Below are 275,930 nucleotides of genomic sequence, written 5' to 3'. Positions count from 1 at the left end.
ACCAGCAATAAAAACTTGTAGCTGATCAGCAACATCCTCCTCCATGCTGCCGTTATAAGGACATTAAGGGACAGCCTCAGCCCCGCCCTTACTGAACTCTGCAGGTTGTGTGGGCCTTTCCCATTTTCAAACCACTGTAATAGCGGCTGGGATTATTATTTCATAATGTGCATTTCTATAATGTCTTGGATTTAAAAGTGCTTTGTGAACTGTATGTAGAGCAGTTACTTCTTCAGACAAATCACTTCATTCTGCCGTAAAATGCAGACACTTCTGGGGAAGAACAAAGCAACTGTTGACTACTGCCACCAACATGAAAAAAAAATTGGAGTGGCAAAAATCCTGTATCCAATCCAAACTGCAAAAGGAATTTTGGGTAGGCAGAATATAGTACTCAGACTGTATGTTTGGCCAGAGGGCTAGGGTTCTTGGAAAAGGTTCCCGTCTGACCTCTAATGTCTACATCTGCTCAGCACCTCTGTTTGACATCTTAGTGGTACTTAGAACTGGGAGAGGGTATTGGTGCTTTGTGGCAAAAACTGAACATTTCACGGTTTGTCATGAGAGAAGGAGAGAACATCTCAGGAGGTGTAACATATCTATTAAACATGATTAAAAATTTAAACTAATTTTCAAAATTAGGCAAAATTAATTCAACTAACTCTTATGTTCAGTAAAAGTGAGGGGAGGAAACCTACCTGTCAGAATATCTGTTTAGATCTATGGGGAACTGTAGTGAGTCCACCAAGTCTGGACCTGGCAGTCCCCCCACAGGAATCTGCTCTGTGTTCCTCACCATTGTTTCTATCATTCAGACTTTGTAACTCTATAGAAATGTTGCCTGTGACTCATGTGAGGGGAGCTATTTGATGTGGCAGAGCAGGATGTGATGGAGGTCATTGTTAGCTACAAATGAGCACCCAGAAGCTATTATTCCTTACTACATCTGTGCATGTGTGTATCTTGTTGGGATGATCACACACTCTTTGATTCAGTACCAAACAGAATCAAAGCATCAGAATAGGGAGGAAGGAAACAATTCTTTAATAATTTATGTGATTAAAATGTCAGACCTAAAAAGAGGGGTGTGTGTGTGAGAGAGAGAGAGGTACTTGAGAGAACCCTGTCCATAACGCACAAGCAGCAATCTCTCTCGCCTTTGGGAGCAAGGCTGACCTCATAAAGTGAGTCTTGGAGGAGAGCAAAATGATGAAAATGTTGGCCCGTTACTGAAATGTAGTGGGGGTTTTTGGCTGGCCATCTCCCAGTACCAAAAAGGGGAAGAAAAGAAATCAGGACCCTGTGACTGACAGTCCCCAGGGCCAATGGGGAGAGGCCAGCACTCCAGGTGAGCCTGATTGACAGGGCAGGCAGGCCAATGAGGGAGTCAGGGGCCCACGGGTCCCGTCCTCCGTGTGAGCGGGAGCTGCGTCCTGGGCCAGAGGGGGCCCAGCTAAGGAGAGAGCAGGAGTCTGAGCTGGGCTGGAGGCAGAGCGGTAGCAGCGCTGAGGCAGAGTGGAGCTGGGGCTGGAGCAGTTTGGAGCCGGGTGCCTGGGCAGCGGGCCCAGCGCAGGGAGACGCCCCCAGCCCAGCGTCCAGAGCGGAGAGAACACCTCGGCGTGGGGACACCCTCGCCCCTGTCCCAAGTGACTGTGACAAGGTTGGGGGTTGAGCCCCCCAGGAATCCTGGCCCAGCCTTGTTGGGGTTTGCGAGGACTCTGCCAGACAGGAGAGTGGAAGGGGAGCCCTCAAGGTCAAGCAGGCCTCTGGGTATCCCATTCCACCAGGATAGTGTATAAGCCCGGAAAGGCCACAGTAGCAGGATCATCCCCCCGCTGACATGAGCATGTGCAAACTGTTTGGGGTTTTTTTCCAGAAAGGCTTATATCTTGGCCAACTTTGGGCAGATTTTCACGGGGATGGCAAAAGGCACATCCTTGACCAAAAGGCCACCCTCCGACCGGATATCCAGTCCCTGTTCTGAGGCATGGGAGTGCTAGAACTTCTCAAAGAACAGACACCAAAGAAATTTTAACATGGAGGGAAAACAACGTATTTTTCTCTAGCCTCGTTCTCAGAAATGGCTGACCAGTTTTGGCTGAAATTGTCCCAAAATCTTCAGGCAGACATCCATCGCAGAAAATGTCAGCTTAAAGTAGTTAAAGTTTGCGAAAGGTATAAGCAACTGAAAATAGGGTTTGTCATGGGGTGGCTGGCCCCTTAAGCGGAGATAGGCCTCAGCCCCACCTGTGATAAGATCAGCTCACCTTCCCAGGTGGGAAAATGAATTTGGTCATGTGACAGGAAGGTCATGTGACTAACTCAGGCCAGGCCTACGTATTTGAGGGAGAGCCTTGAGACGCAATGAGGTGCTTAAGGGAGAGCTAGTAATATTCCAGCCAGGTAGGTCAGAAGCCTGGGAGGATGTAGCTGGCCTGAGGAAGCAGCTGCAGGTGAGTACTGCAGAGAGCAAGACCGGTTTCTGGAAGGAGTGAAGGGACTGTTTGGAAGTGAAGCTAGCACTGGGAAGGAGGGCTGGGAAGTCTTGATTCAAGGAGAGAGAACTATTTGAACTATGGGACTGGTGGCGGAAGGGGACACCTGGCTGAATCTGGTATGAAGTACTACCTAGCTCCAGGAAGGAGGGCTGTGGATTAGGGGGAAGTTTAGGGCCTGGAGGACTAATGTGTGTAGGACTAAACAAATTGAAACCCCCTCTGGTCTCCAGACAGGGAATACTTTAAGATGATATGGACTGGGTGGAGTTTTTAAGGAACCCCAGCAGAGAGAGGAAACTGAGGCAGGGCACTGCAGAGCCAGCCCAGGCCACAGGGGGGCACTCCAGAGGTGGCATTGCATTTACAGGGTCTCTGAATCGCAAGTGTTGGGCAACTTTAATAATGGGAAGTTCTGCCAGCTCTGCCTGTAACCTATATACATGTATGAGCCAGGGCAAACCCATTCCAGAAGATTTCTAAATGGTAATTTCCTGAAGTTCTCCCATCACTCAAGATGGGGAACCACTCTGAACACTCACTTCTCCCTGAATTATCCCCTTCTGATACCCTCTCTCTGTCTCTAACATCTAGTCCCTTGTCTTGTGGGAAGGGCGACATAACCACATAAAGAGAAGGCGTTTACATGTGCCTTAGTTCCAGAATTTCTTGTGGTAAACCTATGTACTGCAAATGGACCATGTACATGGCAGCCATGGTAGCATTTATGTTGTTTGCAGTGTTGTTGTAGCCATGTTGGTCGCAGGATATGTTTCTTTCTCATGATTGCAATTATTCATTCAAGCCTCCAGCCACTAGAGGGTGAAACCATCACAAAATGAACCATTAAGGAATAAAAAGGTATTGGGGGTGGGACGGGATGTTTCCGCCATCAATATACCCTGCTGCTATTGGGCAATATGCTCAGTGGGCCTGGTTCTTATCACTGTTTTAACCCCAACTTCAGTGGAGTTACGTTAGGGTAAATCAGGTGAGAAAGTAGAACCAGAACTAGACCCAATACATCTTTTAGATTGCTGCAACAATTTAGCTCGAATGTATCTTCTTTCTAATAACTCAGCTCATTAACTCTAACAATGGGAATGCAGCTTCAGTGCTACATTAAATTTAAATGAGTGTCGTATAACACGGAAGAGTAGCCATCAAATGGACCACAAAAAAATGTATGAGATTATTGCTCCCCACATTAGTAGAAAGCCTCGAATGAAGTGTGAGCTGACTGGAGAAGGAGCTGCTTGATTCTGGAGTGAGAGAAAGAAGCCAACCCAGGCAGAGATGCATGTGCACCCAGATTCAGAGGCACAGAGAGAGAGAGATGTTTTCTGGTCTCCTTATCATTGCTTTAGACATTGAGTACTGAGAGAGTAGGCCTCATATTAATGTGTGTGGCAGTTTGTATGAGGCTCAGCCTCCTGAAAGCTTGTGCCACCTGCTATATTAATGAACGGACACCAAGGCCGGCTCTAGGCACCAGCAAACCAAGCACGTGCTTGGGGCGGCACATTTTCAGGGGCCATCTTTTTTTTGTTTTGTTTTGTTTTGGGCGGCAAAAGCCTAGAGCCGGCCATGGCAGCAGCAGCACGTTGTGCGCAGGGGTGCCCTGGGGCTGCTGCGGTTTGCGCCATGGGGGAGCAGCGCCCACACCTTGTGGCTGGGCCTGGCAGGCTCCGAGCAGGGGACACTCGGGCTGGGGGCCGCCCCGCGGGACACATGGCGCCGCCTGCAGGTGCCGCAGGGCGGCTGCCCCCCAGCACCACAGCCAGGGCTGGGCGAAGCGGCCCGAGCTGCCCAGGGACTGCGGCAGGGCGGCCAGAAGCAGCAGCAGCAGCAGCGGGGTCATAAAGGGCGGGGCACTGCCATGTGGGGCCCACGTCTCGCTCTCCGGGGCTCTGCTCCCTCTGGCGCTACCCTGCCCTGACTCCTCACCCTCCTACCGGGGCGGTCCCCCAGCTCTGCCTTCCCAGATCCCGGCCGGTCCTGGAGGTGGGAGCCCTGGCTGGAGGGACCCTGGGCTGAGGCGCGGCCTGGGAGCCCTGCTGCTTACCCCGACCCTGCCAGCGCCGGACCGGCTGGAGGTGAGGAGGGCGTGGATGGAGTCAGCACTGGTAGGGGGGAGCCCAGTGCTGGGGAGGTAGGGGGTGGGGTGGAGATCCCAGCGCTGCGGCGGCAGGGGGTGCGGGTAGGGGGGGAAATGAGAGCCCAGGGCTGAGGGTGGGGGCAGCTAAACATTTTTATTTTGCTTGGGGTGGCAAAAAACCTAGAGCTGGCCCTGACGGACACAGACTAGTTTCCCTCACTAGCATGCAAAATAACAGATCGTCCTCTCAGTTTCAAACCCTACCATAGGGAGAACGCTTTCTGATCTGCCCATGTCCTCTCCTGTTCTAGGCAGCTGCAACACAGGAACCAGCTGTGAGGGGAGCAGGGAGATCTCAGTGAGGCTGATTTGCTTTTGTTTACACTGCTGTAAATCCAGAAGCCAGTGGAATTACTCCACATTTGTACTGGTGTCACTGGGAACACCATATGCAAATATACCGGGACATGTTAGGGACGATGGCTGGGGAAACATGGCTTTGTGGTTAAGGAACAAGACTGAGGCCTGGTCTACACTATAGGGTTAGGTCGAATTTAGCCACATTAGGTCAATTTAAAAATGAATGCGTCCACACAACCAACCCCGTTCCATCAACCTAAAGGGCTCTTAAAATCGACTTCTGTACTTCTCCCTGGCGAGGGGAGTAGCGCTAAAATCGACTTTGCTGGGTCAAATTTGGGGTAGTGAGGATGCAAATTGACGGTATTGGCCTCCAGGAGCTATCCCAGAGTGCTCCATTGTGACCGCTCTGGACAGCACTTTGAATTCTGATGCACTAGCCAGGTACACGGGAAGAGCTCCGGGAACTTTTGAATTTCGTTTCCTGTTTGGTCAGCATGGCAAACTCAGCAGCACAGAGGTGACCATGCATTCCTCCCAGAATCCCCTCTCCTTATCTCTGTCCCTGAGGTTATTGCAGATTAGAAGGCGAAAAAAACGCACTTGTGATTACATGTTTTCCGAGCGCTTTGATAGGGCACAGCTTAATGCATGGAGGCATTCAGTGGCAGAGGCCAGGAAAGGACATGATGAAACATCTGTTGGGGGAGCAAATGGACATGACGATGAAGCGTCTGTTGGAGCTGTAGGAAAGGCAACAAGAGCACAGACCCCCGCTGCATCCACTGTATAACCACCTATCCTCATCCCCATGTTCCATAGCCTCCTCACCCAGATGCCCAAGAATGTGGGGGGAGGCGGAGTGTCTCCCAGCCACTCCACTGCAGAGGATGGCCAAAGCAACAGGCAGCTGTCATCCAAACAATTTGATTTTTAGTGTGGCTACAATAAGCAATGTGGCCTTGTCCTTCCCTCCTCCTCCACCCCACCCGGGCTACCTTGTCCGTTATCTTTTTTTTTTTTTAATTAATAAAGAAAGAATGCATGATTTCAAAATAATAGGTACTTTATTTCGAAGGGGGAAGGGTGGTTGGCTTACAGGGAATTAAAATCAACAAAGGGGGTGGATTTGCATCGAGGAGAAACACACACAATTGTCACATGGAAGCCTGGCCAGTCATGAAACTGGTTTCCAAAGCTTCTCTGATGCGCAGCGCGCCTTGCTGTGCTCTTCTAACCACCTGGTGTCTGGCGCAAAACGATTGTCTGCAGTTGCTTTCACGGAGGGACAGGCGACTGACGAAATGTACCCCAAACCACCTGCGACAATGTTTTCTGTCATATCAGGCATTGGGAGCTTAACCCAGAATTCCAATGGGCAGCGGAGACTGCGGGAACTGTGGGATAGCTACCCATAGTGCACCACTCCGTAAGTTGATGATAGGCATGGTAGTGAGGACGCACTCCACTGACTTAATGCGCTTAGTGTGAACATATGCAATCGACTGTATAATTTGATTTCTAAAAATCGACTTCTATAAAATCGACCTAATTTCACAGTGTAGACATACCATGAGGCAGTGTTTACACTGCAATCACAGGGTGTGATTTCAGCTTATGTAGACATATTCAGGTTAGCTTGAATCTACCCAGTTCAGGTATTGGGAGCAGTGAAGCTGTGGCAACAGAGGGTTCTGTGTGAGTATGTGCAACCCGTACCAAAGCCCATGCTGTCACAGCTTTTCTGTTCTGGTACTCAAGCTAGTTAGATCTAAGCTAGCTTAGGTATGTCTAGATGAGCTGCAAACACACCCTGTGACTGCAATGTAGACATACCCTGAGTGTCTGGAGAGCTGAGCTGCTTTCTACTGCAATTAATTGGTTAGCACCCACAGGGCTAGCTGCACGGTTGCTTTGCCATAAGCTTCCTGTGTGATCTTGGGCAAGGAACAACCTCTAGGTGCCTCTCCCTACCTATAAAACCTGTCCATGTTCATATTGATAGCATGCCAGTCACTGTGATATCTAGGTGCGGATGTGTGTAATGATACCTCCCAATATCACAATGTTGGGAGGCTGAGCTAAGTAACATTTGTAAAATGCTTTGAGGGTGGGTAACTGCATAGGAAAGGAAAATATTGTCATTGTGCATTTGTGCTTGTGTACTTGATATAAGGAGCTCGTGGTTTCTCAACAGTGCAGCCAGCTGCCAGTATAAAGCTCTCTTGGCATCTCTCTGCTACTGGTTTGGAAAATTCTTTTGGCCTGAATATTGCCACGTTTACTCAGAGGATGTTTCTGCAAAGTTTAAGGAAAATTCATCATGCTGTGTTTCAGTTACAGGTCATGAGAAAGAAAATATTATCCTGATTGGAAACATTGTTTCTTGAAGAATGTCTCTATTTCCCTCTAGAGTTAAGCTCCTTAGTTTATGCAGATGATACTGTACAACTGGCAGACATGTTAGAAGTAATTATGATACTTTTCACTGCCTTGGAAAATTGGTGTAATCAACTTGGATTTACAATAACCTCCAAAAAGATGAAGTGGTTGCATCTTGGAAAAGGGACAATATATAAAGTGTTTTGAAATGTAGCAGCAGTGAAGTTGTAGAATAAGTAGAATCTTATGGGTACCGAGGAAGCTTGATAGTTCCAACGCTTCCATTGAGGATGTGGTTAAAAGGAGATGGGCCTTAGTCACTAGTGCTGTATGGAAGCTGAAAAAATTACGGACTGATGAAAACATTATGGTTGGTACCAAAGTGAAAATTTATCAAACCAGTGTACTAACAGTATTACTCCATGGTCTGGAAGAAGCTGGATTCAATGAAATAGACATCAGAAGGCTGGAGGAAGTAGAGATGAGTTCGTCAAAAGATGGCAGGTGTAAAATGAAATGATTTTAAGACAGATGAAATTAGGAGAGTAGAATGTGAAAGCAGGGTATGGGATTGGTGACAGTCGTAAAATATTACAACGGTGATGACACTCCAGAAGACAAACAGATGATAGGATGCCAAAGAAAATAAAACAAACACAACCAAGGTCAGTCCAACTTGTAGAGCACATCTAGTCATGATTGCCCTCTCCCAGTGTGACAGGATGTGGAGCAGAGCAAAGCAAGCTAAATAAGTGTGCAAATGCATTTTCCTGGTGCAACACAGTGATATTTGGCCTTATTAAGTGTGGACACAGAAGGACATATTTTCTGCAAAGCCTCCTCTTTTTTGCAGATATAGTTCCCCTGCTCCCCACTCTTTTTCTTTCTTTTTATTTAATTAATTAATTATTTTTTTGCACCCACAGTTCAGTTGTGGGTACCAGTTTGATTACTTGTCATTCTAACTCCCAGATTGCCAGCAAAGATCCTCTGAGTATTTGTGCCTCTAACTAGGTTTACACACACACACTTACTTACTTGTGGGCATAACAGATTGGTGCATGTTGTATCTGCAAAAAGAAACCCAGGCTTCAGCCTTCTTAAAATCTTACCACTGAGTGTGATGGGAAAGACATAAGGAAAGGGAAGGCCTCCCTGTACCACCCCAAACATGACAATGATAAGTAACCAAGCAGCCTTCAGATGGCAATAATTCTTGATTGCTACTGACATGAGTGGCAGTCTTGAGCAATAGATCGTCTCTTCCTCAGCCAGCCAGACTCCTCTTCTCTGTGTTTTAATATAACTAGAAGTTTTAGGATGCTAACTAGAGCCAGAGTTGATGCAGATTTAGTCAAGCCAATCACAGTCACTATTCACTGCAAATCTTATTTTAAACTCAGATTTAAAACCCCCATGACTTTCCTTGCTTCACATGTTATTTAACACTTCAGCACTGAGTGGTGCTGCTGTCCCTGCAATAGCAGAAGGCTGGATGCAAAGTTTCTTGTCCATTTCAGTTAAGAACTGAAATGTGTGTGTTTGCTAAACCTTTCTAAGAGGCAGAATAGCCAGAGAGGGCCTGATTTGTCAGATGTGCTGAGTACCACCCGTCACTGCAGTTGAAGTCATTAGGAACTGTGGGTGCTCAGCACCTCTGAAAATCAGACCCTTAGTAACTTCAGGTGAGGTGCTAGTCTGGATTATTGAGCATATTCTAGTTTGGACAAATGCATCCAATTTACCTAAAATTCTCCTCTACTAATATAATATGATTATAGGCTGAAATGAAAACCATGGGTCTGAAACGTACCTGACTTTTGAGGGAACTTTAGTTCTGAAGGTGAACTGTTCAGCTGTGGAAGGGCTCATCTAACATATTTTTGTGTGTATATTTATTGATTTATAATAGTCTACACCAAGGGAAAAAACACCTAACAGGGTTCTAAGCTAATTTATAAAGCACTTTGGGAACTCTCTAGCCCAAGATAGCTGTAGTTTAAAAGCTGATGGTTGATTATGCACTAAAAAAACCTGGAGAGATTGCATTGGTTACTGTGCAAAGCAATAACACATGACATAGTGTGTTTGTCCACGCCTAACATGGAGTAAGCCACCGAACCTGAAAGCTGTTTCTTCAAACACAGCTAGGCGTATATTAAGCCATCCTGCCTTAAACTCTGGAAATGTCTCCTTGCCACAGAAAATACCGATTTCTTTCCATGCAATGTTGAAGTTCATCTTCCATCCATGCTCTTTAGTGTTGCATTACAGAGACCTGATTTTTTCCACTGCTTTTGTGGTTATTTATATCTGTATGGCATGCAGGGAGAGGGGAGTATAATGTTACCAGTGGCACTCATGAGAGAAGGGGGTCTCATTTGGTGGGGTTTGACACTCACTTTGCAAAGGTGTAGATGCTTTCACAAGAGAGTGGGGAATGCGGCTCCAGTCTAGGTTCTCTCTACACGTCTTGACTTTCCTCTTTCGGCCCCAGTGCTATGAGTACTGTCATCCAGTGACGAACAGGAGATACAGACTTAGCTCATGTACATCATTTCTCTGCAGAGAAAAATACTGCACTTCCTTATCAGAATCCTTTAGTCACATCATCTGACAATCCTTCTTGTTAGTCACTCCAGCCTTCAGCTAAATAGTCACTTGGAAACAGTCTCAATCATATACTCATCCAGACAGACATGGGGCATTGATGAGAGGAGACTGTCAGCAGCAGTCATCATTAGAGAGAGGGAGAAAAGCTCTAAATATCTCTGACATCCATCTTCTCTTAACGGTTCCATTTCTCTTCTGAAACGCCTTTTCTAACAGAGGGGAATCTGCTCATGTCTCAGGGATGCTCTTGGTTGAAATCCGCACCATCCGCCTGTTAGTGGATCTGGGCGGAAACTCTTCCTAGTCAGTGGAGAGGACCACATTGCTTAGAAATTAAGGGAATCCTTTTAACGATCTGGCAGGGAATCAAGCTTTTCTGCTGGCTCCCCTCCAATATCCACTGCAGCCAAGGAATCTTCTCAAGCATAAGGGTTTCACATAAGAGCTTGTATCATGTATGTCTTTGGAAAGCTTGTGAAGGATTCATGCAGAGAGGAGAATCTTATTGGGCCACTTGGCCACCCCTGAGCTTAGTGCTGGAAGTCTACTTCCACAATAGGGAAAATACCTTTTGGACTGCACCACATTGGGAAACTGAGTGACATAGTGAAGACTCATTGGGCCAAATGAATCCCTGGTATAACTTAACTGAAACCAATTGAGTTACATTGGAGGTGAATTTGTCCCATGGCAGTTAGCCAGAGTTTCTTCTGGTGTAAAGACTTAGGGCCTGAGTCACCTCTAACTTATCTTGGTGAAAATCAGGCGCAACCCTGAAATCAGTTGAGTTACACTGATGCAAAAGCACTGAGAGAAGAATCACTGTTAGCCTGTACTCTCTAGCTCTGTTCATGGCTGAGTCTGCTTTGTCTGGGGGCAGTGTAGCATCTCGGAGCCCTTTAGGGTATGTCAGCACTGCAGTTGGGAGGTGTGACTGCAGCACGTGTAGACACACTCAAACTAGCTTTGATCTAGCTTGAGTAGCAATAGCAGTGAAGCAGCTCCCTCACTATTTTATCTTTGTATTGATTAGTACAACTACTTTGTGCTCATAGTGCTGTACATATGAGGGATAAGAATTTATCCCCATCAGACAGATTGACAAACTGCGGCACTGAGGGACATGGCCAGTGTGTCCTAGGGCCTGAATCAGCTCCCCTTAAAATGGGAATCATTCAGTGGGCACTGGATCAGGGCCAGTTTGTTTGTCAGCCCAGAATAGAACCCAGGTCTTGTGACACCTATCTGGTGGACTTCTTCCCTCGTATTTGTCGCCATATGTAAGAAAAATGCTTCTGTTATCTGTTTTCACTTCTGTCCCTTGCAAAATTTTCTCCCAGTTGCTTTCCCAATTACATGGAGATTCCATTTTTCTTAGTGATGGTTGCATAGATTCGACTAGAGCATGGACAGTACATGAGTGTGTTCAATACATGAGCACCTCTTTGCACACTCCCCAAACCATGGTGTCATAAACAGTTAGTTAAGGGTTACGGTTTTTGTCTACCTGTAAAGGGTTAACAAGCAGTACCTGTGGACACCTGACCAGAGGACCAATGAGGGACAAGATATTTTCAAATCCCTGTGGAGGGAAGTTTTTTTTCCCCTGTTCTTTGTTTTCTTAGAGAGTCTCTCTTGGGAATTAAGAGAGTCCAGACATCTTAATCAAGTCCTCCCAGGTTTCTGCAATAAATTCTTCTATTCAAGCTAGTGAGTATTAGTAAGGAACTAGTATTCTTATACTTTTATTTCTGTATTTGCAATTCTGTGTTTTGCTATAGAATTTCTTTAAGTCTGTACTGTGATTGCTTTTACTGAGAAAGAAGGGAGGGGGAATTCTCTCCAGAGATTGATAAGTTTAGACCTGTATATTGTTCCATCTTGGTTACAGAGACAGTGACTTTCTTTTTTATTCTTTAATAAATTCTTTTCTATTAAGGACTTGGTTGGTCTTTCCTTGGGTGGATTCTCAAGGAAAGAGGAGGAGGGAGGTATCCCTCTGTAGTTAGATCCCGGTGTCTCTCCTAGGAAAAGGGAGGGGGGAGGAAGCAGGGGGGAATGGTTTATTCCTCCTGGGTGTAAGAACTCCATGGATTTGGGGCTCTTGGGATCCCCTAGGATTTTGGGGAAGGACTGTGTCCCAATCCACGTACCTGATTGGGTGGTGGCAGCTTTTACTAGATCTAAACTAGGATTTTTAGTTTAGAGGGAAACCAAGGCAGGTCCCCACTTTGGAACCCAACAGCTCTAAGTGGGGGTGAGACCTATGACACATGGCCCCTCAAGTGACCTGAAAACATACCTTTGAACCATTAAAAATGGCTTTTTCACAGTAGCAGCAATTCATCTTCTAGAAGAAGTAGGGTCTTGTCCACAGTGGTGTTCTGCCATCTAGCTCCTGGTTTTATCTCTGTGGATAACCCACGCTCCCGCATCATTAGCCTCCCTCTGTATTTATTAATATTTATGTGATGCTGCACACCTTCAAAGTTCTGTGCACATATTAAAGTTATCTGATTACTATATATCTGTCCTCCCGGATAAATAATATTCTTCCCAAAATCTCTACAAGGGGAGTCTTGTCTGTTCATGAGTGGCAATTATTCTTCTTGATTTATAACTGTGACTGGTGACTTGTGAAGGATCATTTTGACCAGCTCTGCTGTTCATCTATGCACGGCCAAGATAAACAAGCAAATTCTGGAAAGGTCAAGATGTTTAAAAACTACAGTCTTCTGTGTCTCTCACCTCCTTCTCACCCCCAGGGTCCCAGTCTAGAAGGCTGTCTCTGAACCTGAAACTTTGAAATCCAACATTTTCATGGAATGAAGGTGGCAGGGAAGAAGCATGCTGCAATTCTCTAGCACCTTTCATCCCAGGATTTAAGGCTTTGGGAGCACACAGGTTTTTACTCCCCCTTTTTTAAAATCTGTTTGTTAGGAGTGTGGTGTACCAGGTTACCCATGTACAACTCCAAGGTAGATGCAGTTATGTTGGTATAAAGGTGCTTTTATGTCTATAGCTTATTACCTTTCCCTTACAGGAGTAAGCTTTTATAAACACTTTTATACTGGTATACCTGCATCCACACTAGTGGGGTTGTAATGCTTAAACTGGTATAGTTTAAAATAGTCAATTTTTATGTGTAGGCAAGCCCTATGTAACATTGCATGCAAGCCTTCATCCCATGCCAGGGCCATCTCAATCTAAACACGCCTGTCCTTCCAAAGCAAATAGCTATCACATATGACTGATGTCATAGTTACTGGGCTAACTGCACCTCTGACACCTCCCCATCCATCTGAGTGCACCTCCTCTCTATCTCAGGCCTCCAGCCCTCGACTATCTCTTGGGGTGAAATCATGTGATGGGCCCTGAGTTGCAATCCCACTGTGATCACCTCAGCTGCTCTGATTTCTGTCCAGACCCTGCAGTTCTCTTCCCTCTGGGGCAATGACAGCATCCAAACAGCCTCCTTAAAGCAAAGTATCATTTATTTAGAATAAAAGCATTTAGGAGAAAGCATATAGCTTAAACCAATAAGCCAGACTGTATAGATATCGAGCTTTTCCCCTAAGGTTTGCCATTCTCTGATCTGGAAAGGCCTTGCTACTTTGACTTTGCAGAGGGATTCTGTCTTTCTTTCTCTAGGTCAGTCTGCCCAGACTGCTGCTCACAGATGACACCCTTTTACCTCCCAATAAAGTCTTTTTAACTCTTCAATGTTCTTTTGATCTAATAACCCCCAGATAACTCTAATTTTCTCTTGCGGACCAGGTCTCTAACACTGTTAATAAAATGGTTACTTCTCTGTATTCATAACACTGTTACATAGCAGCTTCGTGTCTGTCACGGATGGTAAGGTCCAGTGGGCCCACAAAGCAATTGGTCAATTAACTCGTTCAGTTTTATCACCATGGTTGAATCTGGCTGGTAGATTGTCCTTCTCCAAAGTTTAATGTCAAATTTACTGCCAGTGATGGTGAGGTAGTTCTCCGGACTTTGGAGTCAGCTGAATAGCGTGCCTGTAATAGCAGGCAGCATGAATTTTGAGCTTAGTCTTTTGTTATTGCCTCCCTTGTCTTCTTTCTCCGGCCTCTCCCCACCTACAAGACACAGCCAAAACTGCCCTTACAGAGCACAACTGTACAAAAGTGAACTGTCCTGCAGTTTACTGACACCAGTAATGACATCCATGTGTAGAGATCTTGTTGTGCAGAACAATATGCCATAGTAATGAAGACCACCAGTGGCATTTATAAGCAGGCAATGGAGCTGCTGGATGAGACTTGTATGTCTGAGAACAGAAGTCAAATAACCAGCTGAAAGTTAGCAAGAACTTGCTTAGTCTACAATTAAAGCAGATGAACAAGCAACAGGCTGCACTGCTGTTTGTTTCCTGCCTTGTACACCTGGTCACTTAGACCATAACCAGGGGTGAGCTGGAGCCGGTTCGCACGGGTTCGCGCGAACCCGTTGTTAAATTTAGAAGCGGTTTTAGAACCGCTTGTTAACTAGCTTCCCTGCGAGGGAAGCTTTGATGGGCTCTGCCTGGGAAGCCTGTAATTCCTCCTCCCGGCCACCGGGGGGCGCTGCGCTGTGCTGCGAGAGCCATGTGAGCTGCCTCCTGGCCCTGTTGCTGCTCCTGCTCTTTGGACCTCTGGCCTTGGGGCTCCGGCTGCGTCCTGCTGCTCCCAGCCGCTCCCCCCGTGTGAGTAGCTGCGTCCCTCCCCCGCCTTCCCTGCCCCCAGCCAGCCCCTGCCCCCAGCCAGCCCCTGCCCCCAGCCGCCCCCAGCCACCCCCTGCCCCCAGCCCCAGCCCCTGCCCCCAGCCACCCCCTGCCTCCAGCCCCAGCCACCCCCTGCCCCAGCCGCCCCCTGCCCCCAGCCAGCCCCTGCCCCCAGCCACCCCCTGCCCCCAGCCAGCCCCAGCCACCCCCTGCCCCCAGCCCCAGCCCCTGCCCCCAGCCAGCCCCAGCCACCCCCTGCCCCCAGCCAGCCCCAGCCGCCCCCTGCCCGCAGCCAGCCTCTGCCCCCAGCCACCCCCTGCCCGCAGCCAGCCCCCTGCCAGCCCCCTGCCCCCAGCCAGCCCCCTGCCCCCAGCCAGCCCCCTGCCTGCAGCCAGCCCCGGCCCCACCCCCTGCCCACAGCCGTCCCCTGCCCCCAGTCAGCCCCTGCCCCCAGCCACCCTCTGCCCGCAGCCAGCCTCTGCCCGCAGCCCCTGCCACAGCCACCCCCTGCCTGCAGCCAGCCTCTGCCCACAGCCGCCCGCAGCCACCCCCTGCCCACAGCCACCCGCAGCCCGCCCGTCTGCATCACCTGCCCACAGCCAGCCCGTGTCACTCCCTGCCTCCAGCTAGCCCTGCCCCATGCCCCTATCTGCAGCCAGCCCCACATCCACTGGTGCCCTGCAGTTCCCAGGGCAGTAACCCTGCACATGTGCTTTAATGAGGGGGGAGCAGCTGGGACCCACACATGTGCACACCCTAGAGTGACCAGACAGCAAGTGTGAAAAATCGGGACGGGGGTGAGGGGTAATAGGAGCCTATATAAGAAAAAGACCCAAAAATTGAGACTGTCCCTGATCACCACCCACACATGTGAAACGGAGCTCATTTCTAGTTCAGCCCCATCTTTTTAAAAAAAAACTTTAGGTAGGGTTAAAATACATCTGTATTTTCCTGGACATGTCAGGCTTTTTGGTTCTTAATCACCTCCTGGGAAAATATGGACGTATGGTAACCCTATTGGTACAAAAAATACATGCTGTCGCACATCCCTTAAATCAGAACTTTTTATAGGGAACCCGTTGTTAAATCAGAACTTTTTATAGGGAACCCGTTGTTAAGATTTTGGCAGCTCATCACTGACCATAACTACATCCCTCATCAGTCCTCCCAGGCTACACACCCCAGAATTGCCATCCATAAAGAAGTGAAGCTCTCGTAACAGGTGTGCTGGGCTATGCCTGCACTTACAGGACCAGTGCCCTCTCTCCACTTCACTCCATCCTCTGTCACCTTCTCGACTTTGTATCTCCTGTCTAGCTCTAGAGCCCATGGGCAGTCAAACCCCCTCACTTCCCTCCCTCTGACTTTATAACCATCTGCTTTCTCTGTTCCTTCTGACTCCATGCATCTGAAGAAGTGGGGTTTTTTTACCCTCAAAAGCTTATGTCCAAATAAATCTGTTAGTCTTTAAGGTGCCACCAGACTCCTCATTGTTCTTGTGGATACAGACTATCACGGCTACCCGATACTCTGCTCCTTCAGTCATTTGTAGAAGCATTCTGGGAATGCTTCTTTCTCCAGGTTCCCCAATGCATCTCAATTGTTTTGTCTGTTTAGACTGTACGCTCCTTGCGGCAAGCAGTGGCTTCTGGGCATGATGCTGCCCTCTAAACAATTAACAGCACCTGTTCCTTCTTCAAGACCTTTCAGAACTGGAGCCCCTTCTCTTATCAGGGAGCCCCTTCCCTTGAGCCACTTCCCATCTTTAATTAAATAAGTAATGGGGGAGGGCTAGCTCAGTGGTTTGAGCATTGGCCTGCTACACCCAGGGTTGTGAAATCAATCCTTGAGGGGGCCATTTAGGGAACTGGGCTTGGGGGGAAAAAAACCATGTGGGAATTTGCCCTGCTTTGAGCAAGGGGGTTGAGCTAGATGATCTCCTGAGGTCCCTTCCAACCCTGATATTCTATGATCCCAATTAAAACTGGCTTTCTCCTTTGTTTATAACAGTCTCTCTCTACAAGGGATGGTGCAAAGCTGAGTATTAAGGGCTCTGTAGAAAATTGTTTTGTGGAGTCAAAAATAAAAACAATCATTTAGAAGCCTAAGGGCTAGATTCCAATTTAGATAAGGACAAGCACTTCATTGGGTATCATGAAAAATTCCTTGCTGGATATGCATGGATGGGTTTCTGAGATTAGAATTTCAATCTAGATTGAGCAGCATATCAGATAGTCAAACTGTCTGCAGGGGCTCGCTATTATCCTATAATACGAGGGCTGTGTCTTGTTGTAGGAGTTTTTGAATCGCAAATGCATTTTCTGAGTCAGCTCCCTCCCCTTATGGAACCATGCAACAGATTCAGAAACAGGCTGATGTGAAAAGTTTCAGGGAGGAAGCACGATTTAATGATCAGAGCAGGGAATCTGGGCGTCAAGACACCTGGGTTTTAGTTGTAGATCTTCCACTGTTTCACTGTGTATGGATCTTTTAAGCTTTCTGTGCCTCCTTTGTATAATAGTGATAACACTGTTACACCTCTTGGCCTGAGTGGTTAGCGAAATCTTGGGGGTTTAGTGGGTTGTTTCCATTAGAAGCAAAAAATTGATGATGATGATGATGATGGAGTCAGGAATGCAGTTTTTGGATGCAATTCTGCTTCATTACAATGACGGTCCATTGATTCCTACTGTTTTCAGGGAAATGGGAATTTAACAACATGCAAATTTCTTTGCTTAATAGTTCCAAGCCTATTCTGACAGCACTTTGCCCAAAAGCGCTCCCTCTTAGTGTTTTTTCTCAGAGTCAAGCTCCATATTCTTCTCTAGCTTTCTTGTTGCTTTCTCTGGCTGTTTATGTAGTGTTTTTCCCCTGCATCTCTCTCTCACATGCCCACATACATGCAATCATATATCAATCCCCAGCATTTGTTACCAGGTGCCTGGAAAACCCTTGGACTGCATAGCCCAGACCTGCCCAGGTTTGCATGCAGTCTAATCCACAGGTGGAAGTTTTTCCATTGTTTCAGCTATCACTAAACAAAGGGACATTTAACTCTTCCCTCATTTAACCTGAATGGTAGGTGGCTATCACATCCAGCAGCTTCACAAGCTGGTGTGACTGCCTAATCCACAGCCTAAAATGGAATTGACTCACAGAAGAGGCCTAATTGCATAAGATTTCTTGCCCTTTGGAGCAGTGAGCCTGTGCCGTATGGCACAACCTTCCGGGTCTGCAGGGCTGTGTATGCTGGCAACACAACATGCATTATACAGCACTACGAGATCTTTTGGACTGAGTATGTTGTATAAGAACTAAGTGTTATTAAGATGAAATGGGGCCAGCCCCATCTGTGCCATGATTAGCTGTCTCTCAGCCTGAGGGGGCAGAACTATTGGACCAAGTGTAAACCAGATAAACACCTGGCCCTCATGAAAAGGGTTGAAAGAACACTTGGAATGACAGGAAGTCAAGTAGGTTGGGCTTCTGTGGGAGGCCCTGAGTTACTGTCTGCAGGAAGAGGAGGGGAGGTAATGGGAATCTGCTCGGCAAAAGAGCCTCCAGGGAGAAAGCCCTGGGAGGTGGGGCTCTGCTAAAAGAGCAGAGAACTTAATGATAGCCCGGAAGACAGGTTGAAGTATAGCCCCAGAAGGGCGGAAAAACCTTTTGTTTGTTAGCCTGGGAGGAGACTAAACAAGACAGATGACTATGCCAGAGGCACAGAAGCTTCAGGCTGTTCCAGTACCACAATGGCAGACACTAGGGATGGCTAAAGTAGAAGAACCCCTACCATGCTGCGTCCTGGCTTGAGGGGGCACTCTGAGGGGTGGTGAGTTTCCCCCATTACACTTGTGCTTCATGCTAACTGCTGTCCCATCAGCCTCAAAGGCAGATGGCAGCCTCTTGTCCTGTACCTACTGCTGTGAGACAGAACAGTGAGTGTCATGGACCATTCTGTGCTCCCTACCTCTTGTTTTGTGAGAAGGCCAGCACAAAGTCTATGCAACACTCAAGTCCCATTTAAGCCCTATGGGGCACAAACCTTGGGTGAGAGTCTGATCTCATTGAAGCCCATGGCAGAACTCCTATGGATTTCAATGGGTCCGAGATTTCACTCTTTGTGTTGGCCCCTCCGCAGAGAAGTATAGTGTGCACATGGGGTTGAAGGGTTTTGATCAAAAGAACATTGTTGTGGTTGGCAGGTGGGCTAGGTCTGGGTCTCTATTGACCTTTCTACAGTGGTGAAACCTTCCTACAGCATACCATTGGTGATGGGTTCCCTTAGCGATTCTTGTGCAGGCTTGTTATTTATAGCTGATGGCGAGTTAGCATCTTCAGCTTCTGAGTCAGTTCTTCTAAGCATGGTTTTCTGGCTCGCTCAACCCTGCTTTTATAGCTTGTTCTTCCTCTGTCTCCCATAATGTGCTTCCAGCATCCATTGCCAAGAACTACCCTTGCTCATTTATAAACTGAAATGTAAATCATTGCTTGGTGATTGAAGTTAATTTTTGAGAGAACCAAAAAACAGACAGTGGCCACAAAACGCCCACAAATTGGCTCCACTACTGTTCATTGCCGTCATAGTGTTGAGCTGAGTTCCCTGTGATCTCTGCTGGCTTTCAGCCTTTGCTTACTGGCCTGTCTGGCTTAGTGGGACATTTAATCATACAAGTGCAATGTGGTGGTGTTTTGGATTATTTCAAATTATCAGGCTTCTGGAACGGGTGGCTGCTGTCATCATTGTTTGATCGTTAGCAAAGGACACAAACAAAGCTTATCTCTTGAGCCATGTCAAAATGTGCACTGGGAACCATCCAAAGCCACTTGTTGCTTTTGGATTTCATTTGAAACTCAGACTGGGTTTTGTTGTAAGTGAACCCTCTCCAGGCTTTCAACATTCAACAAAGAGCCACAAGAATTATACTGGAAAACACCAAGGTGCTTGATCCACTTAGCTTATTGAAAAGAACGTTGAGTGATTTGATCAGTCTCTAAGTACCTATGTAGGCTGTTAGATTAAACAAAGGCATAACAAAATCCAGTTACTGGAATTTAAAGCTTGACAAATTCAAACTCAAAGTATGAGACAAATTTTTAACAGTGAGTGTAATTAACTATTGGGACAATTCACCAAAGGATGTGGTGGATGCTCCCACACATGAAACTTTTAAATAAAGATTTTTAATGGGAATTTGGTGCCCATATCCCTTAGGCACCTTGAAAATCTGAGCCCTAAAATTCTTAGGACCAGGAACACAGTTCACTGAATTCAGGAGGTGCTAAATACATATCTGAGGCATAATCTTTCAGCAAACATGGTATTAGGTATATGACATATTCAGGGCCGGCTCTAGGTTTTTTGCCGCCCCAAGCAAAAAATTTTTTGGCTGCCCCCCCCTCCGCCCCCAGACATGAGCCCCCCCCGCCCACCAGTACCCCCCACTCACACCCCCTGTTGCCCCAGCACTGGCCTCCCCCCCAAATGTGGGATCTGCTACCAGCACACTGCAGCCGAGCCCTGGCCCAGCTGCGACTCTGTCCCCATGCGGGTGGAGCTGCTGGGCAGCACGGAGCGGGAGTACTTCCAGGTGGCGGCACGGCTACGGGGTGGCGCAAAGAACACGGCCCCCTCCCTGGGCTTCGCAGCACTGCTGGTGGCCAAGGTGGATCAGTTCGTGCTCACCGCCCTCACCCTCGACATGCTGGCGGCCAAAGACCTGGAGAGCCCCCTGGACCTGCTGCTCTTCAGCCTCACGGTGCCCTGGCCCAGCCCTGGCAGGAGGGAAGGCAAGGATCTCCGGCTGCGGGGCTACCTGCTCAGCACCGACGAACCCAGTCGGCCACTCACCTCCTCACACACTCCAGGAGCCCCTCGCCACCATCGCAGCCCGGGCTCGGCTCCAGGGGACCCCGTTTCCCTCCCTCCCTGGCTCCTCACACACACTGGGTAGGGCCGCCCAGAGGATTCAGGGCAAAGCAATTTTGGGGGCTCCTTCCATAAAAAAAAGTTGCAATACTATAGTAACATGTATTTGGAAATGTAAAAAATAACTAGTGAAAATTAATTTGTAATAATTTGAAAATACACCAAATACATTATTTAAAAACATTAAATGCTTTACTGGTCTGTATACATTTACAATTACAAAATGGGCTGTTGCTGGGTGATGGTTGGTGCCAATGGGCTGTCACTGCCTGGAGGTGGTGCTGCTGTTGCCCAGGGCTGGGTGGGGAGCTGGGCTCTGGGGGGTGCCCGGCTCACAGGGGCTGGGCTCAGGACTGTGAGGAGATGGGGTCGGAGGTTGTCTGGCTCAGAGGGGCTCGCCTCAGAGCGGGGGGTCTTGGGTGGGGGGATGGAGCCGGAGGGTGCCCACCTCAGAGCAGCTGGGCTCAGAGCTGGGGGTCAGGGCAGTGGGGGATGGGGTCGGGGGTGTCCGGATCAGAGGGGCTGGGCTCAGAGCTAGGGGTCAGGGCTGTGGGGGGAATGGGGTCAGGGAGGTGTCCGGATCAGAGGGGCTGGGCTTGGAGCTGGGGGTCAGGGCTGTGAGGGGAATGGGGTGAGGGGGGTGTCTGGATCAGAGGGGCTGGGCTCGGAGCTGGGGGTCAGGGCTGTGGGGGGAATGGGGTGAGGGGGGTGTCTGGATCAGAAGGGCTGGGCTCGGAGCTGGGGGTCAGGGCTGTGGGGGGAATGGGGTCAGGGAGGTTTCCGGATCAGAAGGGCTGGGCTCGGAGCTGGGGGTCAGGGCTGTGGGGGGAATGGGGTCAGGGGGGTGCCCAGCTCAGAGGGGCTGGGCTCAGAGCTGGGGGTCAGGGCTGTGAGGGGGATGGGGCTGTGGGGGTGCCCAGGTCCTAGGGGCTGGGCTTGGAGCTGGGGGTCAGGGCTGGGCCTGGGGGGTAATGGGGTCGGGGGGTGCCTGACAAACACCTCCCTGAGACCCCCCCCAATCCAACCTCCCTTCCCTGGCCCCTGACCGCCCCCCCCCACAGAACCTGTGCCCCCTCCCTGCCCCCGGGACTCCCTGCCCCTTAGCCAACCCCCGGCCCTGGCTGCTTACCCCCGGCTCACCGCGCGGCAGCCGCACGGCTCCGGAGGGGGCTGAGCTCTTCCCCGCTCAGAGCCGCGTGGGGAGGGGGCGGGGCCGCAAGCTCCAGGCTCAGCTCAGCTGCCTCCCCTCGGCCCGGAGCTTGTAGCCCCGCCCCCTGACCACGCCGCTCTGAGCGGGGCGGAGCTCCGCCCCGCCCCCCCCCCTCCAGCCAAGCTGCTGCCGGGCTGTTTAGGACCCGGGGAACAAGCGGAGGAGGAGCGGCCCGTCTTCTGCAGCCAGGCGGGGCCGCGCTACCGGTCAGGGCCCCCCCCTCTTCCCCAAGCGGAGCCGGTAGCGCGGCCCTGCCTGGCTGCAGGGGACGGGCCGCTCCTCGGCTCACAGCGGCAGGATGAGCTGGGGCCCCAGCCCCAGCCTTTTGCCGCCCCCTATATTTTGCCGCCCTAGGCAGCAGCTTGTTTTGCTGGTGCCTAGAGCCACCCCTGGACATATTCATAGATTCGAAGGCTAGAGTGGACCATTGTGATCATCTAGTCTGACCTGTAAAAAAACAGGCCATAGAACATCCCAGAAATAATTCCTAGAGCAGATCTTTTAGAAAAACATTCAATCTTGATTTAAAAATTGTCAGGGATGGAGAATCCACCATGACCCTGTAAGTTGTTCCAATGGTTAATTACTCACATTAAAAAAATATGCCGTATTTCCAGTCTGAATTTGTCTAGCTTTCACTTCAACATTGGATCATGTTATGCCTTTCTCTGCTTGATTGAAGAGCCCATTATCTAATATTTGTTCCCCATGTAGATACTTATAAACAATAATCAAGTCACCCCTTAACCTTCTCTTTGTTAGACTCCAAGGAGCTCAGTCTATAAGACATGTTTTCTAATCCTTTACTCATTCTCGTGGCTCTTTTCTGAACCCTCTTCAGTTTATTAACATCCTTCCTGAACTGTGGGCACCAGAACTAGACATGGTGTTCCGTCACATCAGGACTAAGCACAGAGGTAAAATAACGTGTCTGGTCCTGCTCGTGATTCCCCGTTCATGCATCCAAGGATCGCATTAGCCCTTTTGGTCATAGTGTCACACTGGGAGCCCATGTTCAGCTCATGATCCACCACAGCCCCCAAATCTTTTTCAGAGTCATTGCTTCCTAGAACAGAGTCCCCCACTGTGTAAGTATGGCCTGCATTCTTTGTTCCTAGATATTTACATCTGGCCAGATTAAAACGCTTGCTTTTGCCTAGTTCACCAAGTGATCCGGGTCACTCTGAATCAGTGACCTGTCCTTTTCATTATTTACCACTTCCCCAATTCTGGTCATTGGCAAACTCGATCAGTGATGATTTATGTTTTCTTCCAGGTCATTGATTAAAAATGTAAAATAGCATAGGGCTAAGAGTCTATCCCTATAGGACTCCACTGGAAACAGATCTGCTCGATGATGACTTCTCAGTTTACAGTTGCATTTTGTGACCTCTCAGTTAGCCAGTCTCTAATCTATTTAACGTGTGCCATGTTAATTTTTATATCACTGTAATTTTTTAATCAAAATGCCATGCAGTATCAAGTCAATTAAGATACTGATCAGTAAATATTAGCAGACCAAAGAAAATCTGTATCTTCCATTGTATGAAGAGATGACAGGTAACTGTCCATGTCAAGGCTATAATGCCACCTACAGGATTTTAGTGACAGCATAAACATTATAAGAGAAGAGCAGTGCAGTCAGAACTGCGATTATTACTAGTGGTAGCACTTATTTTTAAATGTTCATATTTATTCGAACCCAGTGACAGTATCTGCTTTCAGAATGTGGTGATATCTGATGTGCACACCAGAAAAGAACAGATCTGTCAGCTAGATTATTCAAATAAGCTCCTGTTGGGGACTCGCTCTCTTTCTTCTATTCCTCCCTGGCTTAATTTTGCATCTCCGGATTACAATGTACTTGTTCTGAAATGCACACTAGCTGTCCTTGGCTGTTTAAACCGGAATGGAAACTGACATTTGCCTGTAGGGTCAATCTTCAGAACTGGGACAGGAGCTGCTCTCTTGGTGGGGGCAGGGAAGGCTGAGGGGAAGTTGCACCTGTTTTGCTTAGCACAGCAGTTCCTGGAATCTGCCTGATGAGAAGTGCTTCTCATTACAAATAAGCTCTATGTTGTCTCTGAGAATCCAGCGGGGTTTTTATTTTATTAAACTTGGCATTTGAGTTTCTGACTGGTGTCCACCATCCAAATCAAAAAAGCAAAAAAGATTTGTGACACATTTGGGAAATGGGGCTAGTGGGAGAACTTGCTGGGCAACTGCATGGGTCTTGGAACTGGGAAAGAGATTAATTCTGTTATGTCTAGGTCACCAGTTCGGATCCCCTAAGTTGGCATATGAAATAATGAATGGTACAGAGGAGGTCTTATCGGCCTCAAAGATGGCAGACCTGGGGCTGTGATGTACCAGATGTGGTAGTAACTAGTATCCTAATTTTGCACATCTGAGACTCCTGTCATGCTGCTGTATAGGTGAAGACACTCCCTATGTTATAGTCTGTGTCACTCTTAAGCAGCAGTGGGCAGGAGTTTGTCCTTGGGGTCATCAGTTGCTTTCATGAATGAACCATTTTCTCCTTCAAGCTCATACATAGTGTTTGTTGTATAAACTTCTCTCTAAAAATGATCTGTGCTTTTGGTCCCCACCCCTATCTCTATGCATTGCTTGTTTGTTTGTTGTCTATTTGACAGTGCTGTTACCAAAGTCGATTTGAATAAATTTTTCTAAAAAGATTTCCTGAGGCATTATATTAAATATCTTTTTAAATGAACAGGGCTCAAAATCTGCAAAGCACAGGTAATTTCCCCGTTACCTAGAGCTCATTGTTGTGGGGTTTTTCCCCCTTTGGAAAATGTCAGTGATAACAAACAAATCAATTTTTCATCAAAATTTCCCATGGAAAATTAGAAACTTTTTGGTGAACAATTGAAAACTGAAAGCTTTGATTTCAGAAATCTTGCTGTGGTGCCTTGTGGGAGTTGTACTCTGGGTGTCTCAATTCCCCCATTCATCTCTATGGGTGACTCTCTGGACAGACTAAATCTCCCATGATGCACTACTGTAGCCCTCTTGATGCATCATTGGAGTTCCTGGCCATAATGCATCATGGGAGATGTAGTTTGGCTGGGAGCCCATTCCATATAGGAGAACGAGGGTGTGAGGTGCCTGAACTACAGCTCGCATGAGGCTCCACGGTGGAATTTTCATAACACACCTTTTGTTCAGGTTTCCACTGCAAAGCTGAAATTTTTTGCATAAAGCAGACACTTTTTTGTGAAAAAAAATCTTAGGCAAACCCCCAATTTTCCATCAAAACTATTATTTTTTCCCCCACCGCCCTACCATCACCCCTCCACACAGGCCAGCGTTTATAGGAGCAGGGAGCTCTGTCAGCCGCAACACAGTTCTGTGGCTAGCCACTGCAGTGCATCATGGGAATCCCTGGCCAGGGTGTATTCTGGCAGATATTTGCCCTTATCTGCTATGCTTTGCCAAAATCCTGTTGGGAAATGTCTGTCTTGGATCAGAGGAGCTGAGAGACTGATACTGTGTCTACACTGGCACTGAAGGCATAATTTCCAGCTCGAAGATATAGACCCATGCTCAGGGGCGGCTCTAGGTATTTTGCCGCCCCAAGCACGGCAGGCAGGCTGCCTTCAGTGGCTTGCCTGCGGGAGGTCCCCGGTCCCGCGGATTCGGTGGCACTCCTGTGGGAGGTCCGCTGAAGCCGCGGGACCAGCGGACCCTCCACAGGCATGCCGCCGAAGGCAACCTGCCTGCCGTCCTCGCGGCGACCGGCAGAGCGCCCCCCGTGGCTTGCCGCCCCAGGCACGTGCTTGGCGTGCTGGTGCCTGGAGCCGCCCCTGCCCATGCTAGCGCTGATCAAGCTAGTACACACAAAATAACATGTAGCCACACCAGCATGAATGCTGGGTGGGCTAGCCACTCAAGAATGTACCTAATGTCTCAGACAGGATTATACATGGAACAGCTCCCCCTTCTGGGATTCACATTGCTGTGGCTGCACTTTATTTTTAGTGTGCTAGGTTGATTGGTGCTAGTGTGAGTATGTCTTCAAGCTGGAAATTACACCGGAGCTCCAGTGTAGACATACCTGCAGGCTATGTGACATGCTTGAAAAATGCATGTTGCCTCCCCTTTAGTGATTAGTCCACACGTAGCTGCCTCAAGCTTGGTGTATAAATACCTACATGGGGAGTAGGTTTCTGAGCAGAGGTCTCTTTAATCTAACAGAGGAAGGAAGGCATAACAAGATCCGATTCCTGGAAGTTGAAGTTTAGACAAATTATGACTGGAAGTAAGATGGAAATTTTTAACCATGAAGGTGATTGCTATTAGAGCAATTGCTATCTAGAGATGTGGTGGATTCTACATCACTTGATGTCTTTAAATCAACCTTGGATATCTTTCTGAGTGAGGCTCTAGATCAGCCCCAAGGGATGTATGATGCAGAAATCACTGGGTGGAATTTCATCTCCTCTATTCAGTTGGGGGGAGGGATAGCTCAGTGGTTTGAACATTGGCCTGCTATACCTAGGGTTATGAGTTCAATCCTTGCAGAAACCATTGGGGGATTGGCCCTGCTTTAAGCAGGGGGTTGGACTAGATGATCTCCTGAGGTGCCTTCCAACCCTGATACTCTGGGATTCTCCAATCCAGATTTGTGATACTGGAATTTAGATTTCCCCCATTTCACTTTGACATTAAGGCCTGCATACATTTCAACAGTGTGGCTGGCAGCAGCACACTCTTCTGATGTTTAGGTTGCATGTGTGCGTGCTGCAATGCAAATTTCATCCTGCTAAAAGTTCTGATGTCACTGCAGGAAAATTTGCAATCTAATGTGGCTTCTAAGCCATGGGCTGCATCAAAGCACATTTTGCTGTGTGAAGCAAGAAGCCAGTTAACCCTGTGTCTATATTGTTATGGCTCCAAGCAAGAACATCACAATTGTTATTTTCTTCCATGTTCAGTCAACCATAGACAAAAGCTTTATTCTTAAACCTGGTTGTTCTTAATGTCATTTTGGGCATTTTGGGAAGAGATAGGGGAAAGGGTTTAACATAAATTCTGGGGGATCCCTAAGCTTTGTTGCATCAAATGTAAGATGTTCAGGAATATGTTTGACGGTTTTGGTACCCATTAAATGGAACTTCTATCATTCGGGCATTTGGTTTAGGACTTAGGAGCACTTAATGCTCAGCCTAGCCATTAGATCCAATGAATGTCTAGCACTGGGGCTAGTGTCCTCTTTCTCTCTCTCTCTCTCCTCCTTCCCAGGTTGGAAATCTATCCTCTGTGTGTATTCTCCCTTTTATTAAATTCTGTTTCCAGGGCTTTAACCGGTACACATAAAGCAAGCCCCTGACTTCTACTGACAATCTTGATCAGGTTTATCAGGAGAGGAATTAAATTTATAGGCTCTTGAATTCAGCAGGGTCTAGTGGACTGAACACTAGTAGAGAAGGCAGGAATTCCCCTGTTCTAATCTTGGTTCTGCCCCTGACTTAGCTTATGGCCTATGCCATGTTATTTTAAACAGCTCTCTGCCTCAGTTTCTCCATCTGTAAAATGGGGATAATACCTCTGTGATGTGGTTCCCGGGGTGCAATCTCGATTGTGGGACTTCTGAGCCCTCTGTCCCACCAACCTGTGGTATCCCTTTTACACTGTGAAGCTGTTGTCAAGTTACAATTCTCTGATAGGCACTGCACATACACAGACATCCACAGGCCAGGACATACCCAACTACATTACATGCATGATCTCCCAGCCACTCATGAATCAGCAATAGGGAGACTCCAGCCAGTTCCCCACAGCTCCCCAGTCTTGCACCCCAAAACTATACTGTCTTGCACTGGTCAGAAGCCTGGTCAGTGAAAGTTCATTATTCAGTTTGCCCCTCCCTCATTGTTGAGAGGACACACGTTAGCCTTTTTAAACTGAGCTGAGGTTTCCCAAGCACTTCAACCAAAACACACACTTCTAGGTAAAATATGAAACAGGTTTATTAACTACAGAAAAATAGATTTTAAGTGATTATAAGTGGTAGGCATAGCAATCAGAACTGGTTACTTAAAAAACGGTATCTCACCCGACCAGGGCCGGCTCCAGGCCCCAGCACGCCAAGCGTGTGCTTGGGGCGGCATGCTGCGGGGGGCACTCCGCTGGTCGCCGGGAGGGCGGCAGGCGGCTCTGGTGGACCTCCCGCAGGCGTGCCTGCGGAGGGTCCGCTGGTCCCGCGGCTCCGGTGGACCTCCCGCAGGCATGCCTGCGGATGCTCCACCGGAGCCGCGGGACCAGCGGACCCTCCGCAGGCACGTCTGCAGGAGGTCCACCGGAGCCACGGGACCGGCGACCGCCAGAGCGCCCCCCGCGGCATGCCGCCGTGCTTGGGGCAGCGAAATTGCAAGAGCCGCCCCTGCACCCGACAGATGGTACTAGTAGATTACAGATCCTCAATATATAGATTGGGACTCTTTTCCAGCCAGGGACCACTTTCCCCAAGTTCAAAGTCTTTGTCCTCCAGATGTTCCGCCAGGTGTTGAGGGGGAGGGGCGGGAAAAGAGGCCAAGTGATGTCACTTCTCCTCTTTTATAGTTTCTTCCAGCTTGCTGGTAAGATCTATGTAATGATATGGGGGTCAGTCAGTTCCCCATTGGTCAAGCAGTCTCCATTGCATACATGCTTTCTCTGAGATGTCTCCAGTGCATACAGTCTCTGGGACAGTGAATTCTTTCCTTGATGGGTGTTGATGAGCCATTAGCTGTTGTCTGACTACTCCATTGTTGTATCACTACATGCAAAAAGAACAGGCTGGAAAGAGACAGGAGGGATTCTGCCCAGCTTGAAATACTAACAAGACCTCACACTCACAGAGGGAGTGAGATCCTCAGACTGGACTGGGGGAAATGGGACGCATCTCAGAGCTTTTGTTGATTTGCAAAGATCTGTAATTCTAGTACTTTTAAGAGTAAAGTGACTCTGGTTAAGAAATTATTTTGCTACTCTTCCTTGCTTTCCTGCTACATTGTCCCAGGAGGAGGTAAATTAGAATCCCAGAGCAACTATTGCCTATGTGGAAATCTGAGGGAGCATGTGCAAGTGACTGGGGGACTTGGCACTGATTCCAGGTTGCGGGGTGGCTGAACTGCAGAGATCCACCTCCCAAGGAATGGCTCAAACAAGGGGTCTGTGCTTGGGAGTGTGCCCTTTAAACCCAGGGGTAGGAGCAGTGACCAGATTCTGCCCAGTACGAGGTGCTTAGAAATACCTGGAACCAGCAGTTGGGTCCACTCACAACAAACTGGACCAGGTTATGCATGGTTGTATCACCTTTTGCACACAGACGGCTCTATTACTTCCTTGAGAGTTTAAATACAGTCTGTCTGCCTTTAGTCATGTCTCAGGCTGAGAAACTCCAGCCCCTTCCCCCAGCCACTCCTCACTGTAGAGAATTCATTGTTCCACAGGGGGAGAGACCATCAAAGTTGGTAGCCCTAGGTTGCTCTGTGATGGCTTCCCAGTCAGTCATTCAACGAGGTAGACAAGGTGGGTGAGGGAATATCCTTTTATTGGACCAATTTCTATCGGTCCAAAAAAAGCTCTTTGTCAGGCAAGTTTGTCTCTTTCACCAACAGAAATAAGTCCAATAAAAGATATTCCCTCGCCCACCTTGTCTCGCTAATATCCTGGGCACAACATGGCAAACATTCAACTGGTTGTCATGCACCTAACAGAGGCCCATGCTATCTGACATTATATTTCTCACCTTGTTCATCAAATTCCCAAGCAAATGACTGATCTAGGATGGCTAGGGAAGCAAGAGGCATTGAGGTTCCTCCCCACTATTCATTATGCCACCTGTGTCCCCAGAAGATGCAAAGACTTCTGGAGCCAGTGTACTGAGAAGCAGTGTTCTCAGCAAAGCCTTGATTTGTTGCTTTGCATTTCCTCCCGTTTGACCAGTTTTGGTGAGGGAAATGTCTTTAGTAGGGGCTGAGTCTGATGCTGAGAGAGAGCTAAATGGCATTTTTTATTAACTTTATATATATATATATAATGCATTAACTATTTGCTACCTAACCTTAGCTATACTTGAAACATTTAAGTATATGTATATAAAAGGTTAAAATATAAATCAATTACCTATTACACAATTTACAAATTTGTTTATAAAAATCCAGCAAGTTAAAGGAAAAGTTAGTAAGATAAAGAATAGAAGCAAAGTTCAGAGGAAGGGGATTGAGAGGTGGGAGGAAGGAGAGCTAAATGGCCTCTTGTTTTCAGTCCGCATTACTGATCTAACTGCATTGTGCATTAGAAATGAAATGTGCCTTCCATTGGGTCTCTAGTCGGGCATGGTGATGGCTGTGGACATATTTTTTTACATCAGCTGTCTGTGGTATAGTTTGATGTTTGCAATACCAGCCCGTACCATTTACCAAAGAGCAAACCATTTGGTTCGTAATCTTGTGAGGACTGCCCTCCACTTCCCTACTGCAATCAAAGGAAGCACCCTGTGGTATTGGGCCCACAGTGTAGTAAAGTTACCCTAGATTCCTAGAAGTGGAGGTAAAAGTGCATCATAAGCAGTATATATGATATGATTTATGCATGAGTGCCTTTCATTTAATGGATGACTGCATTGAACTGCTCCCTGTGCTATTATATGGATTATGCAAGTGCCTGCAGGTCTAGCAATTGGTAGCTTTTGTTTCTCAGGATCTTCTCTATCTAAGTAAAAGAGAATTTTCCATTTCAGATAAGTGCAGCATTATTATTTATTTATATGGTAGAACTTACAATGTGCTAGGGGTTTTCCAGACATTCAGAGAAAGGAGAGTCCCTACCCACACCTTGAGCAATTCAGCCCAAGGACAGAGATGAACAACAGAGAGAGGTTAGGGGAAGGGAGAAACAAATATGGAATTGCTGAACCAGTCAACTAGATTCCCTGTAAGGAGTTCACCAGAAGTGGATCTTTAAGAGGGATTTAAATAAAGACAGGGTAGGTAGGGGCTTTATGTTGGCCCTCTACATGGGGTGAATTTCACCCCAAATTTGGGAGGCTTTAAATGAATGAGACACTTTGGGCTTGTCCAGATCAGCAGTTAGTGCGGGGCAAGCTGGGGTGTAAATCTACAGTGCACTAATATGCTGTGTATTAACTGTACGTGTGGTCCTATGGACCTTGCTACCTCACATGAAAAGTTCCCCAGTTCACATTAACCTACTACTGTTTTCTGAAGCAGAGTAGATTGAAGTGCACTAGGGAACTTTTAGTGCATGTTAGTGGCGGGCACATCTATATTGGTGCCCATAACAAAATTCATTCTGCACATGGATGTGAAAAATTAGAGGGAACTTTGATTTACACCCCCACTTGCCGTGAACTAAGTGTTCATCTAGACAAGTGCTGTGATCCTTATAGGCACTTCTTTCTTTGCTAGAGAGAAGATAAAAAGGGAAGTCAATAAATGTGATGTAAACTTGATTCATAATGCAATTTCTATGAACTGGGCTGGTGTGGAATTATACAGCCAAGGGTTCAAATTCATCCTCAGTGTAACTCCACTGACTGCAAAGTTAATAATTTTCATATATTTCAAGGGTAGAAGGGCCCATTTATGATTATATAGTCTGAATGGTCATAACACAGGCCACAGAAACTCACCCAGTGATTCCTGCATCAAGCCCATAACTTCTGCTTGAGCTAGAGCATCTCTTTTAAAAAGACATTTTGTTTAACTTCACTTTTTATTAACCTAGGTCCAAGACCTTCTCCTCACTGAGGACTATTAACTGACGTGTTTCAGGGTGCAGCAGGTTTTTGAATGACCTGGTGGACAAGGTGTGGCAATAAACTTTACAGTGGGATATTTCATATATGTGTTTTATGCACCATAAATCAAGAAGGATTGTGAATGGCTTTTATTCACACTTTCCCAAGAGGGGAAAAACAAATTAATCTTTTGGATGGAAGCCAAGGATAAAGTTCACCCAAAAAGGGGAAGGTTTCAGACACTTACAAGTATGTGAAAATGGGGGAGGGGTTTTGTAAACAAAACTATTCTGCAGCCTTAACAAAAGTGTTTGCTACAGTTCTGGTGCTGTAATACATCTCTACCCCGATATAACGCTGTCCTCGGGAGCCAAAAAATCTTACTGCGTTATATGTGAAACCGCGTTATATCGAACTTGCTTTGATCTGCCGGAGTGCGCAGCCCTGCCTCCCCGGAGCGCTGCTTTCAGGGCCGGCGCTTCCATTAGGCGACCCTAGGTGGTCACCTAGGGTGCCAGGATTCGGGGGGCGGCATTTTGGGCGCTCCCCATGGGGGCCCACAGGAGCTTCCGGTTCTTCTTCGAGTGATTGCTCCTATGCATTCCAGTTAGGTGTGCGCGCCGCGCGTGCACGGCTCTCGGGAACATTTTTACCCTAGCAACTCCGGCAGGCCGGCTGGGCGCCCCCTGGAGTGGCACCGCTATGGCGCCTGTTATATACCCCAGCCGGCCCGTCCGCTCCTCAGTTCCTTCTTACCGCCCGTGATGGCCAGTTGGAACAGTGGAGTGCTCTCTGTCCTCCACAGCCCTAGCGTTTCTCCATATCTTTAGTGTATATAGTTGGTTAACTTAGTTTAGTAGTTAGATTAGTTGAATAAGTTAGTTGTTGTAGTATAGTATAGTAGGGAATTAGAGGGGTTAGCCCCTCTTCTTCCACAACCGGTGCGGGCTCATGCCCAAGGCACCGGGCTTTAAGCCCTGTGCGGCTTGCCAGCGGCATATGCCCATCGGCGACCCGCACGACTCCTGCCTGCGCTGCCTCGGGGAATCGCACAGGACAGATAAGTGCCCGATTTGCACGGCATTCAAGCTGCGCACGAGAAAGGAGCGAGACTCTCGCCTTAAACAGCTCCTTACGGAGGCGGCACTTCAGCCCCCCGCTCCGTCCCCGGCGCCGCCGAAACCGTCCTCGGCGCGCAGCGCACCAGCGGCACCGAGCCGTCCCGGTACCGACGCTCCTAAAGGGACGCAGACGGCACCGAAGTCCCGGCACCATTCCCTCTCCCCCCAGAGGAAGCGGAAGACGGCGCACCCGGCTCCTAAACCTACAGCTTCGGGACAGCTTACCCAGCCACCTCCGGCACCTCTGGCACCGGCTGTGGTATTTCGGCGGAGGGTCCTTCTTCGGCGGCGCGATGGGAGTGGAACCGGAAGCTCCCACGTGCCCCGTGGGTAGCGCACAAAATGCTGCCCCCCTGAATTCTGCCTAGGGCGCCAGAAACCCTGGTGCCGCTCCTGGCTGTTTTACCGCGTTATATCTGAATTCGTGTTATATCGGTAGAGGTGTAATAACTATAGCCTGCTCCTTGATTGTGTTCCCCATCTCGGGCTGGTGCATTACTCCAGTCTCTGATCTTAACCCCATCATGCTGTAATGCTCATAAGAAAGAGAAAAAGTGGAAAGGAAGAAAAATGAGTAAAGATCAAGAGAGGGGAAAGAAGGAGGCAACTTCAGTACCTACAACTCTTTTAATGACATTAAATTACAGCAGACCTGCATCTGCTGTACCGTTTTATACTGGTATAGTGACATGACATTGAACCACTTCTGCAGTTGGAGCACAGTCATCCAGGTTTTCCCATGCGACAAGGTGCTGCTAAGGCTTAGGATTGCAGGAATGCCTGTCACTGTGTTATCTCCTGCCTACTGGCTTGGAGCTGGGTGGGAGGTTTCACAGCAATGGATCAAGCTGGGGAGGATACCTGGGCCTGGCTGCACACCTTTGCTGTCGAATCTGATCTTTTTGTCTTAGCTTGTGCTACACCATGTGATACTGCACCTGGGTGTTATATATGCAGTTGGGACATATGTAAATACATAGTAGAGAGGTTATTGAGACTCTCCATGTGGGCCTGTATGTAGAAGTAAGGAAGCATCTAAACCAATTATGGGTATTCAAGATAGTTGTTTTTTTGTATTTTTTTTTAACATACTGTTTATTTGTGCAGGAGCACCTAGACACCCTGTTCATGGCCCAGTGCCCCATTGTACTAGGCGCTGTACAAACACAAAACAAAAATATGGTCCTACCATATAGGTTTTCTATAACATCACTCACCATCGCTTCTAAGCATGTCACAGGTAACTTAAATCTGCATGCTCAGGTCCCTAGTGGATTTCATGGAGTTTTCTGCTCTTCCCCTTCCCTGGTTAAAGAGATTCTCTCTCTCCACCCCCTGTCCTGGGGGGAGGTGGGAGGGAGGGAGGGGGGGAGAGAAAGAGAGTGTGTGTGTGTGTGTGTGTGTGTGTAAAAGCAGCTCTGTCTTGGGAGGTAATGGATGGATACATTGTATCTGATGTAGCTGGGTGGTGACCCATAGAGCTTTGAAGAGCAGGACCAAAGTATTGAATCGACAAGGAAAACAAACAGGGAACTAGTGAAAGGATCTGAGCACATGGGTGACATGCTCACATGCATTAGGCAGGCAGTTACATTCTACTTCAGCCAGAGATGGAGTCTCTGAAATACATCACTTTCAGCTCTCTATAGAGTGAGTTACATATTCATCACCTTCAGGCTGGATTACTGTATGTGTGTATACATATATAATTATTATAGCCAAGATGGAATCCACTCTGCAGGTGGCTCCGACAAAGAAAAGGCACATACAGGAACGCAGCAGAGAAACTGCCTTCCAAACTGAACCTGTTCCAATCCCCCTGGAGTGAACACACACACACTGGAATAGTACAATGAATATCAGACAGGGGAATACTTATTTACAGAGGGATGAATGGAGAAAAACAACATGGGGACAGTAGGGGGAGCGGTAAAACAGGGTTCCATCAACACAAGGCCCCACAGGCCCACTGGTACCACAGTGTGAAAGGGCTGACACTGAGCAATGCATCTTCACTCAGAGTTCAGGCATTCTGGGCAAAGTTCCAGCCCAGCAGTTGGTCTTAGGTTCTCCTGCTCATCTTTGGCGCCAGTCAACTTTCCCCAAGAAACCCCTCCAGGGCTTTCTTTTGCTGCTCTCTGCAAACCCACACAGAGTGACAACCTCCCCACTTAGCTACCTGCAGCCTCCCTCCTTATTCCCAATGCAAGGTCACAAGCCCTGGTACTCAGGACCCCATACAGCTCTGGGTGACAGCGATACTAGATCCAGCTCCGGTTTGTCCTTGGGTGATTCCTCCCCAGCACAGTGCTCCTCCTGGCTCCTGAGCTGGGGCATCCCTGATCTGTGGCTCTGCCCCTCCCAGGCTTTGGGCTGGTTCTTAGCTGCTTCAGTACCTGAGGGTGTGCTCCCGGTAGCCCTTTCGTCTGGAGCTACAGACACACCTATCCTGTAGCTCTTCCTCTGTCTCCACCCCCTGGAACAGCCGGGACTTCCTCTGCCTCAGGACAAGGTTTTAAAGGGGTCGTGCTCTCTAAACCCCAAAGGGAGGGGTTACATACACATGAATATGAATATGTGTATATATATTGATAGATAAACCGTGAGGACTGTAGAGCAAGTTTTGGTTTGCAGTTAAATACACTTTGAGCCAACTCCTTTGTGCTGTTTGGAGTCTGGCCATAATGGGCCAGCTGAGAAGTTCCCCAGTGGCCTATACCCAGTGAGGCTGATCCAATGCCAATCACCCCACACCCCAGTGAAGGGGATATGCTAGGGGAAGGAGTGGGTGTGGTGGTCTGCTCTGAGGGCTGGTCTACGCTACCGCTTAAATCAATGCAACTTACGTTGCTCAAGGGTGTGAAAAAGCCACCCTCTGAGTGACGTAAGTTACACTGACCTAAGTGCTGTCTACACCAGCACTATGTCGGTGGGTGATGCTCTCCTGCTGACGTAGCTTCCACTCACAGAGGTAGAGTAATTATGCCGACGGGAGAGCGCACTCCCATCAGCATAGTGTGTCTTCACCAGATGTGCTACAGCGGCACAGCTGCACCAATGTAGCGCCATAGTGTAGATTTGTCCTCAGGTAGCATATGATTCCTTAGAGCTCATATGACATTAGCATGAGTTAGACTAGAGCATTCCCATGGCTGCTTTAATTCATACCAAGGCAGGGGCTGGTACAGAATGGCCCAGTGAGCCCGGGAACCATAGCTGACTCCCTGATGACACCCCTTCTGCACTGAGCAGATATTGAGCTCAAGGGAAAATCTGTCTGTGACCCAAACTTCAATCCTTTCTTCATTAGTCAGACTAAATGTTTCCCATTTGACATACTAGAAGGGAAGGGATCTGAAACAGCTATCTATATTTCATTAATTATTCGGGCGCGAATTTGGCTCAGCATGTTTTAATGCACTGGTTACATATATTCCACATCCAGTTTGGGACCTGATGTAGACAATGCACCATCATGATGGGTTTGCCATACACCAATAGTGAAGTCTATCAGTTTGACTTGCCTTGGGTTATGGTCCTGTAATGTACCTGCCTTTGGTGTTCCTTGACCTGACATTCTTATTACTCCAGTGGAAAAAATAAGTACATATTTCAGAAAGCATATCAGGAGTACCTCCAGCCTTTTCAAACTAGGGATGTAAAATGTTAACCAGATAACTGGTAAGCATTAGGCTTAGCGGTTAACCGACCTTAACTGTTAACCCCCGTCCGCACTGTGCTGTCTGGACCCCAGCCCTGCCGCGCCGGACAGACCCTGGCCCCGGCCACACCGGCTGGCCCTGGCCCTGGCAGCTGGAGCCTAGCCCTGCCATGCTGGCCAGAGACTGGACCCGGCCATGCCGGCTAGACTCTGGTCCTGCAGTACCAGCCCCAGCCCCTCCGGACAGCCCCCAGCCCCACCGCACTGGCCCCAGCCATGCCGGCTGGGCCCCAGCCGTGCCGGTCCCGGCCATGCCAGACCCCAACCCCAGCCCCATGGCCAGCTGACCCCAGTCCCTGCCTTGCCAGCCAGAGCAACCCCAGCCCCTCTCCCTTTAATCGGTTAACCGTTTAAATGATATAATTTTAATAATTTAAACGGTTAACTTTTTAAATGATATTTACATCTCTATATCAAACACAGTCTGGTCTTGTGGCTTGAACAAGGGGTTAGAAGCCAGGAACTCATAGGTTTTATTTCTAGCTCTGTCATCAACTTGTTGGTGGCCTTGGCAAATCACTTGTTTCCCCATTTGTGAAGATGAATTAACATTTGTATAATGCGTAGTCATAGGCCTGCCCACTGTGCTCATCACTGTAATATCACAGACACTGCTAATTTATCCTACAGCATTTCTGTGAAATAGGGTAACATTTATTATCTCCATTTTATAGATAGGGCAAGTCACATAGAAATTCTGTGGCAAAATTAGGGTTAGAGCTCAAATCTCCTGTGTTCCAGTGCAGTGCTTTAATAAGACCATCCTTCCTTTCCTAAAATCCTGTTTGAAAGACATCAATTGCTGTATAAAATGCTCAGCACTACCCTAAAAACCAGTGCAGCCACCTGAAACTTCAGCTGCTTTCCTCCTGGTAGTAGATTTGTTATTTATTGAAAACGACTAAATGTGATGATATCTCTGCACAGCGCAGCTCTGTTTCCATCATATTCTTTTACATAATGTGTATTCTGCTTTGTTCTCAAAAGGTTTAAAGATGATGATAAATTGAATGGGACACAGACTGTAGGGCACCAACTGGAAAGTGTGAGCACTAGCCCTGAGAACATGCATGCTCACAGAGAGAGACACCTAATTACTGTACATATACACCAGTGGCCCAACTTTCACACGTTCACCTCCACATATTTACAGAAGCACAAATATACATTCGCATATGTACATTAGTTATTTTTATTGCTTATAAAGTGTCATAGGTGTGCATGGCACTAAACATAGACCCCACACATTCTCTGAATGTACAAACATTGTGTGTATACAATGTATATGCTGTACGCAAACCTTCTGAACTTGCCTCTTGTTATGGGCAACTGCACCCCTCCCTCTGAATTCATCTGCTGTAGTGTACACACACACACTCTGAACTCACCTAGTTGTATGGAGGTACACACACAACTCCTGTCCTTGTGACTACACATACTCTCTGAACTCCTATATACACTCACACTTGTCTGTTCTCTGAATTCCCTGCCCTTGTGTGTGTGTACACACATACCTCACCTGCTCCTGTGTGGATACATACGCAGACACCCTGAACTCTCTGCCCTTGGGTGTACACCCCATCTCCTACCCCCTTCTCTCTCTGAACTTCCTGCTGTTGGGTGTACATACACACGCACACACCAACATTTTCTCACTTTGAACTCCCTGCCTTTGGGTGTTCACACACACTCACTCACTCTCTCTCTCTCTGAACTCACCTGTCCTTTGGGTGTGTACACTCTCTCTCTCTCTCTCCCCCCTGAATTCACCAGTCCTTTGGTGTGTACACACAAACACACTGCATTCCCTGCCCTTGGGCGCGCGCACGCACACACACACACCCCTTATCTAAACTCATCTGTCCTTGGGTGTGTGTAAACACACAGGTGTACACACACACACCCTCTCTCCCTGATCTGATCTGCCTTTGGGTATGTACACACCCCAGGCAGTGTAAGTTCAGTGTGTGTGTGTGTACACGCCACCCACTCTCTCTCTCTCTCTCTCTGAAGTCCCTGCCCGCTCCCGCGGAGCAGCCCCTGCCCGGCCGGGCCGTGCACTCCCCCCCCGCACCTGTTGGCAATGGGGCTACTCCTGCCGGGCGGCCCCGGGGAAGCGCCGCTGGGCGGGGCAGGGGGGCAGCAGCCTAAGCGCAGCCGGGAGCGCCCCAGCTGTCTAGCCCAGAGGTGGCACATCTGGCCGGCCCACGTGACCCTGGTCCCTTAGCGACATGTATGAACAGACAGCTGTCACCATAACAACGGGCGGGGGCGGGGGGGGGGAGACCGCCGCCCCCGCAGGCCGCGGGGAGCATGCAGGGGCTCTTCGGGGAAGATGCCCCGGCAGCGGCTCGCTAGGGGCGGAGGAGGAGCGGCTGGGGCTGGGGGGTGGGAGGGGAGCGGGAGGCAGGACTGCAGCGGCCAGGTGCGATCCGTGGGGCGAAGCGGGGGCGGCGGAGAGAAGCAGAGACACAAAGGGAGAAGCAGGGGAGGACTCGGAGGCTGAGCCGTAGGGAGGGGGGATTAGAGCCTAAGGAAGATCGGAGCCCCCCCCCCCATTGGAGCCAAGCCGGCAGCCGCTCCCTCCCCCGGCAGCCCGGGAAGCAAGTAATCCCCATCGATGAGGAGGAGGAAGAGAAGACAAAAGGGGATTTCAGCTCTAAAGTGACAGCAAAGGAAAGGAGAAGCCGCAGCAGAGGGAGAGAAAAGCTCAGGCAGCGCAGAGCTGCAGGCTCCCCAAGGCACCCACCCGGCAGCAGGGCCCCAGGAAGGGAGACCCCACCGCACAGACGCCGTCCAGCTGTTGGCTTGCTCTCTTCTGCCTTTGATGCCATGGGTAACAGCTTCTCCAGCATCCCTGCACTGCCCAGAGGCAACCAGAGCAGATTCCACAGGGTCCACCACCAGCACCTCAAAGGTAGGGGTACCCCCTCCTGGGCGACTGCGCCTAGGGAGGGTGCTAGCCGTGGTGGCTTGGGGCTGGCGGTGGAGCAAGAGGTTGCATTGATTGTTAGTTTCTGAGCTACTGGTCTTTAAACCCATTTCCTCCTTTTTTAGTGAGTCTCACATTATGTCCTAAAGAGGCTCAGGAGGAAGGATCGCTCCCATGACATGCCTGTCTTAGTATGCACCTATTCGACAAACTCTCTCCCAGGGCTTAGGTCCAGGAAGCCCAAGCGGGGTGGGGAGGGGAGGGACACGTGTAGCTGAGACCATTTGGGTGCCAATGAACTTCGCAGAAGGTTAGACACTCAAGGCAATCAGCTTTCTCACCCCAGTGACTAAAGGCATATGATTGATACTCCAACAATTCAGGCCCAATTTGCCATTTATATCACCATGCCTCTCCACACCTTCCCTTCATTCAGACAGGGATGGCCTTGTCTATGTCTTTTAATTCTCTACAGTGGGAATAATGCATGAAGGATGGCTTAAAGAAAGAGAGGGGCAGCATGTTTGAGACACATGCTGTCTTTCTAGTTTCCCCAGAAATGTCATTTTTGGGGGGATGGACCATCACCCCATTTTGGAGAACGACAGGATATCTGGGGCTTCTATTCTGGTTTGAGCCAGAATTATTATTCTTCCTCAGCCCTACTCATCATGTTAAAATCCCATTTCTGAGCTACATCGGTGCGCTCCCAGGGCCACATCCAATGGGATGACTTGCAGGAGTAAGGTGGTCAGGATTGGGGGTCAGTGGCATTAATTCTTTGCTGTCTTTCCCCTCATGCTACCCCCAAGAGGGCATAAGTCAGGGCAGAATCATGAATTGGCTCCTGAGTGTCCATATTTTCGCATCCCAAGGCGCTGAATGAAGTCAAGGGAGTATGTCAGAGACCCACCCATACAGAATGGATGCCGGAAGAAAGATGCGATTTCCATAGCCATTCTCTCAGTCATTAAAACTTGTTGCTTCTTCCCCTCAGGCAATGTGCTAAAGAATTTGCGTTCAGACTGTAAAATGGGGAAACTAGTGTTTACCCACCTTTCTACTGAGTTTGAGCTCCACAGTTGAAAGGTGCTATGGATTAATGATGATGATACTTATATTTATTAAATAGGAGGATTTTCTGATACCTCTGTGAGAACTTAGGATTCTTCCCCTCCTCTCTCCCCCAACCCCCCCAGTGGATAATTTGGAACAGTTGTTGCACGAACTGAGGGCTATTGTCAAGGCTTTTTGAATGGGTCTGCTAGAAGATGTCCAAGAATGTTTACAGTCCTATCATGGACTGATGAATTGATCAGAAATTCAGTGCAGACAACTGCTGTATTTAAAATTAGACTGGCAAGCAGGGGCCATTGAACCCTAAAGAATGACCAATCATCCCCTATCAAGGCAAACGTGAAGGCACCCACAATGCTGTAGTAGTTGGTATGCAATTGTAAACTGCCAGGAAGGGTTTATCTTTAAGAGTAATGTGGTCAGCTGGAAATCTTTCTAGAGCAACCTTAAGCAGATAAGAATTTGTAAACTGTAGCCAGAAGGGACACTGCCTTCTAATCCGTTATCATTAGCTTACGTGAGATTTCCAAGATGCTATTTATAAATCACTTGATTTGTTTCTTTCACGGCATGTTTTGTTTGTTTTATTTATTTTCCATTTTAACTGAGTTGCCATCCATGCCAATGCAACAAGCAAAATTGTTCACACTTTGTAATGTAACAGAGCAGTGAAAATCACTTTGATTTGAATAAAGAGTTAACAAGGCATTGCCGTTGTTGTAAAAACCAAGCAACTGCCAGGGACAATATGTGCTTTTTTTCTGTCTTCTGAAACAAGACGGCCTCAGGTCCTACATTTACATGCAGAATAAACAAGTCTGATCAGATCTGACAGGTTGCTGTAAAATGGTTTGGAGGCATAGCAGCAAAAAGTATGAATGTCACACTGTTTTGTTACATCTCTGCCATTTAGCGCTTTGGGAAATGTATTTTAATTGAAGATATGCTTCTTCCCCCTCTCCCACCCCCCACCTTGGACTGAACATTTGAGTTTGTGAGGGATAGAAAGAACTAGCTGCTGTGGAAACCACATAGAACCTTCAGCCACCAAACCAGCACCCTCCTGCTGTTTTATGCAGGTGACCTCCCCTTAACCTGGTGCCAGTGATAAAGTTTGGCTTACTCTTGCCAAAGCAGAGACAACTATATGACTGTATGGAGCTGTGCCTGGTGGTTCAGGGATCTCAAGTTAGAGTTTTGGACCTTAAAAGTGCTGTTGTGCTCTGTAAAGATGGCACCTCCATACTCAACGGATCTGCTCTCTGCATGTGCTCAGAGTCAGCTCTACTGACTTGAGAGACAAAAGTCAGTTTTGACTACTTTTTACTCCTGTTAGCTCGCCAAATCAAACATGGCTACGAGAGAATGAGTGAGATTCTCTTACTTTTTGTGGATCACCCATAGAATTGTTTGCTAAATTTCCAGACAGTTTGTCCTGAGCAAACCTATTGAAGACCGTGAGGTTCTACAGCTGTCATTGAGGGCTGCACGGGTGTCCCTGAGGCCTGATTTGGCCTGCAGAACCTTTGCTACTGGTGATGGTGCACTATGAGGAAAAAACTCAGCTTGAGTCTCAGATGTCAGGTTTAATTTACAGTCCAGAGCAGCTAGAATAATCATCCTTTTGCTTGTAAACTGAGTGCATTTGAGGTGGTGTGTTTGTCAGACTGCGCCTGCAGCCCGGTCACCTTTCAGAGCAGAACCACACTTTAAAATCGCACCTGTCTTGCTCCCTCCCTGCCGCCCTGCATGAGCTGATTGTTATTCTATGGAAACCACTCTGCAAGTGCCTCTGCTTTGGAATTATGGATGCCAGGACTGTGCATCACACCAGGAGAATATTTTATTATTATTGATTAACATTTATATCACAGTATTGCCTAGAGACCTCAGCCAGCTCAGCGCCCCATTATATCAGGCACTGAATGAACACACAAACATGATGGTCCCCACCCCGAAGAGCTTACAATGTATAAACCATAAACTGAGACCAGACAGTTCATTTTAGTTATATTCTCAATTTGAATTTCAATTAAACTCCCTCCTCTTCCATGTAAACTAGTGCCCTCTTCTGCACTGATGATGTCACTCCTAAAATAGTTGGCAGCAGTGAGTAGGCATGTTCATAGAAGCTTTCAATGTGGGAGATGTGATCTAGTGGTTAAAGCACAGGCCTGGGGTCAGGAAACTTGCATTCTGTTCCCATCTCTGCCACTGACTGCCTAAGTGACATTGAGCAAGTCACTTCATCTCTCTGTGGTATATTTGGTCTGCTTCCGCCATCTGTAAAATAGGGATGATAATGCCTGCCGCATGGGGATATTATGTGGCTTAATTCATTTATGTTTATCAAAGTGTTTGAGAGCATCAGGTGGAAGATGCTTTAGGAGCTCAAGGAATTGTATTAGATCAGCCATAGATCCTAAAATATGCTCCTACCTCTGTGCTTGAGCCAATTTTCTTTTTCCCTTCCCTTTCCTGTGGATAATGATGTGAACCTGCAAGGTACTGAGCACTTCCTTTGAAGTCAGTGGAAGATGAGGGCATCCAGGACCTGACCAGATCACCTTGCCTTGGATGTTGAGATCCTAAAACCACAGACAGCGATAGGAGGACCATTTTCCTCTGGGCGTGGGTGGGGTGGTGGAAAGCTAGAAGTGGGCTCAACTACAGCATTCCTGCGTGCTCTCCACTTGTAACCCAGGAACGGTCCATATTCCGAGGACTTATAAGAGATAATATAGCCATTGTGCTTCCCTAGTGGAGGACAACAGATTATGCTCATCTGGTGACAGTTTGCACTTAACACAGCCAGACGGACAATAAGAAGCTATTACTGTCCATGAGAGTCATTCTCTGCTCGTCTCTCGTATGGTTCCTGTTAACTACCAACCAGGTGTGTGTGGCTGTTTGAAAGAAAGCCGAGAGGAGAAACTCCAGCTGTATCTACTCTCATAGATTCCGCAGATGGAACAGACCTCTGGGACAGCCGATCCATTCTTGTGCCTAATGTATGTTTATTAGTACTAGGGCCAGATTAGCTTGAAAAGTGCCAGAAGATGGGCCTCCACTACTTCTTGGAGGCATTTATTCTATAGTCTAATATATCTCATTGGCTGGAAGTTTTGTCTGATATTCATATTCAGTTTTCTCTTAATTTCATGCCCTTATTCCTAGTCATCACCCTCATTGGTCACCCTCCTTGCTGTTTGTACTTTTCAAATATCTGTAGACAGTTATCACGTCCCCTTAGTTGCTTAGCCAGGCTAGACATATTGAACTCTTCCTCCTCTCATTTGCAGGCTGTGCATCCTGTTGGTTAGAGCTACTGTTTAGTGCCTAGATCCAAGATGGCATTAAATCCTTTTTGTGGGACAGCCTTGGCCAGCAGTTAGGGCACTGGACTATGAATCAAGGGACCTGGGTTTTATTCCCACCTCTGCCATAGGCTCCTTGAGTGACCATGGGCAAGTCACTTTATCACACTATACCTCAGTGTTCCCATCTGTAAAATGAGGCTTCTAGTGCTAAGCCACCTTTGTGGAGAGCTTTGAGATCTACAGATCAATAGCACTCTATAAATACAAAGTACCATTCCTGTACCTCATCATAAATCTGTTCCTCCAGCCACTGAGTCTTATTGGGACATACCAGTCATCCTGGTAGTTCAGTATACTGTTTCCAGCAGTGTCTAATTCCAGATGATGATTATTTATATTGCAGCAGCATCCGGAGGCACCAAGCAGTATCAGAGCCCCAGTGTGCTAGGTGCTGTACATACACAAAGTATTAAAGATGTTCCCTGCCCTGAAGAGTTTAAGGTTGATATTTAGGCTATGTCTACACTACAGCTTATGTCAGCAGAACTTATGTTGCTCAAGGGGGTTAATAAACCACCCCCCTGAGTGACACAAGTTACACTGACATAAGCGCCAGTGTGGACAGTGCCATGTTGGCAGGAGAGCTTCTCCCGCCAACATAGCTATACTCCTGGGGAATTCTGTGCCACTGCGCATGCACAGAATTTATGTCCCCTCAGATTTCTTTGCTTCCCCACAGAAAATGACTTTCTGACGGGGAAGCAAAGGGAAGCCACATGAATGGTCATGCGGCCCTCTCCAGTAGTATGTTCTGGGTGCCTCGGGCAGCCGACAGAGCGGTAAATCACTATGGGGCAGGGGGCAGGACTGGGAAAGACCCAGCTGGTGGCTCCTACCCTGCGCCGGACTCAGCTGCTAGGAAGGACAAGATTTCAGACCCACCCTCAGACCCACCCTCAGATTTCCCCTGGCTGCAGGAAGCTCTGCATACTCCCTTCCCGCCACTTCCTGCACCCATTGCTCCTCATCTGCAGGGGGGGGGATCCCTGTATAGGGAGTTGCTCCCCCATCCGTCCAATCCCCATTCATCCGGACTCCCGCATTCCCAGACCCTCCCACCGAGTGTCACCCCTCTGCACTCAGAACCCCCCCGATGAGCCCCACTCCCTCTGCACCTAGACCAGCCCAACGAGCCACCTGCATCCCGATCCCCACCTCACTGAGCCCCACTCCCTTAGCAGCTGGGACACCCAGAGTCCCCTGCCGAGCTCTGTCCTCCTCCGACCCTCCCCGCTGAGCTCCAACCACCTCCACCTGGACCCCCCTGCAGAGGCCCATTACTATTGCACCCAGAACCCCCTGTGCAATCAGATCCCCCTTGCACCCGGATCCCCCACTGAGCTGCCTGCACCCAGATTGCCTCACACAGAACCCTCTCAATGCACACCTGGATCCCCCCACACTGACCCTCTCCACACTTGGATCCTCCCTTGCTGAGCCTGCCTGCCCACTCCTGGTGCACCTGGCACAGAGGGGCAGGGCCCTGGGGCGTTTCTGGGTCCGGCTCAGTCCTTGCGTTATGACAGGGTTGGGTGCAGCCAAACCCCTGAGTCTGTGTCCTGGGGAACGGGGGGAAGCTGGACAGTGATCTCCCACCTCCGTGCAGCCAGTGGCCTGTGCTCCCCAATGCCACGCTGGAGCCTCCACGTTTATTTAACAAATAAAATTGCAGAATTTTAAAACGTGCAGAATTTTTAATTTTTTGGCGCAGAATGCCCTCAGGAGTAATAGCTACCGCCGTGTGTGGAGGTGGTTTTGTTATGCTGATGGGAGAGCTGTCTCCTGTTGGCTTAGAGCGTCTTCACTGGATGCGCTGGAGCAGCGCAGCTGCACCGATGCAGCTGTGCTCCTGCAGCACTGTAGATGCAGACAAGGCCTAAGATTCTAACTCCTACAGGTAGTCCTTACTCACGTGAGGAGGTCCAGTTGCTTTAGTGGGACTACTCAGGGTTTACAAAATGATATTGCTTTACCTCTACAGAGCACTGTATGAAACATTATTTCACCTTCACGGCACCCTTGTAATGCAGGTATTGTTCTTACTCACATTTTACACAAGGGGATATTGAAACAGAGAAGTGCAGTGACTTGCCAAAGGTCACACAGAGAATAAGTAACAGGCTTGTGATTATAACTCAGGAATTCCAGACCCTGGCTTCTAGCCGCTGGAGAAGCTGCCTTTTAAAACCCTCAGAACATAACTAATTGTGCAACACTGTACTAAGGAGGGAGTAGATTTACTCCTTCTCCTGAAGTGTGAAGCTTGCTAGCACTAGTTATTTTAACCTAGCTTACATAACTACAGAGGCTATTGCAAGCCAGACCAGTATATGTCCATTGACATGTATCTATGGTGTAGAAACATTCCTATCCCTCACAGATATTTTTATGGGTCTCAGAAGAAGAGAAGAATAAAGATAATAATCTGGCGGGTGTAGGTGTCTCGGTAATTGTAGGCCGTTGACAGAAATGAATATCCTGCTGTCAGCTCCATGTTGTGGGATCACTAGATAAAACTAAATGGAAAACAAAGGCCGTTAGTGGCTTGTGGAAGTTAGGACTAGGGCTGTAGGAAGTGATCAGATACCCAGAGCATGCTGTGGGGAGAGGCCATGACTGGTGCCACTTTTAGAGCTCCGAAGAATGTTTAGGAAAGGTGCATCCTGCCGTATCTATGTTAGGAGGGTGTGATGTGGGAAAGGAACAGCGATTTTTTTGTGACTCCTTCTCCACCTCTTCGCACACCTGGGACAGCACAGGGCAGGATTTAGGGGCTTGATCTTGCAAGGCACTGAGTGCCTTCCGCTCCCGTTGCTGTCAGGATCAGACTCTCTTCTGGATAATGCTTCTTCGAGCCACAAGGAGTCAACAAGTTGGAACCAGCACCAGAATGGAGGTGAATGTGTCACATGGCCTTTCCATTCAGTAGCTAGCCTCCTTGACCTGCAGCTTTGATGGCTCACTTGTCCCTCTATTTCTGCCCTTGGACCTTGGTTTTTCTCTCTCCGGTCATTCTTCTTGGGTCGTGGGTATTTTTAAAAAATGTCATTAGGTTTGCATGACCTTCCCCCAGGCACTAGATTTTTCCTAATCTCCTAAATTCTAACTTCCAGCCCCTAAACTGCCTGTAATTATCCAGCTCTCTAATTACAACACTTTATTGACATTCCCTTTTTAAGCCCGGGAGCCTGACAATGAAACTGGTACAGGTTCAGCGTGTCAAAGATTTTTCAGAAAGTCACATGTGGCCTTAACATCAGGTGATGCTGTTACCGCACAGGAGCAAGAATGGCTGCTTTTGAAAGTCACTTTGATCGGAGACAGCAAAAGGCTCGATTGTCCCAAACGCACACATGGCACGAGGCCAGAAAACCGTGAGATTGATGAAGATGTCACATGGTTCTACAGTAAAGATAATTAGTAAATCACTCAGATTTGGGGAGCCTGGATTAGAACTCAGGCTCTTTAGTTTCCAAAACACAGGTTGCTATCGCAGGAAAACTCATTTAGTTGGTATTATTAGCCCCCCTGTATGTCCCGTTGCTAGAGGGTGATAATGCATGCACACAGACACACTCTCACTTTCTACATTATTACAGGTAGTCCTATTGGAGTTCCCAAGGGATTGTCCCCTCAAGGAGGGAGAGGCCGGGGAAGGTGACGAAGGACTTGGGGTGGCCTCCAAACACGTGTTGGCAATAACTGAGGAAGGGAAGCCTCAGTCCCACACTGGCAAATGTGTCTGCATGGACAGTTGGAGCCTCTCGTAATGGCAGCACCTTGGACTAGCCCTCCCATGTCTGCACAGTAGCAAATGCAGAGGGGCCAGCAGAAACCGATGCTGCTTTAAGTAGAATTAACTCCAGAAGAAGTTTGGTATGGAAGTCCAAGGGCCCAGTGGAGGAAAGTGCAGCAGAGAGAGAGACTGCTGCTGGCACTGCGCCCAACCCCAAATTCTCACAGAGCCCCAACCCCACAGAGCGCGTCAGAGGGGATTGAATGATGTCACAGGAGTGCTCGTAAAGAACAACTGGCCTTTGTTACCAGGCTTCAATCACCCACCCTGGGTCAGTTATAACACAGATAATTTGGCCTCTAATTAGTGTTACACTTTTCCAAAATCACATGGCTTAGCCCTATTAGGTAGGTGTATAACATTATGCTCAATCCTCTCCGCCTGGCAGCTGGCTTCCTTCCGGTAAAGGAAATATTTATTTCCTTTGCAATGCTCTTGCATGGATCTCAGTGTTCTTGGCAGTTTTAATGACTTTGTCTAGCAGCTTGCAGTCCCTTCATCCTCTCACTGGAATGTATTGAACCTGGGAGAGGGAGATAGTGAGAGGGTGGCATTCTTCTCTTCCTCTCCCTAGAGCCACCAAAACCGAGTCTCATTTACTCACAGAAGGACATAATGCTCATCCCAGGCCCAAAGTCATTGTCTGAGACCACAGGGGTAGGCAATGCTCCTTCCTAATCCTGGGAGCTGCTAGGGGGCCAGTTTGGACTTTGGTGCAGGTTAAGGCATCTCTGAGATCACCATTCAAATCCTATCCAAGCCAGTGGCAACAGGAAACCCAGATACCATAGTGATGGGAGTGGTGATAGAACCTAACCTGATGACATCCACTCTCCAGCCGAACTCTGTCAGTGGGAGCCTATCAGTTCCCTCTTTAGAATGTCTCCACCCAGTTATATACAAGAAGGTGAGTTATCATGTCAACACTTGAGGTTACATCTAGAATGTTCTAGGTCTGTAAAAACCACCAAGTGTACTTGGGGAGCAATCTAGATTGTGATGAACTTCATAATGCGAATGTCCAACATGTTCTCTACTTGTTGGAATCAGAACTACTTCACCATGGTTCCTGGGCCCTATAGTCCTAAAAGCCAGAGGGGAGTGATCTTTAGCTTAAGTGTGCTTTTGGAGAGGGCAATGTGAGTGCTGTCTTCACTGAGTGACCTGGGTGACCACAGTGGGCAACCGTGAAATACTTAGATGGTCACAGGTTTGTCCCAATATTTTGCTTCCTAGATTACTGCTCATCTTGGGAAGCTTATGCTGATTGCTCCACATCTGGGGAGGTTGCCTGGAAGCTTTTAAATCTGGCAGCTGGTGCTCTTACCTGCCACTGTTAGAGTGTAATGAGCACAAACCTGCGCAGTGCTGCCAGGTTGTTTTTAATAGTGCATAGTTTAATTTAGAATGCATCACTTCATAGTGCTTGCTGAGATCCCTGTAACTTCGAGACAGGCTAAACTGGAGCAAACTGGGTACCCACATATGATTACAGGTATCCCTGAAATACCAAATCTATTTCTGAGCTAGCTGGAAGAGGGAAGGGCCCAGAATACCTGTCCCTTGATAGTGTGTGCTCCACACACACACACACCCTGAAGGGGTTAATGTAGGCCAGATGGGCCAATTAACCTATTAGGTTGCAAGCTGGGGGATATTTAGGCTGAGAGGAGAGCCTTAATTAAGGGAAGCTCAGCTGTGAAGGAATAGGCAGGGTTTCTATAAAATCAAGGAGCTAGTAGCAGAAAGGGGGCTGCAGGTACTCTCTGGAATAAGGGCAAGAAAGGGATTTGAACCCAAGAGGAAGGGTTTGTCTAGCAGACCCAGGAGACAGGGGTTTAGCTAGAAGGGTGATAAGTGTGAGCCTGGGATGGGTAAAGGAGGAAGGATTGTGCTAGCACAGACATTGGCTGCTGGAGGTAGGGCCCTTGGACTGGAACCCAGTGTAGAGGGCAGGCCTGGGTTCCCCTGCCGGTCACTGAGTGAGTGGCATAATCGGGGCAGTCACCTTGAAGACTGTCAGAGTCTGTTCGCTCTAGTCACTGAGGGAGTGGCCTCACCAGGGCAGTGGAGTTAAGGACTGTCTGGAATGTGCAGAAGACTGTGAGAGCCCCCTGGAAGGAGAGAACTCTTGTGAGTTGGCTGGAGGGCTAAACCATGAAGATGCTGCATTGTGGCTCCTGAGCAGGGCTGCCCAGAGGATTCAGGGGGCCTGGGTCAAAGCAATTTTGGGGGCCTCTTCCATAAAAAAAAGTTGCAATACTAGAGAATACTGTATTCTCATGGGGGGGCCCTGCGGGACCCGAGGCCAGGGGCAAATTGCCCCACTTTCCCCCCCCCTCCCCCAGGTGGCCCTGCCCCTGAGGAGCAAAAGCGAGGCTGCAGAGTGAGACAATGGACTGAGACTCTGCAAGAAGAGGGTGTTGGGCCAGAAGAGCTAATCCCCAGAGCAGCCAGAAGGAGGCACCCCCTAGTGGTGAGTGGAGGCCCCGATGACATAGTGGCTTTCCAAACATGGTGGTTCTAAGATTAATTTTACCCCAACATTGTCTCGGTATTCAGCTCTGTGCTGTAAACTGAAGAAACCCATAGCACCTGCTGGGATTTCCTTAGCAAAAGTTGAAATTTTCTTTGACAGGAAGAAGGTCTAAAGAACTTAGGCCCAGATCCTCAAAGGTGTTTAGGCACCTAATGATGTTTTCAACAGGAGGTAGGCTCTTAAATCTCTGCAGCAGTCCAGCCATGTTTTGGACAGCTCTTAGCCTGGTGTGTTTTCTAGATATAGTCTTACTATGTTGAATTAAATCCCACTGCTGCAAGATATAACAGTTATTATAAAGCATCACCTTTTGGCTGTGCCCAAGTGTTTCTAACCAATAGAAACACAGCAACCCACGGACTCTAATTTAGCCCATGTAGATGTGTCTATATTGTGAGTTAATTAACCTTGTAGTTACTAGCTTAAAATAGAACCCTGTGCTAAGCAGGTCTGGAGCAATTCTTACAGTCATGCTTTCCTGAGTGACATGGCTCAGAATGAGCAAAGTAAAGACTTCAAGGTCACTCCCGTGTTTGGAACAGTAATCTTCCCAGGTGTGAACCTGTTTTGGTTTTCTCTAATAATATGGATCACTGAAATCAGCAAGAAATTCATTAATCACTTCTGCTCTCCCCTGCTTTAAGATTATTAGCCACTGTATGCATTCCAATAAAGAGACCTAACCAACCCTGTATTGCCAGAAGATGTAACCACTTCTGCCCAAAAATAAATACAATAGTCTGGGCATTAATCATTCTTGGCACTTATATAGTGCTTTATGTTGTCAAAGTGTCTCACAAGCATAAGTAATGTCGTGTGGGGTGAGTATTATTAAGGGAGGACGGTTGGTCTAGTGGTTAAAGCACAGAGCTATAAGTCAGGAGACCTGGGCTCTATTTCTCACACTGCTGTGGGTTGCCCTTTGGCAGGTTGCTTCACCTCTCTGTCTGTGGAATGGGGATAGTAGTTGCTCTGTCACAGATGGCTTGGGAGACTAAATTCACTAACTTTCTTCAATGGCAGGTGCAACCCAAATACAAAGTGTTCTCCTCATCGGTATATTTTCCTATAGCTGCTGAACTTGTTTGTAACTAGCACCTATAAATATGATGGATGAATACTTTTTTTTTTTAAGGTTAAGAGCTCACTCATAGGTGTCAGGCAAGTGAATATTTTGCGCTACAAGGCTAGAATTTTAAGTGTTCAACACCAACAGTCAGGGCTAGATTGTCAGAAGAGTTTAGCTCCTATTTAGGCATGAAATTAAGCAGCCAGTTATTTTAAAAAGCAATGCATGTTGGGTGCGGAGTGGCTTTGCAAAACTGGAAGCATGATAGTGGGAGCTGCTGGATGCTGAGCACCTGCAAATTTGGCTCTTTTCTAGATGCCTATAAGGAAACAGAGTTCATCTGGAAATCTAGCCCCAATTGTGGGTGCTGAGCTTTTTTTCAAAAATTGGCCTATAGTGCATTTCATCCAAGGGTGTCAATGCACTTTGTAAAGATAGGTATATCTCCATTTTATAGGTGGAGAAACAGGCATAGAGAGGTTAAGTGACTTGCCTGAGGTCGCAGAGCAGGTCTGTGGTACAAATCAGGGATAGGACCCAGATTTTCCCAGTCACAAGCTCTCAAGATACCATCCTGCTTTTCCTCTCTACAAATATCCTGAAAATAATAGATTTTCTTCTCAACACCCTCTCTTTAAAGCTGTAACTCACACTCTGACCTTGTCAGAAGAAACCTAATCATATTATGCTTGATCCTTTCTAATGTACACTGACTTCCCATATGTCAACATACAATTAAACTTCACTGATCATCTTTTATCCTCTGCTAGGCATAAGCTCTGCTTGATTTCTATTAGAGTCTTAACTTTTGCCAGTTAAGCCAAGCAGCTGTAGAACCAGAGTCTATTTACAATCCAGATTCCAATGCTGTTCCTCAGAAGATCAATTCCAATCTCCTTAAATCATATCTGTTTAATTTATCATTAATTGTATTTATATTAATCTGGATTTCTGTTATTTGAGCAGCTGGTGCCATTTTTTTTATGTATTCTACGATGTCACTTTGGTGGTTTTTTTCCCCCTTCTATGAAGAAGGCTTAACTTTAAGAATATTTAATTTAAGTTTAAGGATGCAGAAGTTTGGGGAAGGAGTATTGATTAGTGGTTATAGCAGAGCCTTGGGAGTCAGAACAACTGGGTTCTGTTCCCTGATTTGTTACCTTAGACAAATCACTTGGACTGATAGGCTAGGGACTGACCTTATGCAAAGGATAATTGCGCTTCGCTAATCTATTAGAACTCTTTGAACGTGTCGGCAAAGTAGTGGATAAGGAAGAACTGGCTGATAGCACCACATTTTCTTAAAGCCTTTTGTGATCAGTTGTCACAGGCTATTTAAAGTGTAGTATGGCAAATTAATATGGAAAATATCATGATGCCATTACACAAACCAATGGTTCACTCTCAGCTGGGATAGTGTGTAGAATTCCAAACACCTGATCTAAAGTGGATATAGCAGAAATAGATCTGAGACAGGCGATGAAAATTATACTCATGAGGAGAATTCCATATAGGAAGAGAGGCTGAAAGATTGGGACTGTCCCTTTAAGAAAGGTGCTGAATAAGACAGGACATGATACAAGTATACAAAATAATGAATGGGGCAGAGAAGGTGATTTGGGTGCTTCTATTCACTCTTTTTCAGAATATAAGGATGAGAGACAAGTCAGTGAATTTGAAAGGCAGATAAATGAAAACCATAAGTGGAAATGTTTTTTCTATGGAATGCATAGTCCAGGGGTAGTCAATAGGTGGATGCAGGCCAAATCCAGACCACCAGACACTTTTGAACAGATCCTGAAATCTTTTATTTATTTGTTTAATTTTTCTGGAGTCTGGACCTTGACTGTACCTTGGCCAAGAAATTTGGACTTTGACAAAAAATAGACTACCCCAGCATAGTCCACCTATGGAATTCCTTGCCACAGATATTGAGGCCAAGCGCTCAGCAGGATTCAGAACTTAATTGGACATTTAGGTGCCTATTGATAATCTACAGTTACAAGCAGTAGGATTTAACAGAAGACACATCTCCTCAAGTTTGGAAGGGATATAAGCCCTCATGGTTGAGGGCATAAGGTAACTTCTAACCAATAGGGTTGGGAAGAATAACCTACCCATAGGAGAAGTTTTCTGTAACTGTCAATTCATCTGGTACTGGCCACTGCCAGATATGGGATAGTGGACTTGATGGACTGCTGGGCAATTCCTACATTCCTGTCCACTCTCTATGCCCCATTGAATGTAGCTGTTTAATAATACTCAGCAGGGATAAGGTTGAATTATAAAGCAGTCGAAAACTCTCCATATTCAAGGCTGCAACCAGCTTCTGTTATAAAATCCTATTGTAGGTGGGGGATGAGATGAGAAGAACCTTATACTTCTGGTTCCAATTTGGCCAGCATTAGCTGGTGTGGGATGTTGTTACTGTCAGATGTCCAATGGCCTATATAAAATGAGTTAGCGCTTTTACTCCATTCTCTATTGGACAGTTATCCCAGGTCACTTCTAGCACTCATTGGCAGTCTCAACAGAGGCCAAGGATCAACTGGACCATTGATTGGACAGTTAATTCAGGGAAGCCCTATGGCCTGTGTTATACAGGAGATTAGGCCAGATAGTTACAATGGTCCCTCCTGGTCTTATAATCTATGAATCGATGAGACTGACCTTACAGCAAAATAGGTGAGCAGAGGATGTCAGTCTCCAGTTGGCAGCCCAGCACCTTGTATCAGCATGAAACCCCTTAGGAGAAATTTAAAATACAGGGTGGCAAAAGGGATTAAAGGTAGGCTCCAGATTTGGAAATGCTAATATGGAATCCATTATTAATAAATGCGTTAAGAGAAAAAGCTGCATTGCAAATGTTGCTGTGACACAAGAAAGTGGCATACAGAATTAAAATTTCATATTCACTGGCATCTAATGATAAAGGTTTCATGATACATACCCAGTAATGCTGCTAAAAATAGTCTTGTTATCTAATCTTCCAACCGAGAATATGACAGAAGATCACAAGTAGGAAAACAATTCAATGTAGCTTTTAGCTATTTTTCCCACTGCTTTCCTAGCCTGCACTAAAGCGTTATTGCTGTGCCGCTTGTAATTCATATGGAGCTAGTGTTGTTCAAAAATAGAGAATGTCAGTGGAGGAGAGTTCAGATAAAACACAGAAGATTTATGACACAGCTTAGGGCCATGTGAGAAAGGGGATGAGGAACTTAATGCTAATTTGTAGTCTAACAGCATTTTTCTGTGTGTGGCAAGAACTCCAGTATGCCACGTATATTATGCCACATACAGAGCAAGGGTTATGTTAACTAAATACTTTAAATACTTGACAGTGGAGAGAACCAGTTTCCTGAGAAATAACAGACACACAATGCCTTATGGGCCAGGTCTGCACCCATCTAGAACCTGATCCAAACAAAGTCACTGAAGTCAATGGAAAGATTCCCAGTGGTCCCACTGGGCTTTGGATCAGACCTCTAACCACTGGGCAACTCCACTGACTTTGTTAGGTATTGTCAGAGCAGAATTTGGTCTTCCGTATGCATTGCTGATCCAATGGAGGGCCTCTATCACCCAAACTCCCATTGACTCCAGTGGGTGTTAACCGATGCTCCAGCCATCACATATGTAACACATGTAATCCTTGTGTCTAACCTAATTGCATCTATCTAGGCATTTATAACTTACTAAATGTATAAGCACGTATTTATTCCTCCTTCCACCACATGCTCTGGTTTGGGAGTAAGGAAACAACCCAGAATGCAAACATTTAATAAAATTAAATATACAGTTTCTAGAAACTGGAAAATAGTGAGTTGGATTTGGTTGTTCCATATGTAGATCCAGCAGAGCTATAACTACACAGTCTTATTAGGTGAACTAAAGTCATGCTGGTGGGGACGTTTTTATGGTATTTAGACACCTATCCACTGGGAACGGGTCACTTTCATATAAGGCACCTAACAGACGTCTGCTAATCGTTGATTTCCAGTCACTACTGGATTCATTCCAACATAGAGGGGAAGGCATCCCTCTTTCGTTACTAATCTTGGTATCATCCAACAAAAGCATGTATTCCTTTGCCTTTATTCACTTTGGTTTGGCCTAAATGGTAGCAAATCGGGAAGTATTTTACTTAGCTGCTTTTCCAGGCCTAGGTATGATGTGGTGCAGATAACCTGCCCTTTCAAGAAGTGGAAGGGTTTAATAAACTTCCTTGTATGGTGGGGAGCTTTCCTCCCTTCCCCCAAATGGGATGCACAGCTGAGAATCCTGCAGGGAGAGGGGCCGACAGCTGGGCCTTGTTAAGGAAGTAGGATTTTCAGACGATTGGTTTGCTCTGCCTGAGAGGCCCTGGCTCCCAGAGAGGGACAGGCTGTTTCTGAACTCCGAGGTCCCAGCCTCCAGAGATCAGCACTGAACAGCATGGAGGGTGAGAGACTCTGAACTTAAACTCTTCAGGAGCTTGCACCAGGGTATGAGCTGGAAAATCAGAGATGTTGTGTAATGAGAACCCTTCCAGGGGATAGCATTAAATCTCTGATTAAGACCTTCAGTGGTGCTGTACCTCAGTGTACCCCCAAACTGGCTGGCCAATGGCAGTTTTTATTCTCTTGCTGACTCATCAGTGGCATGAACAAAACATAGGTGAATGCCAGGATTACTGTGCAGAACTGTCTATTAATAAACAGGTTAGAGGGTGGTCTCTGGGTGTATGTTCACTGTCAGTTACATAGAGATGTCTCTTTGTAGCCCCATAACCTGTTCAGCACCCTCTCTTCCTGTGCCGATCATCCCTCGGCAGCTGCAGTGCTATCATTGCTTATATTTGTCTTTCTAAAACCCAGTCTATGCAGGCTCCCAGATCTCCACATAGACTCCCGGACACAGGACTTGTTTTAGAGAATATCTAAAAATATGCTGCCAGGGGAATCAGAACTAAGTGAGTGTGAATGATTAAAGCAGTAGGGCAGGTGAATGGAACTGATGAGTTCTGTTCTCTGTTAGTTGGGAGTCAGGGTGACATCACTGGCAATTGTCTCTGCAATGCTGGCTTGAAAACTTTTTTTTTTTTAAACCTTTGATCTTGTTTCCCTTGGGAAAAGAAGGGGGTGGCTGGTGACTAAACATCATAGCTCTCCTCTCCTGCCTAGCAGATGAGGTAATTGCACCATGGTAACTTGTCTGACACCTCTTCCTTAGTTGTATACAATGTATCAACTTCCTGGATACCATGATCAGCTCCAACAATGGAACCAGAGATGCCAAGGGTTGTCTGTCTTTAAGAGTGAGATTTACAGCTCCAAACAGTGAGATTCAAGGCCAAAGAGTGAGACTTTCCAGGTGGTGTTAGGTTATTCCTTAAGACAGGGACTCATCTTTGCTCCTTGGTGACATCCAATAGTCCACATTTTTAATCCAACCAGCACTTAATAGTTTGTTTTTTGAAATGTACACTGCTTAATATTGCATATGAAACACTTAAATGTCCTGATTCATACTAAAGTCTAGGGCACGTGAGAATTCTATGCGCAATGCAAACCAGTGGATTTTAATAAAAACAACTATTTGCTGATTGGAACAAAAATCTAGATGGTTGGAGATCCCTGAGGACCAAATTTGTTAACCCCTGGATTTTAGTATTTCTCTTGTCCTGTTTATAAAAATCTTAACAAAAAAACTGTTTATCAATATGTTTGCATGTCACCTTGTCTTAGTGATCATCCATCTGAGAAACACTTTAAAGTACAAATTATTTGGTTTGTAGGTTATTGCTCATATTACATTGACAGCAAATCAAAATAGTCAGATTCCAAAATAAATATATGCACAATTATTTTTACATTCATTTAATGTATTGTTTGGTTTTTGTTTTAGTTATTTAATTTTAAAGTAATTAATTAGAACTTAATTAAGGTGAATCTAACAAACCATTGATAAAGGATTTAGCTTCCACATTTCTTTTAATATCTAATTTGGTTTCACATTTTATTCATGTGCGTTGTTATATTGCCATGCGGCCAGCTTTGCTGTTTTTATAACTTCTTTTGGTGCCTCAAATCAGATGCACTGTAGTGGCGCAGCTGCACCCAGGGCCAGCTCTAGGTTTTTTGCCGCCTCAAACAAAAACATTTCTTCTCCCCGCTTTTTTTTTTTTGGCTTTTAAACATGTTTGCACAGTACCTGATTTGCGTTGTTTTCCACTCTGCTCAGCAATGGCTGATGATGGCTCTTTAACCTCATTCCAAGGGCATCTCTTAGATTCAAAAGAAAGATGGGGCTTGTATTCGTTACTTGGTTTATTGGGAGCAACTTGTCTTGTTAAAGGAAAATCTCTTTTGCATTTGCTCTTCTTTCAGTGCATGCCCCTCCAACTTCACTTCCCACCCAAACTTGAAGTGAGATCAGAGAGTTTCACTCCTTAAAGTCTAAAAACCAGGAGTGTTTCTTTTCCCTGCTTCTCTCCCCTTTCAGTAAAAGGCTCCTGGTGTCTTTCCCTTTCACCTTAATTGGAAGGAATGTCCCCTGACCCCCCAGTCCCCGCTTTCCCATCACCACCCTCCTTCCAGTGACCTGCTCCTGTAGCGAATGCCTCACATGTCTAGGGTCGGGAAATATCCTACAAATCAAAAGGGAAGTGGGGATGGGGGGATTAGGACAACGGAGTCTGGGGGTGCCACTCAGTCTGTCCCAGAGCCATGAAAAAACCTCACCTGGACAGTTCAGCTCCTAAATCTCTCTCTCCTCTTCCCCAACACTAGCAGGGTATGCATCCAAGCAGCTGTGAATTACATTTAATGCTGGGAATGGTTTTTTGTTTGTTGTTTTACTGCAGCCAGACAATAATCCGCACGAGTTACTGGATGCTCTTTTGCTAGCAGGGCTGTACTTAAAGGGGCTTGGGTTTGGGTGCCCTCTCCTCCTTTTGAGGCTCTGATCGCTCTGCAAAAAGACCAAAGGAAAGCAGCCGCGGATCCTCAGCTGGTGTGAATTGACATTGACTTCAGCTCTGACCATTCCCACCATCTGAGGAGCTGCCCCCAAATGTGTTTCTCAGCTACACCTAGCAAGAGTGACAGGGGTCCGGGACTCTCTCCGCCACCCGAGGCCCTGAGCCTGCTCTCATGAGAGAGAAGTCAGCACAGATTCTTGTCGATCCCTGCATGACACTGTCGGACTGGGTTCTTGAGTGTGACTGACTGGCTGGGGGAGTCCCAACAGGTATAAACAGCAGCCTGCCCCAGACCGAGACTGAGTTTTCTCTCCTTTGACATCCAATGAGCTCTTTCACACGGTGACATCCCTGCTGGGTGAGCTGCAGTTGCTTCGCACACTGCTTCCATAACAGTGAACAGGGCGATTGTTTGCAGGACCAAGTGACCCGCTCTTAAAACCCCCATAGACCACATCCAGCTACACAACCTGCCTTCCCTAGATTCTGCCCTGCTGGATGGACAGGGGAGCACAAAACCCTGCATTAGCGGGGTCCTTTTCCTCTCTCTCCCCTGATCTAGCACCTGCAATGAAGACGTGGCTGTGAAGTGCAACAGCCCAGTGGACACTGATGCGCTGAGCGGAACCACAGGCCCATTCCTGAGCTTAGATCCCCCTCCATGAGCAGAAAGGTGCCAGCTCTGGAGGAACATTGTCAGCAAGGACCCTGCCCTGGTACTGAACTGATCCGGATCCGGATCCGGATCCCTGCCAATCTGCTGTCGATTCCTTCCCCAGGAGTTTATAAGAATGTCTGGACAGGAGCTATACAACTGTTGTGCCTCCCCCCTCCCCCACTGTCAGCTACACCCTGACATGGGGGAGCTCTCCCGGGGCTTGTGTTGTGCAGGGCCTCACCGCCCGTCGTGAGCTCGGGGAAGGAGCAAGGCTGGAAATAGGATGGTGGAGTCCTCACTCTCCAACCCTTCCGGGGGCAAAACTCCCATTGAGTTCCCTGAGGGGGGTAGGCTCCAGCCCTGCGCCTCTCCATGCAGCCCTGCAAAGCACATGGTCCTGGCAGATCTTGTATTTGTGTGGATGTGCCCGCACAGGAGAGGGAGAGAAGCCAGTTGTCAGGCAACCCAGCGCCTCGCGTCTTTCCTGTGACAAGGGCAGCACCTGCCCATCTCTCTGGGCCGCTGCTTGGCAGAGGGGCTGTGTTCAGGTGGGAGCACGTGTGGGTCCATGGTTGCAAGCCAGTGCCACAGGCAGCAGCTCAGGAAAGCGCTTGGTTCTCAGACAAGCAAACAGTGGGAAGAAAGAACACGTGGGGGGAGTTAGCCTGGCATTAACTCGCCTCCTCGTTTCCAGAGTAGCGCGGAATTAGCCCAGGATGGTGGTCTGGTGTTGCCTTTTTTAGGAGTGTGTTTGAGTCTGACAGTTACGTTCAGATGAGTCATTGCTTCTCCCAAAGCCACCTGGGTGAAAGCAATGGGGTGCTGAAGAAATACGGAGACAGAGAGGAGATTGCCTCTCTTGGAAAAGTGTCCTTATGCCCTGTCCCTCTGACCATTCATTGTTTCTTTAGTCATGTCTTCTTTTGACACTGCTCTGTCAGACCAGGTGCCTTTGGCTAGGGCAGCCTGCTGCAGCCATACAGAGCGATTGGGGGAACTGGGCTCCAGCGGTGATGGTGGGGCGGAAATGGGGCTGGCTACATCAGCCTGACCCCCTGTGTACGCTGCCTATTTGTACAGACAGGTCTCCCTAGGTTTCCCTAGGAGTGCCCGGTCTGGAATCTCTCTCTCTCCAACCAGACACACGAGTGTGAAATATCCTGAACTCTGTGTTAGCCTTGCCAAGGTCCAGGCCATACTCGCTTAGAGGACAGCGGCGATGCACGTGCGATCTAGCTGTCACGCTGAGCTTCACTCTGGAGATCCATAAACCAGCTATTTGATCTCTCCCCTCAGGTGCCTTACTGCGTTCTTACATTATAAACCATTGCAGTTACAAGACATCCCAGTGAAGGAACCCTGCATTGGCTGACACGTCTGTGCTAGCCCCTGTGTGCTCTCCTCTTTCCACATGTGCTGGCCTCTTGCACACCCCTGAAATTCAGGATTGAGGGCTTCTGAGTCTGATGCAAACTCGTTAGCTTGGAAATGGTACCGATTTCCATTTAAACCCTACATGGATTCAAGCCCAGAGAGGCAAACCTGATTGGAAACAGTGAGGTCTACACTCGGAGAGGTTCTTGATTTCAGCTCCATTGGGATTTTGAGAGTGGCCCTGCAAGCCCTTCCTAGCCTGAGTAATCCTTATCCCACAAATTGTTCCACTCAAGCCCGTGGGGTCAGTCCCATTAGTAAGGATGGCAAGATCTTAAAGAGAACTAGACCATGCAGAAGTTTGTCTGGTCCAACCCCAGACTCTGTTCCCAGCACCTGAGCTCCTTCTAGCTTTCCATGCGCCCAGCTTCTCTTTGCTAGCGGGCAATTGTACAGTAAACCCTGTGAATCTTGAGTAAGCCCACGGGACGGTGCTCTTTTCCTTGCAACACCCAAAAGCCTCAACTCCTGGGAAGAGGATGGCTGGAATGCCGCCCCTGGAAATGTGCCGCCCCAAGCACGTGCTTGGTTTGCTGGTGCCTAGAGCCAGCCCTGACTGCACCAATGTAAATTTGTAGTGTAGACCTGCCCTTAGAGCCTCTATCATTCCCTCCCCTTCCAGTCTAAAGGAGCACTGGGAATTAGCAAGTGGATCAAACTCTGGGGCAAGTTTGCCTTGTGTAGAGGCAAATAGAAAATGACCTCACCACTTTTTTGGAGGGGTGGGGGGGCATACACAGCAATAGCACCTGCCATCTGAGACTCTCAAAGCACTTTGTAAATCTTTATTAGTTAAGCCTTGCCGTGCCCACAGATGTATGCCTACTGTAAGAAAGCTGTGGCCACCTAGGATGTCAGTGATTCTCACTTTGCTGATGCCATGACAAATTGGAGCTTCACTGACATTCCTGGGAGAGAACTCAGACCCTTCTGCTCCAAAAGCGCTTGAGCTAAAGGAGGATCTAGGACTGGTGTTAGTAGTACAGGGCCAATGAAACACAATTGGGCAGTTCTGATTTTGTCTAGCAGAGGGCAGTGATGCACATACACACTTGCCAGTTCTTTACAATAGACCAAAATGTTTGCATTTCTATAGCTCCTTCATGAAGATCTAAAAGAACTTTACAAAAATTAATGAACTTTCCCGAGGAGGGAAGTTATATTGTCCCCCAGTTTTCATGGTGCGTGGTGAGACTGAGATGTAGTGAGTTTAAGTGATTTTTCACCTCAGTTTCACAGTGAATCAATGGCAAAACTGGGAATAAAAGATCTGATTCTCCAGTCCATCATATAGTTTTAAGAACATACTGGATCAGACTAATGGTCCAGCTAGTCTACTATCCCATCTCTGACAGTGATCAGTACCAGAGCTTCAGGGAGCGTGTATAAGACAGGGCAGGTTTGGTGTGATCAGCCCTGTGTTCCATTCCTGGCTTTTGGGAGTCAGAACTTTAGGGTCACTCTGAACACAGAGTTGCATTCCTGACCGTCTTGGTTAATAGGCATTGGGCCTATCTTCCATGAACGTATCTAATTCTTTTTTGAACCCAGTTATACTTTTGACTTTTACAACATCCTATAGCAATGAGTGCCACAGGTTAATTGTGCATTGTGTTACGCCAGTGTAATTCCATAGATTTCACCAATTTGGAGAACCAGGGCCAGAATCCAGGCTTGTGTCTCTGTGCCCTCCTGCACCCTCTAGTCCACATTCTTTTGCCTTTGTGGGCCAAGTTCAGCAGAGCCACTAAGCAAGTGTTTTAACTGTCGTGCTATCCCTATTCAGCAAAGCACCTAGAGCCTGAGTCTGAGCGGTTCGAAGCCCACTCACGATCCACTGACTTAAGTGGGAGTTGGTGCTGCCCAGCACCATGCAGAATTTGGTCCCTTAAGCATATGCTTAAATCCTGTTGAAGTCAGTGACGCTTAATAATATGCCGAAAGGTAAGCACATGCTTAAAAGTGCTTTGCTGAACTGGAGCATGAGATTAGCAGAAGCTACTTTTCTTCTCAGATTCTGATTTATTATTATGAATCATATTTATTAGGCTAGTTTCTAAAGCCTGCCCAGAGTGTGGCCCCACTGTGCTAGGTGCTGTACAAGCACAGAATGGCAGATGGTCCCTGCCCCAAAATGCTTAGAACCTAAGCAGACAAGACAGACATGGGGTGGGGGAAGGGGCATATAATACACAGGTAGAGTGAACAATGTGTTGGAGGCAAGCAGCATGTCAGTACCATGATTATTTTGGGGGTGGGGGGTAGGAGGGGATCAACTGAATGGAAGGGAAGGAGGTGATGGGGAAGGGCAGGGGAGAAGAAGGTAGCATGTGGAGTGAAGCTGATCAGCACAGCTCAGAGTTCTCTGAATGTCAGGGGGTTCAGAGGTCTCTGCTTTGCTGGAGCCTCTGGTTGGCCCCTCTTTGCTGTTCTCCTTCAGGGCCACATGCGTGGGGAGGGGAGGCACCACAGTGTGTGTGTGTCAGGTGGAGGGGAACCTCCCTTGCACAGTTCTGGGTCAAGGGGACTGCTGGGGGAGAGAGGTGGTGCCCACTACACCCCATTTTGCAGCAGTCCCTCCTGTGGCTGTTTCTGAGACACACAAACGAGACCATCGGCAGGGCTGGCAGTTGCAATGCTTTTGCAGAGGTGAACTTTTTTGAAGCTGTTCCCCGCCAGCAATGAAAGTTACCATGATCTTTTGACTGGTGCTTGGCAGCAAAGATTGGGCTCTGTTGTGGTGGTGGAGCTCTGGTTAGGTCAGGGCCTTGATACTCTTTGCAGTGCTCCAAGGAATGCCCTGCAGGAGCATTGCTAAGCTGAAATAAAATCTGTTCATAAAAAGCACCCAAGCTGCATTGCAGACTGTTTGCTGAAACATCTCTGGCAGAGGATGCTTTCATGTGGTTCTGCTGGTTGACTGAGTTCAGTAAAGGGTGCCAGTATTGTTGTGTCCTTGCGCGAGGTTGTCTAATATGCTTTTAACACATTCTAATTTAAGTTCTCTTTGGAGTACACATATTAAATTGTGATGTAGAACTCCAGCTAGCTATTAGTGCTGACAAGATAGTATTAAAGCGGTGTGGCAGCATCACTGTAGTTAAGGTTGTGTCATGACTTCTGTGTAAAGGTTGACCTTTCTAAGTCTTATAAAATCAAGATGCTTAGTTGGATTCCTTTGAAATTTTGTGTGCCTCAGGAGGGTGCAGATTAGGGACAGTGACCCAAACTGGGTGTTCTTTGAGCCAGGGGTTCTAGAGAAACAAGCCTGAAATGACCCACGGGTCTTGAACCTGGGCCCTAAGGTTCAAGTTGCAGTGCTGGTAGTTTGCAGCGCTGGTCATCCAGCTGTGTAGGAACAGCGCTGGTGTGTGGCCACACTCATAGCTACCAGCGCTGGTGTGTGGCCGCATTTGCAGCGCTGTAGGGAGTGATGCATTATGGGCAGCTATCCCAGCATTCAAGTGGCAGCAACGTGCTTTTCAAAAGAGGGGGGGTGGGATGGGGCGTAGTGTGACAGGGAGCGTGGGGAGAGAGAGAGAGTGGATTTTTGGAGCCAACACTGTGTGTTAGCTTCCTGCCTTGAAAAAATCAGAAAATGTTTCCGACCCCTTAGTCTTAACTCTTAATTGCAAACAGCCTGCATCTTCTCTGTCAAGCAAACACTCACTCCCTGCCTGCCTCATTCACAGGGGTTATCTCATTTGATTGATCACAGCAAACAGGAGCTGTGTTGATTTTTTAGATAAGCAGCTTCGGTAGCAATGAGCCGGAGTTCCGAGTTCACAACAAAACAAAGAGAGGCTGCATAACAAAACAAAGAGAGTAATTTAGTTAAAAGCATTCTGGGATATCTGCTAATATCCTGGAGGCCAATAACAGCGCTGGTGTGTGTCCACACTTGATGAGCAGCGCTGGATCACCAGCACTGCAATGCTTATTCCCCATGCAGACCCAGGTGTACAGCCAGCACTGCAGCCAGGGAGTTGCAGCGCTGGATGTGCCCTGCAGGTGTGGACACTTACTAAATGCAGCGCTGGAAAGCCTCCACCAGTGCTGAAAATCTCAAGTGTAGCCATACCCTAAGTTTCCTAGGCAGCCCTCACTGCCTGATCAGGACTCCTAGAAGTGATGGTCTAGCACAACTGAGTCCTCCTAGGATCCTGAGTGTGGGATGATGACCAGCCCCACTGATTGGCTGGACCAAACTATTTAAGCCAGAAGAAGGCCCAGGAAATTGTCTGAGTTACTCAGACACATCCTGACTGGCTGCTGCCCTATGTCTGACTCTTGTTGATCCCTGTTTTCTGGCTCTGACCCCTGGCTTGGACTCTGTTGCTTACCACTAGTGATGACCACCCCAGCTCCACCCAGTAGGTCACACTGCCCACGTCCGAGTCCTGACAGCTTCCTCGGACCACTAACCCTTGGGAAAGAGAACAGGAGTACTTGTGGCACCTTAGAGACTAACAAATTTATTTCAGCATGAACTTTCGTGAGCTACAGCTCACTTCTTCGGATGCATAGGGAAAGAGAGGCTCTGCAAGGCCTAGATCCGATGGAGCTCCTCCTGCCTCATGGGGGCTGGCATCACGTGAACAGGTGGCTTGCCTTCAGGCAGACAACCAAGTGGAGCAGGTGTAACCCACACACCTGCTGGGTGTGGTGTTCTGTCCCATCTATTGGCACTGAGACCACTTAGACAGAGCGAGAGAGTGATGCTCTTTTAGCTCATGCTGTGTAGCGAGTCATGCGCTAAGCTCCAGAGGTCTCAAGTTCAATCCCACCCACCGACAACTAGGGTCTATTGGTGTTGCACAGGCTACACAGTTAGTGGCTGAAAACCAGATATTGCCAGAGCAAGTGCTCTGGAGTTTTTTACACCCCTAAGCACCGTGATTATGCCAAAATGAGTATGGCCTAAGTGCTCTAAAATCTGCATGCGTTCACGGATTTTCTTGAAGTTTGCTGTGTCTCACATGAGTGCAGAGTTGGGTTAATGACTCAAATTTGGGGTCATTAGGGGTTCAAGATATAGAAGCCTGGATAAAAATAGCCATTTTCCAAAAAGCTTCTAGATGCTTTTTGTTGCACAGAGCTAGAGATCAAACTATGGCTGTGATGCAGGTCAAAATGGCTTCAGCCTGTCAATCTGTACCCAAGGTAGTGCAAGCCACTCTCACTACCTTTGAGGGACCCAAAATTGTGAATGACATTGAAGAAAATGTTCACATCTTTGCTTGCAGAGATGTTCAGTCTGGAAGGGTTACAGTGTGCATGCGCCAATAAACGAAAAAACAGATTTTTATGCAGCCACTTCATGCTTGCCCGGGTAGCTGGAGGGACTATGCCAGCGCCATTGCCCCGATCAGTACCCTGCCACTGATGTTTCTAGTCTGATCTTTGCACACCTGTGCAATAAAGACTGAATAACTCATGTTGCTTGCTACTAGTTGTCTCTGTTATAATACAACATGTCTTTATTTTATGAAGAGGTTTACTGTGAATACAGCAGAACAGTCAGCAGTCTGGTCTATTGTTATACCAGGACAACAGGGACAGGGCTTGCAGCCATGGAGGGTGCAGGAAATGAGGATGGATAGTCGGTAGGCAGGCCTTGGATTGGTTGTTTGAGAATCAGTATTTCCCTCTGGGGGAGTTGAAGCGGGGGGTGGTAGTGGCTACTTCCTGTTTTTGTTGCAGATTGAAGTGATGTTTCCAAAGACACAGAGCATGGAGGTTTGGGATTAACAGTGCAGGTACCTTGACCAATGTGAGAAAAGAAACGTGCACTGCTAGAGTTGCCAGCAGCTGGGTCATTTCTCCATCTACTCCATGCAGAAGTTTGCAGGAGAGCAAGGAGACGGGCATGACATGGTCATCACTGACTTCGGGCTGATTTGGGCAGAGGTGGGGGTCTGCGTTGACATCATGTTTACCTACTCTGCAGCATCTAAGCACTGACAAGAGGTTTGTGATCTACCGGACACTGTGGTGATTCACTAAAGTGGAAATGCTCTGGGTCTTATTCCTGGTGTGTACTTCATACAATGCATGAAAGCAGATTTGGACTGCATCAGAGATTTGTGTCCAGGAGCTGAGATCGTTTTCTCTGACTTGGCTGTGTCTGAATAACTGCTACAGGGACACTATGAAAGCTATTAATAAACACTGGAAGAACATGAATTGGGAAGTTGGGGGTTCATGGCTGAGTGGAAAATGTGTACTGTTCGACACAGACACTTTACAAGCTCTGACACCTCACTGCTTCTTGGAGATGGGATACATCTCCTGGACAGAGCACAGAGGATCTCTCTCTCTAACATATACAACCGTCAATATTTTGGAACAGAAACCCTGTCTGCAACTTCTCCTGTCAGCCCAGACACACGCGCCACCCTCCCACCATGCAGAAAAACAACCAGGAACACCATTCCACTGTAATGTCTGCACGGCTCTGTGCAGCTACAGCCATTGCAGTTGGCACATGCATTGGTACTGGAGCTGTGCCATGGTTGTGGAGCTGGCGGAACCAACCTGCTGGCCCACAGATCCATCATTCTCTCTCTGAGTAACCAGCCACGTTCACGCTAAGTTTTTACATTCATGTGGGGAATGAATGTTATGTGTGCCAATATGGAGGTGATGTCTGGTGGGGGTGGGGCCGAGGGGTTAGGAGTGGGGGAGGGGTGTGTGTGTGTGGGCGGGGGTGAGGGCTCTGGCTTGGGGTAGGGCTGGGGATGAGGGTCTTGGGATGTGAGAGGGGGCTCAGGGCTAGGGCAGAGTGTTGGACTTGAGGTGCAGGGGGTGAGGGCTCTGGCTGGGGGTGCGGGCTCTGGGGTGAAGCTGGGGATGAGGGGTTTGGGGTGCAGGCTGCGGCAGGGAGAGAGAACTCCCGCCAGCCATCTCTTACTGCAGCTCTCCCGGCCGGCAGCGGCTCCGGAACCCCCCTTCCTCAGAATTTGCTACACTTGGACCACTAGGGTACCAAATTCCGCTGGGTAAGCAAAGAGGGCCATCCTAACGTGGCGGTAACTGCTGCTGGTGGGGCAATGTGCCAGTACAGTTTGTGCTGCTCCCCGTCGGCAGCAGCTCTGGGGGAGAGGTGCCCCAACTTTCTCCTCTCCAGGACCCTGTGGCCGCGCACTTGCACGGCCCTTTGTAGCCTGCTGCGTGGCTGCGCAGCTTAGAGGGAACTTAGGTAACCAGCCCTGCTTCCTGTTCTTCCTCTGTTCATCCAGAAACCTCTGGAGCAGTCTCTCCTCATGGACCGTGTCCCTCGCCTCTGTGGCTCTCTTGAAAGCAACATGCTGTTCAGTCCTCCTTGCCACTACTCCAAGAAGCTCCTTCACAGTCTTCCTGACTTGCTGCTGGTAGGGTGACCAGATATCCTGAATTTATAGGGACAGTCCTGATATTTGGGGCTTTCTCTTATATAAGCACCTATTACCACTCCCACCTCCACCTCTGTCCCTATTTTTCACACTTGCTATCTGGTCACTCTAGCTGGTGGCCAGTTGTAGCACCCAGTGTCCTAGAGGGGAGGCTTGGCCAAGCAGATCTGGAAGTGCCTGCCAATGGAGTGAAATAGACAGTATATTAATTGATTTGCCACTGGAGGGGAAAAAAGAGAGAGAGCAAAGTGGGAGGGATTCTGTCTGTACATCAGGCCATGATTTGCAACATTTTGGAATGCTTATGTCACTCCTTCATGAATTTTCATGGACAATCACTCTCACGTCTACCATTAGAAGTCTCTCTCTCTCTCTTCCTCTCTCTCTCCCACTCAGTATGGTAAATAATAAGATACTGAATCTGATTTGATGGAGGATGGGCTGAAGTCATGGCTTGAGGATGTTTACCAATGCAAGCTTTGACTTTGTATCAGGCAGGGGAAGCCCATAAAGACATTTATCAGAGGGGTAGCCGTGTTAGTCTGGATCTGTAAAAGCAGCAAAGAATCCTGTGGCACCTTATAGACTAACAGACGTTTTGCAGCATGAGCTTTCGTGGGTGAATACCCACTTCTTCGGATGCAAGAAGAAGTGGGTCTTGCATCCGAAGAAGTGGGTATTCACCCACGAAAGCTCATGCTGCAAAATGTCTGTTAGTCCACAAAGACATTGCTATTTTAGAAAAAACAGAATGGGGAAAAAACGTAATTTTCCAGGGAAATGATGGGATCCCATTGCCATAGGCAAAGGAGATATTCGGGGGAACTGGTGACTGAATGGAGTGGTTTGCTAAGCTCTCTGGAGGGCCAAGAAAGTTCTCTCTACCTAGAAATTTGAAAATCATCTTGAACTCTTGCTCCATGAAAAATTTTCAAACATCACCTTCCGGGAGTGGAAGAAAAGATTTTTCTTACACAAGTGTATAGTCATAGAGCTCCCGCTAAAGTCGTGCTCCTGGTGATACTCACAGAGCCTGTTAATTAGCTCTCTGGTGTGGTTCTCCAGCCCGCTAGCAGCCAATTGGGGGGTGGTGGGGGAGAAAGAAGAGGTAGACATTTTTTTGGAATGGGGAGGGGGGGCTGCAGTGAGTTGTGGAAGAGGGTAAAGAGCCTGTACGTTTCAGCAACTGGGGAGTAGGCAGAGTAAAGAGGGGTGTGTGTGTTAATGGTGTGTAGTGGAGTATTGCTGAATGATGGAAGAGTTACGGTTTGCGTGGGCATGTTTAATGCAGTAGGGGGCAATATGTTATCTCCGTTACACTTGTATAAATCCAGGGTAACTCTGGTGTAGATAATGGTGGTTTTGGGGGTTGATTCTCAGTGTCATTGAGAATGCAGTTTATCTGAGCTGATCCGTGGCGACATGCTAGAGCCCAGGTCCTCAGCTGGTGTAAATCTATTGACCTAGGGCTATGCAAAAAGAGCAACTTATATTTTTCTCAGACTTCACAAAAATACATTTTCAGTTTCATTCCAGCCCATTTAGTGTGCCCCAAAAGTCGCTTTGTGACTGCTGTTGTGAAATTGCAGTTTTTACACTGAAATATCTGAAATATTTTCATTTTTTTGTATGAGAAACTGATTTGCATATTAATTTTTAGTATTTTGCAGTCTAGAGCTAAGTGTTCCAACCATTGGGAATGCTGTTACTTCTCTTGGGAAACCATGCCTAATATATATCTTGGTGAGAATGGGTTTTTTCCCCCGATGCTCTGTTTAAATGATCTTTGTTTAATTTACTCTATTACTCCACTTATTTTATACAATCCCTATGGTGTTTTATACCTTTTAAAATTTTTGCAGAGTGCGTCATCATCCCCAGCTTAGTCATGATTTACCCAGGCGAGACATAATTTCATATATATATTTTTTTTAAATTCCCAGGCACCAAGAGAAAGCATTGAATAATTACTTTTAGCTATGAGAAGACCTGAGATGAATTTGGACTGTTGAGCTAGAGGTGAAAGACTCTATCCCATCACCAATGTCCCTGAGTTATCAAATATTAACAGTAGTAATTATTATTTATAAATTGCCTTTGATTATGCTGCACAATTAAATCCTATCATAATTATAAATAGTTAAAACATGAAAAAGTATACAAATATATCAAACCAATTGGCAAAAGCTGTCTTATAAACTAACGATATCATATATATCAATTATAGTATTCCTATATCATATGCCACAGTGATGAGTGTGTTAGAAATATATCTATCTCTATATATCTATAGTATAGATATGCTAGATATAATGGTGGAAAAGCCATGACTATTGTTCTTAGGCTATTTTCAGGTGTTTGGATGAATGAACAGTCCTAATATAGTGCAAGGCTGTGACAGTTTCATTTTTATAACAATGCAAATATGGTACGTAAAGGCCCAAGAGCTCTGCATCTAATTTATCTGTGTTGCTTTAGCAACATGATGCGGGATGCAAATAGTTTCCTTGGTTACACTTCCTAAGTGCCATTAGATGAGCGATGGTAATAAACATGAAAGATCATAATGAGGCCAGACTCATGTACAGTACCTTTTTATAGCCTCAGACATCATGATTAGCAGGATGGCCAAAGGAGACAGGAAAGATGTTTTGAAAAACCTTAGTTCCTCTCATTCTTGTAGTCCTTTTTTTGTTCTAAAAATCCCAAATGGAGTCTGAGCTGTGGCTCTGAGGTGCTCTTTCTTGGATGGTTTAAATACAGAGATGGTTTAAGTACAGCCACAGAGCTGGTGCATCCCAGAGATGGGCATAACCAAAACTCCCTGCAGGGAGGATGCAGAGTGGTAGGCTCTCTCTGATAATATATATCACAACTGAACAATTGGAGTTGCAGCTAGCAAGGGATGTGAAGGGTAACAAGAAGAATTTCTACAAGTATGTTAGCAACAAGGAGGAGGTCAGGGAAAGTGTGGGACCCTTACTGAGTGGGAGAGGCAACATAGTGACAGATGATGTGGAAAAAGCTGAAGTACTCAATGCTTTTTTTGCCTCGGCCCAGGGCTGCCCAGAGGATTCAGGGGGCCTGGGGCAAAGCAATTTCAGGGGGCCCTTCCATAAAAAAAGTTGCAATACTATAGAATACTATATTCTCGTGGGGGCCCCTGCGGGGCCCGGGGCCTGGGGCAAATTGCCCCACTTGCCCCCCTTCTGGGCAGCCCTGCCTCGACCTTCACAGACTAGGTCAGCTCCCAGACTGCTGCACTGGGCACCACAGTATGGGGAGGAGGTGAGCAGTCCTCACTGGTGAGAGAACAGGTTAAGGACTATTTAGAAAAGCTGGACATGCACAAGTCCATGGGTCCAGATCTAATGCAGCCGAGGGTGCTGAGGGAGTTGGCTGATGTGATTGCAGAGCCGTTGGCCGTTATCTTTGAAAATTCGTGGCAATCAGGGGAGGTCCCAAACAATTGGAAAAAAGCAAATATAGTGCCCATATTTTAAAAAAGGGAAGAAGGAGAGCCCGGGGAATTACAGAGTGGTCAGCCTCACTTCAGACCCCGCAAAAGCATGGTGCAGGTCCTCAGAGAATCCATTTTGAAGCACTTGGAGGAGAGGCAGGTCATCAGGAACAGTCAACATGGATTCACCAAGGGCAAGTCATGTCTGACCAACCTGATTGCCTTCTATGATGAGATAACTGGCTCTGTGGATATGAGGAAAGAGGTGGATGTGATATGAAGCTTTTGATACGGTCTCCCACAGTGTTCTTGCCAGAAAGTTAAAGTATGGATTGGATGAAGGGACTATAAGGTGGATAGAAACCTGGCTAGATTGTCGGGTTCAATGGGTAGTGATCAACAGCTCAATGTCTAGTTGGTAGCTGGTGTCAAATGGAGTGCCCCAAGGGTCAGTCCTGGGGCCGGTTTTGTTCAACATCTTTATTAAGGATCTGGGATTAATTGCACCCTCAGCAAGTTCTCAGATGATGATACAATGGGGGGAGAGGTAGATACACTGGAGGATAGGGGTAGGGTCCAGAGTGACCTAGACAAATTGGAGGATTGGGCCAAAAGAAGTCTGATGAGATTCAACAAGGACAAGTGCAGAGTCCTGCACTTAGGAAGGAAGAATCCCATGCACTGCTACAGGCTGAGGACCAGCTGGCTAACCGGCAGTTCTGTAGAAAAGGACCTGCGGATTACAGTGGATGAGAAGCTGGATATGAGTCAGCAGTGTGCCCTTGTTGCCAAGAAGGCCAATGGCATATTGGGCTGTATTAGTAGGAGCATTGCCAGCAGATCGAGGGAAGTGATTATTCCCCTCTATTCGGCACTGGTGAGGCCACACCTGGAGTATTGCGTCCAGTTTTGGTCCCCCCACTACAGAAGGGATGTGGACAAATTGGAGAGAGTCCAGTGGAGGGCAACAAAAATGATTAGGGGGCTAGGGCACATGACTTACGAGGAGAGGCTGAGGGAACTGGGGTTCTTTAGTCTGCAGAAGAGAAGAATGAGGGGGGATTTGATAGCTGCTTTCAACTACCTGAAGGGGGGTTCCAAAGAGGATGGAGCTAGGCTGTTCTCAGTGGTGGCAGATGACCGAACAAGGAGAATGTTGTGTATTTGGTTGTCATGGTTTTTGGTTCCTATGGTAACTGAGTTAGATTATTAGGGGATAGCTCAGCCAGCTTCAGCCGGCTGGGTGAGCTCTCTGAGTCTGTAAATAAAATGGTGGTTTTGTTAGCTGTCTGCTGTCTGGCCTCAAGTGATTTCTTCCTAAACCGGCTGCCCCCAAGGATATAACAGAGAAATGGTCTCAAGTTGCAGTGCGGGAGATCTAGCTAGGATATTAGGAAACACTATTTCACTTGGAGGGTGGTGAAGCACTGGAATGGGTTACCTAGAGAGGTGGTAGAATCTCCATCCTTAGAGGTTTTTAAGGCCTGGCTTGACAAAGCCCTGGCTGGGATGATTTAGTTGGTGTTGGTCCTGCTTTGAGTAGGGTGTTGGACTAGATGACCTCCTGAGGTCTCTTCCAACCCTAATCTTCTATGATTCTGTATAAAGACAGTGTCCATGCCCCTAAAGGTTATGATCTGTAGACTAAATATGGGGGCAGGGAGCAACAGCAAATGCCAGATGGTTGGATTTAGCCTGTGTTGTGTTCATTATAGGCCTTTTGGAAGAGGTCAGTGTATGTTAAGGAGTGAGGAAGGAGTAAAGGCTGGAGGCATGGCAGGTATAGCCACTAAAGGAGAATTCAATGAATTTTCCCAGGTGTATTTAAGAGCAGAATTTGTCCCCTTCCCTGTTAAGCCATTTCTGTTCTGTAAATTGCTAGTGGAGCATCTCTCAAGTAGCAGATTTGGGTCTGGGCAGGATTCGAAGTGAGCAGCAACGATTTCCTTAACAGACGCTATGGCAGCATATATGGCCCACTGGAGAGCAGATTAATTCCAATGGCTATCCAAAACATCTCTGTTGGGTATGATGCTCTAGGGTCTGTTATGAGTCTTAATACTTTACTTTATCTACAATGGTTTACTGTAGATTTTCTTTTTGGTAGTTAGCAGGATCAGGCTTGTTTCTGCATATCAATCAGATCACAAAGAGAGGGAAGTTGAGAATTCAGGAGCACAGTTTCCCTTATTGATGGCTGAAGCTCAAGCGGTTCTGAAGTTCAGTTTGAATGCTCACCTAAATCTTGTCGGTCTGTCACATTGGGCTGCAATCCTTACAAGAACAGGCTTTCTCAGGAGATTTCCAGTGCTTGCTTCTGGACTGGAGACACTGCAGCATCAGAAAAACTGACCAGAAAATGTTTTTTATTCTCCTCATGGAAAAGTTCAACTTTTTCAGTAAAAAAACCCCAAACCTGAAAATCCAAAATTTTTGGCCAAAACCCAAAAAACATTGGCCAAAAATGGAAAATTTTGATTCAGAAATTCTACCTCAGTGCCTTATTATGGGAGCTGTAGCTCCTCACGCCCCTGATCTTCTCTGTGCTGGGCTCCCCAAGCGGGACTGTATCTCTAATGATGTACTGTGGTCTCCCCACTTGATGAGCCACTGCTGTGCATTGTGAAGGTCCTGTGGCTATGGTGCATCATTGTGGGAGATGAAGCTGAAAGAAATGGATTTCAAGGAAGGGTTTGAAGGCGGGAAAAGGTGTTGCTTGGTGCTCGGTGACAGGCTGTTTTAGACATAGAGATGCTGTAAATCAAAGTGTGGAGTTTGCAATGTCGCCATTGTGATAACTGGTGTTTTTCTGAAAGTCCCAGCTGTTAGAATTAAGAGATTCCATGAGAATCTCAGCTTTAATTTTTTTTTTTTTAAGTAAGCTTCTTGACTTCCTGGTTGCAAAGAAAAGCTTGAAAATACGATGAGTATAGTCTCAAAGTGAAGAAACCAGAAGGCAAATATAAAGAAACCCAAATACATTATTTTAAAGTAATCTCATGATTTTGGGGCCTGACTCATAATTTTTGAATGCCTGATGTTGGCAATCCTATAGAGGGGACAGCGCAAAAGAGGAGTGGGAGGAAACCAGGCCCGAGGGTCATCAAAATAGATTCACTTGCAAAAGTTAGGAAGTGAAGCGCACTTATCCGATGAAGAATCTGACTTGTACCCGAGACAACTTTGGAGGGGTTCAAAATCCGAAGTTGGATCTGGATTTTTTCCAACACCCCTGACTTTATAATGGGCTGAACCAGAACCCTTGATCCAAATGCCCCTGAACTCTGGGGTGTTTAAGATCCAGATGCATATTTAATGGCTTGGGCCCATCTCCCTAATTTTATCCTGGCAAGTTGACGCACTTGTGGTATGGACAGCACATAATGTCCTGGATTTTAAGTGAATGACAAAATATAGTCCCAGTCATTGCAACTCTTTCCTGATTTGTTTGTGCAGAGTTCAGGCAAATGCCAATAGAGTCTCTTTTCAAGGCAATCTCAGCAGAAAATAATCCTCTTGGAATGCATCCACCTTTATGTCACTTCTATCTCGTGGCCTACGTGCTTCATGTCAGCACTAATTCATTTGGATCTTTGGCTCTCCATATATTTATGACTGTTTGGGGGAGTCACAATAAAATGTGTGTGAGAGAGATCAGAGCCCTTGGGCCTTCAGCTTCCTGGGAAAAGGCAGTGGGACTGTATTCTTTGTGCATGACCTAAGAGGCCTACAACAGGCAAGGATTGAAATCCTGCTTCTCCCCTATTCTAAGGATGGCATTTTGCTGTGGGCATAAAACCAAAGCTCTTTCTGAAGTGGGCTTATGGAAGCACTTTCTGGGGTTTCATTAGATTAAAATATAAAGACTGGTGCCCCTCCCTGTGCTATCCCATACCCCGAGAGAAGCTAGAGTCACGGGATCCCAAGATAAAGTTGCAATCATAGGGCCACACTTTGCTCCGGTCACCCGTGCAAAGCCAGAGTAAATGGGCTTCGTGCAGAGGATCCTGGGAGGGATATGAGGGAACAAATCCCCCCTCCCTTATGCCCAGTGGCTTAGGTGGAGTGACTGAGCAGCTGCTCCCTTGCTGCTGTGGTCCACGAGGGAGTGGGATGTGGGGATTCAGGGGTGTAACTTTGCTACGCTCTAGTCCAACCTATCTCAGCCCCCCACTTCTCCTCCACTCTGCTGTACTCAGCCGCAGGATCGGGGAGCAGATCATCCCCAGCACAGCAGAATAGACACTTTCCTGCAGCTAGGGCCTTATGCACCTGCTAGTTGGGGGGCAGCATTTGGCTACTGAATTCTAATACATCTGTGTGGGAACATTTGCTTAAATATGGTTGGGAATAAAAGAACCCTCCTCCCTGATACTATTGTATGTTTCTTACCCACCTCAAAAGCTCCTTCGGTTCCTCATACACCCCATTCTGTATACTAGATCCCCATCACGTTCCTCTTGTGCAAGGCCGTATACTGCTGCTTTACTTGCAGCAGTGCCTGGGTCCTCTCCAGTTTGCTAGCTGAACTTTAGCAATAGGATTTCTGTTACACAAGCACCTCCCTAATTTGCATTAGTGGCAGGGTGACCCATTACCTATTGTTGATATTTGCAAACTAGCAAGTGAACAAACACCATTAAACCCCCCCAAAGATACTGGATCACAAATAGTGCTTCAAAAAAAATCAGGATTCTGCCTGCTACTCTTGATAATATGAGACCTCACTAGAGAGCAGTGATACTCAGACCTCAGTGGTTCAGGAGCTAAATGAGCAATCAGCGTTACCCAAAAGAGCCATAGGAGTGTGAATTCATTGTTTCATTTTCTATTCATATAATTGTCACAGCAAAATGACTGATGAAGTATTATTATTTTATCAACTACAATTGGTTAATAACATAGTAAAAGCATCTTGATTGGTTAATAACTTAGATTGGCTAATAGTTAAATCACAGTGTTTTAATATCATGTGCTGCAAAGAGATACAGGAGATACAATACAGAGCCACTTGCGAGAGCCTCATTCTGAGATCACTGTTACAGACAGTCTGCTGTTATTCCTCTGCTGAGTGGTGGGGTGAACCTCCTGTCTTTTGGTGAGAACTGTGGGGCAAGGCTGGAATTGGGTTTTTATATGCACTTTTCCATCACTTTGGGCCATCCATGAAAATCATTCAGATGGGAAGAACAGAGTTCCTGATGATGCCACAGCATTCCCCTGGTAACGAAGAACTGGCAGCTGTTCATAAGGGGCTGGAAGCCTGGCCTGCTAATGGCATGTATGCTAAGGAACCACAGGTAAATAAAACCTAAACGCTCATCTTGTGGCAGATATGAAACACCCCGCACTGACCATCTAACTGGCTCTGGTGCCATATATCCCATAGTTTCTAAGCGGATTACATATTTCTGTGTGTAGTACATAGAGATGGGTGCTGGGTTTGGTCATTAAATGGATTATGGCTTTAAAAACAAAATCTGAAACCACCAATGGCGGCTCAGTCCAGTTTCGATTTAAGCTGAACTACTATAGTTTAAGAAGCAGGTGGCAGATTGAGCCCGTCTCTAACTATAAACATCATAGAATACAAAGCACCATAATTTACATGATTAAACTTCTGTGCCCCATTGAGGAGTCCTAACAATGCTGTGTGTGAGGCTCGCACCTCTCTCTGACATGGGTTAAATGCCTGCTCAGCTGAAAGAGCCCCCACTACCATAATGTATGGAGATATACCTATCTCATAGAGCTGGAAGGGACCCCTAAAGATCACTGAGTCCAGCTCCTGCCTTCACTAGCAGGACCAAGTACTGATTTTTGCCCCAGATCCCTAAATGGCCCTCTCAAGGGTTGAACTCACAACCCTGGGTTTAGCAGACCAATACTCAAACCACTGAGCTATCCCTCCTCCCAGCACCTGCTTTCTAGAGCACCTGGTTTTCCTTGGCGGTCTCCCACACATGCACTCACCCAGCTTAGCTTCTGAGGCCTAATGGGATCACAGACTATTGTGGCATGGCTGCAGGCCAAAACAAGCAACTCTTCCTTACCAGAAATGAGTGTGACTTGGCAGGGGCTGGCTGGCTGCGGTTTCAACCTTTCTTCAAGTCAGCGTGTTGATACACGCATGGTGGCCTGAAGTTTGTTTTCCTCCTGACCCAGGTCCAGACCTTGCATCATTTTTTCCACAGTGAAAATAGAGAATTTCACACAAAACTCTAGTAAACATTTCACGAAGGGAATCCCTTCTTGTCTCTGCTCTCATTAAACTGGTTGTCTGATATGAACATGGGTCTGGCCTGGCACCTTGGAGTCCAACCTGAGTCAGCAGCGGCAGCATCATCATCAGAGCAGGGCCCTGATTATGACTGAGGATAATAGCTCACTCCCTGCTTCCCCCTTCCTCCCCTTAGGAGAAGTAAGCTCCACAGCCCTTTCCCCAGGCACAGTTACTTCCCCCTGTGCTCCAGCAGGCTTGCTGTGGGGGGAGCCTTAGCTCCATGCACTCCCTGACCACCTGTGGGAGAGTGAGTGTTCTGGGCGGGTGACTGCTGCTCTCTGATTCCCTTACACATTTCTCTCTGCAGTGCGGGTAGCCTGTGCAGGGAAGTTATGCTCTACTTTGCAGGAGTGTAGCCAGGGTCAGAATCTGGCACATGGGAGTCAGTTGTTCCCTCTCCATAATCCCTCAGCTCCAGCTGGTTTTGGCCCAGTCTGAGTGCACATACACTTTCATTTAGAGTGAGAATACGTTTTAGAGCAACATTGGTTGCCGCCAAAAATCTTTCCAGGGAAATTTGAGCAGCTTTAGATTGACTTTCATTTTGATGCTGAGGTCCTGCTCCAGCAATATTCAGCACTGACAGCAGATTATACGTTGCATTGCTCTTTCTTCCTAGATGTATTTCTTATTACTTACAGTGCATTTCCTTTGCTGCTGACGGCAGCCTACTGCCTTTCTTGCAAGTGTCTACAGCAGAGATTCTCAGACTGTGGCCGGGGACCATCTGTGGTCTGCAAGCTCCATTCAGGTGGTCTGCGGATGGCTGGGTGAATGAACACAAGTGAATGAAGGGCCACCCACCTAATTAGTGGAGCCGTGCAGGCGTGGTTCCACTAATTAGATGCCTGGACCCTGGAGAAGACTCACATGTAATGTGAGGTGGTGGCCTTGAGGGGGATTAAGGGGTATGTGGGAGGTAGCAGTGGGGGGAGAAGAAGGGGTTGGGGGAATTTGGGATGTGCAGGGCTGCAGCAGCCAGAGAAAGAGGTGACTTCCCCAGCTCCAGGGCTGCAGCTGCCGGGAAGAGATGACGCTCCATCCCAGCCTCACCTCTGTGGCTGCTGTGGCGGGGGAGAGACCCCCCCACTCCTTCCCAGCCCCATTGGCTTCAATGGGACTTAACCATGTTCTTAAAGTGAAGTGCATTCTAAAGTGCTTTACCGAATAGGGATGCTTTCCTGATTCAGGTCCGAAGTGTCTAGATAAGACTAATAAGAAAATAGCTCTGGAAGACACATATGGTAATATTTGAAAGGAAGACCTATTCTTCAGACACTTCAAAGCAAGGTTAATAGGAATTTCCATTTTGAAAAGGTGCATCAAGCAGAAGATAGTATGGGCCTCATTTCAGTTAGTATAACAGTATAAGTGGCAAATGTATAATTGTGAGTAGGGGAAGAAAAATACAATGCAAACAAAAGGTATCCCCAAATGCTTTGGAGAGCTAAACAGTAAATGATACCTGCTTTATACTGTTCGGGATTGCTGCTTCCCTAAAATATGCTGAGCCTCTAGGCAGAGCCTTGCCTACAACTACAATTTGCAGTAATTTCCACCATTGCTAACACCAGTTCAGCTCCATCAGTGTTAAGAGTGTTAGCAGCACTAGTTTGTATGAGCTGATGGCATTTTAAGCAATGTGTCTTCTAACCCAGATCAGAGCAGATCTAACTGACATGGTGATTAAAACACCACAAGCCCATCTACATTGGGGCTCCCGATGTTGCTAACACTGGTAAAGCTGAACTGACATAGAAAATTCTTGCAAAATTTAAAATCATTAATGATTGTAAGGCAATTTGCCATCTACAGATGGAAAGTGGTAGAGAATGTGAAGTCCTGCTCTGATGCTGCTGCCGCTGCTGACTCAGGTTGCATGGAGAGAGAAAGCAAGGAGAGAGAAATGATCACCATATTCTCGGTGCCTCCGTTCATTTCTGCTCTAGTATTTTTATACATAAGTATATTTTTCAAAATGAGCAGAAAGCGCAGGGCTTACTCAGAACCAGCACTGGACTGAATTTGACTCTAACTATTGTTTACACAGTGGTAATTTGCAAAGTGATAATTTCTGAAATTGATGCACTCCATCCAATTAATATTTAATGCCTCCATCTGCCATTGTTAGGTTAGTTACCAACCTGGTAGGATAGAGTATGTGAAGCAGTTGTCTGATGCTGACAAGAAGAAAATGTTTAGAGATCTTACTGGAACAGAAGGCTAGAATGTACATTGGTCTAGGATTTAAGAGTTTGACAGAATAAAGTAAAATCATCTCCTAAACCCTCGTGTAGTCTCTATGATGTATGTTTAATGTATACAATTCTCCCTGTGTATTGGAGAGGGGCTTAAAGCAGTCAGAGCCCTATGAGGGTTAAATTGTAAGTTTATGAAGAGGGAATTTATTTGATCCTATCCGATAGGTTAAGAATAGGACTCATGGGATTGATGCTGCTTTCACATGGTGTAATCAGGAGATGGGTCAGCTCTTCTTTTTACGTTGTTTTAAACTATAGGCTCCTTACAGGCCTTGAGGGGAATGTGGCCAGACTATTGTTTCATTTCATTCACACCAGAAAAACTTGGTAAGTCCCCGGGAACACTTGGAGAGACTTTCTCTGCTTAACTGGGGAGTCCTGCTGAGTTTCGATCTAGTTGTGCAGACCCTGCGCTGCATCCCTCTTGAGATATTAGCAGGTGGATGTGTCTTGCACTGTTCTCTGACACAGTTGCTGCCTTTTTCTCCTTCATGTCCTTTTCCCTCTTCCCTGTCAAGTGGTTGTTTTTCTTTGTATTTGTTGTTGTTTTGTTCTTGTTTTCTGGCTTCTCCTTTCTGTATCCTACTCACCTGAAAGCTACGTATTGGTGGGGGTAGGGCTACCAGCTAGTGAATCCATGGGGCCAGGACTGCACAAGCATGGAATGGTCTATTGCAGGGATCTCAAACTCAAATCACCATGAGGGCCACATGAGGACTAGTACATTGGCCCAAGGGCCACATCACCAAGGGCCTCCAATACCTTTCATGCTGTGCACTTGGATGTAATAATTCATACAATGATACAAAAGTATAGTCAAAAATGAAAAAAAGAAGAGTAATATTGTGTGCTATTAAAAGTCAATGTATTCACATTACAGTTTTAAAAAAGTTAAGAAGGGTTTTGATAATAAAATATAAACACCTGTAACTATTCCTTATGTGGTTAGTAATACTGATGATCTACACTAACAGTCTATCAACATGGCAGGAACTTTTTAACTATTCATACAAAATACGTTGCCACTTTTAACAAACATTCTTCCCAACTACTCACAGCAAAGAATTATACATGCGGAACTTCGTACCTCAGACCGCTCGTCTAGTCCATGAGGCCCCGCCCCTGCCCCGCCTCTTCCCACCTCTGCCCTGCCCCCATTCCAACTCCTTCCCCAAAATCCCCGCCCCAACTCCGCCCCCTCCCTGCCCCATTCCAACCCCTGCCCCAAATCCTCACCCGGGCCCCACCTCTTCTCCTCCTCCCTCCTCTGAGTATGCCTTGTCCCTGCCCCTCCCCCTCCCTCCTGGAAAGTCCTAAGCGCCGCCAAGTGGCGGGACGTGCTGGGAGGTAGGCAGAGGAGCGGGGACTCTGTGTGCTTGGGGTGGGGGGTGAGGGGAGCTTGGCTGCTGGTGGAGTCGGCGCCCAGGGCGGGCCGCAGGAAATAACTCTGCAGGCTGCATGAGGCCCACGGGCCGCATGTTTGAGACCCCTGGTCTATTGATACACTACAGGAAGCTTTCAAGGAGTCCTCTGCTAATTTAGCCATAGTCACATTTGTAGTGGAGGTGTTATGGATCCAGCTTTGTGCAGCCCTTTTGGACTAGTCTGCGGACCTCCCTGATGGGGGAAGACTCTGTGATGTCCTGCATATGAGTTTATTTGTAGATGTATAAATGTGTCTGGGTATCAATTAAAATGTGATTAGAATTTGGGTAACTGCAATTCTGATGGGAATTCTTTCCCTGTAAATATGAATTCATAGCTTAGTCTTGTACCACTATACTCAGATCATTGCCCAAAGCTGTTCTCTAGTGTTTTCATGAGTGTAAAAAAGGCCAACCTCCTTAATGCCTAATGGAGCCCTAATGAAATTGCCTCCAATACCTTTCATGCTGTGCACTTGGATGTAATAATTCCAGCTAATGCACTGGGGGCATCCAGCTTCCAAATTAATCTAAATGCACTTTATAGAATAGCTGCTGTATTGGATAAAGGGACCTTTGGGGTGGGTGTGACATACCAGGGTACAATCCAGACTAATAAGCAGCTGTGTCACCCCTGCCCTGCAACCCTGGGTGCCTTACAATGCCTTGCTGAAGTAGCTCCCACCTGTAATTCACAAACAGCCTTCCAGAATACATGAGAACATAAGAACGGCCATACTGGGTCAGACCAATAGTCCATCTAGCCTAGTATCATGTCTTCTGAAAGTGGCCAATACCAGGTGCTTCAGAGGGAATGAACCGACAATCGTTGAGTGATCCATCCCCTGTCATCCACTCTCAGCTTCTGGCAGCCAGAGTCCTGGTCTACACTGGGCGCGGGGGGAGGAAGGGGCAGATTGGATCCAAGTTACACAACTTCAGCTACATGAATAAGTCAACATACTTAGATCTACTTACCACGATGTCATCACTGCGGTAAGTCGACGGCTGATGCTCTCTCGTCGACTCCACCTGTGCCTCTTGCCTTGGTAGAGTACTGGAGTCAACGGGAGAGCGCTCAGCGGTTGATTTATCGCGTTTAGGCTAGATGCAATAAATCGACCCCTGCTGGATTGATCACCACCCGTCGATCCAGCAGGTAATGTAGACAAGCCCAGAGGCTAGAGACACAGAGCATGTGGTTGCATCCCTGACTATCTTGGCTAATAGCTATTGTAGTCTCCATGAATGTATCTAATTTTTTTTAACCCTGTTATGCTTTTGGCCTTCACAACATCTCCTGGCAATGAGTTCCACAGGTTGACTTTCACTGTGTGAAGAACTGCTTCCTTTTGTTTATTTTAACCCCCCTGCCTATTAATTTTGTTGGGTGATTCCTGGTTCTTGGGTTCTGTGAAGGAGTAAATTACACTTCCCTATTCACTTTCTCCACACTGTTCATGATTATCTAGACCTCTGTCACATCCCCCCCTTAGTTGTCTCTTTTCCAAGCTAAAAAGTCCCAGTCTTTTTTATTTCTCCTCATGTGGAAGCTGTTCCATTCCTCAGTCATTTTTTGTTGCCTTTCTCTCTACCTTTTCCAATTCTAATATGTCTTTTTTGGGATGGGGAGACCAGAACCGCATGCATTATTCAAGGTGTGGGCGTACCAGGTATTTATATAGTGGCATTATGATATTTGCTGTCTTATTATCTATCTCTTCCTAACATTCTGTTCGCTTTTTTGACTGCTGCGGCACATTGTGTGGATATTTTCAGAGAACTATCCACAATGACTCCACTTTTTCTTGGGGGGAAAAATGTACAGGAAATACTAGTAAGGGAGGTCTAAAGTGTTGGCCAGATTTATGTTGGTAAGTGTTGCTCTTTTAGGAGAGTTTAAGCCTCTTTGGGATGGAGGGGGTGAGAAGGTGCTGAATTGACTGCCCTAGAAATTGATTAACTAGCATCTGACATCAGGATTCCTGGTGACTGGGCACAAAAATGAAATGATACAATAACTATTGCCAGACTATATGGCCAAGAAACAAGAGTCCTCTGCATCTCTTCTCCTGACGGGGCTCCAGGCAGGATCCTTGGTCTCTAGGTGTGGTACTCTGAGAGGGCCCAAGACAGCAGGGAATCATGGAGAACACCAGAGTCTAATTCTCAATCTTATCCCAGTGTGAATCCAGAGTAACTCATTTGAAGTCAGCAAGGTCAGTCTGGATTTACAGTGATATAGCGAGAATAGAACCTGGCTCAATATTTCTCACTCCTGACCTGTGGACGGGTGGGTTCTCCTCCAGGGATGAGATGGTTTTTCACTCTCCATGGCCTATCTTGCTGAGGCTACTGACAAACCAGCCATCTACAGTGGGGATTTTTTTCTGTGATCTCAAATTGCAGTTAGGCTGAGACCACCCACTCAATTAGTGCAGGCCACCAACTAGCCATTGGATGGATGCCGGTTCTGGAATGCTGCTGCCCTCATCTGGATTTAAATTGCTGACGTAGGCCTAGGGTGACCAGATGTCCTGATTTTATAGGGACAGCCCTGATATTTGGGGCTTAGTGTTTTATAGATGCCTATTACCTCCCACCCCCATCCCAATTTTTCATACTTGCCGTCTGGTCACCCTACGTAGCCTTGGTATACACAAGGAAATTAGATTGGTATAACTATGTTGCTCAGGGATGTGAACAATCCACACCCCTGAGCAATGCAGGTAAACCAACCTAATCCCTTGTGTAGACAGTGCTACGTTGGCGGGAGCATTCTCCTGTTGACCTAGCTACTGCCTCTCAGGGAGGTGGAGTACCTACGCATCTTTACTGAAGTGTTACGGTGGTGTAGCTGCAGTGTTTTAAGTATAGATAAGCCCTTACACTGGGGCAACTGGATTTACTCCAGATTTATACTAATGTAACAGAAAAATTTAGTCACTAATCTTGATTTTGATAAAATTAAACTTCATTGAGATACTCATTTTAAAGACTGAAGCTGCGTTTGATGTATTATAGAAATCAGACTATGATTCAACAGTCTATTGGCTTGATTCATTTCATTCTGGTGCATTTGGGGACAGATTCTGCTCTCAACTGCACCAGTATAAATGTGGAACAATTCATGTAAATCCATGGAGTTAGCCCAGATTTGCATTGGTGTCACTGAGATCAGAATATGACCCTTGGAGTTTTCAGAACTCTGTAATTTCCCTGGATTGCGATAGCCATGCAGCTATGAATCGAGAGCCTGATTATATAACCTGAATCTAGCAGGTTCAGTCAAAAAGGCAGCTTTGTTGCACTGCTTCCATCAGTTTATTTCCACCCCAGGAAATGGTGTCCTGCCTTACACAGAGGCCATGGTATACAATTTATTTCATGGAAGAAAGGCCCACTTGCAAGACACAGTACATTGGTTTCTTCATCATCAGTGAGTCCCACTACACTGGCTTGATTGTGCTGCCTCTGTAAGTTTCAGTCAAGGAACTTATATAGACCGAATTAGTATTCTGCAAAGAAAACTGAAGTGTTCTCTTCTGAATCATTTCAAAGGACTAGTGTGTGAGCTGTTGCATAAAATAAAATGTCTGCAGGAAAAATGAAGCATTTTTGTTGTTTTATGCCCGATGTTAAAGGTACTTGATCATTTAGATTCAAAAGAATGGCTTATTTTAAAATTATAGGGCCTGATCCAGCCAGGGGCTCAGTGCCCTTAACTCCGGTAGACTTCATTGTGAGTTGAGAGTACTCGGAGTGTTTCAGGATTGGCCCCCAAGGACTAAGTATGAATTCTGCACTTTGTACCAACAATGGGAACACTGGATGCACGTAATGGGCCTTCTGAACAGCGATAAGCAAAGGCAAGCAGCAGAATGACTCCTCTTTTTTTAATATTGCACGTCCCAGGTAGTAAAGCAATTCTCTGATACAGACAGGAATTTAATATTACAAATCTGGAAGATAAAGCTTGCTGTAAATAATCATAAATAAAAAAAACCGCAGCCCTGACAGTTCAGCTCTCGTTTGACTAATGTAATGATAGTATCAGTATTGAAAATAAAAGTGTGTCAACATGGAAAGTTCGTCTCTGGCTTTTGCTGGGCTTGTAAAATGGTTTCGCTGGGTTATATTCATTTCTGTGCAAAGGACCAGCCTAGGTACTACTTAAGCCCTCTTAAGTAGTGGCTAGTCCTCATGCTGGACCTCTCCACTGGGGTGAATTTCTCCCAGTGTGTGGAAAGGAACTGGCTCCTCTCCACGCTTTTACTTTAATAATTGTTTCTCTGCAGTTATCAGGGAATGGTGAACTAGAGAAGTCAGCTTCTGCCTTACTGATGTTAATGGAGTTGGTTAATGTTAAGAGACATCCACCACCCTGGACAGCAGCAGGGCTTGTATGTGTTCTTTGTTGATGACTGAAGGAAGTCAGGGATACGTGGTAAACTTGCTAAGCATTGTGCATCGCATGAAAGGGCTTGCTGTCATCTCCCACCTGAACAGAAGCTTCAGGATTCTGTCTTTCTAGTCTCTTCCTGGCATACCGTACAACAGGAAAAGAATTGAATTATTTTGTCGTGGGGTAGGATCAATAGGAATGGGCCAACTGACTCCCTTGTTCTGATCAAAATTAGTTATCAGGGCACTTTGCACCTTTCCTCCCTAGATCTCAAAGCACGGGCACTATGAGGCACAGAGAAGTCAAGTGGCTTGCTGAAAGTCACATGACAACTCTGATGGGGTGTCCACCCCACACGGGGCTGGAAGGGGTTAAGGCGACCAGACTGGCCAATTAACTCCCTAGGCCACACCTGGACGAGGAGCCCGGGAGCTGGGAACTGGTTGATTAAGAACTGGCTCAGCTGTGCTGCTGCTGGGACAGGGCAGTCGCTCCCTGGGAAGGTGAGACTGCAGAGTGTGTTGGCTGCAGTCACACCGTGGGAAGAGGGAGCAGGGTTCTGGAACTGGTAGACCCAGAGAGAGAAGGGGAACCAGTGGTAGGAAGCAGTCCCAGGGAAGGAGCTGTGAGGGCTAGGAGAGGAAAGCCCAGGACTGCTGAGCTGAGGGTTCCTGGACTGAAACCCAGTGTAGAGGACAGGCCTGGTTTCTCCTGCCAGCCACTGTGGGGGGCGGCCAGGACATGGGAGACAACAGGCAGCAGGTCTGGAAAGTTTGTGATTTCCCTGGAAAGGGAGGACCTTAGTGACCTGGTCAGAGGGCCAACCCACGAAGAGCTGGGCTGCAGGCTGAGACAAGACGGGGAAGATGCCACCAGAGGGAGAGTGCCAGCTGGCAGAGCAAATTCCCAGGATGGCCAATAGGAGGCACTGTGAATGGGGAGCATACCCCGTGGTAGCAACACTGTGGTAAAGCTGGGAACAGAAGCTATGGAAGCTGGGCTCCTGTAAGATGTGCTGTAAGCTGTAGAACAAATTACCCTCCATTGACAAGGAGATTTTTGCAATGCTTGTTCTGATCTCCTATACTGGCTGCAGCCAAGGTAGCTTCTGAGATGGACATTCGTGTTTCATTGTGAAGGGACTGAGAGAAGAAGAATGCAGCAGCTACCTAGCATCCTTCCTTCACTTTGTCAGGTGCCATGACAGTAATCTGGAGTGTAGTTTTAATCCCAAATGTGGGTCTCCTAGTTTTCAGCTCAGCTGACTTTTCCCCCTCCATCTCCTCCACATTTTTTCTAATTAAAATAAAGAGGAGGACAATTTAGGATGTAAACCAGCTCACGTTATAATCAAAGGCAATACTCTGAACCAGGGCCGCCCAGAGGGTTCCGGGGGCCTGGGGTCTTCGGTGGCGGGGGGCCCCCGCTTTGGCGGTAATTCGGTGGCGGGGGGGGGCCCTTCCGTTTTGGGATCCGCCGCCGAAGTGCCCCGAAGACCCGAGGCAGGGGCCCCCTGCTGCCGAAGCGGGACCCACCGCCGAAGTGCAGCTGGGTCTTCGGCGGTAATTCAGTGGCGGAGGGCCCCCGCCGCGGGTCTTCGGGGCACTTCAGCGGCAGGTCCCGGAACGGAAGGGGCCCCCCCGCCGCCGAATTACCGCTGAAGACCCGGCTGCATTTTGGCGGCGGGTCCCACTTCGGCGGTAATTCGCCGGCGGGGGGTCCTTCCGCCCCGGAGCAGAAGGACCCCCCGCCGGCGAAGACCGGGAACGGAAGAAGCTCCGGGGGCCCGGGCCCCGCAAGAGTTTTCCGGGCCCCCTGGAGCGAGTGAGGGACCCCGCTCCAGGGGCCCCGAAAAACTCTCGTGGGGGCCCCGGCGGCACCCAGGGCCTGGGGCAAATTGTCCCTCTTGCCCCCCCCCCGGGCGGCCCTGCTCTGAACCCTGGCTCAACACTACAAAGGTATGTTGGTTTAACTACATCACTCGAGGGTGTAGAAAATCCACGTCCCTGTGTGGTGCAGTTATAGCGACTGAACTCCCAGCATAGACAGCACTGTGTTGATGGGAGGGTTTCTCCTGTTAACATAGCTACTGCCTCTTGGGGAGGTGGAGCAGGCACGCCACTGGGAGACGCTCTCCCGTCAACGTAGTTAGTGTCTTCACTAAGTGTTGTAAGTGTAGACAAGCCCTCAGTTACTCGAATGAGAGTGAAATCAGGCCCTTAAACCGCAATAACCAGTATCGTTGTAGTTTGTATTGCAGTAGCCATTCAGGATCAGGGTCCTGTAGGAGGATGCAGTGCCTGCCCTGAAGAACCTGCCATCTTGGTTAAGACCCACTTGTGGCTTTTCTGTAGATCTGCATTATTTGCCTGTCAACCTTTCTGTGTCTCTCTTCTGTGTCTGAGTAGCAGTGCCAGGTGCCCAGAACTTCAGGATCCCTGTGATTTTTCTTTTTTTAAAGGCAAAATTAAATAAAAATAACCAATTGGGCAAGGAATGGAATGTTATTTCCAGCTTTCTTAGAAAGTAGTAGAAACAAGGGAGCACAAAACGTAACCATATTTGGCAGCTTCCTTTGAATCTGTGTTTAAGTATATTAAGAATAATACTGTCTGGCAGCCCCTTTGGAATTTGGAATTTCAATGCTAATAACGAAACCAGCATCACAGACTTTCATGTCTTTCTCCTTCATTAAATCTTAACTCATACAAATCTCAGCCTTACTATTCAGAGCTACCTCAGAAGAAAGAAGCTGTTCACGTTCAACTTTAATAACATCTCAGGTTTGCTTATTCACTCCACTCTTTACCAAGTTCTGTAATTGGGCTGCTGCTTTTTTATGCTGATAGTGGGTATACCTCACTAAGTCTCTAAATAAGCTTGTTCTCTGTTACAAGATTGTTTTGGGCTTGTTTCTTGATGGCTGCTGCTATATACTGCCTCTTGTGCGGGAATTTCATCCAGGCGCAGCGTATAGATGGGCCTAAGGTGCAAAGTTTGGCTCTAAGTCTGAATTTTCATAAAGTCCCAGAGGTGGTTGGATTTGAGTTCTGGTTTGGGCCTGTCTCTGTTAAGCCATGTAGGATGAGCCTGATCAATAAGAATTCCCAAAGAAAACTCAGGTAATGATTAAGTAGGGAGTGCTCTTTTTTTCTGGGTCAATACTGAACCAGTGTGTGGTGCTGGAGATGCTATGTGTAGGCTCTTGCGTTATCTGGACCTGTGTGCCCACTAGTAATATTATTTGGTAAATACTCACTCATTCTAGCATTAAATTCACTAACTCTTCGGCACTGTTGATCGGTTGTCTATTATGCATTTTAATGACTGACTCAGGAACAGCCCTACAGTACAAAAGGGATTCGTTGTATAATAGGAGCAAGTGTGATTTACAGCTGGGAACTGGGACCTGTGTGTGTGGACTCCTGGATTCCACTCCTGACTGTGACACTAACTTCTGTGAACTTGGGCAAATCATTTAATCTTTCTGTTGTTCAGTTGGTCTCTCTGGAAATGATTATAACTCATGCCTACCTCACAGGAGTATTAGGTGTTTTTTCAGTTGATGTTTGTTAAGTGCTTTGAGATCCTTGGATAAAAGATGACAGAAGCGTCTAGTGTTGTGGCTCAGGCCCATTTCCAATTATTCCGGTGTGTAAATGTAACCCACGCACCTCCTGGGTGTCGTGCTGTCCCCCTCTCGTGGCACCGAGACCACTTAGAGATTAATGAGTCTGCTACAGCCTTAGCTAAGAGCCACGTGGCTTTTAGCTCATGCAGTAGAGGCTCCTGCATTTAGCTTCAGAGGTCCCGGGTTTGATCCTACCCACCGACGACTAGGATCTGTCAGTGTTATATAAACACAAGATCACAGCAGAGCTGCTCCACATCACATAGCCCATCGAATTGCATGACTGAGTATGTTCAGAGTTGGTGTAGCTACTGTTAAGCTAGCAGGTGTAATTCTGATTGTCATGCGCCTCTCTCAGGGAACTGAGTGCTCCACCTCCTCTGCTCAGCACGTCTCTGTTAATGGCAGCATAATTGATGTTTGGGTTTCCCCCCTTCCTTAACTAAGGATGATAAATGTTAAATAGAAACATCCCTTGAGGGCATGCTGTACAGCAAGAGGTAGATCCTCTCCTCTCTCTTCCCGAGGGATTCATGTTAATGGGAGTTCTGTGTGTGAAATGATGGAGAAGGGGCTAGAAAGCCTGGATGCATGTGCTGATGTAATAAGTTTTATCTTTATGCCAACTCTACTATTTGTTCTCCTACATTCCATCTGCAATCATTACATAATGGCTAGAAACTTCAGGGGCCTGAAACACATGGCTGCAAACACCGTTGAAATTGAATGAACTTCTCCCATTAGCCTGACCTCTCCTTTCATTTCTCTGTAAAATGATTTACTGTATTTGAGTAATTGATCGCTCCCGGACTATTGCATTCAATTCTGGGCACGTCATCCGTGGAAAGATATTGATAAGACGGAAGGGGTTCAGCGAAGAGCAATATGCAATTATCAGAGCGACTGGAGGAATAAAGATTGAAAGAGCTAAATATGGATAACTTGGCCAGTGGGCATATGAGGTTAGGCAGATTTGATGTGTATAAATATAGATAAAGAGGAATGATTTCTCCTAGTTATATTTCAGCCAACTATGCTTAATGGGGTGAAATTAAGAGGAAAAAATTAGATTATCAGGAAAACTTTCTGACACATGCATTAGGCTGGAGAATAGCCTCCCTAAGAAAGTGGTAGAAGCTCCAGATTGCACAACTTTTTAAAACTAGATTGGCACTGGCAGATACAAGGATTAAGTAATCTAGTAGGTCTTCTCCATCTCTGACTTCCCTTAATCCTCACCGAAGGTTAAACTCGAGAGTGTAGCCGTGAGGACTGGAGTCCTTTTTTTTCAGCAGAATGAATAGAGTAACAGTGCAAACTTCTTCACTCCACTGGATCCCAGCAGTGTGCCCCTACGCTGATCTGAAAAGACCATCTGTAGAGGTGTTCAGTCCCCGGCTGGTCCACTGTGAACTATGCTGAGTACACCAACTTATTTCAGACAGGCTGCTGAAAAGCAGCAATGTATTGTCACCACCAATTGGATTTGTGGTATTTTTGCCACCTGGTTTCTGAACCCTCTGGAAAGTAGTTGGCATCTCCATGTTTCTGAGATTATTCCGTGATCTGCTGCCGTTCTGCTGAAAACATCAGCCTTCTGAGCTTGCCATCCCTCAGTCACAAATATCAGCTGGATGCTGGTGTGATGCCTGCTGTCAATCTCTCATGTCTTTATAGTTTTAATTAAAAGACAAAAAAACCAACCCTACACACTCTGATTTTGCCCCTCCTGTATTGTTCTGAAATCTCTTTATACAGTCACCCTCTTCCCCAAGTTCCCCACCTGCTCCCTCCTGCAATACTTCCTTTCTTTCCTCAGTTCTCCCTCCAATCCATCTCACACCCCAGGCCCCCCATATTGTGGTTATAGGAGGATGGACCTTGGGAAACTCTTATTTACTAATGTTTCAGAGGGGTAGGCATGTTAGAGGCAGGTTTCAGAGGGGTAGCCATGTTAGTCTGTTGCAGCAAAAACAACAAGGAGTCCTTGTGGCACTTTAGAGACGAACACATTTATTTGGGCATTTAGAGGCAGATTCCAGAGGCTCTTTTGCTTCAGTTCACTTCATATGGTCCTGGGGATGGGCACTAGCTGCTCTTTTCCTCCTTTCCTCCCCACATGATTATAAAGATGGAAGCCAGCTAAATTCCACCTCCTCTATTGTCTATGGTTGTGGGGGCAGGAATCAGCTGATCTCTCCTGCCCACACCCCATTTAATCCGAATCATCACAAACCCTTTTTAGCTCTTCCCTTTAAACAGCCTTCAGTGCAATCACAATGTCCTGGTAAATTTCCTCCCTCCTCCTCCCTCACCCTCTGGATTACATTTCCACAGTCCTGTCTTTGCCTGAAGGTGAGCTCCAGGATTGCACAGGGAATGGAGCAGAGTTCTTATTTGGCTTTTATTTCAGCAGCCTCTAGTGGGGAAAAGAGTGAAATTTAGAGATGTGGCTCAAGTCCGGCCTTAGCAGACTGTAGGGGTGTGAACTTGGGCCAGGGTCTCTGAGGAACACTGCTTCATTCTCTGTGTAACATGCACATGTTGCTGTTTTACCTGAATAGAGGAAGAGGGTATTTTTCCAGGGACATGTTGTCTTTAATGGTGAGGGAATAAAACCACCTGGAGGCGTATGAGTGAGTCACTTCCATGAGTCACTAAAAGTGGACTGAGGAGAATTTATTTTGTGAATCAGAGGCAAAATGTGCAGCCTGTTTCCTCTCTGGTACAAGGGGAAAAATAATGGACCATTTCAAACAATGATTTTTCTCCCAGAAAAACAGGCTTCTGAATATACTGAAATGTGTCAGTAGGAATGAGTGTGTCTCATACTCCTTTCTGTATGCAGAGGTGCTCTGTGCATTCTCAGTATGCTACAAATAGTTTTTTCAGAGTAGCGTAGGGACACGTTGATGAGATGGGGGTGGAATGAGGAACTCTTATGTGCTTAAATCCTTTAGTGTTCAAATGTAGGTGTCATTTGTGGGGTATGGGGTGCAATATACAAGTAGAGCGATAATAGGGACATGATCCATCAGTTCTATGCTTTTTATATCAATTAACTATTAAATAGAAGAAATGGATGGTGTGGGTCCCATAGGACGACTCAAAGCATATGTTCCCACTGTGACCACTAACTGTCACTGTTGCTACACAAAAATCCAGATGCTAATGCATTTTATCTGGCTGTGAATGGCAACAGGTGGTCCTTTAACTATCCAGTAACCATACCCTGCAGTAGTACCAGCTGTTCCATGCAGGAATGGGGTCCATTGTGACAGGCACTGTAAAAACACACAGACTGTGATAGTGTAACACCGACAGACCCTGGTCATCGGTGGGCGGGATCGAACCTGGGGCCTCTGTAAGCACTTTGGAAGACAGGATTAGAATTCAAAATTATCTTGATACACTGGAGAATTGGTCTGAAATCAATACGATGGCGTTCGGTAAAGATTATGGCCGTACAGTAACTCACCACGTGGGCGCAGTGACAGTCAGTGTATCTCGTCATGTAGGCAAGCCCTTAGTTAGCAGTAAGGAAGATTTAGGTTGGCTATTAGGGAAAACTTTCTAACTATAAGGATAGTTAAGACCTGGAACTGTTTACTTGGGGAGATTGTGGAATCTTCATCACTGGAGGTTTTAAGACCAGGTTAGATAAACACCTGTCTGTCAGGGATTGTCTAGGTATAGTTAATCCTGCCTCATTGCAGGGAGGTGGACTAGATGATCTCTTGAACTTTCTTCTAGCTCTACATTTCTCTGATTCCATGATAAAGTAGGAATAATGGCTACACAGCAGGATCTATTATACTTTCCTACTAACAATACGCTTCCAGTCTTTCTTCTATCTCCCCTCTCAACACAATTTGCTTTAAACTTCCATATCATACTTTGCATATTTTTTTTCCCCTGGTTTAGGTGAAACAGTAAGAGCCACTTTTGATTGTAAATGACAAAGTGCTGGGGCTCTGCCTATCCTGTGGGAAATGCATTGGCGGTGAGAGAGCTCCTGCTTGTTCTGAGTGAAGGCCACCGCAAAGCTATTAATAACAACAGTTAGAACATGATACCTTTAATATATTTTTAACTGCCTTGACTGAGGAGTACAAAATTTAATTTGTGATAATCAACCTAAGGTTAGAGGAGCATGAAATTAACTTGACATATTAATTTCATGTTTTAGGGAACATACATCTATAGTATAAGCATATTTTGGTTGAGTCCAAACTATCCTAGTATATGATACTTGACTAGATTGGGTCAACCTGATGTTATTTGGATTAATTCTTCATTTACTTTATGGATATTATGCTACAGCATAAGAACATTTTAAGTGTGATCTGATTCTGGACATCGTTTTGAAGGACAACTGGTGTCCCCTTACTTACTGGACCAGATTCTGCTTTCAGCAGCGCTGGTGTAAATTGATGACAACGCCATTAAACCTTTGCTGCTACTCTGGATTTACACTGGCATCACTTAGAGTAGAATTTGACCTGTCATATTTAATTCTGGTAAAAGGAAAAATCTAGTTATAACTTTCACCATTTTAGATTAGATCTTGCTGAGAAAAAATATAGTTCAAAATGGAAATTAAGTATTCACGAAAGAGACGGATAAATAATCCCATCTCTCCTACCTTTTGATGTTTATCAAAGTCAAAGTTCCCCCAAGCCAATGACTCAGTGGGCTGATGCAGTTAAGGCACCTGTTTCCTAGCTACTGGTACACAAGGGAGTGATGTGGTCAGCATTACATGCAATCACCGTTGACTGCCCTAACCTGATGGATCAGGTACCCATTTTGCAGCTGGTTGAACTAGAGATGGCTTTCGTGTGTGAGATTGAGCAAGACTTAAATCCACAACCTTCAGGATTGTAGTCAACTGCCTGAAACGCTCAGCCACCATATCTTAAGCCAGGAGTAGTCAACAGGTGGACCATGGGCCAAATCCAGTCCACCAGATGCTTTTGAACAGACCCTGAAATCTTTTTATTTACTTCTTATTATCGTTGTTGTTTTTTTATTGTTTTCTCTGGAGTCTGGACCTGGGTTATGCCTTGCTCAAGAAATTTGGACCTTGACAAAAATGAAACTACCCCTGCCTTAAGCACTGTGCCTTTATGTTTATGCACTTCTCATTGTGTCTCACCTTTTTTTTTTTAATGGTGACCTGTGTTTTCATGGCAGTCAAGGTTTTCATCAAACAAAATGCTAGCAACAGCAAATAGATTTTTCTTTCAAAAATAGCATGCTCACTTCCTAACCAAATTAGGAGCAGTGATTAAATATGGAAAATTTTGCAGGAACATGTGAATGCACCGCGCTAGAAACTGCATGGAAAGTCTTATGGGAAGAAGTCAGCTGCTGTTTAAACTCAGCGTCTCCTTTTGGATCCCCTGATTGGACAATTTGGAATACTATTCTTTTTCTTTGTTGGGGATTATGTGGGTATCAGGAAAGATGCATCTATGTTGTCTGCATTTCTGTTTTTAATTTGAATGTTTAAGGACCTGGTTTTCAAAATGTGCAAGTGATTGCATCCCTAATTTGCCTGTGCCTAACCCTAATTACCATAACTGCATGTATGAATGAGGTATTTGCACATAAAAATGGCAAGTTAATGCATCTAACTGGCCATTTGTGTTTGCAAATAGCCTATTCACATGTGCTGTTGTGGTAGATACAGACAGAAGTTAGGCACAATTGTGCACTTCTTTGAAAAGCTTTGACGTTGAATACACAGAACAACTACAATAACCAGTTGGGCTCTATTGGCACTCTAAACACTCTGTGTGCTGGGGTGCACTCTGTGTACGCAGGATTGGACCCACAATCCATTTTTAATTGTTCTTTGCCAAGCTGGTGAATTTTAGTATGGCTATGCGGGACAGACTCGATCCAACTTTCCCCACACAGCTCTGCCAATATATTTCCAGTCCTGCTCTGAAACACCCCATGTTTGTCTAGTTATTGGGGCCATACAGGGTAGCTGATGCACATCCTAAAATGTAGTACCACTGCACTTCTGTTTCAATCTTTTTGCCTCTCCTGAGCAAACTGCCAACGGCGCTGTGTTATGAAGGGGGTTGGCACTGAGAAGGGTGAGATTTTAAAATACGTTTTACCTAAATTTGATTCTGAATGTAGAGATCTGATTCTTGTGGAACACAATTGATTAACTTACACTGGTATGAGTCAAGAGTAACTCCAGTGAACTGAGAGCATAGGGGTCCGCAAATGGATGAGTTTGTTCACTGAACTGCTTGAACTACCTGTAGATCCTTTGAAATCACAGGTACAGTATGAAAATTCTGCTGTCAAATAAAAACAAAGGGGGTTACAGTGATGCATCCCAGACAGTATTTGCATCTGTTTTTCATATTGCATTGCCACAGAGACGAACATGGTGATGCTGTCAGTCAGGGTTGAGCCAACAGCATCTGGGTATTTAGAAGGGGTGGTAACAAAGTAAGGATTAACTGAGGGACTCTCCGACATAGAAGGGAGTGGCATTTAAGAAAAACTCCTGTAGGAGCACAAGGGTAAACAATGGGCCAAAGTCAGAGATGACATAAACAACAGCTTAAGTTGTACACGGGGGTATGAGCTGGTCTTGCTCCTATTGAAATCTGACTTCAGTGGTTGCGACAGTGGGCATGGGATGTCAATTGATTGGCAAAGTAGCAAAACTTGTCCTGATGTGGTATTCGATGGGCCAGCCTAACTAATGTGACTAATGCACCAATGGAAATGGGAGGGGTGTGTGCGTGTGCGGGGGCGGGGGGGATAGCAGGAAAAGCAGCTAGAATGTAATGTAAAACTGTGGTGTAATTCAGGAGGAACTCCATTCGGGCCCTTCCATGGGAGATGTACTTGTTTATTCCCAGCTGAATCTGGCCCAGTGACTCTTAAGAAGTAGATAACTAATGCTGGGTGCCTTGTACTTTGGGTTCCAAAAGGGGCCGCTGACTGTGTAGAACTTTCCTACATCTGCACTCTGGAAACAAACAACCAATTTTTCATTTTTAGTGGTTAATACTGAAAATGTGAAGGTCTGTTTAGTCTTGTCTCCCTAACATAAACCAGCCAGAACAAGGCAGCTTCAGAGAAGTTTGCAACAAGTTCCCTTATTTGGAATAACAGTCACTGTTTTAATGTAGATACCACGGAACGCGTGTTAGACTGAGCAAGGCTCGGCGGATCTTATTGTTCGTGGGATAGAAAGCAGGGTTGATCCATGAAACAAGTATCAAATTAAGTGGGGTGGTGATGGTTAAATTTTTGGAAATAAATTGGATCAAATTCAGTCCTCTGTTATGCCTGTGGTTGTGTCAGAGTAATTGAGATCAGAACGTGGTTCAGAAAGAAGAAATGCAAGGGAAATGTGAAGTTGTGTGGAGCCAAACTCTGCTTATATGGGAATCACAACATGTGTATGTGGCCCCGGATCCAAATTTCCACCTTGCTCGAGGAAGTTTTTGAGCTGGTATTTTGTGTCCAGTCAAAATGAAGGTCTTGTGGTGTTTTGACATATCCTGGTGCTTGTGTTGCATTTCTGCTTCTGACAAAACTCTGTGTACAGGGCAGAATTCCAAACATGGCGACGTTTGGCTCTCCTTCTAAAGGGGAAAACCTGGCCCTTACAGGATGAGTTTCTCTTCACCAGTGTCACCACCAACGTAGTACTCTTTTATAGGCACGTCGGGTCATATGTTGGTCTCAGTGAAGTCCGCAGTAGATCCTGTCTTGACTATGCCCCTGCTCATAGAGTCTGGAAAGCAGTGGATCCACTGGCCCCATCCCACCCATGGCTTGTCCTGAGCCCCGCCACGCTCTACATCTCTCCGGTTGCTTTAGGGCACCAATACAGAACTGGGATCAATGCCCCACGGAGGTGCCTCCACCCCATACAACGGAACTGCACAGTTTCCATGGCCTATGGCAGGGGTGCCACATGCAGCTCTTCTGCCATTAAAGTGCGGCTCACGGAGCCCTGCACATTATCCCCCATTCTCCACCTACCAGACTGCTGGGCGGAGCTCAGGATCTCTGCCTTGCAGCAAGGTGGTGGCATAGGGGCTTCTGTCTAGTCAGGGCAGGGTGTCTCAGGGCTTCTGCCCAGTGTGTGGGTGTGGGTGTGTGTGGGGGGGCTTGGGGCTTCAGCCCCACATGGCACACCTACAGGGGCTCGGGGCTTCAGCAGGAGTGGGCTGAAGCCCTGAGTCCCAGCAGGTGCATCCCAGCTCTCAAACTTCTGAAGATTGTCGTATGCGGCTCAGAGGGTCAGTAAGTTTGGCCACCCCTGGCCTATGGGGCTCTCAACCCTGTAGAAGAGGGAACAGGAATTGCCCCACAATACTCACATGGGGAGAGATGAGTGCTATTGGACAATCCAGATCAACTGTGTGGGTTGGAAAATTTTATCCATAGTGCACTTGTTTAGTTTTTTTTTAAAAAGTGTAAGGACAGAAATTCTGTTCATTACAACTGCGCAACACCCTTACTGACAATGTCTTGTTAGTGAGGGGCACCCCCAATTATGGAGCGGCCCAGGGAGGTAACAGAGAGGATGTAAGAGACAGCAGAATTTCGCTCGCAGACTTCATCGAAAGAGGATTTAACTACATCGTTATTTTTGATGAAGTGTTGCATTACAGTGTTATAGTTTTATTAGGTTATGAGGTTGCAGTGAGAAATTGGTGAGTTGTGTTTAGATTTTGCAACTGTGTTTCTAAAAGTCCACAATGTTCAAGTCTGTGTCTCATTTTGAGGTTTTTGTACTTTGAATAGTCCCTAATATACCCTCTTGATCTTTACCAACCTTTGGAAATTGTCAGTAATTTACGGATGAGTGTGAACTTGTAAACTTTTAGTGTTTGCAGTTTTATCCAGGATGAAATGACTTCATTCCACTCCAGAGAGGGAGGGTGATGTGGGTTCACAGAACATCTGCAGTAATGTGCGGGGAGTTAGGTTTTGATGAGTTGGCTTTGGTTTGAACTGTGTGGGGCCACCCAGAGGGTTCAGGGGACTTGGGGCAAAGCAGGGGAGCTGCGGCGCTTGTACTCACCCGGCGGCGGTCCGGGTCTTCGGCGGCATTTTGGCGGCAGGGGGCCCTTCAGTCGCTCCACGTCTTCAGCAGCACTGAAGGGCCTCCCGCCGCCGAAACACCACCGAAGATCCAGACCACCGCCAGGCCAGGGCTCGTGGGGCCTCTGCGGGGCCCGTGACAAATTGCCCCACTTGCCCCCCCCGGGTGGCCCTGGAACTGTGGCAGATTCCATTTTCCTGGGGGTCTGCTACTATTTCTCTTTGACCACAGTGCAACAAAATTTTAAATATGTGTATTTCATTTCTAAAGGTGTTTTATAAGTTTAGGGTCCCTAAGGGTGACTTCTCTTCACACTGCTTTGCTCATCTAGCACCAACCTCCTCACCTTCACAAAATCTCTCCGCTGTTGGCATGAGAGCCTTCTCCTCTGCAGCTCCTGCTGCATGGAACAGCCTTTCCTGTATGACTCGCACTCTCTTGCACCCCCTACATGCCTTTAAATATCTCTCTCCTATTTTTTGTTTGTTTTTATTATTAACTGTATTTCACTCTGGTGGTTTGCATGAAAGATGCTAAATGCAATTAGAATTGTGTAGTATGATGATTCTCAGGCAGCCAGTTTAAAAACCCTTGTGCATTGAAGGAATCTATAATTTCCATTTGTATGGAAATAAAACACTGACAAGTTGAGAGCCCAGCCTAGCATTTTGCAATCCTCCCAAGAGCTCCTGTAGTATCACCAGACTTTGTATTTAGTGCAGCTGTTTTTACTAACTTTGTTTATAATCCTGACACTTATATTTGCTGCTGTTGGCAGGTGTTTATCATTTCACAGGGTCATCTTACTATATTTCCATAAGCAGAAGTTTAAGCATCATCTAAATTACTTGCTTCCATGCCCTATAGAATTTTTCACAGGCTGCTTTGAAGTATGAACGATGATTCTAAGGCAGTAGAGAGGTGGACTGCCACTGAACAAATGTTTTCTTTTGCATATAGCCTTTTTTAGAACTTGAACTTCTGCTGAGGGTACTTGACAAACATTGGTCCCGATTCAGGAGTCCATCCCTTTTCAACAACGCATTTAAGCAAATATTTAACTTTAAGCCCATGCTTAAGTCTCATTGACTTCGAGGGGACTTACCCCAATTCGCAAAGAGAGTCATTGGCAGAACCAGGATGAGAACCCAGAAGAAATAACACCCTGGCCACTGCTCTAACCACTAGACATCCACCTCTCAATACTCCCTGCAGCTGCCCTCACTAGGGTTCAGGCCTGTCTCTGCTCCAGGATTTCTTCTTGAAGGGTTTACAATGGCATTTGGGGAAGCCTGAATTCACGACAGGCGTCTTCCTTGGAGTCTGCCAAACTCTGTGAGTTCTTTTAACCATTTAGGATCATGATGGAATTAGGCTGGGCTAAAGTCAGAGTTCTCAGAACTGTCTGGGCAACAATAAGGAAGGTGCTTTTTAAAGCCTCTCATCCGTACTTTAATTACACATGCTCTCACCTTTCCGAAGTGGCCAGCCTCTTCTCATTTACATGGTTATTCAGATTGTTAGGATAAACTTCTTGTCAGTTGGTCACTTTTTTTTTGTATCCATGCACTCTAACACCTGCCCATTAACTTGTAGCCAGAACCATTAGATTCAACTGCCCCCAACTGGTGGCAGCAATAAAATCCAAATTGCTCTATATTACTTTGTCCCTTTGGTTCTAATGCAGGCTGTGGGCTCTGGGGCCGACTTCCAGCATGCTTGGAAGTCACTTGTTTGAGCACGGATCCATTGCTTTGTGTGTTTCGCCCCCAGTAATGGTAAATACAGACACCTTTTGCTGTATGGACTAAAACGCCAGCTTGTGTGTATGATCCTGCTCTGGTAGCTGCAGTTGGAAGAAATCCTAATACAGGTGGTGCAAGTTTTAATTCTACTGGGCAAGAGTGGCTTTTGTGGGTTTTTCTCTCTCTCAGAGAGAGAGAGATGCACACAATCTCTACTACTGTCAACAAATTTCCTTTTTCTCCATGTTCTATGCTGTGGATCTCGGATCTCTAGTGCAGTGTTTCTCAAACTGGGAGTCCCCGAGGGAACTCGAGGGGGTCGTAGACCCCACTGATCAACTCCTCCATCTCCCAGAGGCTACTGAAGCCAAACCGGCAGATTTTAGGCGCTAAAAGTCCGGTGGAGCAGCGAGGCTAAGGCAGGCTCTGCGCCACTCCCAGAAGCGGTCGGCACGTCCCTGCAGCACCTGGAGGGGACAGGGGGACTCCATGCACTGCCCCTGACCCGAGCACCGACTCTGCAGCTCCCATTGGCTGGGAACTCCCATTGGCACCCAAGCTCCCTCCCAGAGTCTGCGCCCCCTCCTGTACCCCCAACCCCGTGCCCCAGCCTGGTGAAAGTGAGTGAGGGTGGGGGAGAGCAAGCGATGGAGGGAGGGGGTATGGAGTGAGTGGGGAGTGGGAAGAGGTGGGGTGGGGGTGGGACCTTGGGGAATGCAGTAGCGTGGGGGCTGAGCAATGTGTCCCCGTTACGCTACTGGAACTATTCATGTAAGTCCTGCTCAGCGTGAAATCTGGCTGTAAATTAGTGGGGAGGAGGAGCTCCGTGGTCACTTGAACTCTTGTAAAACAAAACTCACTGGCCAGTGGCCCTTTTGAAAATAGGCCAGTGCTAGTGGGATGCCCTATTATATAAGTAATAAATAAACCCAGAGTTACATGGATGCTTTTATTTATAGTTAATCATGTGAGATCTTTAGTCGACTGATTTTATGGTATCAGCAAGTCCAACTGCTGTTAACCTGCAGGGCATTTTTTTATTGCAAGGCCTTCAACAGAGTGTCCTTTTATAAATTCAGTAAGGTTACCAGTAATATGGCCTATAGTAATCTTATTATAATAGTTTTGCAATAACCTTTAAACTTTCTTTATACCGGAGACCAGAAATACATTTGTCTCTGGACATAACATTTTTTTATGAAGATGATCGATGTGACTTCCCACTGTGCCTAACAGATACTTCCGTAGAGTCTTTTTGATTCAAAAGTCTGAGTGCTAAAAGTGCTTTATATACTTGCAAACTGGGGTCACTTTGCCCATCACTGAAAGCAGCCAGTGCCCTTTGCGGTGGATCTTACATAGCTGTTAGAAGAATACCATATCCAGTTGAATTGTAGGTGAGCAAAACAGAATTACTCTGAGAATAGGAACAGATTCCAGGGTTAACATCAGTGCTCTTTCAGAAAGTGCCATGGGATATTTAATGACCAGAGGTGCTCAAATATCTTGGTTTTACACCTCCTCTTGGTTAAATAAATGCTTCTAGCAGCACAGTGATATAACACAGTGTCATGTGACGCTGGTAAAGAATCATAGAAAGTGTCACTTCTAACACTGAAAAAGGAGCTTTTAATATAATCCATAAAACTACTGTTTCTCTTCTCCACTGTAGGGCGTCAGCCTAGAACTTTCTTCAGGCCCCCTCCTGCCCGGCTACTGATGTAGAGAAACAATACTCATTTTTGTATCTCTGCTGAATAGCTGCTACTTCTTGTTAGATAAATAAGCGGTGTGGGCAGGGCAGGGGAGTGCTTGTATGTAAAGAGGCTTTTGCATTCTCAAAATTTGCATTTGTGGGCCCCGATACTTATTTGTGCTGACAAGTTGCCTATTTGTGCCTAGAATTACCTGTTTTATGCCCACAAAGGCATTTTTTCATTTTTTCAGCACAGGGCACCACGGAGACATCGACATGAAAATTCAACCTCCAGTGGGGAATAGTCAGCCTGGCGCTTTCTCTACTCTTATATTTCAATTGGGGAAAACCACAATTGTTAATTTTAACAATAAATTGATTGTGACAAGAACCCTGTAACTCAATGTTTGACAACTTGGAGTAGAGGAAGTGCGAGAGTTGAAGCAGCAGAAGTTGTGAGCTGGATGCTAGGTGGGGCAGGCTGGCCTGAGCTCTATGCTATGCAGTAACTCCCAGTCCATTTATCTTTGTTCTGGTAAGGCACCGAGAACCTCTTGCTACCTGTCATTGAAACAGGCACCTTGCAGGAGGTGCTCAGCACACAGGACACTTGAGCCCTTCCTGGGATTTTGCAATTTCATATTTTCTCCTCTCACCATGCTTTAAAATGTTGACATCGTCGGGTTGGTATGGTTTTTATTTTTCAAGTCTATATAGGCTTTTATATCGTCACCCTCCTCACCGTAGTCTCTGAGCACCTACTGTCTATTCTGAGGTGGAGCTGCAGGGTGCAGGCAGAGGGATGTTCTCACTTGAGGAGTCTCTGCTTGAAATTCACTCCTTCCTGTGTTCCTGTTTCTGATCTCACTTACAATGCCATTGATTTCATTGGAGTTACTCTTGATCAATACCTGAGTAAGTGAGATCAGACTCAGGGCCCATTGAAGTCCAGAGATTTTTGGATATAGTGTGAGATATGTTCATTCACTCTGGCTAAAATTTTCAAATGTAGGCACCTAAAGCGTGGCAGACAATGCCATATTTAGACACCTAAATCAAAATGCCCTGGTTTGCAAGCGTTCTGATTACATACAACTCCCCTTGAAGTAAATGGCAGCTGCAGGTGTTCAGCACATTTGAAAATGGCTACATGAATTTTAGGTTCCTAAAGACAGTCAGTGACCTGTAGCCAGAGGATATTTATTCCATGGCTTGGGTGGGTTTCATTTGTGCTAGTTGTTGACACCAGTTGTTTGTTTTAGTGTCAGATGCCCTGATAACATAACGACAGGCGCACTGTGAACAAATTAAATAGCAATCAAACTTGCTGCAATTGTGTGCCTACTTTTTGGAAACCTTGAGCCAGGAGGGAAAACCTTATGTGAATTTTATTTTTTATTTTATATATATATATATATATATATTTGGTAAGCAGCGTGGTGTATAGCAATTAGCAACACTGTCGGGGGAGAGCTCTGTATGGAGGGTATTAAAATAGGTTAATACAGCTGCTGTGCTCAGTTGTTTTCTAAAGCCCTTGAGTAACCCAAGAGAGGATCAGTAAGGATATGTGCTGTGCATTTGGGCGGGAGGTGTTCCTATTGACAGCTGGATAATTGTTGCATTCATGTGAAAAAAGCAGCATATGATGGCGCTGGAGTGTCCAGTGTGTACCTGGGAATTGCAAGTGAAGCAAAGCTACAGTTCCTCCAGGTTCCCAGGTTGTGCACAGGACACCTCTGATGGGGAGTTAATCTGCAAAAGCAGAACAGTGGGCACGTGAGGGAGAGGATTAGGAATTTGTTTTTCAGTATTTTGTAGTTAAGCCGAACACAGCCGCTCCATCTGTCACATGGATCTGACTCTGGGGGCTCTGCTTCCTACACAAGGAAGAGCCACTGGACCGTCTGTCCCTTACACAAGTATCTGACTAGCTCAAACAATCCACTGGGTAGTGCTGGAGTCTGCTGCACAGAAGTGTTTCATTGGCCATCTACTCTGACAAAAGCCACTGCCAGTTCAGAATGGCATTCAAACGCTATACCCTTGAGAGGGTAGCAGGAAAACTCAGTGCCTGCTCTGGGGAGATTAATGAATATCAAAGACAAGCAGCCTGGCGGCAGCTGTGTTGAGAAGTTGTGAAGAATAACCGTGGGCTCACAGAAAAGCCCGTGTTAGTAGGCTGGCTGCCCTCCGTCCCAGGTCCCAGCTGGCTGCCCTCCTTCCCTAGCAACTGGCTGTTCTTTCTGGCCACTCTTGTTGGCTTCCAATTCCCGGCTGGCTCTGCTCTTTTCCAAATCCCTGCTGGCTGTTCTCGCTGTCCCCCTGCCTCTCCCAATCCCAGCTGGCTACTGTTTCTGGCTCTTCTGTCCCCGGTCCCTCTTGGCCGTCCTCTTTCCCTAGTCCAGGAGTGGGCAAACTTTTTGGCCCGAGGGCCACATCGGGGTTGTGAAACTGTATGGAGGGCCGGGTAGGGAAGGCTGTGCCCCCCCAAACAGCCTGGCCCCTGCCCCCATCCTCCCCCTCCTGCTTCCTGGCTCCTGACTGCCCCCCTCAGAACTCCCGACCCATCCACTCCTAACCACGCCCCACTCCTAACCACCACTCCCCAGGACCCCACCCCCTGTCCAAACCCCCCTTCCCTGTCCCCTGACTGCCCTGACCCCCGCTCCCTGACAGCCCCCCCCAGACTCCCACGCCTATCCAACCACCTCCTACTCTCTGTCCCCTGACTACCCCCCTCCCCAGAACCTCCGCCCCATCCAACCACCCCCTGTCCCCTGACTGCCCCCCGGGACCCTCTGCACTCTGGCCCGCCACTCCTGCCAGGCAGCGCGTGGCTGGCTCCAGTGGGGCTGTGAGCTCCTGCTGCGCTGAGCAGCATGGTAAGAGGGTGGGGGTGGTTGGATAAGGGACAGAGGGTCCCAGGGGGCAGTCAGGGGACAGGGAGCAGGAGGCAGTTGGATGGGGCAGAGGTTCTGGTGGGGGGTGGTGATCAGGGAACAGGGAGTAGGGGGAGGTTGGATAGGTGTGGGAGTCCCGGGGGGCTGTCAGGGAGTGGGGGTGTGTATAGGGGTCAGGGCAGTCAGGGGACAGGGAGCAGGGGGTAGGGTCACGGGGGGTGGTTAGGGGTGAGGGATCCTCGGAGGGGGCGGTCAGGGGACAAGGAGCAGGGGGGGTTGGATGGGTCGGAGGTTCTGAGGGAGGCAGTCAGGGGGCGGGAAGTGGGAGAGGGCGGGTGGGGGCAGGGGCCAGGCTGTTTGGCAGGCACAGCCTTCCCTTCCAGCCCTCCATACAGTTTTGCAACCTTGATGTGGCCCTTGGGCCAAAAAGTTTGCCCACCACTGGTGTAGCACCTGAAACTGCCTTACTCATTTTTTTTTATTATTCTTTTTCTTTTTTTTTTATTAAAGCAACTAGATTTCAGGGTCGTGGTGATTGTTCTTTTAACCTGTCCAGAAACATAGTGACTGCTTTAAATCCTCTGCATGGATGAACTAGTAAACTCCACCATTTTCTATCAAAAAGAGTTATTTTTATATTCTAGTATATTGCAGTTAAAATAGGTACTAATCCTTATTTATGATCAGAAGGAACTTTTGGACATTGTAGGTATGTGCTACTTGCTTTCTCACCTGAGTAGCTATTGCAGATTTGAGCCATAAATTAGTGAGGGAAAAGCAAAATGCTTCTCCTAAGTATCATGAATTGTTAATTTAACCCTCTAACTTTTGGTTACTTACAATAGTGGGCTGCAGATGGTTGAAATGCTTAGATTGATTTTCACAACCTTATTCTTAATCCAGATCTTTTACTGCATTTTTCTCTCTTCCATTGGCAGTCTCTGATCTTTTGTAGTTTTACATTCTGCTCTTCTCCCGTTTCCCAGTTTTGTGATTCTTCCTGCTTCAGCAGGCAATGATTTTACATACTGCTGTTGGTTTTCTTATTATGGATGTTTTTGTCCTTTGGGGCTAACATGCGGACATGAATGTTTTCATGGCAAATCTGACACAAGAAGCCACTTGTTCTCATTGATGACCTTTTACCAGAATAAACTGAAGAAGCTAAGGTATAGACAGTTGTGTTAAGTTTAAACCAGACTTTGTTGTCATGAGGTATGGAGTTCTGATGATCTATATGAAATGAGTTTGTTTCTCAGCCCAGTTCCTAGTGCACATGTCCCCATCCCAAGAACCCCTAACACTAACTTGCACCGGTGTCTTAGACTTAGTGCCATGGACAATAATTTGAAAAAGCATAGAAACTAATCTAACTTTCACCCCGGAAGTGGGGTCTCTAGTTCAGGGTTAGGACATGTTGGCTGGGTGCCTTTGGAGAAGGTTGTACTGTCTTTCGATACCCTGGCGATAGGTGTCCTTTAGGCCATGTCTGTATCAGCAAGCTTACAGCGGCACAGCTGTAGCAGTACAACTGTGTGACTGTAAGATCACTCGTGTAGCCATGTTATGCCAATGGGAAAGAGCTCTCTTGTCAACATAATAAAACCAACTCAATGAGCGGCTGTAGCTATGTCAACAGGAGAGCATCTTCTGCCGACATAGCACTGCACACACAAGCACTTACGCTGGCAAATTTCTGTTGCTCAGGATTCCTCCCCACCAACTCCTGAGCAACAAAAGTTTTGCCGACATAAGTGCTAGTGTAGATGTAGCCTTAGATATCTAAGATTATTTATAGAAAACCTGTAACTCTGAACATCTTTGTTAATAGTACACCTCTACCCCGATATAACGCAACCCGATATAACACAAATTTGGATATAACACAGTAAAGCAGTGCTCCAGGGGGGTGGGGTTGCATGCTCCTGCGGATCAAAGCAAGCTTGATATAACGCGGTTTCACCTATAACACAGTAAGATTTTTTGGCTCCCGAGGACAGCGTTATATCGGGGTAGAGGTGTAGTTGTTACTCTGTTAACATGGCACATTTTGTCAGCACTACATTCACTAAATCAAATGTTAAAGAGGAGATGAGACAAGATCAACAGCTTTAAAAGAAACATAAGGAAATACCCCTTCACACAACACATAATTGCCAGTGCATATTGTGAAGGCCTAAAGAATAACTGGGTTAAAAAAAATTAGATAAATTCATGTAGGATAAGGCCATCAATAGCTATTAGCCAAGGTGGTCACCAACGCAACCCTATGCTCTAGGTGTCTCTAAACCTGTGATTGCCAAAAACTGGGAGTTGGATAACAGGGGATGGATCACTTGATAATTCCCTGGTTCTGTTCAATCCATCTGAAGCATCTGGCACCAACCACTGTTGGAAGACAGGATGCTGGGCTAGATGACCATTGGTCTCACCACAAATGGCCATCTATGTGAGTTTGTCTCTTTGAGTTCTTCTCCATTCCAGTCTGTCTTGAAGCAGTTCCTTAGGAACTCTAATCATATCCTTTTCTATGATATCCATCCATCTAGTTTTGGGTCTTCCAGCTTGTCTCTTAAGCTCCACTTGTAAGTTGAACACCTTATTTGCACATGCCCAAACAACCTAAGCCTGGATTCCTTCCGCTTTTCTGTAATTGATACCACCTCCACACTTCCCCTAATTCATTTGTTTTGAATAGCCTTGTAACTCCAAGCATTCATCTTCACATTTCCATTTCCTGTCTCTTCCTCATTCTGATCCATACAAAAGTGGAGGCCGAATTATTGTTTTGTAGATCTTACTTTTCAGTTTGTTAGGCATTCTCCTATCACAGATCACTCCACTCACTTCTCTCCATTTAGTCCATGCCTTTCCTGTTCAGCTTATAAATCTGCCATTGAGTTCACCAGTATCCTGTACTATCAAACCCAGGTACTTGATTTTTCTGTACCGTTGCTCCTCCCCCATCCGCCAGACTTAATCTCATTGTCTTCCTGTGAGGTATCATCAACTCTACAGTCCATATACTCTGTTTTATTTCTGCTGACTTTCATGCCATTTCTTTCAAGAATGCACTTATATCTTTCCAAATGTTTTCCCACTTCCTCTTTGCTCTCCCCCATGAGCATAATATCCTCTGCAAAAAGCATGCCAGCCAGGGGGCCACTCTGGTGGTTTCTGTAAGTTCATTGAGCACCAGTGTGAACAAAAAGGGGCTTAATGCTGAGCCTTGATGTACTCTGCCTCTTATCAGAAACTGTTCAGTTTCTGTACATGGCCTTTGGACTGTGGTAACGGCATCCTTATATATGTCCTGGACAAGTCTGACACAGTCTAAAGGAGTCTGTTTCAGTCTCATACACCACCAGATGTATGAGAACATGGTCATGAGCTTTCTCCAGATCAATGAATACTGTGTTCAGGGTTTTTCTGTTCGCTATATTTTTCCACAAGCAATCTTAATGCAAAGATAGCATCCACTGTTAACTTGTCTGGCATGAATCCAAATGGATCATCACTGACCTTTATATCTCTTTGTGGTCTCTTATCACTTTCTTTCAGATCTCCATCATGTGGCTCATGAGTTTAATGCAGCAGTAGTTACTGCAGTGTTGTGTGTCTCTTAGAGCACATTAGTACCAATATTTTTCTCCAGGATGAAATTAAACAGTTCTCTCTATATGTTCATGCCTAGCTGCCCCAGGCACTTCCATACATCTGTTGGTATGTCATTGCAGCCGAGAGCTTTTTTATTTTTCATGTTGCTCAGTGCTTTTGCAACTTATTCTTCTAGGACTGGTGCCACCAGACCCAGGTTTGGTTTTATCCTACAGCATGGTAGGAACAATCAAGAAAGAACAATCAGTTTCACACATACAGAATGGGAAGAGACTGTCTAGGAAGGAGTATGGCAGAAAGGGATCTAGGCGTTATAGTGGACCACAAGCTAAATATGAGTCAACAGTGTGATGCTTTTGCAAAAAAAGCAAATGTGATTCTGGGATGCATTAACAGGTGTGTTGTGAGCAAGACAAGAGAAGTCATTCTTCCACTCTAATCTGCGCTGGTCAGGCCTCAGCTGGAGTATTGTGTCCAGTTCTGGGCACCGCATTTCAAGAAAGATGTGGAGAAGGTCCAGAGAAGAGCAACAAGAATGATTAAAGGTCTAGAGAACATGACCTATGAAGAAAGGCTGAAAGAATTGGCTTTGTTTAGTTTGGAAAATAGAAGACTGAGAGGGGACATGCTAGCAGTTTTCAGGTATCTAAAAGAGTGTCATAAGGAGGTGGGAGAAAACTTGTTCACCTTAGCCTCTAAGAATAGAACAAGAAGCAATGGGCTTAAACCAGGGCCAGCTCCAGACCCCAGCGCGCCAAGCACGCGCTTGGGGCAGCGTGCCACGGGAGGGCAGCAGGCGGCTCCGGTGGACCTCCCACAGACATGTCTGCGGACGGTCTGCTGGTCCCGCGGCTCCGGTGGACCTCCTGCTGGCATGCCTGCGGACGGTCCGCTGGTCCCGCGGCTTCGGTGGAGCATCCGCAGGCGTGCCTGCGGGAGGTCCACCGGAGCCGCGGGACCAGCGGACCGTCCGCAGGCACGTCTGCAGGAGGTCCACCGGAGCCGCGGGACCGGCGACCGCCAGAGCGCCCCCCACGGCGTGCCGCCCTGCTTGGGGCAGCGCAATTCCTAGAGCCGCCCCTGGCTTAAACTGCAGCAAGGGATGTTTAGGTTTGACATTAGGAAAAAATTCCTAACTGTCAGGGTGGTTAAACATTGGAATAAACTGCCTAGGAAGGTTGTGGAATCTCCATCCCTGGAGATATTTAAGAGTAGGTTAGATAAATGTCTATCAGGGATGGTCTAGACAGTATTTGGTCCTGCCAGGAGGGCAGAGGTCTGGACTCAATGACCTCTCGAGGTCCCTTCCAGTCCTAGAGTCTATGAATCTATGTTTTCTTGGATTCTTTTTTCATAAGCCTTTCAAAGTAATTCCTCCACTCTTCTCATTGATTACCATATTTCCCCTTTTCATCTTTAATGATTTTGTTCTTATCAATGTCTTTAGTACTCTTATCATGGGTCTTTGCCAGTTTGTTTATTTCTTTCTCACCCTCCTTCATATAACCCTTCCACGGCTTTACTTTCACAGCTGCTGGCTCTTTCTTTATCTTTTTGGCTTTTTTATACTTCTGACAATCTTGCTGGTAGAACGTCACTTGCCAAAGTTTAAAACACTTTCCCCCCCTTTTTGTTCATGGCCCTGAAAACTTTATCAGTGATAATTTTATATTTTCTTCCAGGTAATTGATAAAAATGTTAAATAGCATGAGGCCTAAGAACTGATTCCGGCCAGGCCCAACTAGAAACACACCCACTCATAAGAACGGCCATATTAGGTCAAACCAAAAGTCCATCTAGCCCAGTATCCTGTCTTCTGACAGTGGCCAGTGCCAGGTGCCCTTCCTCACCCTCTGTCCCCCTCCCCCGAAGGAATGAACAGAACAGGTAAACATCAAGTGATCCATTCCCTGTCGCTCATTCCCAGCTTCTGGCAAACAGAGGCTAGGGTCACTGTCCCTCAATGATGGTACCCCATTTACAATTGCATTTTGATACCTATCAGTTAGCCAGTTTTAATCCATTTAAAATATGTGCCATGTTGATTTTTGCATTGTTCTAGTTTTTTAATCAAAACATTGTGTGGTACCAAGTCAAATGACTTATCAATGTTTAACTATGTTACATAAATACTATTATCTTTATCAACCAAAGTTATAATCTCATCAAAAGACATCAAAATAGTTTGACAAGATCTACATTCTATAAACCCATGCTGATTGGCACTGATTATATTACTTGCTTTTAATTTTTTATTAATCGAGTCCTGTATCAGTGCTCCATTATTTTGCCTGGGATTGATGTTGGGCTGGCAGATCTAATTACCTGGGTCATCCTGTTTACCCCTTCAAATATTGGCACAACATTAGCTTTCTTCCAGACCTCTGGAACTTCCCCAGCACTCCAAGACTTACTGAAAATCAACCTTAATGGTCCAGAGAGCTCCTGGGACACCTTTTTTTAATACTCTTGGATACAAGATATTTTGATCTATTGATTTAAAATTGTTGTTCAGTAAATAGCAGTGGTGAAACTGGTAAGAATGATAGTTTGACATATTTCCTTTTGGGAGCAACCGTATTTCAGTATTTCCAAAACAAAATTTTCAGAGGATCTACGATTTGTGAGAAATGTTGGTAACGCTTTTGTTCCAACTCAGAACTAAAGCAAATTGCTGAAGTTTCTTGCAAATCAATCCTCCTGAGTTTCAGCCAGCTCTAGCTCCTAATATATAAGAAACTCTTTTTAATAGTCCTTAGTTCTGCTGCCTATAAATTTCTCCTTGTCCTTTTGTTTCTGTTACCGAAATATCGGGTCCGTCTAGCTGAGAGCCAATAACAGCCTGACAGGGATAAGGAAAGATTGCTTTATTTTGCAGAAAAAAGGAGAGCCTTGTACTCAGATACAAAGAACTCTGCTGCACACAAGTTTCACAAACTTTTTATCAGTTTTTTTTTTTTTTACAATTCCTAGCTTCTAATTTAGATTTGTTGCTATCATCTTCCCCTTTTGTCCATTTGCTGTAGATTGCTTTATTTATACTACTTGACTTTCCCTCTAAGCCAAGTTAGTTTTTTAACCAGTGTAGCTTTCATTCTCAGTTGTGGCTTTTTCGGACATCTACTAAAATGTTCTTAAACCAGCGGTCTCCAACTGGTAAATCGCGATCAACTGGTTGATCCTGGAGCCTCTAAGAGTCGATCGCGATCTCCAACTGCTAAAAGTCCGGTGGCGCAGCGGGGCTAAGGCAGGCTCCCTGCCTGCCCCGGCTCTGCGCCGCTCCCAGAAGTGGCCAGCACGTCCCTGCAGCCCCTGGGCGGGGGCAGCAGGGGTTCTTCATGTGCTGCTCTTACCTGCAGGCACTGCCCCCGCAGCTCCCATGGAAGGGGGAACTGCGGCCAATGGGAGCTGCGGGGGCGGTGCCTGCAGGGAGAGGCAGCACGCGGAACCACACGCCCCCCCACCAGGGGTCGCAGGAACTTGCCGGCTGCTTCCGGGAGCGGTGTGGGGCCAGGGCAGGCAAGGAGCCGGCCTTAGTCCCACTGCGCCACTGACTGGGAGCCGCCCAAGGTAAGCACCGCCTGGCAGGAGCCTGCACCCAACCCCCCCCTGGCCCTGCCCTGAGCCCCCTCCTGGAGCCTGCACCCCAAACTCCCTTCTGTGCCGCAGCCCAGAGCCGCCCTCCTGCACCCAAACTCCCTCTCAGAGCTTGCAGCCCTCACCCCCTCCCACACCCCAACCCCCTGCCCTAGCCTGGTGAAAGTGAGTGAAGGTGGGGGAGCGTGAGCAACGGAGGGGGGATGGAGTGAGCAGGGTGGGGCCTCGGGGAGAAGGCAGAGTAGATCCTGGGTTGCACTTAAATTCAGAAAGTGATCTTGTGAGTAAAAATGTTGGAGACAACTGTCTTAAACAGTTCCCAATTATTATTCACGTTTTTGTGTTTAAAGTCTTTCTCCCAGCTGATTTGACTTATTATTGTGTTCAGCTATGTGAAATTGGTTCCTTTAAAGTATTGGCTCCTTTATTCTGTCTGCACGTAACAACAAATGTAATCAAGTCATGGTCACTTGTGCTTAAGCAACCACTGATTTTTAGTTCTAAGATGAATTCTTCTTTATCTGTAAAGGTGAAGTCTAATATAGAATTTCTCCATGTTGGCTGTAATGCTTTTATCAATGAAAACTCCATGACATTTTCCACACGAGTAGGACTGTTAGTTTTGGTGCCCTGGTTATTTTCCAACTCAGCTGCTACTAGATAACGAAAATTCCTCCTGTAGTTTCAGTTGAAGGTTTTATCCTTGCTTTTCCGTCCTAAATACTTGAGAGGTGGCTGAAACAGAATGACTGTCATGGTTCACCATAGAGAAGGTAGCATTTCAGTGGTGGGTTAGGGAGAGTCTGTAGAGAGAGCTCTAGGCAGGCAGAATGTAGAATTCTAGAAATGTAAGGCTGGAAGGGATCTTGAGAGGTCATCTAGTCAAGCTCCCTGTGCCGAGGCAGGACTAATTATACCTAGACCCTCCCCGACAGGTATTTGTCTAACCTGCTCTTAAAACCTAGGCTATTCTAATACTTAACTTCCCTTATAGTTGGAAAGGTTTTCCTAATATCTAACCTAAATATCCCTTGCTGCAGATTAAGCCCATTATTTCTTGTGCTACCTTCAGTGGACATGGAGAATAATTGATCACAGTTCTCTTTATAACAGCCCTTAACTATTTGAAGACTGTTATTAGGGCTCCTCAGTCATTTTTTCTCAAGACTAAACATACCCAGTTTTTTAACCTTTTTTCACAGGTCAAGTTTTCTAAATCTTTGATCATTTTTGTTTCTCTCCTCTGGACTCTCTCCAATTTGTCCATCTTTCTTAGTGTGGTACTCAAAACTGGACACAATACTCCAGCTGAAACACCTCAGCCTTCTTGATGTCATCCATTATTAGCGCTCCTTCCCCACTAAGTAGTGGACCTACCATTTCCTTCATATTTCTCTTGCTCTGGATATATTTATAGAACCTCTTCTTGTTGCCTTTTGTGCCTCAGACTTTATGATTTTGTCGCTACGTGCCTGAGCTATTCTTTGTGTTCATCCTGAGCAACTTGTTCATGTTTCCACTTTTTGTAGGATTCCTTTTTGATTTTCCAGTAAATAAAGAGCTCCTGATGGAGCCATTATTGGTGTCTTCTTCCTCCTATCTTTCCTTTGCATCAGGATAGTTTGCTATTGTGCTTTTAATATTGTCTTGTTGAGAAACTGCCAGCTCAGATAGACAGTTGAAATTTTCCAGTTTCAAAAATAGACATTTGCAACACTAGCATTATTTCTAAGAAGCAGTTTTCTGTCTTTTAGGATCTCTGCTGCAAGAAGGCTTTCTCCCCCTAAGCTCCCAAATGATCTTCAAAGCTGATATCTTCAGACATTTATTTATGTAGCCTGACTGCACACACAAAGTGCCTGCACACTGAGCTTATATTGTCTGCATTAGATAAAAAATTGTCAGTGAGTCTTGCCATTTAGGCATGAAGACTACTAACCAAATCCAGGTAGCCATAAAACCACAGAGGACAATGCTTCCTTTCACATCAGAGTAACTTTGAAGCATTTATAGTAGTAGTAATAATTATTATAACTTTAATTTATATTCTGCCTTTCATCCTGGAATTTCCCCCAAATATTCAAGTTATTAGTGTCGAGCTGTCCTGCAGTGGCTCAAAAGCGTGAGTACCAACCTCAGGGCCAACTGTTAAGAAGCAGGGCACAAACCCCAAATTCATGGTGATTTCTGTACTTAGATTTCACCAACCGTGTATCAAGTGTAAACCCTTCAGGCACTATAACAGCCTAGCCATGGAGTCAAACAATCATCTTGGGTACTCTGATCGATCTTGTCACCTAGGCAAGCTTGCCTTTGTGCTATATGGTCCCTTACACCAAAATCACAATATTCAGGTTTCTCCCAGTCCTAAAGGACCAGTCATTTACCCCAGGTCAGTTGCACCTTCGATCTCATGGTGGTGAACGTGGAGCCGGAGGATGCAGGAGGAGCACAGTCCAAGTAGCATAAAAGATAGTTCCTCTTTATTAGGGCTTTTTGTTCCTTCCTCCGCTCTGCTTCAAGTTGCAAAGTCAGCTCTTGGGAGGAATTTGCAACCAACAAAAGTCTTTTGTCCTCTGATATTCCACAGTGGTTCATGTGGTGTTGATGGGCCTTCTTTTGTTGGGCAGGTGATAACACCACCTTTTGAAAACTAGTACAGCAGAACCCGGTTTATCCGATCTAATTGGGACCGAGGGCAGATTGTATAATCAAAAATTTGGATAATCTGGAGAATGGGAACGTGTGAGGCGGCAGTGCTGTCTAGCGGCCACAGGAGAGATCTCCTGCTTCTGGACCTGTGTGCGCTGGTTGTTTGGTTAATACAGAGAGCTGGATAACGGAAAGTCGGCTAAACGGGGTTCTATTGTATTTCACACTCATTAATGCTTCTCTCCTGTCTGATGATTTACAGTTACAGAGCAGGTTTCAGAGTAGCAGCCGTGTTAGTCTGTATCCGCAAAAAGAACAGGAGTACTTGTGGCACCTTAAAGACTAACAAATTTATTTTAGCATGAGCTTTCGTGAGCTATAGCTCACTTCTTCGGATGAAGAAGCTATAGCTCACGAAAGCTCATGCTAAAATAAATTTGTTAGTCTTTAAGGTGCCACAAGTACTCCTGTTCTAGTTACAGAGCAAACACTTAAATCCCCTTGACTGCCCCTCTTAATTTCCTGCCTTTGTACATTCACTGTAATTTTCCCCTGTTGCCCTTTGTGAGCAAAGTAGTCCAAAGAGGACAAAGTGAAAGGGCATTGTCCTCCTCAGCCACAAAACAGCTATGGAGAACGTGGGTATCGGAGCTCACACACCTCAGAGGCACTTCTGTACACTGAACCAGGGTCGTTCCCTCAGGCTTTTGCCATGGTAAACCCAGGCACAGGGCACCTGAGGTCAAACATTTGCCAGGGTGACAGGCTGATCCTGCCCCAATGGCCCCAGAATGGGCGGTGCTGTCCAGTGAGGGTGTGCGGCCAGTGCAGCCAGGAAGTAAACTGATTCAGTATATCCTTGGAGCAGCGTCTGCCAGTGAGCAGGGGCGGCTCTAGGTATTTTGCCGCCCCAAGCACGGCAGGCAGGCTGTCTTCGGCGGCTTGCCTGCGGGAGGTCCCCAGTCCCACGGATTCGGCGGCATGCCTGTGGACCCTCCGTGCTTGGGGCGGCAAAATACCTAAAGCCGCCCCTGCTCACTGGCAGATGCTGCTCCAAGGATATACTGAATCAGTTTACTGCCGCCCTCGCAGCGACCGGCAGAGCGCCCCTCCCCCCGTGGCTTGCCGCCCCAAGCACACGCTTGGCGTGTTGGTGCCTGGAGCCGCCCCTGCCAGTGAGACTCCTCTGCCGCCACTAGTTGAAAGTAAAGTTACCCACGCCCAACTGAAACCCTGAGTAAGGGCAGGTGCCTGCATTGCTTCTGCCCTTGAATTCCTCTGGGAGCCAGGATACTCATTTAGATGGTCCCTTGGCGTAACCCAGCAAAGCAATTCTTAGCTTTCTATGAATCTTTGTCGGTCAGATCTAGGCTTCATCTAGTCCAAGAGGGCTTCTCTTTTGGTGACAAGAAAGAACAGGTAGCAGCAGCCCTGAGAAACTCCGTCAAAGGGAAGGATTTGTTCTCCTTATTTGTGGTGCAAGGAATCATGTTAAGAGCAATGCATTGCTGGATAGGAAAATCAAGTTCTCTATTCAAACGTCTATGCCAGTGCATCACATACAGTGACATCATTCTAAGCTGTGAGGTGCTGGAACAAAGAAATGAGGCGTGAATACTGGAAATAGGAACGAGAGAATCTCGAGCAGAACAAATCTTCAAAGACACCTGTTCTGAAAAAGTTTGAACTTGGCTGTATTTTTAAAAACCTGTTGCCTGCCAGTTTCCCACAGCTGATGTTTGGTGCCTTACTCGTGGGCAGGTTTAAGTGGGTGTCAGTGCTGTTCAAAGGGAATAATTTTCTTTGAGCTAATTCCAGAGAAGAGCTGACTCCCACTAGACCAAACCCTGAAGCCCTGCCTCATTTGTCCTTATTCAAGCAAAATTCCCATTGGTTTCAATAGGAGTTTTGAGGTGATAAAAACAGAGTAAGGACTTTTGGGATTGATCCATTACATTCAACTTTGTGTTTGGATGAACTCATGTGGTAAATCCAATCTTGTGTCTCTGGCCTGCTACAACTGTTTGGGGTGGTTTTCCAAGTTTTGCCTTTAAGTCAGAGCTATTGAGGTTGACGCCATCCTCTGCTTATCCACACCACAGGGTACAATGTTAGATGGCTGTGCAAGCAGGAGTACTTTAATCCTGACCGGAAGGAACCATTTCTAGGGTGAGATGGCAGACAATTCTCCACACCATTATTTAGCTCCAAAATGTGTTTGGTTGTCAGAGCAGGAGCCAGCATCAAAACTAGACCCATGTCAAAAACATTCACCGCAAAATCCAGGACTAAGGGAAACGTGAAGAAGGTCAGTTAACAAGTGCTGCTCTAACTGAGATTATAGCATGTCAGTGCTGCTTCACAGGAGCGTTGGGAGCTCAGTTCATTACCTTTTGCAATGTGCATTCAGAACCTTACATGGGAGACACTCTAAAAACACACCCCATTGTTTTTATTTGTAATAAATGGGCTCCTTTCTACAGATGGGCAGAAACCAAATATCCAGATCAAATAAAATTAAAAAACCCTCAGAACACAGGGGAAGTTCAGCACCGGATCTGAATTCTAACAGCTTGGACCAGTCACACCTCACTCCCAGCACTTGGATAGGAATTCTTGGGTCTGAGCTTTCTTTTGTACATTTCTTTCTTTACATGGCAGCTTCCACAATGAAAGCCTGAACTGCATAAAATGCCTTCAAGGACAGTTTTTCTGCTTGAGTTATTCAACATGAAGTAAACTGGACTAAGCTCTCATGGCAGAGGCTGGAGTTTCTTACATGCTGTTCTGACTCACTTAAGAAGGCGGCACGGATCTCTTTAAACTCCCAAGAGAGTAAGCGAACGGCTGGCCGGACCTAGGAATTGTTTTGTGATTTGTCATGTTTTGAATTTTACACACTGTACATACATGGGGGGAGGGATAGCTCAGTGGTTTGAGCATTGGCCTGCTAAACCCACAGTTGTGAGTTCAATCCTTGAGGAGGCCACTTAGGGATCTGGGGCAGAAATTGGTCCTGCTAGTAAAGGCAGGGGCTGGACTTGATGACCTTTCAAGGTCCCTTCCAGTTCTAGGAGACTGGTATGTCTCCAATTATTACCTTTTATATACTCAGCAACAGCAGCTCAGTAGCTGACAACTATCAGAAGACCAAATGCTGCTGGTCTTCCAGGCATTCAGTGAAGTGAATCCTAACCTCCGCTCTGGTTTGAAGAGGGGTGGAAAAAGTGTCCCTCCTGAAGCGTTCCCCTCCCCCAGTCCACAAGGTTGCTGTTGCTTAGATGGGCCCCAAAACTTCATCTCCAAAACAGTAAAAATCCCCATTACCCCTTCTCCTCAAGAGTTGTTACTAATGGGATCCCCTACCACCAAAGGCTGCTCCTGCCAGGGGAAAAGGGAATAGAAGTTGTCCCTTCCTTCCTGAGGGAGGGCTTTTCCCAAACAGATATGCTGGGTGGGGGAAAGAGAGTGAAAAAATAGGAGACCATTAAAGCAAGTACGGTCCATCTCTGGACACAAAATTACACTGGGGGAATGAAAATGTCCACACCCATTTCTACTGCCTTTGAATGGACTTTAATCCCGCAGTCTTTAGCTGATCTGAAAGATCCGAGTGGGACTTTTGCCCAAGTAAAAACTGCAAGATGGGCCCTCCAGAACGATATTTGCCCTTAGCCAAAGTCACATGAGCACTGCAGCAGCTTGGACCCAGATTCAGCTGCAAGGCCCCCTGGTTTTTGTGGGCACTGCAAAGAGTAATTCTGTGACTAACTGGAATTCTTTGGAACCTTAAAGCAAGTTTCTACTGAATTCAAATCTGTAACCAAACCCCAGTAAAACCCACAGAATCCCCACTAATGTTTATTTTCATAACAATTTCAGTTCTATGCTCGCTACATATACCTCTACCCCGATATAACGCTGTCCTCAGGAGCCAAAAAAATCTTACTGCGTTATAGGTGAAACCACGTTATATCGAACTTGCTTTGATCTGCTGGAGTGTGCAGCTCCCTCCTCCCCCCGGAGCGCTGCTTTACTGCGTTATATCCAAATTCATGATATATCGGGTCATGTTATACTGGGGTAGAGGTGTACCTAGGTTACCCTCATCACTATAGTATCCAAGAGCCTCATAGTCATCAGTAGCTTCTCTTCACAGCGCTTCTGAGAGGAAGAGAAATATAATCCCTGTTTTACAGATGGGGAACTGAGGCACATAATAGATCAAGTGATTTGCTCATGATCACACAAGGAGTCTGTGGGAAAGAAAGCCAATCTTGAGTCACAATCCAGTGACCATATCCACTAAGTCATCCTTCCTACCCCATTCTTATGCTGTTTCTACATTTGACCAAACTAAAAATAGAAAGTTACTGTGCTGATAACACATAGCTAATATGTAGAAGTAATTGGTGGAGTGGGGGAGAGCTCCAGATCTTGGAAGCTGGCCAAGAGACATAAAACGTACAAGCAGAGCCGTTAAAGCTGTATGGTGAGCAAACAGAATTCCCAAACACTGGTGCAAGTCTATCCTGGTCCCAATACATAAGACAGGAAGCATCCATGAATGTGGAAACCATCCAAGGGACAAAGCTATTGTTGCATCTGATGAAGATTCTGGAATGTATCACGGTTAGGAGAATGGTGAAATCCCTCGTTGAATAAGAACAGCTCAGCTTTAGGAAAGGAAGAGGAATCATAGCTTCTGGGCTTTTAGAAACCTACAAAAGGCATACAATAGAGTGGACAGAAGGATGCTTCACACCAGTACTTATGAAATATGTAGATTTAATAACTACAGTGAATGCCCTACATTGAATCACTCTTTTTAGGTGATCTAACATGTTTTGGGAATGACAAGTCCCTCTGAAGCAAAAGTCGGATTGCAGCAGGGATCGGCCCTAAGACTGCGGCTGTTTAGCATATTGATGGACAATGTCAGCAGATTCCAAAAGGCAACACTATCTATCGAACATTCAAAAGGTTTTTGGTGCAACTGTAAGGACTAGAAATGTAGTTTAAATAAATAAGAAAACAGACCTTGAAGCAGAATTCTGTGGCAAATTCTGTGGCCAGGGAATAGTAGGAAATGCAGGGCTAAGCTTTTAAACAGTATTTCACTGCTGGTAAAGCCAGTCATTATGTCCATAATAAACATCTGCAGAATCCAAAGAGCTAACAAGATTAATTAGGAGATACTTGTAAAGCACTCTGAGCATTAAAGTGCTAAGCTTTAAGACTAAAGCAGCCCCAACCTGGAGCTGTTCAGTTAGAGGTTGACTCTTTATATTTGAGATACTCAGGAAAGATTCCTCTAGCACTTGTAATCTGCTAGATTGATCCAGTTTCCTGGGTGCTTCCCTTATCACCTGGATAGTCCATTGTTTTTACTGTGACCTTACACATTTGCATTTGGTATTTCTACAAATACAAATAAACCACAAAGCAGGTAACAGAAGGTGAGCTACAGGCCACCCATGTAGGAGAGCTGATCATAATGCTACAAAGAGGATTTTACTGAGGATATACTTAAGACAACTTAGGAACCATCCAGTTGAAGGAAACACCAATTATATATGTTGTTACAATTCTTTAGAACTCCCCTATGTGATCTTTATTTTTCCTTTTCTCACAACACTAATTTCTTCTAAATTCCCTATGGTCATAACTCCAGTGACTTTAGAGAAATAACTTCTGATTTACACTGGTATGTGCGATATCAGAATCAGGCTCTAAATCCCTAGGAAAGTCTGAACTCTTACAGCAGCTTGACACTAGAATCAGGCTCTCAATCAGGAATAACGCCACTGAAGTCCATGGGCTCAATCCTCAGAAGCACCCAGTAAGTGTGTGCAAGGGCTGATGGTATGGTGCTCATTGGCACATCCCCAGAATACAGGACATCCCTCACCCCTGCCTGCATCAGCATGTCTGCATGGGCCCAGCCACCCCAGTGTTGGCACACCCTTGTCAGCCCACCCCTACCTGCATCACTCCACACAGAGCCACCACCCCCATCAGTGTCCTCTTGTGTTTGTGTCCACCTCCTCTTTCTCACTGGACGAACCCACACCTGGTGCTCGCTCCCTCCTGGACAGGGACAGTGCTCTGCACAACTAGGACTGTCCGGCTTTAAACCAGATGAATGGCCTCCCTGGGTGGCTTATGAGGCTACAAAGGAGCTGTTTGTGACTCCCCAGTCCTGGGGTTGGATCTGTGCTGTCCCTGGAGTAGTTTAGAGCCAGGGCCGGCTCTACAGTTTTCGCCGCCCCAAGCAGCGTGCCAAATTGCCGCGGCGGGCGGCGGGGGCAGTCCGTGTGCCCTTAGGGCGGCAGGCACGTTTCCGCGGCGGCGGCAGCTTCTATGTTTAGCTGAAGCCGCCACGGACAGCTAAACATAGAAGCTGTCGCCAAATTGCCGCCGCCGCGGAAACGCACCTACCGCCCTAAGGGCACACGGACTGCCCGCCCTGCCCGCGGCGGCAATTCGGCACGCTGCTTGGGGGCAAAACAACAGGGACTGCTGCCCCTTGCAGATTGCCGCCCCAAGCACGAGCTTGGAACGCTGGTGCCTGGAGCCGGCCCTGTTTAGAGCAGCCAGAAGATTACCCCCACAATTCCTCTAAACTGGTGGCTGGGAGGAGCATGAACCCACTTCAGAGCAGGCTCCAGCTGAGTGGTTTCCAGCCCTTCTGAGCCACTGGAATGAGACCAAAGAGCTGACCTGATGATATAAAAAAATTAAAGTTAATGTTTAAAATCAAATTTACACAAGTTAAGAGGGAAGGTACTGTACATCTGGGGTATGGCTTGGGTCATGGGGGATTGCAAGTATCAGTTACAAGGTTCACGAGGTACATACATATCACATAACCAGCATAGATCCAGATTGGGGTGTGGGAGTTTTTAAAGTGTCAGTGGGTAAGTGGGCTCGGGTACGCCTCACATGGAATGTATTAAGATTCCAAGTCAGTATTGGTGTAGGGAATAAGTTTATAGGTGGGGTGCATCCCTTGGCTCATCAGGGAAGGAAGTGGGTTACTCAACCTGGTACTGGTGGTGTCCCGTGATGTGTTCCGTGTAGATCTCTCTGGACCACCTGATGGTGTCGGACACCAGCTATCTCATGAGCCGGTCAGAGTGTTGACCGAGGAGTGAGGTCAAAAACAGGCCCTGAATGACAGCACAAAGACAGGTTTTTAAAGTGGTTTCTGTGTGTTATGGATTTTACATTTAGCTTACTTTACATTACAGATACAAGAAAAAAATATATTTACCTTTTCAATTGATTTAACCTGTAAGGGACAGATCTTGTAAGTTGTGGTGCAAATCCAGAGCAACTCCATTGGCTGCAGTGGAGATGCTGTAGATTTACACTAGTGTAAACTAGACGGGAATCTGGCCCTATCGTTGCCTGTTGGCATCTGATGCTAAATCATGCTCATTATCCAGACATGCAGATTTTAAGATTTGTTAATTACATAGTTGTGGTTCCTAACCATTTTTCTTCCTAGTTTATGGAAAGTCCTTTTGACATTTAGCAGTTTGACATTCTGTTAACATCTCCACAATAACCTAGCCAATTTCTTTAAAAAGGCAACATTTTTGGATGAAAATGCAGAAAGTCTAAGTTTGAGTACCTGGCAAGAGAAGCTCCAGACACCAGCAGAGGCAGCCAAGTTTCACTGCTGTGCTTACTGATGGTGATGGGCAGATGCTCTTGCTCACTTTTTTTTTTGCCCATCAGGGTTTGCCTCTGGAGAGGTACCACGGACTAATGGATTGAGCTAAGGACTAGGTGCTCAGAGTCACTTGGTTCTAATTCTGGCTCTGCCACTGATTTGCTTTGTTGCCTGAGCAATTCACTTAGGGCAGGGGTGGGCAAACTTTTTGGCCCGAGGTCCACATCTGGATATGGAAATTGTATGGTGGGCCATGAATGCTCACAAAATTGGGGCTCGGGTGCAGGAGCGGGTGAGGGCTCTGGCTGGGGGTTCAGGCTCTGGGGTGGGACTGGGGATGAGAGGTTTGGGGTGCAGGAGGGTGGGATTGAGGGGTTTGGAGGCCAAGAGGGGGGTCAGGGCTGGGGATTGGAGTGCAGGGGGAGGCTCAGGGGTGCAGGCTTTGGGTGGTGCTTACCTCAAGTAGCCCCCAGAAGCAGCAACTTGTCTCCTGATTGGCTCCTACATGGAGGCACGGCCAATTGGCTCTACAGTGTGCTGCCCCATCACAGGCTAATGGGACTGCAGGGGCCGTGCTTGGGGTGGGGCACGCGTGCAGAGTGGAGCCCTCTGGCTGCCCCTATGCGTAGGAGCCGGGAGGGGGCATGCTGCTGCTTTGGGAGCCATGTGGAGCAGGCCCCGACCCTGCCCCCTGGCTAGAGCGCCAGAGCAGGGCAAACCCTAAAATGGCTGGTGGGCTGGATCCAGCCCATGGGCCATAGTTTGCCCACCCCTGATTTAGGGTCACGTTCTGTAAAGTTCTGAGTGCTATCAATTCCCACTGACTTCAATGGAAGTTAATTGGGCTGAGCACCACACAGGATCAGTTTCTGGTTCCTCATTTGTGTAACAGAGATAATACTCACCCACCACACAGGGTTCTTGTCCAGGCTAATTAATGTTTGGCTCAGCTCTCCAAAATTATAAAGTGGCACATCAGAATTCCTAACCCAAAAGCTTTGTGTTGTCAAAAAGGTGACCCAGTGTTTAAATAATGTAGTAAATTTAACTGTTGTTTTCAGCAGGCTACCTAGTTATGCAATAAAAACTGTATCCTGGGCAGTAGCAATGCGGGACTCACCCCTGCGGCGCCTCCTGCTGGTTGTCTCTGGGAATTAGCTCATCCAGCCTCCAAAGCACCCTCTGCAGGCCAGTGTCCTGCTTGCCACTTGCTCTCATGTCCCTCCTAGACCCAGTGCCCCATTATGTGGGGTGCTGCCCCCTGGCCATACACCCCTCAGTCTCAGGGTCTCCCCTCCCGAGGGAACCTCCACCCACTATCCCCACCTCACCATCAGGCTACTGCCAGTCATTGTCTAGCCCCCACACCCTGGGGCAGGCTGCAGTATCAGCCTACTCATCACTGGCAAGGAGGGTTTGGACCTGCTGCCTTGGCCTACCCCTGGGCTGCCCTCTGCAACCCCCAGTACCCCTTGGCCTTCTGCTAGGCTGCAGCCTGGGGCTTTCCAGGCTGGAGCTCCCCTGCCTTTCCCCAGCCCTGCTTCACTCAGGTACTCTGCTCAGGTCCCTCCCTCTCAGAAGCTAGAGGGAGTCTACTGAGCTCCTGGCTCCCAGCCTCTTATATAGGGCCAGCTGAGGCCTGATTGGAGCGTGGCCCAGCTGCGGCTGCTTCCCCAATCAGCCTATTAGCTGCTTTCTCTGCCACAGCCCTCTCCCAGGGCTGTTTCAAGCCCTTCATGGCAGGAGCGGGGTAACCAGCCCACTACATGGGCTAAACCTATTCTGTGCCTGAGATATAGGAAACTGATAAAATATTCCATGGCTATTCTAGATTATTGTATTTGGCCTATCACCATGGTATCTGAGCTGGTGTCTGCACTTGATTTTACTCCCGTTGGAGTCAATGGCAGAGTTGTTTGTAAAGGGCCCTTTGTGCTTGTGTGAAAATGTCCAATATATGCATAGTTTCACTTTTGCAAGTGTGATTAGTCCCTCCACAGGGCTGTTATATTTACAATATATTTTCATGTTTTAAAAGGGTCCCATTGGCCTCTCAGTGGCACCTGTACAACCCACTGGAGTGGATGGGATTGCATGAGTGCCACTGAGGGCAGAATCCAGCCCCAAATATTCTTTTAAAAAAAAACGACTTTTAAATGGCTGATGGCGTTTTTCCATTTTTGACAGCCAAATCAATGACCTCACTGCATCGTCAGTGGTCGTGGGTGGCAATGTGGTTAACGTTGCTGTGGTTTTTAAAATTTGTTTTCAAGTATTAAACACTAACAATAATTTCTCGATAGAAGGCTGCAATATTACTTGCATGATGATAATGTGTATTGAATTAGCCATATTGAACCTTGCAATATTTCATTGCTGGCCCTTTCAGTGTGGTGTGCTAACACAGTGGTGACATTTCGGGTGTTACCAGCTCATTCAACAAAGGTCACTGGAAGTTCATTCTATTAGCAGATACTTAGCTTATCTGTGCACGTCTCTACTGGAAGATGACTGTTTATTCTCATTTGAGAGCCCTGTGAGTTGGATGGCTTTTTACGTGTTGTTCATTATAAATTATACTCAATGTGTTTCCATTTGGCGTGGATTTCTTTTTCTTTTTAAAAGCTTATTCCAGTATTTGTTCACTATCTCTGTTTCACATTCATGGGGCCCTTTTTGTAACCCTTGTGATATTTTGCCTGTAGTTAAAGGCTTGTGTCCAATTTCAGTTTGCAGAACACTTTTACTTATGGCAGAAACGAGGATTTCATTTTGTTTTAGACACTGCAGTTAGATCCGTGTTTCTGAGAATGCTACAAGGATCTGGTTAAAAACAGAATTCTCTGGCAACCTGGCTGATGTCTTAATTTGAAGATATCAGCGAGGAAAATAATAGGACACTTTAGCCCAAGAGGTCGATAATATTGTAATCAATCAGTGCTCTCCAAGAAACTCTGCTGTTGAATTATGCTGCACAGCTCAGGCTTTCCAAACTTCATAGAAACAGCTGTGGTAGAACTATGAACGGTCTCTAAAAGCACAGGCCCCTTTGATTTCATCTAAAGGAGAAATCCTCTTGAGCTGCCAGCAGTGTAGGGCCTATGACACATAATTGAACAGGTCTGATTCTAACTATTGCTCTGCAGTCTTATAGGTCATCTATTCAGTACTCTGACAGAACCATCTATTCTCTTGATGGCACCTTTCATGTGAAGAGCTCCAACATGTTTCCAAAATAGGGGAGTGTCTTCATCTCCATCTTGCAGATAGGGCAACTAAACACAGAGACTTGTGCAAGATCAGCAGGTCATTGACAGAAGCAGAGCCCACCAACATCTGTAGTTTGACTCTGGAATTGTGCTGGTGAAACTGAAAGCAGAATCTGACCCCTTCCTGCTCCTACTTTCTATCCTACCAGTACCTTCAATATGTTCTTTTAGTTTTTTTATTTCTACTTTTATATAGTTACATAGAGTTTAAGACCAGAAAGAACCATTAGATCACATAGTCTGACTTCCTGCATATCATAGCTCATTAAATTCCACGCAAATACCTCTATATGGAGCCCAATAGCTTCAGTTAAATTACAGCATTTTAGTCCTCAGGAGGCTAAACTGTTGCATGCCACAGGTGGAGAACAAGAGAGACTGAGGAACCACCAGTGTCTGAGACCCTTGTGATGGCAGGGAATTGATTAGGTGAGATATGCCCAGATGATCCTTGGAGCTGATCCATGCCCTATGCTCCTAGGGAAGACAAAATATCCCCAAGGTCCCTGCCAATCTGAATGGAGGGAAAATTCCTTCCTGACCCCAAATCTGGAGATCAGTTTGACCCAGAGCATGTGACCAAGGCACACCATGCAGGCCTCTAGACAGAGGATTTTCTGTACTGTCTCAGAGCTCCGATCACTTCACATTCAGTTCTTATGTACCATGGAAGGCTGTATGGTATCTGGAGAAAGAATGTAGATTAGAATCTCATAAGAGTTAGGAGAGTGAAAGCTGAGTGACTTGAGAGGGGATGGGATGTTTGAACAGCTTGGTTAAAACTTTTTTGTTAATACCTATATAAACTCCAATGACTAATTGGTATTTTGAAGAAAGGATGTTTTTGTTAAAAGTTCAACACTTCAGATCTTTCAGTTAAGGCATGAAAGCTCATAATGCATGCTGCAGAACATCCAGCAAGGAAGACCAGAAGTAATATTGATATTTTGGAGGTTTAAAGCAAGCAAGAAAAAAAATCTCAAACAAAACTTTTTCAAAATCAAGACCATTGAGGCCTTCCTTATTGATCATAAACAATTGCAAAATGTCATATGCCTAACTTTAAAAATACTTGATGAGGATCTCAAGGCGATGAGGAAAAGCAAGATCTTCTCTCATTCATGGGACCAAATTCAGCCCTGGAGTAGGTGGATATATTCATTGAGGCCTCAGGGATAAATTTGGTCTCTAGCCCTCAAGGGGAGACTGGGTGGTTTTCTAAAGTTGAAGAAGGGACCAAGATTTGGGGTAAAACTGAGAAGAGATGTATGCAAAGTATTAAAACTCAGCATTTCTGTCCTTTATTACCTCAAGCTTGTAGCTGTGTGTTCATTTCTGAGGTGCTGATCATTGTGGTCTCTAAGGCCATGCCTATACTACGGGCACTATAGCAAAACAGCTATGGCACCGTAGCGCCATGATGTAAGCTTCCTGCAGCGATGGAAGTGGTTTTTCCATTTCTGTAAGTAATCCTCTCCGAGTGCCAGTAGCCATGTCAAAAGAAGAATTTTTCTGTCAACCTAGCCACATCTACACCAGGAGTTAGGTTCATAGAATCATAGAATCATAGAATTCAAGATCAGAAGGGACCATTATGATCATCTAGTCTGACCTCCTGCAAGATGCAGGCCACATAAGCCGATCCACCCACTCCTTAAGCAAGCGACCCCTGCCCCATGCTTCGGAGGAAGGCGAAAAACCTCCAGGGCCACTGCCAATCTACCCTGGAGGAAAATTCCTTCCCGCATAGCTCTGGCTCCCAGACGTTTGAATTTTTCACATCCCTGAGCACCGTTGCTACGTTGACCTTTAGTACAGACCGGGTCTAAGTCATACAGTGTTGTGGACCTTTCTCATCTAATGAGCCACACCAGACATTCTTGTACTTATGGCACGTGCACATCTGGCCCCACCTATGCAAAGTATGTGAAGACAGGGCTGAGTACTCCAATCTGAAGACTTCAGAACTTAAAAAAGTTTCTATTTCCAGTTTGGTTCAGAAACGGGGCAAAGGTTTGGGGTAGGTCTCTCATTATGTCCTAGTTCCATTCCCACCAATCCTCATCGCTCCTTCCCCACATTAGGATGCTAGGATGGAGGTGCTGGGGCTATTTGGCTTGTCAGTGCATGCTGGTACAGTACAGAAAGCGATCTCATTCAGATCAGTCACTAATCTTATTTACTGTAAAAACAAACCCAAAGATTTTACAATAATGATCCTAAACCTTCCATCTCCCAGTAGCCAATACTTGCAGGGGTATGAGTGATAAGGGCTAGATTACAAACTTCATACTGTATTCAGCACCAAAGTGCTTCAGTGTACAAGAAGAGGCTGCCTTCTTGAGAGTACAGGAGCCCTAACCCTCACCTTACCATTTCTTCTGTCATAGAGGTTTCTCCCTTCATATACTAGCTGCTGGTGACATGCCCACCTTCTCTGCGGCAGTAGAAAGAAGGGTACCCAGGAGGAGACCTCTATAGGCTACGCTGGGAATAAGTCTTTCCATCAGACCAAGGCAAATCTACTTGTGAATAGTATCACTAAGTTCTCTACTCGCTCGATGGAGGGAAAAAAAAGACCCAAAACCTTAGAAATGTGGATTTGGAAATTGGCGGTGTGTGGTACATCTCTGCCCCATGGGGTTTCAAACAGGACATTTAGTACTAAAAAAACAGCCACAGAAGCCAGTGGAGTTGCACCAGTTTTACACTGGTGTAAATCCAAAGAATCCAGTCCTGTACTACATCTAAAACATGTAACAGACCTGTATCCTCTGTAATATATACTCACCAGTGGTTAATTTGCATTTTATAATGGTCATTATTGAATTGACAGCTAGTCATTTTCCTCCTCCAGAGTCTCTCTAGGACACGGAGGACAAGACTTGCTGATGTGTTGTGTTAAAGCTGCTGTTTTGGTGATATCTGGGAAATGAGTTTTTGTTTTCAGTCAAATTCCATTTTCACATCACAGAAGGGAAAAAGCACCCTCACAATTCCCATTCCTCCGGGGAGTCTCAGCAGAAAAGCCAATGACTGGCTGTCACATAGAGGATGGACTGGCGGTTAACCACAAGAGAGCGTGACTGAAGCTGTAGTTGGTTGAACTGTTTTCTGTAAACAATGAATTCGATTATTTTCTATGAAAATGCTGATTTTTATGCACGTGTGTTCACTATGCACAGTTGTTTAGTGAACACTCCAGATGGACAATGAGTTGCTCCTGAACTGTTAGGTATGACCCTTCACTCCCTCCCTCACTGTTTGCTCTCTCCAAGCTATGTGACAGGTCATTTAAAGTCCCATGGTATTCTTACAATCATCCTAGCAGGAAGCAGAAATTTTTGAAGTTTCTCAAGTCGAACGTGTGCTTTCTTCAAACATTCCTATTAGTATAGCCTGGCCCTTCCAAATTATTCATCAGCGGTGAATAAAAGGGAACCCGTATTGCTGGATTGAATTCTCTGGTAGTGTTTGCATGAGTATTTGAGGATACTGAAAAAGTATTTGCCCAGGTCCTTTTGGTATTGTGGCTAAAGAGAGGACTTCAGCCTCTATTCCTACCTTTAAGAAACCTTGTAATCCAGTTTGTTTAAAATAAAGAAAGTCAAATGATGCTATAAATCCTGTTTACATAATTAGAAATTGCCCCAGGAAATTCATTCCAGTGGAGAAATATACTCTAAGCAAACTGTGAAAAACATATGATGAGCTAAACCATGTAAGACTTCCTATCGTGCCCTTTGAGGATACGTCTACACAGCATTTTGGAGCCTGAGCTTCAGCCTGAGCCACAGCTTCAAAGGCCATAGCTACACTAAATAAGGAAGTGTTATTTACCCCTTCTTATAACACAGGAACTAGGGGGTCACCAAATCAAATGAATAGGCAGCAGGTTTAAAACAAACGAAAGGAAATATTTTTTCACACAACGCACAGTCAACCTGTGGGTCTCCTTGCCAGAGGATGTTGTGAAGGCCAAGACTATAACAAGGTTCAAAAAAGAACTAGATAAGTTCATGGAGGATAGGCCCATCAATGGCTGTTAACCAGGATGGACAGGGATGGTGTCCTTAGCCTTTGTTTGCCAGAAGCTGGGAATGAGCGACAGGGGATGGCTCACTTGATGATTCCCTGTTCTGTTCATTCCCTCTGGGGCACCTGGCATTGGCCGCTGTTGGAAGCCAGGATACTGGGCTAGTACCTTTGGTCTGACCCACTGTGGCCGTTCTTATGTTCTCACTATGCGGCTACATTGGCACTGCTGTGATTGATGCAGCAGCGTTGATTTAGCGGGTCTGGCAAAGATGTGCTAAGTTGATGGGAGAGTGCTCTCCGATCGATGTCTGTGCTCCACCTCCCTGAGAGACGGATGCTATGTTGCCAGGAGAGCGTCTCCTGTCAACATAGAGTAGCATGGACACCGCTGTAAGTCCATCCAAGAGACGTCGATTGAAGTTACGTTACTTACGTAACGTAACTAGCGTAACTTAGATCAATTTACAGCATTAGTGTAGACCAGGCCTAAGTGCTCTCTATGTAGTTAATTTAAGAGCACTAGCACAAGCCCTGCTAGCCTGAGTCTGTCAGTTCAGGCTGGGGGCACATTCCTGTGGACTCCAAAACACAGCAGGCATACCCTCTGGGGCAAGGAATAAAGAATGGTAACTTGGCCAATGGCAGGATCAGACCGTCACCAGAAATAGTCCATTAAACTGTGATTTGCTTTTGTATTTCTTGTCAGTGCAGCATTCAGACGTTCTGTAGAGCGAGGCGTTCCCAATTGCTTAACACAGCACTCTGGTCCCTGGATTTATGCCTCTTGCCCTGATACCCAATACCTTGTTTTGGGCCTGATCCAAAACCCATGTGGGAACTTTTCCATTGACTTCAACGGACTTTGGATCAGGCTTTTGCTTCAGATGCATCTTTGCATGATCTAAGCTTTTTCTAGTCTCGTTCTCTGTATTTCACTCAGTACCATTGATCCCTCCTGAGGTTCTTTTTGTCAGGGTTTGGTGCTTTCTAGCTCTCGCTGGTGCCTTTCCATAGCTCTCTGTGTTTGTTTAAAAGTCAAAGACACACATAAATCCATATTGTTTCAATTTCCATTGTATATGCAGCCTGTTTACACTGCTTTTATAGTATTACTGTGTAATTTTTCACACATGGCTGGGGGGAAATCATTCTAATTACTGCATGAATAGACTGTTTGTCTCTTTTAATAGAATGCTTTATATCAGACTCCAAGCAGAAAAATAAGAGGATGGAGAATAACTGGGATAAAAACAAATTTCTATTCTTTTGGGTTTTGTAACCGACTTGTTGGTATGGAGCTGATGGCTGAGGTTTGAGGGACAATGCACGCAAAAAAAATCTAATAAATTTAATCTAATAAGGCTCACAAAAATTTATTCCTTTAGGACTGTAAATTGTGGGGTTTCTCTATAACACACTTCCAAAAATGGGGCCTGTGCCCAGATCCCAGATTGAATACCCTGAAATTTCAGATCTGGATCCAAATGTTATGGCTTGATTCCATCTCTTTATATTTTACTCAAAGATAAGTTGTCGTTTTTGGCTCATGAAGGAGTATCCACTTGAGCTCTTGGGAAACAGTTTATCAACACAATAGGCACAGAAGTAGAGGCAGCAATTCAAGATTTCTCATGCTGATGTGGAGGTGTGTCTGAATTCCATCCTGGAGGGATAACCTGTAGGAGCAATCAGGTAGTTCAGTGTCCATGGCCCATTCTATCTTTGGCCTCTCTGCTGAGATTTCAATAAGGGAGCCAATTAGTGCTCCCTTATTGCGATGGTGCTTGTTTGCCATGTGGACACTTTTTGACCAGGGTCTCCACCAAGTTCACCATATCTTATTCCACATGGACCACAAAACTGCTATTAGCTGAGAACATCTTTTGGTTGTTCCCAACTTGGACCAGTGACTTTGAGGTGAAAACCATCATACCCCTTTCCTAGTCCCCTGGTTCATCCAATCCCTTTAGAATTAGTTCTTTATTATATGGGACTTATTTAATTCTCTTCTTTTCAAGCCCAGTCCCCAATATTTACCTAACTAGCTGGGGGGAAGTGATCTTGAAGTTTCCCATTAAATGTTGCACTAATTGCCAGTGAAGAACTGTCTACTGTGAATTCCCTCCCCTAGCCAGCCCTTGTAGGGAGTGAGGCTACTTGGATGGATCTCCTAATCCTTGCCAAGGTTCTGAGATATTAATTCATCGCTTCTCGGCCTCATGGCTGAGGGGTGAAAACATATACTGATTTTTCTGGATGGTTCCTGCATGCCTTAGTGGCATGGTGTGTTATTTTGCTATAATAAGACTTTGTACTGTTTACATTCTCTGTAAAGTTTTATAAAAGATCAAGTTTCAGAGTGGTAGCTATGTTAGTCTGTATCAGCAGAAAAAATAAAGAGTACTTGTGGCACCGTAGAGACTAACAAATTTATTTGCGCATGAGCTTTCGTGGGCTAAAACCCACTTCATCGGATGCATGGAGTGGAGGATACAGTAGGAAAATATATATACACAGAGAACATGAAAAAATGGGTTTTGCTGTACCAAATCTAACGAGACTAATCAGTTAAGGTGGGCTATTATCAGCAGGAGAAAAAAACTTTTGTAGTGATAATCAGGATGGCCTATTTCAAACAGTTGACAAGAAGGTGTGAGTAACAGTAGGTGGAAAATAGCACAGGGAAATAGTTTTTAATTTGTGTAATGACCCATCCACTCCCAGTCTTTATTTAATTTATTATTTTTTATAAAAGATCAAGTCACTCAAGATGCTGAGCTCTTTTGAAAATCCAACCATTATTTTGACGAGTAGGTGGGAGCAAAGCACTTTTGAAATCCTGGCCCATAGTGTCTTGTGTCATTCCCCTTCTTACCCGATTCTATGCCCTGTTATACAGGTTTCTTTGTATCTTGTTGTCATATCATACCTGTTCTTCCTCTTCTGTTTCTCTGGCTATGACCATTGTCTGCATGCCAAATCCAGTAGGGGAATATCCATTGCTTTGGATTGAACTGTCACAGTTCCTGATTTTTGTCTTATTACCCCAGTTATGCCTCCTCCCACCTGGAGGGCTGTCTCTAAATGCTGTGCTTTTCAAGCTCATTCACCTTTTTTAGAGAGAAATGGTCAGATCCTCAGCATGTGTAAATCAGCATTATTCCATTGACTTAGGTGAAATCACACTGATTTATACTGGCTAAGATTCTGCCCTGCAGGGTTTATATAATTCATTCCTAACATTAATACTACTCTGTATCACATATGACTCATGGACACATTAACTAATCTGTCACAGGGATATTTTGTATCTAACTCTAAGAGCAAAAGCTTTGGTTTATTGATGGATACTTGTATTATAAATAATATATGTCAAAAGTTGACCAAAGGTCTTCCCTACTCCTGAATGAATAGCCTAGTTGCTGCCTTGCATCTTTATTTTTTCTCTTTGTATTTTTTTTATTCAGTGACTTTGTAGAATGAGCCTGACTCTATCCAAATAGCAGCCCATTGTGATTGCAAAATTTGTTCTCAGAGGTGACCCAGCATATGGTGGCCTTTACAAGCTGCAAGAAAAACACATCAGCAATGACACGCTGTAACAGTGGGAATTTAAAATAATCCAGCACCTTGTGTACATGATGTACCTGGTACATATATTAGACCTATATCCATTTGTGCAGGTCTGACATAATGACTGATCTTGCTCCCATTTTATTTCAGTGGCAAAACTCTCACTGACTTCAGTGACAGTAGGATTGGGCCCTGTATTGTTATGCTGGCTCATGGACACACAGTTTCCCTTTCCCTGTCTTGTAACTCCCTCCCCAGCTTTTGTACGTCCCATCACACCTTACATAACCCACACAGACAAATTTAAATTCATGTACCATGGAGGTCTAGTGCATTATGAGGACAGTTTGAAGAAACTGGGTTTATTTGGTCTGTAGAAGAGAAGAGTGAGGGAGGATTTGATAGCAGCCTTCAACTACCTGAAGGGGGGTTCCAAAGAGGATGGAGCTCTGCTGTTCTCAGTGGTGGCAGATGACAGAACAAGGAGCAATGGTCTCAAGTTGCAGTGGGGGAGGTCTAGGTTGGATATTAGGAAACACTATTTCACTAGGAGGGTGGTGAAGCACTGGAATGGGTTCCCTAGGGAGGTGGTGGAATCATCATCTGTCAAGGCTGATTCCCCACTCTGGCACTTTGAGTGCAGAAGGTGGGGCCCCGCAAAGATTCTAAATGTTAATACTGGCCACTCCAGGCTGGTATTAAACTCCCAACGTTACAGCTTCTCTCTGACCTTGGATGGGTAGATGCTGCCACCACTCAAGTGCAAAACCCCTTTGAGAGCCTAGGAAGGTGCACTTGGGAATTCCTTCCTGTGGGGTACCCTCAAGTCCTTTCACCTCTTCCCCCCCCACCCCGGGAAGAGCTGAGAAAGAAAACAAAGAGAATCAGCTGTTGCCACCAGCTAATTAAACAACATGTGCACAAACCTCTTAGGACACACAAATCCAATCCTGTTCTTAAAAAAAGGTACATTTTATTAAAAACAAAAAGGAAGAAAATACATCTGGAAACTCAGGCTACTGCTAGATTTTATAAGAGCAAATACAAGGATTAAGCACCAAAATAGCTTTCTTAAGGTCCATCTTAAAGGTTACAAGCAAATCAAGAGCACCTGGGGTTAGCACAGAGGAGTCCACAAGCCATAAATAAGAGAGAAACCTAATCACCTCTTCCTAAACATTTCCTGATCTACTTACATATCCGGGGTTTCAAATGAGTAGTTTCTAGGTGTGATCTGATGATTTTTCATACCTGACCCAAAGCTTTTTACAGCATAGTTCCAGCCCTGTCTCTACTCTCACAGAGAACAACTCAGACAGACAAAGGGGAAGTCCCCCCACCCCCGTTTTAAAAAGTTCTAGCCTTCCCATTGGCCCTTTTGGTCAGGTGCCCACTCCCTTCCTTTTACCTACGCAGGGAGACTTTTTAACCCTTTACAGGTAAAGCAAGTAGAGAACAACCACCAAGAGGGATTTATTGCGAACTGACTGGCTGCGTGTCCATACAAGGGAGATTCCCACCCCCCCTTTCATTTATCACACCATCCCTAGATGTTTTTAAGGACCAGCTTGACAAAGCCCTGGCTGGGATGATTTAGTTGGGATTGGTCCTGCTTTGAGCAGGGGGTTGGACTAGATACCTCCTGAGGTCCCTTCCAACCCTGATATTCTATGATTACGTACGTGAAGGTCTCCTGTGCCAATTCAGATTTCTGTGAAGCCAGGTAAGTTATAGAGTGTGTGTCTTTGAATAGGTTTCAGAGTTACAGCCATGTTAGTCTGTATCTGCAAAAAGAACAGGAGTACTTGTGGCACCTTAGAGACTAACAAATTTATTTGAGCATAAGCTTTCGTGGGCTACAGCCCACTTCTTTGGATGCATAGAATGGAATATATATTGAGGAGATATATATACACATACAGAGAGCATGAAAAGGTGGGAGTTGTCTTACCAACTCTGAGAGGCCAATTAAGTAAGAGGAAAAAAACCTTTTGAAGTGATAATCAAGTATTCTCACACTTCTTATCAAACTGTCTGTACTGGGCTATCTTGATTATCACTTCAAAAGTTTTTTTTCTCTTACTTAATTGGCCTCTCAGAGTTGGTAAGACAACTCCCACCTTTTCATGCTCTCTGTATGTGTATATATATCTCCTCAATATATGTTCCATTCTATGCATCCAAAGAAGTGGGCTGCAGCCCACGAAAGCTTATGCTCAAATAAATTTGTTAGTCTCTAAGGTGCCACAAGTACTCCTTGTCTTTGAATAGAATCCCAATTGTTTAAAGGTACATCATGTGCAATAATACCATGTCCACATAATTTACAGGCATGTTCTGTTAGCATTAAACATGCAGTAATAGTAATCTTTTCATGGCCACTAATGTTCCCAGTTTAATTTAGAAGAGTGAAGGAGATTTATACTGCCAAGCTGTCCCTTATTAAGAAACAAAGGGCCTTACTCTCATCTCTTTTACACCACCCTAACTCCATAGACTTCAGTGGAAATGCTCTGGCCTCTCACTAGTGTGGATGAGATCCTTTTCAGGCCCAGGGTGGTCTTCGGAATATCCGTAGAACTCCCTTGTATGTGAGTCACTGTGTTGAGCCATGGTGTAGGTAGACTCTGGTCTTATTGAGACATGGGGAAGTAAGCCTGTGCTGGCAATAGCATAGAATTTTTCTTTTGCAAGTGAAGGCTGGGTGAGATCCTATCAGATAAGCATGCAGATCTCCCATGGGAAGTGGTGCAGTGCTACTAACAAATCTATTGTACTGGCTCTGAAATATTAAGAGGCAAAAGGAGAAGTGAACTAGCTTCTGCTTTTGCTTCTAACGGGAGCGGAAATAGTGGCAAATAGCATTGATATCCATTCTTAAAGAGACCTTGACAAATATTCTCCTTCACTGTGGCAGGCAGAGTCGCCAACTTGCAGTAACGTTAGCTTAAGCGGTCATTTCCATCTCTAGAATCAGGTAGTTAAAGTGACTAGATACAGAGTGCAGGTTTTTTGGCTTGTGTCACTTGTAGATTCATTGAAGTCCATGCTAAATGACACCAGCTGAGGATCTGGTCCAGAGTACCCAATGGAAAAATCCTGTAGAATTCGATAGGAAAATAATCCTTCTATCGAGTCTTTGAATTTATCCTCTACCCCTTTTCACTGTTCATGTATAATTTCATAGAACTTCAACTTTTTAAAGTCTGATTGTATGTAGAAATAATGAACATTAATTTTTGAGTACTAAGCTGAGCAGAGGGTGGGCATCATTTTACCTTTTAATTTTTGGGGTGGGGGAGGAGGGGGAAGTGGACATATTGTGATGGTTAGGAATATGTATTTTCAACAAAAAAAACCCAAATAATTTAATAGTTCTATTTCTGCTATAAAATACTATAGAAACTATAGAAAAGATACATTTTCCTATGGAATTTGATAAGTTTTTTCTTATAGAACCCTCTTACATTTTTAGATGAAACCAACGGGGTTCTAGCAGTCATAAGACTCCTCCATAAGTATGAAACTGACTGCCTAGCTAAATGTCCAGTTGAGAGGAAAAAGTAAATAAACAGCACAAATGAAAGAAAATTAGATTTTTAAATATCCTTTGTTTTAATAATTCAGCATAGGGATGGTAACACTGGAAATCAATTTTTGTCTCAACTGTGATTTGGTTTAATCTTGAGCATCCCTTAAATAACAGATACATTGCCCTGGTTCCCACCAGTAACAAATGTTGGCTTGGGAGGGAAGCAATAAGGACAAGGGAAGAAGTGATAAAATATAAAATAAAGCATGGTAGGAGAGGGGGGAAAGGGACAGCATAGGTCCCAGTCCTGCAATCATTTCCATGGTGTGCCTGCACCGAGCCCCACAGAAGTTAGTGGAGTTCCACGTGGAAGTGAGTTGCTGCACATGATACTTAGACTGAAGGATTGGGGTCTTAATGTGCATTTGTTATAAAAGCCAATTTATCTGTGCAGAGATCTCTGGGGCAGTTTGATATGCGTATCCTTCTGAATCCTCTTCTGTATTCCTGAAGCTTTGTGCATTTCATCTGATGAAGAAATTGGCCTATTTATTTGGTATGCATGTAGCCCAAAGAGCTGAGCCACATAGGCACCAATAACCCTCTAGTATATAATTGCAACCTTGAGGCAAAATGATTTATACTGAGCTGTCCTTTGAAAAAATAATCAAGTTCTTAGTACTACAATATAAGCACAGTACAAAATAAAGACATTTCAGTTCAACTGCATGTTTGGGGGAATGCCATTTTTTTCCCCCCCCCCCCCCCCCCGTCCTCTCTGTTTGGATTGATTTTCTAGGATGCAGTGAAGTCCTAGGAGATTTCACAGTTCCACGTGGTGCTTAATGAAGGGGACTTCACTGTTTTTGCCCAAGTTAAAATACACATGGGTATTCTAGCCGAGAGAGCCACTGATTCTTCATCACAGTGTCTTCAGTTTTATCCGCTTTCTTCTCTCCAAGTGTGAGGGACAGCACGGAAGAGGTTGCAGAGGCAAAGAATGGAGGGAGAGATGTGAAAAGGGCCTTTGGATGGGAGGCATGGTAGGAATGGGAGGCAGTGGAACGAAGGATGACGGCAGGGGCAGTGTTGTCCAGGCTCATGAAGGTGGGTGTGAGAAGTTTGAGTTTGATGTGGCAGGTCAGAAGAAGGTAGCTCGATGCTATGCCTGGTATCTAGGTACTGTAGTGATGGGCGCATTAAAAATGCGTGTAGTCCCCAATCATGTAAACACTTATGTACCTGGGTAGTTTTATGGCACATGTAGAAATCCACTGAACCTCCTCTAAGGAAGCTTGCACAAGCAGCACTGTAATGCTAAGCTTTGAAAATAAAATCTCATTTCCAGGGCTAAGTGGCGATGGGAGTTCTGTCTGTCTGTGACAGTGGGCTGTGTGACATGGTGCACAGCCCCTACCTGAGATGCAGCTGACACAGGGATAACTCCCTGCTCCGGGTTCCAATGAGGGTTCAGGGTGAGGTAATAAAGCTGGGCTGGACACCAAAGAATCAGTCAGGCTTTTGGAAGAAGGCAGCGGGTTCTTAAAAAGCAGCACCCTGATAGAGGATTCTGAAGCAAGAAGATCTCAGCACCAAGTGGTTAGAGCCCAGCCTTCTTTCTGTTTATAATAAAGTTTTCTCTTTTGTCATCACCTGCACATCTTAGAGTGCAAAGAGAAAGCTTTGGGGAGGAAAGCATGCTTGTGAAAGACCTGGTTTTGTTTCTTGGCCACCTGACCCATTTCCTCAGCTCACAAGCACTTTCTTTTGGAACTGTCTGTCCTTCCCCTCTCGCAATAGGGTAAGGACATGGTCAGGGTGTATACAAGAGATTCTTTCCTTCTGTGAATATTTACATCACAAACCGGTGGTGCTTTTGTTTGGTTACAAACATTTGTGCATGCAGGTAGGACCCATTTAGCACAAAGACAGTAAAGCACACAGACCTTCCCTTTTCAGTCAGTATCTGTCAGCTCACTTACAAAAGTTAAGTTACACATATATTGTTAAAAAGAACATTATTAAGGTTGCAAAGTCAAGCACTCAAAAGTTAGGGGGAAAAAATTAAGGTTGCCAGTGTAACTTTAATTCACCCCTTTGTGCATGTACATTTGATTATATGATCACCTACTGCTTGTTTCCAGAGGACCCCGTCTCATTCAGTGCACTGGATGGATGGTGCTCAGAATGAAGCAGGGTCATGTAGTGAATTAGGTTGTTGTCTGTGGGTATGTCTGTGTTGCAATGAAAGGCTCAAAGCCTGGGTCAGTTGCCCAAGCCCAAATGTCTACACAGCCATTTCTAGCCCTGCAGTCCGAATCCCGTGAGTCTGAGTCCGTTGCCTCAGGCTCTGAGGGGTTGCCCTGTTTGACCCCTGTTTCATTTACTGGAGAAGTTAGTACCTGTTCCTCCACTCCTCATTTGTAAAATGGGGTTATAATACCACCTCATCTTACAGGAGTGTTGGGAAGATAATGTTTGTGAAGCACGTGGATACTATGGTGAGAGCACCATAGAAATGCCCAGGAGTAAGTTAATAGTTTTGTGTTCACTATTAGCCATTCATTGAATGAAGCAGGGGTCCTGTGAGAGAAAAAATAGTATGTGATCATATAATTAAAGAATATATCACGCAATGCTGTATCGTAATGCATGCAATGTTTTATTTTGGGGGCCGGTTCTACTGACAGTAAGCAAACTCCTCAAAGCTACGATGATCTCATTGCATTGGGGAAGTTAGACAGTTTTGTCTTGTGGCCCTTATGACTTTCTGGAAAGTCCCATTTGAAGTGAAATTTCTTATGCATATTATCAGCTGAGAAGTGAATTTCATTAGAAGATTTGATAGAAATCAGTTTATTTTCAGGTCCCCCCAACACTACTTTTTATTACACTTAGCTCTCAAGTGTCTTTTTTTTTTCTTTAATGTGGCATTTGAAAAAGCACATTCTGACTCTGAAACCTGAGATGGCAGAGACGACTAGCGAAGTTTGCTCTACTGGAAGAAATGTGGTGTGTAAACAGCAGAGGTGGAGACACTTGGTTTTTCCTTGGGACAAATTAGCTCCAGAATGGGGACTTCCTGCAAAAGCAGTGTAATATGCACCCAGATTCTGCCCAGGTCTCTCATAACGACTAAAAACTTCCGTTCCAGAAACTTTGCTTAGCCCAGAATAATGCTGCATTACAAATGTACGTCTGATGCCAAATTTTCCCATCTCTTTGGAATTTGCTATCTTGTGTTGTACCCACAGGGTTTTGTGAAGCATATTGGACTTAGATAATGCAATGATATTCCAGGAGTAAAGGGCCTCTTTGTGCTTTTACAACATTAATTTCCTTTCCTGATCACTGCACATGCTGGATGACCTTGAATATCAGTCTTTAAAAAAAAATAAAAAATGTGTCCAGTGGGGAAACTTAATAGCTGCTGCATTCTGATGGACCTAAGCTTGTGTACCTCAGATTGGGGTTAAATCCACTTCTTGCCTGGCAAGTCCTTTTACCTGCTTATCTCTATGCCTTCTTTTTTTGCCACCACTCTGTTTTGCCCTTTCCCCAACACTGTAGACAATCGCATGCTGAAAGATATGATAAAACACTGCTAACAACTTCAGAATGACGCCTAAAACTCTGGCTCATCTTCTGCGCTGTTACACTCTTGTTCATTACAACTGCCTATAAGCAGGGGTTGCAGGGATGTAACTGACAGTAGATTTGGCCTGCTGTTCAGAGCGTACCCCACTGTGCCTAGCAATTGCTGCTCATGTGGGGTGTAAGTTCTGTTGACCTAGCAGCTGTGATAGCGGTAAGGATGTGGGTGGAAATGATATACCAGTGGCTGTGTTAAAGTTAAATTGGCTTCCAGCAATAGTCTGTGCCTCACTTGCTTATGTTATATTCCATCAAGACCAGACAATGTCCACAGAAACCATAACTCTTCCTCTTATTTGCTCACTCACTGACATTAAGCGCATGAGCCTCCAGGATGCCATGGTGCTGAGCATGGTACAAATACCTACATAGTCAGGAAGACCTAAGTGCCCTCAACTCACCTTACCTTGAGGGCACTCAGCACCTGGCAGGATTGAGCCCTAAATCCCTCTCTGTTTAAAAGCAGCCACCACCCACCGATGCTAAATCCCTTGCTGCTGAAAAGTCCAGATTGATTGCACTGCATCAGAGTTCAGCCCTGAGGACATGGAGCAGGATTATTCTAGCTGCTCATATCTGTCACCATGGGGCATAGGGGAAGAGGCCACATAGGGCTAATTTACCAGCAGTCTGAATGTCACCCACGTAGGGCTAATTTACCAGCCACGTACGGCCACGTAGGGCTAATTTACCAGCAGTCTAAACGTCACCCACGTAGGGCTAATTTACCAGCAGTCTGAATATCACCCACGTAGGGCTAATTTACCAGCCACGTACGGCCACGTAGGGCTAATTTACCAGCAGTCTAAACGTCACCCACGTAGGGCTAATTTACCAGCAGTCAGAACGTCACCCACGTAGGACTAATTTACCAGCCACGTAGGGCCACGTAGGGCTAATTTACCAGCAGTCTGAATGTCACCCACGTAGGGCTAATTTACCAGCCATGTACGGCCACGTAGGGCTAATTTACCAGCAGTCTAAACGTCACCCACGTAGGGCTAATTTACCAGCAGTCGGAACGTCACCCACATAGGGCTAATTTACCAGCAGTCGGAACGTCACCCACGTAGGACTAATTTACCAGCCACGTACGGCCACGTAGGGCTAATTTACCAGCCACGTACGGCCACGTAGGGCTAATTTACCAGCAGTCTGAATGTCACCCAGAAGTGAGTTGGGAGCCATTGCACAGCACAGGTGCCATGCGCTCACACAGATGTGTGTCTGTGGGCACATTTGCCACTAGCTGAAGGTGTTGTGTCAAAGATGCATTTGATGGCTTTAGAAAAGAAGTAGGAAAGTTTTCTAAATGCAGTATATATATTATCGTACTGTCAGACTTCCCTGGTGGTTTTGAACGTGTGCTGTGTAAAAGCCTGTTTTTTTCTGCAGGGCAGCATCCTTTTCCCCAACCGATCTGTGCACCCAGGAAAATGTTAAAATAAAAAACCCTGTTATTGTCTTCACTGTTCTATTGAGAGATAAATGTTTGCAGCTGTGACACAACCCATTTCTATCACACAAACAAATGAAACTGACTTATACCAAGTGCAACTGGCAAGAGGATATTTAGAGTAAAGGTTTCCTATTCTTAACACACTCTGTTGTGAATACAGGTAGGTACCACTACAGCGGAGTAGCAATTATAGTGCTGAAGTTCCTAGGCATGAATGGTTACACTTTATTGAAGAACTCCAGCCTGATATCTGAATTTCCCTGGTTTTGGACTTTTAAATTGTGTGGAGCCAGAAATGGGACGTGGCAATAATACCTAGTATTTACTAGCTCTTTATATTGCCAAACTGCTGTACAAACATTACCAATTTTCATAACACCTTTGTCAGGTCACTATTGTTATCCCTATATTACATACGGGGAAACTGAGGCACAAAGGTTAAGGGCCTTGGGCAAGGCCATAGCAATTAGTCATCAAATTAGGGGTAAGAATCCAGAGTGATCCTCAGTTGCCAGCATTGTTGGGTCCAATTTGAAAATGGTGCTAGCCCATGCAGCGAGGAAGAATGGAGCAGAGACAGCAGAAACCTGGGATTTTTAGAACTTTTAATCCACCTGGCTCCTGCTATGTGTCCCACAGTGCACAGCAAGAAAAATCCCAGAATGTACACAGCTCAGCACCGAAGCAAAGTACCATGGGATACCCCCAAGAATGTCACATGCTTAGAATGCAGCAAGATGCAGCCGTGTGTACATGATACGAATTGAAAGAAGGCACAGCTGTCCCATGTGCACGCTATTACTGCAGGTTATGTACTGCTAGTTTCATAATGCACATCAAATCGAAATGGTTTAATCCCCCCATGTAGATACGCCATTAGTCACCTTCCTGACCATATACTAAAGTACAGATTGTTCTAGTGACAGTGATGGCACCTCTCTGAGAAAAGTAGGTGTGTGAGGGAATGCAGGGGAAGTACTTGTTCAGCAGGGATCAAGAGGTTACCTTCAATCCAGGTACCCCCTCCCTTTGCACGATGCTCAGAGGATCCACACCACCTCCAATGCACAGAGGATTCTCTCAACAGTTGCATTTTTTATATCCTTGTTCATTGAGGGTAATTCTGCTGGTTTATGTCTGTAATGGCCAAATTCACCCATCAACTGCTGAACAAACAAAATCCAGGTCCTGTTGTACTCAAAAGCCTCTGGGCTGTAGGTATAAACCAGGATTCCTGCAGTACTGAACATGGGTCTGATTTACGTCCGTTGCCACCAGGTAATTGGTAGCAATGTTCTAGGAAACTATTGGGGAGCCTCAGGTTGCTATCTGAGGGGTATTATTGCTATTTATTATTTGCATTACAATAGTGCCTTCCATGAAGAGCATACAACCTCTGTATAAGATTGAAGGTTTGGGTCTAATACAGCAGCCTGGCAACTGACCACCAAGGGAGTTCATCCAAAGCTGCCTATTAAAGGCTCCTATTCTCCCCTCTTGTATAAGGGAGTGGGAGGAGGGCAGGGATAGCTTAGTGGTTTGAGCAGTGGCCTGCTAAACCCAGGGTTATGAGTTCAATTTTTGAGGGGGCCATTTAGGGATCCAGGGCAAAAATCTGTCTGGAGATTGGTCTTGCTTTGAGCAGGGGGTTGACTAGATGACCCTCAGAGGTCCCTTCCAACCTTGATATTCTATGACTGCAGGGTTCCTCACTGCAGCCCCCCTTCTCTGTTGCCAGCTCCCTGGCTTGATAGAAACCCCCACCTATTTCTGGCCAGGTGAGCTTCACCCCCAATTAAGCCTCATTGTGTCCTAGCTCCCTGCTGGGTGCTGCCTATGATTAATTAGCCTTTCTTGCCAATATTGACCCCTCCAGGGCTAATGTGAGGTGAATGCCCCATCAGAACAAGGAGTCATTAAAAAAAGAGACTTTGCTAGACTGTATTGCATTTTTCTGTTTTGGTTTTTTTAAAAAAATTTTTAGAGAGAGAGAGAGAAAGAGAGAGAATTATACATAAATGGATGAAGGGAAAGTGGTAGATGAAATAATGTTTGAATTTCAGTAAAGCATCAATAGTGTCTCTCAATAGGTTACACTCAAAATAGATTCAAATCTGCTTGGATAACATCACTGTCACTTGAACTGAAAATTCACTAGCTGCTATTAACAAATGGTATGGTATTGATTTAGGGGGTGGGATCTCTTCAGTACTTAAGTGATCTCTGCTGCATCGAGTCTTAATTCCTTCTTTGGTAATTTAGAAGAGGAAGTAAATAGCATGTTATTGATATTTGCAGATGATGCTAAAATGGGAGGAGTTGCAAATATCAGTGAGGACAGAGAAATAACAGGAGGGGCCCAAAGATTAGAAAGTTTAGGAAATTGCAAAATGGGGACTTGGCTTGGAAGCATGTGATTAATACAGCTGCAGAAAAATAATGCAACACAGATAATAAGTAGGAAGGAGACACCCAGGAATTAGCAATGGCTGAAAGAGGCACATGGGTGATAGTGAACCACAAATCAGAAATAAGTTGCAATGTGATATGCCTGCAACAGAAAGGTCAATGCTATTTTGAACTACCAGTGCAGAGGCATCATGGCCGAGGGGTGGATAGGTAATACTCCCTCTCTCCAGGGATCTGGTTTGACCCCACCTAGAGTAGTATACCCGTGTCTGCAAAGGACATAACCAGAAACATATGACAAATTGTGGGGAGTTCAGGGAAGAGCACCCTGGAGGTGAAGGAATTGATTGATTGAGGTTGGGTTAAGGGTTAAATATTGATAATTGGCCTTAGCGATGGCTAGTGGAGAATTATTAGCATGTATGCTCCTGACAGATGCTCATCACCTATCAGGATCAGGCCCTATAATAGTAATAAGGGGGGGAGGTATAACTAACACTAATATGACACAATTAAGAAAGGGAAAAATGTAGTCTGTATGTCAGGAAAACCTTCCTTCCTGAGACTGAGATGTATGAAGCTGCAGAATAAAAGTCTGATCCTATCTGCTACAAACTTCTCTGGGAGCAGAATAATGAGCCCAGACACCCCAATGGAGGTGGTGGAAACCCCATTGCTTGGGACAAGGCAGAGAGATGTGTGCTAGAGGGAACATAGCCAGGGAGATGGACTCGGTAAAGCTAAGAGGTATTTTCCATTTCTAACTCCTGTGATGCTATGATGCTCCCAAAGCTAAAGACTTCATCTAGCACAGCAGACAGTGCTGCTGTGGGTCTGTTCTTTTGTTACTGCTATAAACGAAGCATCATCTGGAGAAATAAATACAATTAACAGAAAAGCTTCTCATGCACCACAGGCCACTCTACTGCCAAGAAGCTGTTGTAAGCTCTGCAGCCGGTGATTTCCAGCAGGGAGGAGGGCAGCACAGACTCTGCTGGCTCATCCAGGGTAAAGCTCCCTTTTGGTTCCCAGGGACGAGCTCCTGCCCATGGACTACTGTATAAGGGTCCAAGTTGGAGTCTCAGCTCTGATGATGGGCAGAGTGAGTCCAGTCACTAGTTGGGGCTTTGCTAATAGATAACAGCCGGACCACTGGTTAGCAGCTTTGTGAGGTGCCAGTCGTTCTGGCAAGCCTGAAATATTAGCACACAGCACGTTTCATTTACAGAGCAATTCTACAAACACGTTGTGACACAGAGGCTCCTTGCCAAAGGGTCCCCAGTTCTTTGCAAACAACTCTCATCTCAGACCTGACAAACTCAAGACACCAAATGTATCATGCAGGTATCTACAGAAAGCTCATAACTTGTCAAGATTCGTAATCACTGAGCAATGAATGCATGGGTAATATTTAAGGAATAATGTATTTACAGGTCTGTCGCATCTTACATGCATTTAACATGTGCGATTTCATCTTTATGTGGTTGGCAAAAAAAAAGAGAAAAATGGTTTGAGCATTGGCCTGCTAAACCCAGGGTTGTGAGTTCAATACTTGAGGGGACCATTTGGGGATGGTCCTGCTTTGAGCAGGGGGTTGGACTAGATGATCTCCTGAGGTCCCTTCCAACCCTAATAATCTATGATTTACAGGTCTGTCACCTTTAACATGTGTGATTTCAGCTTTATGCGGTTGGTAAAAAAAAAAAAGAGAGAAAAATAACAATTTTAATACTGTACCTGTAGTGCAGGCAATTCCACCCGCCATTACACTCAATGTAATTTTGACTATACGTGATTTTCGCTTTACGTGCTGACTGCGGAACATAACCCCAGCGTAAGATGCAACAGACCTGTATATTGAAAGTCTTCTCTATGGACTTGGAGTGAAAGTTAGTGTCCAGCAGATATGTCTCAGTGATTGCCCATTCAGGCAGGAGGAAGTTGTTACCCTGCTCTGGTTAGCTGGTGATGCAATGCAAGGTTCAGTTGTCCAGCATTGCTCCATCCCAAGACTATCAATGGAAAAACATCAGAGACCATTACAAGCAATCAAAACCACTTGGAGGTTAAAATAAAGGGAACATTACAACAGACAGAGAGACACCCTGCCTATGAACAAAGACAAAAGACTGTTTCAGTATAACAGAGGGTGAGGAAAGGTACTCTGTCTCCTTTCACTGAGATGATATCTTGGGGAGCGGGGATGTTCTCATGAAAGATTGGATTCTGGCTGCGGGGAAGGCAGTCAGCTCTGCAACAGGTTGAATTTTGGGTGGGGGGAGGGAATTTACTTAATGAAATAGGAAAGGTTACTGTTAATGAGTGTAGATCCAGGTTCGTGTTTTACGATTTTTTTATTGCAACCATTTGTTTCCATCACTCCTTCTTGTTTCTAGCATAATCTCTTCCCTTTCTTAAATAAACCTTTGTTTGTTGTATTGTGTGATTTAAGGTGACATCAGTAAAGTGGGGTACACTGCTCCTTTGGGAGCAGAGGATCTGGGATTTCTGTGAGTAGGCAGAGTCAGTGGCTGGATATCACAGGCGAATGCTTCAAAGGGACTCGGGGACAGGGGTTAGAATATGCAAGGTGAAGACAGGGCTGGCATAGCCCAGAGGAGAGTGCTTGAGTGGCTGAAAGGCCAGTGGTGTTTGGGACCCAGCTAGGCACAGGCAAGACTCCCTCACGCTGCAGGCAGGGGGTAACGAGGCGCCCCAAGAATTGTCACACACACTGCTTGATTTTTTCAAAAGGGCCAAGCAAAACCCTTACAACCCTGTGGCAAGGGGAATATTAATTCCCATTGTACAGATGTGAATGGAGGCAGCAAGGTGACAGGAGCTGCCTGGAGCTATGGAAGAACCTGGAGACAAAGCCAGGATTAGAAGGAAGAGGGGGTCCCTGACTCCCTTTCCCATGCAGTGAGATGGAGAATTGGTGGGTTGGAGAGATTCAGGGGGGAGTGTTTTACAGAGGAGCAACAAAGGAGAAGGCTCTTGCATCAACAACGAGGGGGAGAGAGGAGGCCAGAGCACTTCCCACCCCCACCCCCAGTCTCTAAACACCTCCATAAACCTGTCTCTGTGTCCCAGGGCTTTTAATAATGCTTGCTGCAATCAATCAGCGGAGGTAATGGCCTGGAGAGCAGGAAGCATTGTATCTGAGTTGAGCATGCAGTCCTATCACAAAGGAGTTTACGGGGGGTAATGTTTTTACAGTTATAGTCTGTGGTGAGCCGTTCTGCATTTCAAGCACTTCTACCTTGCTATTAAATAACTAATAATTAACCAGGAGAGGCCATTCAAAGAGCCTGGTGTGGTGATGTCTGGTAATAACTTTTTTTTTTATCATACAAATCTATGCTAGGACTACGTGCTGGAAGACAGTAAAACACATATAAGGGGAGGGAAAGAGAGTTTGTGATGGCCAAACTTTTTTTGCTTTATAAATAAATCTGTTTTGATATTTGCAATTAAGTTGGCAAAGTCTCTAGTGCTTTGTTCTGGAGGTTGCTTAGAAGCAGGGTACCGCTGGGTTTATATCTAGGCAAGCAGCCACCTCCATCAGTGGAAACCTACTGTAGCATTCTGCATTCTTCCTAAAAGATTTATCTGAAACAAGATCCATGGCTGGAGTGTTTAAAAATGAAAAACAGCCCCCCCCCCAAGTGTTTGTACAGTGCGGCTTTAATTGTAATTGTGTTTCTTCAGGTTGCAGTGGGGCGAAGGGGTAGGGAGGGATGTTGTATCTATAGAAAATGCTTTGAGCTCCCTGGCTATTTCAGGAAGACTCCAAGTCTCCTCCTCCTTATGTAAATAAACATGACAGATCCCACTGCTTGTGCTGAGGCAGGGAGGATCTGCGAGTGGGTGGAGGCTGCTTGAAAGGGTGAGCAGCATTCTGTGGTGTACGGATGTTATGTATGCACTTATTGGGAGTCGCTAAGCCGGTACCGGTGTGTCTGTGCCTGTGCATGCTGATAATGACTGAATGTGCGGACTTCTACATCACTGCTCAGTGAGAAAGGGACTGCAAGGTAGCCAGCCACCTTGCACAGTGCTATGGGGGGACAGATAACAAGAAACACTCTCTACGGTAAGGTGCTAACCACCACTGGTGTTTATACAGCAAATTATGTATGTAAATTCTTAGCCCTCTGCTTGACTCTTCTGCAGCAGAGAGAATATGGCTCTGAAAGGTAAGCTAGGTGCAACGCTGGGGACTGTTCTCTCTGCAATTTTTTTTCCTATTTCTCTTAAAAATCTTGTTTGAGAGCTGATCATATTTAAAGCAGAAGCCTTGGGTAGGGTGAGTGTTTATCTTATCTAATTCCATATGTCATCTTGTTTTAGTGCTTTGAATGCAAGACAAATATTTGTCTATATAATGTTGATTACTGTGCTGACAGATAACACGGACAAAAAGAAAGTGTGTGTCTATACCCTGACAACCTTGACCAGGAAAAATGGCAAATAAGCATCAATGTAGGTTTTAATTTAAGAGAAGGTATCAGGGTTTCAAAATCAAAATGTTCATCGTTATCATTGGGGTTTTCTTTTAATCACAGAGTGTGCGTTTCTGGTCTATTTTATTTTTAAATTTTAAATTTGACATGGTTTAAAACAAAGATGCTGGCTTGAACTGACTGAGCTTAGATAACTAAGCTAAATCCATTAAGCACAGTACACTGTATGTGTTGGCAGGATAATGTAATACTGCGAGTGGGGGGTGGGGAATTAGAGACTATTGAATAGGACGGTGCTGAAGCAAACTTTAGGACTGTTAATATGATATACTGTGTGCGTGTGTGTGTGTGTGTGTATATGACACACCAGAATTGGCTTGTGAGAAATACTGTACTCAATTAATATTGAGCTTGCTCATTGCTTTGAAATGTTTTCTTTAATTTCTGGACATTGGACTGAGTCTGGAGTCTACCTGAATGAATATTTGGATATGGATGATATTACAATAATGAATATGAATGTAACATGTTCTATAAAGATATATTTACAAACACAGATACATTATTCTCATACATACACAAAATGGAAATATTTCTTAGTTTGAGTTGAGATGTATTATGAATATATTCATAAATATTTGTCTGCTCCAATCCCGATTTTTCTCATTTTCTCACCATTGTCAAACAACAATATAATTAACAAGTAAATATATTCAACAAATGTGTATTGATTCCTTTCTCTCATATATACCAAGAATGTCTCTATAGATATTACCATTTGTTCATGAGTTACCTTCTGCATTTTAATCTTTGGTCAGATCATTTTGTGTCTTTCTTTGCTATCCCTACAATCCACATGCTAGTTGCAAAATAACATAACTGTTATGTCATCAGAAATAAAAAGAAGGAAGTCCCTGGATAGTTGCTTTGTCATCAGTGCTGGATTTTTTTCCACTTCATCTTTTTCTTTAATCTATTCTTTTCTAAGTGAACTGGAGAAACCTGGATAGAAACATTATTTGCATGATTGTATCTAGGTTTTGGGTTCACCTGCTGACTTGCCACAACCATTGTGGTGATCACACAACTTCTGCCTTTCAGTGATACTGCACCAGTGAACCCAGTTCTTGAAGTTTTACTTTTGTAGGGGGACAAAAACAAAATTAGGAGACGTGGGTAATTAACTTGATTCTGTCTCTTTAAATAAAGAATAAAAGCTGCAAACTATATGATAAAAGAGATGCACAGCTGATAGCTGAGACCCGAAATTATTTGAAAAGTGATGTCAATAAAGGATTTTTTTTTAAAAAAGCATATGTAGTAAAACACTTTTAAATTGGAAATTTGAGAGCAACTGCAGTTGTGGGTTGTCTGCCTGTGGCTACCATACCTTAAGTTTCATATTTTTATTGATTGCAGTTTTTTTAATTTCAAAAGTACCTGGAAATGTTTACTTTATTAAAATGATAATTAAGAACGAATAAGGTAATGCTACTGAAAGCAGCTGGACTGACAGCCCGGGAGACTGGAATCTTTTGTTTGTAAAGAGAACAGGTGCAGCAGAGCCAGAGGCAGAAGCATTGCAACCTCCCACCAAACTGACACTTGCCAATATCCCTTGACCCTAAGCTAGAGGACTCAGGTGAAATTTTCAAAAGCACCTAAGTGACGTAGGAGACTCAGGGTATGTCTACATTGCAGTCACGAGGCTCTATTGCAGCATGCATAGGCATATCTGAAGTAGCTTTTAAAAATAGCAATGTAGCCACAGCAGCATGGGCTACCCTCATGGGTACAGTCCTGCCCGGAAACCCTGGTACATATTCGGGCAGTTAGCCAATGCTGCTGTCCGTGCCACCATGGCTACACTGCTGTTTTTAGCAAGGTCGCTCGGAAATGCCTGCATGTGTTCCAGTTGGATGTCCTGATTACAGAGTAGACATCACCTACTGGAGCTGGTGGGTGTAATTTCCAGCTGAAGCAGACATACCCGTTCTAGCTCTGATGGAGCTAGCATGCTAAAATTAGAAGTATAGCTGTGGTAGTGAGAGGGGCAAACTGCCCTGGGTACATACCCAGGGTCTTGAATGGGATTGCACTTGGGGCTGTTAGCTGCCCTTGTCAATGGTGCTGCCTTCTATTTTTAGGCACTAGCTCAATCAGAGCTAGTGTGGGTATGTCTCCTCGAGCTGGAAATCACAGCTTCCAGCTCCAGTGTAGACGCATCCTAAGTCTCATTGGAAGCCAGCTGTAGTGGATTGAGTTGACTAGAGTCCATTAAATCCTTGGTGCCTCTGCTGAAACTGCCTCCAAGGATATTGGTTGGAGCTATTGATGGTGGAGCTAATTTGATGTGATGTGAACACATGTCCACTGGAAAGCAGGCTGAAACCACAAACTCCTGTCCCAGAGGCCATTTAACAGGTGCCAGGTAGCAATGAGTAATTCATCTGGGTTGTTACTGACTCTGGCTGGATTTGAATGAGTGACTTAGAGAGGAAAGTTTTTTGATACCATCTATGGAAGGTTTTGGCTGCACTGATGCTGCACTGGGGGGGCTTACAATGGAAAGGAAAACCTATGTATACACTCTGTCACTGTAACTAGCATAGCATCCTCCATTCAATAATCTCAAGTCCCTTTACAAACAATGAATTAAGCCTCATCATATCCCTGAGTGGATGAATATTGTCATCCCATTTTGCAGACAGACACTGAGGAATGGAGAGGTAAAGTGACTTGCCCCAGGGCAGTCAGTTTGTGTCAGAGCTAGGAGTAGAACCCAGCAGCCTTGCCTCCCAGCTCTGTCCTGCAATCACAAGACCACCTCTCCTCCCCGCTAATATTATCTGTAAATATTATGTCTGCTTAAATTATTCTAAAAGCTATAGGTAAGCTTATGTTTGGAGTCCTTTGTGGTGGGGGGAGTGGTGATTTTATTTGAAATGACCGTTGTATGCAGTTCTAGTGCACTCCTGTTTCCACTGACTTCAGCGAGAGTGTGGAAGGACAGCAGTGCTTGCAGATTGTCCTAGTAGCGGGGTTGATGGGTTCTCAGTGGAGACCTGTGTCATCTCTCAGTGAAGTCCGGTCCCACCACAGGGGCTTAGAGGTAAGGCGCTTTTAAACACGGGAGGATGGAGTTGAATTGGTTTGAGCTTCCTGTAACAGATCCCTGAACGAAAACCTTCCCAACATGCAAATAATGTAACAAATTTATTGCATGAATGACGAACCCCTTGATTTTTAAAAGAAAATGTCTAGTAACTGTGTGTGTACACCAAAGGCAAGGTTTATCACTCTCTTGCCCCACGTAAATAAATGTCATGCAGTATCCGAGCATCATTATGTAGTCTCTGTCCATGTGCCACTGTGCATTATATGTATTATAATTTATCCTATTCTGTTTCTCGCTCCCTCCCCCAAACCCATATCAATACTTAGTGCAATTTTGGGTCCTATATATAATCCAAAGACAGTAAAAGTTACAAACAGTAAATTCAAGGGGAGCATAGCTGGGGCCATAAACTTTTGAAAAAGATGATATCCATACATGTTTTTGTTTAAAAGGGTCCTTTTAAAAAGAAAATGTTAGCCCCCACGGAGATTTGCCTTGTTTATCGGAGGCTACAGTGTCCCTATTTTGATGAAGAGAGCATTTGTGTGCGTAAAACATATACATACAAAATGGCACTAAATGTTTATATCAAACAGTACTTGCCATTTAATCCTAAATGAAACGTAGCTACCATATATACATATATAGTAGTAAGCATATCCCCTGCATTACATTGGGGGTTGGACTCTCTATTGCCTGCTGTATTCCTTTGTAATGTTCTTTTCCGGAAAGAAGTACAAATGGTTGTTTCATATTATTGATCATTCAGGACGCTACTGTCGCTCGTTTGTTGAAGACCTAATTCAGTAGGGCCAAACAGGGGCGGCTCTAGAAAATAGGCTGCCCCAAGCAGCCGTGCGCAGCGCCGCCCCTTCCCCGGTCCCGCGGCCGGTCCCCTCTTCGTGCGGCTCCGGCTGAGCTCCCGCAGGCATGCCTGCGGGAGCTCAACGGGAGCCGCGGGAAGAGGGGACCCGCCGCAGTCATGCCTGCGGCAGGTCCGCTCGTCCCGGGCTCCGGTGGACCTCCCGCAGGCATGCCTGCGGCAGGTCCACCGGAGCCAAATGCCGCCCCCCAGGGAAAGGGCCGCCCCACGCGCCTGCTTGGCGCGCTGGGGTCTAGAGCCGGCCCTGGGGCCAAATCCTTGGGGTTTTACCTGAGAGAGACTGCAGGATTGGGGCCCAGTAGTTTTGATTTCGCTCTGTCTTTCTCAGTATAAAGATAACTAAACGGGCTTCCTTAGCAAGGGAAGCTACTGTGCTGAGAGAGACAGTCACTTTTTGTATACATGTAGAGATTTCAGACTAACATGTACAGATCTCTTCAGGGGGCTTTCTGCTACCCAGGATATACACAGTGGATTAATTCAGGGGTGTGTGTGTGTGCGTGTGTGCGTGTGCATGTGTTCACACACGCGTTCTGCTTAGCTAACCTCACCCAATATAAATGATGATCACCAATGATGCTCTCATTCCAGGGGTTTAATTTTATTTTTAATTACCCATATGTCACCAGCATTTCACATAATCATGTTACAGAGTAATTCTTACCAGCAGCAAAGAAAAAGAAGTATAAAGTGTGCCATTTCCCCAGGGCGTGTCTTCACTAACAACTAACGTGGCTATGTAGTCGCGGCCAGCCAGCGCTATAAAAAACCCACCTCCACGAGAGGAGTAGCTCCCACCGCTGGTGCACTGTCTACACTGGCACTTTACAGCGCTGTAACTTGCAGCGCTCGGGGGGGGTGGGGGGGTTCACACCCATGAATGAGCGAGTAAGTTGCAGTGTAGACAAGCCCCAAGATGTAATCAGCATCATTGTAACTAGGGTGGTGATGGTGGTGGGGAATGGCTACTCAGAACAGAGAGCCACCTGATTTGATTGTTGGCGTGGAAAGCAGCAAAGTTCAAAAGATATATTGGTGTGTATTGTTTAAATTGTAAATTCCTTTCAGGAGAAAGTGCTGTGTACCTCACCGATGTAAATAGTGTCTATTTGTGTGGAGGTGGGTGTGCATGTCCCAAATTTTTCTCTCCCATGGACGTGGTAAGGCCCCAAGTGCAGTGGAACCATAGTGGGAGGAAGGTGGAGCCGGATGCACAGAGGTTGCATAGGGACACGCTCTGCACCAGTGTTCCATGGTCACTACACGTCAATGTGGAGAGGTCTTTGCAGCGTAGTGAATGGATACCTGGCTAAGTGGACCTGCTTAGCAAAGCCTCTGGGTCTGTTTCTCTTCTGCCCTGCTCCTTTGTGTGATCATTTATACCTGTGCAAAACACGGGCATTCTGATGTGGTCACATTTCATATCCACTTAAAACAAGTGTAAATGGCTATGCAAGAAGCAAGGCAGTGGGTACTCGGCTGTTCCATGTATGGGATGGGACAACAGCCACTGCTAAAGCAGCTGTGTTGATGTTGTGTCTTTCAGCAACTAACAAGGGGACCGGTGCTATTTCCGTAACTGTAAAATGGCTCCCCCTATGCAACCTTACTTACTCTAGCTTTGAAGAATGGCCCTTTACTTTTAGCGCTCTCATAACTACTGATCACATAGTAGATGCTGTATCTGTACGTAGTAACTAATTCTGCTCTCACGCTGGTGTGAATTAGGATTAACTCCAGGGAGATCAGTAGGGTTACATGAGTGTGAGAGCAGAAATCAGGCCCATCAGCTTTGTTTCCCTATACTGTAGACTGACTGGATATAACACGAAAGCTTGATAACCTTTTCTAACACAGGTTGACTGAATTTTCCCCTGGTAATTATTATCAGTAGTTTATCCCAAGTCCACAGTTGATCAGACACAGTGTATCCACCTTCAGTTATAATGCTTTCCTACTACTTATAACTAATTTAACTTGCAAACACCCTAAAAGAAAAAGAGAACAACCGCAGTGTAAAATGCTGTCTCCTTAGAATGAAGCATTAAGCCTTGACAACACTGGGGCCTGTCAGCGAGGTCTCTCTGCAGATAAAAGTTATGTTAGTTAATTTTTTTTATGGACTCTAAATCCTCACCAAGCTTATGGGACAACTGATCTGGCTTCCAGACTTGGACTGATTGACAGCAAGATCAGCCTTGCTAAGGTGCCTAGTTTATTTTCCATGTTCTATAGGCCTTGCTCACTGAGAAACAATGCAAGGGGAGGCTGTTGCCAAACTCTCCCTGCATTCAGTAAGACCCTTGCAGAGGTCTAAAAGTTGTATCTTTTTTAAAAAATTTAATCCAGATCAGGGCTGGACTAACTAGTGCAGAAAACCCTGAGCAGAGTGCCAGTGCCATGTTAACATTTACTAAAAATGGAGCTACCAGAGATTACTTCAGTTCATGCCAGAAACCTTTGACTTGTCACATTCAGGTGTCCCAAGGTGGTGTGGTAGAGTTGCAGTGATTGCTGGGAAATCCCATGGCATAAAGTGCTCAGTGCCTCTACCTAAAGGGGTTTCATGGACATTCAAATTTACTTTTGAAAATTACATCCATTTTGGGGAGCAAGTGATTTCTATAACATTGCTAGGCACTATAGAGGAAGTCTCTTCATACCGAAATGACAAGAGAAGAATGTGCCATATTCCAGTTCTGGTCTTTACTTTCTGATGGGCATTCTTCTTCTTCTTGAGGTTTTCTGTGCCCACCTGATTATCATCAGCCTACAAGGTATCTGAAGAGTTCCTCTTGTGGTAAAACCTAAAGACCCTTCCTCCAGGGTTGTCCAGCCTATCCTCTCATAGCAATTTTGTTGCTAGCATCCTCTGTATGTGGTTGGAAATTGGTGGTGCTGCCTCTGATAATAGAATCTTTCTCCTTCATTATTTTCTCTCTTGCTGTTCTCACACAATACTGTTAAGTGGTAACTGCTGTAGTACTTCTCTGGGGCATAGCTAGCCTCTCAAGTGACCAAGTCTCTCCTCTGAATACTGTATGCAGTAACCTGATGTTTGGAGGCATGGAAAGACTACCATATGGCAGAGACATTGAAGAGGATAGCACGCTTGAAGTAGAGACAAATGAAAGGATGTGATATAAGTATATAAAATAACGAATGGTCTAGACATATAATAGTGAATGGTACATTCTCTAGAGACCATTCGTTATTTTTATATACCTATATCGCATGCTCTCTTTAAGTAGTCCTACCCTTCTCCATACAGAGGAGAGATGGAAGTCTTTTCATGCCTCTAACATTTCGCACCTGTCGCTTAACATACAAGGAGTTCAAAATGACAGACGATATATTTAACCATCATTCATTTAATGATTAAACTGTTCGTGCACTGTCAGGAGAGCTTCTAGATTCTCTAAGACATTCTAGGCAGCCATCCACATTCTTAATCACAACGTGGTACTCCCTGAAACAAACGAATCACCTGGTTGAGAATGTGTTGCACAAAGTCAAATTTACTAAACAAACTTTATTTGCAGTGCTAATCTCTGGCAGGAACTGAGGGGAAAAGATTTCTGCTGGTGTGCTGCCTAATTTAGAGTGTCTGGTTTCCTTTTAATAGTGTGTTGTTACAGAGTGTCCAGATATGCTGAGAGGTGGAATTGGGAGAAATCTATTCGTCTAAAAATAGATAATTAACTAGATTAGGCAAAAAGGAAAGGTGTGTTTCCTGAAAGGTGAAGGCAGAGTAGAGAATTCACCTCGGCTTGCTGGTCCAGAGAACCATCTTAGATTATTGGTTGCACAGCAGCATGTAGAGTCACAGAGCAAGACCTTTTGTCTCAGAGCGTTCCTCACCTATGTAGTGTAAATGCACAGGGTGCCTTCTGGACACAAGCCTCATTATCCAAATGCCTGTGATCAAAGCAGATGCCAGCAGAGGCTAGAATCCTGTGTGAGTGTTCTTCATGTTAAGGCCGATCTGCTTTAGTGCTGTTGTCTATTTGTCATTCATCTCCTATCCTCCTCCAATCAACATCGGTTTCCTTTTTAAAGCACATTCATCTGCATGAAGCTGACCTAGGATGAGCCAGAGCCTTCTGGTGCCCGAGCCTTCTCCTCCACAGCACTTCCTGTCTTGGGCAGGCTTACTTCCTGTTTCTGCCTCACTGACTCTTCCTCCCTTGACAATGTAACTCTTAAAGGGATGCTATCCTCTGTCAGTTATAGGAATCTTAGCGGTCGAGGAGCAGGAATTCTCTATTTATATTTGTTAGTTTACCTTGTGCATTTGACAGCCCAATGAAATTGACAGGGTCAGAGAGAAGCACCGAAAATGATGAGAGGCATAGAAAACTTCCCCCCAAGGACTGGGAATGTCTAAATAAGAGAGGAAATGTGAGAGAAGGATAGAAAATAATGACTGGCATACAGGAAGTAAATCAGGTGCTCTTATCTGACTTTTCTCATAATCCAAGAACAAGGGTTGTCCTGACAGGCTGGGCCAGCAGGGCTCTTATGGCACTCTGGCACTTCTTGGCATTAGTTTTGATAACATAAATTGGTTTTGGATTAGTTGGTGCTAGTCTGCACTTTCGGGGAAATGATAGCGGACGTCATTCCTTTCCTTTCGTCGTTAGCGCTTCAAAACTCATCAGAAGCAGCATGGTCTGCAGACTAGGTGCTGCCCTGGGAGTCAAGCGACCTGGCATTCACTCGCGTGATCATGGGCAAATTGCTTAACTTCTCTGTGCCTTGGGTTCGCCATGTCAAAATTGAGGATTATGATGCTTACTCTCCTTTGTAAAGCACCTTCATATTTCAGATGAGAGGCACTATATAGGTGAAGAGTATTCTCACTTAGTACTGTGGTCAGTGAGGGCTGAACCCATCACTAGATATTAGACCCATGGTACTAGTACCCATGCTCAGGTTGTCATGGGGTTTAGTATGCTGGCATTTATGGATTGTTTTAAGGTTTTATCACATCTGGAAGAACCGAAAGGGAGAGAAGCATAGAGTAGGGAAGAGCTATGGAGTGGGGGCTGGGTGGCAGAGTGAGCTTGCTTTAAGAGATGAAGTTCTGAAATGGTCCATGACGTTCCCAGAATCTAGAAGGACACTTTTTCCCAGGTGTAACTCCCCTAACTTCTGTGGAATTATATCAGGGATATATTTGATCCTTGAGCTTTTCCAGACACCTTGTCTATGAAAGTATTTTCCTTTTCCATCTTATCTGAATGCCTTACAAGTTGTTAAAATCTCTCTCCCTGATAAGTAGGAGTAAATTGTTTGTTTAGATGCCAGGATTTTTTGTTTTGTTCAGCCTTAGTCTACTTAATTTTATAGGGAACATTTTCCATATTCTGAATATACCTTTATTGTAGTAAAAAAGATCTTGTGCCCCATTAAGAAATATAAAATATTTAATTGCTCATGGACTGCTCCTCAAGCAGCAAACTAACAAAGCTCTTTTACTAAGTGTAAAAAGGAAAAATGCCATACCTTTCTAGGAGCAGAACCCCTCCCCGCCAGAACTATTTAAAGTACTTGACAATATTCCTTTAAAATGCAAGCAGTTAATATACTGTATACTGTGGCTCACCCGGCTTTAGACATGACCCTGGAGTAAATGCATAATGTCTTGTGGCTTGATGAAAGTTCTGAAAAAATTAACAAGACCGACTGACTGCAAAGCTCTTCTGCTCATCGGCAACATTTCTAGGGTTTTTGCATTTTTCCTTTGTAAAGGCTGGATGGTAGACATGTGTCCAAATGTTGGCTTTGCTGCACAGGCATCAGTGATGCAGCCTGTGGAGTGAAATAAACACTGTACGGCAATTCTTGTTGACCATAACAAAACTTTAAATAAAATGTCCATGAGGAAGAAGACAAGTTAGAGTTTTGGCTTTTTTTTGAAACCCCAAACTTCTGTGAGCTACCCATCTTCAGTAGGAAGTGAATGCAATGATAAGAATAACAAATAATACCTTACTCTTCTCTACTACTTTCTATCTGAAGTGACACGGATTGATGATCAAACACATAAAGATTGTTTACAACTGGTATTTTCAAAGGCTTCTTACAAAATGAATTAGATTTGGAAAAGTCACAAGAAGAAACAAAATTAGTCTCCATCAAAGATATGTATTTAGTTGTCATGGTAATAGAATCTTGGGTTGCTATGGCAACTGAGTTAGATTATTAGGGGGATAGCCCAGCCTGTTTGGTTAGTTCTGTGTGTAGCAATAAATGGCTGCTCCAAGGTTTACAGCTCTCTCTGTCTCCAGTAATTTCTTCCTAAAACGGTTGCCCCAAGAATATAACAAGGTGGCCACGAGGATGGGATGCCTGTGCTGCCCCAGCAACAGAAGGAAGTAGAAGTTAAGGTACAATAAAACCCAAACAAACAAACCTTATTTGCTGCTGGAAGGGGGTGAGAACAGGGGGTGAGACTGTGAAACTGAAACTAAAATCATGGCTACACTTACAGGGCCACTGGAACCTTTTGAGGAGGCTATAGTGCAATGGCCTGTAGATACTGAGCGTTTTGAGCTTTTTGGTATTGCAAATGACATTACAGAAGTGAAGAAGGTGCCAATATTCTTAAGTGTTGTAGGGGCTAAGACCTGCTCCCTGCTACTCAGCTTACTACACCCTGTTAAGCCAGAGGTCCCATTTTTCTCCAAAACCACTGGTAATTGCTGAAAGATACAGGTTCCACAACAGAGACCAGAAAGAAGAGGAAACAGTTGTACAATTTGTAGCAACATTGAGAAAGCTTGCAGAACACTGTGAATTTAAGGAGATGTTAAATGATGCCCTATGTGACAGGTTAGTGTGTGGCCTGCACAGTGAAGCTATACGGAAGCGCCTATTGACAGAGGCTCAGCTTACCTTACAGAAGGCCATTGATATTGCTGTCTCCATGGAACTGGCTACAAAGGAGGCACAATCCATCGGTGCATCCCCTACGGTGCATAAGGTGTCACAGGAACCTACCCACAAAACGGTGAGGAGTCAGGAATGTTACCGCTGTGGTAAGCCGGGTCACCCTGCATCAGAATGCTGGTGTAAGGACCTGGTGTGTCGACACTATGGCAAAAAGGGACACATTGAGTGTGCCTGTAAACAAAAGAACACATCTTCAGTTGAGTTGCCTGACTTCACCACCTCCAGCGAGACACCGAATCAAGAGTCACCCCGTTCCTGACTTTTCCCCTCCATTACTGCCAGTGGCAGAGATACCCCTCTGCCCGGCACGAGCTGATACCCCATCCTCACCCATTCGCCCTACGAACCCTGAGCCCATTGTCAGGTCCGCGCCCAAGACACTTTCGGGTGCAACAACACCAGAAGTCCACCGTAATCCACCTAGAGACAGAAGGCCTCCTTGTCGGCTGGATCTTTAGCTAGGGCAAACCCACAGTTACAGGGCAAAATCATCCCCGGGGTTTAGCCGGGAATGGAGGCAGTCTACCCTCCTTCTCTAGTTAGTGTTTGTTTTATTTTGGGGACATTGTTATTAAGGGGGGAGGAATATGTTGTGTATTTGGTTGTCGTGGTAATAGAATCTTGGATTGCTATGGCAACTGAGTTAGATTATTAGGGGATAGCCCAGCCTGTTTGGCTGGCTGTTGGTTAGTTCTGTGTGTAGCAATAAATGGCTGCTCCAAGGTTTACAGCTCTCTGTGTCTCCAGTGATTGCTTCCTAAAACTGTTGCCCCAAGAATATAACAAAAGAGAACCCAGTGTTTCCCCTCAGTAACATCCTGTAGCAACTGAAAACAAAATGGCTTCTGTCTCTGCAAACAAACTCCAGTGGAAGCTGTAGGTGCTCAGCATCTCTGAAGATCAGGCCTTTTTTGTTTAGCTGCCTAAATATGTATGTAGATGCCTGTCTTTAAGTTTGAAGGCTTGCAGATTTTTGATCATAATGTATAACCTTCAGTGGGTCTTTTGGTGAATGTAAAGTTTTTAATTTGGAAGGAAATGAACAAGAACAAAAGAGTCAAGTCCACCATGCACAGTGTCCAATCTTATGAAACGTGACATTTTAAAGGGAAATAAAAGACATAAATCACGAGCCAAATTCTTCCTTCAGGTACTAGGGATGTAAAATGGCCAGCAGGCCCCAGCAGTCCCGCACCAGCTGGCCGACCAATCCCAGTGGCTCAGGCTGGCTGGAGTGGCCCCATCTCCAGCCGCACTGGTGGGCGGGATCAGCCCCAGTCACTTCCTCAGTTAATCGTTTAAACTAAACATTTTAAATAATTTAAATGGTTAACTTTTTACATGGTATTTACATCCCTTTCAGGTACATGAATGCAACTGCCACTAAACTCCATGGAAGCTACTCATCGGAGAGGGGACTTTGGCCCCGTTACATTTAGTAAAAACGCTGTACCTCTGTTACTGACCAGACTTTACAGTATTGAAATGTGACAACATTAAAAAAATCTAATTCCACTTGCAAACGCACCATTGATATTGTTCCCTTGTATTTCATTCAGCTTGGAAAGGGAAACTAATTTGAGCACTTTCATTTTCTAGTTACCCTAAACTAGCTCAGAGCTGCTGTTTGATTTCACAACTCTGGAGGGGAACATTACAAGCCTGTAGTCAGTGCTGTTTTTATTGTCCTTTCATGATGTTGACTCAACTTGTTAGTGTACCACACTAAACCTGGCAACAAGGAAAGAAACCCTGGGTTGAATTAGCAACCTAGTCTGTTTTCCATTTAACTGAAGTAGAGAAACCCACATTATTAAAACTTTATTGAAATATTGCCTCATATTGCTGTGGAATTGCCTGGGATATGTCACCAACTGGGCACCCATTGAGATTAATCTTGATTTTCTAGGATGCCAATCTGAACAGCAGAAATTAATTGACAACATTCAAGATTGTCTTAACTTTATATGGACAAAATGTCAAACACAAAGAAGGCCATGAAACTCAGAGGACACACCGATGAAGCCCTGTATAGGACAGAGTTCTGCTCTAAGTTATGCCCAAGCAACCTAGCTGACTTCACTGGGGGTTGCACAGTACAACTGAGATGAGAATTTGGTTCATAGTGTGAAAAAATAGAGATGCAGAATAATTTTGCATTCATACAACTTGTTTGGTGTAAAACATGCCAGTTTTTTTACTGCAGCCATCATAATTACAGCTCATGGCTTGCATCCTGCAGTGAGATCTGCTGATGAATAGAGGGGTCTAAGCAGTGAAATGCTACATGGGCATGAGGGTTCATGTCAGCAGATCCTGATTCAGCAGCTGTGCTACAACGTCTAAGAGATACCACCACATAGGTGCAGTGCTCCATCCCAGTGCATCCCTATGTAGGTCTGGCGTTATAAAAACAAGCACATGAGACCAAATCCTGGAGTCATTCTTCAGTTTGTAGTCAGACGGAACTTCCCTTGACTACCGTGTAGTTTTGCCTGAATAAGGATTGCAGGATTTCCCAATTTGTAATGTTACAAAGAGAAGGGAAATTTCCTAATGTCTCACATCCCAATTCGGCAGCTCCCCACAATCCTGCAGTGCTGTAAGATCATCGCCTCCCATCGGGCAAAAAATAAAAAATCAGGCCTCCTCCTCCCCCACTCGCCACCTACTCAACCCGGTGATTTAAGTCATGCTTCTTTCCACGCTCTTATGCTCCATACATAGCTGCATTTATGGCAGAGCTCTGAACCTTATGACACATTTCATTTCTTCCTCTTCTCCACCCACCATGCCCCCAGTATGTTAAATAGGCTCTTTTGCAGGAGCTTAACTAGCTGTTTTTGTTCCTATTCCTGGGTATGTCTAACAGTCAGGGTACCTATTCCTTCAGTGTGTCCCTGCTAGCCCAGCGAATCAGAAATCCCATCTTTCTCTTCTCTTTGTGCTTTTGTTCACAACTCATCCTCTCTGCGAGTAAGCCAATTGACGTGAATGGTACTGCTCATTTGTGTATGGAACACTCTCTTGTGGGTACGGGTTTGGCAGAATCAGCTCTTTGGCTATGAGATGAATAAAGCATTGGTCACGAAACATGGAAGCATTAGGATCCATTCTCCTCTAAATACACCCGGGCAATTCACAATGACATTAATAGAAGTATGAGTCTATAGGTGGTGGAACTTAGTGAGTGGATGATGACTAAAAACGAATAGTTTTCTATCTAGATATCCCTCCTGAAAACGGTTTGTTTGGGGGGTAGCTGCCTCCAGAATGAGACTATTTTGGTGTCATTTTGTTCTCTGACAGGGCTTAAGAAACAGGTCATCCTGTGTGAAGTAGTCAGTGAGAGAATTGTCAGTTCTCATGATTTTAGTTGTATTTTTCTTATGCAAATCAGAGAACTGGTGGTAGTTTCATAAGATGTCATGATACTCAAATGCACTAGATATATATGTATGCGCACACATGAGCATGCAGATATACACACTGCTGCCCTTTACTGGATGGTGTCAGAACTACTGTGAGTGTCATAAGCACTATACTGCTAACAGATTAAAAAAGAGACACTGAAATTGAGAAGAAACATTTCCTTTGGTTTGTGAACATTTCTTCCACCCACCCACCCACCCCCGAAAGGTAAATTTTGGATTTATTAAGCTGATGAAATCCTTTTAAAATAAATGTGTCATTTCTAGTCATGTGGTTGCTATTTGTTTTCAGGCAATAAGATTACAATGCCCTTGATCACTTGTTTAAAGCCCTGGTGCAGCAGATGCCAGAGAAAACAAGTTCCTGTGTAGACTACTCCAGCAGCTATTTATAGTAAAACATTAACTAATATCTCCACCAGGCTGGTGTGGGAGTCATTTATGCAGCAAATTGGAAATAATATTCACACTTCACTCGTTGGCATAACCACTGGGGGATGCTGTTACTTTGCTGCTCATCTTTCTTTTGTAATTGGTTTGTGCCATTTGGATTTTGTGTTAGGCAGTACCAAGGGAACCCTCCCCCACCACACACACTACTTTTAAGCTGCTAACATCCACCGCTGCTAAGGCTGCTCGTTCACCTAGCTAACTAGCCATCCAGAGTGGGGTGTATTGATTTAACTATTTTTCTGCTTTCTGCAGTGTGGTTTCATATTTTTACTCAGTTGACCATATTCAGAGGTGATGTGTTGGAATTGGGGAGTAACTTATCAGCAGCCGGTTTCTAAATTGTGTAACTTAGGTGCTGAGGGGCCTGAAGAAGGTGGAAGTTACACCAACTCTGAATTTGGCCCAATGACTGATTGACAAAAGAAGATTCTGCATATTAATGAACCAATTAGGAAACTAATTACTGAGGGGGGGGATTAAATGTGAGGCAAATGCCATTGCTAAGCCAGATTTTTGACTGAAGGGAGAAATGTCACCCATTAGCCTGACTTAGGCTATGGCTACACTTGCAGTTCAAAGCGCTGCCGCGGTAGCGCTGCCGCAGCAGCGCTGTCCGTACTCCACCTCCCTGTGGGGAATAACGTACAGCGCTGGGAGCCGCGCTCCCAGCTCTGGGGCTTTGACCACACTGGCGCTTTGCAGCGCTGGAGAGGGTGTGTTTTCACACCCTGCTGCAGCGCTGCAAATTTGCAAGTGTAGCCATGGCCTACGACTTGGAAGGTCTTAAATCAGTTGCTTGGGAAATGATTTTATTGTAATGAGCTGTGCTTGCTAACACCCTAGTGAAGGCTGTCCCTGTTCAGGCAGGAGTTTCTTTAGTAGGCCTGTTTGAGTGAGTGGGTAGGATGCTGCTGGACTGGAAGGCTTGTGGCCTGATAACGTATTGGCAGCCTTATTTCTGGTTTCTATTTCCACCTCTGCCACTGACTGACAAAATGAAAATTTAGTGGTTAGATCATGGGAGTGGGAGGCAAGGTTTGCAGTTGACACAGGTTGTATTAAAGGTGACATCTAACCTGGGGCAAATCGCGTAACCTCCCTGATCCTCAATTCACCCCTGCAGAATCTACTGTTGCAGGGATATTATAAGGATTAATTAGCACTTGTAACCAAAAATATAAGCACTTTATAAGTTCCATTAAACCAGAGAAATTTAAGTAAACGCTGGAATTGATTGGATAGTAAAAATAGATATTATTGAGCAACTTCAGACACCAATTTAATTGATCATGTAATAAAACCAAGCAAATTAAGGATTGTAGATCCAGAATATTTGAAAAAAGCCATTGAGGGCACCACACCATGAGAACAACTGAGGAGTTCGTGTCTGAAATTTAAAGTGCAAGAAGTCCCACTCAATAGAGAAAGTTAAAAACTCTTCACTTTCTACTCCCCTTTTGTAGATACAGTTTTAAGGGACTTCCTTTGAGGGTTACCTCAGCACCTTCGGCATACCAAAGCAATGTCTCCTGGATAGCTGAGGATCTGGTTTGGGCAGAAATTGTTGTTGATGATCTGCTAATTTGGGGCAAAAGTGACCAATACCACAATAGGGAGACCTGTGTAACAATCTGAAGCCTGGGAAAGAGAATTTGCTGAATAAATAGCCGTATTGGATATATGCTGGGTGATAGAGGAGTTTGACTGAACATTAGAAGAGTGAAGGCAATTATACAAATGGTAAAACACCAAAGGGAGGCCTTTGCAGAGAGTCACAGACATGTTAACAACAAATTCATCTTTAAATTGTCACTTAATTACTCTACTGAGAATTCTGCTGGGGAACAATACAAGACAGCACTGATATGTGATAGGCAAGAGAAAGGGAATTATGAAAAAGGTGTTACAGCCACACCATTACTGAAATATTTTAATACTTACAAAAATTCTAAGATCTCAGTCATTGCAAACTCACATGAGCTGGGGGCTTTCCTTCTGTCATTTTCATCCAGTTTCAAAGCAGTGGCTAAAACATAGCAGAGCTATGCTCAGATTGAAAAGGATTCTGGCACTTGTATTTGGTTGTGAAGTTTATGTCATTTTCATCCAGTTTCAAAGCAGTGGCTAAAACATAACAGAGCTATGCTCAGATTGAAAAGGATTCTGGCACTTGTATTTGGTTGTGAAGTTTATGGGCAGAAATCAGCTGAGGAGGAAATCGCCCATTAACCAGTGGAGGCCATGTTACAGAAATCTCTGTGCAGAGCACAGCTTAGACTTTGAGAAATAATCATAACATTGCAAAAGTACTGTTAGTGTTAAATACTGGTCTGATAAGGAGCTGCTTATAGCAGGCTTGCTCTCAAGAGATCCTGTAAATAGCAAAAGCAAGGAGTTGTAGGAAGAAGTGTTTGAAGTAAATTTGATTCAAGTACTGCATTTTTAAACAATACTAGCAAATGCAAAATGATCCAACACCTTGAGAAAGTAATTTTAGATGAATGATTATCGGGAGGAAAAACAACAAAACAAAAACCAGGAAAATTCCAAGCCTAAAAACTTTCTGGGACTATGCAAATGAAATTGCTGCGTGGGATTCTTTACAAAGGGGATTGTCATAATACCACATAGCATGATGTTTGAAATAATAAGCATAATCCATGGTGTTAATCTGGACAGAGAGACATTCTTACACAAAGAACAGAGCCTGAGATGTTCTATTCTGGCCAGGCCTGAATGCTGCCATTGAAGATAAAGTATCTCAGTGTAAAATCTGCAATAAATACAGGACATGGAATGCAAAAGAACCGCTGAAATCATACGAGGTTTCTGACGGTTGGTTGAAAATTGGCACAGATGTATTTGAATTAAATGGGAAAGATTGAATCTTAATAGTGGATTTTTATTTATTTATTTGTGGTAAATTGAGCTATTGCACAAGACTACTGGAGCGCAAAAGGCAACTGCAGGCAGGCAGAAAACAAGATGTTAGGCACCTGTTGCAACAAAATGGCAAATGATGTGGTGAAAATACTAAATTCCGTGGCATCTTTTAGTCTGTAAGCTCTGTGGGGCAGGGACTGTCTTCTACTATGATTTGCACAGCACCTAACATGTTGAAGCCCAACCTGGTTGAGGCCATTAGGCACTACTGCAATCTAATTGTTAAATAATAACCACCTTGGGGGAAAGATGCCAAATTCTGCAGGTGCAGAATCTACAGGGCTCTGATTGAGATGAATGGGACAGTTCCAACCTTTTCGAGCTATTTATTCATTCTGGTCATGATTATCTCTGCACAAGAGCTACAGATATAATCTTAAAAAGAAAGCTAAGAATCTGGAGCACAGTTTTGCAGCAGAAGGTGAACTGAGCTGTAAATTCTGTGTCTGTGGAATTGTGGCGTCGTCATTACACTCCTGTCCCACAACAGGGGTCAATATCCACTGATACCAATGGCTACTATTACAGTTTCACTGGTGGGGAGAAGCGAAACAGGGGCAGGAGTGTAAAAGATAGCCAGGTTAGGGAGGTAGTGTCTGTGGACAAGGGCTCATCTGCACCAGAGGAAAGTGATTTATCTCAGACCAGGACAGCTTTACCGGCAAAGAAACCAAAACAAACCTTTTAAAGTGAGAGATTGTGGGTCCACTTCAGAGTTGAGTCTAGTGGTCTGATACTGATCTCACAGAGGTGTAAACAGAGATTGAAGGAGGAGGAGCTGAGATCAGAATTGGACCAGAGTCTCAGCTTCTGTAACGTACACCTGCTTTCAGCCCCTTCGGCACGTAAGTCATCCCGTTTTAGACTTTGACTCTCACCCACTTCCCAACATGTAACTCACGTTCTCTCTGCATTTGGTCCTACATGTTTGTTTTCATGACTGTTCCATGGTCCTGTTTTGTTTTCTCCGTTGCTGCTTCCACCTTCCTTTTCTTCCTGACAACTACAAAGGTTTGTCCCTGACAGATCCATACTTATTCTGTCTCTGGTTTTCCATGAAATTTAATATTATGATGTCCAATTTATTGCACTGTATATGGAAATTATGCCCAGGATAGACTTTCCATTAAATTATACTTAAACTGGAAGAGAACACTGGCACGTTTACAAGTATTCCAGAATTAGTTCCCTAAATACTGAAACTAGTTAATCTTTTGGAAGGAAAAAAAACCCTACTGATTTATATTTAGCAGAGGGAATGCATATTTTTTAAACATAGCCTATATGAGGCCTCCTGAAGAAAGGAAAACATCTTTTACATTGATTTGTAGTCCATGGAAATACTACGTGGCCATAAAATATTTGCAGTAGGGTTCTGGCTTTTATGCAACTGGCTTTTGAAGCCTGAACTGTGCTTAACCCTCTGAGAGTGGGTGCTGTGCTGAATGCAGCTACCTTTGGGGTGAAGGATGGAAGCTGTTTAACAGTTCACAGGAACGCTACACAACACTTTAGGACACGAAGTGATAAGAATACTGGGTGCAATTAAAACCACAGGGGAAATAACAGCCTTCTGAATATGAGTAATGGGCAAAAATTGGTGAAGTGTTTGTACTCGGAAAAGTCTCTTTGGAGATGTGCACATACACACGCATGCTGTGAAATGAGACTTGGGGAACGTGTACAGTGTCTCTGGTGCTATAAGGATATTAGTGATATGTCAACATCAGAATATTTGGAGGTACATTTAGGATAAACCCTGAAAAGTCTAGACACTTGGCTGAAGTTTCTAACACTAACTGAATCATCAGAGGTTTCTTCTTTTTCTCTTTCCCCTCTTCCTCCCCCCACCCCCATGCACCTAAAGAAGTGGATATCCTTCTCTCCTGATCCTCCAACCCATGCAGATCCTTCCTTCTCTCTTCCCTGACTCAATTCTTCCATTCCCATGGCTCTCCAGTTTCTTCATGACCTGACACTGACCCCTCATCTCCCTTTTCCTGGCCCTGAACTTAGCTTTTCAATATTCAGCAGGATCCACTCTCCCTTTGTTGATATCATAGTGAGAAGTTTCAAGTGTAAAAGCAGCAAAGAGTCTTGTGGCACCTTATAGACTAACAGACGTATTGGAGCATGAGCTTTCATGGATGAATACCCACTTCGTCAGACGCATGTGGTGGAAATTTCCAGAGGCAGGTATAAATATGCAGGCAAGAATCAGGCTAGAGATAACGAGGTTAGTTCAATCAGGGAGGAAGAGACCCTCTTCTAGCAGTTGAGGTGTGAACACCAAGGGAGGAGAAACTGCTTTTGTAGTTGGCTAGCCATTCCCAGTCTTTGTTTAATCCTGATTAGTGTAAGTGTAACACACTTGGGGTCCCTTCTTGCTTTGATCAGCTGTTCTACCAGTATGTTCTCTCAGCCTGCCATAGGACTTTGAAGACAGGAGCTGAGACTTTGTAGATGAATTTCAGTAATGGTCAGAAATCAGTTGTGTGTCAAGGTAAATGAGAGCTAAGGAAACTTGTCTAAACCTTTTCAAACTGAAAAATAAGCTTAGCTTCAGTTCAGCTTGATCTAGGGATTTTTCTATTCTGCATCCCTTTCTCTCAGGAATATTGTAGCACTTTTATGCTGTATGAGACTATTGGTCTGTCAAGTCAGGTATTTTACCTCTGCCAGTATTTGATGCTCAAAAGAAGGCAGAATAACTCACATTATGTACATATGGAATGTTGCTGTAGCCATGTTGGTCCCTGGATATTAGAGAGACAAGACAGGTGAGGTAATATCTTTTACCTCCAATCAAAGATATTATCTTACCCGCCTTGTCTCTCTACAATGTATCTAATTTTTTAGTGCTGTACATGGGGAGAGAAGGAGAAAAAATTCTTTCTGTCCCTATGTTAAGCTACCCTGAAGCCTGAGATTTGATTATCCTTATCTTATTGTGCATAACTAGAGATGTTATTAGCCACAAGATTATCTAAACTTTGTAAAATAAACTTCTTGCTTCTCTGGCCTCCGGTGGTAATGATTGCCATACGCTGCTACATACTGTCTGCAGTAGTGTTCTCCTTTTGTTCTGAATTTACAGGCCACTAATTTCACACCGAGTGAGACCATATTCTTCTTTTATGTGAGCAATCATTTTCCATGCCTCCTTTCATAATATGAAGGGTAAAATGCGTTTTAAATAATGAGAAGTTGCTCACCTGTTGTATATTCAACTGGTAGAAGTCCTTGGAGAACTCCCATCTACTGCACAATTCCGGGTGAGAGTTGCTGTCTTTATCTAATTCAGTAGGCCTGATTCTGATCAGGGCCGTCCTTAGGATTTATGTGGCCCTATGCAGTATTATTAAACTGGTGCCCCTATGCCCAACAGCAGCCCGGGCTCGCATGTGTATTTGAGGTAAGAGTGGTCTTTTGAAGGATTTATTTAAAAAACTATATATCTGACTACCCAAGCATTTAAGGCTAAAGATGAATACTCAGATTGTACATCCAAAAATCTATGCAAGGATTTTTTAGAGATGTGATTTTATAATCTTCAGCAACACACTAATGAAATATTTTTAAAGCAAATTTTAAACTAAGGTCCTGTAGACTAACATGGTCTGAGTAAATATTACAGTCCTGCACGACTGTTTTTGTCAGTAAATTCAGAAACTGACAGTATATACCTGAGGGTTGGCAAATGCCTGTTAAATGGCTTCATTACCCCTTGAATGACTCTTTAGCAGTTTCAGTGTTGTGCTAATAGGTCTGGCAGGCTGGAAGCTTTTTCACTTTTAACTACTAGATCCCCTCCAGGGGAAGACTCACCAGGCTGCAGCAGCCAGTTGTGGTGGGAGCCTGCAGGAAAGGTCAGATTAGAACAGGGATAGGAAGAGGTCGGAAGGTGGACACTAAGACCCTGTGGTGCCCCAAATTTTCCGGTGCTCTATGCAACGGGTATGCCTAAGGACAGCCCTGATTCTGATTATACACTGGTTTTACACTACTGTAATTACACTGGTGTAGATCAGGAGTAAGTGAAAGCAGAATCAGGTCCTGTACAGTAACCCTCACTTGAGGGGGAGGGATAGCTCAGTGGTTTGAGCATTGGCCTGCTAAACCCAGAGTTGTGAGTTCGATCCTTGAGGGGGGCTGTTTACGGAACTGGGGTAAAATCTGTCTGCGGATTGAGCAGGGGTTTGGACTAGATGACCTCCTGAGGCCCCTTCTAACCTTGATATTCTATGAAAGTCATCTCGTTTAACGTTGTTACATTGCTATTAGGGAACATGCTTGTTTAAAGTTGTGCAATGCTCCCTTCTAATGTTGTTTGGCAGCCGCCTGCTTTGTCCACTTGCAGATGGAGCAGCCTGTTGCAGCTAGCTGGTGGGGGCTTGGAACCAGGGTAGACTGTCAGCTTCCCTAAGTTCCCTGTGCAGCAGCTGCCCAGCGGGCTACCATGTGCTGCTCCTGCCATGGAGCTGCTCTCTGAGACTCCTGCTTGTTGTGCAGGGGGGAGGGATGGAAGAGAGGGGGCTAATGTCAGGGTATCCCCCTCTCTCCTGCTTATCCCATCTTCCATAGAGCAGGGGACACTCAGGCCGGAGGGAACTTGCTGGCAGCAGCTGCGGTCTCAGCAAGCTGATCTAACTAACAAGGCAGTGTACTTAAAGGGGCAATGCACATCTCTCTTTCACATACATGGCGTGTGTCTCTGTCTGCGATGCTGTCTCCCCTCCCTGCTGCCTTGTAGAGTGTGAGAGTTAACCCTTGAGGGCTCAGCTAATTGCTAGTTCATCATTTAGCATTAAGGCATCCCCTGGGAAGTATCCCACCCTCTGACTCCTCCACCTCAACCAAGCTTCACAATCATCATCACTGTGTACCAGTATTAAATGGTTTGTTTAAAACTTATAGTGTGTGTGTGTGTGTGTGTGTGTGTATATAGTCTTTTGTCTGGTGAAAAAAAATTCCCTGGAACCTAACACCTTCATTTACATTAATTCTTATGGGGAAATTGGATTCGCTTAACATCGTTTTGCTTAAAGTCACATTTTTCAGGAACATGACTACAACATTAAGTGAGGCGTTACTGTATATATTTACGTGGAAATGATGCTATCCTGGTTGCAGGGCTAACTGCTCCTCTTTCCAGTCTCTCTTGAGTGCACCCCCTCAGGTGCCTGGCCTCAGGGCTTTATCTCTCCAGCAGTGGAATTTCACTGTTAATCCAGGCCCCGACTTGCAGTACCCAATGTATCATCTGTGCTTTCCCGACAGGTCTGACTTGGATGGCGACCTGTGATTGTTCCCTTCAGGAGCCTGTGGCCAGTGGTATACAGTGATCAGAATGCTTCCTTAAAACAAAACCATTGTTTTAATTCTTGTTCTCCAAGTGCTTTGTTCCTATTAAAGAACAGCATCCATGCATGTCTACCTTACCTAAAGCATGGCTTAGGCAGGCCTCCTTCTTCAGACACTCCAGTGGACGCTTGTGTAACGTATGCCTGCTTGATGTGGCACTCTGTCCCCCTCTAGTGGTGGCTAGACCAACTAGCGATTGATGAGCCTGCTACAGCCTTGCCAAAGAGACAGGTGGTGTTTAGTTCATCCAGTAGAGGCTCATGCATTATGCTCCAAAGGTCCCAAGTTTGATCCCAGCTGGGAACAACCAGCGTCTGTCACAATTGTGCTTGTGTCAGTCTGGTTTCTCTGACCAGTGCCCTAACAGCTATTTCCCCTCCTGAGAGGGCAAATGTCCATTTTAATCCACGCCAAGTCCATATGTTCTCGTCAGTTCCTGGGCTTTCTGGACAAAACCAGTCCAGGAGAGTCAGCAGAGTGTTGAGCCAGGCTCCTCAGAGCCAATGACTCTACCATTGTCCTGTAACAACCTTCAAGTGTTTGTTAAGGGCTAGCTTATCTCAATCTCTTCTTTTTAAAAGGTAATAATTGGAGATATACCAATCTCCTAGAACTGGAAGGGACCTTGAAAGGTCATTGAGTCCAGCCCCCTGCCTTCACTAGCAGGACCAATTTTTGCCCCAGATCCCTAAGTGGCCTCCTCAAGGATTGAACTCACAACCCTGGGTTTAGCAGGCCAATGCTCAAACCACTGAGCTATCCCTCCCCCCTGCTTGTTTTTTCCTTCCTGCTTGTTTTTTCCTTCCAGCCTGCTGTTACATTAAACCAATATATTGATACAGTAAACGTCCTAATAACCAAGTCAACACACCGTATTCATAAATTATTACAGAGCAGCTCCAAGTCCATCACAGCTGCAGTTGATTCTTCCTTTCACCCTGAAAACTTTAAAACACTAAAGCTCAGACTGCAAACACTGTGCGTGAAATCCTGGCCCCATTGACGTAAATGACTAAAGTCCCATTTAAGGCCAGGTTTCCACCCCTTGTATCTGAGTGGCCATATTGTAATAGGTCACAGCGATTATGTGGAACTGCTTACCTTAACAAAATCTTTACAAGAATGTTTTGGTTTAATCATTTCTTACATGTGTCTGTCACAATCAATACTGTGTAGTTGATGTTACAGGTGGAGGCATCTGAATGTGTATCGGGGTAATTTTGTGCATTTAATTTAAAGTGCCACGTAGCGGCTGTTCTGTGGCGTGTTTGAAATGGGGCAGCAGTTTCAGGGTAGTATTTGCCATGCTACTTGCTATCTTTGTTGGCTCTCTCAATAGAAGACAAAAATGATAATGGAGACTGAACTATCTTCGCACCCTAGATGGCAGCTTCAGATCGGGGTTTAATTTATTGATTGGCTCACCAGCTAGCCACAATAGCTAACCACTGCTGAAAAGAACAATGTTATGTTAACAAAAATCAGTATTATCCCAAGGGGAATGTCTGTTTAATAGGTTTGGAAATAAGCTTGCCCCACCCAAAAAATAAATGCTAACTGGACTAAGCAAATGAGAAAAGGAGGCCAGCTGATCCTATGGGGATTATTACTCTAAGATCTCACTAGTGAAAGGTTTTAAAAGTACCTTTAATATTCTTCTTTGTGCCCAGTTTTCCCAAGTCTGGGCACTGTGCTGAACTGAAAGCAGGACTATCACTCCTTTCATAATACTGTGCCATTTTAATGACTCAGTTGCTGTGAATGACTGCAAGAGACACTGAATAAACACTAAATAAAGAATAGGAATTAGACACTTAATAATCAAACAGTGCAGCTGTTGAAAATGCCAAGTTAAAACATTAGTTTCACATTTATAAAGGGAAGGATTTTTTCTTTTAAGCGGCTGGATTTGCCTTTTGTTCTATACAACAAACAGCTGTCTGTTGGAAGGTACCATCCCTTAGCTAACAAGGGAAGTCTTTAATCTTTTTGTTTAGCTAAAGCTTTCAGATTTTTCAGGTTGCAGGTGGAGAGCGAGAAGGGGCGGCCAGTCTATCTGGTTACCATGTCCTTTCACAAGAACATGGCCACTCTTTTGGGTGTACCTGTCTTGCCTAGCATAATACACTAGATGCTACTTGAGATCATGCAGCTTTGTTAGTAGATTGGTCTCCTTTAGACAAGCAGGGGACTGCAGGACTTGGACTCTCATCCCCTCTGGAGTCACTGGTGGGCACATATGTTATTGGGGAGGGTAACTTTTGAGATGAGTCTTTAAACCACAGTCCCACTATTGGCCTCGTCATAGTATGCTCCAACAGCTATACTGAAAAATAAAAGGTGTGGGCTTCTGAAGTTTGATCAACGATCTCATTTGCCAGTATTTCGTATTCACTGGTGCCGCAGAGCGTGATGGGGCAGAGCATGCAATATCTATTACTTTTGGCTGCAGTCACTATTATTTGTATTATGGTAACATCTAGAGGTGCCAGTTGAGATCAGATTCTCATTGTGCCAGGCACTGTACAGCCACATAATAAAAGACAGTCCCTGACCCGAAGAGCGTACAATAAACAAGAGGTCGGAGGAGAAACAGAGATGAAATGACTCACCAAAATATGCTCCTGGGGGGATTCTGCGCCGATGCGGGGATGCAGAAGTCATATGGCCCACATTTTTTTGTGCCCCCTGTGGAGAAAATGGCAAAAAAAAATCTGCCGGGAGACACACACCTCTTCCCCGGCAGCCCAGTCTGTTCCAGCGTCCCTGGAGCAGCCTCAGAGATGGGGCTGGGCGTGCGTGCGTGCCATCACACAGCAGGTCAATGGCACAGCTGGAATATTCCACAGGCCTCCTTAATCCAAGTCCAGTACTATATCCACTAGAATAATTAGGGTTCCATTACTGCCTCCAGAGCATGGAAATTCCACCTGCCCTGCAGGAAGAGAGCCTCTTTTATAGAGGAACTCAGTAATATTCAGTGGGAATTCACCCTGCAGGGCAGAACATGCCTCTGGGGGTTGGTGGCGGGAAGAAGTGGGGTTTTAAAGCTCCAGGAAGGTGCAGAGAAAATCAGGGATACATTGAAAAGCAGCTGAACCTATGAAAAAATCACCCTGGGAACCTGCTTATTGGGAAGTTATTTTTTAATTGATATTATTTATTTGTATGATGATAGTATCTCAGGTTCCAGCCATAATCAGGCCCCAAGGTGCTGAGCTCCGTATGGACACTTAGTGGGGAACAGTTCCTGCCTTGAAGAGCTTACCACCTAAACAGAGCATGCTACCGAAGGATGGTAGGGGAAGAGGTGGCAGAGCAAGGGGGAAAGACTTGCTCAAATGTAAAGTAAAATGCAAGTCTTGTGCATCCGAGTTCTGAGCCCTGTCCACTGGCCCACACTGTATTCCGTAGCCCCCAACTTCTGGGTAAGGATGATTCCATGTTCAGAGGTTCCTGAATCTTTAAATACACTCACGACATATTGGGTGAGATGACACCTCCATTTCCACGGAGACCCTTTGCATTCCGAACAGCTGTTTGGTATAGCTGTGCTTTTGACTAGAAATGGACATGAGCTGTGACGTTGAAATGTGGAGCGGAACTGTTTCAGAGTTTTGAGTGGAGGTTCAGATCTAGCCCACAAAGTTAAAACCCCAACTAGCCTAATATTGAAGGTGATTTGGATCTGGTGTTCTAGTTTGAAGCCATCTATGTTGGCCTTTGCCTATTTAGCATTAAGAACATAAGAACGGCCATACTGGGTCAGACCAAAAGTCCATCTAGCTCAGTATCCTGTCTTCCGACAGTGGCCAATGCCACGTGCCCCACAGGGAATGAACAGAACAGGTAATGATCGAGTGATCCCTCCCCTTTCGCTCATTCCCAGCTTCTGGCAAACAGAGGCAAGGGACACCATCCCTCCCATCCTGGCTAATAGCCATTGATGGGCCTATCCTCTATGAATGTATCTAGTTCTTTTTTTAACCCTATTATAGTTTTGGCCTTAACAACATCCTCTGGCAAGGAGTTCCACAGGTTGACTGTGTTGTATGAAAAAATACTTCCTTTTGTTTGTTTTAAACCTGCTGCCTATTAATTTCATTTGGTGACCCCTAGTTCTTGTGTTATGAGAAGGAGTAAATAACACTTCCTTATTTACTTTCTCCACACCAGTCATGACTTTATAGACCTCTATTATATCCCCCCTTAGTCATCTTTTTTCCAAATTGAAAAGTTCCAGTCTTATTAATCTCTCTCATATGGCAGCTGTTCCATACCCCTAATAATTTTTGTTGCTCTTTTCTGAACCTTTTCCAATTCCAATATATCTTTTATGAGATGGGGCAACCACATCTGCATTCAATATTCAGGATGTGGGTATATCATGGATTTATATAGAGGCAATATGATATTTTCTGTCTTATTCTCTATCCCTCTCTTAATGATCCCTAACATTCTGTTTGCTTTTTTGACTGCCGCTGCACATTGAGTAGATGTTTTCAGTGAACTATCCACAATGACTCCAAGATCTCTTTCTTGAGTGGCAACAGCTAATTTAGACCCCATCTGACACAAACCAAACTATGTTCTTTTCCTTCTGGAAATGTGTAGTTTTTGTCTTGGTAATTATATGGTCAGTGGTAACCCCTGGTGACAATGACCTGTCAGTGTCAAAAGAGTAGTAAACCTTTAAGGGGGGTGGAGTTGTTCTTAAACACTTTCCTTGGTGTAGTAGGCACAGGGAGACTTAGACTCATATTGGAGATACTCAGGTTCTTGTTCCTTCAAGAACAAACATGTCAGCAGTGGCAAAGTAGGAAAACCTGGTCGTCCTCTGTAGTATTTTTACAGTCCCCCTACATCTCTTTCCTGAGGCAGTTTATACATGGGAAAATTGGTTTGAGACCTGTTTTGAGTTTCCCTTGCATGTGAGCTACTGTTCATGTTTAGAAATGTGTCTATCTTGGAGTTTGCCATGAATTCTTGAAGGCAAAGTCTGAAGCTCTGGAACAGGGGTGGCCAACCTGTGGCTCCGGAGCCACATGTGGCTCTTCAGAAGTTAATATGAGGCTCCTTGTAAAGGCATCGACTCTGGGGCCGAAGCTACAGGTGCCAACTTTCCAATGTGCCAGGGGGGTGCTCACTGCTCAACCCCTGGCTTTGCCGCCGGCCCTGCCCCCACTCCATGCCTTTGTGCGCCCTCCCCTAAGCCTGCCGTGCCCTTGGTCCTCCCTCTCCCTCCCAGAGCCTCCTGCATGCCTCAAACAGCTGATTGGGAGGTGTGGGGAGGGAGGGGGAGATGCTGATCGGTGGAGCTGCCGGTGGGCGGGAGGTGCTGGGGGCGGGGGTAGCTGATGGGGAGCTGCTGACTATTACTGTGGCTCTTTGGCAATGTACATTGGTAAATTCTGGCTCCTTCTCAGGCTCAGGTTGGCCACCCCGCCTTAGAACAAGAAATGATCATAGTTTCTTGCCAGGCTCTTACTAACAATCATGTTGATCCTTTTGGTACCTTGGTGTACATACGTGGGTAACATCTCAAAGAGCAGAAATGCAGTTCATTGATCCCTTTGAGGCTTCATCTCACTAATCTTGATTCTCTACAGTTGAAATTCCGTCTCCCTATTCTCCCACCCGTCGGCTACTTCTTTCTGATTGCAGCATGCTTGCTCTTCCAGGACAGGGATCTCTTGTTTCTGCAGCATAAACATACTCCCAGGGCAAGACATTCTCTCATGCAACCCTATCCCTCATGTTTTGTTACACGTGTTCTCTTTCTTCTCTTCCTGTCTTTGTTGTATATGTCACGGTGCAGCCTGCTAGATTACAAATCACACTTTAGCCTTCTTCAGATGAGAAGATAACACTCATACCTCTCTTTCTGCCTGTAACTAGTCTGCAAGGAAAATTACCTTCACCTTATGCCCAAATAAATCTGTTAGTCTTCAAGGTGCTACCGGACTCCTCATTGTTTTTGTAGATACAGACTAACGTGGCTGCCCCTATGATACTTGGTACCTTCACCTTTGTTACTCAGCTCTTTTCTCTTCCTCTGCAGCTGGACACAGAATTGTTTTCTCCAGTTCCTGCTTGCATGGTAGTCGCTGTGATGTTCTTGCAATCACGTCTCTTCAGGTTTTACACCCAGGGCCATTATCTCTAATTGTCTCTTGATTCTAACTCTCTGCAAAGCTCTTCTTGAATGCCTTGTAGGCGGGATGCTATCTGAAATAACTTTTTTTTGTTCTCTACACAGTATCGCACAAACAGTGTCAGTCAAAACAATTTCAATAGGAAAAATGTTCTTAAAAAAACAAACCAACCCTTAAGCAACCTTTTTGATAAACAACCCCTTTTTTCGTGGGCAAATTTTCACAGCGCACGGGTGCTGCTGGGGAAGAATGCTAACAGGCTTTGTGAGAGCATTTTATTAAGCTGAGAACATCAAGATCTCAGATGTATCTGAATTATAAGTCGTGGTAGACCTGCTTGTGCCCCTGAAGTCCATGATCGGAGGGTCATCTGTCACAAGTAGAAGGGGAAGTCAACCACTTCTGCAGCAGTGTCCCCCTCTGCCAGTTCATTGGGAGTCCATGAAGGCCCCTCTTCAGGTCTGGGAATCCATGGGGATAGGGGTAGGGGGGGTCAGCTCACTGTCTCCCTACTGGTGTTGTAGAGATCATGGCAGAAACGTGGTACAGCTCTAGCGTGTTTTCACAGTGGGAGAGCTGCCGGCTCCACTGGAGACATGTTGCCAAAGAGAGTGGGTGGGAGGAAGGGCACACAAAGGTTCTGGGCCTACAAATGGACCAAACCTCCTTGTCTTCACCTGGGATTAATGCAGGTTCCAGGGAATCTGTGGGTTTGTGGCCTGTGACTCCATCCTCCAACACACAAGTGTGGAGAAGTCTGCAAGAGGCCCACCTCCCAAAGGGTTCCTCCCACTTAGTCTCCTCCCTTGGATGTTTCTACAAAACCGAGCAATCGGTTTCTGTGTTAACTTTTGAAATGACTCTGTGTAGCTTGAAAGTTTGTCTTTCACAAGTTGGTCCAATAAAATATATGACCTCACCCACCATGTCTCTCTAATATCCTGGGACCAACATGGCTATAACAACACTGCATTCAGCAGCCTCTGTCAGGTGTGACACAACAATTTTGGTCTGTCCTGATTTTTATCCATCACAGTGGGGCAGATGCTGTTCTCAGCAACCCTGTTGTAAACCTGGAGGAAACCTGCTCAAGTTAATGGCATTTTGCTGTATTTGTAGCAATTTGGCAGATACAAATGCCTGTTGTGGTGTCTTAGTACAGTTGTGATTTTGTTCTTGTGTGACTCTTGGGACCTGTTGACTTGTGACATTTGTGGAGGCCCTGGGGGATACAGGCTGTTTTTATAATTATAACGTGTTGTCATAACACCATCTTGTCACTTGGGAGTATTACTACCTTGCTGGTGTGCAAGTCACACGGTGCAGTAAGAACCTTGCATTGTCCTTGAAGACCTCTCAAATTTCCACCTTCTCTCAAATCTACCTTTCTTTGCAAAGTTTGTTTCTGAGCAACTGTTCCCGTCTTCCTTAGATAACACATCACTTGTGGGAGCAGAGCTCAATGAACCGATTCTCAGATGGTGTGACTCCACTGATGTCAACAGAGCTATGCCTGTTTGGGTCAGCTTTGAATCTGGCCTTACAAATTTAACTTAACGCCACATCACACAGTTGAACCATGGGGGGCGGGGATCTAAAATTACTGTATTCTACATCATGTGAGCAGTAGCACTTGCAATCAGCATGCAGAATATGATAGTGATTTTTAATCTGGGAACATGGAGAAGTTCAGACTGTGGATCAGGCCTCAGTGTTATCAGTGCATTTAACAAAAGGTTTCTATTAAGTGTACTCGGCCAAATCCTGACATGCTAGATGGTGTGTGCTACACGTCCTCCTCTGTGCTCGATCCATAGAGGGATGTGTTTGCTGCGGCCTCCAACTACAGAGGCCACCTCTGTTAGGTCAAGCTGTAGATACTCACAGTTTTAGCTCTGAAGGTCTGTGGTCTTGGCCAAGACGGTGGCTGTCACACTAACTCAGTTTTGGAATGGAAGTTTTGCCCTGGGGAGAACTGAGGAAGGACCCTAGTATCTGGCCCATCACTGTCATTATTACTGCAAGGCACTAACCATATTAATATCTGGGCACACTTTTTTTATTAAGGACCGTTTCCTGAGGTCCTTCCTTTGGCAAACTTCCATTGAATTGGAGTCTTCCCTGAGTAAGGACCCAAAGATTTTGTCCTTAGATAAGGTATGGGAGAAGGGAATCGCCTTCTCTGTTTGTAATGATAACCTGTTGCATGTGGATTCTACTACCAAGTCAATTTTCCCTGTTCTTGAGGTTTGTGATCTTGTGGGTTGCATTGAGTGTCTGTTTGAAATGCAAAGGTCACATTATGAGCCTTGCAGGCATTGTTCTAAGATGGCTTCGTTCCTGTTTGCTCTCTGCAGTGCCAAATTGTCACTGTAAATAAACGTTTTTCTAATATTGTTCCTGCAGAATCACACAGCTCCTTAGGGCTGCGTAATGCTCCTACAGCAGATGCATTGGACATATGCAGCATTGTTATTGGAGCCTGTTTAGAAAACTGTGAGCAGTTTTGGTCATTCCATTTCCATGTTTTAAAAGGGCATGATGTCCTGCAGAGAGTTACAGCCGTTCTTATAATCATGGCAATAAGATTAAAGCTTTCGGCTTCGCAATGCAAGTCTAGTAAAATGTTTCCAAATCCTTTTTATGTCCTTGTGTTTGACTGTTAAACTTGTTGGCAGTTATGGCTGGATCATAACGAATCATGCTGGGCTGTAGGGCCAGAAAAGAATACTTGGTTCACCTAATCTGACCCCCTTTCATTTATCAGGATTATGCACTGCCTCGTTCTCGCTATCTTATCCTCTCTTCTGTTTGAATCACCACAGTGAAAATGACTTCACTCCTGGAAATCTTTTCCACTGCTAAATTCTTCGCACTGTCTAGAATTATTTCTTAACAGCTAACCTAAACACTTCCTTCCCTAGCTTTCTGCCATTGCGCCTTTCCTGCCATCTTCCAAGGTGGTGAATAATTCCCTTTCATCATTATATATTACTCTTGAAGGTATTTATAGTCTGTGATCATATCAGCCCTCACTCTTTTCTACGGTACACACAGCTCTCCCTATCACTCCTTCTTGGTCTTGTCCTTGACTTTCACGAGACAGATCCTGATATTCTATTTAGGTTCTTATACTCTGCCTTTTACCATGATGTCTGAAGCCAATGAGACCTTTGAGTGCAATCAACTACTAATGACTTACTTCAGGGTCACACAGTGAAGTTAGGTGGGATCACTTCAGCCAGCTGGAAAAGGCAGCTTGAATTGAAGACATTATTTCCTGTTACTTTCTTCTCTTTCACACACGGGTATCTTTTGGAAACCAACACACAGAGGTGTGTGGAAATTCCAGACAAAACTAGAAATGGTCAAAACCAGAAGTTTTCATATCTTGCTGTCAATTTTCAAAAATCATCCATTTTTGTGGAAAAAGCAATTGACATTTTATAGGGTTTTCCATCAAAGCCAGGAACTTTGTGTAAAAATGGGGAAATTCTCACTCCTGAGCAAAAAACCACAATTCAGTATTTCTTTAAGGCAAACATCAGTTCATCTGGTAAACATCTGATATTTGCTGTTTTTAATTTGGAAATTTTACAGCAAATGAAACAGAAATTTGATGTGTCTCAGAATGGAGTAGCAAAAATGTTCATATGAATTTCTGTGGGGAAACATTTCACTTTGATGCAGCTTTGTCAATGCAGTTTTCCTCAAGATGAGTCTAGCTTTTAGGAATCTGTAATGTTACCAATAAAGTTAACTTAATTGACTTTAAATTAGCCAGAAACCAAGTCATCTACTGTATTCTCTCAAAAGAACCAGGAACACATGGCTCATTGCACAAATGGCAAAAAGACTATGCATATTCTAGAGGAGTCATAGATGTTAGAGATGGAATTCCTCACCTGGAATACTGTGTTCAGTTCTAGTCACCCTGGCCCAGACCCTCAAAAATATTTAGGCGCCTAACTCCCATACATGGGATCTGGGCCTCTGTGGTTAAAGAGGCTATAGCAGAAATAGAAAGACAACTAAGGGATGAACAATGAGAAAAAGTAAAGGCCTGGAAATACTTCCATCTGAAGGGAAATTGAAATGACTGGGGTTGTTTACTTTAGAAAGGAGGACAATGAGCGGACACAATAAAGGTATATAAAAAAGATATATTCACCTAAAAAAAGATATACTGGCACTAGAAAAGGTTCAAAAAAGGGCAACTAAAATGATTAAGGGGTTTGGAGAGGGTCCCATATGAGGAAAGATTAAAGAGGCTAGGACTCTTCAGCTTGGAAAAGAGGAGACTAAGGGGGGATATGATAGAGGTATATAAAATCCTGAGTGATGTTGAGAAAGTGGATAAGGAAAAGTTATTTACTTATTCCCATAATACAAGAACTAGGGGTCACCAAATGAAATTAATAGGCAGCAGGTTTAAAACAAATAAAAGGAAGTTCTTCTTCACGCAGCGCACAGTCAACTTGTGGAACTCCTTACCTGAGGAGGTTGTGAAGGCTAGGACTATAACAGCGTTTAAAAGAGAACTGGATAAATTCATGGTGGTTAAGTCCATAAATGGCTATTAGCCAGGATGGATAAGGAATGGTGTCCCTAGTCTCTGTTTGTCAGAGGGTGGAGATGGATGGCAGGAGAGAGATCACTTTATCATTGCCTGTTAGGTTCACTCCCTCTGGGGCACCTGGCATTGGCCACTGTTGGTAGAAAGATACTGGGCTAGATGGACCTTTGGTCTGACCCGGTACGGCCGTTCTTATGTTTTTATGTTCTTACTGTATAGTATAGATAGGGTGAACTGATGTACCCAATTTACCTTATCTCATAGAATCATAGAACCGGAAGGGACCTCGAGAGGTCATCTATTCCAGTCCCCTGCACTCAAGGCAGGACTAAGTATTATCTAGACCATCCCTGACAGGTGTTTGTCCAACCTGCTGTTAAAAATCCCCAATGATGGAGATTCCACAACCTTCCTAGGCAATTTATTCCAGTGCTTAAGCACCTGACAGTTAGGCTATGGCTACATTTGCACTTCAAAGCGCTGCCGTGGCAGCGCTTTGAAGCGCTAAGTGTAGTCAAAGCGCCAGCGCTGGGAGAGCTCTCTCCCAGCGCTGTCCGTACTCCACCTCCCTGTGGGGAATAACGTACAGCAGCGCTGGGGCTTTGACCACACTGGCGCTTTGCAGCACCGCAATTTGCAGCGCTGGAGAGGGTGTGTTTTCACACCCTGCTGCAGCGCTGCAAATTTGCAAGTGTAGCCATGGCCTTAGAAAGTTTTTCCTAATGTCCAACCTAAATCTCCCTTGCTGCAATTTAAGCCCATTGCTTCTTATCCTATCCTCAGAGGTTAAGAAGAACAATTTCTCATCCTCCTCCTTGTAACAACCTTTTATGTACTTGAAAACTGTTATTATGTCCCCTCTCAGTCTTCTCTTCTCCAGACTAAACCAACCCAATTTTTTCAATCTTCCCTCATAGGTCATGTCTTCCAGACCATTAATCATTTTTGTTGCTCTTCTCTGGACTTTCTCCGATTTGTCCACATCCTTCCTGAAATGTGGCGCCCAGAACTGGACACAGTACTCCAGTTGAGGCCTAATAAGTGCAGAGTAGAGCAGAAGAATTACTTCTCTTGTCTTGCTTACAACACTCCTGCTAATACATCCCAGAATTATGTGTGCTTTTTTTGCACTGTTCACTCATATTTAGCTTGTGATCCACTGTGATCCCAGATCCCTTTCGCAGTACTCATTCCTAGGCAGTCATTTCCCATTTGTATGTGTGCAGCTGATTGTTCCTTCCTAAGTGGAGTACTTTGCATTTGTCCTGATTGAATTTCATCCTATTTACTTCAGACTGTTTCTCCAGTTTGTCCAGATCATTTTGAATTTTAATCCTATCCTCCAAAGCACTTGCAACCCCTCCCAGCTTGGTATTGTCCGCAAACTTTATAAGCGTACTCTCTGCCATTATCTAAATCACTGATGAAGATATTGAACAGAACCGGACCCAGAACCGATCCCTGCGGGACCCCTCTCATTTTGCCCTTTCAGCATGACAATACATAATACAAGAACAAGGGGGGTGTTCAATGAGATTGAAAGAAAGCAGATTTAAAACTGATAAAAGGAAATATTTGTTCACAGAATACACATTTAAGCCTTAGGAACTCATTGCCACAAGATATTTTTGAGGCCAAGAATGTAGTAGAATTAAAAAAAGGATTGGACATTTATATGGATAAACATAACCAGAGTTATTTTTTTTTAATCTAAGAGTTTTGGAAGGGGTGTAAATCCTCAAGCTTCAGAGCCTTTAACTACATGTGGGTTTAGGAAGAAACCTCCACAGCTTATTCTATATCTGCCTATTGCAGGGTTTTCTGCACCTTCCTCTGAATCACCTGGCACTGTCAGAGCAGCATACTGGACTACCTGCACTCCAGCAGTGATATTATATCTGACCAATATTCCTATAGAAAATACAAATCTCTCTCTCTCTCTCGGCTGCTCCACCTGTGCTTTCCCCATACTTTTCCAGCTGCCATTTCCCACACACTCCACACGCAAGCTGTTGCTTCTGCAAGCCACCTGCTCCCAATCCATTGAGTCAAATAATCAAGTATTTTCTAGTGATATTCTTTATCTGATTTCTATGAACAGCCTTGCCCCACCCCCATGCCCACACGCCAGGCTGTGTATGAGGAAAAAAGAGGCAGATGACTTACTCTCAATATAATGAGTGTTTTGTGTTGAAAGTGCTGTGTGTGTTGTACGTCCCCCAGTCCCTCTCCCTGCTAAAGCAGGATTATTACCTACAGTCGTTTTCTTCTCCTGTATATGTCTGGTCTAGTTTTACAAGTCCTAGATGCAGGAGCAATCAGAGGGGGGGGGCCAGGAGGGCCATTTGGCCTAGGCTTCAAGCTCAAAGGGGGCCTCAAATTTAGACACTTGTTAATTTTTTTGCATTTGATAAATTTCGCAACTTGTTTTTATGTGCATCCCTATCGGACCAAAATGTGACACACTCTCTCAGCTTAGAGCTGCAAATTTAAGCAAGTAAGAGATGTGATTTGGTAAAAGACATAATTTTTTTGTTAGCTGATACAGATTTTGTCATATTCAAGAGTTAAAAATGTTCATAAATATTAATAAAAATATATCGGTTCTGTTGGCACAAGATTAGACAACGTGTCGTCATTTTTTATTTTTGTTATAGCTAGGAGCCTCAAAAGCTGGAGGTGGCCTGGGCCTCTCTGGACCTCTGAGACGGCCTGCCTAGAGGTTGGCATTTCTGCCGCATCTATAGGTAGTAGTGAGAAAATGATGAAAGGGTGAGTTAAGAGCAATTTGGATCTGCATCTAGACTAGCAAAGGGGCTGAGTTACAGTTCTGATTAGAATCAAAACTTTTCCAAAGTTTGGGGATTTGGTTCAGACCCAGGACAATAACAGATGTAAGGAACCAAGTCTGGACACAGATTTGAACTACCACAATGTCTGGAAAGAGCGGGGTCCAGGTCTGATGATCTGTTACTGTCTAGATTAGAGATGGTGCAGAAGTATAGTTTTGCCCACAGTAATTTTTATGACTCTGTGGTACTCCTAAAAGACACCATTGTGGCCAATTAAACTACCCAAGGAGTTTCATTTCATATTTGATGCTTACTTCCATGTAGCCCATACAGTCTGAAGGTTACAGAATTTATTATTGGCATTTAGTTGTGTGTAACTTATGAAACAAACGGACACAGCAGGATGGCATTGTTAACACATGAGTTAACGTTGCTTTGGTTGTGTTTCTCATGTACCGTCAAATAATCAATTTATTTCTGTTGACATTCTGTATCTTATTTCTATGGACCCTTCAATCAGTGTACATATACACCGTATTGTGCATGTGGAGAAGGAAGCCAATGACTTGTTCTTGGTATAATGATTGTTTTGTGTTCAAACTGCTGCATGCTTTGTATGTTATGAAGAAACAAAGATGAATCCATTCGTGAACCAATAAAGCTACTGCAGTGACCAGGCCAATTAATTTATAAACTGTCTGTTTGGAGCCTTGGCTAGATATGCACATAATCCCTGTCCTGCTTCATGCACCTCTTAGCTCCCATGCTCCACCATAGCCATTAGCTCCTCATTCCTGAATGACAGTGTAAAAATGGGATCTCACCTAAGGTTGCAGCTGGTGAAGCATTGGGAAGGAAGAGAAGGGAGGAAGGATGTTGGCTGGTGCAGGAGACCAGCTGGGTTGGCAGTAGGAGGTTGCTGGAACATGGCATTGCAGCGTGTGAGTGGGGAGAGAGACAGCAGGCAAGCTGCAGGAGAAGGCTGGATACAGCAGCATCTTGGGAGCAAATGGAGGGGAGGGACTGGTGGGGAGGCAGGTGGAAGTTCGGGGTGGCGGGACAGGTCAGGTTTAGGTGCATCTTGGTGGTGGCTGGGCAGGAAAGCAGTCGGGAAGTGGGGACTACCAGCCGTCTGTGCACGGAGTCACCTGAATGGCTTGCAGTCGCACGTGCAGATTTGCAGGTAAATTTTTGGAACTGAGTTTTGAGCTCTGTTTCTGAAAACATGTCCCTGAAACTTTCCACGCACTCCCATGCTGAGCTGCCTTCCCCGTGTCATGCTCTGCATCATCAGACTGTCTAGAAGGCAGCCGTCTATTTGGTTATAGACTTTTATTATGTTCAAGACACCATAGAAAGAGTTTTTAGTGATTTACAGTGTAGGCATTTAGACTAGCTCTTATCTCACACTGCAGTTCCCGCTAACGTAAGCTTGTGGTTTGGCTCTGAGAGATTCCCATTATTACTCAGATCAGATTTAAAGTGTCACTTTTTTTTTTAAATGCTGTCTCAGACTCCCTAGGTGGGCCCTTTCCGGCTTCTTCTCACCGATGCCACCACAAGCAGAAGCATTGTCTGCCCATCACGCAGTGCGGAACGTTGTCGATCAGCCCGCTGCTTTTCCATCCCCATGCCAAGGGGTCTCAGATCATCATGGACACGGCACAGAAGGCAGTGAAGCGGCAGGCCAGCTTCTGCAATGCCATTACCTTCAGCAACAGGCCTATCGTGATCTACGAGCAGGTCAGATTAAAGGTGAGTAAATGACTCCTCCCTCGTTGCCATTGTAATGGCCTCAAGTGCTAGAAGGAAAGACTAGGTGTAAAATATTAGTGAGTTAGAGCAGAACCTGTATATAACATAGTTCCCAGAGAAGCATAGATGGGAGTCTTGGGTGAGGGAAGTATGGCTCATGGTAGTGGGTGTATATCAACACTGAGATAGTTTGCCCATTGGGGCATCTTAGTTCTAGTACCAGCCCTCTTCACACAACGCACAGTCAACCTGTGGAACTCTTTGCCACAGGATGTTGTGAAGACTATAACAGGGTTCAAAAAAGAACTAGATAAGTTCATGGAGGACAGGTCCATTAATAGCTATTAGCCAGGATGGGCAGGGATGGCGTCCCTAGCCTCTGTTTGCCAGAAGCTGGGAATGGACGACAGAGGATGGATCACTCGATGATTCCCTGTTTTGTTCATTCCCTCTGGGGCACCTGGCACTGGCCACTGTCGGAAGACAGGATACTGGGCTAGATGGACCTTTGGTCTGACCCACTATGACCGTTCTTTTGTTCCTCTGTTTTCCATCCCTTTCCTGGAACGCAGAGTCCTAGGCTCTTGGTCTGACAGACCTTGTGCCTGTGCCATCCTGGCGCTTTATTAGTATTATTTGTGTTATCATTGTGTCTAGGAACCCTAGTCACAGACCAGGACCCTACTTTGCTAGGTGCTGTACAGATGCAGAACAAAAAGACAGTCCCTGCCCCAAAGAACTTACAATGTGACCAGAGAAAGGTATAGCTAGACGGAGCAATACAAGGAAATAATGAGATAATACTGGTCAGCATGACAGGCAGTGCTGTCAGCACACCAGCAGCCTAGCCCTAGTCTAGGTTTATGGTTTTGTAGGCATCGCAGCAAAGGGGAGTTTTAAGGAGGGATTTCACAGAGGGGAATATGGTCACTTTGCTGTTTTCAGGGAGCTCCTCCCAAGCATGAGGGGCAGCATGTGAGAGAGCACAAAGATGCTTGCTTGAAAATGTAACTAGTGGGCAATGGAGACTGGCAGCATGGGCTGGTCAGAGGCAGGAGTGGACATCTCAATGGCTCATGAGAGATAAGTAGGATGGGGCTAGGTCCTGAAGGGCCTGGAAGTGAAGACAAGCAGCTTGTGTTTGATGTGATACAGAAAGGGGAGCCACTACAGGGATGCAAAGAGAAGGGTCACATGGTCAGAGTGATGGGCCAGGAGAATGATCTCTGCAGCAATGGGGATATGAGCAGGCCAGGATTGCATCTGTCAAGATCAGAGAAGATGCGATTGCAGAAATCCCTCTTCCTCACTGGGATCAGACTGATTCACCTCCTTTGTGGCATGTGCACTGAAAGGTGACACAGAGTGCTGCTTAGGGCTTCTCCTGGAGGGCACCACTTCTCCTGGCCAGACATCCCTTTGCACCAAAGCCTTCAGACAAACCACATGCAGCCTGACTTGTATTGAGAGCTGAAGGGGTTTAGCTATGGCTCTTTAGGGGCTGAACCACCTTTAGGGCACATCCAAAGGCTCGGAGGTTCTTCCTTTCAATTCAGATAAGACCTTAAAAGTCTGAGTCTATCTCTGAAGTATGCAAAGCTTTTGGGTCTGCAAATGTGGAGCCTGAACTTGGAGCTGAGTGCTTCCTGAGAGGTGCCAAGCTTCCTCAGCTGGTCCGAAGGTAGTGGGTTATCTCAGTTGATTGTTCACAGTCACTCCCATTGAATTCAGTAGGAAATGAGAGCACTCAACACCTCTCTGGCTCGGGCCCTTGGGTGGAAAAATCCCTCACACAGGCTTCTATTCATTTTCTGTTTGGTTCTTCCTGCTTCCATGCAGGCTGGAAATGCAGCAGGACTGATCTAGTTACATGGCATTTTTGGCCAGAAGCTGGGAAATGCAGAGACAAGTGACCCTGACAAATTATGAGATGGTTGGGATGGGAGATGAAAGTTAACTATTTTGTTTTTGAAAAACCTCACCAAAGGTTTGCATTTTAGGCAAAGATTATGGGTCATTTCTATGTTCTGAACCAGTTCTCCTGTCCCTACTCAGGAAGCTCGATGTCTGTATTTGACCATGTATATTAGGATTTTATCTTCCATAACACACATGAAGCATTGGCGGGCAGGACTTTCATCTGTGCACTAGGGATTTATGAGCAGAGCTTCCACTGAAACTAATGGGAATTTTGCACATGAATAATCAACAAGCATAAGCAGAAAAAGTGCCTTGGGGATTGACATAAATCTGAAGAATGCCTTTGCCTTTCTGTGTCTATTTTCTGCTGAGTCCATTTCCAGCAGTCTTTTTTTCCTTTCTTTCCCCAAACTGTCATCTCTAAGCTTTTGTGTTTTCTATGTCAGATTCTCACCAACTTCTTTTCTATCCATCCAATCCCGCAGCTCATGTTCAGGCATAACTCCCACTACAGGACTGAGTGAAGGACTGTGGGATTTGACCCTGTTTGCCAGAGTCATTTCAGAATCAATCCTACACCCTTTTCTGCTCCTCTAAGTCTTCTAAGAAGCCCACTAGGCAGTGAATCCAGAGTTGTTCAGCAGGCCAGAGTGCCGGCAAGTGGAGATGTCCAGTGTGATGTGGATCTGTGTTCTGATGGAGCTTCTTGGAGGTGGAATCCCAGGCAGTGGGTGTGGCTGGGGCCAGAGTCAGTGGATCTGTGGAGGTGGGATGTAGGAAGCAGTGGCCCCAGACTGCAATAACAGTCATGGAACAACGTAGCTACTGCTTTAAGTCCAGGCATGGCAGATGCCTGTTCCCTCCCCATCCCACGCCCTGTGCACCTTCCCAGCCTGTCAAATAGGAGTGTTTGCTGAGTAGAGGATTTGGCCCGTCATTAATCATTGCGGTTTTTTTAAACAAAAATTAGTGTGTTTGGGTGTCCAGCTATGCAAATGCTTGGCAGGGTTTACACTAGATTTTAATCCTGATACTACCTATAGTCTGCCTGTGTTGGCAGCTATTTATTTGTAGGGGCTGATGACTACAAGGGGACATACTCCGCATATCGCCATATGAATATTTACTTGTGTAGCATGTGATTAGTATAAAATATTGGCCAGAGACTGCAGCGCAAGTTGTACAATGAGGCCGTATTTATCTAGGTCCCAGGAGGATTTAGGATTTGCAGTGAAATTGCTACAATAAATAATCCCAGTTTTTCAGTGACAAATGGACTTCTGTCATTTCCATTTTATATATTTAATGTCATTAAATATGCTTTATTGCATTTTGCTGCATCCAAATCAGCTACTGTAGGGCTGTGATGTCATCCCATCTGAGAAGCAAACCGCCAGATCGTTTTTTACATAGCTGGGAGACCTCTTGGGAAAGCCTTAAGGTGCTGTCGGAAGTAGTGATGGTTTTTCAGTAGGCAGCACTCGGCACCCTGAGTCAAGAAAGAACCAATGCCCTAGCACAGTGCTACGGGCTGCTGGAGGTGCTGTCTTTCATACGGGATGTAAAATCCTCTCACCAGAGAAGATTTTTTTGGTGCTTCTGCCAAGAGTAGGTTTGCTAGGCAGAATGTAATTACCCCAGAAATGGAATTGAGTTCGTGCGCCAGGGCTAATTATATTCCCCCTTTAGTTTTAACTTGATACAGTCTGTTTTACGTTATGTCTTAACCTTTTCTGCAGTGTTGCTGTGTGCTGTTATGCAGATGCCATGTCCTACCCCAGAGGTGGCAACATTTTTAGTGGTGGATTAAATTATTCTAGAACATACAGGACCCAATCCAGTGGGAGCTGAGAGCGCTCAGAACCATGCAGGAGGCCTTCAGCATGGCACGGCATGGAGCTCGTAGCCTGTAAAGTGCTGTTGGAATACAAGATGTTCTTATTGCTGTTATCTTTGCAGATAACAAAGAAGCAGTGTTGCTGGAGTGGGGCTCTCCGACTCGGATTTACTTCTAAGGATCCCTCCCGGATTAATCCTGACACATTGCCAAAGTACGCTTGCCCGGACTTGGTTTCCCAGAGTGGATTCTGGGCCAAGGCCCTGCCAGAAGAGTTTGCAAATGAAGGAAACATCATAGCATTCTGGGTGGACAAAAAGGGCCGGGTGTTTTATCGGGTCAATGACTCTGCTGCGATGTTGTTCTTCAGTGGGGTGAGGATCACGGAACCCCTGTGGGCTTTGATTGACGTGTACGGACTCACCCGTGGGGTGCAGCTATTAGGTAGGTGCCTTTCTGAAAGTGCTATTTCTTGACTTGAGTGCTTAGAGTCTATGTACCTATGTTCTACAGCTAAAAAATGAGGCTGGACAAATCCCAATGATAAATTAGCCAGGTACTGTCTGTCCAGTAGATTAAAAAAAAATCCCACTCACTTCACCAAGTCTGCTGCTGAGAAAGTAAAAGGTTGTTAAATTCCATCAGGGTACACCTTACAATCTGAACCCATAATAATTAGTGTGTTTAAAGCTAAGCAAAGATTTATTATAGGAGTGGGAGGGTGGGAAACAATAAATCACTAGAAACTGTCAGTAAATAAAGGAATTTCTGCCAAGAGAACTTGCACCAATGAAACTACTTCGGTTCATGTGCTGCAGTGTGGAATGTACTTTATAAAACATCCTCTGTCTTATTTGCTTTCCCAGTTGTGGGGTGGGGAAATGCATTTTATTGCTACTGTGTAATTCCTTCTCTGATGGCATTACCATGATTCTCTGGGTGGGTAAGTGGGAGATTTATAGCTTATGCTCCAGCCACATATTCTGGGATTAGCAGCTGTTATGTAGTGGAAAACATCCTTTTCAAAATATTAGCTCAAAGGAACTGGATCCATCCTCTGGACCCAAAAGATTGGAACATGGTTGGGGGTGTGGTATGAGAGGTGCCGAGCAACCTCATCTCTGAATGAATCCAGTGAGAATTGTGGAAGTTTGGCCCCCTCACAGGAGGCGATCAGGCTTCAAGTTTGCAGACCTAAGAGCTCTGGACATCCCAGCTTTGAGAGTCTTTTCTGAACAGAATGGAAGTACCTCCAAGGGTCTTGTTTCAAGAGGGAGCTAGGTTAGTGGGGAACCAAAGACTCAGCAATGGAGGCCAAAGGGCATAGCAGAGAAACAGACACTAGCGCCTCAGCTTATAACGCTGGCCGCTTGGGCTTTGCTTTCATTAGGAAAAGCGTTGTGTTCTTTATCTGTGTTAACTAACCTGTGAGAACTAACATGAGGTAAAATTCGAACGAAGACAGAGCGTTTGTAGTTTTAACACAAGTTAGCAGGTTGAGAAGCCTATGAAGAAGCCTAGGGTTTGCCCTGCTAACTTGTGGAAAATTACAAACTCCCTCCACTGGGATTTTACCTTGTGTTAGCTAATATGTGGTAAGAACATGCCCTTGCTGCTAGTGAAGACACCCTGTTTCTGACAGCTCTGCCTGCTTCCTGCATTACTTGTTGCTACTAAACCAGGGTGGCAATACTGGCTGTAGTGATGTACCACAGTATGGAAGCTAATACTGAATTCAAGATGCAAAGGGCTTGTCTGCACAGTGGGGTAATGCGCTTTATGGGGATTACTAAAGTGCAGTAACGTGTTACACCTTGATTGGTCTGTGTAGTAGACCCTGTTGGTGTGCACTAAAAGTTCCCTAGTGCACTTGAATGTAGTGCTGTTTCAAACAGCACCAACAGTGTCTACACCCACCTTATCCCGCCATGTAGACAAACCTAAAGAAACTCATAGCTCTAGGATCAAACTATGCACACCATCTCCTTAAAAATAAAAAAAACCCAAACCCTCAGACTGCACAAGCATGATGCATTAAGGCATCTCTAGGCAGCACTTTGCTTTGCCTCAAGAGTAGAAGGATTTATCGTTTGTTGTGAATCTGCTTGTTCACCTGGGCCCAGAAAGCGGTGATTGGATCTGGAGATGCATAAAGTTGTCAGCATTAGTCTTGGGGCTGAGGGTTCAGATACGAGATAGTTTTCGAAGTGGCACCAAAATCTCACAAGCTGTTCACTTGAGATTTTGTCCCCCAAGATGCCATCCCGGAGTGGATGTTTGCTAAGGTCAGCCACATCCCTCACTCCAAGCTAGACATTTGTTTTCAAAATACCCAGAGTGATGATCTCACATTCTGTCTTTCCCCTGTATTCTGCCTTACCCTTTTCACTGTCTCTTTTTGCCTTTGAATGCCCTCAGTACTGAGAGCTAAGTGGCAGCAACATTCAACTGCAGGTGGGCCTTGCCTTTGCCAGCCAGTGATCCATCTCCGGTGGGGCCAGCTTTGCTGTGCATGTGCCTCCAAGATTCTAATTCAGGCTTTTGCTGACACAAACCCTTCGAATGAAACAGGCTGCTTCCGAGTTTATACAGTTGGCTCAGTGCTCAGAAATATATTTATAGCACGTTGCAGCAGACTTCAGCGGGCTTTAATCCCAACAACTGTGCTGAAGCATCTGAGTCTTGATTCCCCACTGTGCAGCACTAGACTGCATGCAGCACCTAAAGTCTTACAACTACCATCTCTGTGTACCCACTGCAGATCTTACATGCTTATTTTAATACAGGCATCTACACACATACTACAGGCCAAACTTCTCCAAAGTTCAAGGGAGCTGAGATATGGAGCTTTTGATTTTGAGACTCAGGTCTATCTTTAATATGACCTAGCCACAAATAGAAGGGCAAATCCAGCCGCCAGTGTCTCACAGAGGTCCCACTGGAGTTAGTGGAAGCCAGGTGTGTACATTGAAGGGAAGAAATTGGCCTGTAAGATACTTGTAGACTTTAAGGTCAGAAGGGATCATCATGATCATCTAGTCTGACCTCCTGCACAGTGCAGGCAACAGTGTCTCACCCACCCACTCCTGTAACAGACCCCTAACCTCTGGCTGAATTACTGAAGTCCTCAAACAATGGTTTAAAGACTTCAAGTTACAGAGAGTTCACCATTTACACTAGTTTAAACCTGCAAGTGACCCAGGCCTCATGCTTCTGAGGAAGGTGAAAACCCCCCAGGGTATCTGCCAATCTGACCTGGAGGAAATTCCTTCCTGATCCCAAATCAATTACTTTTTTCCAAAAAGAATATTTTCTGTAGAATGCCTTCGTCAGTGTGCCTCAGGGCAGGTAGAAGACCTACCCCATTATTTGTTATGTTGGAATTTATATTGCCAGTTAAGGTCAATATGGCTCTGCATATTTTCATCCCAGATGCCTTTTTCTACGACCTCTCAAAAAACAGCATATTTGTTCGGAACTGACAATGTATCTGTGAGCTGAGCAGATGCCCTATTTGCGTGGCCAGCCAGTAATATAAGGAAAAGCCAGCGGTGCAGTGGTTATATATGATTAATAGTTTATATTTTTAATCCTTCTTTATATGTCTTTTAACATTTTATAATTTTGGATTTAGTTTTCGGTTTTATTGTAATGCATTTTGGTTTTGCACATGGGTGTAAAGCTAAGTCGCTACTAAATAACAGCTGACTGTTGTAGAACTGCAATAGAATTACAGATGATGCAGGTAAACGACCAGAAGCATAGTCCTGAGCGTGCAATAACTGATGTTCTGTCGCTATGTGGCCTGAGAAAGAGGATTCCATTCCACCCCAAGCATGGCAGAATTCCCTGTACAGGGAAGAGGATTTGGCCAACAGTGTTTCCAGCCCAGCCAAAACCAGGGTGTACTTGAGAGCACCTTTCCCAGGGATAATCTAACTTTGCCAAGACTAGCTTTTAACATCTGAGCAGCACTGGTCTGTTTTCACACCGTGCCACCACCACCGTATCTGAATGACTGTTTTTCATTTTCAGTCAGATGCCTTCTTATTTATCATCAATTTGCCAGATAAATATTGCTTTTTCCCCCCCAGGATGGAATTTAACCTGCAAAATTGCACTTGCCCAATGCTCTGGTTAGGAACAAATCAGTCCTGCATCAGTGTGAGGTCCCAGCTTTGCAGTGGAACGCACAACATTTGCTTCCACCCCCAGAGAGTTACAAGTAATGTTGTTGTTATTTATTTATATTACAGTAGTGGCCCAACCAAAATTGGATCCCCAGCATGTTAGGCCCTGTACACACACGCAGTGAGACAGTCCCTGCTCGAAAGGGTCACACATCTAAATAGATAAGACAGCTGAGAGGTGGCAGGTTAACGGAAGCACAGAGAGGTGAAATGACTTGCTGGAGCTCACACAACAGGTTTGTAGAGCAGGCATTACAACCGACTGTGTCCCTCTAGGGCTGCCAGCCTTCCATCACTCCCTCTACCAGAATGTCCTCTCCAAGCACATCACACCAGGACAAACATCTACAACTAACCCTGCTAGGAGATGGTAGTTTGGTAAAGATGTGTGGTACAGGGAGTACTGAGGGAGACAGCGTTAAGGCTGCAGTATATGGTAGCTAGGGTCACGGTAAAGTGTGTGTCTGTGGATGAAAGAGAAAAGGTCACAACTTTTCATTTCCTTGGTCTTGTGCGTTTGAGTCAGGTATGTTATGTCTGTAGCAATCCTAGCTGCTTCAAACCCATTTTCTTTATATTACTGTATTTAGATATGTGTACTGGCATATGCACTTATATAAAAGTGTGATTGTATATGTATTCTTCTAGCATTATCTATAGCTAGAAGCAAGTGCTGTGTGTCCCATTATTTGGGAATCACAGCACTGGAAAGGAGAAAAGATCCTTGTAACCAGTTTCTGTTAGCAGCTATAAACAGAGGGGCATTAGCACCCTGGTCACTTCAATAACACAGGGCACTGGGTATAGTTAGAGTAGGCAGGAGCGAGGCAGTCTGAATGGATTTGAAGGGTTAGTGGGGATCAGCTGCACCTGTAGGGAATTTGACGCGTTAATGAGGTAATTAGCTCACCAGCTGACTAGCTAGGAGAAGAATGCAAGTAGTATAAAAGGCTGAGCCAGGGAGCAGGAAGAAGGCCCTGTCTATCTGCTGCTACATTGTGTGAGTGGAAGCAAGAAATAATAATTAATGAAGATGCTTGTGAAGGTAGCTGATAGTGCACATGTGTTGTTTAATTACCAGGAGGGCTTACCAGCCAAGATGCCTGGGGCTAGAGGAGGAACCTGCTTACAATCCTATTTTGCACTTTCTACCTATGTATGTTCACAAGGTATAAAACCTTAAAATGTGAACTGGTCTGTGATGGAAAGTTGCCCATTGTGGGCCTCAGGCCAGTGTAAATTTATGGAGGGGAATTAGTCATTTTGTAAGAGGAAGGGAAACTTTTTTTTTTAATTGCAGGCTAACGTTTAACAAATTAATTCCAGTTGTAGCAAATTGCTCCAGGATTTGGGATGTTAGAATAAATCCTGAGTGAGATGGATTAATGAGTGGAATGGAGGTGACATGGTTAAAGTTGCATGATAAATGTAATCTATTACATGGGTCTGCAATTTTATCACATGGGTATCACTAACATATATAGGTGGTGTGCGTGAATGTAAAACACATTTTCTTTCTTCAGCACCCCCAGGAATCCGTTTCTGTTAATATCCTAACAGACAAATCGTTGCTCTTCCTAAGTTGGCTCACAATAAACAAGGTATTTGGCTAATCGAACATAAATGCAGTATATTTTTATAGTGTACTATGTAAAAAAAAGAGCCATGAATAATTTAACTTCCCTGAAGATTGTGGCAATCTCATATAAAAAAAAATGTGTTTAACTGGAGTCCTAGCTAATGAAAGGAAAATATACCCACCTGCAAACAGTCAATTGTTAGTATTGTTCTGCATCTGCTAAGGAGATAGAGAATTTAAATTGCTCATAAAGTTTTGTCTGTACGCAGTTGTCTCTATGACAGCTCCAGGAAGTTCTCTAACATGGTTTAAAATGTGACCCCAGTTTAATAAATAACTCATCTGTTCCTGTTTTAATCAAACCCACTTTACATGAAGGCCTCTGGAGGGATGTTCAGTTGTCTGTGATGGGTGTCCAGAGTTTCACCTGAGGGCCAGTGCCTTCAGTATCCTAAAACTTATCTGCTCTCTCTCTGTTTGCGTATGAGATACGACCCCTGGAGGCTGTTGCTTCAAACAGGCCAGAGTTAGGTTGTGCTGCTGCTCATTACTGTCTCTGTGAATGCCTGGGGTTTCAGTTTCCATTAGTTTTGAATGCAGCCATTTTTATTGAGGACCATCTTTGTGGCTATGTGACAGAGTGCTGGGCATCAGCCACTGTGCCAGCACTCTGATCACATACCAAATTGATAGATTGGAGATGGGTGGGAGAGAGCTACGAGGCTAATTAACCCATTAGCCCAGAAAGTAGAAAAGGCACAAGAAGGAACAGGTTGGTGGGCTTTTGAGAGCTGGAGCCAGGAGAGATCTAAGGAGTCCATGCTAGTGGAAATACAGAGCTGCACAAGTTTGTAAGGGTGGTAGAAAGAACACTATAAATAAATTGCACCAAGTGTTTGACCAGAAGATGTTCTCCGAGTGGTGTGTGGCTAGAAAACAGACGGGAGCAGGACGATGGCTTGTCAGCCTAACATTGTGCAATACTTACAGAAAGATAAGTCTGGTCTCCGCTCCAATGAGCTTACAATCCAAGTGCCTGATCCTGCATGTCTTCTGTGTGTACTGCTCACATTGGCTTCAATGAGAGCTCTGCTATTGAGAGGTTCTAAGGTTTGCCATTCAGTTGGATAGGTTAGAACATTCAGATGCAGAATACACTGAGTTCTCCAATGGACCAACACTATTGACTTTAATGGATGTAGGGTAAGGCGCTGAATGACTGAGTGGTGTAGAGATTACAGGGATTGTCTTTATTTAGGGCTATATTCTGCCCTTTTCACTTAGCAAATATTCCCATTGCTTTCCATGGAACTACTCCTGGGGTAAGCTAAGGTGGTGTTAAATGTGAGAAAGTGTGACAGGATCTGGCACATAATGAATTGTAGACAGAGTTTTTAGTAAATGAGCATTCCCCTGTAATGCATTCAACACAAATATTGCGTGGTGGTGGGATATAGGAACCTGGAAGTGAAGCTGACTGTGAATAAAAGTGAAACTGACTGGTCTGTTTTACCTGTCCGAATTGAGAGAAATGCAGAAATTAACCAAGCAGCATAACTGGTGGAAAAATAAATTCAGCGTTTTAAAACTCTCTCAGCTCAGAAAATCTGAGGTGTTGTCTTACATGAGAAAAATGTTGTCTTTTTTAAATAAGATTTTTAACTTTGTCTCAAAGTACAAGGAAATATTATGAGTGTGTTTAGTAGTTCAGAGATTCTGATGCAATGTTCATGGACACTAGAATGAGAACCGAGAGAGGTCTTCATGTTTCATAACTTCTGAGTGGTGTGGCTATTATTTCAAGGAAGGAGGATTGTTTTTAACCCTGGTCTACATGTAAAGTTAAACGTTTTGGGTAAGGGGGTGACTTTTTTTAACTAAAATAGTTGTAATGGTTAAAACACTAGTGTGGACACAGTTATACCGATATAAAGGTGCCTTATACCAGTTAGCTAATTCCCCTTGTTGTACTGGAATAAGCTGTACCAGTATGCACATTTTTATACTGGAATAACTGTGTCCATGTGGGGCGGTTGTACTGCTTAACTATACTGGTATAGTTAAGCAGTACAACACATTTCTAGTGTAGATAAGACCTTAGAAAATGAGAGGGAATATGATGCTGGAAGGGGACATGTATCTAGCAGATATTGGCTACTAAAGAGAGATTACAAAGAGTTACTGTCTTTAGCAGAGAATTTGGTGTTTTGAATTGAACCATAAGAGTGATGCTGAATATTAGGATAAGATTTCTACCACTGTTAAGGAGAAAAATACATCTTCCTAACTGATGATTATGTAATGTACAATTTAGTCTATTTCCTTTTGGACTACATGATTCCTATTAGAGTTACACATTGTATGTGGAATTATATATAAAAGGGTTGAGAGTGAATATTCCTGTATAGGAATTAATCTTTGCAATCTACCTTAATAGGCCACGCACTATTTAGCAAAGAAGTTTAACCTCTGCAGCAAGGGAGATTTAAGTTAGATATTAGGATAATTATACCCAGGTCGTGGAATCCCCATCCTTGGAAGTTTTTAAGAGCGTATTAGACAAATGCCTGTCAGGGATGATCTAAGGGCTGGTTTACACTGCCACCTAAGTCTATGTAAATTACGTCACTCAGTGGTGTGAAAACGACACCCCCCTGGGTGAAATAAGCTATGTCGACTTAAAGTGGTGTCCACACTGTGCCGTGTTGGTGGGAGATGCTCTCCTGCCAATGTAGCTTCTGCCTCTTGTGGAGCCTGCCGGCCCTGTGCCCGGGGCTCCGCTCCTGGGGCTCCATGCCTGGGGATCCGTCCGTCAGCCCTGTGCTGGGTGATCCGGCTGTGGGCCCTGGGCCCCAGCTATGGCTCCAGGTTCGGCCCTCTTACCCCTGTCTGCGTTCCCCTATCCTGGAGCCATGGCCCCACTCTCGGTCCTGGCTCAGGGGGGCATGGGCAGGGGTAAGGGGGGGTGAGGTAAAAAGTTTGGGGACCACTGTCCTAAATGTACTTAATCCTGCTTCAACTCAGGGGCATGGACGGGATGACCTCTTGAGGTCCCTTCCAGCCCTACACGTCTATGATTCTAACTTGTCCAAAGCCAAGAATTTACTCCTGTTCAGTTCAAAATGAAGTTTGCCAAAAACAAACCAAAGGATCCCAAAGAAAAATTACCAGAATATATACAATTAAAAGTGAGATGAGTTTTGGATACAGTGAGTGAGAGAAATATGGGGGCAGGCATAACTATGCATTGTTTTAATCCTGCAATTCCAGCTGCTCCAGTTGTGGAGGTTCTTGTTCCCTAAGCCTGTATGACAGATGACAGCTAAACAAGGCAGGTTCCAAAAACCTAAATAGGCACTCTAGACAGTATATGTCTGCTGACCTTAGATGGTATGTTGTCATTTCAGCACCTAATTGGTATATCAGCTGCTGAGCATACTTTCTATATTAGTACAAAGTAAATGTTGATCACCTCTGTATTTGTACTGTAAAATTCTTTATACCTACTGAAAACATGAATGTTGGCTTTTTCTACTACACCATAACTTTGAAAAATGAGGCGCTCTCTCTCAAACTGCATCCATTTTGTTCCTCCAAACTTTACAAGCTAATCCATTGTCACTTGGCCAAGTCTGGAAACCCTTACTCGAGGCCTGGTTCCGCTTTCAAATATGCCAATGTAAATTCCGGGTGACTTTCTGACTTCAGTGGAATCACTCTGGATTTACAGTGGTACAAATGGGAGCAGAATCTGACCCTGAGTTTGTATTCAGTCAAAGCTGCTGTTTGGCCTGATTCTGAGCACCTGCAACTCCCACTGACTTCCTCTTGGCCTAGCCTAAAAAGGCTATTCAAACATGCTGAGCCAATTGTGATTCAAGGAACCACCAAGGCACGTTTCCCTCCCATGTATCAATAGTATGTTAACCTTGTGAGTGAGAGAAGAAGCCACTTCCCAGGAGTGTGCAATGCATGCAGGGCCACAACTGGTCACAAGGGGGTGAAAGTGCAGCTTGCACTGCTCTCGATCAGCTGTAGACCAAAAACATTTCGTTAAGGACCTGCACATACTAATGTCCATGGCAAAACTCCCATTGACTTCAGTGGAAACAGGATTGAGTCAAAAACAAACACTGTCAGTCTCTATAAAGTGAGAGGAGCGTGGTGGCATCCTGCCTGGGCTCTGCACTTCATACATTGTGCTGCTTTCTGAGATACTGAAGTCCTATCCAGCTAGGTTGAAACCATGCTAACAGTACAGTAGTTGCCAGGTTATGGCATGTTTTTCAGAAGAAAAAAATTCTTGTCTGCATCACTCAGGGAAAATTGTACTTGAATCCTACCACATTTAAACAGTATTGTAATCAGGATTGCGAACCTAGTATTTCAAACTGTGCTGTGACGAGGCCTTAAACCAAAGCATAGGCTAGAATTACTTTTTTCTTTGCTTACTCTAAATGAATGAATCAGTTTAGATTTTACGACCCAAAATATTCCCTCTGTCCATCACTCATAAGTGGCTCCTTTGTGATTTGTGAGAAGTACAGCTCATTCTATTCTGGGTTTCTATATAAATACTATTGTGAGACTTTGGACTTGTCTAGATAGAAATTGCCTGGACTTGACTTAAGTTAGCTGAAAAACTGAACAGGTGCAGCCTGGTGTGTAGACCAGGCCTTAGTCTGATGTCTCCTGTCTTTGGACCTAATTGTACCCCCATTAAATTCAATAGGAATTTTGCCATTGACTTTGAAAGCAAGACCTAGCCTTTATGGACATAAAATTTCAAGTCCTGCCTCCAGGTCTATTAGAAACTTTCAGATGGCATCATCAAGATTTTCTTTTTCTCCCCATCCATCTCCGATTCACTGATTACTTTTAGTCATGATCTTTTGCCAGTTTTCTATAGTTCCCCACTGTATTTTTGTCACCCCATCTCAAAAAAGATATTAGAATTGGAAAAGGTACATAGAAAAGCAACAAAAATGTAGGGGTATGAACAGCTACCATATGAGGAAAGATTAAAAAAGATGGAGTGTTAAGCTTAGAAAAGAGATGACTAAGGGGGGGATATGATAGAGATCTATAAAATCATGAATGGTATAGAGAGAGTGAATAGGGAAGTTTTTTTTTTTACCCCTTCACATAACACAAGAATATGGGGTCACCCAATGAAATTAATAGGCAGCAGGTTTACAACAAACATAAGGAAGTCTTTCTTCACACAACGCACAGTTGGCCTGTGGAACTTATTACCAGGGGATGTTGTGAAGGCCAAAAGTATAAATGGGTTAAAGAAAGAATTAAATGAGTTCATGGCAGGTAAGTCTATCAATGGCTATTAGCCAAGATGATCCGGGATGCAACTCCATGCTCTGGGTATCTCTAAACCTGTCTGCCAGAAGCTGGGGCTGGATGATGGGGGGGGGGGAGGGAGGGAGGGTTAAGGATCTCTTGATAATTGCTCTGTTCTGTTCATTCTCTCTGGGGCACCTGGCATTGGCCACTGTCAGGAGACAGGATACTGGGCTAGAAGAACCATTGGTCTGGCCCAGTATGGCCATTCTTGTGTTCTCATATAGCAGGATAGGTGTGCATATCACTTCACAAATAAGACCTGGGGCCTGATGATCCTACTGTTGATTGCACTAGTTTTACGCCAATATAACCCCACTAATTCCTGATTTACCCTGATCTCAATGAGATTAGAATAGAATCATAGAATATCAGGGTTGGAAGGGACCTCAGGAGGTACCTAGTCCAACCCCCTGCTCAAAGCAGGACCAATCCCAGATCTGGGCCTATAGTTTCTGCTCCAAAAAAGTTGATTTTTTTTTCTGCTCATTTCCCACCTTCTCTAACACCTATCAGCACCAACAATCATTGTTCTCCAAGGTCTTTTCAGATCAACTGTTTGTTTAACCTAGAGTACATCCCAACTGATGCTGGTGGGTGCTGAGCTCCTCCTGTGAGGTTCTGAGAGCCTCCAACTCCCAATGGTGATTGGGAGATTCAGGGCCTACACTCTTCCATATTGTTCCTAATGTGCTCTTCTGCCAGCCTTATATTTTCCCCATTTATTTTGTGACATACAATAAAAATAATATGTTGGGTATCAACATGTACTTTGTAAGTGCTGCTGCGCATTGTTATGGAGATTATTAAAAGGACATTGTTAACATAACTCTCAGTTTAAAAAACATTTCCTCGGAGATGGTTTTGTTATTAATAACATCTCCAGATTATTAAAACAAAAAGAATATCAGGTTTACATTTTATCTTCATGCTCTTCATTTTGTATTGTATTTTATTTATTTTGCATTTCACTCAATCTTGAGCAGTGAACCTAGACTGGTTTGTTTAATTTTTGCTTATAGTCATTTTCAATGTCTGCTTCTCATGTACCATCCTAATTCTGATTTTTATTTGGGTCTCATATACATTTAAAAATAAGGCATTTCTATTCTTGTCAGGGTTTGTTTAAAAAAACAGGAGGGGAAAAAAAAAGCTAGCAAATTTTGAGCCTGTAACTATGAATATAGGATTTGGCAGATCAGAACAGATTGTTGGCCCATGAAATCCAATATCCTACCTCTTGACAATGGCCAGCACCTGAAGCTTCAGAAGAAGGTGAAGATCTCATATTATGCACCTAATGGTCCCTTCCCTTTAAGAACAGTTAAGTATCTTCAAAAAATAAATTATAAAATGTTTAAATGTCCTACTTTCCTTTAATAGGAAAAGAGCCTTTGGAATAAAATAATCCTTCTCCCATGTCTGCATAATGTCAACACAGACTGTAGTTGACATTTTAATACAGGGCCTTGTATTAAATACAGGGCCTTTTAATACAGGGCCTTGCCTGAATCCTTCAGGTTCATTTTACAACTGTGCACTTTCAACTCTCTTGGCAGTCTGGGGAAGCTAAGAGCACCCAGTACCTTGTGGGATATGCCTACAGTGCTTATCAGAACCAGGAGGAGGATGGCAATGGAGGAGGATGGTATGAGAAATGCATTTCCAGAGCTAATTAAGTCTCGACCCCTATTTGATGGAGTTATATTTTCCTTCTCATTTCACACACTCTTTCTGTCACCCATTAGCAGCAGCTGCAGCGGCAGGCAGGCAGGCATCATCCAAGGTCTGTTCACATACGTCAGGTAAACTGGTTTATTAACCCAGAATGTTTGCAGTGAAAACATGTTTGCAAGTAAAAAAATCCCTGTCCCTTTCTGTTCCTGATTCCACACCTGTTCTGTTCTGGCTGCACCTAGCTAAATATCTCCATGAACGTGAGTATATGTCTATGCATGTGGCTGGCCTTGATGTTACCTTCCTTATGAAAAATCTTGTTATTGACATTGTATGAGCACTAGATCTTAACTCAGTACTAGCACAGCTCTGACAGATAGAAGGAAATGACCCTAATATGGGGGCAGAGTTCAGTGCGGTGGTAGGAAGCAAAGAGGAAGAATGCTGAAGAATTGGAGAGTGGTCAAGAATGAGTCAAGTCCCGGAAAACATGCATTACAGGGAGACACGCATCAACTCAATCCATTTAGCTTATTAAAGAGAAAGTTAAGAGGTGACTTGATCAATCCATAAGTAGTCGTAGTGTTGTTATATTATTTATTATTTGTATTATGGTAGTGAGTATGGGAACTCCAGTTACAGATCAGAGCCCAGTTATGCTAGGCATTGTACAAATACAGAACACACACAGTCCTTGCCCCCAAAGAACTTACAATTTAAGTAACCTACACAAGGAGAAGAAAGCTGACACTAACGAGCTCTTTAATTTAGCAGACAGGTGCATAACAAAATCCAATGGCTGGAAGATGAAGTCAGAAATATTCAAACTGGAAGAAAGATGCATGTTTTCAAGTGAGGGTAATCGGCAACTGGAACAGATTACCCAGGGATGTATTAAATTCTCCATCACTTGAAAAATGCTAAATCAAGATGAGATGCCTTTCTAAAAGGTATCTTGTAGGGCCTGATTTCAGTGCTTAAGCATATACCTGTCTTTATGCCTGTGAAATTATGGGACTACCCGTATGCTAACGTTAGGTATTTGCTCGGATAGTCCTATTGACTTGTATGCTTAAAGATGGATACATGCTTAAGTACCTTGTCAAATCAATGTCTAGTTCAACTACAGGTTATTGAGCTCAATGCAGAATCACTGGGAGAGATTCAATGACCTGTGTTATGCAGAGGTTCAGATTAGATAAGCATAATTGTCCTTTCTGGCTTTAAAAACGATGGCTCTTTAGAAGTAAATTTGGAGGAGGGTGAGGTGGTACAGTGCACAGGGTATCAAGGAGGATGTTCCAGACTTAGGCTGGCATGAGAAATTGTGAAGAATTTTTTGTGGGATGAGACCAAGGAAGCCCCAAGACCAGCAGAATTAGCAGTATACGGCATGAACAGGCTAGTAGTTGGCTATTAGAAAGCACAAATAGGCAGGTCTAAAACTGTGCAAGTGCTTGAAGGAGGAAACTGAGTGGAAAATCGATATGGAGGGAGACTGGAACTCATTGCAGATGCTTAGAGGGTTGTGTGTTTCAGCGTGTTGGCTAGACTTGGGGGAGCCCTAGAGTGGAGCTGGAGGAGCCTTGTGAGGAGGAGGGGAAGTTGTCCTTCCACTGGTGTATATTTTCTCCTGGCGACAGATGGTGAGATTGTTTCATGGGGAAGGCTTGAGAAGGAAGCCACAAATACAGAAGAGCAGGTGGGAGCTGTAAGTATCGGTGTCCGAGACTTGCTGACAGAAACAGAGAAAACAATGGTGGTGACTCAGGGTACGTCTACACTAAAAACACTACAGTGGCACACTGAAGCTGGGCTGCTGGAGTATAGGTACTTACTACAGCAATAGAAATGTTATTTCCGTCACTGTGGTAAATCAACCTCTCCGAGAGATGGTAACTAGATTAGTGGAATAAATCTTCCATCAATCTAGCCGTGGTCTAGACTGGGGCTTAGGTGGTCTTAATTACACTGCGCAGGGCATGACATTTTTCACAGCCCTGAGAGCTGTAGTTAAGCTGACCTAACTTTGTAAAGTAGACCAGCCCTCAGTCCCTGAGGAGTGAAGGAGGAACCAGGAGCGAGGAGATAAAACAATCCATTGAACAGTATGGGCAATCCATTGAACAGTGTATTTATTGCCCACCTAGTTTGCTGAGTTCAGATTAGGTTTGTAATTTGAGATGGTCTCTGCCTAGTTTTGGACCCACATCCCTTCTCCCTGGAGCAGCAGCACTGATCCATTTGCACTCAGATATTAGAAGCAGTCCACTCAAGAGGTAAGACCTGTTGAATTGGTACCCTCAGATACTTGACGTAACTCCTGTGCATAAGCAGACTATTTTAACAGGTCAGGTACATCATACTGACTCCATGACTAGCCAAGAGATCACAGAAACACAGGAGAAAACTGACAGCAGGAAATGTTTGAGTCCAATATGCTTCCTAAACTGAAAGTAAAGTTGGTGTCTGTCATAAATTAAATAACACTTGTTTGTCTTAAACATGCATCATTCAAAGGTTCCTTTTATCATGCAGCTAATTTCTTCTAGAGGTTTATTGCTAATGCTAAGCCTTAAAAAATATCAAAGGGAGCATTTTAGATCAGGAACATAAACAGGATTAGAAGACTTGATGAAAGGAAAGGGCAGATTTAACAGTTGTATTGGGGGTGGTGGGGGCCCATGTACTCCACAACTCTGTGATTATGGAATTTGCTGCAAATATTCTGGTTGTTGCAGAATTGTTTGTACTCTAGATCCCAAGTTTCATTTAAAAAAAATCTGTTTCTAGAGCTCTTGGCTGCAGAACAAACCTTGAAAACATGAACTGAGTGCAAAGCAGTGCAGTGTTGTCTTCCTGAGGAGTTGTCCACACAAGAACACTCTAAGCAAATTAATTGGAATTAACTAAAATAGTAAATTTAAAGTGGTTTAGTTAAACACTATGTGGACATTCTTATTCAGAATCAAAGTGGTCTTCATTTGGTTTAGTTTAATTTAAAAATTAATTCAGTTACACCAAATGATAAACCAAATCAAGATCCCTTTGGTTCTGAATAAGTGTTCCCACATGGGATTAATGCAGTGAACTAATTTGTTTTGGGAGGTTGTGGAATTCCCATCGTTGCAGATTTTTAAGAGCAGGTTGGACAAACACCTGTCAAGGATGGTCTAAATAATACGTAGTCCTGCCGTGAGTGCAGGGGACTGGACTAAATGACCTCTCAAGGTCCCTATGATTCTATAACTAAATTCACACCTTTAGTGAATCACGATTAACTTTCCAGACTATCTCCAAGTTTCAATGGGCTGCTAAATCTGAACTCTATTTCTAAACATGATAATTTAAGTGTCAGTATTGTATGAGCTCAAAATCTTCTTCTCTCTCTCACCAACAGAAATTGGGCCAATAACAGATATCACCTCATCCACCTTGTCTTGGCTACAACACTGCATATTTCATTGGTCATTTTAGCATACAGACTTCCATGTAGTATTTGTTCCACAATCCCTAATTCTCTCCCCCACCACCTCAGGTTCCAAAAGCCCCTAATTGTTGATGTCTCCACAGCTCATCCCCATTGGCAGTTATTTAACCACGCTGTTATTTTTATGGTATATTTAGTTTTTGAATCTTCCTTGACTGTCGTCAATCTTTCCAGCCCCATAATCGTGTTTGCTCCCTTCATGCAGCCTCCGTGTCCTGCTGCCATTCTAAAAATGCTGCTCTGATGTTGAGATGTTAAGTCTTTTCCAGTTTTATGATGAGAATGAATTCAGCTTGACACATCCATGAAAATCTGATTTGATTCCTGGGGGGGGAGCGGGGGGTAATCTCAATCAGTCCTTGATTACAAATAAGCATGAGTCAGACTTCCCTGAGTGATTGTTTTCTCAGAAAGCTGGATTGCAGTGTTGCCCACAGATTTAATATCCTTTCTCTGAATCTCTGATGAGGAAAAGAGTCAATCAGTACAGATTGCTGTGATTTTTGTTTGAGGTGGCTGTTTTTTTAACAGCCAGTGGTTCAGATGAAAATGGGGGTTTCGCACAGGAATATCTTTAAAATAAATAAAAATCCAGTCTCCCATGAATCTGCAGCTGAGTCCCAGCCAGCAACGTAGCACTGAGATGAATCCAAAAGCAAGAGCTGGCAGGAGTTAATTCTGTGGATATTAAGCAATCTTGGGTTGCAGATGGGAAAGGAACGCAGTGGTTTTAATGAGTTTTAATGCTGAGATTTGAGAACGTAATATTAATGGATTTCCAAATCTGTTGCATCATATCGATCATGTCTGGCAAAATATGCTGTCTCTGCTCATTGTAAGGCTTTCTGGCGTGATGCTTTCAAATAAGCAGCTCTCCCTAGAGTTTCATCTCTCATGTCAATCACCCATCTCTTGATTTATCTAAAACTAGACTGGAGAAAGCATAGGAAAATACGTTGCATATGGGATGTTCCTTGTACAAACTATCTTAAATAAATATAGAGGCTAAAATATCAGGCCCTGAAGCCAGTGATCACATTGGTTGCTCAATGGGAGAGAGCCTGCAACAGTCCTATTCCATTCGTGGTGCATCTAATAGTCCTGTTGACTTTGAGAGATTTGCATATGCAAGGCAGGCAGGATTGGTCCCGGTTTCATGCCCCATAATTTGCTTCAGCGTCAATTTTGGATAAATAGTTTGGCATTTACCCTTAGTGCCCATTATAATAAATTCCACGCAAAAAGTTGTTGAAGTATCAAAATGAAAAACAGAGCAAAGAAGTGGAGAGAATATTTCTAATGAAACCATACAGCAGTACACACCAGACACAGGGCACTCCCTTGTGGCAGCCTCGCTTTTAGAGAAAATGGGTTTTTCAGCCTGTTCCCCCACACCTCCTTCTTTGGAGTCCTCCACTTCACAGATCAGAGGAGAGGCGTTTGTTGCTGCTGCAAGAACACAGTTATGATACCTAGCTCTTATATAGCACTTTCCATCAGCAGATAATAAAGCACCTTACAAAGGAGGTCAGTATAATTATCCCCATTTTACTGATGGGGAAACTGAGGCACGGAAAAATAAAGCAACTTGCAGGCTGTCTGAGCTCATGACTGGGGAACTGCCTGAGCACATAGTTCCTATAAGCCTGCACCAAATAGAAGGATTGGGCACAGCCCAAAGGGAAGGAAGTTGCCGTAATCTAGGGCAGTGCTACTCAAAGTGGTGGTCCGTGGACCGGTGCCGGTCCACGAACCATTGGCTGCCGGTCCGCGGCGAGTTTCCAGGAAAGAACGAGAAATAGTATAATTTAAAAATTGCACCAGAATTCCACCAAGAATAATTATCAGTCGGTAAAAGTCGACAATATTAAATGTTTTCAGAAGCACATATTATAATATTGATAATTATGCCATAGCGCTACAGCATGTTTTGCATGAGATGTGCGAGTGCGTGCTTACCCCACGCCTTCACATATAAAGACCCTGCCCCACCAGCAGTTACCACTGAGAAGTTGAATAGAAAGTCATACAAATCTCTGCACATTTGTCATTTGGAATCCCGTCCGAACCCACTGACCTGAGAATGTAAGTACTAATAATATAAATTTTAATAATTATTTTCTATCCTATCCTGCCGTATCCCTTATGAAGTAGATAGAGACAATGGAGCACCACACACCTATAGCCAAATAGAGCAGTGGACCAGGCACTGGACTGGAACTCAAGACATTGGTTCAGTTCCTATCTTAGTCAGACTCCCTCTGCACCTTGGGCAAGTCACTTAATCTACCCCCCACCTGTCAAATGGGGACACTCATGTCCAAACACTCCAGGATGTTCTGAAGATAAAATCTGCTAATGATTGTGAACTGCTCTGCTATTACCATGAGTAGAGGAGGTTATCAGCTGAGGAGTAGTGTCTTGTCTTTGTCTGATTTGACTCAGATTGTGAGCTCCAGGGGGCAGGCAACACACTGTACAGTCCGTTGTTTTATAAAGCACTGTTATGATATACAGTGTTACATATGTGACTGTCGTTAATGCCAAAAGTTCTTCTGGTGGTATCTCCTGCCCAGCTGGCAGCAGGAGTGACTAAAAATCCAGTACGAGAACCCAGTTCTGATGAAATTTCATCAGAACTTGATGGACATTAGAGATTAGGATAGTTTGAATCATCCTTGGGTAAACATACAGACATCTGGGGGTTTCTCTGAACTGAACCTCCAGACTTTGTGTGGTTCACCCATCAACAATCCCACTTCCCCAATCCTTCATTTATGTGGAACTGTCATTCATTCTAGCCCCAGTTTGAGTTCTGTGCCTCAACCAGATTTGAGGTTCTCTCACTTTTGATATAGGAATTTATACACATGGGAAATGAGATCTCTGAAGATTGAGGATATTAACCGTGAGCCTATCACATGGTGCAGGGAAGAAAAACCCTTCTCACTGGAAACTGTGTAAAGTCTGTCTTCTTTCCCCTTTCTCCTGCGCATGGGAGAGATCCAGTCAGCTTTATACCTACTGGGACTTTTGCCTGCATAAGGACTGCAGAATTTGGACTCAATACGTTTCACATTTGATCTTTGGCAGGTTGAGAAGTAAAATATTGTGGGAGCAAAAAGACCTCTCTCTGGTCCCAGAATCTGTCAGATTTGTCTGCAGTGGAAAGTGTAAGCATGGGCTGAATGTAGTCAAGCAGTAAGACATCCACAATGTATTAAAATGATGGAAAATAAATCCTTTGCAGATGAAACAAATGTAATGCTCTGATTTGATATGTTACAATATAATCATCTTTAAAAGTATTTATAATTCAGAACAAATCAGCAAACTCTTCATTAAAAACAGATCTAAAATAACAATATCCATAACCTAATTCAATTTAGGGACGCATAAATCACTTGCAATTCAAAAGCACTTTAAAAAACTGATTAAGGTTCACTGCTGAGTTCAATGAGTAGATGAAAATTGCTACGTTTTTTTTTCTTATAAATTTGTTTCTCTTAATTTAAATGATTGCAATTAGATGGAAGTGCTAGAGATCCAGAGATTTTTTTTTTATGGTAGCATCGTTCAATGAGCTGCACAGGTGTCATTTTTGAAATCCGAAGTGTGATACTTCATGTTGGAAGGGCATATCAGATGGGGTCCTGCAGGGATCAGTTCTGGGTCTGGTTCTGTTCAATATCTTCATCAATGATTGTCTACACTAGCACTTTATAGTGCTGCAACTTTCTCGCTCAGGAGTGTGAAAAAACAGCCCCCCGAGCAAGTTTCAGTGCAGACAGCGCTGGGAGCTACGCCCCTCGTGGAGGTGGGTTTTTTTTAGAGTGCTGGTTGAGAAGCGCTGTGCCACAACTACACAAGCCATGTTTAACATTTCCAGTGTAGACTAGCCCTTAGATAATGGCATAAAGTTTGTGGACAATACCAAGCTGGGAGGGGTTGCAAGTGCTTTGGAGGACAGGATTAAAATTCAAAATGGTCTGGACAAACTGGAGAAATGGTCTGAAGTAAATAGGCCTGAAATTCAATAAGTACAAATGAAAAGTACTCCACTTAGAAAGGGACAATCCGTTGCACACATACAAAATGGGAAAAGACTGCCAAGAAGGAGCACTGCGAAAAGGGATCTGGGGCTCATAGTGGATCACAAGCTAAATATGAGTGAACAGTGTAACACTGTTGCCCCCCCCCCCCAAAAAAGTGAACATCATTCTGGGATGTCTTAGCAGGAGAGTTGTAAGTAAGACACGAGAAGTAATTCTTCCATTCTACTCTGAGCTGATTAGGCCTCAACTGGCATAATGTATCCAGTTCTGGGCACCACATTTCAGGAAAGATGTGGACAAAGTCCAGAGAAGAGCAACAAAAATGATTAAAGGTCTAGAAAACATGACCTATGAGGGAAGACTGAAAAAATTGGGTTGGTTTAGTCTGGAGAAGAGAAGACTGAGAGGTGACATAACAGTTTTCAAGTACATAAAAGGTTATTACAAGGAGGAGGGAGAAAATTGTTCTCGTTAACCTCTGAGTATAGGATAAGAAGTAGTGAGCTTAAATTGCAGCAAGGGTGGTTTAGGTTGGACATTAGGAAAAACTTCCCAACTGTCAGGATGGTTAAGCACTGGAATAAATTGCCTAGGAAGGTTGTGGAGTCTCCATCATTGGAAATTTTTAAGAGACAAACACCTGTCAGAGATGGTCTAAGACAACACCTAGTCCTGCCATGAGTGCAGGGGACTGGACGAGATGACCTCTCAAGGTCCCTTCCAGAAAAGCTCAGGTGCTGTCAGGTTTACAGCAATGACCCTCTGACAAGTTTGCATGATTTGGAAATTTGGCTTTTTGCAACGTACTCCTATGTTCACCATGATTGTTGAAAGCCATCCACTTAAAGCAGGGCCTATGTTTTAACAATAAATTAATCCATTTACCCCCTTGTCAGCCAGGAATCAAGGGGCTACACCACTGCAGGTCTCTGTTAAGAACCTGACTAGAGTAATAACTTTCAGATGTTTAAATATGCACCACAAATCTACAGCATATAAATACAAACGTCTCCCAGTTGAGTAGGTTCAACACTGTATACTTACCAAACTCACAGGGCCTGTTTGATGTATAATAATGTTGAGTTCAGAATGGCTTGGAGAGGCAGTGTGTTCACATCATCTGCAATACTGTCAATCTAATATGTTTTTCAATTTCTCATTTTTAATTACAGAATTAAACAATCTAAGCACAGAGGTGACAAATGAGGAATGTCAGTTCATCATATACAAAAAACCCAACCCCAAAGTGAAGGATAAAAGTTCACTGCTATCCAGAACACAGTTCTCCAGAAAAAAGCCATTTGTAATATACTGTACCCCAGAAATCATCACAGAAGAGCTCTATGCATGGGTTGCTCCTTTATTTAAACCATGTAATTGCATAATATCCCATCCTGGGGAGGCTGGGGAATGCCATCTCTGTGTGTTCTGGGTCACTGAGATTAGATGCAGAGATTCAGAGTGCTAAGCATTACTGGTAGTTTGTTGCACCAGTAACCTGCTGCTTGTATCCAACAAGACCACACCATTAATATGTTTGCAAAAGACTGGGCACAATCCAGGCACGTAACAAAATAGAGAATGTTCCCGTTAGAAACCTAAAAGTTCAGCTCCTAGGGATTTTGATATATTGTCTGTAGTTGGCTATTTCTAGGTCCTCTCACCAGAATATAGAAACAAAAGTCGGTGGTCATTAATTAATTGACATTTGTAAAGGCCTTTGAGACCCCTGGATGCAAAGCACTGTTACTCTTATTTATTGCCCTGGGTCTCATGGAACAAGTCCTGGTTCCCTGTGTAAAGCTTGAGTAAATAGGCTTTGTACCTGGAACCCATACAGGGAGAGAATTCTTCCCCTCGCCCAGGCCAAGGGCATGGAGTACCTTCTGCAGACACTGGGCTGGAATCATGCTGTGCAGCCAGTAAGCACATGTTTAGGGCAGAGAAGCCACACTACCATTGGCCATGTGCGTTTCCTCCTCTCGCCCGCCACATGCAGGTTCATGGATTCATAGATGATTTGTTTTTAAACCAGAGGGGACCACTGTAGCCATCTAGTCTGCATTTGAAATTCCTCGGTGAGGTTCTATGTTATGTAGGAGGTCAGACTGGACTATCATAATGGTCCTTTCTGTCCTTAAAATCTGTGACTAACACAGGCCACAGAAATTCACCCAGTCATTCCTGCATCAAGCCCATTGAGCTGTAACATATCTTCGGTGGTGTCCCCCTGCGTGACCTCTCTGCAGCCAGCCATGTCTGCTATATTGATACTGCCCTGATCTGCTGCCTTTGAGGAGGCCTTGTTTAGCCAATTATAACATTTATTTTCTGTATAAATAAAATTAGCACCCAGAGCTGATGTCGGATGCAGGGGTGCCCAATGAAGTGTGAATAACTTTTGTTGTGCTCAGAATATGATTTCGTCTTTCGTTGTGGTTTTTTTTTTAAACAAAAGGCTCTGTCTGCTGAGCGGCTCAGAGGGATGGTTTTACAGTTTAATACCCTGCCTGCTCACAAGAATGATCCAGGCAGCCCCACAACGCAGGGGAAAGGAGGATTTTATTCCCCACAGCCTTGCCCTCTCAATGCATATTAATTTCAAGCATTGCACAGAACAGAATTTCTGCTCTGATATCCTGCCCCGGTGTGTTGCTGAAATACCCAGATTTTATTTTTCTTCCTCAGTAATGATTCACGTGCTCAGATGTAAAATGATTGTTGTTTCTGGCTTCAGTGTTTCTGAATTACAGCATGTGCGGCCATGTGCCACGAACGTCCATTCTGCTTGTTTGAGCAGGCTCTCCCGCCAGTGTGAATCTCTTCCAGCAAAATCTTAGTCAGGGAGCTTTGCATCTGTGCCATGCTATTATTGATATGGGCACCTTCTCTCCCCTAATCCTCTCACCCATTGTGGTCATCACGCTTTCCCGGCAGGGACCTGTCCTCTATATGTATCAATTATCAGAGTTGGCTAGATGTCGAAACGGGGAGCATCCTTCACCATCCAAAGCAATGCTGATGCTGCGGCTTTCCCCGTCTTCCATCCCTCCTGGAGCACTCCAACTCCCCGTCACCCCCGTGCAGGCCCATGCATAATTGCTACCACCAAGCCATTCATTTTATCAGTGTCCTCCCAGCAGTCCAAAGCTCATTGCCTATTTTCTGGTGCCAGCAATGCCAGACTGTCCAGAGCACACTGTGATGAAATACCAACTGCACTGAATGTTCTTTGGCCTCTCTGTTACAGATCTGTCTGCTGGTGCAAAGGGGTGTGAGACAGTTTAATGAGGCACATATTACATGGGGAAATATGACATTTTGCATATCTGTATCTGACAGTGGTTGGTGGCTTTTGGTGTGCAGGCAGCAGAAGTAATTTGCAGTTATCTGAGTTGCCTTCACGCCATTTGTCACATTCGGTTTGTTTGGATATTTGCTGCCTGAATGGGTAGACCTTATACGATCCAGGATGTAGAGAATATCTAAGGTGCACATCAAGTGATGCCCAGGGACATGATTTCCTCCTGTATTATGGCACAGTGCATGACATGACACAATGACAGGGAGACAGTATAATGTTAAACAAGAAGCACTGCTGTCAGAAAAGACGCTGTTTAACATGAATAGTCTGGCCAGACGCTGAGAAGGTATATACAGTGCCTTTAAAGATCATCCATTCATTTCACTTATAAGTAGTTGGAGGTAAATTATTACCTATAGTGATCAGCTAAAGCTACAACGCTGAGATCCAGAACTGAATCTAAACTTCTCCAAAGTTTACGGGGTTTTCAGACCCAGTATTTTGGTTTGGGCCCATTTCTAATGACTTAATCGCATCGTAAGTGCTAGCTCAGACTTCAAGTACGTTTCCACCTAGGTGCCCAGAGGTTTTGAAAATTTTAACACTTAATCAGTTGCTGTCTACAGAACAGTGACTAAATCATCAGGATTCGTAGGGGAGGAACTGGTTTGGATAAAATAAGAGCCAGCCACAATCTTTGTGCAGTTCTCAAACCAAGCCTGAATTGAAACTTCCAATGAGATGAAAAATTTCTGTTAACTTAAATAACTCCGTCACTTTCACTGACACTTTGCCCTTTTTGGAATTGGCCAGGTCGAGCAGCAGAACAGACAAAATGCTGTGAGGGTATGTCTTCACTACCGGCCTGATCGGTGGGCAGCGATCGGTCCAGCGGGGATCGATTTATCACGTCCAGTATAGACGCAGTAAATTGATCCCTGAGCACTCTCCCGTCGACTCCTGTTACTCCAGCTTGGTGAGAGGCGAAGGCAGAGTCGACGGGGGAGCGGCAGCAGTCAACTCACCGTAGTGAAGTCACCGCAGTAAGTAGATCTAAGTACGTCGACTTCAGCTACGTTATTCATGTAGCTGAAGTTGCGTAACTTAGATCGATTTCTCTCCCCCCCCCCCCAGTGTTTCTGGATCAGCTGGGAAGGGGGCATAGCAGAAATCTCATGAGGCGGCCTGCATTTCTGGAGTTTCTAGCCAGTTTTATAGCTCAGGGCTTGTGTAGGTAAGATAAGCATTCACACTTTTGAGTGCTTAACCAAATAGAACCAGCTGAGATTCTACCCATTGCTTAACAAACCTCATATTACCATCAAAGCATTTTCTCTGAGGCATACATACAAACTTTTCAAAAGCACCAGAAGAGTAGGGATGACGGATATGAAAGTTAATTCATTATATATTTGTGGTCTAAGTGTAGGCAGCTAATGTACCTCTGCTGCAAAACATTAAGGAAAACTAGTTTAGTTGCACCTTAAATATGTTTGTAAAATGATTAGTGCTGAACTAAAAATAATTCCAGAACAGCATAAAGCCAAGTTTCACTGTGGGATGGAGGAGCCGAGTTGACTAATGGTCTCTGTGCTTGGCCATGCACTTGCATTTTTTCTTTGCATTTTCTGATTTCTTTCTTCACGTGCCAGTCGAAGAAGCAGCTTTGATCACTGAAGCCACATGGTTTTCAGTTTTATACACACAACAACGATCTAATAGATAGGTTCAAATCACTCTCACATTCTGTCTATTGATTTGCCTTTCATTATGCAGGCCAGTGTAACTGGAAGATCTTGTTGTGAGGTACTTAGAAGTTTCCTTGGTAGAATTCAGGCAATTGACTGCTGCACCTCAGACGGTTGGATTAGCAATGTGGTTGCTTGTCTGGGGTGTGGATGAACTACTATAACTTGTGCCTAACCTCGTGGGTCTGTGAATATGGGCTGGAAATGTCACAAGAGTAGGCTTTCTCTCCATATTTTGGTCCTTCTAAGACGGTTTGTAATTTTATCTTTTCAACCCTCAGAAAATGTTCAGTTCAGGTTTGGTTTGAGGTCTGTGGGAAATTCAGTAGGGTGGGTGGAGTGGTTATCCCACATGCTGATTGTTTCAGAAGGGTTGCATGGTACAGTACTGGCTTTTTCTCTGGGGAAATCATAATTGCCATTTTAGTCACTGAGTAATCTGCCTCTTACTGAACCTCTTAAGAAATCTCAATGGTGGCATAGGACTGGAAACCACTCCCCTGTCTTTCTAAGTGAAAATAACAGCATCCTGTAGAAAGTTCTCCATGTGAATATGTGCAGCTCCCATTACCAGCAAAGGCTGTGGAGTGATTGGAAACCTTCCAAAATTTTGAAATTTGCCTGAAAAAACAGGAGAAAAGAAGTTTCATTAAAATGTTTGCAATGATTTTTCAAACAGCTGTAAACTGGAATAACAGACGTGTCTAGAGGAGAGCTGACATCATGAGGTGGAGATGGGTTTTAAACCATTTCCTCCCTCACTGTTTTCAACCTAAGGGGTTTATGTGCCAATGCATGTGAAAAGCAATCTGTCTCCCTCCATCTTGGAAATTTAGAAAGGGCACCTGAGGCTGACAGCCATTTTTCACAGACAGATCCAGCCAGGGAACAAAGAAAAAATCATCTTAGACTTTGATCTTATGACAGCATATTGCATCTACAGCAAATATTATTGATGTTCTCATCCATCATTAATCTAGTGAACAATCTTAGACAAAACAGAAGTTTAGGCATACCTTCATTGGACTGTCCCTCCAAGGGGAAATCCTTCTCTCTGATTTGGAACTTTATAATGAGCGAGTCAATTCTTTGTGAGCCTAAAACAGGGAAAAGTTAGAAATCTTTGCCTGTCATAGAAATGTCCTCTTCGCCTTCTTGTGTTTTCCCTTGTATTGTACAACAGATACAAAGTGTAATGTTTACTGTGTTCAAGGAGGTAGGGAAAAATTTGGCAAATAATTTAAAAAATGAAATATCTTCTAATTTTTCAGCTGTCATTTAGGCGCCCAGAATTACAGAACACAAAGCTACTTTGTAGGCACAGTTTGTATTGTCAATTACTACAGAAATGACGGGGAAGGCTAATTCTATGGGATGGGTTCAATCTCCAGCATGGTAAGTGACATACTGACAGATTAGTCTATGCAGCAAGGTTTGGGATAAGCGACAACATTTCAGCAGGGTTTCAACACCCAGTATGTTGCATATTAGGGCTTATGTACATGTGAAGGCTAATCCGGAATAAGATAGGGTGTGAATTTAAAGCAGATTAATTATTTCTGATTAACTCTCTGTGTGGATGCTCTTTTTATGGAATAAAAGTGGCTTCTTCCAAATTAGCCTAATCCATAAAGTGGATTAAGCTCTAGGCTTGGAGTTAATCAGGAATAATTAATCAGGAACAGCTATTCTGGGAGAACTCCTTATGTAGATAAGATGTCGGACTATGAAGGGTGTGAAAGTGCTTCTTCCTTTTTGTTCCTACATCGTGGTAGGGTATTACAAGAGCAACTGGCTTGGATTTCCTCAGTCATGGGTTTTTTATTAAAGCCTGAGACAGCTGCACAGGGCAACTTCACCACCAGATTATTTTACAGGTTAAAGTGGGGTCCTGGCAAGAAAAATGTCTGTGAAAAATTGCCCTGGATTGTTTAAGCCTGAACAGAGTGTGCAGCATTGTACCCAATCCAAGAGAAATAAGGTCCCAGCCCCTTGGAGCTTACTAGGTGAAAGAGTCAACAATGCCTTGAATGACTATCGAATTGTTTTGTCGTAGAGAAGTGTGATCTTTTTAGTAAGGGTGTGATGACATTTCTCACTGAAATGGGCTAAGAATAGTTGGGTTGGCTGAAAATGTTCATTTCATTCCCATTGATTATTTCTATAGTGTCATAAATATACGTGGCTTCTTACAAAACAGAGGCACAGCCCTTGTCCCCGGCAGCACGCAGTTGGCTCCAGTTGTAAGTGCGTTGCTGCACTGGTTGTTCGGAGCGGAGGTAGAGATACTTAGAAGTCGGTGGTGCTAGAAAGGAAGCAGTTGTGGTTAATTGAGGGAAACTGAGGAGCGTAGTATAGGTAGAGCAGGGGTTGGCAAACTACGGCCCGTGGGCCAGATCCGGCCCCTCCGGGCTTTGGATCCGACCCGCGGGATTGCCGCCCCCGTGGCGCCGTGGGCCCTGCGCCACTCCGAGAAGCAGCCGGCACCACGTCCCTGCGGCCCCTGCGGGGGAGGCAGAGGGCTCCGTGCACTGCCCTTTCCGGTGGGTACCTCCCCCAAAGTTCCCATTGGCCGTGGTTCCCTGCTCCTGGCCAATGGGAGCTTCGGGGGAGGTACCCACAGGCAAGGGCAGCGCGCGGAGCTCTCTGCCTCCCCTCCCGCAGGGTCACAGGGACGTGGCACTGGCTGCTTCCCAGAGCGGTATGGGGCCGGGGCCAGGGCAGGCAGGCAGGGAGCCTGCCCTGGCCCCGGTGTGCGCCGCTGCCATCCCAGAGCTGCTCCAGGCCGGAGCCCGAACCCCTCCTGCACCCTGTGACTCCCTGTCCTAAGCCCCTGCCACCCTGAACCGCTCCTGCACCCCAGCCCCCTCCCGCACTCCGCACCCTTCTCTGCACCACTGCCCTGAGCCCCTTCCGCACTGTGCACCCCCTCCTGCATCCCAATCCCCTTCCCTGAGCCTCCTCGTATACCCCGCACCCCTCCTCTGCCCCAACCCCTTGCCCTGAGCCCTGTCCTGCACACCGCACCCTCTCCCATTCCCCGCACCCCAACCCCCTGCCCCAGCTCTACATTCATGGCCCTGCAAGCAATTTCCCCACCCAGATGTGGCCCTCATGCCAGAAAGTTTGCTCACCCCTGAGGTAGAGTGTTGAACAGCTTATTTCCTGGCTCGTTATGACTTGTGGTAGGCTGTGCAGTCTTGCAACCTTAACACCAAGTTAACTAAATCTCTGTGCTGGTTGGATTAAAGTAATCTGGGGCTCTGTGCACACCAGGAGACAGGGCCTCCTGTGGCTCTCCCTTCACAACCCCAGCCTACCCCCCCACACACACTTGTGTTGGCAGAGGAGGCAAACGCACTGTGCCACTTGCTTCACTGCATGTGCTAACATGGAGACCTAGATGGGGAAAAACCTAGCCAGCAGGTGAAATACGCAGCATAGCAGAGCCATTGGTTAACCTAGACAAAGAGCTGAATCTTTCAGCATGTCCTAAGCGTGCACAAATGCAGACTTGGATGCAGTTGCAGAAGGAGCAAACTCCAAAGATGGCAGGCCTGTTGCTGAGAATGCCCTGTGCCACCTCTGGCTCCCTTGAGACTTCCCCTTGAGACATCTGCTGAAGCACTTCAGTTGAATACAAGTGGTGTGGTAGAACAGGAAGAAGCAGCAGTCTCAGAGGTATCTAGAACTTGGGCAACCTAGGGCTTTGTTGTTAGTAATTAGCACCTTTACATTCCACCGGGAAGTTGCTTGGCAGCCAATGTACAATTCAGTAATAATACGCCCTTGCTGGTGTCCCTGTTCAGAGTACAAGCAGCTGCTGAGAACTGATGTGAATGCAGAAACTTCCAGATACAGCGTGTTGCATCATCTACGCACACAGCATGGAGCCAGGTCTGCATCTGAGGAGAAAGATGCAGTGTCTTGGCTGATCAAAGCAGAAGGGCATTTCTGACCATTGATGTTGTCTGGGAGAAGCAGTGGGTCTACACTGTGAATCACTTTTACGCTATTATAGATGGGGTGATGCGGTCCATCAAGGGAGCAATTACAGATAGTGCCAGGTTCTAAAAAATGGTTCCTCCTGCCAATCAGCATCACCTTTATCTTAAGTGGATTGTGCTTAAGCCAATGGCGTTCGCCAAGCTCCCAGCAGTATCTCTGACAGGCTTTGGGAGAGCAAGGGGACAGCTCCATCTGTTTCTGATAAAAAGAGGCTTAAATCTGCGTGTTGTCAGCATACTGAGTCTCTGAAGCCCATTAAGCTTCATGATCTCTCAAGCAGTCTCACATAACTGTTGAACAAGTGAGTGATGAGTTCGAGCATCATAGGACTTCAGGCAGAGAGCCCCGTCGAGAGGAAGAGCAGTCGCCCAGCACAAACCCCGACCCCCCGGGATTCCTTCAGAAGTAGTTAGCAGAACCACTTTAAAACATTTCCTTATAGCCCTGTGAGGTCCCACAGTTGTCTCAAAAGCACCTCACAATTAACTGCACTGAAGTGCCAGTGATTTGCCTTTTGCCATCCAACGGAGAATTTCTCCAACTAGGGACATGGTCTAAGCCTCTGATAAATCTCAGTTCTCACATGCTTAGTAGAGACTTATTGGTTTGGCTGAAACATTTTTTGACAATTCCATCTAGGCCGGGCATGATCTGTCTTCTCGCAGTTCCTATCTGAAACTGGACTGGACATGTCTTCCCCACAGAGCCTTAACTTCTCTCCCTTCCTGGTGTTTATCCCTCTGGTGTATTTATAGAGATCAATCATATCTCCCCTCAGCCCTTTTTTTGTTAAAACAAGTGAAGCTCCTTATTGTTTTTTAAGTCCTCCCTCGTAAGGTAGGCTCTCTATTCCTCTGATCATCATGCTAGCTCTTCTCTGCACCTGTTCCAGTTTGGTTCATTTAACTATTGTTGGTTTCTTAGGTGGCACTTTGTTTTCCATTGCTCCAGTTGGGGAACAACGGCAGCGGTGATCCCGTTGAAAGCAGTTCGCTCACAAAATGCTCACCGGGCTCACGTTAGAAAGTCTGTATAAATAATTCATCATATATATGCCGGCCAATCAAAACAAGTTACCTTTCTGCACTAAGTCCTGTTGTTTATCAGCACTTGTGGCCGTTAATATTTTCTGATCTGCTGTGTGAATCTATTCTGTTTTAGCAAACCTGACAACCCATTTCCTGGCAGAGGTGTCCATCCCACCCAGGATTCCGGCAGCACCTCCTTGTCCCATAATGCTGCAGAGGTCATGTTTTTTCCTTCCTACTTACATGTTATCCTGAAATATTTTGACAATAGAACTTTGTAATCCCAGGACCTAAGTGCCTTACAAAACTCTAATGCAGGGGTGGGCAAACTTTTTGGCCCAAGGGCCATATCTGGGTATGGAAATTGTATGGTGGGCCATGAATGCTCATGAAACTGGAGGTTGGGGTACGGGAGGGGGTGAGGGCTCCGGCTGGAGGTGCAGGCTCTGGGCTGGGGCCAGAAATGAGTTCAGGGTGTGGGAGGGGGCTCCAGGCTGGGGTAGGGGGTTGGGGTGTAGGTAGGGGGATGAGAGCTCTGGCTGGGGGTGCAGGCTCTGGGGTGCATGAGGGTGGGACTGAGAGGTTTGGAAGTGGGAGGGGGATCAGGGCTGGGGTAAGGGGTTGCACTGCAGAAGGGGGTCAGGGGTGCAGGCTTCAGGCGGCGCTTACCGCAAGAAGCTCCCGGAAGCAGTGGCATGTCTCCCCTCTGGCTCCTGCGCGGAGGCACGGCCAAGCGGCTCTGCATGCTGCCCCTACGCATAGGAGCCGGAGCCGGGACATGCCACTGCTTCCGGGAGCTGCGTGGAGCAAGCCCCTGATCCTTCCCTGGCAGGATCTCAAGGGCCGGATTAAAATGTCTGAAGGGCCGAATGCGGCCCCCGGGCCGTAGTTTTCCCACCCCTGCTCTGAGAGGACATTCAGTTTTTCAGATAGCAACCTCACTTTCCAGTGACAGCAGGGATGGATTTCTGTAACCTTTCACGTTGCCCAAGGCCTGATTTTGAGTAACACAATTCTGAATATGCAGCGTGAGTCGCAGAGCGATTCCCTTTTAACAGGTAACATTTGTTCATGCCATCCATGCATGTGGCATTTAAAACTGTAGGGCTAAGTTCGTCCTTGGTTTAAATGCATTAAAATCGCTGGTATTACAGCATGGATGAATTTAGCCCATTGTTCTTAAAAGCAACTGGCTACTTGTTTAATTTAAAAAAACCCAAAACACACTCTTTGATTTCCTAAACCATTAACAGGAAGCACAATCTGTGTATCCTCAAGTATTGCAATAACTACACTTAGGTGCAAAATAAGAAAGACTGATGAGAGACTGTTTGTCTTGCTGTTGTGCCCAGATGCCCCAATCAAGGTCCCATTGTGCTAGGTGCTGTACAAATATATAACAAGAATCCCTGCCCTGAATAACTTACATGTTAAGTGAAACTTCGCTTTTGCCATTCTTCTGTTTCAGAAAGCGTCAGTCATCAGTCGAATAAGAAGGATACTTGCTCTGCGCGGGATGGAGCTGGGGGAGGGATTGATTGTGCCTAATAGTTATTTTTGGTGTTTTATCTTTCCATAAATTACCTGGGTGGTTGTTTTTGTTTGTTTGTTTGTTTGTTTTTTGTTTTGTTTTGTCTCTGATTTTTTTTGATGAATTTTTGCAGGTTAAAGGTATAATGAGGAAGAGCCTTATTTTATTTTTCTCAGGTTGGACAGTGAAAATAGATTAGTCATTTTCTCTCCTGTCTGTTAGTCGGCCTCACTCTCGGGTTCTTGTTTGCTAATGTTGCAGGGAAATGTTATCACTTCTTTAAAAAAAAAAAATCCATGGGGGGTATTTTTGACATTCAAGCTTTTCCATTTTGCCTTAGGTCTTGTAAAGGAGGGTGGTGGTGGTGGTGGTGGTGGTGGTTTATTATTATTTACAAAACAAATTTGAGACCAAATTTGACCTGACCTTACAAAAGATTGCCTCAGATCCGCCATTCATCATCATTTCCCTGAGAGATGCTATCATGGATTTTACCGACATTTAAAATCATGTCTGCATCAGCTTAAATATCCTCAGTATCCAGTACATGAATAACCTGGGTCATCCTTCCACAGAAGCAGATGGAGCGTGTGGAGTGCTTGCTTTAGAAGCTGTCTGGCCAATCATTCTTTCATGTGCACATGACATGGCAGGTGGTAGCTGGGTCATGAGAGCAAAGTAGAGGCCAGACATTCTTCAGTAACACTTGGAAGGCAGCACGAGCCCAGCAGAGTGGCCTGCTCTTTGCTGTGCTGCCTGACCTCCTCAACCCCTCCTTCACTGAGTCTACTTCCATTGCAATAATCCCCCATCTGAGCAGGGTGCATGGGCAGAATATATGTTAATGAATTAGGTGGCAGCATTAATTTAGACTCAGTGACTGGTTTACTTGGAACATGATGCAGAGAGTGACAGCTCTCCATCATCACCCCCTGCTCATCCTGATGCATTTCCTTTCCCCAGTGCAGATCCCCTTGGAGATGCTGTCTGAATAGTGACATTCTTATGAATGAAATTCACCACTGGGATGAACTGGCAGAACTCCATTGTCCTCAACAAAGTTGCATCTGCTTACGTCTAGGGCAATAATGAAGCTTTTTCTGGTCAAACCAATGTGTTCCAGTAAAAAGCCCTGCCATAATTAAGGTCTGGATATTACAGCTGCTCTCATTAGTCAATAGAAAAAATCCCATCAGCTTCTGTGGAAGAAGGATCAGTTCCTTAATCTGCCAGACAATTAATAACATAACCTGAACAATTCCAAATGGTTTATTCAGCTCTTACTCCTGGTCTTCGCTCTGTGATGTTCTGTGCTGCTTTGAGCCTCTTTCACACTAAGGGCATGTCTCCATGGGGACACTCGGGAAAGTTAAGGCAACTTCACTGAGGCTCCGTCTATGCCGTGAGCTGCGGTGTGATTCCCCTGCCCGTGTACACCGATTCGCATTAGCTCTCATCGCGCTAGAGCGAATATAAATAGCAATGTCGCCACAGTAGCACTGGAAGCAGCAACGCTGTGCGGAGAACAAACCTGACCCAAACCGATATGTGTGTAAACGGCACAGCTCAGCTGTGCTTCCACTGCTGCTACCATGCTACTACAGCTACACTGCTACTCGGGCTTACGCTAGCTTGACGAGAGCTAGCGTGTGTGTATGCAACCAGGGGAATCGCACCCCTGCTGGTAACGTAGCCTAAAGGTGTGAAGTCAATGCACAGGAGTTCAGCCGTGTTAAACCTCCCAGTGTGGGTGCTCCCATTCCGGAGTAAAATGGTCTTAAATCACTGTAATTTAATACACCTTGGAGGAGGATTAAGTTACAGCGCATCAAAGGCCGCACCCTGGGAAGGTTAATGTGGTTTAATTTAACCACATTGAGTTCACACCTTTAACTGATTCACCTTTCCTGAGTGTCGCCGTGTAGACACTCCTTGAGACCTATGCGTGTCTGTAGTTCTTTGTGGACAAATTGCCACCTGGCCAAATCTCACCAGCCTTAATTGTCACTCGTCGGGGGAGATTGCACACGGCATGCACATTAAGGATCAGATGGGCCCAGAGACCGAGCAGCATCTCATTACATAGAGGTCAGCGGTTAGGTCTTTTGCCAGGAAGCCTGGTAAGGGCACGTTGTGCTGTTGTTGTCTGTGTTGTGCTACTTCTGGGGCTACGTCAAAGTCTCTCCCGTCCAGGGGCTCAATTTGTCACTTTATCCTTAAAGGCCTGAATCTGTGTAGCGCTGATTATTCAGGATTCCCATTGCTCAGCCCCTCACATTTTATTGTTACTTCAGTGTAAAATGGTGTGTAATCCAGTTGGCTTCATCTGACTTACCCCCAAATCAGGCAAAACAAAATTTCAGATACACAGAAGGGTTAAAAAATGTGAAGGTGATTCCAAAATAAGGACTTTCAGCTAAAGATTTATTTGACCACAATAAAAATGCTCAAGTTTTTCAGAACTGTAGCCCCAGGCAGTTCCGAAAGCAGCCCTAAATATGGTACTGTGCGGGCCAGGCCTCTTTTTGTGGGTACGATATTAAGAGCTTATTTATTTATTACAAAGTGGTTTACAGTGTAAGTAAATGAGTGAATTCCAAGTCCCTCTCTCAGCTGCCAGATGGACTATGCTGGGAGGATGTTTATGGAGACTGTACATAATTTCTTAGCGTAATACAAATACTACATTTTTAGAAATCAAGGGTGGACGGCTGCGTGTTTATGCTGTGGCTGAGGATTTATTGACTCCTCCAGAACACGAGAAAGAAAACAAACAGTATTTCAGCTCTTTTAACAATGAGATTAGCAACTTGGGGGTGTTGCAGGTTCCTATCTGGGTCACTTTGGTCAGGTGTAGAGAACAGTCGACTCCCATTCAAATCAGTGGGAACTGAAAGCACTCAGCACCTTGCTAGATCAAGACCATACAGCATGGAGGGTATAAATGCTGGGTTTAAAGAAGCAGCCGTGTCACCATTGCACTAGACATAGCTCTGGGAGTAATTCTACAATTACCGAGCACCTCCAGCTGCTGCGTGACCCCAGGTAGCACTTTAAATGAAAGATGAGGGTGCTCAAGAGCCATCCCTCTGTGAGATGGACTAGCCCAAGAAGCTTTCTCCATGCCAGGGTTAGTGAAGTATTTGTACTGAGCAGTATCTGTATTGTGTAAATGCAATGGAGCAGGTGGGCAGGGGTAATGCAGAATCAGACAGTAGCATTGCTTCTCCTGGATTCCCCTCACCATTAAAATGTAGGGTGCTGAAGCTACCCAGGTCTTGATTTACAAGGCGTTTGCCCATATGGAAATTAGTGCCATTTAAGTAAATGCAAGATGCTTTATATGATTTTGGAAAAGGTTGCAGTGCCTTCAGGCGGCGGGAGGAGAAACAGAATATTATAGATGCTTCATTCGGCTTTTGATCTATTTTCAGCATTGGGGGAGGAGGGGACAGGAGAGCCTGCAAATATCAGCAGAAGCTGTGGGCTGCTCAGGCATGTGCAGTAGTGCATTTTTAGTCATTTCCCATTCCTGTGCCAGGCTCCATTTTCAATGGAAAGCCACAGAATGTACTCCATGTGCACTTCAGAAATCTGATGCTGATACTAAACTGCAATGAGGCAGAAATATTCTTCAAGTTAAACTAGAGCTTGGTCTGTTTCAAATCTAGCTCTGCAAGTTCCATTGCAGGTCAGATCTGGTCCAGATGAATAGGAAATAAGCAGCAGCAGGCACGCATCAAGCTTGTTATTGAGGTCAGGAGAAGGAGCCTAAGTCTCCAGTCATAAGCCTGCAGGACCACTGCCAGGGACTCAGCCCAGCCAGTGGTCACCACTCACTCTTTTGTGTCTGTCTGCTAAATAATCATTTTCTTCCCCTAGATTTCCGTGACCAAGAGTCTGGAGATATGCCCATTAGCAAATGCTTTGGCACCATATTGGCGGGTACAATACCAGAAGAACTTGGTTTCAGTGAGGCAATATAGCCCCGATGACTCTTGCAGTCCCTTCTAAGCCTCTCATTGGAGTTGGGGGAACAAGCTGTTTTATCCTCTTTGACTCAGGTTCCACTTTAGATGTCTGAAGTTTCATATGGTTCTGACACCACGTACTGTGCATGCATGTGTCTGATTCCGGCTACAATTGTTTGTGGTATAGAAGGGGTTGGCAGGACTGACTGGGAGAGGCAGATAAAGCTAGCATTTGAAATGCCAATGTGAAAAGACCAGAGAAATGAGATCACTGACCTAGAAAATGAGTTCGGATTAAGAAATGTCAGATTTCTGGGGAGGAGAGGGTTTCCCTGAGGGCTTGGAAATGGGAAGAAATAGATTCTGAAGTTACTTTTGATGGCTAATTTCAAATGCACTGTGGAGAGTATTGTAAGACCATGGGTCTCTGAGTAGGGTCAAGTCAGACTTCTTGCTCCTAATGCCTACTCCTCACCTCATGACACTAGGTGCTTGGGGAGTGAAGAACTTTCAGCAGAAAGGGGGTGGTGGTTGGTGATCACCATGTCCTGCTAAGTGTAGATTTCAAGGCTCAAGTATCTTACTCAACAGTCTTTGGTGACCTCTCTCAGTGTTAACATGTGAACAGACACGTCCTAACTGTAAGAATAGTAGGACAATGGAACAGGCTGCCTAGGGAGGTTGTGGAAGCTCCTTCACTGGAATTTTTCAAAAGGAGGCTGGAGCCATCTGTCATGGATGGTTTAGACACAACAAATCCTGCATCTTGGCAGGGGGTTAGACTAGAATACCTTTGTGGTCCCTTCTAACCCTGTGGTTCTATGATTCTATGGCAGCATGGAGTTAGAAGCATGAGCTGTTTTACCTTATTTGACTCAAGTTCCACTTTAGATGTGTGTGATATTTCATATGGTTGGATGCCATGTACTCTGCAGCCACCTAGAACTCAAGTCTGCATTAGGGCCTCTGGATTTTGCATCACTCTGGTGCAATGGACTGGAGATTCTCTAGGAGCTCCAGATGAACTGTGTGTGTGTGTGTGTATAAATAAAAGAAGGTGTTTTTTAATTAAGTAGATATGAAAACAAGTACAGCCAGTACAGCAGCCATTCAGTTATTTGAGCTGATATTAAAGTCAGATTTTACCTTGTCCTCTACATTTGAACTTTCAAAGAGCTGCAGACTTTTCTACAGAAAATGCATCACTGCATTGGGGAAGCTGGAGACTTCAGCAACTGTGGAGGAGACAAGTGGGTCTTAAGCACCTGGGAAGGTGTGGGGGGGTAAGAATGCATGTAGCATATTAGCAAGATGCTTTGGCTGGAATGATCAGTGAAATGCAGCAGTCAACAATGTTGATGTTTATATTATTGATCTTTAGGTTTCAGAGTTGGTGATTTCTGCTCATTTCTGAGCAGCCAGGTGGCCTAACTGGCATGCTTGATTGCAGCCGCAACAGAGAAGCTACAGACAGAACAGACTATGGAGATAAACCCATTCCTCTTACTCTCAGAGGTGGGATGCCTCCAGCTCAGCATGAGGCATGGTGGCAGTGGTCAAGTCTGCTCTGTCTTTGCCCACTGTCTACCTCTCGTGGCGATACAGAACTTCAGTTTCCTGTGCTGTCAAACTGGCACCTTTGATACTGAGCAAGCTGGTTTTAATGGTTTGGACATAGGACAGGGAAGACAGGTTGACTGTAAATTTCACTGTAGCCTTAATCCCTTGGTGCTCTCTTTACAGTAAATATTGCTGATGTTCAGACAAGTTTGCTCCTGGTTCACTCTGGCAGCTGGCCTTGTGAATACGCCTAATCTCTCACTCACTCAAAACCCAGAACTGAATGTTTTAAGCACCTACCAGAGGTAGTAGATCAGGCTGTATGATGAAATAATAGTTAACAGCTCCCCCCGGCCGCCTTTATTCCATAGTACAAAGAACAGGCTGGTATATATGCAAACCACTGCCACCTAGTGGATAAAATCAGAGCCTGCCAACTACTGTTCATAGGCCTTATAGTCCTAATAGTTAGTGGAGATTATTATTTAGATCAAGTGGCAGAGGACTGTGCTTTTGATGCAAGAGGATGTGGGTTCCAGCTCCATCAGTGCCATGACATACCAAGTAGCTAGGGTGTTCGGTGTAGTGACAACTGTAATATTGCTGCAGATTTGTTACACAGAAAAAGTAAAAACAAGATCCACGTGTAACATCTCATGATTGCTCACTGCTGTCACCCTCCTTACTCTGTCCTTTGTTTACTGTAACCCCTTGCTATGTTATGTGTAATTTAGACTGTAAGCTCCTCTGACTGGGACCTGTCATTTTTAACTGTCAAGCGCAAGACACAGCTTAGGCACTTCATAAATAATAATTCTGTGCACAGGGAAATTTGATGCCAGGACATAAGTATGTAGCTATGGCAACAGCTGTCTATGCTATTTGTCGATAAGAGAAACAGAGCACACGAAGAGCTGGTAATGCAGCTCCAGCTGGAATTGGAACAGAATGTGCGTGACTTGGGTGTTCTTCTTTGTGGTCATCTACAAGCTTTTCCTCTCCTGATAATAAGTCATCTGGCTTCCTGGGTTTTTTTTTCACTGATATGAAATGAATGGGGAGCTGCTGTTGTGAGTGTTCCCAGGGGCTGCAGAATGGAAATGCATTCAGTTGCATCCGTCTGTTTGTTTCTTGGTTGGATGTTAGTACAGGAGAGTAATGACAGATTTTGTGCTTTTACCTCCGACCCAGCTTTCATCTGCATTGGAGCCACCTGTTTATCATCCACTTTATATCCTGGCCCAGTCCTGTGCGTGGTGAGAATGAATGGAAATGTGAATGCTCAAAAGGCTGGGATGGTTATAGGGAGGCTACAATTGCAGCAGGAGGCCGTCGGACAGTGACGCTATGTGCTGTGAAACAAGGGGAAGCTCAGTGTCAAAGTGGGACCTGATTGTCACTTTGTGGAAGAGGATTTGTCGTTTTTATACAGGACCAATTGTACTGTTTTTGCAGCTGTTCTGTTCAAGCTCCTTCTTCCAGCTCTTACAAGAGTTAGGCTGGTGAGTTGCTGCACCTGGTGTTTTGTTATTGGCAGTATCCAATTCTGCTGCCGTCCCACCAGCCAGTTCTCCAAGAACAAGATCGTTCACAACATTCTGAGCTGAATCCCCATCTCTGCCCCCTTTACCAGCCCCAAAAAGCAGGGGAGTGATCTGCTCTCTCCTCCCCAATCAGATCAGAGTAGTGATCAAACCAACAGAAATAGAGGGAGGAAAGAGATAAATAAGCATTGTAGGAATACAATAGAATATTGTATAGAGGAGCCGGGCCAACATCCAGCTAAAGAAGAACATGAACATTTATACTTGTTTCTAGTTGGAGAGTAACCGAGAAAACAGGTGGCAGAGTTATTATTGGATTCGGAAGGCGAGGAGGAAATTCAGAGCTTGAGTCACAAAGAAGGAAAGGGAGGAAGTGAACGGAAAGGTTAAGTCATAGTGAAAATGTATTAAAGGCAGAGACTGGTATTACCTGAGGGAAGGATGCTGATGAGAAGGAAGAATTGGTGGGGATTCAGAGCACTGAAATTTAACAAGAGCCTGTGGGGAGAGAGCAATGAAGAAAGGGAAAGAAAACGAGTCCTGCTGAAAATGGAAGCGAGAGCGAAGGGGCTCGGATGATAAAAACATATGGACAAATGTGGTAACAATATCAAGCAAAGACAAAAGCCCTGATCCTGTAATGGATTCTGGGCAGTTGGACCTCTGGGCAGTAACTGGGGTTCCATGGTGGTACTGGAGTCAGCCTTCAAGCAGCAAGGTTGGGATCCAAGCTAGTACAGGATGGCAGTGTCTGTCTTCAGGAGAGATGGGCTCAAACTGCTTCAGATCCAGATTTTAAATATCCCACAGTCTGGGAATATTCTGATCTGGATTTTTGGTTCAGCCGATCATTAGCCTTTAGCCACTGAGCATAGCATAGAAATCTTCATGGGTAGAGTAGCCGTGGAAGGACCTCTCTACAATGTAAATTGGGGGAGTAAAGTGTCCACTAAGGTATGTGTGTTTTGTCACTTCTGCCTTAAGTGCTTCACTTAGCTTTTAAAAAGCTCAGAAAGGCCTAGGGAAAAACAAATCAATCACAGAGAGAAGGTAGCGATGAGCAACCAGAAATAACTGTGTTGAATGCCTTTTAATATGACTGCATCTCACTTGCAGATCCCCCTCTCAGATGCCCACAGAATTAATAACTGCTCTGAGTAAGCTCGGAAGCATGTCTCTTTTACCCACAGAAGCTGGTCCAATAAAAGACATTACGTCACCCAGTCTATCTCTGTAACAGCACATTAGTCAGGCTATATCTACCCTGCCTGTGGGAGAGTGCCTCCCAGCCTGGATAGTCAGACATGTGCTAGCTCCGCTCCAGCTAGTGCACTAAAAATAGCAGTGTGAACGTTGCAGCACAGGCAGCAGATGGGCTAGCCACCCGAGTACAAACTGCCTGATGCCCTGGGTCCATGCCAGAGCACCCATGATGCTGTTTTTAGTGCGCTAGCTGGAGCAGTGACAGCGCATGTCTGTCTAATCAAGCGTGTTCCCATCTGCAGTGTAAACATACCAAGAGGTGCTGGAACTAGGGGTTATCGGGGTGTGGTAGCACCCCTGGCTTGAAGTGGTTTCCATCATATACAGAGTTTACAGCCTGGTTCAGGTGCTTTCCGCACCCCTGCTATACAAATTGTTCCAACGGCGCTGGACGTACCCTCAGTGTCCGTGTCAGATGTCTCGTCCGGCTCCTTCCATGACAGGAAGTATTGTGTAACTGACCATTTGAAGATAGCGCATGGTGGCATGGTAATTGTGCTGCAGTAGTCTCAGAAGTGGCTTGGCAGGTGGATTCTTCAGAGTGCCTCAGCCCGGTGTGACAAACATTGACATAATATACAGTAGTGCCTGGCAACGCTGCATGCTCCATCAAAGGCAGCAGCTGCTCCCCTGTACAGTACCCTACTGGCCAGACTTGATTCTCATGCTTCATTAACCATAGCGGCATGGCTGAAATTGACAAATCTTTAGACCACTACAGCAAAGCTATTAAAAAAAAAATCCATGTACATTGACCTCGCTCCTGTGAAGACTATATTTAAAACATCAGATGCAGTCGAAAGAGGAAGAGAAGGGAAGAAAAGCAGAGCTGTCTAGAACCTGGGAGAGCAAATTTCTCTCTGAACTCTTCCATGCAGATCTAACTTAGAACATCTGACAGAGTCTGGAACTGTAGGACTGAAAGATTTAGTGTGGGGTGTGGGAAAGAGGGCAGACCTTGGTAGCACTTTCTGAGCCCTGGATCGAAGGGACATCAAAGTATAATATATGGAGATATACCAATCTCCTAGAACTGGAAGGGACCTTGAAAGGTCATCGAGTCCAGCCCCCTGCTTTCACTAGCAGGACCAAGTACTGATTTTGCCCCAGAACCCTAAGTGGCCTTGTCAAGGATTGAACTCACAACCCTGGCTTTAGGGGGGCCAATGCTCAAACCACTGAACTATCCCTCCCACTCCTGAGGGCTTCATAACTGGCTAGTGGCTTTTTTGCCCATGTGCACCTGACATCTCTGTGGATCTGCTTCTGAACAGCAGCAGCAGAAAGTGCGGGCAGGTCAGGTATCTCTGCGGCAGTGGAGCTTATTGTCGGAGACACTTCTGAGGGTTAGCTCAGAAAAGGCTTAGTGCAGTTTGGGCAAGGTCTGTTTTTATCCAGCCCTGTTTGTCCTGTCTTCCCTTATGGACATATTGTCCGGGGGTAGCTGAGCGCAATGGAGAATCTTGTGTCTGTTACAGGAACATTTGCAGTTAGTGTCAGCTAACACACACACAGCCATAAAAAACACGTAATGGACCATGAAATCTGGTCTCCCTCCTGTGAAATCTGGTCTTTTGTGTGCTTTTACTAGGATTGCCAACCCTCCAGGACTGGCCTGGAGTCTCCCGATGACTCTGGGGGTTGGGGGGGAGGAGGGAAGCAATCCGGGAGATTTTAATAGGATATTTTCAGAAAATGATATTACGTCATGTTGTGGGGGGAAAAATCTCCTGGAATAGCTTCAGTCACAGTTGGCAACCCTAGCTTTTACTCTGTGCTATACAGATTTCATGGGGGAGACCAGCGTTTCTCAAATTGGATGTCCAGACCCAAAAGGGAGTTGCGGGGGTGGGGAGGTCACAAGGTTATTTTAGGGGGGTTGCTGTATCGCCATCCTTACTTCTGCGCTGCCTTCAGAGCTGGGCAGCCCAAGAGTGGCGGCGGCTGACTGAGGGCCCAGCTCTGCAGGCAGCCGAGCAGAAGTAAGGGTGGCAATACCATAGCGGGCCATCCTTACTTCTGTGCTGATGCTGGCGGCAGCTCTGCCTTCAGAGCTGGGCTCCCGGCCAGCAGCAGCCACTGCTCTCCAGCTGCCCAGCTCTGAAGGCAGCACCGCCGCCAGCATCAGCACAGAAGTAAGGGTAGCAATACCGCAACCCCCCCCCCCCCACACACTAACCTGGTTGACACCCCCCCACTCCTTTTTGGGTCAGGACCTCTACAATTACAATACCTTGAAATTTCAGATTTAAATTGCTGAAATCATGAAATTTATTATTTTAAAAATCCTATTACTGTGAAACTGACCAAACCGGACTGTGAATTTGCTAGGGCCCTACCCATGGACATCAGTGAGATTATACCAAATAACTGAAAGCAGAATGTGACCTAGTGTCCTTCATAGGCCCATGCCTTATTTGTGTGTGTGTGTGTGTGTGTGTGTGTGTGGTATACAGCTTTAGAAATGCCTGCCCTGCTGGCTTTCTGCCTTCATCTCTTTATGCCAGCCAGCTCCTGTACTAGTGTAAATCTGGAATAGCTCCATAGAGGTCAGTGGAATTACTCCAGGCTTACCTTGGTGTAACTGGGAGCAGAATTTGTCTGTTTGCTTCTAAGATATCAAGTGAATAAATCTTACTGCTAGAGCTTACCTTAGTCTCCTTAGTTCAAAATATCATGGAGAAAAGACGTTCTTAGCTAGACCCCATCAGAACTTCACAGACATTTATCACAAAATGTATAAGGAATTCATTGAATAGATGAATTTTTTATGACAAAGTGTGCAATTGAAATGACCATAGACTTCTCCTTTGGTTCCCTTCCAATTTCCTCCAGCCATGACAGCTAAAATTACCAGTTTAGAGCTAGAGAGACAAGACTCTCTCCCCAACCGAAGTTGGTCCAATAAAAGATATTACCTCACCCAACTTGCGTCTCTAATGTCCTGGGACCGACGTGGCTACAACTACACGGCATACAATTTTGAGCTACTATTTTAGGAGATCTCCTTTGCAGCTGTTCGCTTCACTGCGAAGATACGGAGGAGAGAACTGAAAAGCACACATTGACATCACAGCTCCTTTTAGCTGTGGAATCCAGTTTTACGTCTTCACAATAGCCCATTTTCCTTCCTCTTTGTGGCCCTGATTCAGGAACACATCCTGATTCAAGGCAGCATGTAAACCTATGCTTATGTCCCATTGACTTCAGTGGGGTGTAAGCACTTACACATACATTTAGTGCTATCCTGAATAGGAATAGACTGAAGCACATGGTCAGCTTCTTTCCTGAAGTGTGACCCAAAGCCATACTTGTGCTATTTAAAAACAAGCTATGAAGGGCCAGCAACAGAGAACTAGATTTATTACTGGGTTTATCACATCATTGTGTGAATGCTTCTTGCAGATTAAGGTTACTCCAGAGTATAAACCTACTGTATGTAATACATAAAATAGTTGAACCATTCTTTTAAATGAGTGCAAAACAAACTAGAAACCCTTGAGACTGTAGATGTGTATTTTTCTCACATGCTAGTTGGCCAAGGTAAAGACGTAGGGTTTACATTGACGTGCTAACTCGTGTTAATGTTATAACTCCTTTGTCTTCACTCGTTTAACTAACAGGAGGTAGGAACATACCTTTTTTCCTTACTACAGACAAAATCTTACAGTGTAAGGTCATAAGGGCAGCATCCATGGGCCAGATTCTGGTATCATTTACACCAGTGGTTCTCAACTGGGGTTCCAGGATCCCTTTCAGGGGGGCTGTGGGGCTCTGCCACTGAAACCCAGCGCTCTGAGCCCTGGCACACCACCCCGCTGGGCTGAAGCCCCAAGCCCCGGTGCTCCCCCACAGGGCTGAAGCCAGGAGCATCGCAGGGCTGAAGCCCCAAGTTCCCCCCAGGCGGAAACCGGGAGCGGCATGAGCCTGAAGCCCCAACACAGGAAGAAGCCCTGAGCCCATGGGCAGAGTTGAGGGGGCACAAGGGTGTTCCCCCCCCAACTGCAGTGCCTTACCCAGAGTGGGGCAGTCCTGGGGCAGCTCCACCCCCACCCTCTCCTCTCTCCCAGCCCCCTCAGGCTCCACTGTCTGGCCAGGTCCTAGGCGGGAAGCTGGAGCCAGGCAGTGCAGGGCAGCTGCTCCTCTGGCTGGTGATGCCATGGACTGGGCAGCCGTGGCATTCCCCCATCTGCTGCTGGGGCCCGGGGTTGCAGCTGCTCCTCAGCTCCCAGCCCCTTTTGACTGCTCACGTAGCCGGTCAGAGCTGCCAGGGCAGGGACCCGGAGCCCTCGGGGAGCAACCACCGGCACACAGCCCCAGACGTGGGTGGCCTGCTGAGGTGTTGCTCCCTCCCTCGACCCCACTGTGCGGAGCTGGCCCGAGCCCCGCTGACCCTTGTCCACCCCCACCCCCGCAATAGAAGTCAAATTACACCTGTCAAGGTTGATTCCCCACTCTGGCACTTTGAGTGCAGAAGGTGGGGGCCCGCAAAGATTCTAAATATTAATACTGGCCACTCCAGGCTTGTATTAAACTCCCAAGGTTACAGCTTCTCTCTGACCTTGGATGGGTAGATGCTGCCACCACCCAAGTGCAATACCCATTTGAGAGCCCAGGAAGGTGCACTTGGGAATTCCTTCCTGTGGGGTACCCTCAAGTACTTTCACCTCTTTCCCCCCCACCCCCACCCTGGGAAGAGCTGAGAAAGAAAACAAAGGAAATTAGCTGTTGCCAGCAGCTAATTAAACAACATGTGCACAAGCCTCTTAGGACACAGAGCTCCAATCCTGTTCTTAAGAAAGGTAAATTTTATTTAAAAAAAAAAAGGAAGAAAATACATCTGGAAACTCAGGCTACTGCTAGATTTTATAAGAGCAAATACAAGGATTAAGCACCAAAATAGCTTTCTTAAGGTCCAGCTTAAAGGTTACAAGCAAAACAAAAGCATTTTGGGTTAGCACATAGGAGTGCACAAGCCATAAAGAAATAAAAGGAGATAAACCTGATTCTGTTTTCCTAGACATTTCCTGAGCTACTTACATATCTAGGGTTTCAAATGAGTAGTTTCTAGGTATGATACCGATATTTTTTCATACCTGGCTCCAAGGTTCTTACAGCATAGTTCCAGCCCTGTCTGCCTCTCTCCAAGAACAACCACAGACAGACAAAAGGGGAGTCTTGTTTCAATATTTAGAAGTTCTAGCCTTCCCATTGGCTCTTTTGGCCAGGTGCCCACTCACTTCATTTCACCTATGCATAGCAGTGACTTTTAACCCTTTACAGGTAAAGCAAGTAGAGAACAGCTACTAAGAGGGATTTTATAGCTAACTGGTTGGCTGGATCCATAAAAGGGAACTACCCTTCCCTTCGTTTATCACAACACCTATGCCCAAGGGTCCCACCCCCTGCTGGGCCCTGGAGTTTTTGAAGGAGCCTCAGAAAGAAAAAGGTTGAGAACTCCTGATTTACACAAGTGCAAATCTAGAGCGACTGCATTAACTTCAATTGAGTTCTTCTGGATTTACATGGATGTAACAAACCAACATTTTGCCCCTTTTCTTTTTACTTGTCTGTAAAGCACTGAGACACGTCTGGAATTATGTAAGCAATATCAGAGGTGCCCACTTCCCCAGTTCCCAGAGGGTGCTCAATCCCTGCTTCGCCCCAGGCTTCACCCCCAATCCACCCCCTTCCTCTAAACCAGCATCCTGCCTCTTCCCGCTCCACCCTGTTCTACTCCCTGCCCCCGCTCTTCCCTTTCCCCCACATCGCCTGAACACCGCTGAACAGCTGATTGTGGTGGGCGGGAGGCACTGGGAGGGAGGGGGAGGAGCTGATCCACGGGGCTCCCCTCCAGCCCTGGAGCCCCCATGGAGTTGGTGCCTATGAACAATATAGTGTCTTTCAGGCAGCGATTTTAAAGCACTTGCTAAACATTTAATTAATTAACCCTCACCACAAGCTCACCCACGGAGTGGGTATTATTATCCAGATGAGGAAAGTGAGACACACAGAAATTGAGTTGATCTCCTCAAGCAATCAGTTCCAGCTTCAGGAATAGGTCCCAAGTCATTTGACCTCCACCTCTGAATATTAGGCATCAGGCCATATTCCCTCTGATCTCTGAGCATTTGGAAAGAGTCAAATGGGCTACTAAGGGCCACAGTTCAGAAAAGCAGTTAAGAACATGCTAACGTTCATCCTTGTACAGGGCAGTAGTTAAGCATACACTTAACTTTAAGCACATATTTGAGTCCCGTTGACTTCAGTGGGACTGAAGTAGATGCTTACGTACCATTTTTAAATGGGGATGCCTTCCTGCCTGGGGGCCAAAGTGTGTTTGTGCTACCGAGAAAGCATGAAAACTCACGAGTTGCTCTGAGCATTGTCTTTGGTTGCAAAATAAACAAATTCCAAATTAGAAAATTAGCATGGAAGCTTTGAGTGTCTTGTTCAAACTTACTGGCATGTTCCCCAAAGTATTCCTGTTTACTAAGGGAAACAGTGACTGTGTTTTGTGCCATTTTGTACTGGCAGATCAAGTTGAAATGCTTACAGATGATGTACAGAATGCTTTTTCATAGAATCATAGAATATCAGGGTTGGAAGGGACCTCAGGAGGGCATCTAGTCCAACCCCCTGCTCAAAGCAGGACCAATTCCCAACTAAATCATCCCAGCCAGGGCTTCATCAAGCCAGGCCTTAAAAACCTCTGAGGAAGGAGATTCCACCACCTCCCTAGATAACCCATTGCAGTGCTTCACCATCCTGCTAGTGAAATAGTGTTTCCTAATATCCAACCTAAACCTCCCCCACTGCAACTTGAGACCATTACTCCTTGTTCTGTCATCTGGTACCACTGAGAACAGTCTAGATCCATCCTCTTTGGAACCCTCCCTTTCATGTAGTTGAAAGCTGCTATCAATCCCCCCTCATTCTTCTGTTCTGCAGACTAAATTATCCCAGTTCCCTCAGCCTCTCCTCGTAAGTCATGTGCTCCAGCCCCCTTTTGTTGCCCTCTGCTGGACTCTTTCCAATTTTTCCAATTTGTGTGTGGCCGTGTGTCCATCTGTGTGTGTGATGAACAAGATGGCTCAGGGCACTTCATTATACAATATTTGTCCCAGAAACTACCATTAATCAGTAGACACTCACCCTCTGTACTTTGGATTCCTTTCTTATTTAAGCATGAATGTGTTTCCTTTCACTATTTAGACTCTTGAAAAAAAATATGCAGTTGATCAATCCAATTACCAAGCTAGATAGGAATTTCTAATTGTGCTGGGTCTGACTAACAATGTCTGTAATTCTATTATCTTCAGTGTTCTGCATTTCTTCTTTCTGGATGTTTCATCTTAGATTCTGGCAGTAGATGAGTCTGGTTTCTGTCCCCTCTTTTAGGATCTGGTTCCTGTTTTCTGATTTTTCTGCTTTGCTGTGTAGCATTTTTATCTGCAGTAGTGATAGAGCATTCACAACCTCCTGATGGGAAATCTGCATTCTGCAGAGCATTCAAAGGAAGTGAAACATATTAATATGCATAGAAGTGTATGTGTTCTGAATAAAACCCAAAGGAGTGCCTGTTCACACTCACCTGGCAGGAAAACAAACACTTTGTGTCTAAGCAAAATTGTGTACGGGTAAGTCCGCAGCTCCTGTGGAAGAAGGCAAAATTTGGTGCTAGTGGCAGAAAAATCCACCACAGTTGAACGATAAATTAAACACAATGCTTTCTGAACAGCTACCCGCTGAGAATAGCTAATAGCTCCCTGCCCCTTCTGTCCCTTTGCCACCATCTGTTCAAACTGGAACATCCCAGCCCAATAATTTTTGAGTCTGGGTCTAACTTCCAATTCTGTGATGTGTTGGATGGTTTGGAATTAGGCCAAAGAAATTAATTTGCTCCATTCCAATTTACACATACCTAGTTTAAATGTAAAACAGAAAGACCCCAAACCCTCACTGTGCTGAGCACTGTTCAGTCTGACTCAGGGGCGGTGGAAGCTCCCTAAAAGTGTTGGGGGGCCACCGGTGCTCCAGCCATGGCCCCGCCCCTTGCACTGCCCCTGCTCCCTAAGGCGCCACCCTTGCGTCGCCCCTTTCCCCCGAAACCCCACCCCCGTGCCCCCCGTTCCCCCTGAGGCCCCGCTCCTGCAAGACCCCGCCCCCCGCTTGCGTCTCTCCCGCCTCCCCTCCATCGCTCACCCCTAGCCCTCCCACTTTTAAAAGAGATGGGGCCAGGGCCCCTTGGTCTCCCCCTGTTCCGGCACCCCTGCTCTGACTGACTTCAGTGGGAGCTGAGGATGCTCAACCCCTCACAGAATTCGTCCCCAGAATACTTTGGCATTGCTTCTTTTGCAACCTAGTTTCAATATCTTGTGTAGATTTGTCACAATCTAAATGATTCTTTCTGACAATCCGGCCGCATCGCCTGCAGTGAAACTGCTTCTCCTCTAACTTTGTGCTCTTTCTCCAACCCTTGGCTTGAACGTTGGCGTCTGACTCCTCAGTTACAGTAGAAGTTCTCTGTGATACTTGAGACAGTATTGGAGAGACACAGTGAGTCTCTCTAAAATGCTAATTTGGACCTTGTTGGTCCGAAGGGGAACTGATTCAGTCGTTTGAGTCACACATCTGTTGTTTGCTTGGCGAATACGACTATCTGTCATGAAATATGTGTAATTGGCGACAGAGCAGACACCTGCCTGGAGCGCTACTTACAGAACTCACAGCCTTCTTTGAAATGCTGTAGAACCTCAGAGTTACGAATACCAGATTTACAAACTGTCCTGTCAACCACAGACAGAGGTGAAAGTGGGTCGGTACGGCGTACCAGTAAGAAGTGGCCAACAGTGCCGGCCCGTACGCAACCGATGTTAAAGCGCTGCTGTCGCTGACCCTTTTGCAGCTGCCCCGGGGCTGGTGATTTAAAAGGGCCTGGCGCTTCCAGCCACTGCCGCAGCTACCGCAGCAGCAGCTGGAGCTCCGGGCCCTTTAAATCGCCACCAGAGCTCCAGGCGGCACAGGCCAGGCAACATGGAAGGGCTGGCTCGGGGAGGCTGACCCAAAGCACCGCCCCGTCTGGGGGGCCCGTACCAGTAAGTAATTTATCTTACTTTCACCCCGGACCACGGACCTCATTTGGAACCGGAAGTACGCAATCAGGCAGCAGCAGAGACCAAAAAAAAAGGCAAATACAGTACAGTACTGTGTTAAATGTAAACTACTAAAGAAATAAAGGGAAAGTTTTTTAAAAAAACTGTGATATGGCAAGGAAACTGTTTCTGTGCTTGTTTCATTTAAATTAAGGTGGTTAAAACAGCATTTTTAATCTGCATAGTAAAGTTTCAAAGCTGTATTAAGTCAACGTTCAGCGGTCACCTTTGGAAAGAACCACCATAATGTTTTGTGCAGCGTTACGAACATTTCAGAGGTGTTTGTAACTCTGAGGTTCTACTGTATGTCTGAAACTTCCAGATCCTCTGTCCTATCTGCTAATTCAGGGCCAGCCAATGGTGTGTCTGTAACAGTTCCTCATAGCATGAAACAGCCTCCCAGGAGTTACTTTGGCTTCCAGATTGAAATGAATAGGATATAAAATCCAAATGTAACTAGTAACTTGTGCATGAACCCCATAAAAGCACTTCGCAAATGTGTTTACCCTCCACTAAGTACATAATGATGTCAACTTGGTGTCACCGCGATTTATGAGTACGAAGTGCATGAATGAAGAATTGCTCAGGCTTTTGGCCTTTGGAGTCCATGACGCACTGCAAGGTGACAATGGGTGCCCAGAAACCACATCTCTCCAAAGATCAAATGCAAATCAGAACCCACAGAATAGTCTGTTTGGTGATAGTCTTAACCTGCTGGGTGACTCATCAGGCTGATGTCATCGTTAATTATTCCTGCTATTCATTTATATATTGCCACAAGTATGCGAGCTGGCGTGCAGACCAAAATGAGAACACGCTCAGAACTAAATGAGAAAGGGCTCCCACCTGGAAAAGCCTGCGTTCTAACGAGGCAAGACGTAGATGCGGGTAGGGGAGCAGCAGAAGCAGGGTGCTGAGTGGTGAAGTGAGGCATGTGCTGTGTTCGTGATGTTAGTTTGCAGTTTTTCATTCTAAGCACCCATGGAAAAAAATGAATGGATGCTTAGCACCCTCCTACAGCCTCACCTCTGCTCTTTAGGGTTCTTCATCCTTCCCAGGCCTGGGAGGGGCTGCAGTGGGGTCCTCTCTCCCACTTCCCAGGCTGACAGAGAGAGCCCGGCCGGCACCTGCGGCCGACTGCGGGAGTTACAGTGACCAGACAGCAAGTGTGAAAAATCAGGACAGGGGATGGGGGGTAATAGGAGCTTGTATAAGAAAAAGACCCAAAAATCGGGACTGTCCCTATAAAATCGGGACATCTGGTCACCCTAGCGGGAGTCCAGCCACCCCAGGGCGGACAGTTGGAGCCTGGCCCAGCCGCCCCAGGGTTGCTGACTGCGGGAGCCCCTGCTGCGCCCAGGCTGGCTGACACGATTTCTGAGTGAGGCTTAGAAACCGTGACTCTTGCGATCAGTTTGTGAGAGTTGGCATGTCTGAGTCTGTAATGGCCATGCTTCCTTTCTCTCACCTCTATTAGTCCTTGCTATGTAGGTGGTAGGCTCTTTGGGGCAGGGACTGTATCTTACGATGTGAGTGGATAGTCCCTACCAATGAGCCCCTGAGCTCTGCTACTATTGAGGCAGGAGCTGAATTCTACCTGCTGTTGAAGACAAAGAAAATTATCTTACATTTAAAGCTGATGGAGCTACATCAGGAAGGAATTTGTCCATTGACTGTAATCTGTTGTGTATTCCCGCAGGGAAGATAGAACGGACATGCTTTATTTAAAATGGAATATTAAGACTTTTTAAATAAAGTCATAAACAATATGACACTAACTAGATCTTTATTTAACTAAAGACTTTTTGTCTCTTTTGTCTGGTGCAGTAGAAAGGGATAGTGGGTCAGAAATTAGTCAGGTAGTTTGACTTTTCAGCCTGTTCTTAGGGGGAAATGTATTGAGATGAGTTGAGTTTCTCTGTATATAGCAGAGAAGGTTTTAAGTATGAGTCATTCCTGTGTGGGATTTTATCCAATTGCCTCCCACATCTACAATAAGGCTCCCAAAGTGGCTTCTTTGTATGAATTGAGAAGATGCATTCCGGCGCCTGAGTGTTTATGAGAAGTAAACAGAGTGGAGTGCCCCCAGGACTTATAACTTCAAGATTTAAAGGTAACAGAAAAAATAAAACAAAACTAGGCAAAGCATCACAGTCTGATCATGTGCATTTTGTGACTCTAGGTTTCCACAGGGTCACGGTGATAGCGCAGAAAGGCAGTTGTCTGCTCCTCAGACCTCACATGGAGAATACAAGTTTTCTGACAGCAAATAAGTTTATTTTTTTTAGAAAATGTGTCTATTTTGGTACATTGCCAAAAAGTAAAAGCACTCTTACCATTCTTTGTGAGCTTGGCTTTGTCTCTTAACTACTACAAGCAATGTCTCCGTCTCCCCTTCCTTTCATTTCTCTCTTGTTTGCCTCTTGAGTTTTCCACTTGGGTTTATTTTCAATAAGGGTGAGTTTGTTTTTCCATTTTCTTGGTTTTCCCAAGTAGAATAAAAAGTTCTAAGAAACATATCACAAAACCAGATATGGGCCTGAACCAAACATCCTGTAACTCTGGAAAAATCTGAACGTAGATCCTAACTTTGGGGATACAATGGGCAAATGAAAAAGCCGACAAAATTTTTTGTTTCGGGTCAAACAAAAACATTTCTTTTCCAATGGTATTTACCTTTAAAAAGAAAGTAAAACTCAAAACAAAAATAATTTAAAATAAAATCAAAACACTTCATTTAGAAAACATTAAAATAGAAATTTTAGACTTTTTCAAAAAAAATTTTTTTTTGGCTGAAACAATTTGGCAAATTGAACACGAATCTGCAAAATGTTTCGGTCAACCCAACTCTGCATCTTTTGGCAAAACAAAAGTTTCATCTGAAAGATTTTGCCCAGATCTAGATATAATGAATGTGCATATATACAGCATCTTCCATCCTCGGTCCCGTCAAAGTACTTTACAAATTGAGTTCTATACTATGCACAGCAATCATTCCACCTACCACTGAAATGCAGCCACCGCTGGGCTGAAAAGGGGCAACTCTATAATACTGTGCACTATGCAACTACACAACTAATTTAGGATGGGAAGCAAAGAATACCACTGAACAACTGCAAAGAGAGTTTAGCAAAGGCAGAGGTCTGGGTTGGGACTTTTAGTGAGAAAGCTGGGCTTACCATCCTACTCTTATGAGGGACGTTGGATCGTGATTGACTGCAAAGTGGCCTGTTACACAGTTTTACTTCTCATCCAAAAGATGGGTTGCTTTTTGCCAAACCACTTAGGCTCATCTCTAACAGCCATGTTGTTTTACAGCCTGGCACATCTGTTTTATATTTCAGACACTTCCCCCTAAATTTTCAAAGCAGTGCCAAACGGCCTCTTAGCCACACAACTCGTGTTAAAGACCTTGGAGGAAGGAGTGCCCCATCGTAAGTGTTGGAATCATGCCCATCTTCCCCGAGGGCTCCTGCCTGAGAGTTTGAGAAGGAGCTCTGGTCTGTTTTCTTGACTATGAGTGGAGTCCCCACATAAAGGCACAAGTAGAATTGTAAAACCCCTTTTGTGGAGGCTGATTTTAAAAAGGTAGATGACATTTCAATCAATAGGTGTCAGACTCAGGACTTGCAATTCCCGTTGACGTCAGTGAGCATTTTGGGGGTTCTGCAGTTCATAGACTCATAGACTTTAAGGTCAGAAGGGACCATTATGATCATCTAGTCTGACCTCCTGCACAACGCAGGCCACAGAATCTCACCCATCCACTTCTATAACAAACCCCTAGCCTATGTCTGAGTTATTGAAGTCTCCAAATTGCGGTTTGAAGACCTCAAGCTGCAGAGAATCCTCCAGCAAGTGACCCGTGCCCCATGCTGCAGAGGAAGGCGAAAAACCTCCAGGGCCTCTGCCAATCTGCCCTGGAGGAAAATTCCTTCCCGACCCCAAATATGGCGATCAGCTAAACCCTGAGCATGTGGGCAAGACTCACCAGCCAGCACCCAGGAAAGAATTCTCTGTAGTAACTCAAATCCCAACCCATCTAACATCCCATCACAGACCACTGGGCATACTTACCTGCTGATAATCAAAGATCAATTGCCAAATTAATTGCCCAAATTAGGCTATCCCATCATACCATCCCCTCCATAAATTTATCAAGCTTAGTCTTAAAGCCAGATATGTCTTTTGCCCCCACTACTCCCCTTGGAAGGCTGTTCCAGAACTTCACTCCTCTAATGGTTAGAAACCTTCGTCTAATTTCAAGTCTAAACTTCCTAGTGTCCAGTTTATATCCATTTGTTCTTGTGTCCACATTGTTACTAAGCTTAAATAATTCCTCCCCCTCCCTAATATTAATCCCTCTGATATATTTATAAAGAGCAATCATATCCCCCCTCAACCTTCTTTTGGTTAGGCTAAACAAGCCAAGCTCTTTCAGTCTCCTTTCATAAGACAGGTTTTCCATTCCTCGGATCATCCTAGTAGCCCGTCTCTGAACCTGTTCCAGTTTGAATTCATCCTTCTTAAACATGGGAGACCAGAACTGCACACAGTATTCCAGATGAGGTCTCACCAGTGCCGTATATAACGGTACTAACACCTCCTTATCTCAGGGTTTTAGTTGCAAAAACTCCACAAGGAGATATAATGTTCAGTGAAAATATTAGTAAGACAGAATTTCCAAATGAATGCGGGTGAGGGGGAGGGAGAAGAGGAGAAGAAATGAAGTTGGTGGGAGGAGAGAGAGCAAGAAGAACAGAAAGAACAAAGAACCGTGCAAGAGGGAATTTTGACACCCCCCTTTTTTTTTTTACTTCTGTTCTGTGAATCACACTGATTCAAGTAAGTTCAGAGTTGATCCCTTTTACTTAATCAACAGAAAAGCAGGAGTGGTGTCCCTATACAATGACATTTCTCCTTGTTACCTTGTAATCTCTACACTCCTGTTCCCTATTAAGCAGTTTCATTTTATGATGATTTTATCAAAGGCCATGAGTCTGATTCCCAATGTCTTAGAGACCATTTTGTTCCAGTCCTAATACTTGAATTTCCTTTGTTCATATTAGACCCTCTTTAGATCATTTTTGCAGTATATACACATCATGTAATACACATTGGCAGGTCATTTACTGGGATCATGTATTATTTCTAGCACCATACGTGCACACAGTGCTTTGCAGACAAGTCAAAAGGAGAAGGTCCCTGTGCCCAAAAGCTTGCAGGTGAAACACTTGATGCCGTGAGTTGTGGGTTGGTTCCTGGGTGCTGCAGGAAGTCAGTGGGAGCTGCAGGTGCCCCTCACTTTGGAGGATCAAGCTCTTTGGTAGACAATAGACAACATATCAACAGTGGAGAGAGTGAATGGATATAACAAAGTCACTATGTTATAAATGATGACAATAATATGTGCCTTTTGGGTCTTGTAGCTGTAGGGTTATTAGTTAGTGTTGTAGATTATAATTCTCTCCATGGTTGTATGTGCATCCATCTGTATATGCATATACAGGAGGTGTCCTTAAGAAGTCAACATTTGCCAGCAGTCAGCATGCAGAGGTAGCTGAGATACCACATTCCCCCAATCGCTTTGAAGAGGGATGTTTGGTGGTAGATGAAGGGATGAGTAGTGGTGGAAAGCTGGCTCAAAGAAAAGCATTCTTAGGGGAGACTTGATGGAGGAGTGTCATTGGGGCGTCATGGTTGACCAGGGAGCCTCTTTCAGGCCACAGCAGACAACATGAAAAATCAGGAGCTGGCAGAGCATGAAGGAGGAGGAGATGCAGACGGAAACCAAGGCAGAGATGTAGGCGGTGCAGAGCCTCGAATGAGGATTCTGATAACCCCTCCACTTCCCCCAGCCAACTCCTTGGTTTAAAGCTTTATTAAATTAAGCTAGGGGCTACCCAGAACCCTGGGCATTTTTCTTCCAAACCATCTGCATTGGACGCAGGAATCCTTTGAAGCCCCTTGCCTAGGGAGGGTATCACATGCTAAACAGTTGGCGTTTTATGTGACGCTGTAGTCTGTGAAACCCCTAAAGCAGAGAAGTGAAAGCAATCTAAAACCTTTTTCTCTCCCATATCCCCTGCTCCCTTATCAGTCAGATAATTTACCCTTATCCTCTAGAAAAGAGAAAAAGGGATTTGTATGGCCCACAAATTTTGAAAAAAAACCCCAAAACACCTAGAGTGCCCCAGATTCTCTCCCAGAAAAAAAGAGCGCATCGTGGAAAATCCTTTCCATGTAGAACACTGCAGTCACTTCCTACTATAGCAACAACAGTGATATCTGTTAGAGATGTAACTGAGAAATCCAGCATCATCATTCAGTGTAGGGGTCAAACCCTGAATTCCTTGCTCATTTTGTCACCTCAATCCTTGCTCAGGCAAAACTTACATTGACATCAATAACGTAGTAAAACCCAAGGATCCCTAAATAAAATTGCACAGTTGGCCAAACTCTTTGGGGTCCTTTGAGGATCTGAAGAAGTGGGTTTCTTACCCATGAAAGCTTATGCCCAAATAAATCTGTTAGTCTTTAAGGTGCCACTGGACTCCTTGTTGTTGTGGATTCAGACTCTGATATGTGGTAATGTCCTCTCTTTTGTTTGAGATTTCACCATAATGATCAGATGGAATTATTTGTTCATAACTCCACTGCTCACATATTCTTCTGCATAAGTGGTGTTCCATGCTTCATGTCAACACACTACTTACATTCATGCAGGATGAATCTCAATATTTTAATTTCCTTATGATGGGATTGTAAAATTCTGCTGCATCATTTTCGATTGATCAAAAATCAGATCAGTAGGATCAGGCTGGCAACCCTAAAAGATCCACCCTTCTAGATGTTCACAAATCCCTTCTATGCATTAATAATACTCTGTTCTCCTGTAAACCTTTCGTCCAACAATCTTTACAATTAAGCCTCACAAATCACCCTGTGGGGTTGAGAAATATTATTACCATTATATGGATGAGCCACATTATATGGGGAAAACCACCCACTGCGAGGTTGAATTGCTTGCCGAAAAACAAGTTAGTAACAGTTCAGAAAAGAATGTAGGTCTGCTCGCTCTGTCCAGTGTCTCAGCCGCAAGACAGCCTTTCTCCCTAAACCTCCATTCAATTTTTTTGTCCAGCAGCTGAAGGGAAATGTGAAGCATCCTTGTGGAAAATAAGCTTTTTGAAACCTTGACTGCAAGCTACCCACACATCAGAGTTGTCAGCTAGGCTGCACATATGTGGTTAAGGGGAATGAAATTTAAAGGACCTTCTGTTTCTATGCACAAAGGTCTCTACCAGTTCACCTACACAGAAGAATCTGCGTCAGCTGCCAGTATTCATTTTTTCTCCTTTGTGGGTTTCCAGCCTGGAAGAGGGACAGAAGTCTGATTCTTTCCAGCAGGGGCAGTGATGACATAAACACTAGCCAATATAATAGAAAGCATTAGTGCAATTGCTATCTAAATTATCCAGGATAACACCAGTTCCTGTTCTGCTCCTTTTCCTGCATTAACTGTTGGGGCTCGGAGTTGTTCCTAGGACAAGGAGGATCAATTACGTGATACAAACAGATAGTCTGTTTTTAATTTTGAATATTCCAACATTCTCTGGAAATTGCAGATTATTAAAGAGGAGATGGAGCAATTCAGCTTAAGCAAACCAAAGAGGTTACACTGCACCCCAGCGACCTGTGGGGCTGATCTTGTTAGATCTCCCAAAATAAGCAGAGTTGAAATGGTCTAAGAGACCACTGGTGAGAACCCCTATGTTGCAAGATGTGCTCTCAGTGATTCAATAGAGATGACGTTTCTCCTTGGTGAGTGAGTACTGAACCAGTATTCTGGAGAGGTGCTAGGGTGTGCCATCCTAACAGGGGTGCCATCTTCCAGAGGACTCAAGACCCTGGCCACGTGCTGTCATAAAATAAATAAGCTGAGGGAGAAATTTTGTAAGCACAGTCAACCTGTGAACTCCTTGCCAGAAGATGTTGTGAAGGCCAAGACTATAACAGGGTTCAAAAAAGAACTGGATAAATTCATGGAGGTTAGGTCCATCAATGACTATTAGCCAGGATGGGCAGGGATGGTGTCCCTAGCCTCTGTTTGCCAGAAGCTGGGAATGGGTGACAGAATGGATCGCTTGATGATTCCCTGTTCTGTTCATTCCCTCTGGGGCACCTGGCATTGGTCACTGTCAGAAGACAGGATACTGGGCTAGATGGACCTTTGGTCTGACCCAGTATGGCCGTTCTTATGTTCTTAAGAGAGTGTTAACTCTGAGATGCTGACTAATCAAATATTCATTGCTGTCTCCTCTCCTATGTTCTTTCTCTGACATCACGTAGTACCAGGTTTGCTTCCTGTCCTAAATTAGAGTCTGGGGTTGTTGCATTCTGCTTTGCAGTTGCTCTGTTTCATCCTTGCATGTCAGTGCTGGGCTATTTTGGGGCTAAATCTTGAGGCCCTTGCTTGGGGCCAGAAGCAATATGTGAGTGTGCAGCGTTGGAGGATGGGTACATGGAGCCTTCCTTTACCTCCCACCTGCTACCCTGCACAGTGAGTTGTCCCTGTTGGACCGAGGAGCGCAGGCGCTATTCCAAGCTAATGCTGCTGGTGATGATAGCCTTCTAGAAGGGGTGATGAGAGGGCCATGGCTATGCATGGAGAATGGAGAGGTTCATGCTGCACCCTTTCAAATGGTGGTGGAACTGCTCCCTGTGTGTGCTCCTGCGGAGCCCAAGGAGGAATTCTGGCTGAGTCAACAAAAAATCCTTCAGCGGCTTTACTCGCAGAGTGGACCATCCTGAGCCCACATAATTTGGACCTTGGTTTATAGCCACAATCAGGCAAAGCTCCAATTGAAGTGGAGAAGGGTTCCCAGGTATGGCCCACAACTGGTATAATAAGGCCTCAATCCTGCACAGATTTAGACACATGCTTAACTTTACACACACTGAATAGTTCCTGAAAGGAGTTACTCATAGTTCCTAAAGTTAAGCATGGGTGGTAGGATCAGGGCTTAGGTTTGTAAACTATTTTGATTCAACATTTTTCCTCCATTTATTGCTCTTTACCATTGACAGGTAGTAACATGGCTCAGATTGTGCCAAACGGAAGTAATTTAGGTATTAAAACCAGCTGGTTACATTGTTTAGCAGAGGAATTAAATTGATCAGCTTTTGAAGAATCAAGAGAGATATAACAGAAAGAATAATGTGTAATTATTTTTTCTCTGTTGCATTTGAATGGCATATGCGTCTTCTGTCTTTGTTATTTATCTGCTGGTTTGATTTTTAATTATTTGTTCTGGAGATAATGAGCGATTGTGCTGTATTTATAGAAAATTCCTAAGCTGTGATATTATCCGCATCTGTGCTGTCTTTCTGCAAATATGGGTAGGCTGGCGATTAATTATCGCTAGAAATATTAATTAAATTTCAAGTGGTAACAAATAACAAATAGGACTGAAATTTACAAGACTAGCATTTTGTTTTAAAATCCAAATATCTATTTAGTTACTCATTTCATGGCCCTTGTGAGAAGTGATTATAGACATGGACAAGGCATAAAAGCTCATCCTTTATAGCTATCGATCAATAAATTCATGATGTATCTCTGCTTCCCCTCCCCAAGGAGTTCCCCTCTGTCAGTTTTTTCTATTGATTGAGTCTACCTGCGTTGTTATATAGTGATTACGGTGGCCGGTGCTATGGGGAATGCACAGGACTAGCATACAACTGCAAAAATATTTTATTTTACGCTCTTCTGTTTTTTGTTTTTTTTTAAGGAAAATTCATTGGAGGCAGAATCTCTCTGCTTCTCCCTTCAACTTATCAATCAAACCAACAGTGAGTCCTAAAATCCTGGATATTTGTATAATTTCTTGAGTGATCCTTCTCTCTCTCGTTTGGTTTCACAGACAGTGAAATTATTCCTCCCGACTGCCTGCGTCCGAGATCTTTCACTGCCATTCGCCGGCCCTCGCTGCGCAGGGAGACAGAGGACACCCGGCTCTCCGTGAGCCTCTGCGACCTCAACCTCCAGGAAGAGAACTTCCATGTGCTGGCCACCGTGTGTCCTATCCCTCAGAACTCCCTCAATTCTCAGCATTCCCATCTCTTCCCATCCCAGCTCGAAAGTGACCTCCGCTTCCACCAGCTCAGGGGAGCCCATATCAAAATCCTGGACGACCAAACTGTGGCCCGGCTAGAACATGCCCGGGAAGAGAGGACTTTGGTTTTCACCAGCAGACCCCTTAGAATCAATGAAACAATTTTTGTCAAAATTAACAAATCCAATGCCTCCCGCTCCGGCACACTGTCATACGGAGTGACCTCTTGTGACCCTAGTACTCTGAGGCCCAGTGACCTTCCTTATAACCCAGAGTCGTTGGTTGACAGGAAGGAATTCTGGGCAGTCTGTAGAGTCTTGGTGCCCCTCCAGAGTGGAGATATCTTGGGGTTTATGGTGAATTCGGAAGGTGAACTGCATTTGAGTCATAATGGTGCCAGCGCCGGCATGCAGGTCTGCGTGGACTGTTCCCAGCCCCTCTGGATGTTCTTTGGTTTACATGGAGCAGTTATGCAAATTCGAGTATTGGGTATGTTTGTCTATTTTAAAATTTCATGTGAAAAATATTGAGGAGGTCTGATTTGTAGGGGAGGGGAAATGAATGAAAAGATTAGAAGGCGATCAGCTTACTTTAGGCCACATACACACAAAGTTTTATACCAAACCCCCTTCCCCTCCAAAAAACCCCCAAAGGGCTCTGTAGTATTGTGAACCTACACCCAAGAATACTGAGTTAGAATACTGTACTTTGCACTTATATAGCACCTTTCGCATAAAGATCTCCAAGCTCTTTGCAAATACAAACAAATGAATCCTCATAATCTCCTGGTGAAATAAGGAAGTGTAATCCTTTTGCATATGGAGAAAAGGAGGTGTCATGTTTTGCTAGGTCACACAGAAAATCTGTGGCAGAGCCTGTTCCTGTGCATTAACCACAAGACCAAACAGTCACGAGAGAAAGTCCTCCTGAATCCCTCATGTTAGATTATGCAAAGAAGCCATAGTGAAATGAACTACTGTTTCATCCTCGCATCTGAGTGCAAAGCAGAAATCCAACCAACAATGAGATGTTTACAACCCATTCTGTTTTAATTAGGCAAGCGTAAGTGATGCAGGTAAGTAAATCTTTTAAAATAGATGATCTTTATCTCAACAGTGTCCCTTTAACATGTGTCTGACCAAGTGGGTATTCACTCACGAAAGCTTATGCTCCAATACTTCTGTTAGTCTATAAGGTGCCACAGGACTCTTTGTCGCTTTTTACAGATCCAGACTAACATGGCAGCCCTCTGATACCTTTAACTGGAATGTTTCTAGGCAGAAAGTGTAGAACAAACACTGAAGGAAATATTTTGAAAGCATGGAAGTGGAAGTCTGCATGCAAAAAATGCTTATGCACTCACCTTTGTACACACTTACATTTGTGTGTGCAGATATCTGCTGTGTGCCAGCACAAGCATTTTTGCCGGTGCAAGTTGTCTTCTTTATCTTAGCCTTGAACGTGGACCAAGTCCTGGTACTCCTGATGTCAGTGACAAAACTTGCAGTGAGGTCTGTGGGAGGAAGATTTGGGCCTCAGAGAGCAGTTCCTTTGTAGTTTATGTCCAATATGTAAATAACAAGGGGTTCATTTGCTAACAGTACATTCAAGATATATAGTTAGGGACTAGTCTACAATGAAAATGTACATCAGCATAGCTACATCTCTCAGAGGTGTGAAAAATCCAGACCCCAAGAGACAGAGCTATCTACCTTGACAGAAGAATTCTACTGCCTGTCAGGGAGGTGGATTAACCCCTCCCATCACTGTAGGGATTGTCTACGTTGAAGTGCGACAGTGTCACAGCTGCAGCATTTAAAGTGTAGAGATGACCTAGGAAAGCACTCGAGTCTCAGCCTTAGCTAAAGGGAGGCTATCTTTTAGTGCTGGACCCAGAGCGTAGAAGTTGCACCACATTAGACAAAAAGAATGGCAATACGCTGAATATTTAAATGCTCCGTTACGGATTTACAAATCGGTGTTAATTAAAATCCTCTAATTAGTGTCACTTTTGCTATGGAGGGAGAAGCAGCAGTTTAAGGCTCTGCAGGCATTTGGCTTTGAAAAATTATTTGTCTGAATTTCTTCCAAACTTCTGGTATATGATGTCAACCAAAGAATTTTTCAAATCCCCATTTGAAGCTGAATGGTTGAAAGACACTACTCCCGCTGTGAGCTACTTGCAGCCTGGGTAGCCTGGCTACTGGTTCACTGCCATGACTAGTTCATACCATTCCTGGCTCCAGCACAGAGCTGTGAAATTGGCAAGAAATCCAACAGTCGATGTAAGTATGTGCAAAGTCTACACGGACACTGCCTCGCCCGATCTACACCGACACAAGCCCTACGCCTCTCGTGGAGGTGGAGTTGTTATGTCGGTGTAGTGGGGCACTTACATTGGTGGGAGCAAGGCGGCAGTGTGTATACTGACATAATTAGGTCGACGTAAGCTGCCTTACGTCAACCTAACTCTGTAGTATAGACCAAGCCTCAGAGCCAGTCCGACCGTCTCCTACTTCCTTTTACTGTCCATTCTCTTCCACTCCAATCTCCTGTCAGGCCTCCTGTTCAGATATGAATTTAGGAACCCTGGCAGACTGCAGACCTGCAATGTGCCTAGAAGTCCCTATGGGAAGTTGCATCTCTCTTCACTCTTTCAAGGTGTATTTTAAGGGAAAATATGATTGTCATAATCTATGATAGGTTGGCTAGATAGCGGTGATCTTGCAAGCTTATATCTGCATCTCAAGTGAATCATGCATTTAGAATGTGCTCCTCGCTGGGGTATCTGAGTCCCAGTGTAAGCACGACAGTTTTCAGAGTAAGAAATCTAATCTTTCTGCAGTGCATTACTTCACTTTTAGGAACAGATATTTTTAAAAAAGTTAGGCTTGCAATTAGATGCCTACTTTGGGCATACAATGACTGGACTGCACATGCATATAGCTAATCAATGGGATTTGTCAGTGTAATTTAGATGATTTAGTTGGTGTTGGTCCTGCTTTGAGCAGGGGGTTGGACTAGATGGCCTCCTGAGGTCTCTTCCAATCCTAATATTCTATGATTCTATGATAATTACTTAATTTGAATATATGGCCCTTGCTTTTTTAAAGGCCCACTACAAAAACAATCCCTCCGTCAAACAGAAAAAACAAATTCTTTTTGGAAGAGCTAGTGGCTAAACTCTCCTCTTAGGGAATGGGCATAACCCCCTTTAACGATGATTTGGGGTGAACCTGCCTACCTGTCTGCAAGACTTTCTTTCATGATATGGTTTGATTATAGTGACTTATTAGCAATAGGAGAAGAAATACCTTAAGTGATCTGATTGACTTATGAACCCTAGGCATAAGTTTTTATTACAAACATCCTGCTGTAATTAAAATGCTCAAGCATAACAAATGTGACACTACCATTTATTGCTTTAACCACTATTCATCTTCTAATAGCCACTGGGAACCAATTTGATTACAGTTCTTGTGCGTGCTGTACAGAGACCCTGGCTAGATTTTTTTTTCCAGCTAACACATCATTCTGATAATGGTAGATCAAGCCAAAGAGACCTGGGTGGGGAATAAAGAGGATTAAATGATACTGTACTTGAGAAGGAAGGTCCCATCTGGCCTGGTAGGCACAGGGAAGAATAGAACCATCAGGCTTCCACCATGCCACAGTTTACTTTGATACCAGATCACCTGTTCTGCCAGCTGTATCATAAGCACACACGGTAACTGTCTCCTGAACGCGGTAGTAAGAGGACAAGCTAGAATTTGTTTAAACGGGAGTGTAAGTGAGGGGAGTTGTTGGCATTAATCTAATGTCCCCAAAGGAAGGATAAGGATCCCTCTGCTGGTACATCTATTGTAATGCTGGCTAGACAGTAACTAGCATCATCCAATACAATGTTATGACATTTGCACTGCCTACATTATAAGACATGCCTAACCCATAAATGTAACTTCGCAGCCTTAGGTTGGATTGTTATAAAATGTCAGTGTTTTTAACGCAGTTGGGCTGTTTATACAGAGCAGTTATCAGACTCTCACCAATACTAGTCACTTCATGATGCTCTAGTTACAGGATCAGTCATTTGAATCGATCATGTCCAGGCCGGAGGATGAACTAGATGACCTAATAAGAGTATTCCTATCTCTAGCTTCTATGATGCCATAGTGAATCTGAAGTGTAAGAAATGTCATTTATATCCATCTTCTCTGGCAGTCAATGGGAACATGCAAAAACTCTATTACGACGACAAGAAGTGAAGACACAAATAGTGCAAAAAAGCACCATTATGGTTGCTTATTCTAGTGCAGCAAATATTATAAAGCAGATGTAAATCTCTTCCTAGGGGTATCACTCAAGCCCTTATTAAAATAAGTAAAGCACCACCACACTGAATTAAAGGAACAAAGAGCTGTGACATTAACTCCAAAAGCCGGGAATTGAAAGTCAAGGTGTTTCGTTCTCCTCTCCAGCCTTTCTGCTTTTTCTGCAATACAGATAAAATTAGTCCTGGCCACTGGCAACACCATTGCACAATTAGAAGAATTAAGAAAGGTGAATTAGAGAATTGAATGGCTCAGGAGACTGATTATTAGATACTGACCTTTCCACCTCTAGATCAGCCATTTGGCTGTGACCCAGGATGATGACAAATGAAAGTCATTGATGACTGTAATTGCCATTACAACGTCAACATTTACCAACAGCAGCTGTCCCACCAGTATCAGAGATACCAGAGTTATTTCCTGGGCTAAGGATTGAGAAGTACTGTAGTATCATAGAAACAATTCCACATGGGGAAACCGCTGCACCCGCACAGAGCTCATTATAAGATCAAGGCCTGAGATAGGCCATTGCAGGGACTGGTGCAATAAACAGGGGTGTTGTCTTCAGTCTTTATCAATCCAGTACAATACGCTAGAACTAAAGTCATCCTAGGGGAAGTAATAAAACAGAAAATTAAGATTAATTAATCTTTCAGCCAAGGAGAAAATAAATAAAACTCCCAGCACCATCACCGTTGGGTGAGAGGCTGCAGGGTTGTGCAATGAAAGCTGTAAGGAGCTCAGAGTTCAAAGCGAAGAGGTAGAAGGCACCTGGATCACAATGTATAAGTACCCACACGGGGAAGTGATATCTGGCAGTACAAGCGCTCTAAAGCAGTAGACAAAGTCATAAGACAACCCAATGGCTGGAAACTGAAGCTAGACACATTCAGACTGGAAATAGGGGTAGTTACAGTGAGGGTAATTAACCATTGGAGCAGATTATCAGGGGATGTGGTGGATTCTTCCTCCAAGATTTGCTCTAGTTCAACCACAAATTACTGGTCTTGGTGCATGAATTTTCTGGATGAAATTCTCTGGATTATGTTGTGCAGGCGGCTAAACTAGCCTATCACAATAGTCCTGTGTGACCTTAAATTTTGCGACTCTGTCGTGTATAAGGGAGGCGTTCACAAAACAGAGGACTAGAATGTTACTGATCTCTAGAAGACTGAGTAGCCAAGTAGAAATGAAACACAGGCTTTGCATACCATATATGGAACCTAATGTTGTATGCTCCCCTTTCTACCCTCACCCCAACCCAGGAAAGATTCATAACAGAGAAAGGACACTGTGCTTCAATTGTGAGAGACCATTAAAAGAGGAAGAAGCAGCCCATGGTGCAACCAAAACAACCTGGAACTTAGCAACTTCATTGTTTCAGGTTTAATGTTCTTGTAAAGTGGACACGACCAGCGTATTACAACAGTGATTTACTGTTCCCAGCTTTTGCTTGTAAGTGTCTTGGATCAGGCAAAGGTTTATCAAGAGCCCTGAAAGACTGAAGTGAGCCGGACTGAATATACTGGGCTGCCTTTTACATTGTAATTAATTTTAGAAAGTAAAATTGATTGACCTCAGAAGGTTTTGGAAGTTATGACTCATGTCTGGAGGAGCATAAGCTGCAGTAAGTCTCTGTAGAAACTCATTGGGAAGCCAAGTGATGGTACATTATTTTTTTTAACTTTGCTGTATCTCAGAATGAATTGCTTCCATGCAACGAATTGTTTTTGAGCTTCCCTGGGGAAGTGAACTTTGCGTAGATATCAAAGTTTCCTTGTAGGTAATTAAAATACAAACAAGCAGGCGCTTCATTAATATGTGGGTAAAAGAGGCAGTGTGAGGCACTGAATGACAGGGATAATGGCATACAGAGTCTTTAGGTCATTAATTTAAATCTGGTGTAGACCATTAGTGGCTAAGGATTGTTACCATCTGACGGATGCTCAGTGGGAAGGGAGAGTTGAGATTCAGGCCAGTTATTAGTTGGCTGGTTGTATTCCATCACACAAATGTAATCATGATTGGCACTAACTGAGACCCTTATCGGCAGTGTCAGAAGAGAAGCCAGAGACTGAATAAGTTATGGCATGGGGTCCCAAAGCTTTTCTGCATGTGGTCCACATCTTAATCGAGAGCTTGTTCCATGCAGCCACATTCCCTCCCAAGTGCAATCGAGTAAGATCCCGCAGGCAGATATGGCAGTTGCTTACACATGGCAATTGCCTTCTGTTGATTTATAAAGCTACATGCACTGTCCCGTTTTGCTTTTCGTTTAGTTTTCTGTCACTTTGGTTTTGTTTCAGCTGGAAACAAGGTGGACAAGCCAGCACCATGTGACCGAGCAGCTTTTTATAGACCGGTAGTGGTCCACAAGGCACAGCTCGGTTTATGGAGACTGAACTCACTCCCTAGCTGAGACTCCTCCTTTCCTCACCAGGACCTCCATACCCACTGTCTTCTTGATGCATCTTCTGCATCTACCCTCCCAAATTTTCTGGCAGAGGGAGGTTGTCCCCTTCCTTTCCTGGGGTTTTCGGGGCAGCTGGCTGACCTGATGCTCCTCTGCCTCTGCAGGGGGCTGCAAAGCTGAGCTTGTATCCCCTACAGTCCTGCTATGGTTAGCCAGCCTGTCCTTCCCACCTTCCTGAGGAACTGGTCCTTGTACCACTGCTGCTGGTCTGCTGCCGCCACTGCTCTTTCCCCATCTTGGACCCCAGAAACAACCCACAACGCAGCACTTGTTCAAGAAAACATCCCCCCAGATATCCACTAATATGTGCGCAACCGTCTGTTTAATTCGCCTGCACTTGCTGCAGCTTGCATGCAGCTCAGTTGTGTCTAAACGAGGATTTGTGTGCACACTAGTTGCCTGTGCATCTCTGTGCTGCAGATCTTGTGTCCAGTTGCTGGATAAATCGCACACCTAGGTGGGGCACTAGGACTAGAATCCTGTGTCTTCAGCACCAAATAAACGAGTCTCTGACGTGTGAGATAAAGGAGATCTGTGAGGTAGTAGGTCCTGTGATCTAGCCACCAGAGGGCAACATTACCCTGGGCTCTGCCTTTTGGAATCTGACCCATGGGAGTCTTGTATCACTGGCCATTTGGAAACTGCCAGTAATCAATGGGTTAAAACAAATATACTACAAAATACCCTGCTGCTAAATGCATAACATTATTGCACAAAAATGCATATAATGGGCCTCTTCCTTTAACAAGCATTCACTTAGGGAGTGCCCCAGAGTTTTATGGCCCATGTTTTTTATTTTGTCTATGGAAAATGGCCTCATTAAAGAGATACGGATTTAACAGCCCTGCATTCTATGGTATTTAACTGCCTGAAGTTCTGGTGAACCGCAGGGCAAACGGCACTTTATTGCTTTAGCAGAATCCATTTGGAAGCATTTTGGGGGGTTTCTGGTGTATGTCTAAAATTTTTAAAATGTTCAACACATCTTGGAAAGAAATTAATGTGTGTCAGATGCCTAGGTTGGCTAAGCCCTTCCGTCAGGCTGGGTTTTATTTTTCTCAGTGAATTAGGCAGGCATTACTAATGCTAATTTGTAAGAGATTCTCAAGAGTATTGCATCCCCTGTGTACCTTCCATTTTTCCCTTCCTTTAAAAGTGAAATTAGCATAATGAGAAGTTGTCCTAGCACGGATCTTAAAAAACCGGGTAGTCGGCTTTTTAGCAAACATGCATTGGAGCAGAACCTTAGCGCTACAGCCTGGGGCTTGCCTCATCGTTTTCTTTCTCTCGCATCAGTGCTGGTGATGTGCTAGGGAACACCTCCACAGCACCTTTCAGCCAAAGATCTCCTGACTCTTTACAAACTCTAATTAACCCACCCAACACCCTTGGAGGCATAGCAGCATTATCAATTCATGTCCTTTATACAGCGGAAGGAGCCGAGCTATAGGAAGGCTTTAGATGTGGAAGGGATTTTGGAGTTAGCTTTTCTCTTTGCCTCTGCCTCAGACTGCCTGTGTGATCTTAGATAACTCACTTCACTGCTCTGTGCCTCTGTTTCCCCATTTACTTTAAAAAAGCTAGTGGGCATAATGAGAGGCCTCTGTCTGAGACCCTCAGCTGACACATGTAGAGTATTATTGAGTTGCCATGTCAGTGGAAAGAACAGAGGAGTCCTGCCTCTCAGATCCCCCCTGGGCGAACTGCAGACACACTCCTGGCTGGCATGGGTGACTGAGTTCTGATCTGCCTACAGCTCATGGTGGTGTGATGTCTATTTCCAGGAGCCAAATAAAATGAGCGCGTTTCCTGGTGTGCAGAATTTGGCTGTGTGGGTTAGACACAGGACAGGGACGTGGCACTATCTGCTGTAGCAAGTTACGTGAAGTTTTGGAGCTGGGGTTCCACTCTGTCGTACTCCCCTTTGTTCCCAGCCAGATCCTGTGTGTTGTTGACCCTTCTGCAGCTGTCACTGAAGCCGGTGGGAATTCTAGGCACTCAGCACCTCTCAGGATGAGAGTTTAGACGAGTGCTGTTTGGAGCACATCTACTTCCCGTAGATTACAACAGAGTAAAACAAACAGAACTTCTTCGAGTGACAGCTGTGGGACTCAGCCTGCGCAGAAACCATATAACGCTGTAAATGCTTCCCCTTTGCACTCATTCCTCCATGACAATGGAAATTAAGTCTTTATCACCATCAGGATAATAAAATATCCCTGGATTCAATGAGCTGTTCATAGTCAGTGATATATGGATCTCCCTTATCTCACCAGGCCTTTGCTTGTCTGCATTGAATAAACTGCATATGGGATAATTTACCAGCCTCTTTGAATTATAGCTCATCTGTCATGAAAGATAAAGTCTGCATAAGTCTTGGACTAACACTGGCATGAGTTAATGATTCTGGCTACTTGCGAGAGGGACAGAATAGACTAAACGCCTGATAACACCCAGGTTTTCTTTTCTCCCAACGAAAAACACGATAGAAACTCAGAGGAGCAGTGAGGAAGAGGGGAAAGATTTCAGTGCAATTAGATGGTTCTTCCCCCACCTGCAGCTGCCGTCTCAGGGCTGCCAATCTCTACTGGATGAGTGCTGAACTTTCAAGCATTGGACCTGATGGCTGTTTCCTTCTTGTTCAGAAAAGAGCGTCCACCTTCACAATACTGGCGTGTCTGAGCCAAACGGCCTTTATATGACACTCCTATGGCAATGAGGATAGGGCTGGACTTTCTGCCACAGAAGTTAATAGTCTTTGGCATAACAGAGCAAGACACATGATTTTCAGGGTTTATCAGGCTAGACAATCCCAAAACCCCAACTCTTGGCAGCTCAGGTTTTTTGGCTCTGAATTCTTCCATAGGAGGTGACCTTTCTGTTGTATTTCCCTTCCTAACCCAGTGTTCACCTGGTATCGCTTTAAGGTGTGTGTGTGTGTGTGAAGTCACTGCAGGTCCATTAAGACATGGCCCATAGATGATTAGCTTTGCTGAAGCCCTATGTCCACCTGTGCCATAGAAGTCATGGAAGACAGTGGAGCTCAGTAAGGAGAGAGTTGAACTGACCCCCCTGAAATGTTACAGATTTATATTGTTCTTTTGGCGGGGGAGCCTTGCCCTTGCTTTCTCCATCAACACCTCCCTTTCCCTCTCCCTGTGTGCCTGTGCTCTGGGTCCCCCCACCTGCAATTAGCTCCTGAGGGGGTTCTCATCTTAGTCTGGAGATGACTAGCACTGTGGGCCTTCGCAAGTGTGCTCAGCCCCCACTCTGTGGTTGCCCATTGTACAGGCCCCTGGTCCTCCCAAGTCTGTTGCAGGGCTGCCTCCGGGGGGTGTGATGCCTGGTATCAGCTGGGCTTTACCATGCAGAACAAGGAGATCCCAAGGCCTCCAATGGAACTACTTGCAGTATGTATGATTAAGCATGTGCATAGGTTTGTGGGGCTTAGCATTTATCTTCATGAATGGTATAACCCTCGAATGGTCCAGATACCCACATATGCTGGGACAAACCCTTCCTAGGAACAGATTGTTCCAGAGAACACCTACAGCTGGGGCCAGATTTGTAAAAGAACTCAGCTCCTATTTAGGCACTAAAACACATGGCCAAGTTTTCGAGAGAGAGAGAGTGTGTGTGTGTGTGTGTTTTTAGGGGAGCTGCTGAGTTTTTTTAAGAAAAATCTGGCTCCTAACAAGTAAAAGTGAAGGGTGGGATTTCTAAAGTTATCTAAGCTAGTTAGGTGTCCAACTTCCATTGGACTACGATGGAGGTTAGGCAACAAACGCTCTTGTGCACCTTTGAAAATCCCAGTTTAAAACTGTAGCCAAAGATCGGTTCTCCTTTGAGTCTTTCTGGCTGTGGCTCCTATTTGTGGTGTGTAAGTCCCCCATTGTAGGCAGCATGTGCTACATGCTAGAAATGGAATCCACCTGGACAAAACCTCTAGAAGAACCAGTTACGATAAGGTTGTTAACCGGTCTTTATTGGATGGGCGCTTTACACAGCCGAAGTGTTACACATGGGAGGGAAGGACAGTCAAAATGCCAATGACATGCACAGTGGAGACATAGCTGTAGGTCATATAAGGTTGCGGTTCCTTCAAGAGCTTCTGCTTCTACCACAGATGATGAGAAAGTGGCACCCAGGGTGGAATATTCATTGACTACATTGTTTGGGGAAGGTCTAAACTTAGCAGGCCAGTCCAGTCCCTGGTAGTACAAGCCCATTAAAAAAACCCCATAAATAATGACAGCGTAAGGCTGAATTGAGATGGTGGTTTGCTGACAATATATGGAGAAAGAAGACCTAAGTTTGAGTTTGCAGACTAAGAACATCCCTGATAAATACAGCCCTGCAGGTTGTACCGTTTGGGTGAATGTTATGTTTATGATGCTTGACTAACACTCATAAAAGCATTGGCAGGTAATGCAAACAACTGAAACCGAATCAACCGCCTGAGCTAGTGTTTGCCAGGGGCGTTGTGTGCTGCCACAAAGCATTTACAGTGTTCGATCCTGCCACAAAGCACGGATGGTCCCATGTTCACTACTGTTGTTCTTTCAGCAAAGCGGGGGGGGGTGTTGTTCCTATTTAAAAGAGAAAGCACCAGCCTACGACATAAATGTTTCTTTCCAACTTATTTTCAAAGCAGTGTTAGTTCTAAGCATGTGGAGTCCATTTCTGTGAGACTTCCAGGAGCAGACCCCGCTGACTTGGAGGGAGTCTTGTGCATTCGAGGCTTGTAGGTTAGGCTTTGAAGGTATACAAGGGTGTATAATGCTGTAGCTAGTGATCAGGGAAAGGAGATAGTGAGTCAGTAATGCTTTACATCCCTTTCCCTGTACAAGTGCTGAGTAATCTTCCCTCACTGTCCATGGATCAGCATTCACATGGCACTAGGGTGACCAGACAGCAAGGGTGAAAAATCAGGATGGGGGTAATTGGCACCTATATAAGACAAAGCCCCCAGTATCAGGACTGTCCCTATAAAATCGGGACATCCGGTCACCCTACATGGCACTCCCTGTCAGTACCCGGCCCAAACCGGGGAAGCCAATGATCCAACTAGCGGATCAAATCTGGGGATGAATCCTGGTCCCGTTCTGCCTGAGGCACATTGCACATACACTAAGACCATCCTCCTACACCGTGGTAGCATGTTAGGCATCACAGGCCTGGTCCCAATCCCATGCAGTGACTGGATATCTGTCCATTGAGGCTGAAGGGCTTTTGATGAAGCCACCCTAGAGCTCACTCCGTTGCCATTATCCTGGCCTCTGGGCTGGGAAATGGCCATGGCCCCCTGTGTCAGCCATTCCAGGGTTAGGTACCATGGCGCGAAGTGCATTACAAAGCCTTTAGATTCATGGCAGTTACTCCACCGCCCCCTGGCCTAACCCACAACCATCCCAGAGCATCTCTACTCACATCTGATTAAGCACCTGCCAAACAGCTTTGAAAGAAATGTTTGCACGACACATCACTAGTGGTGTCCATCTGGTTTTTCTCAGGGGCCTGGTCAGCGATAAGCACAACAGCCGATCTCAGTGTTTGCCCATTTTTGAGGTAACTGTGAAAAGCAAGCCTGGAACTCAGCTTTATTTCTTTACAATGTACAAAGATACAAGTGTATCTTTCCCCCTCAATCTCACAAGGGATCTCCCTTAAACTTTCAAAAGTGCCCCATCGTTCAGCTGAGATCCAGTCCAGCAAATTTTAGTCCTAAAGGAGGATTGGACTAGATGACCTCCTGAGGTCCCTTCCAACCCTGAGATTCTATGATCTTTTGGCAAGGTGCCAGGGGGCAGGGGCTGGGGGGGCGTTTAAATGAATCACTTTTGTAATCTTGCCTTGAGCATTCGTTACCATTTAATTACTTGGCCTATGCCATTGCTAGGGCATCTGAGTGATTCGCATTGCAAAACCACCGAATACAGGAATTTGCTGTGTTCAAGACTAGACTTCCCATGCAATGTTGTTTATTTCCCACATTTCTAGGAGTCCATCACCATAGCATCTGGGTTCTGTTGGGGGAGGGATAGCTCAGTGGTTTGAGCATTCGCCTGCTAAACCCAGGGCTGTGAGCTCAGTCCTTGAGGGGGCCATTTAGGGATTGGGGGCAAAAATCTGTCTGGGGATTGGTCCTGCTTTGAGCTGGGGATTGGACTAGGTGACCTCCTGAGGTCCCTTCCAGCCCTGATAATTCTATACATACTGTATTGTCTTTGCTGCACTGTTTCCCAATTTAGGAGCCATCCTCTCCTCAAACAGTGCACCTTCCCTAAAGGAGCTCAGAGCCCCGGAGACCAATTCTCAACAGCCACAGGCGAAAGAGAGCCTGAGCAAGGAAAAGGCTGCTTAATGCTGGGAAAAACGTAGGCTGTGACTGATCTCTGCTGAGAGGGAACCCAGCGCTTGATGTTCCCTTTGGTGAATGCCCTGTCACTTGGATCAAAAGCCAAAGCATCCTTGTTGTGGATCTTGGTCAGGCTTAAGTATTCTCTGCCAAATGGGTTTAGTAATGCAATTAACAGTTATACTCTCTTCCTTCTCAGGGGGGCTGGGAGGATTCATTCATTTAAAAGTTAGGAGCTTTGTGATCCTCTCATGGAGATATTGCAGAAATGCAGAGGATAGTTATTACCTGTTGTTCAATCAGCACTGGCCTTTATCTGATACTAGTGGTTTGAAAATGGTGTCAATAAACCCAGGGCCGCCCAGAGGATTCTGGGGGCCTGGGGTCTTCGGCGGCGGGGGGCCCCCACTTTGGCAGTAAGTCGGAGGCGGGGGTCCTTCCGCTCCGGGACCTGCCGCTGAAGTGCCCCAAAGACCCACGGCGGGGGCCCCCCACCACTGAATTACCGCCAAAGCGGGGGTCCCCTGCCGGCGAAGTGCAGCCGGGTCTTCGGTGGTAATTCGGTAGTGGGGTGCTCCCGCCGCAGGTCTTCAGGGCACTTCGGCGGCGGGTCCCGGAATGGAAGGGCCCCCCCGCTGCCGAATTACCGCTGAAGACCCAGCTGCACTTCAGCGGCGGGTCCCGCTTCGGCGGTAATTCACCGGCGGGGGGGTCCTTCGGCCACGGAGCAGCAGGATTCCCGCTGGCAAAGACCGGGAGCAGAAGAAGCTCCGGGGGCCCGGGCCCTGTGAGAGTTTTCCGGGGCCCCCAAAGCAAGTGAAGGACCCCACTCCAGGGGCCCCGAAAAACTCTCGTGGGGGCCCCTGCTGGGCCCAGGGCCTGGGATAAATTGCCCCACTTCTTCCCCCCCCCCGGGCGGCCCTGAATAAACCTACTGGTATATGGGCCTGATCCAAAGCCCACTGAAGTCAATGGGCGTCTTTTCAGCGCGTTCAGTGTGATTCGGATCAGGCCCTGCAAGCCATAGTTAGTCGTCTCGGAAGGAGAAGAATGTTCCAATATTTAGAGTTGTTGATATTTTAAAGGCCCAGATCCTGCCCTCAGATGTACACAGCTGGTCCCGTAGAGTTCCATGTTCACACACACGATGGCAGGGTTCGGTCTTGAATGTACGTGTGTGTTTAGAATTAATCACTGTAATTCTATTGTGTCCTGTAGTGGTTCTTATACCACACGCGACACTGGCATATCTGAGCGCCTTCCAGCAGTGCATTAATCAACGTGACTAGCAGCTGTCATGTGTGGCTTCTTCTCCCGCCGGGGCAGAAACGGGCACGACGGAGTGGCTTGTTTTGGTAGGGCTATTTGAATAGACCGGTTGCTATATATTTATGTTGGAGAAGGCAAGGTCAAAGCAAAGAGCCTTGCATTGGGAGCAGAAAGTGGTGAGGTACCGGGTGTGGGGGTGGGAGCCGTAGTTCCCTGGGTGTTCGTTGCTTTGTCTCCAGCAGAGCCTAGCTTTAGTCTGATTGTGGAGAGTTCTAATGTGCCAATGGCTGTCGACCACGATCTTCTTCATCTCGTACATGGTCTGTAACATTAGAGGCGCCTCTGACCAGCCCAGGAAAAGAGCATTCAGCTGCCTGTGTTTGTTTTCAGTTTAATGAGGTGAGCTGTCAGCTGTTGTTAGGAACAAAACCTGACCTGAGCCTGATGATGGGAACGTCATCCAGGTTGACTGGATGAGAAGCAGGGTTTTGTAAACGCCTCTGGCTAGTGAATGTTCCTCTTTGTTGTGCGTAAGGTGACTGTGCTGTGATCTATGCCCTGCTGGGCTTGTTTACAGTATGTATTAGCCATTAGCTCCGTTTACTGCTAGATCATCCATCAGACTGGAGACGGTCCATTGCTGGTGTCTATGGACATAGGCTCTATTCAGCTCCTTCACTTCCTTGTGTAGCCAACCCTCCAGGCTCCAGTTCTGCCTTTCATCTGAGCATAGGCACCGACTCCGTGGGTGCCCCGGGGCTGATGGGGGGGCACCAGCAGCCCCCCCCATCAGCTCCTCTCCACCTCCCCAGCGCCTCCTGCCTGCCAGCCGGCCCCACAGATCAGCGCCTGCCCCCCTTCCTCCCCGCGCCTCCCACCCACCGTGAACAGAATAATCTGATCATCTCGACCCTCGGCAAGGGCAGCATAATGGATAACATGCCGGCGGCAACCTGATACTTCCAACGACTCCAGAGTGTTAAGTTTGTGTCATGGACACACACAGCTGATCTATTCTTCCCAAGCCTGAGGAATAGGTTCTCCAGGGGGCTGAGAAATACTGAACACTTGCCACTCCCACTGACTTAAATGGAAGATGTGGGTGCTGAGCATCTCTCAGCACCAGGCTGGCATTCTTGTATATTTCCCGAGGAGGGAGCAGGCAGAGTGGAGGGAGGCCATGATCTACACCAACGTACCCATGTCATGTGCACTTCAGAACAAGGCTGATGCCCTAGGTCCCTGCAGACCTAGCAGCCTTGTCAGTTCTGTGAAGCAGCACAGAGAACACTGTGCAGACGCCGACTGAGCTGGTTAGAACTGCAGCTTCTGAGGTGCCTCCTCCTATCAGATGGGAGGAAGAGTCACCAAACTATATTGTCTGTGGCAGATGAAAACAGGATAAAGGGAGGAAGGTTGGTTGCAGGGCTAAATGACAGGGCTGGGAATCACAGCAGGTCTGGAACATGGGAGCATCTAAGCTGACAGTCTGCAGTCCTGGAGCTGCGTTGTTCCCAGAAAGGGACCTTTTGGTTCCTTCAGCATTTCTCATAATAGTGTCAGCTCCCTGACAGTCCTGCCTTGGCACATTGCAGAATCAACGTGAAGGAGCTGAAATGTTCCAAAAAGGTAATGAAATGTGTGTGAAGCATCCCCCGCACACCAGGGTTACAGAGAATGTCCCAGGAGAAGGCAGCAGTTATCGACAGAAACATTTGGTCACATGCAGGCTGAGACTGGCCATATTAGGTTACTGTAGGCTCCGCAGTAGCTATGTGACAGTGCAGAGGGCATGGTTTGGTGTTAGCTGATACCATAAGGGTAAAACGCCAGGGGTGTAAGGAACAAGTCCCCTGCTGGTTGTATTGTGCACTCTGAGAAGAGCAATGAACCGTGCCAGGTAATATTCCCAAGATCTGTTGGCTGCCTGTGTTAACCATCCCAATTTAAAATAAAAACACACAGAGATGTTGAGTTTTATAATCTACATGGCTGCCCCGTATGGTTTGGAGCAAGATGATTAAAATTCTCTTACAGGCAGCATAGAATCCTTGATTTAACAGGACATGTCCAGCCCTTATGGCCAGCGATGGCTTGACAGGCTCCGTCCTACCCAGAGACCCAAATCCAGCTCCCAGTGACAAAGCTCACTCAAGTCAGAAAGTCACTTGTCTCCAAGGAAACTGAGACACTCACAGGATAGCAGCAGGAATTTTCAAAGGAACCTAACCAAGTTAGGCACCCAAATCCCTTTGAATATCCCAGTCAGATCGGCCGACCTCACCATGCTCTGAGAAGAATTCAGTTAAAATTTCTCCAGAGCGCTTTGAAGATGTGATGTACACGATACGTGCTAAGTAATATCATTCATATAATAAAATACACAGGGATTGCTGAAACGCAGCTACTTGTGGGATGGAACACAGCAGCTGTTTAACAGCACACAGCAATACAGCTAATAAAACATTATGACACTGGGTAGCTTGTTAGTACGTATTAAACACACCTTTTTGGCAGTGTGAAATGCTGCGTTACTACAGGGGGGTCTATGTGCAGAGGTTTAGCCTCAGCAACATCTCCAAGCGAGGAGGTAGTTGTGTAAAGGAGAGACAGACTTTCAGTACTCGCGTTGCTTAAAGCGTCGTGCTGCTCTTACCGCCGGTCACCTCCAAGACTGCAGCCAAACAGCATTACTGAAATGCAGCCACCTCTGAGAGTGGTGCCCACAGCCATCTGGTGCACAGCACGCTGCCGAGAGAGGGAAAGGCATAGTACAATCAAGGACATTGCGGGAAAGGCCTTCTCTTATGAAAAGGGCCATGGCCATGAGATCTTCAGCATCCATGCAGCGGAGACAGGCCTTTGCTTTTTATGATCTGTTGGAAAGACTTGCTGTGCACAGTAAAGTGACTGGGAAAGAGGGCTGTACCATGGTGTCCTAGCGTATTTCAGGAACAGTTCAGCTGACAGCGGCAGAGGAATTCCGGCGCTGCTCACTTCGGTGTAGAAGAAGGTGCCTGCCTGACTTTTCCAAAGACAGCTTAGTAGCTGCCCTCGCATGGTAGCTGCCCTCTGAGGAACTCAGTGCACTTTAACCACACTGATGAATTAAGCCATGCAACGCCTCCCTTATCTCCATTTCGCAAATCGCCTCTGGGCCTAAGCCTCCCTAGGTGACTTGACTCAGGTCGCAGAGCACGTCTGTGTCAGCGCAGGAACAGAACCTACAGTCCCTGTTCTTCAGCGACCCAGTCCTATGTTCTGGCTGTATTGCCTAGCTGGCTGTTTACCAGAGGCACGTGCACGCTGTCAGAGCAGGAATGTAACAAGTAGGAAAGGCGTTTAACAGAGGTAGAGGTGAGCCAAGTAACTCCACACGCAGTGAGCCAGGTGGGCCAGGCCTTCATTTCACGTGCTCTTCGGTGGTGTCAACAGGGAAACTGAGGCAGAACAGGCTCGTTTTCTTTCTGCGTCTCCCATCCAATGCCCGTCTCATGCAGTGCACCTTGGATACATTAAATATGGGTCCGATACCTGGCTGATGGCCATTTGATTAAATGCCAGTTGTCTACAGGAGGCTTTTGGGTGGCTCAACCTGCTGGACTCTAGGTTTTGTTTCTAGCCTGGTTTTACTACCAAGTGCAGGTAGCCTCACCCGGCCCGCTGAAGGAAATTGAAGCAAGGTGCTACCCACAGGCCTCCTGGTGCTTTTTCACTTGAAAGCCGACTCATTGAACTGTGCTGTAGAGCCCGCTGTCTCAGCTCCATGTATGGAAACAGGAAGGAAGCTAAGCGTCCGTGGGTATTGAAATTCAGGTCGGGAACTAGCCCTGGTGTCTCTTCCACAAGAGACTGAACACCTTGGAACTCCAGACAAACCAGTTGCTCCTTTGTGCCTGCTCGGCTCCCCATTAGCCATCCTCCCTCAGCCATTGGTAGTATGGTTCCCCAGCAGACCCCAGCCACCTTCCCCAGGGGCGGGGAAGGGGGGCGGAACCCTTGTCACCAGCTGTGATTGTCTGTATTTGCCTCTGGGGAGACATTTCAGCTGATTATTAGCATAGCAACAGGACAAGCAGCAGGCTGAGCCGGCGTGAGTTTGTAATGCTGTCTCTGGGGCTCCCCTGCAGAGCTGGCTGCTTCCCCAGCAAACAGCTGGAAACTGTGGGCCAAGTACCTTCTGCCTCTGGTGGCCTGGGAGGAGGCATGTAGGTGTGGACTAGGAGAGGATTCCACAACCAGGGCCCTGTGATGGGGCGTCCCAAACATAAGACGGGCTCACCCTCAGGCCTGTCACGCAGTCAGGGGAGTTGCATCTGCTTACTGCAGCACTCAGTGTCTGGGCTGCTTTGCCCCAAGCAGGTTTCCCCGTTGGCTGCTTGGCAGACTCCTATCTACAGGGTTTCTTAGGGGTACAAAGCTTTCCTGTCCTGTTTTCTCATGTCCCAGTCTGAGTGCCTGCCTTAATTTGCTGTCTGTTGCCTTTGAGCACCAGCTGGCCATGGCCAGGCAGGGGGTTACCTGAGAACAACAGAACAGCTGCAAAGGAGTTGCCTTTTTTATAGACAGGAAAGGGCCGCCAAGGACGGTGATATGATTCAGCTCAGGCCACACAGCACGTGGAGCAGGACCGGGAGCAGAACTCGCGCTTTTCTGCCTGCCCGGCCCTTGGGAAGGCGGCTCTTGATTGCCGTGGCGTGAGCTTGGTGGTGCCAGCACTCATCACCAAGGGGATCGCTCCTTGGGCTCCACTCCAGCCTGGCCGGCCACGTGCTGCCTCTCCTGCTGGCCCCAGCCCCAGCCCTGGATGTGACGCTGCTGGGGCATGGGAGGGTGAGGCTGTGGGTGACGTTTAATGAAAAGCGACATTTAAAACTGTAGAACCTTTTACATTGGCTCAAAGGGATCCAGTGTGTGTGTGGGGGTGTGTGTGGGGGTGTGCATTTAAACCTCTTTTAGGCCAGCTGATAGCTTCGGGGGGTGGGAAGGGGGTGAGGCGACGTCTTGTGCCTGGCTTAGGATGGGTTTGTTAGGAATGGAAACTAAGGGTTAAGGTCTGGGCCTACTGACGTCAATGGCAAACCACCCATTGACTTCAGTAAGGCCAGGATTTCACCCCCAGCTCTCGTTGTGATGGCACTTAACACGGCTCAGATGGAGCAACGCACGCCCAGCCCCGGGCAGGTATCTCTGTGCGGGAGCAGGGCCTAGTGTCTGGAATAATCACATGGGGACAAGCTTTTTTAAAAACCAGGTGTGTGCTTGTTTTATTGTCCAGGTTCCACCATATTGGCCGAGCGACTGGGCCCATCTACACCGAGCTCTCCCACTTCAGCCCCAAATTCCCCCACGGTTCTCTGCAGCGGGGTTTCTGATCCAATCCTGAGTACGTGTGGCTCCGGTCTGCTCTGCAGCTCCATCAGCGGTGAGTGTGCCCCGCCCACAGTCGTGGTTCCCTGCCATGTCCTGCCCTGCCACCCTTCCAGGTCCCCCGTTCAACGCCCATTGGTGCGGCATCCATCTATGCACGTATCAGCTCCCGAAGTGAGTGAGGGAGAAGAGCCAGCGACACGTGACGTCTCTAGGGGAATGTTTTTACATAGAAGCTGCCCAGATGCCTTGATACTGGACAGCAATAATTTTGTAGCCTCTTTCATCATCAAAAATCTCAAAGGGGGACAACCACCTTTCTAGACTGTGTGCACCCGCCTGTGAAATGCAGCTGCCCCGGGGGGAGATTCCTGGAGGCTGCTTACATTGCTATTCTGCACCAGGCCCTGTACCATGAATCCCAGAGGAGGTCAGAAGTTTCCATCCAGCCTCACACTCTCTCCGTGAGGGAGGGAGGGAGGCAGAATTCCCGTTGCATGAGCGGTTGTGGCTGTTTGTAGGAGGGTCGTGGCCCAGGCCATCCAGGCACATCCCTGCCCAGAGAACTCACAAGCTGTTACTTGCCCAAGGCCTCAGGCCCCTGCTCATGTCACCAAACAATGCACCAATCTCAGAGCTGCTGCCGCCATTGCTCTGCCCTTCCAACCGTTAAACAGCAGCCAACCCAATGTGCCCTCCGCAGTGAATGTTTGTACAGTGTTTGGACACTGCAGCGCTCCCTCTGTGGGCCAGCTGGGCGTGTGATCAGCCAGCCAGTTCCCCCGGTGCAGTGAGCAGCTGTTCTGTTGCAGTGTATTGGCCTAAACGCTAGGCAAACTGCACAGCTCTACTACTAATCCCATGACAAAAGCGGTGTTACGCACCCTCACAATCTCTTGCATTTGTATAGCCCCTTCCTTACCAGGAGCTCTGCCCCCTTTCCAACCATACATTGGGCCTCTCACCACAGCTCAGGTGAGCTAGGTTCAGAGTTATGGTGCCCATTTGCCGGATGAGGAAAAGGAGGCGCAAAGAGGGGGAGTGACCTGCCCAAGGCCGTGCAGTGCATCAGTGGCAGAACCGAGAATAAAGCACAAGACTCCTGCCTCTCAGGCTTGTGTCCTTAACACATGACCACCCTCCGTCCCATCATGGAGACTCTGTGACCTGTTATCAGAAGAAACAGATTTCTTAGGCTGTGTCTACACTACAGCACCTATGGTGGCATAGCCCCCTCGTGTAGACGCAACATACGCCAATAGAAGTGGTTTTCTGCCAGCATATGAATGCCACCTCCCCGCACGCTGTTAGGTAGGCTGCCCGAAGCCCTCTCCTGTCAGCATTTCTGTATCTGCACTGCAGGTTTGTTGGCAGAACGATGCCAATCTGGGGTGTGGGATTTTCATGTGCTAGAGCAGAGCCCAGAGGAATTCTCCCTTCCTCAGTGGTGCAGCATTGTGCCCTGAGTCAGGTGCATTATGGCCTTTTCTCACCTTCTGCTGAGACCTCAGCTATTGGACATGGTTAGCTGCAAAAGCTATTGTAGGAGCCCTGTTAAATCACCCATTCTACCCCCTGCCTGTGCAGGGTGCTCCCTGCAGTACGAGGTGCACCAGGCGTCTGCTCTGACCGAGTCACTCCTCTCTCCCTAACCCTGAGACACTCATGACAGAGTAAAGAGCGACTGTGTTCCTTGCATTTCAGGGACAGCGCCAAACTCTCCGGTCAGCATGCCGGAGTCACCCATCTCCCCATCTGGCTCCGGAGTCTGGGGGGACGAGTGCACCATCTGCTACGAGAACATGGTAGATACCGTCATTTATTCCTGTGGACACATGTGTCTCTGCTACCCGTGTGGGCTGAAACTCAAGAAGATGGCCAACGCCTGCTGCCCGATTTGCAGACGGGCCATCAAGGATATCATCAAAACTTATCGCAGCACTTAGAACAGCAGCATGGGTTGGGGGGGGGACTGCAAGGGGGGGGTAGATGTGAGAGGAGCAAGGGGGTCTCTGTCTTCATTCATCGTTTGTGAAATTCAACATCTGAACCACCCCAAGGAGGCTGGAGGCAGGGAGGGGAAGGCTCTGCTGGTGACGACTCTTCCACTTCCCCTTGCCTCCAATGAGGGCTGAACTCCAGCACATCAGGGAAGTCAAGCTGAACCACGCTTTCCAATGGGTTTTACATTTTAATCTCAAGAAAACAGCTGGAGCCGTTCTCTCTTCTACACCATGCGCAGGGATGTCCCCGCCGCTGGGCTAGCGGGAAAGGTGCGGTGAGGCACAGCTTCTGCCCAGTGGACAGCGACAGTAGGCAGCTGGTGAGTGGCAGTAATACAGAGAAGAAAGGCAGCCTTCTGGGGGCAACTGACCCCATTTCACAAAAGCCTCTTAAAAGGGCAGGGCTGCGTGGACCTTTCAGAAGCGCTGGGTGTCCGGCAGGAGTGCTGGCGGCAAAGGGTGTGAAAGGGCGAGTTTGGCAGGAGATAAATTATAAAGCCAAACCCTTTTGCTGGTAGCAGAATAACGCCCAGGAGCCCTGCTTGCTCGATGCTCTCCTGTGAGCGGTGGCTGGAAATCGATGTGCTGAGTGCTTCGTGAGGGGGGTGGGGGAATGGGCCCATGACTTTCTGGTAGTGGAGAAATGCACTGGGGGCAGCGGATGGGTGTGCAGCGTGTGGTTCCTGCGAAAGACTCTGGTGTGGGCATGGCTCTGCGTGTCGCCATCCAGCGAGGTGATGGGGTTACATTTTCAGCAGCAGTGCCCCAGCAGCCTGGCTCATCGTAGCACTGTAACCCCACTGCACTGATGCTTGCTCCTGAGTTCTCCCTGCCCTTCCCGTCAGTGTTTCACAAGCCAAAGGCCTCTCCTCCAACCCCTCACTCAGCACTTGCAAAAAACACTGAGGCAGAATGTCTACAAACACAACCTCCCCCTCTCCCCCCAAAAATGCTCTGTTTTTATGGTAGAGTGTTAAATGTCTCTCTTCGCTTTAAAGGAAGGCAACTTGGGTGGTGATTACATGCTCTTGGCCCCACTGATGTGACGGGGCGGTCAACGCACTTAGTCATCAACAAGCAAAAAAGGAAGAAAGTGGCTTAAAATGGATTTTGTTTCTTTGTTTTAACGAAGGAGCTTCCGCTCACTCAAGGGCCGGAGGAAGAGAACTGGTTTGCTGCTGCTCCTGCTGCCGCCCCGTCAGTTTCAGAGTGGCCAGATTCTCTGCATCCCACCCATTGTATGTGTCTATTGTGAGTCCTTCTTCTGACCACTCCTTCTAGGACAGTGTAGTACTGGGTGGCGACTGGGCTCACTCAGGCTGCAATCATCTCAGTTTAGATCTGTCTCCCTGGTCCACAGCTGCAGTACGAGCCCCATCAGGAAACCAGGCTTCTCTGAACAGACTCGAATGCGGCACTAATAAAACCAACTTGGAGGAGGGGCTTGACTGCATAGACTCTTAAGGTCAGAAGGGACCATGATGATCATCTAGTCTGACCTCCTGCACAATGCAGGCCACAGAATCCCACCCACCCACTTCTATAACAAACCCCTAACCTATGTCTGAGTTATCGAAGTCCCCAAATTGCGGTTTGAAGACCTCAAGCTGCAGAGAATCCGCCAGAAAGCGACCCGTACCCCATGCTGCAGAGGAAGGCAAAAAACCTCCAGGGCCTTTGCCAATCTGCCCTGGAGGAAAATTCCTTCCCGACCCCAAATATGGCAATCAGCTAAACCCTGAGCATGTGGGCAAGACTCACCCGCCAGCACCCAGGAAAGAATTCTCTGCAGTAACTCAGACCTCAGCTAGCTCCCATTGACTTCAGTGGGAGATCAAGCAAGGCCCCAGCTGGGTGGGAAGTATTCGAAGGAGCAGGCCGGCTGCTTTCCAGGGGGCTGCACAGCAGAGAAGGAAGCAAGATGTGGCTCATGTAGACGCTTCTCTAGTGTTAATGGCCCCAGAACACACATCTCAGCCCCAGTCTCGCATTGACAGATCATGGGCTCAGTCACCTTGGCCCACGGCTGTAGCTCATGTAGCTCTGCGCTGCCCCTTGACTGCAACGAGAGCGTGGCCAGTGCAGGCCCAGGCCTTTTGCTTTCGGTGCTGGCCTCTCAAAGCAAACTCACCAGCAGTTCTATTAGACGCTGTGACCTGGTAACCCTGGGAGCAAGACGAGTTAGTTATTGGCACATCAGGCCCCATGTGCATTTCAGGCCAAGGTCCGTTCCTCCCCCCCCCCCCCCACCGCAAGAGGCACTGAATGGAGAGGCTTTGTTATACACCGGGAAGTAGCTCTGCTCAGTAACACATGATGCGGATTCGCTACAAAACATGATCAAAGTGCCGCTGCTCCCAATAGCACGACTTCCCACACGGCCTCCTTTTCATGAGTGCAACATACTTTTCAGCTCTGCTCACAGGAGGAAGCCTGTGGCTGAGGTGGAGCCAGACTACAAAAGGGCCCTCACATTTTTAAGTAACTGAAAGTGTAGCAGCTGAACAAATAGCAGCTGTCTGCCCTAAGTACCCAGGCCCAGCTCCGCCACTCTTGCTAAACTGACTAGTACCGGCTGAGAGCTGGTCCAAGGCATGATCCTTACGGCGAGGCATGAGCTCTCTCTGTGGTCTCTGTTGCGTTACAAAGCAGGCACGTTCTTCACAGGAGACAGCAAGCCCACTCCTGCGTGCCTAACGTGGGCAACTCAGCTGCTCCCGGGAACTGGGCAAAGGCAACCACGGGCTCAGCCACCTGGTAGAAGCAAAGGGGGAGATGAGCTGGGGGGGGGGTGTTACATAAAATTGGGTTGGTTTTTGCTTTTCATCATTACTTTTCTTTGTAATATATCACCAGCTGGCTGGTGGGGAAGCTGGGCTGTGCATGGAGAAGGGAAAAAAAGCTCCTAGCAGAAACATCATTAAATTAATACCTAATTATTTTCACAATGAAGTACTGTAGCAATGTAAGCATCTACCCCCACCCCCAACTGCAGCTAGATAGTCTGCCCCCCGCCACACACACACACCCAGCTGATGCAGGTGTATCAGCCGCTCTGCTGGTGTGCAGCAAACAATCCTCTTGCGCCAGTAGATTTTGGCCAATAGTCACAAATACTGTATTTGTTTCTATAGTGTAGATTTTAATATATAAATAGAGTTATGGCACTGGAGTTAATTCCCCTGCCACTACTGCAGCATCCTCACCGACAGCCGGCTGTGGAAAGGAGCAACTCAGTGCAGAGGCAGAGTTATGTGGATTTTCTTACTAAACGTTATCGTGATGCTGCTACTGTGCATGGAAAGCCACTGTCACCCCAGAGATTGCGTGAGCTGGCGAATGTATTTTTAAGCATCACTTTTAACAGGGATGGTGTCGTGCCAGGTGATGGGTGGCTCCTAATCCCACTTGTGGGACTCCCAGCAGAGCCCCGCCTTCAGCTCCCACCTTTGGCAGACAGAGCATGTAGTTCCTACATTTTAACTCTTACAGCACCTGAAATGCTCCCAGTGCTGCAGCATTAAATGACAGGGGCAAGACTCGCCAACTGTACGCACATGAAACAGCCCTTTGGGTCAGACAGGCCTCGCCCCTGCGTGGGCCTTGCAGGAGTGGACACCAAACTCATCTCGGCTAGAATATGGGCTTTCCCCATCTGACGACGTGCAAACACTTGGCTTTCGATGACAATAATCACTGACTTGCCCGAACACCAAGGGCAGAGGGGAGCTGTAGCCCAGCAGCTGTCTCTAACCTTGCAGGCCCCAGACCAGTGCAGCAGCGCCGTAACAAGGAATTTTTGCACCCAAGGCAAGGGCTGGCTCCAGGCTCTTGGGCAGCGGG

At 45.6% G+C, this 275,930-nt stretch overlaps 1 protein-coding gene across 4 annotated transcripts; it reads left to right on the top strand.

The window, feature by feature from the left end:
• The first annotated feature begins 38,823 nt into the window (after window positions 1-38,823).
• NEURL1 (neuralized E3 ubiquitin protein ligase 1) lies at window positions 38,824-273,667 on the top strand. 4 transcript variants are annotated; one of them, XR_006581334.1, is made up of 7 exons: window positions 38,825-39,341; window positions 186,709-186,950; window positions 190,830-191,151; window positions 250,092-250,772; window positions 269,993-270,139; window positions 271,789-272,407; window positions 273,220-273,667. XR_006581334.1 is itself a non-coding variant. In XM_045025913.1 (6 exons), the coding sequence occupies exons 1-6, from the start codon at window positions 39,257-39,259 to the stop codon at window positions 272,028-272,030; spliced, it is 1,719 nt and encodes a 572-aa protein (XP_044881848.1). In that variant the 5' UTR covers window positions 38,824-39,256; the 3' UTR covers window positions 272,031-273,667. The 4 variants fall into 4 exon arrangements, 2 of the variants coding, with proteins under 2 accessions (XP_044881848.1, XP_044881847.1); XR_006581333.1 differs by having other exon boundaries at window positions 273,086-273,667; XM_045025913.1 differs by having other exon boundaries at window positions 38,824-39,341; window positions 271,789-273,667.
• The last annotated feature ends 2,263 nt before the right edge of the window (window positions 273,668-275,930 follow it).

This window comes from Mauremys mutica, chromosome 7, assembly GCF_020497125.1.
Source record: "Mauremys mutica isolate MM-2020 ecotype Southern chromosome 7, ASM2049712v1, whole genome shotgun sequence".
Lineage (NCBI taxonomy): Eukaryota > Metazoa > Chordata > Testudines > Geoemydidae > Mauremys > Mauremys mutica.
The sequence above is the reverse complement of the archived record's forward strand: the minus strand, read 5'-3'. Positions and strand labels throughout refer to the sequence as shown.

Coding starts and splice junctions, on each gene's coding strand:
- NEURL1 (XM_045025913.1), top strand. CDS start 39,257: ATGGGTAACAGCTTCTCCAGCATCCCTGCACTGCCCAGAGGCAACCAG. Junction 39,342..186,708: donor CCACCACCAGCACCTCAAAG/GTAGGGGTACCC, acceptor ATGCTGTCTCAG/ACTCCCTAGGTGGGCCCTTT. Junction 270,140..271,788: donor GCTCTGCAGCTCCATCAGCG/GTGAGTGTGCCC, acceptor CTTGCATTTCAG/GGACAGCGCCAAACTCTCCG.